The sequence below is a fragment of the Lontra canadensis genome, unplaced genomic scaffold (genome assembly GCF_010015895.1).
Source record: "Lontra canadensis isolate GAN:19392208 unplaced genomic scaffold, GSC_riverotter_1.0 scaffold118, whole genome shotgun sequence".
In the NCBI taxonomy this organism is placed as follows: Eukaryota; Metazoa; Chordata; class Mammalia; order Carnivora; family Mustelidae; genus Lontra; species Lontra canadensis.
In genome coordinates, this window is record NW_022631112.1 from 2,891,481 (window position 1) to 3,179,838 (window position 288,358).

A 288,358-nucleotide genomic window follows, 5' to 3' on the forward strand; every position below is an offset into this window, starting at 1 on the left:
TAATGAGTAATAATTATAATTATTAATTACAATAATCACATATAATCAGTCTTAAAATGGCCACCCAGAAACTTACTGACAAGCATATTTTCTGTAAATAAAATTTTAATAACATTCTGAAGATGGCTGTGATGTGAGATATATTTGATTCCCAGGGAAGAAGGAAAAGTGTGTCTTAAAAAGAAATGTCCATTTTCACGAGCAGTTTAAAGAAATCGCTGACATTCATAAGAATTTTGGTGTATCCCATCTATCTATTTCACTCATTTAAAATATTTGCTTTCTTTCATCCCCCCAAAAAAGAATGAGAGAGAAAAATTCAATTAATCTAATCCATTCTATTCAGTATTCTGATGCCCCATGTGTCAAAAGAACCTGCCATTCTCTTGGTGGGCCTCCATTTATATATATATGTGTGTGTGTGTATACCTATATATATGTATGTATGTATGATGCGCATCATATACCTTTCATTGTGTGAGAATCTCATTATGCTGAGCCTGGTCTTACTTTTGAAGACTATGCATTTTATTTCTACAACATGACTGACAAATGCTTGCTACTCACCTTCACAGCAATGATTTTTCCAGCACTAGAGAAAAAACGTGCATTTGGACCTACTGAAAGATGATATGTTCGTATTTTAGCCTTTATGAATGATTTAAGGACTCTTTGGGCCCGATAGTCAAAAGAGCTATTCACCAACTATTTCCAGTGTTCTTCCTGGTATGGTTGCACTTCCCTGCCCCCTTGAGGTTAGGTAGAGCCCTGTGACTTCCTCTGGTCATTGAACTATGAACACAAGTGAGGTCCATGACATGTGGGAGGAAGCTTTAAGACTCAGGGTAACATCTGACACGTTTGGTATCTTCTGAATTTGGCACCTGCAGAAATATGGATATGAAGTCTCTCTCAGACTCCCTCAGTGAAGATGGTATGCAACAGAGTCCCTGAGGCAACTTGTGATGGGCATTTCACATAACTGAGAAATAAACCTTGGATCAAACCCCAAGATTTAGGAGATAGCCCAAGTGATTCACAGGGGAAGTTTGGGTTGCATCCCATTTTTGTCCTCTTCACTAACTTTAGGTATGATATGACTCCATTAGATACCTAGGTATTCTGGAAAGTATTCATTTGGACACTGTACTTTTCAGTCCACAGTTTTTCCAGAAGAAACACTTCTGGAAAGGCCCCCTCCTCCACTATGGAACCAACACGAGTTTAAAATGGGAACTGAAGGAGAGGCAACAACCAAGAGAAATCAGAATGCACATTTATTGATGAGAGATATATACACAAAAGTTAAAACACTTAGTGAAATATTGGATTCACAGATTGCTTCCAGTATATAAAGAATATCCAGTTATTTTACACATGAAATGTTAACAGTAATCAGTCCACATGGTAAGAAAGCTCAAGGTGAAAATGAAAGATCTCAACTACCCCAGATATGCTTTGCCAACGAGGCATCTCCTAGTACCATATTGAAGAAATATCTCCGAAATTAGTTGAAATTTTTATCTGTTCTCATTCATTAGTCTTTAAACACCTATGTGCTATCAGTGCTCTGGGCTACATGACTTTAGACCAATGGGGATGGTGAAGTCGAGGGAAACAGTTATTCTTATCTTTCATTCTGGACACACAAGAACCTTCTGAGGAAACCCTACCTAAAGGCTGGCTTTCCTTCAGTAGGGTTTCCACCCGGAATCTGACAGGAGTTGAAGAGGCCACATTTTCCAGGAAAAATGTGCCTGTTCTGCCATCCGTACCCCCTCACTCCAATCACTGGAAAAGCCACTGAAAATTAATGTGCTTTGTGCCCTCACGGGATTGTGCAGGCTCCCCACCCCCTTTTTGTGAAAGACAGAGGCACTTGATGTTCCCAACTGTGCACGGCCATTTTCCTCTGTCCTTGGGGAGGAGAAAGGGGTCACGGGAACTGTCGATGCTACAGCATTCCAGGTAGTGATCATGAGACAGAATGTGTGTTTTAGGAGGCAAGTGGATATTTGCATTAGTTATCTCATCTCCAATCACTCAAAACATGCACACAGAGCCTACAAGGTGGAGGTTATACTCCCTTCACGTCTGTGGGATCTGTGCCTCATCAGTTGTCTTTTTGTAACCCCAAAGCTCTATACTGACCATTCTTGGGCCTCTAGTGCTCTTTCTATGGACGTCTGTACAGTTTACTACAAGAACTGTGCTTCTATGGGGTTTTGCCTACATGGCAATTAGTTAACATGATTCGAGAAACCAAGGGGGACAAGGTTCTTCAGAACCTCTAAGTCATGAGCATCCTGATCAGTATCTGGCAACCAGAGAGGCATACCTTTACCTAAGGACAGGATGTGAGCAAGCACATAAGCAGGCTAACTTTTTGTCTTTCTTGAGTCCAATCCACCAAGCAAAGGAGGGCTGTAGATAAGTGTCCTCATTCTACCCCGACTTAGGCCTAGATCATCAGAAGCTCCGCAACTATTTGCCATGCATTAGATAGATGTCTGATGACCTTTCACTAAGAATCATGACACATACCCAACCTTCCCTTGCTCGGAATTGTGTATTTTCAAAGATGCTGGATGCCCAGACTTTCACACAATCATTGGTACAAAGGATTCATAGAGAAGTTCTTCACTGATACGTACCCCTAGATCACATTTAAAAGAGGAGAAGTGCTTCACTAGTTATCTAAGAGGGAAAAGTAGGGTTTTCCAAAACATCCAATCAACATGCCTACCGCATTTAGATGAAAAGCTAAAAATAATATTTAAATTAAATTAAAATACACCTATACACCATTTCACTGAAATTACACATAGATACCTACATTATAGCTACACAAAGTGCACAGGCACTGTTCTTCATGCGCAAACCAAGTGTTACTGTAGACACACAAGAACTTCATGCTTTGAACAGCTCTCTGGACTCGAAAATCACAGATACAATCATTGCCAGTTGAGGGCACTTCTCATCTATTTGCTGAATGAGGAACAGTTTCAAATACATACCAGTACACTTTCTATGGAGTTGACTATCTTCTCTAAACACGGCAAAAATACTAATGCTACGACCATATCAGAAAGTGTGTTTGGCAGAAGGAAGACCCCCTGGTCTTCGCAGTGGCTATCGATTTGCCTTTTGGGGGAATTACATAGATTGTTATTCACCTGAGGACAGAATCTACCTGGGCTCCTTCTAAACTATTTCAGTGTGACTCTAAGCTCCCACCTCCAGCCCCAGTGATTAAGGGTATTGCTTCATAGCTAGTACTAATAACCTTTTTCTTAAAAATATGTGCTCAATTCACATAACAGTATGACATTTACTAGCAATTTGCTTGGCAAGCATGAACTGCAACAAATGTGTCCCGAGTTGCTTCCTAGCACTCACCCTCAAGCTCTCTACTCAAGGTTTTCTGAAGCCAATTTTGACATAAATGGTTGGGGGGAGTCAGGGGAAGTTCTGATACAGAAATGATCCCACGCTCATCACCTTATTTTTCGTCTTCTTACTTTGGTGAAATTTGAACACTTAGCTGGAAAAACAAGGAATTAGCACCATTCCTCAAGTTTAAAAGACTGATTGTTTAAATGTGTATCTTACCAGCTAAAGGATTGAAGCGATTCCTCGTTCTTTATGGTCATTTTGTTCATTGCGGCGTGAAGGACCGGATTCTTAAATTTTTTGAACGCGGTTATATGCTCAGGAAACAACTGATAGGCTCTGAGTTGCCATAGAAATGTCTTGTGCTCTAATTAGTTATAATTCTACCTATGTGGTTATATAGAAAATACCATAAGAAAATATCTGTCTGCAAAATTACAGATACGAAATAGATTAATTCAGTCTACACTGAGCTCTCTGTGATTTATGAAGAATAGATACAAACCTATAACATTATTAAAGGCTAAATCAATATTAAACATATAATATCCAGGACTATAAATACATTTCCTCATGCTCTTTATAAATAATAGCAAAGAAGTCCAGGGATTTGTTTAAAAAAGAATGTAACACAGGGCTGGAGGCTGGTGCGATACTGATCACAGGGCAATGGGTTGTCCCTGGTAACATCGTTCTTACCAGGAAGCCAAAATGTATCTGCTGGCAGCAAGATCAAATTAGATTCACAGTTTGCCAGCTCTCTCCTTAAGCCATAAAAAACAAATAGAAAAACAATATACAAAAATCCTCACAAAAGTAGTCTTTTATATACAAATCTCTAGAGCGACCAGATAATCTGATCTGTGTTGTGCAACATGGGAATGCAATGCTGAGGTTCCCCAGGGGGAGGAGGAAGAAGAGAGGAAGTTAAGGTGATTTATGGAAAGATCTGGATGCCCAAGGTTGAGTTCCTAGTAAGGACAATTACTCTCCTGGAGTAGTAAGTAAGCAACCAGTGGGCCAGCTTTCCGATCACACATCTCAGAGGATTCGCTGGGTGCACGAGAAACCTCAGAGCTGTGCTAGACCAGCTTTCTTGGTGAGTGTGTGCAATTCTCTCCTACCAGAGGCAATGGCCATTTCTAGGCAGGCTGAATGGATGCCATGGAAAGAAGCAGAGCCCCAGGGGGAGCAAGGCCCTGACGGCATCATTCCCGTCTCCACTGGGAATGACAAGGGTCACAGTCAGCTGTTATGTTCCAACACTCACCCAGGGATTGGGGGTGTCTCCGGAGAGACTGGAGACCTGTGATGACCCATGCTCTAAGTCATGTGTTGACTCTGCAAAACAGTGGGGTCTGTTTCTGTAGCAGGGTATAGTCTCAGCACAAAAGGGCCTGTGTGACAATCAGAAGGACTTTAAAAATCTCAAAATAGATACTTGGTCTGGAGGTAGGAAGGTGAAGCCAGGCTGGACATAGGGAAAAACAAAACAAACAAATGAACAAAACCATGAGTAATAATTTAGGATATAATTTGAGTGAATCAAGTAAGAATGTACGGGCTTCTCTTGCTGGTCTACAGGTTCTTCCATGGGTCAGTGGAGAACTAGCCTTTGTCTTGCTGCCTTTGCCTCAGGCCTTCTGCACTCGAAGACCAAACAACAGCAAAAACCCTGACCCAGTCCTTTCTGTCCTACATTTACATCTTTCTTCCCCAAATCTAAAGAATTGGGCTTCTTTGGCAACAAGCAAATACCAAACCTATTCCATATTTAGCAGAAGCATGGGCACAGAGCAAGGACAAAACTGGGGGGCCATTGCAGCCATACCACAAAGTACAAGGGGGTGTTCCAAATCCATGCTGGTGGCCGGCACCTTGCAGACAGACCGTGCCTTGTATCTACCCTAGAAACCAGCCCAACTCCACTCTTGTAAGATAGAGCTTCTCTAGCTGGGACGGGATGCCCACAATGAAAACAAACCAAGAGGACTGTTTGAAAATGAATTCAAATATCCCTGCAGAGAAGGGACTTAGCCCAGGCTTAGCCTGTGCTCAGCTATGCGCATCTGCGTGTGGGCAGGGAGGAAAGGTATTAGTGTGTAAGTCTTGCACCAAATCTCCTAAGAGTATTCAAGTTTATTTGCCAAAAGTTCCCAAAGTCCCATAGTGGGTTGGCAGTTAGGACGGTGTGCAGAAAACTGTGTGCTTTGGGCTCGGAGTGGGTTCTGTTACTACAGCAGGAACATTCTCGGCCCCTGAGAGAGGCTCTATGCTCCCCCTGCCTCCCTGGCAACTGTCTTCTTTGAGCTTAATGGCTACTTCTACTAAGACAGCGAGTGAGGCCAAGGGCCGTTTTGTCAAAAGATGTCTGTTTGTATCCCAGAACACCAAACTACAGATTAACGTGGCCATCTTCCAAGCTTGTTGAAAAACATCAAAGGAAGAGAGAGACTTGAATTTAATATTGTCCCCAAGGGGACCAAAAAAAAAATCCAAGTTGATTATTCTGTATTGTGGGCCACTCTGACTTAAAATATAAGCAAGTCATACTTCACAGTAGTAAGCCTCTTATGAAAAAAGAAATTCAAGCAGAGATCATAATATCATGGATTCTTAGGGCCCCAAGAGGGTTTTAATTGCTTAATCCAACCCCTTCACTTTAGGTATGGGACAGAATGAGGCTTGGGCATCAAGTGACTTGTCTAAGTTACACAGCTCAACATTGGCAGAGTCTAAGTCAAACGTTTGTTGTATCCAACGGCATTATTTTTCATCCTCCCTGTGTCATCATGTGAATTCACTGTGTTCTGCTATGAAATGAGATAGTACTCAAAGAAGATTCCTTGTCATCTTTTCTAGAACCAACCCTTGCCCTAATGCATGCGGTGTTTTACTAAATGATCTCTCAAGCAGCAACAATGAGAGGTGGAATGAGAAAGGAGGAGGAAGAGCAGGAACATGGGTTTTCCTTTTGGGAAAACCACAGGCAGCTATAGCATGAGCAGCTTTGGACTCGCTTCACCTAAAGAGAACAATCTGCCTATGGTGTCTGCCCGGGTTTGCACTCGATGGCCCTTATTCTAGATTTCAGCCAGAAAGTACCAGAGATCCTGAGGCCACTCATTTCTGGCAACTAGATTGACAAAACTCTCATTTCAGAATTCCTTCAGCTTCTTTGCTTAAACTTACTCTTTTTAGGTTCTCAGAGGGGATATAAAGTTAAGTGAAATAAGCCGGTCAGAGACAAATACCATATGACTTCACTCGTATGGGGAATTTAAAAAACAAAACAAAGGAGCAAAGATAAAAAGACAAAATGAAAAAATAGAGCAAACTACCGGTTGCCAGAGGCGAGGTGGGTGGGGGGATGGGTGAAGTAGGTGAAGGGGATGAAGAAGACACTTAGCGTGACCCTAATATTCCAAGTGGGTATTATGACAACTGAAAAAAAATCTGCTTGGTCCTTTTGCTTGCCTTGGGATGAATTTATTTGGAGACTAAGAAAGGCAAAAACAGCAACCTAGACAACTGTATGGCTGTCTAGAATCAAAAAGCAGGGAAGAAGAGCCACCTCCATTGGGTATAACTGCTGAGTACTTTTGGCCATCAAGCCAAGCAAGAGGTACGAAGACCTTCCCAACAAGGGTCTGAACCATAGAAAAATTCTCTCTGAGCATTTGTGTACCTGTTCGGACTTACTGCTGTATTTCATGGGAAACTATAGCACAGATAGATTCCTTGATTCTGACAAAAGTAAAATATTATCATAGTGTTTGCTTTTGGGAACAAAAGGAAGTGTGGTATTTGCAAAAGCATGGCAGGATTGGATTTCCTTTCAGGGAGCAGGTAGATGAGTTACTTAACCCTGAAAGTTTTTCTTGACTAGATACACTTGCAAGTGACATACTTCCCCATGCAAGGTTGGAAATTGCCTGAGGCCCTCTACTCAGTCATTCAGATTCCTGAGATTTCCTACCTGGAATACATATCCCCATAAATTGAATTTCCCCTAAGCCTTTTTCAGTTTCCACAAGTCTAAATCCAAGATTGAGGCATTTGGCACTCTTTCTTTCCGCCAACCAATATTGCAGAGGAGAAGCGAATACTTGTCTTTTACAGGACAAGGTAACTTCTTCAGGCAATAAGACTACAGGCTGTGTTTCCATACCCAGTAGGAAATAAAGAACTGAATCTGATGTCTATGTGGTTCAGATCTTATTACCTGAAGACCTGGACCTCTGTGATCTAGAAGACTGCCTTGATTTCTTTGATGCTCCGCATGGGAGGCATATTCTCAAAGACCTAAGGTAAAGCCTTAGCTTGAGAGAGAAGCCATTCTTCCTGCTGATTGGATTTGGCTCATTGAACTGTAGTTGGTAATCAAATGGTGATTCTACTTGGGTTTCTGTGGGCAAAAATTATAAAGGGGAGGATGAAAGTCTGTTTAATTGATTTTTCTCTCAAAATGATTTGGATTCCTAAAAAGAGTGAATGAGTTTATAACAAAATGGTGTTGCCAAAGCCCTGACTTATAGACCTTATGGGATGCAGCGTGTGGATCTGGCCTCCTGTGTCCGTATATAACTTATGCATCATCAAATATTAACGGACTGTTACAAGCATTTACAACTGTGGTGAACCTATTAATATAAATCTGTGCACATAACGGAAAGATTATGGGTATCTTATTTAGAAAAGGGTTCTTAGAGGTATACTCTGGATCTGTTTGTCCTGTTTATGGCACTCATGCTGGCCAAGGGAAGCCCTAGTGGGCATGGCATAAGAAGAATGAACGAGACCTAAAAAAATAGAGATCACAGTCATACGTCAGCTCTACATACATCCTGGATTTTCGGGTTAGTCCTGACTTTAACAGATTATTCATTTGTAATATGATGTGAATTTCCAGATGAAAGTGAGTTCCTAAGTACGTTCTCATGAAATGTATTACAGGTAGTCTAAAACCAGAAAAACATGTTTTGTTAAGCTGTACACCTTGCTTCTTCTGAACACATTGTCCCCTTATATATTTTATAGGATAACTAGGAAGACAAAGCAAAGCAGGAAGACACTGAAGCAGAGTCTTGGGGAGACAATCCCAAGACCACTCTTTTGAGAAACACGTCAGCATTTACAAGTGCTAAGCTGGCCTTAAACAGCAAAACCCACAAACTCCTTGGTGCCTCGTATAGATCCTTCTCTTCTCCATCACAAAGCTCTTGGGAGCACCAATTAAAGACAATCCATAACAGTTTCACAGCTAAATCCAAGACCTGTCCCCTTGACCCACAGTATCGGCTCTAAAGGGTGTATTTATTGTCCACTACTGCATTTCACACGTCCCTGGTGACCCAGTTAACTGTTCACCTAATGAAAATGAAGAAGACCAATGACACTAAAAAGAAAAAAAGGCAAAAAGCTGCTTAATACTGCTCAATGGTGGTCCTTATCCAAAAATAACAAGGGTCTGAGAGACAAAAGCAATCGGAATCTTATGTCTCTCCTATGTTCCGAAGGTGTCTGGTTTGGAAGAGAAAAGTCACCAGGAATGGGCAATAAAGGGTCCATGATGTCTATGTACAACCTCTTCTCAGGGCATTTGGACAGTACAACTTTTGGTGTGTACCCAGCACCCATCTGCCAGTCTTTGATGACCACCTGACTCCTACTTATAGACCAAGTTTCTACACGCTCCTCGAAGTCAGTCAAATGTACTTTATTTCTCAGTGATTCAGGTTCAAGTTCCCAGCAACCTCCCAGAGCCTGCAACCTTAGGAAAATACTGTGAGTTATTCAACAGAAAAGGATAGTAGAGAAACTGACAAGTTTAGTCTACACAATCCACCACTGGGATTCGTTGGGTTCCTACGGCCTACAAGGCACGGTGCTAATCCCCTTACAGTACTGACTCCTCAAACTGTAACAGCCTTGAAGATGCCATCTTGAAGTTGTGAGGAGCCATCGTCTGCTCCCATTTCATGGCTCAAGGCCATCTTGACTTTGCCATAGGAATATCACCTTTATGGGATTTTGCACATTTGTTTCCTATTCCTTGCTACACAGAAGACTGGGAAGCAGATTGACTCTGCTTTCAACTGTGCCCTGTAACTAGATTCAAGTGCTTTGAGAGAATACAAGAGAAAGCTCTCTATGTGCTAGATCATAGACAGTGTTTTGTTTTTATCGAGAGATGGTCTTAAAGGCGGCACAGCCAGCGTAACTGTCCTCTCTACCGGTGAGGAGAGTGGAATGGTTAGGCCTTCTAGGTTAATGAGATTGTGACTGAAATAATTTGCGATTAAAAATGTCTTTTTTTTTTTTTTTTTTTGGTTAGATATACAAAAAAGAATTTTACGGCTGGAACAAAGAAAGTAAAGCATCAATCAAATCATCTCACTCGATTTTACTCTGCCAGGTGAATGCCAACCGAATTGGAACATTTGACTCTGGTTAAAGTTGACGTTGGCTGTGCTCTCTCACGTTTGTCCACATGCACAGCAGCGCTACGCAGATTACATCCTAATTCATTATCATCATTGAAAGCAAATTATGAGACCTCCTTTGAAATTTCAGTAATGATTTCCCAGGACTGGATATGGCAGAGCAGAAACTCAGTGGGTTCCGTAATCGACCACCTTGAAGAGCACGGTTCCCACTACCATTCTCTTTGAAATATTTAATTGAAAGAGTATACAGAAGGTAGATTCTCAGAGTTCCCGAAGACAGGGGTTTGCTTTTAATTAACACATGGGCCACCCCTAAGACATTTCAAGAGAATTACGTCTAGAGGCTTCTAACAGAATGTCTTGCGTGTACTAAAGCAGAAGCAGGGACGACACCTGAAGGAATCACACACTGAGTGTCTGCTCTTTATCCCAAGTCCCCGGGATTCACCACATGCTTTAGTCGGGAAAAGAGGATCTGCAGCTCTACATTTAGAGAATAAAGGGAAGCTGGCCAGAACTCGTCTTCAATTCAAAGGGATTCCTCCAGCAGCCTCCGTTCAGACAATAAGACAGGTGAGAAAATGAGGCATTTACAAAGCATCACTTGGCAAAGACACCGCACTGCGCCTATCACTGACTCACGACAGATCCTTGAAGCCTCGGCTAGCAGATTAAGTAAACACAGAAATAGATGCTTTTTTTTTTTTTCCTTTTTAAGACAGCTTGTTTATATTCTCTTTTTACCATAAGATACGCTGGGGAGTTTGTTCAAAACTTTGCTGAGAGTCATGTCCTTATTTTTCACGTTTCCACGGCTCTTCCTCGACTCCGCCGTCAGCGGACTTTCCGTTGGCTGCCAGAGTCACCTGAAAATAATTATCATCAGCATCCAGCTAACAGGCCGTGAACCAGAAAACCTCCCCCACAGGTTATACGGAGGAGCACCAGATCCAAGCTTCACTCTACGACCTCCCTACTACTTTTAAATGTCATTCCCAGCAGGTTGGGAGCCCATCTTGCTTTTCAACATTAATTTGTAAATACTGAAAAGTCCACATTGGCCTTGGGGAGTATGGAGGAGCTAGAGACAGTCTGCAGTTTGGAGAATAACTTCCACTCTGATTTTAGTGTTGGGGGCACGTCAAGCTGCACACAGACCCATCATCTAAGAATGCAGCCCTTAACAAAACAGTGTCCTTGTGCTACTCCATACAACCAGAGAAAACCCCCCGGAACTCGACAGCTAGTTCTACACATGCGTGTGAAAGGTTCAGTCCCAAGGAGGCCAGGTTGGTTTATACATGCCCAATTGCAAAATCAGAGATCGAGAGGGTCTGGATACCAGATACGCTATCCAGGCTTTAAACGTGAAAAAAGAAAAGAAGGGATTAAAAGCCAGAGATCCGTGACAAGCGGACCTAAATGATTTCAACGTGGACATTTCATAATCAGGTATCCCCACCAGCCTGTCTGTATCAGGGCTTTCCTGGCTCTAAGTGAACTGAACCCTTACACCGAACGGGAGGTGTTCCCCTCCGCTTCTAAGTCGTTTCCTAGCTTACCTTCTGTCTGTCTGTCCTCAACGTCATGTGCAAACTTAAACCCACGACTGATATTCCACATAATGGAGAGACTGGATTTATGGAAGCATTAGGATATGGAAATATGACAAATGCAGCAATGTTTGAAAGAAATCCGAGCTTCTTCTTACCCGAGTGGAAGTGAAACGCATGCGTTAGGAACACACACAACATGCCAGGGACAGAAAACAAAACCAAGCGTGTGAAGATAAAAGCTATTTGTTGCGTTCCTCCTCCGAACCCCGGAAGGCCCCCCCTGTTCCTCTAGAAAGACCATGCAACAAGCCATGACCATCCTACATGCAGTGATTCTGATAAAAATGTAAAAGTTCACGCACAACTTCAAACTACAGTGACAAAGGCAAGAGTCTGAAAACAGAAGAGGCCAACAGGGCGTGACGATGCTTGAAGCGGTTAACATTTTGACCAGAGCTGCAGCAAATTTGTTTCCCCTTTGGTGAACTGTCAAGAAAGACTGCCAGGAACAAACTATCTGCCTGGAGAAAGCTGTCTGTTCACTCTGACCTTGAACGTGCCTAGTTGCCTTTGAGTGGTGAACAAGGGCAAGAATCATAGGTCAAGTTCAGGTGCCTCTGGAATACCAGGCAGCACTCGGGGATGGGCCCGGTTGCTGTCATCATGGTTGAATACTGGGGCCTGTGTTTCCAAAGTGGCTGGGAGAGCAGCTTTTTGTTTTTTAACATTTCTTTCTTTTTCTGGCTGGGTTCAAAGAAGCTAAGGCTCCACTCACCAGCCCATCCCATCTCTGTCTCCTCCAACCACCTGGGTAACAGAAAAGCAAGAAGGAGTGGGGGACTGGCAGGAAGCATTGATGTCTCCCATCTTGTTATTTAAAAATAGTAAGATGGAGAAACGATCACAAGGAGTTTTAAGCCCTTACTACAAAATTATATATTTGCTTTGCTGTCCTCCCATGCCCATTTCATGACATGGCAGATAATGGGCCCCCAATAAACATTTGATGAATGATGAAAATAGAGGAGGTCATAGGAACGAGATGGAGGTGCTCAGTGAAACCCCACAATGCACACAATAAATACTTAAATAGAGCATAAAGCCATTCCACGGGAATGTGGACCCTTGTTGGCCCAAACTAACATTTTGATGGGGAATAACCCAGCATGTTCATTTAGATGTGGGAAACACTAATGTTCCAGGAGAATGGAATATGTGCTTTAGGTACATCTGAATTTCTAATAATTTGAATCATTTTCATTGAGTCAATTAATTTTTGCAGTTGTCTCTTAATGGGCGAGTTCTTCCTTAATTTGTACTAGAGCCTCGGCTCATCCACTCATGTACCTGATATAGAGGAGAGGAACAAAAGACTGTTGCTGGTCCATTAGATTTCTGGATCTATGTTACAGTCCAATTAAGAGAATCACTCCTATGCTACCCTTAATTGTCCAGCAGAAGCCATGGTTTATATTTGGAATGACCCAGAAGGAACCCAGGAAGAAATTAAGTATTAAATGAGATCTTGTCAACAGGAGTCAAAAAGGATCAGAAATCTGTATCGGGTACAGATCGCCCTCAGTTGCTTCCCGGAACCATATTAGTAACCCAGCCCCCAGAGTTGACTCTGCTCACCTGCCAGGGTTTCTCCAAGTTTGCTTCACTCTGGTCATGACACTCTGTCTTTGACAATGTCAAGTTAGTTACAATGAAGGCTAGACAGAGCCCATCAAGCTTGAAGACTTAGTACCCAGCAGCTTGTGAAAGAGGCCAGAACATCCATGATTCAGGAAAGATAGGGCTGCCACTGTAGGAAACGTGGTTATCTATGGATAATTGTCCTGAAGTACGGTTGTCCTTTACTTGAAATAGCTCCCCCACTCTTGGAGCAAAATGACTGCCAGTTCAAAACTCACCTTCTCACGAAAATAATTAAAGGAAAGATAGTTGTGCAAAGTTGGGTGGGTGTATTTTTGACCAATACGTAATTAATATACAGCAAGAAGGAATAGTTATGCTATGTAAAGTAAGCAATTCTGGATATTTCTCTTGGTGTTTCATTCAAGGAATAGAATATTTGAAATCCAGCAAAGCTTTAGAAACCACAAATTCTTCGGCAAAATGTTCAAGAAAACCAATCACATTTGTGGAGTCATTGGATTGGGGAATGGGGCACCAGAATGACTGTTTTACATCACATGGACAAACCAAGCAAGTGATCGGCTCTCCCACTGTAAGACCTGATGATTTCCTGGCATGTTAGACACAGAGTTAGATGATCTGGGACTCACAGAAGCTTGGGTTACATGATCCTTCAGAGAAATAAATGTGACAATAATACATGCAGGGATTTTTTGTGCTTGTCTTAGGAAATCGAGCATGCACTATTATATACAGGTCTCAATATCCATGAAGGGGAAAGGTACCTTGCACTCATCTACTATGACAGAGTTGTGTGCGGCATAGACACATTGATTAGAGTTGCTTTCCCTGTGGTTCTTCACGTCATCATAAATGGACTGAGTCTTGGTCATTTCAATATCTTCATGCACTCGATGCTGGGAGTCAATAGTATCCAGCTCAGACTTGGAGAGGTGATAGACAATCCCAGCCCCAAAAGAGTCCCCCACAACATTGACTGAAGTTCTCATCCTGTCCCTGGGAAAAAAGAACAGAAAACATTTAGTGAAGAAGGAGTGACATGGTGGCCAAGAGGCCAAGGTCTAGAACCAGAGAAACCTGGGATTGAATTCTGGCTCTGATTTTCCCTCTCTCTGATCTGGGGCAAGTTACTTAATTTTTATAAGCCTTGATTTCCTTGTTGGTCAATTGGAGATGACAATCATACTTCATGAGCTTGTATGAAAATTAAATGAGTTCATGTACATAAAGGGTTTAGCAAAATCTCTGATGGATGGTAAAAAAAAAAAAAACAATAAACAATAGCAAAGAAAAAGGAGAGAAGGAAAGATTGGAGGAAAATAGTTCTCAAATCTCGGAATTGGCACCCAGGCTCCAACAAGTAGAAGGAAAGTAGAAGGACACTACTAGTGGTGTCCAGCAATTCTTCCTGATGTAAACCATTCTTCAAAGACTCCAGATTACCTCCTCTTATGTTACTTATTAATTCTACCTGTGAATTCTCCTGTAACAGAGAATTCATCTCTTTGTAAAGATTGTAACTAACAGGGCGCCTGGGTGGCTCAGTGGGTTAAAGCCTCTGCCTTCGGCTCAGGTCATGATCTCAGGGCCCTGGGATCGAGGCCCGCATCGGGCTCTCTGCTCGGCGGGGAGCCTGCTTTTTCCTCTCTCTCTCTCTATGCCTGCCTCTCTGCATACTTGTGATCTCTCTCTCTCTGTTTCAAATAAATAAATAAAATCTTTAAAAAAAAAAAAAAAGATTGCAACTAACACTACCTTTCCCAGAGCACCTCACTCTTCCCCAAACACATATGTACACACGGACACAGATAATGGATGAGAAACCCAGCCACAATTTTCTCCCTAACCAATATGCGCAGAGGCTGTGGGTCCAGGAAAAACCAGAATACTTTGCCATGCTCTCTCTATTAACCTAAAAAATTTAAATCTTCCAGAGTGCCTCTTGAATCAGGAAGTGTCAAGAAAACCCCTTTCTCAAATCTTTTTCCCAAGTTCTTATTTGAAAAAACTGGATGGTCCAGAACTCTCCTTTTTAGAAAGTCAACACCAGGAAAACAGAGTTGTTAGGAATAAATTGCATTCTCTGGTCCTTTAGTACAATTGTTATTAAGAGTCCTTTTAACCATGTGTATGAGATACTAGAAGTCTGAAAGAGAAGGATGCTGGAAAATCAAAACCTTTTTTTCTAAAAAAAAGAAAGAATTTAGGCAAAAACGTTGCTAAAGATGTCATAGTCCAGGACACTCTAGCCTTTAACTTAAAAAATTATAAGGATCCTAGAATTAGTTCAAGGCAAAGTGGAAGTTTTTATTAGTTCTTAGAACAAAGGCCTAAAATAAATTCTAGTTGCTACTATTAAATCTATTTCTCATTAGAGAAATGAAGCCATGCCAGGAGGAATCTGACCTGGCTTCCTTGCAAAGAGCTTGTGAGCCTGCCAGCCTCTGGTTTCAAGTGGAAAGATGTTCTGCATGCAAAAATAAAGAACAGAACTGGACTTCAGCTTTCAGGAGCATATCTCCATCTGAGAATGCTCCTCTCCTCCCTTTTGCTCTGGAGAATCTGCCTCAGGGTAATAGAGTCTGAACACAAATGAAGACTGGCACTTGAGGTCCTCCACAAAATTAAGCACTTAAAGCCAAGATTGGTAAGAAGACCCGGAGTGAAGGAATGAGAAGGTATTCATGATGATAGTTAAGAAAATATATATACGTCTGGAGATAGCCTGGATTCAAATGCCAGCTTTTCCTTCTACTTGCTGGACAACACTGATCATACTTAACATTTCACTGTGAGCCCTAGTGGCCTCACCTGTGAGATCAAAATAATAAAAATATCTGCGACACTGGTTTGTTGCAAAGATTAAATAAGATAACAAAGTGCTTAGCACAGAATTCTCTGAGACATTTAGCAAGAGCTCACAAAACATTAGTTATTACACGATGATGTGTACTCTAAATATTACTCTAAATCTTATCTCGTCAATTTAAGTCTGTTTTTGGCAGCAACTGGGTAGAATGCCCAAACACGCCGAGTTAAGCTACCATCTCCACCTGGAAGCATTAACTCTATTTGCAGGACAATCCTTATGGCGGCCTCCCAGCTAACCTGCTGAGTTACTTATCCATCACATAGCATTGGTTGCCTTTGCTGTGTTTCAACTCTACTTTCAGTCCCACCCAGCATGTGTCCTGAGCCATGCACTCAACATCCTTGACCAATTGTTAAATTCCAAAGAGCATTCAGGTGAAGAAGAATTCTCTGAGTACCCATTTATATCATGGCCCAGAAGGATCTACCTTACTGGCAAGCAGATGGACCAAAGTCAGGGGTGGTGGAGATGATGCTGATGATGGTGATGGTGGTAATGAGGACGGTAGTTGATATATCACATTTAATATGTCTAGAAATATGCTCTACAGGTATTACATTGTTTAATCTCTCTACAAATGTTGTAAGAAGTATTTTAATTTAATTTTTTCAGTGTTCCAAGATTCATTGTTTATGCACCACACCCAGTGCTCCATGCAATACATGCCCTCCTTAATACCCACCACCAGGCTCACCTAACCTACCACTCCCTCCCCTCCAAAGCCCTCAGTTTGTTTCTCAGAGTCCACAGTCACTTGTGCTTTGTCTTCCCCTCCAGTTTACTCCAATACACTTTTCCTTTCCTTCTCCTAATGTCCTCCATGTTATTCCTTATGCTCACGAGTAAGTGAAACCATATGATAATTGACTCTCTCTGCTTGACTTATTTCACTCAGCATAATCTCCTCCAGTCCCGTCCATGTTGATACAAAAGTTGGGTATTTATCCTTCCTTATGGAGGCATAATATTCCATTGTGTATATGGACCATATCCTCTTTATCCATTCATCTGTTGAGGGGCACCTTGGCTTTTTCCACAGTTTGGCAATTGTAGCCATTGCTGCTATGAACACTGGAGTACAGATGGCCCCTCTTTTCACTGCATCTGAATCTTAGGGGGAAATATTGGTAGTACAATTACAGGGTCAGAGGGTAGTTCTATTTTCAATTTCTTAAGGAATCTCCAAACTTAGTATTCATATTTATGAAATGAAAACTCAGAGGGGCTTTGCAAAGTTACACATCCTAATAAAGTCACAGAACCAAATTCAACCATAGGCAGTGTGCTTCCAGAATCCACAATGCAAAGTGCCCAGACAGCTTTGATTTTGAAACCAGCTCAGCCACTTCCTAACTGTATAACCTGGATCAGTTCCCCTACCAGAATTTTTCTCAAGCAGGCAAAATACCTATTTTATAGGATTTCAAGAAGATATAACCAGTTCCTGACCCATAGTGAATATTCATTATATGCTGGCTCTTTCCCCTTTTGGGAAGAGCCATCACCCCCATCATATGGGCAAAAACACAAGACACTATGCTCAAGGGTTAATGAATTTTCAGTTTAACAAATCCATTGCCACCCAAATGGGTGATATAAGTTTACAAATTCTCATTTCCTCAACCCTTGACTTTCTTTAACATCAGATCCCAACTCTCCAGAGCAGCCACTGAATCAACTTTTCGGAATAGAATATCTGTTCTCTCCCATACCCTCAGGCCTCCTTGAATTTGAAAATGAACTGACCAGAGGAAATAGCTATCGGGCCAGGAATGAATGAAGATGGGATCGAGTAGAAACAAAGCATGCTGATGTCTGACACTAAAATCAGGATGGGAAGGGCCCTAGACTTAGAGCTAGAACCCTAACCCAGATCTTCTGACTCTCTTACCTAGAGCAAATCACCTCTCAAGAAACATCCGGCATGCCTTAAGAACTCATTAAAGATTGATTGCCGGAGCACAAGAGCATCCAAATGGCTATGTGAAAATAAGAAGAGAACACAGACTCTAATACTTGGTGAGTTCTTTGTTAGTTCATTTTATTTATTCAACAGATGTACAATGAGCATCTTAGTGTGGGCAGGACATTATGTCCAGTGCGCTGGCAACAAAAAACAAGAAAAAGCCTTCCCATGCTCCCTCTTCCCCCTGGAACCCACACTCTCTTTACGTCTCTGTGTCCCCCATAGAGTGAGATAAATGTTCTTGTAGGAATAAGTGGTGGGTGCTATGGGATTTTGTAGGTAGGACATTTTAACTATGCTTGGGCCCCAGGAAAGACGAGTAGAAGTATCTCAACTTAGGTCCTAAGGATAAGTCTGAAATAAAGCGGCAGAAAAGAAATAAATAATGTGAAATTGAGGGGATAAGAACACCTAAGAGCGTTCAGGAGGCAAATGAGTGGGATGAGAGGCAGAAGGTAAGTACTGACCAAATCATGTATGGCCTTGTCAGCCAAGTTCAAGAGTCAGGTCATTATCCCAAGAGTGATGAGGAGCCACTGGAGAGCAAGACCATGCTTGTTCCAGTATGAAGAATGGTCTGAAGGAGAGCAAGTCTGAAAGAACAAAACCCACTTAGTGAAGATGTGATGGAAGCTTACGAGACAGAATTACAGGACTTGAGGACTGACTGGTTATAGAGAATAAATGAGAAAAGAGTCAAGGGTTCCTCTCGGGTTTCTGGTTTTGGGCAACCAGTGAACAGTGCCACCATATGTATGGGATACGAAAGGTTGGGATGAGAAATGTTCTCGATACAGCTTGAACATACCGGGTCTGAAATCTGGGAGCCAGCAAAGCAGAGAAGTCCCACAAGTGGTTGGGAATATGGACTATCAGGAGAGACACAGCAAGTTAGGAGTCGGTACCTAAAGAGGCGATGGGTGGATGCCACAGGTGTGTTTGGTTCATCCTTGGAGGGAATGGAGAGTGAGAAGAGCAGGCAGTCTTGTCTGGACCCTGAGGGTGACCAAGAGTCAAGAAACGTGCACAGGCATAAGAGCCTGCAAGGATGGAAGAAAAATGGAAGAGTTGGGGGGAAGCATGTTTCAAAAATAAGGGTGTAGTGGAGAATGTCAATTACAGCCAAGAGGTCAGGTAAGAAGAGTAAAAGTGCCCCTTGGTTTTAGCGACAAAGAGGCCATTACTGATCCAGCCAGGGCAGGTATAAGCCAGAGGCAGAGAGAGAAGATGGCTCACCATGGATAGAAAAATGAATGAGAAAGAGAAAGTGGCGCCATTATTTGTTATCAGCGTATTCAAGGCAACTGACTGGGAAGGTGAAGGGAGGGAAAGGGAGATGGAGGGAGACAGGAGATAGGATTTTTAGTTTGCTGCAGAGGCCACCGGGGGAATGTCTGACCAACTCTGGGGAAGTCCAAGTCTAGCTAAAAGCAGGATATGGGAGTTTGCGGTTCCCATGTGGAAATTTCTCCACAAGCGAATACTTTCATTTTGTCTCATAGCCGGTCCTGACTGTTCAGGAGACTCTGCTGACCTCAAGTGCTTCAAGGCTACTTGGTAAAAAGAATTTTAGAGTGCTTGATGCTATCCTTGGGTCTGGACACTGTGTGTCAGAACTGTGAAGAGGAGACGGAGGGGAGGTCAGAATCGTTTGCTGAAGGGGATCCACCACCACAGGTGCCCTAGCTTTGGGGCCACCAGGAACCAAAGACGAGAGAGGGGCTTGCCTTCCTTATTCACACTGACAAACCCAGTCTGGTTCCCTGGGAGAAAGGCAATTGCCACGGTCCTTTTTCTCTTTTCTATCTCTTGATCTAAGTCCTCTGGCAGGAGGGTGTTAGAATTGTCTGACAGTCCTTGTTCTCATGAACTAACAGAGCCAAGGGAGCAGGGTCGCCCAAAATCCATCTGGTTCCTTGTATTGGGCTGAGCCATATGAAATTGCCATTTTGACAGTTCCCTAAAGCCAAACATTGGCAATTTCATGTGATTCAACTTAGCATTCAGACACAAACCATCATGTCTGCCTCTTAGAATGCAGAGTGCACAGCGTGGCAGAGGGGTCACCAAGGCCCCAGACCTAAGAAGGCTAGCAAAAACCCGAATCATCCGAGGGCTAAAGCCACATGGGGATGAGAAGGGAAGGAGGGCCCGCCGAAGCGTTGGGGAAGAGCGTAAACTTTGGATGGGAGCCCGGGCTGCGATCCCGGCTCCAGCAGGGCAAGGAACGTAGCTTTTCCTACTCAGCTTTCTCATTTGTCAACTATGGAAATAACCCCTCCTTCCAAGCATGTTGAGAAGATAGTAAGTGCTAATGTGTCCTGAACGCTAATGTGTCATCAAGGGGGCCTCTGCCAAACTCTGCATATAAAAGGCCTCACAGCGCACGGGACACAAACCCAGTCAGGCTCCTCATCCTTCTCCTCCTCCTCCTTCTCCTCCTCAGGAGTCCAAGTGAAGAGGGGAGTAAACCACTTCCTCTTTTGTTTCCTCCACCAAGTCTTGCACACTCCTCTTTTTGCACTTAGCACAACTCGGATGGGATTTTTTGACCATATCTGTCCCCATTACTAGACCATCAGCTCTTTAAGTGCTGATACCACGTGGTCTCAGTTGGTGACATGGGCAAGATGGAGGCAGGCGGGGGACAGGCATGTGAGAGAGGAAGGGCAGGGATGGGTTGTTGAAGAGGACGGAAAAACTCTACAAAGAGAACTGTCTTTTTGTTTGGCAAATGTCTGGCTGGCTGTCCTGGCGGTGAGAAGTTAGGGCCAGGGCAAGATGTAGAAGGAGGAGGAAGGAGACGCAGACAGCCTAAATTACCTTGCCTACAAAAACCAGAGAGGTGTTCTGATTGCTGGGGGCGAACACAGAGGTGGAGGGAAGGGCAAGGCACAAAGAGACAGGGACCGAAGGGCAAAACAGAGCAGGGAGAGGAGACCAGGAGGGGGGGCGGGTGAGCACTAAAGGACTTCTTTTAAAAGAAAAGGGGTGCCTCATATTAAATTGTTGTTTCCAGGCTACCTGAAATTATTAAGAGATTACTTCAGTGAGACTAAACTCAAGATTCAGTTGTAGATAAAGGGACATTTTCCCTTTTTCATCTTATCACTCTCCTGAGCTTTGCGCCTCCCCTTGTTTTTCCATATTTCTTTTGTGATACTTTAAAAAGTGATTTTGCTGTGCAGAACTGTAGCCCCACCCCCACCACACCCCCACCGCACCCCTGATCTGTAATTTCATCACCTTGAGCCAGAGACACTTTGTCAGGAGAGGGAAGGACTTAGGAGAAAGGGTCACAACCCATCCTAAGGTCGACATAGAATGGGTAACATAGAGAGAATTCTATGGGACTGGAAAATCAAAGCAAATATTTAAACATAAGCCCCTAGAATCTTCAGAGCTACGGCAGATGTAGAAACTCGTTTCTTCTTCCACCAGACACGGAGTAGGGCTTCAACCAGTTCTGTGTGTATATGTGCATACGTGTGTCTCAAGAGAACGAGAATCCAGGTGGATGGGCCCAGACCCTCAAGGAACAGCCAGATCATCCAGGTTTGAGTCCCAGATCAGCCATTCAACATGCACTAAATCAAGATAAGCTACTTTTCCGTGAGCCTCCGTTTCCTCAATGGTTAAATTGGGATAATACCATTACCTGCCTCATGATTTGGAGCAACTTTTAAACAGGTCCAAGTAAAGTGCTTAGAATACGGTCTAATATTAAAGGGGTACTTGCTGAGTATGAGTTATCAGTATCCCAAGTCCTTTCCATCATTTTTATTGATTAGATGTGAGAACGGCCAACTGGTGTTCAGGGAAGAACCAAGGGGTGCCTGGGTGGCTCAGTTGGTAAAGTGTCTGACTCTTTTGATTTCAGCTCAGGTCTTGATCACAGGGTCATGAGTTGAAGCCCTGCTTGAAAAAGAATTGAAGTGCTGATATCCCCAAATCAGGGACCCCTACTCTACCTTCCCTATCTCTAATAAATGGTTTCTGGAAGTGAGGTCCCTGGCCTGTATCCTCAGCATCACTGGCAATACTAATTCTTGGTCCCCACTCCAGACCTCCCGAATCTCCATGAGATCTTGGCGCATGCTCAAGCTTGAGCATCACTGCTCTAGTCCCTCCAGGGAGGGATGCTAACAGGGAGCTTCAGAGCTTCCCCTGCAGGAGGGAGGCCGTAAGTCTCCCTAGTAAGTTCAATTTCAACTCTGTCCCCCAGCTAGTAAATCTGTCCCCAGAAATGATCTCACCAGCAATCTTACATGATAAGTGGGTCATGGATCCCCTTGGGTTTCACTGTATTTTGGCTTTCCTTTTGCCACCTGTGGCCAGACCTGGTTATTTATTACCTCTTCCTGGTACTGGTTCCTTCCTGCTTCCCTCCAAGAGACGGGGGTGTCAGCGAGTTCTCTTAGAAATAGGTGCCAAGGATTCCTGACACAAAGGGCTTCTTGGACCCTGGGGAAGGTTCTGGTTTTACCAGCCCCTCCCATCCAGTGTTCGAGGACTCTGGCAGTTTTTGGGGCCCAGAATCTTCGTTTTCACCATGACATTTACAGAGCAGCCAGGCCTGCCCATCGAAAAGCATCCAGGGCCTGGCGGGCAGTAATGAGGCTGGCCAGTCTCCAGCAGCTGGCAAACACTGTGGCACATTAAATGTCACTGCAGGCTTTGTTTGGTTTTAAATTGAAAAATTGCTAGAGTTATGAGAGGTTACAAGCTTTGCCTGGAGAGAAAAAAAAAAAATCCCTTCACCTTTTCTTTTTCTCTACTTCACTGCCCCCCCACCTCCACCACCGACTATTTCGCTAGGGAATGGCCAGCCTCCCCCTGTACATCTGTGTCACCTCTTCCCTCTGACCCCGCTCACACTGTAACAGGCACCCAGTGGCTACAGAGCCCATGACCAAGAGTGTGTTTCCAGAGCTCCACTTGCTGGTGAGCAAGAATGTGCCACCATTACTAATTCAAAGCAGGTCTGACCTAGCTACAGACCCCTACACACATTTTCCCAGGCTCCTCTACCCTCCCTTTTTTTCCTCTTCTTAAAAGGAACGTTCAGGCTTATTTGTATACAAACATCCATCACCCTCAGAATCCTACTCCAGGTCTTAAAACCAGTAGGGCACTCAAGGGCATGGGGTCTAGACTCTGCTTTTAAGCTGACAAGTCATTATTCTCACTGTTCACATGACAGAGCTGAAGTCTGGCGGGTAACTTGCTCAAAGTCGCACAAAGAGTAAGTGCAGAGCTCAGATCCAGGGCTCCTGACTGTTTGCTTTCTTTTCTCTGGGCACAGAGCCCCCACCCCCTCCCTCACCTGAGATCCAACCCCAGAACCAGAAGACAGCTCTTCATTTGTTCCTTCTTTCCCACGCCAGCCTGGGATTGAGTTTTCTCATATAGAGTTTCATCAATATAGTTAATCCAAATGTATCATCAGTTTTGGGTTCAGCCAACTCCCTTCTGCTAGCACGTTCCTGCCCTGGAGTTAGGACGCCCTGCTCTCGGCGCAAGTACGAACATGTGAGTGCTGGTGTGGGGTGATGGGGAGGACCCAGCCCTCCTATTCCATTTGCTAGCATTTAGGTCAGAAGTGGGTAGGGTCTTAGACATTTCATGAAATGGCTCTCATCCAACAGGCTTGGAAGCAAATGACTGACAAGAAGCCCAGCGCCCACAATGGCTGGAGGGCTTGAATTCTCGGAGTAGCAGAGACCTTGACTGGACCCCATTTGTCCCCATTTAGGCTTTTCTGATGTTTTGTTTTAGTCTGGGGAGGAGGAAAAAAAACAGGTCAAACGAAAAATTCCCTGGTTATTCTGTGGAACTGGGGGTGACCCTAATAGGTCTGTCTTCCCTAAACCTTTCTGACTGAGTGCCTCTCTGCTTTCTGCCCACCACTAGATCTGCCTGGTCAAGTAGGAAGTTGTGTCAGGGATGGGGGTAGTGGTAAAGGGTCCTGACCTGACCACCCAAGCTCTCTTGTGCCCACAGGCAAGACACTTAACTCTTCTGATTCCCGGTTTCATCATCTGTGAAACACTCCTTAGGGCTCTTCGGGGATTAATCATTACTACATGTAAAGAACATGGCGGAATCCACCAAGTACCAGCTCCCTTTCTTCATTTCCAGATTTTTTCACTCAGAGAAGGCATTTGCATGATCATGAGGGAAGGTTATCTCTATAATGATCTTTTATAAAAAGATCAGTCTCTAATGGTGGATTTTAGGCCTCAGACATAAGCCCAAGAAGAGACAAGGTAATGAAGACACACAGGCAAGAGTAGTCCACCGTTTCAGGGGGTTCAAGGAGCCAAGGGGCAGAGGACTCAGGAAGCAAAAGTCACAGGGGAAGCACAGTTCATTTCAATAGTTTCCTCGGTCTTTCTTCCTGTGTGGAAAGGCCCCTGGTTATCACACAGCAACTCTGTGGTGAAATTTAGCACATATGTATTGATCTCCTACTGACCCTAAAATATTGCCAATGCCCCCACTTCCCTTTTGTCCTCCTCCCCAGCAAAGCTCACCCCACTCCTTTGTCTCCTTCATCCCATTCCCTCCCAATCCTTCCACCCATAAACCACTGCGGAATCTCGGCCACCATGATGACCACCTGGCCTCATCGGACAGACGCCGTGAGAAAAGCTGCCCTGGGGCCAGCACAGGCTCCCAGAACAACTGAACTAGCATAGAGGACCCACCCCCAGTCCCTGAGAGAGGCTAGCAGGGACAGAGAATGAGGTTATTTTTCTTACTCTTCACCTTCCCTCTAAAGGTACTTTCAGAGCATTTCCCTGGCGATGAGGATCCCATCAGGAAGATCATGACCTTCCTTGCAGCCCTCCTGAGGTGTACAGATTACGTCCGGGGAGCACTTCTCTATTCTAACCTAGATCTTAACAACAGGCAAGCTCTGTGGAGAGGTGAGTCTTCCTTCCAGCTTTCCAGATGTCCTTCCCTTCAGTCACGGGCGTGTTTTTCCCTTTGGAAGGGCGAAGGGAGGGGGAAGGAACTGTTGTTTTAGATGCAGGAAACTCAAAAGCATTAAAGGTGGCTTCTGGCTCTTAAAATCTATGCCAATAGATGTCAGAAAAATTGCCCCTGCCATGTAGAGCAGTTTAAAAAAACTGTGTGGCCACTTTGGCCTTGGACCTCTGTGTCCCTGACATTGAACCCAACAGCATCCCCACCCCTGTTGCTTAGCTCCAAGATTAGACAGGAAGCATCAGTGTATACCTCACAGAACATCAGAGACTGAGTAGGCCCTTAGCAAGGATTGATTCCCATCTCCCTGTTGGGGTCCATCTGGCTAGATTTGCCCTGTGAATGGGTAGTGAGTGTCTTACAGTATGAAAATGCCCTTCACTGGTAAACATACTGGGAAAGGTAGCTGAGCTATGTGGACACAATCAAGTTTGAACTTCTCTGCGTGGCCATGCTGGGTTTCCATTTTGCCCCACCTTTCACCAGACCCTGCCTCCCACTCTGTACTCCAGTATTACTAAACCACTCATAGGTCCTCACACTGTTTGCTGCCTCAGTGCCTTTGCACAGGCGGGCCTTGGCCTTGACTGAAATGCCCTGCTTCCTCCCCTGTCTATATCTACCTACCAGTTACAATTCAGATCAGCTCTCACTGCCTTCAGAAGCTTGAATACGGCCATGATGAAGAACATAGCAGCCTCCCAAACCAAGCCAAACTGGACTCAAATCTTTCCTCACTCTCAAGTCACTTTGCCTCCCTATACCTCAGTTTCCTCATCTATACACCAAGAGTAATAATACCAAACCTTAAGGGTTATTAGAAAGTGGAAGATGTAAAATGCTTGGTACCGTGGCTGGTATCTGGTGCCCAGGCAAATTCAGTTGCCATGTTCATTATTGCCTGATTCCCCCATTCTGCCCTTCCATCCAAGACTGGGGTGGGTGCCTCTTTCTAGCACGATCCTTTTATTGCAGCCTATATATTTTTTTAAGATTTATTTCTTTATTTTAGAGCAAGGGTGAGAGCGAGAGTAAGAGAGAAAGAGAGACCACACCAGTGATAACTGGAGGGGCAGAGGGAGAGAGAAAGAGAATCTCAAGCAGACTCCCCTCTGAGCGCAGAGCCTGACATGGGCCTTGATCCCAGGATGCTGAGAACGTGATGTGAGCCAAAATCAGGAGTCAGATGCTCAACTGACTGTGCCACCCAGGTGCCCCTACATGAGCTATTTTCATCTACTTTATTGAAGTATAATTTACATATGGTAATAGGTACTCAAGCTAAGTGTATAGTTTGATGAGTTTTGACAAACGTAGACACCTGTGTGTATCTGTGCCTATGAAACATTTCTACCACCCAAAATGATTTCCTTGTGCCCCTTCCCAATTAGTCTCTTCACCCCGTCCATGCCCAGGAAACCACTGATCTCTTTTTTTTGCCAAGATTATATTGCCTTTCCTGCAGCTTCGTAAAAATGGGATCCTCTGTGCTTTGTTCATTCAGCCTAATGTCCTGGGACCCCCCGTGCATCCGTGGCGGGGTCCTTATTGCTGGGCTTTTCACTTTGTATTGTAATTTTTCTGATGCCTCCACTGGACTGTGAGGTCCTCAGCATGCTTTTTTCACCTTTGGTTCCCAATGAGGCACTCAGTAAATGTTAGAGGGAAGGAGGGAGGGAAGGGAGGGAAGAAGTTGTCATGGGGTTTTGCAAAGACCTTGGCTACAACCTTGCATCTGGTCGAGCCCCGGGAGGCCAGACTCACATCTGCAGCCCAGCCCCCTCGGAAGGCACTTACAGAAGCCAGTCCACGGCCACCAGCAGGCTGATGTCCTCCGTCGGCAGGCCCACAGCCGTCAGGATGAGAAGCATGGTGACGAGGCCCGCGCTGGGGATACTGGCCGCACCGACGCTGGCCAGTGTGGCCGTGAGGCTGAGCAAACAGAGAAGACTGGGTCAGGGGAAGAGAAAGAGGACTTGGCAAGACCATCCCTGGCTTCAATTTTCCCAGCAGTCATAAAATTTCTTTTGTTTCTCAAAGAACAGAGAAATCTAGAGTGCCAGCACCCAGGAATTAGGGTCTCCTTGGATTCTACACAGCTGTGGTAGAAGTTTATAAATTCAGGGATTGTAGCCTTATGCTCAGCAGGAGAGCCAATTAGCCTAACATATCGCAGGGCTCAACTAAGGTAAGCATGGCTCTTAAGCAGGCAGGGTAATAATAAAGAAGGAAAACAAATCACCCTAATCCTCCCATGGGAATACCACTGCATTCATTTCTGCTTACGCCTTTATGTCTCTGGGAGCCCCAGAGACATCTGGACTCCGTGGCAAGAGTCTGAGGAGGCCACTGCCAATGTTAACATGGGAACTCAGAATAGCAAATATCCAGACCTGATTGAGTGGACATCGGGGGAACAAATCAACAGATTCCAAATGACATTAAGCTTTAGACGCCTGGACATTTCACCATGGACTGGAAAATACATTATTCAGAAAGAAGGCGCCAAGGAGAAATAATGCAATAACAGGAGGTTTTCCTTCTGAAGCCTCTCATCATTTGCAAAGCCAAGAGCACACCCAGCACCGTTTTGAAGTTGTCTCTGCAAGAGGGTTCAATCTAGGGTTCAAGTGCCCTGTCTAGACACCAGGGGGTCTCTGTGGTCCAGCAAAGGGCAGTCTCTTTTTCCTCCTCTTTTCTGATGCCATTTCTGAAAGTTGTCATTTCTAAATGGAAAGATGCTTATGAAAATATAGATTCCCAACTTGCTTTTGTGGGCACAGTGAAGAAAAGGGGGGTGCTTTATTTGTAGTTAGACAAAGCTAGAGTTTCTAGAGTAGGTCCTCCAGCTCCAAACTAAGAGTCAGGCTTCCAAACTGGTTTAACTGAACTCAGACCATTGCTGTGACCAAGCACAGAATCCTGGGTCTTACCATGGGGAAGGACCTGAATTTACCTAATCTTATGTAGGAGGACAGGAAGACCATAGGAGGTTCTGTGGTTTGCACTGGTCTTTCCATACTGCCATCCTCCCAGGTGTAAGCCTGTCACCTTCTGGACACCTCCCCTTGGTGGGATTGACAGAACCCATCTATACTCTTCTCCTGCCCCTGTCAATGTGGCGCTGCTATCAAAGCTTAAAGAACTCCATTTTTTTTTTTTTTTTGATCCTTCTGGATCATGGGAGGTTAGAGTATAGAGTGGGTATTGATGAAGATTATGGAAGGGAACAACCTGAATTTGAATCCCAGCTCTGTCACATATTAACCACAGGACTTTGAGCAACTTACTTTACCTCCTTGTGCCATGATTTCCTTATCTTTAAGAAAGCGTCATCAGGAGCTAATAAATAGAAAGCACATAGAAGAGGCCTGACACATTGCAAGCCCCCAGTAAATGTGAACCGTTCCTGTTATCAGAAAGTCTGGGCAGGGTGAGGCCGCTTTGCAAATAAAAGCTTCCCTAAAGCCCCGAGAGTTAGAAAGTGGGAATTCTCTGCCATTTGCCTGGCACGGGTAGAACACCAGGAAAGGGGGACTTCCCAGGTTCCAACGGTCAAGGCCTCAGCCGTTTTATTTACAACATCAGTTGCTTCTGTTATGAGTCATTCTTACACATCCCTCTGCGCTGTGGCCCCATGGTTGGGCCCCTCTGGGCTGTGAGACAAAAGACTATAAAGGATACTCTTCCTGGAAGCTGGTCCCCCTATTCTCCCTTCAGCCTGCAACAGCTTCCTGGGGACAGTGATCTCTCCTCCATCTCTCTATCCCTTTCCGCATTTCCTGTCCTTCCGCTCTCTGGCTCACTTCTCCAGGGCTGGTTCTTGGACGCGATGCAGAGCATGACACACACATTGTCACAGCAGAGCCTCACAGTAACCCTGCAAGGTACATATGGTTGCCTCTGCTCTCCATGGGGGAAACCACGAACCGGACGGATGGAGAAACATCGAACTGCTTGGCCACCGTCTGCTGGGCTCAGGACACTCATCTGCTTGATTCCGATGCTGTGTGGACCCCCGATGCCCCCATCCCGGATCCCTCCAACACTGAAAACTCTGCATTAATCAATCCCAATCATTGGTCACCAGACCATCCTCCCGTCTCTTAAGTTTTCATCTAACAGTGTGAACTTGGTGGTAAGTGTGGCTGCCATAAGGGCCAAGAATTCAGGGACCAGAAATCATCTCACTTGGCTTCAAAAGGAGGGGTTCTTCCTTTTGTTGGTCTCTGAGTTTTAAAGCAAGAGACGTTGGCAGTCTTATGTGCATTCTGTGACCACGTGACTCAGAAGGCGTGATACCCGGATCTGAAGTATGATTTCCCTGAGTGACATCATGGCACTCACTACACCACCGTCACATTCTTCTTTCATATTCTAGAAGTACTGAATGCTATTGAGCACCACTAATAGTAATAATACTAGTAGCTAACATTTATTGACAGGTGACTATGTCCCAGGGATAATACACTTAACCCCCCTAGGATGAACCCAATATACCCAATGAGGAAACTGAGCCCCCCCTATAGTGCTGCTACGGACTGAGTTGTGTCCCCCACTATCAAATTCATTTGTCTAAGCCCTAATCTCCAAGGTGATGGTGTTTGGAGGCAGGGCCTTTGGGGGGGGGTGGCGGGCGGTGATAAGTTGGTCATGAGGGTGGTGCCCTCATGAAGGGATTAGCTCTTATCAGAGGAGACCTACAAAAGCTTTCTCACTCTTTCTCCACCTGCCAAGGAAAGGCCAGAGCAAACAGCAAGAAGGACAACACTAGCCAGGAAGAGGACAGTCACCAGGAACTGAGTTTGCCAGCACTTTCATCACGGTCCTCCCACTCTCTAGAACCATGAGAAATCAATGTCTGTTGTCTAAGCACCCGCGGGTCTGTGGTATTCTGCTATAGCATCCTGAGCTAAGACAAGTCCATGCCTCACAGCGTGGCTGTAAGCATTTGAGAAATTAGCATATGCAAGTAAGTGTGATCTGTAAGTTTATGGAGAAGCAATGCATTGTTAACGATCTCTTGGGAAAGCATTCTTCCTAAATTTCTTCAAGGATGAATACATAGGGTAAAAATAGATTTAGTAAAACATGGGTATCTAAATTTGCTACTTAGTTATAATAAAATGGTTTCTGTTGTATTGAGAAACCTCTTCCTTCCAGTGTTTCGTTACTTCTGCCATCGCCCTCTGAAATGTTGAAGGGAACAGATTTTAAAGAAAGGAAAAGTAGAGTCAGAGTCAGCTGATGTCGGCCCCTGTTACAGCCCTCCTGGCTCATTAATGGGGTAGTCTTCACCAACCACCCTGCCCCTGGAAGCCTGTGCTTCCCAATCTATTAAATGGGTGTAGAAATCACTGCCTTGCAACATCACAGGATTGTTAAAAATCACGTCATACCAAACTTCCAAACCAATTTCACATGTGCAATACAAACAGAAGGCCTAAGTATGAGCCTGCTTCTTTCCTGTCACAATATTTTCCCTTCGAGACTGCCAGTAACTCCCCTTCTGTGTTATTTCCTTCATCATTCTTTCACCAGGGGACCTGAAATTCAAGCGGCCCCATCAAATGGAGTTAGTGTGGAAGGGGGGAGGATAAAAGGTCATTTCAGTGCCTCCTCCACCCAATCTCCACTCACCTCACAGTCACAATCTGGCCTCCATCCAGGATAACACCATTCATCTGGGCAATAAAGATGGCGGCCACCGCTTCATAAAGGGCTGTGCCATCCATGTTGATGGTTGCTCCGACTGGGAGGACAAATCTGGTCACGCGCTTATCGATTCCCAGATTTTCTTCCAGGCAACGGAAGGTAACAGGTAAAGTTCCAGCACTAAGGAACCAAGAGAGAGAGACACATGAGTTTATATCCGCTTTAGACAAGCAGGACAAAACTCAAACTGAAATGCCACCACAAAGTGTTTGTTCTTTGTTCCAATCAAGCAACATGACATGAAAAAAACAGTGCCCAGAGCCAAATTAGAGACCAGCTGTTTGGCGTTTCAAATTCAGTCTTATTAAGATGCTCATAAGTAGCAAGCTCTTTTTGTTGGTTTTTGAGATCTACTTAGAGCTTTAAATTCTTGTTCCTTTGATCAGTGTGTCCCTCTTATATTAAATATTAAAGACCAATGATCCCAGCACCCTGGGATCGCGTCCCACATCGGGCTCCTTGCTCAGCGGGGAGCCTGCTTCTCCCTCTGCCTCCATCTGCCAGTGCTCGCTCTCTCTCTGACAAATAAATAAATAAAATCTTTAAAAAAAAATTAAAGACCATCTGATTACCCACATTCATTGAGCTGCAAAAAAAACAACGTGTCAGAAAACAATGAGCTGTCAACAGTGAAGCGGAAAGAGGGATTTTTGAATGACCCATAATTTCATGCTGAAAACACTTTCCAATAAGATGACTACATGGGCTGTCTCCAGCCTCTGGGAATTGCTCTGAGCTAATTTTCAGAATGCTGGACAAACATGTTAAACACCATTTAGCCTGAACCTGAGCTTCTAGAAATTCACTAGGGACCCTCACAGATGGTCCAACTCCCTAATACGTGGTCACTGGCCAACTGTACAGTCTTTGCAACAATATAGAGCAAAAAGCATGTGCTCTGTAGCTGATCAAAGACTCAGTGTGGATGGAGTGACTCCCCCGCTCTCATCCCAGGCCTAGGATGGGAATTCGTCACCACAGGACCCAGCCTCAAGGGCCAGAACTCCTGACATGTTCGTGCGTCTTTTAAATTAGGAGACCTGTAAGGATAAGGGTCACTGATGGCCAAAATATTATTTCCATGTGGAGAGAGGCGTGTGGGAGGGTAGGTGGATTTGCTTCAAAATTTAAGTAATATGGAAAGAAACATAGAACACCCGAATTGCCATGCAAGTGCTTTGTGGCCCGTTCTCTTTGGGGTTTGTTTGTCCTGTTTTATATTTTGCTTTTGGGGCCTTTTTTCTGTCCAAACCTTAGCAAACTGAATTGGGTGCAGACATATTTTTTCTATCATGCATTGACAGCCTTTGTCCCGGTTCCCTCCTTCTACTAGTCAGAATTAGGGTTCCCACCAAACTTAACATAGACCCCTGCCAGAGGTCTCCGTTTCTCCGAGAGTGGGAGAAGCTTTCTATGGCTTCAGAGGAGCTATAGAAAATGCAGATTTCAGGGCCTACTCAGAAACAGAAACCGGAAACTCTAAACTTAGGGTCACCTAAGTCGACATCTTCTTAAACCCCTGACCCACAGGCTCCCAATAATAACCTTAGGGAAGCCAGAGTCATCTTATGGGAACATTCTTCGTGATTTCAGGCTAGGGGTCTCATGCCTCCTTCTTGGTCTTAGGTAGAGGAAATGAATGTTTGGAGCCTTCTTGTACCTTCTACCCAGTTGGCTGTCCCAGCTGTTTAACATGACTCCCCCACTCCGCCCTTTCTTCAGACCCTTTTGAAGAGTTGGCAGGACACCATGACTAGTCCGAAACAGCAGCTGTGGTAGGTGGCTGGGATTCTAAATGGTAGAGTCTGAGCACATTTCTGGGAGGACTGGAATATGTCAATTTTTATTATTGTATCCACTTTCCCAAAATGTCATCAAGAGGTCTTCAGATAATTAAATAGATCAGAGAAAATAATTGGTAAATCATGAAAATGTTCTCAAAATTCATATATACCCAACCAATCCAAATGGGAACTTGAGAATTTTAACTCTTTCCTGCCCATCTGACATTCTGACATGGGTTTTTTGTCTCCTGCCTCAATGACCATATGACAGTTTTCAAATATTGCTAATAATAACTAGCAGATACTTGACAGTCTTCTTTTCTTTTCCCAGAGTAGTTTCAACAGCATGGACTGATGTCAGCAGGATGCAGAGAGGAGTGTCCCAGGCTGCCCCCTTCCATCAGTCCTCCCTGACACCAGCCTGTTGAGAAAAGGAAGTCAGCTCCTTCTACTTCTCCTTCCATCAGGGTCCAAGGAGGTAGAAAGAATAGTTAACTGGCCATCCTGAGGCTTTGTGTTTTTTCCCTCTGGTCATAATGGCAGAGTTAGTTCTAAGTATGTGACTCGTGCCATAGATTTTTCTTTAAGTGTGTTTTCTTTTAACAAATGAAATTCCACATCCTGGCAAAAGCCACAGTTTAACCAAAGATTAATTCACTTGAAATACAGGGTAAGGAGGAGAAATGTGTCTAGCATTCATGGCCTTGGCCAGATAACCCAAGCATCTGTCTGATTTAAATATGAACTTGGGCCATCCATATGCCTTTAGGATTTACTTTCTCTAATTAAAAGTACTGGGAAAACTGTCTAGACATTCAAAGGAAAGATAATAATATTTTTTGAAAGATTTAAAGATCAAAACCATAAAGGCATTGGAAGAAAATATAAAGTAATATTTTATCATTTTTCGTGGTGATTTTCCTGAGGAAAAAAATTAAAATTCCAAATACTAAATGAAAATACTGACAACTTCAATGATACGCAAGTTTAAACCTTCTAGGGGCAAAAACATGACAAATTTTCAAGACAAGCGCCAGACAGAGAGGAACATCATTTGCAACACGGGACACAACGAGTTAATATTTTTATACATGAAGAGGGTTAAAGCCAATCAGGAATGGACGCATTCCCCAATAGGAAATGACCATCACAAACAATTCACAAGGTCAAATAGAGGAGGGGAGGATGGTCAATAAGAAGGCGAAGAGATGTTTCCTCTCATTAGTAATCAAAGAAATGCAAACTCAATAAGATCATTTTTCACCAATAAGACTGGAAAATTAATAAAGTGATAATATCTAGTGCTGGTGAATAGATGGGAAAAGGCAGTCTCGCATACCCCATTAGTAGGGACCTACACTAACAGACTTTTTTGAGCATCAAGCTGGTGGTACGTTTTCAAACATACAGTGTGCTTACCACTAGACTCAGAAATTCCACTTCTATAAATTATCCTGAGGGGATCATCAGACAAGCTTACAGAAAAGTGTTTATAAGGATGCTTGTCACAGCCCTGCTTAGTAAACACACTTTACATGTACATCACACAGTGGAGGTGGGGTTGTGTTGTGGCACCCACAGGGTATTATTATGTCATTTAAAAAGAGTGGGTGGGAAGATCATATTGACAGAACTTTTATGATAGGTTGACCGGTGATAGCAATTTACAACACCTATACATGGTACGAACTGGAAAAATATAGAACTATTAAGATTAACTAAAAGGGTTACTATTAATTATTCCTGGGCAATAGAAGAACTGGTAATGTTCATTTTCTTCTTCAAAACTCTATTCACTGTCTGACTTTTTTTCACAATGAGCAAACACCACGCTCATAACCAGAAAACAAATATAAAACTAAACATATTGTTTGGTGGGGGGGAATTTTACTTTTTCTCCAAAGAGAGGGGGATCTTTATGGATAGAGATACTTATCCATATGAAATATATCATACCAAGAAGGACAAAGGAAATTTGGGGTGTTTCCCTTCATCTTGGGAAACTGAATGCAGAATCCAGATCCCTGGGATTATATATATTTTTAGCGTCTTCTGAAATTCCACACTCTACTCCTGCCAAAATCTCATTGATGTGCAAGATGGAAGTATAAATTTGGTTTCTCAGGTGGTCACCACTATTGGCCTGTCGGGAAAAGATGACTGCCTTCTCAGTAGCCTTGGGACAACTGTCACGCTGCGTCACAACAGAGTGGCCGTCTCACCTGCAGAGCATGGTCACAGGCTCGACAACAAGGACCTACCACCTGTGACTCCAGAGACGATGCTGAGCTAGGGGTTGCAGAGTTGGCTTGCATCCCTCCCACCTGCCTCAGTCTTAGTTTCATGACCCTTAGTTTTGTGCAGAAATACCAGTAACTAGTGCAGGCTGAAACAGTGAAACTCTTCTAATCTTTGAAATTCTAAATTGCCAGGTGTTTCTTATGTATCCATTTTTGTTTGTTTTTGCTAAATTCAGTCTAACTTCTTAAAGTTAGACTTCTAAAAAAAATATTTTTTTCCTCCATGTATCTCTGGAGTCCTCACTGGCTTCAGATGCCTGGGAACTTAGTTAACGAAGAAGGACCAGACTCTCAGTCAATGTCAAGTTGAATCAATGCCAACCCGATTTTCTCAAAATCACTGTGGCAGAATGGTCCACTAGAAGTTCATACAGAAGTCACATACCTGACTGACTTCTGGTTTGGTTTTTAAAAAAAAATCTCTGAACACATTTGCCATGAAAAAGCTCACTTTTTTGACTTTTGAAAAATGACTCCAAAGGAGTGATCTTTTGTGATAGCATTTTTCAAATCACAGGTGAGAGAATTTCTTAAATAGCTTAACATCCTGATACATCCTTTTGGAAAACATTAAAAATGAAACCAATGCTAGATATGCCAGATTAGATAGGCAACAGCATGCAATCGTCTGGGAAATTTAATATTAAGTATTTCCAGGATGGTTGCTTATTAGCAAACATATTCATCAGAAGGCTCCTGAGTTCCTAGGAGCCAAAAATACAAAACAGTTACCTTTTTCAGAAGTATTTTAATAATACATGAAACCCATTCCCATTGAACTTTATGATGAAAGGGTTTTGCAAAGGGGAAGTGGCAGAGAGGGGAAAAGAATGAGCAGAGAGAAAGAAAGGTGATTTCTTGTGTTCTCTACCTGGAAGCGGTACCCAGGGCAGTGATCCAAGCTTGGAAAATGCCAGCAAAAAAGGAGAAAGGGTTTTTCCTGGTGACTACAAAGTAAATCAAGGGGAGAAAGATGCCCCCATGGATGATGAGGCCCACGATCACCGTGATCATGTACATCCCCAGTTGCCTAGCAACCACTTCCAAGTCCTTGATGGCAATGATCTTCCCACAAATTAGGCAGGCGATACCCAGGGGAGAGTACCTGGAAAACATAAAAGAAAAACAACCAAAAAAACCATTGAAGACATCCTTCTGGAATTCACAACTTCTATCTGGGCCTTACATGTACCACACCCTGAGGAAAACCCTTCCTATTTCTGGGCCAAGAGTTTCGCTGGAGGAATTCCACGAGATTCGATAGCTGCTCTCCTTCACTTCAGACTAACTGCACCATCTGAAATCTCATCAGTGGGTCCGCTGATTTTCAGGAAGAGCAGACACAAGTTTTACCATCCCCCAGGTAAGCACCAAGCTGGAGAGGCACAGAATCTTCAAGCATCTTGTTTGGTCTCCCCGTTCCCCGCCCCCCACTTTGTCCTTGAAAACTAGGAATCCATTTTGAGCTCCCCAGAAAGCTCATGAGAGTTTCACCCACCTCTAAGCTGGCGTTGGTAAATTTGCTTTGTTTTTACCTTGGATGATAGGAAGCTTATTAAAATATGAGAGAGACAGAGAGGGAGCAAAAAAGAGAAACCTGCCAAGACAAGAAAACCCTCTGAGCCAGAGAGTCCATTTAGAGAGACGTGGTTTTATTACTTCTCAGTCTGAAAGTATTTCTTTCCATACTTGTCTTACCAGGGACGCTGGCTTCCCTGGCCCGCGTCTCAGGCAATACAGTCAGACCTCTGCACACGTCACCTCATTTCATTTTTACCACAACCCTGAAATCAAAGTATCATTCTTATTTGGCAAACGAGGAAATTGAGGTTCAGAAAAGTTAAGACCAGTCCAAGACCACAAAACCAGGAAGTAGGAGAACAGTCTCAGTGCCTGTGACTCTCCGAGGGTTGTTTTCCCCTCCCCCAGCCAAACCACTTTCTTTAATGAGCAATGGGAGCTCTTTCTACATAGGCTGACAGCTTACCATATACCGATTTATTCTACGAAAACTTCTTTCATGCTTCTATTTTATTATTGTTTGATTGGGAGCTTGGAAACAACTTACTGCTGTCCTCACTCGTGAGGGCACTAACTGTGCTCTCTTTCCTCTTGAGTGTATTTTTCCCATGTTGGGCAACAGCCTTTTTTTATTGCCCAATCTGGTAGTGGTTGAAGCAGAAACTGGTGCGGCCTGCAACACCTTCCGACTGGAAAGAAAATGTTTGAGGGGGAAGTTGATACTTTAGTAAGAATTATGAACGTATTTGAGAAAAAGACTGGGGGAAATGAAGTCCCAAGATAAGGTCCCCCCGCTGAGGTAATGGAGACAGACAGCCCAGCCAGATTTGCTGGTTGTTTTTTATTTATCTGTTTGTTTATGTTTTTGTTTTTTGCAATTGTGCCTTTCCTGGGTAAAAAAAAGATGTGGGTAGAAGTTCCTGGGGTGGCTCAGTCGGTTAAGTGTCTGCCTTCGGCTCAGGTCCTGATTCCAGTGTCCTGGGATTGAACCCCGCATCAGGCTCCCTGCTCAGTGGGGAGCCTGTTTTTCCCTCTCCTTCTGTCTGTTGTTTCCCCTGCTTGTGTTCTCTCTCTCTCTGTGTCAAATAAATAAATAAAATCTTTAAAAAAAAAAGAGGTGGGCAGAGGAGAATTATATATACAATTACGTAAGACATGAAGCTTGCCCAGCCACATGACCTTGTAGTGATTTAGTCCCATTTTATAGATGTGCAAGTCAAAGCTTAGGCTAACTCCAACCTCATGGGATTGCTGTGAGGACTGCATATTTGAGCATGCATATGTGTGCCCTGTCAAAGTCCCGCCCCCATCCCTGTGAGCACCAGTCTGACTGCTGACCAAGGAATCCTCTACATTCTGCGGTCACACATGTACACCATGTCCTCTCCCCCACCATTCTTAAAGAGCCAAGTCTGAGTTAATGTGGCTTTCTAAACCCACGCATAGACTACTGCCATCCAATGGCAGATGTTTTTATGAGCAAAATATTTTGTCAAGAGGAAACTTCTGAAAGAGCTGATTGGTAAATAACAAGAATTAGTGAAAACCTTAGAATAACTCTCTTCCCTGATGAGCATCCAGCCTGTAGCCTCCACATCTTTCCCCTGGGTGAAGGCTGGCAATGTTGGAGGGCTGTTTCTGTAGGCATGAAGGAGCTAAGTCCTTAAACCCTTGAATTTCTCACCATTTTACACTCTCCTGATGCACCCATGGTCACAACATCTCTTAGAAGAGTGGGGTTGTCTCAGAGGCCAGACCTTTGTGCCAGGAAGTTGTAAGTAACTGAGCACAATGCACTTTCCCATAAAGCCAACAAGCATTTATCTTCATAAGCCACAAGATCAATTCTTTCCCAAGCACCAACCACCCTTTAAAGATGTCCAGAAAAACACAAACACGAGCTGTTCTGGGTGACATTCGATTTCCCTGCTCTTCCGGGACACACAATTTGCAGAATGGAGAAAAAGGATTTTCAAGGCACTTTGCCAAGCAAGACCAGCTATCTAGTCCCCCTGGAGAACACATTTGAGCCAGAGCCAAACAGATCAGAGAGAGGAAACATATTTCCTCCGGAACACTCAGCTCACTAGGAGAAACGTGAGTTTCCAAGGTCAATGAAGAATGTTATTCAAAGGCCAGAAGGTAGAGTGTCAGGGCAAATAAATATGGTGAGCAGGAATGAAACACCTTGGTCTCCAGAACAGGAATGAGCATTAACTCGAAGAAGGAAAGAGCCTTTGTCCTCAATGGTGTCTTCTAGAGTCATTACTTCCCTGCACCTGTGTTCAAAATGAGTGGCTTAGTCTTCCACTCAGGAGCTGGAGTTTCTGAGCTCCTGGGTTTCTACATAATTATCTCATTGAAAATGACACCCCAGGGGCGCCTGGGTGGCTCAGTGGGTTAAAGCCTCTGACTTCGGCTCGGGCCATGATCTCCGGGTCCTGGGATCAAGCCCCGCATCGGGATCTCTGCTCAGTGGGGAGCCTGCTTCCTCCTATCTCTCTCTCTGCCTCTCTGCCTGCTTGTGATCTCTGTCTGTCAAATAAATAAATAAAATCTTTAAAAAAAATAATTACACTAATTTAAAAAAATTTTTTAAAAAGGAAAGAAAGAAAATGACACCCCATGGAAAAGAAAGGGCAAATGCCCGGGATTCGAGGTCACCACACAAAGCTCCTGAGATGAAACAAGCAATCAAAGCCATAAACCAAAGTGCATGAAGAGACTGAGGGCTCCAGTAAGTTTCTGAAGCCAAATGGTACCCAGGAATAGCTGGACCCACTTCTAAATTAGAAGGATATGACTGCAGAGCAGGAAGAGAAAATATCTACCACACTGCCGTTGGGTTGCTTGTATCTGCAGCTCTGGGCACTGTGGTCAAAGCCACTGATTAATCTAAGACTGGAACATCAAGTCTTTTTCTTCCTGTTGCATCAACCATTCTTTCCTCCATCCACTTGGTACCTCTGCCCTTGTCATCTTCAGGTTCCCTCCCACCAAGTTGCCCTTGCCAAGACTGCCCTCCACTCCACAAACACAAACTCATATATAGAATTTAACATGCCCAGACTTCAGTGTCTCTGTGAGTTCATAGATACCAGCTTCACAATCAAGTTGGCCTGCCTGGTATCAACGTGGATTCCCCAGGCCCACCACATATTGGTTGAGTTAGAATTTCCTGGGGAATCTGACCTAGGGAGCATTTATATTTTAAACAAGTTCCAGGTAATTCCTGATGTGTTTGGAAACCAGTGTTTCAAGGGCTAAAATCTGCTCTACAACGGATGAAATGCAGATATTACTTGGTTAGCCTCTGGAAACCACTTCCATTAGCTCCAACTGATTCAAGACCTTTAGTCTTAACCCATTAAGGTAAATAATTCAGGACTCTGAGTAATAGGACCGATGGTGGATCAGACACTTAGATGGAAATTAGTGGAGGGACTTTCTCAGGCTTGCCATAAAGCCACTCTGGTTCTGTCCCACACTGCTATTGGTTTCCAATAGCAACACTAGCCTTCCAGTTTGGGACAGAACCCAGGAGAGCTAAGAAATGGGAGAGTCTGTCAACAGAGAGCTAAATATACATTCTAAGAATTACCCAAGGGTGTTGTCTGTATTCAGGCTCAAAAAGTAACACAACTCTCCATTTTTCCCAGTCCACTTAGATCTAGACAGATGTCCTGACTATCTAAGGAGTGACTGTGCTCAGAGGTACTTTGTGTGGATTAGAAATTTTTATCAGGATAGGCTGAAAATCAGTATGGAGAGCCTCCAGGCTTGTAGCCTCCTAAGGACTTCATTTTTCAAGTCAATAAACCCCAACTCATCATGGTAGCCTGCAAGGCCCTATGGGATCTGCCTCTTGCTCACCTCCCCAACTTCACAGCTTTCTACCTCCTCACCAACCAACCATATTACAGCTACCCCGATCTTCATTCTGACCCTTGAAAACCCTTTATCTGCTATTTCCTCCCCCTGGAAAATTCTCCTGTTGGTTCTTCACAGAGCAACCTCTTTTCATTCTTCAGGTCTTCATCAAAAGTCACTTCCCCAGACAGCCCTCCTGGGTCCTCTGGATCAAGTCTAAGGCATATTTCCATCCCCCATCACTCTTGGTCCCACTGTCCTGGTTACTGACTTTGTAGCAGAGATTACTGTCTGAATTCTAATTTGTTTCCTTTTATTCCTTTAATTCTTCTCCTTTTCCAAAAGAATGTAGGCTCCATGAGGGCCAGAATTTTTCTCTCTCATTCACCATTATATCACCGGCACCTAAAATTATTATTGGCATAGAAGAGGGGCTCAAAATATATTTGTGGATTGAAAGCAGGGATGGATGGATGGATGGATGATTGGATGGATGGATGGACAGTTGGATGCATGGATGGATGGATGGGTGGTGGTGGTGGTAGGTTAACAGGGAGGGAAAATTGAAAGAATGAAGAGATCTCACTTCTTGCCTTGTGTTTCTATAGTGGCAAGAGTATGCAGAGTTTTACTTTCTGTTTAGATTTTCAGATTTGAAAAAAATGTTTTAAAGAAATTTGCAAAAAAATGAGGATATGAAAATCATACTGAAATTAAGGGTTTTTCTCTCTTTTTTTGGTGAATCAGAGGACCTTTTAGGCTTCTTGAAGAATCCATGAACACAGAGAAACAGAGGATATGGATTGAATGATAACAGTAATGATAATCACAAAATAACTGCAATGATAATACTGGTTCATAGACAATGTTTAGGCAGGTCCCAGAACATGAGAAATGCTTTGTAACTGTTGGTCTCAATTTCATTTAATTCTCACAGCAACCCTAGGAGGTTGATTCTATGATCAATCCATTCTGATGTGGGGTTTAGGAACTGTCTAACCCATATAGAATCACACAGTTAGTAACCAGAGTGTCCTGGATTCACTCTGGTGTGAAGTCAGAGAGAAGCTGAATAAGGTGCCATACAATTAATTAATTAGTTAAAAAGGCACTGTGCAACACTGGGCAAGTTAAACTCTGTGCTTAGTTTTCACATCTGGAAAATGGGACTAATAAAACTACCTATTTCTGCTAGGTATTACTGAGACAATTAAGTCAGTTAATGCACGTAAAGCAAGTGGAAAGGTATTCAGCATATAGCAGGAATTTGGCAAATCTTAGCTACGATTTAATGACAATTATAATAATAATAATTAGCTCCTCAGTAATAAATAGGTGCAGCACAATAAAAGAGGTAATGTTGAGTGCATAGCAAACATTTCATAACTCTAAGTTATAATTTAGTAATAATCCCTATTACAATAATAGCCACCTCTCCAATGTTTTGTTTTGCTATTATACTATTCTGACTACCACACAGAGAAGAATCCCCAAGAACTGATCATTTAGCTTTGAGGGGGTCAGTTAAAGAGTAATTGAGTGTTTCACCCCAAACCTTCCCACACGCATCGTTATCCGGCACTGACAAGGCAGCTAAAGAATGAAAGAAATGTGTAGAAACGGCATCTTGTGTCGTAGAACCCCCTCCTGACTGTTTGTCTAGATGAGGTCACCGAACAGCTGTCAGAAATCGTTCCATAGGCCTTGTCCCTGGCTCACAATTGCTCTGCGTCTCCTGGGATTTGATAGTAAATCTTTAGGAGCTTTGGTTTCAGTGAACAGGAAACCTTGATCCACACCCTTCATCCCTGTGGAGAAGAGAGCATGCCCTTCATCCCATGACTGACCTCACCTCCTAGATTCTTTCTCTTCATGGGCTTAGTGGAAGTGACACGGCCCACATCACTGGCATCATCATACAGAAATATGAACTGAATTTTTAGAGCAAGGATGCTCATCCTAAAAAATTCTAGGAGACCAGGGCAGATCCTAATGTTTACTACCAAGAGGCATATCCTACTTTAGGCATTATCATCTATTAAAGTCTCAGCAACCGCAGATGGATCTTAAAGTTTCTAAGCATATTTTTTTAGAGCATCACATTGTGTGTGACTTTAGATTTTCATAGAAAAGAAATATTCAGAAATCTAGGATTGCCTGGTTAGTTGAAAAATCAGCACGACAGACACACACACAATTTTACCGGCATTTTGTTTGTGTTTTAAAAGTACAAAAAGCAATGATCTGAAACAAGCCAAGTCTAGTAAATATGTTTCATGAAATCACGAGGCACATCTTCTTGATCTGAGGCCCATCAGCTAGCCTACTCACTCCTGAGGATTCAGTAAGAATTTCTACCAGCACATCACAATGTTTGGTTCTGTGGAGGTAAAAAAAATAAGTCAAAAACAGATTTTTGCCCTTGTAAAGTGGGAGTAGGGGCCAAGGAGAGGAAGAAGAGAAAAAGAAGGTAGAATTTTAGTGGAAGGCACCACACAGAAGTAAAAGAAGATCAGAGGAGAATTGGGGAAGGTGGGTAGCAGGGGAGCACACAGAGACAGGGAATCTGTAATCCAGAATTTCTGTGACAGATAGGACATAGATGTCGCTTGATCTAATAATGGTTTTCTTTTTTCCCAGGCAGGCGTACCAGACCATCATAGAGATCTGGAACAAACGCATGTAAAATTCTTTTCATCTGAGGGGCGCCTGGGTGGCTCAGTGGGTTAAAGCCTCTGCCTTCGGTTCAGGTCATGATCCCAGGGTCCTGAGATCGAGCCTCGCATCGGGTTCTCTGCTCAGCAGGGAGCCTGCTTCCTCCCCTCTCTGCCTGCTTCTCTGTCTACTTGTGATCTCTGTCTGTCAAATAAATTAATAAAAAATCTTTAAAAAAATCTTTCCATCTGAGAGATATGGGGCAGTAGAAAGTTCTGAAGGTGGTATAGCTTCCTTCATAAAGGAATGGATGCTCCTGCTCTCCTGGGCTGCCCTAGAGTTCAGAACCACTGACCATAAACCTACATGAAATGGAGTAGAGATGGTATTGCTTAGATAATTCAAACAAAAAAGCCCCCCAACTATACACCAAGGATTGTGAAATCAATAGGTATTCCAGCTTCTCTCCCGCACCCACCCCCCAGATACATAGTCTTAAGCAAAGTATTCAACTTCCATATACCTCAGTTTCCTCTTCTGGAAAATGAGAGTCATGATGCCATCTTTGCAGGGTTATTGGAGTTACAATAGGTAAGTATTAAGCACTTATCATGGCTCTTCACAGATAAAAGGAAATCAAGAATTGGTAAGTTTTATTGTTCTAATGATTGTGATATTGTACAATCAAGATGTAGTCACTCTGGACACAGTCTTCTCTTCTACACAACTAGAGGGTGGAACCACATTTCCAAGAGTACTTATAATTTTAATGTGTCCTCTGTGATATCATTTTGCTTGCATGGCCTGAAAACTGCCTCTTTTTCCTTCTGTCTGAATGAAGAATCTCCGATACGTTGCTTTTGGATGCCAGAATATTAGAGTGGCGGTCCTTCCACAAACCCTGGGTCAGGCCATATCATCCCTAGTACTTGGATTTATCTCAGTGTTTTCCGATACTGCTGGTTTCAGAATTACTAGTTGGTTTTTTCAGCTTGTCCCTCTTTTTAATTGTTGTTGTTGTTTTTGTGTTCCCACTGTAGGGATTGGCAAACTTTTTATGTGAAGGGTCAAAGAGTAAATACTTCAGTCTTTGCAGGCTACACGGTGTTAATCAGAACAACTCGACTCTGCATTCAGCATAAAGCAATGCTAGACAATATGTGAATGAATGGGTGTGGCCATGTGCCAATAAAACTCTATCTATGGGCCCTGGATGTGAATTTCATGTAATTTTCATGTTTGTAAAATATTATTACTCTTTTGATTTTTTTTCCCCCCAGCAACATAAAAACATAAAACCCAGTCCTGTAGGCCACTAAAGGAGTAGCAGAAAGGATCTGGCCTGAGGATGGGCCATAGTTTTCCAAACCATTTTCTAGGGGAAGCTCCCAGAAAGAGATTTTCATCCCTTTCTCAAAGTCTTTCTGGAGAGCACTTTGCTTGGTCCATGGCCACCCACTTGCTCCTGCTAGGAAGGCTCCATGATCTTCCAAGGATCCCAAGACCTCTGGACGCCCCCACCCCCACCACACTGAAGGAAGAACAAGCCCACTTACCACATGATCATGATCACTAACTTCATTACAATCTCATTCAAAATGTTGAAGAATTCCACCATCAGCTTGGCCTGCTCGCCCATCTTCCCCATGGCAATGCCAAAAGCGATGAAAAACCCTATCAGACCTGTTGGGGGAAATCACATTACACAGAAGGGCAGATTAGAAATATGTGTTTCTTCTCCCTCCTTCACCATTCCCGACATAGGGAGCCACCTTCTCCCCTGCCTGTTGCCATGTGATTTAGGCATTCGGTTTCACACTGAAAATACCTTTCTCCTGGATAACTATGGCATCCCCTAACATTTCCCACAACAGCAAGTTGAACTGTCAGTGGTGTTAGTTCCTTGGAGGAAATGAATTCCGTTTCATTCCAAACTCAAAACGCTCTCTTCTCTCTCCTCCTCACTTATGAAATCATGGGTAAGCCGATTCCATGTCCATAGATTAATGAAGGAAGGCTTGTTGGGACTTGGGGATTATCGTGCAAACTTTGGAGCCTACATCAGAACTGCAGAGACCAATTAGCCAAGAAAATCCCTGCCAAGGTTATGTCTATGTTAGTTTGATGTTATCCTAAACTCATGCATGGCTGGTATGTTTCACTGTAGGAAAATCCTGAGCATAAAAGTATTTTTCTACTGCTACATGCCTAACGTGAGAAGGAGGAAGAATGTTGAAAAGTCAAATGGAAATCAATGAGAAATCAAAAACAGTTGGGAAACCCCAATTGACCCAGTTCATTTGGATTTAACTTGTTATTAATTCTTCATCATTCTTTTCATGGTCAAAATTGGTAGAATGCTTCCTTTTTTACTGCATTCTTTTTTGCAATATCATAAAGGCAAAATATAGACTTTGTAACTTTCTAGCCCCTTAGCCTCCTTCTCCCTTCACTTGACATCACTTGACTTCAATCTCAATCCAGCCCCACCACAGCCTGTAAGAGCAATCCTAACCCGGGCTGTAAGGATGTGAGGAACTCTGTCCCCATCAAATTGCACTGGGTCCTGAACCAGCTCCAACACCCAAACTTGGGTCTTATCTCTGTATTGTCTTTGCCTCATTCCCTCCACCTGAGTACCTATCCTGGGAAGCTGCCATATACTTTGGTTCCTCCAAGCTGGGCCTGGCTTCTCTCTCCCCACAAGATTCCCTCCCCTCACCATTCCTTCCCATTCTTGTCCTCAGAGTCTCACCCCCAGCCTGAAGTCTCACCCAGGCCTACCCAACGACTGGGGCACAACATGGCTTACAGACATCCCCATTACTGCTTATCTGAATTTCTGGTTCCCAGTCAGGCTGTGCCCTCACCTCACTCTTGACCCACGATTGCCAGTCCTGGGGCTCCAATTCTGACTACTTGCATGAACTGTCAGTCAATGCTACTGTCCCTTTGGCCACAGGACCTTACTTACCCATCTGACATTTTCTCTGAAATGTAGTATGGCCCATCCCCTATACCCCTCTCCTTCCTTCCTCTTCCCTACACCAGACTTATCCCAGTTTGGCAGACCTAATTGCCAGTCCTCTCTATTACATTCAGTTTCCTATTGTGTTCAGTTCTGCCCAGAGTCTTGAGTTATACTGGGAAAATTATAGCATTATAGTTTGATTCTCTTGGGAAGGAATTCTTTTTCTCTGAACCTTTGACTTTACCTTTTTCCTAGCTCTCCCAAAACCACTCACTTCCCCACACCAAGCACATATCAACTCAGACTGTGCAACTATCCTTCATTGGAGACTCTCTCTTTACCAAAAAGAACCCAGCACGTGCACCCAGGATTGTTAATCCCCAGTAGTGAATATTTCTCCTTTTCAGATCTCAGCCAGAAAGACCGGCAAGGGCCTTACAAGTGAGTTATTGGCCACAGAGACTGGCTTCATGAAATTTAGTGATCAGGGAAGAGTGATCTAGCTCTCCCATTACGTATGGAACCAAATTTGGGCTATTCCCAAGCCCTTCTCTCAAGAAGGAGAAGAGTTTGCTAGGTGTGTAGTGAGAAATAATCTGTGAACATTCTGGCTGAGAAGAGCTAGTATTACCCAGTTAATTTCATTTGGAGATTTTAAGAGAAAAAACTCAAGGTCTCAAAATCTCAAAGAGCTGGCAGAAAAAAGTTCCCCTTGCGGGGTCAGCAGAAACTGGGCCACATCTATCACTAAGAGAGAGAAGCTGGAAGGAGAAAACTCTGCCAGGAATTGATTTAATGGCTGGGGTTAGAGGAGAGAGCTCAGAAGTGGTCTGGAGGTTACTGGGGAGAGAAATGAGTACCTCAAGAAGAGGGAGCCCAGAACCAAGGTTTTGTCTTCACTTACTGCAATGCCTGATCATTGGGACTTTCCAAAACAAAACAAAAGCCACCTTCTCCACCCTTAGAATACCAAGGGATTTGTACATGGGAAGTTTCTCAACAGTCTAACTTCCCTTGGCTTTCCAGAGCTCCGTCTGCCGCTGCCCACCCATGTCCAGCTTCCATGTCACTTCCTCTGTCAACATCACCTCACTAAAGTCACTTACTGGAACTGGGATGTTTTGCTTGAACAAAGCCCCCTTAGACTGGATCGCTGGGGCTGAGAGAGTAGCGAGTTGTGTTGAAACTCCCCAGTACAACCCAGGGTCAACAGGACTTCCCAGAATCCACTGAGAATCTGGAAACGACCATGAAAGTCTTCTGAATGATTCACCCCAAAGTTTTGGCCTCATGACTCATGGCCTTAACCTCCTCCAGAATATGTAATGGACTGTGGGTTCACTTTGCCCATGGGCCTTCAGGGACAGAGTATGGCTGGGAAGGTCCTGAAAGGATCACACATATCTGGCAATGGGCGAGAAGGGGTGGATCCGGGGTGGATCTGAGGGTATTTGCAAGCTCCCCGCAGAGGAACTCACCCTCTCTGTCCTCTCTCTTTCCTCCTGTCACCTCACACTGACTGTCAACAATGTTTATTGATCTTCCATTGCCTCTCCTCCATGCTCTCACTACTCAACCTGCTTCCTGCCAGGCCAAACTAAGAAGATCCCTACTGAAGCTTCTGCTTTTCAGTGCCTAGACAATCCTCCTTCTTCTCTACCTCTTTCTCTCAACCATTCTGGGTAAGGTAGGTGTCAGGTGAGCAAGTTTAGAACAAACAAACAAACAGGATACCCAGTTAAAATGTGGATTTCAGATAAAGAACGGATATATTTTATTTTAGTATAAGTATGTCCCTTGCAATATTTGGGACATACCCTACACTAAAAAAGTCATTTGTTGTTCACCTGGAATTCACACCTAACTGGGCGTCCAGTCTTTTCTCTGACAACCCTACTAAGGAGACAAGGGCATTTGATCTCCTAGATGGTAAAGTGGAAGGATCATTGAGCTGATCCCCTTCTAGCCAGAAATCCCTCAAATCCTTAGAAATCTTGCTTGCATGGATCAATCTATTTCTCTTGCCTAGCTTCCCTGTTTCTCCCAGTTTAGGGCCAAATGTCCCTCTTTCTTGTGTAGGGAACATCAGTTTAACAGTGGGTGTGGGGTAGGTTAGAAGGTGGACCCAGGGGGTAGATAGGGAGTAAACTGAGCAAATGGGAGTCACCCATGTGATGGGAGTCTTCATTCTCTATGAGCTGTTTTCTTATTGAGCTCCTCAGCTCTCTATCCACCTTGGATAGGGACCGTAAAGCCTGCACCAGCAGAGCATGAGGCATAGGCTACTATGCCTCATGGGTGCAATCTCATTTAATACTCATAATGATCTACCAGAGAAATGGCAATCCCAACCCCACTTTACACATGAAGCTTGAGAAGCAGAGCAACTCAGCTACTGTCAGCTCACCCGTGAGTGGTCCATAAGGGATCCGAACCTGGTCTGCTTGCCAAGCCAAAGACCCAAAACCATGGAAGGCTAGGAAGGCTCCAGATTAGGGGAAAAGGGCTCATTGGAATCCCAAAAAATTAAACAAAGTCATTTCCTTTGGATAAGCTCCTTTGGGGCACCAACAACAACACTTTACACTCCTGATAGCATTGTGTTTGTTTCAAGAATGTGAAAGCTGGGGTAAGCTATCCCTGTGCCTAGCACAGCATTAACACCCAAGGACAGCTCAAAAAATAATATAATACGAAAGCTTAAAAAATGAAAAAATTGGATGTGTAACTTCATGAAATAGACAGAGAAAGTTATTTGTCAACACCACACAGAAAGTCAGGGAATGTGTCCAATGAATGTTAGTGCCCTCTTTTTCCACAACCAACCCCTAGCTGCCATGTTCCCTCATGGTCCTGCTTGCCCTCTCTTTCTTCCTTAATGTCTCAAATATCAGTCTCCATGACCCTCAACTTGCTCTCTAGAGAGAGCCTCCTGCTCCACCTACAGAATACCAGCAACAGGTTTTCTGAGAAGGGAGGCAGGGCTGCTGGGTGCTGAGAAGCAGGAAGGGCTGGCCATCGTCTCCCCCTGCGATGAACACCAGGTTGCCTACCTAAGACATTCATGCCGTCCTTGAACTCCAGGCCCTTCTTGATAACCACCTTCGCTTCCTCAGGTGCCTCTGTCACAGTCTCATTCAACAAGGAGATGACAGCATTGGTGGCATTGCCCTCCTCGTCTGATGGAGGTGGCACCAAGACTTTCTTGGTCACCGTTTGAATCTAATGGAGTGGGGGGGGGGGGAATAGAAATGTGAGAGGTTTATCACCCAAAGTCTAGCCACTTACATGTTTATAAAGTTCCCAGTATGAGAAAAAATAATTCAGAACTGCCAAAACAAGGTTACAAAGGTTGGGGAATATTTTATATGTCTGTGTTTAACAAAGTGACATTTTATGACACAAATATAGTGGGAAACGATTATTCTCATCACATGATAATTACAGGATTTATAACTTTCATTTGTAATGTGGTGTAATCCAGTAATGGGACGCACACTTCAAGGTGGGGGACAGACATCTACTTCTTACATTCCCATGATGGTAGCCCTGCATCTTGGAGACAACATCCGACATCCAACATGGATGCTCTTCATAATGGCGAAACTAATTGGATGACCCTTCTTGCCCCTTGGGAGGGGCCTTGGATCTGGTCAAGAGTAGGAGAGTAAGGGTCTATGCAGGGATCAGATGAGTCCTCATGGTCCACCTGCTTTGCTCCTTCCTCTCTGGTTCCTGTCTGGCAGAGTCTTCACAGACCCACTCATTTGGGCTCCTTCCAGAATCATGCTCTGCTGGGCATCTCCATCTGATCACCAGATGTACTAGCAGCCAGCAGCTACAATGACAGGGATGTTGGCTTATATTTCAGATCAAAATGTAAGGAAAGAAGACACCCACTCCTTCTAGACAGTGATGCCAAGCCTTGCTCAATGTTTCCCAAGGATCTCTGTGGAAATGGCCTCCCAAGAACCTCTCATGCTATTCCTCGACATCTGTGACATCCATTCTATTTTTAAAGGTGCCAGGCACCCTGCATTCAGAGTGCTGTGAAAATTCACATCGGAGCCCAGAGAAACAATACCTTCAAGAGTATTAAAATAGAACTCATGCAGAATCCTAGAATGTCAGTGCTGGTACGTAGTAGGCAACAGATGGCTGAACCCTGAATAGATACGGAAGGGGAGGCATGGGGAACTCAAATGACTTGTCAGTCAATAGAGCTCTTGGCAGAGCTGGGACTTGAACTCAGAGTGCCTGAGCACCACTGAATTCTTCTATTCCCTAAGCTCCATGGTCCCAGTTCACTGTGGCGGGGCCAAACAGTGAGCAATGCCAAACTGACCATTGTCCAAAGTGGGAGAAAAGCAGGATATGCTCTGTTCTAGCCTGACCACCTGCACCTGTGCAGGGAGGGAAGAAGCTCAGGCTGAGTGTGCAAGGGGAGAACAGGAAGTTCATGGTCCCCTTGACCTGGGCAACGTCGGCATGAAGAAAGAACACAGGAACCATCCAAAGGGAGGCTTCTGGGAGCAAGAGAGTCACGCTCCCAGGGGAAATGGGAAGACCAGATGCCAACTGGGGACCTGTCCTTGGAATGTTAAAGAAGCCAAGGCTTGAGTTCAAAAGACTAGTGGCCCTGGTGGTAAATAAACGGTGGCTCTCAGGGTCAAGTGTGCACCTGCCATCTATCATCTCTTCTGTCAACAGTAACCCCTCAAGGCTCCAGGGCTAACTACCTGCAGGGCAGACAGCTAGCTAGTTGCTGAAGCGGGATTCAGGGTGAGGCATGTCTGACTCCAAAATCAGCTTCTAAGCAGCACAGACCCGTGGCTTAAGTTTCAGGCAAGTTGCTGGGGATACAGGAACATGGGCCTGGTTTCTGCCTGAGTTCTTGATCTGGGCCTACCTGGGTTGGACAGCGCCATCTAGGTGCCAACTCCAGTCTACCCAAGTCTCAAACCTTAGAACGTGCAAAAGCCTGCTCACTGCTATTCCCACCCACCTTCTAGTCTACCTGCAAACACCAGGTAAGTCCAGCTCCCCAGAGCTCTGTCTACATCTAAAGCTGCCGGGTTGATTTCTTAAAAATAGAAAAACAGTTGTCTCCCTGTGCCTAAAACTCTCTTAGAATAAGTTCCTGAGACTGACTGTGGCCTACCAGATCCTGCCTGAGCTGGGCTTTGCTTCCCCCAGCTCGCTCTACCTCCCACACACTGGCCTTCCTTCTCTCTGAGGGCAACACCTCTGGACAGGCTCCGCCCCCAGTCCCCAGCAGCTCCGCCCCATCCTCAGCCTAGCTCAGTTTGTCCCTCACTCTTTCAGCTCAGGTGTCTCTCACAGTTACTGCAGAGCCCCTCATCCTGTCTCTGGTGCTCAGAGAGCACTTACCTTAATTTTTTGAATAGCTTGTGTATGTACGTGATGTTTGTTCTGGTCTGTGTTCCCCACTCCCTGAATGTAAGCTCCCCTGGGCAGGAACCCAGAGTGTCTCGTTGCCCGTGGCATCCCCTGCATAGTAGGGAGCCTGGCACCCAGGAGCTGCCCACAAGTGCAGAGTGGATGAGTGAACTGGATTCCCAGGAAGAGAAGACCCACATGGTCCCTGTCACTGGGTTGGATTCCTGTGGTCTGGCCGCAACTGACTGCCCGTTGCTGTCCTGGAAACCTCGGCTTGGGTCACCTCCCTGCTCTGTAAGACACGGGGCCTGCCACCTGGGGGAAGGCAGCCTCTGCTCTGGGGATGTGTACCTTCCTCTTTCCACCCCTGTGTCTAACTCTGATCGTGAAGGCCCCCCACACCCAAGACGGGCTTTTCGTCATCACTTCCAGCTGTATCCCAAGGGCACAGAAGGCACCCCTCAGGCACCATTTCTCTCTGGCAATGCAGTGTCACCGTATGATGATTCCCTTTCTCTGGGTCCTCTTCGAGGTCCTCCTGAGTCCATGGTTGGGTCCTTGTTTAAGACCCCTTTCCTCTAGGCTGCCTGAAGTCCATCTTAAGGAATCTGCATGCTCCCTTGCCCTGAGGTAGATAAATGACCTACACAGGGGTGCCCAGGTGGTGCAGTCAGGTGAGCACCCTACTCTGGGTTTCGGTTTGGGCCATGAGCTCAGGGTCGTGAGATGGAGCCCTGTGTGGGTCTTTGCACTCAGCATGGGAGTCTGCTTGAGATTCTCTCTCCCTCTCCTTCTGCCCCTCCTGCTCCTGCTCTCTATCTCTCTAAAATAAATAAATCATTAAAAAAATTCTACTGAATTTTTCCTCTGATTATCCTAACTCCAAAGGGACAGTGACCCTGGGCTTTGCTGGGGGACGAAGGGTTCATTCCTCATGAATGTTCCCAGCGGGGGCAGGGAGGGGGGTGTCCCAGGAGGGGGCGGGGAGGGGAACAACTCAGCCTTCAGTGGTCCTGCCGCGGACAGCTCCAAGCTGAGACCGCCCACTGACCAGACAGGTCACTGAGTGCGAGCACGGCTCACCGCAGCCCAGAGCAACAGCTCCAGGGGCATGCCTGCTTCAATACTCCCCTGTCAAGGGCACCAAAGGGGGTGTCCTTGTATGGAGCATGGACACGACAGGGCCCAAGAAGGAAGCCCCCATCCCTGCCTCGCCAGTTTCACAGCAACACTTCCACAGTGCTCTTTTCAGAATGTTAACAACAGATGGGGCACCCGCTTATGTCTCGCTCTCCAAAGCAGGCGAATGCATCTTTCTAAGTGGGCTGGCAGAGGTCCAAGTCCACTCTACAGAGGGAGTGCCAGAAAGCACCCCTCCCCGGCCGCTGCTCTTCCCTTCCCAGCCAACCTCCTGGGCTGAAATGATTTCTTTTACTTTTGTCGTCGTCATCATCATCATCATCATCATTTATTTATTTATTTATTTATTATTTATAGATTTTATTTATTTATTTGACAGACAGAGATCACAAGTAGGCAGAAAGGCAGGCAGAGAGAGAGGAGGAAGCAGGCTCCCTGCTGAGCAGAGAGGAGCTCTATCCCAGGACCCTGGGACCATGACCTGAGCCGAAGGCAGAGGCTTTAACCAATCAGTATTTTTTTTTTAATGGAACCTTTTGGTTTTGCTTTCTATTGTTTTCTTAAATTTTATTTTATTTTTATTTTTTACTGGAGTAGAGCTGACAACAAGATTACTTTAGTTTCAGGTATACAACATAGTGACCAGACAAGTCGGTCCGTTAGACCATGCTTACCCCAAGGGCAGCTGCCCTCCCTCACCACACAACTCTACTACAGTAGCACTGACTCTATTCCCTCCACTGTGCCTTTTGTCCCTGTGACTTGCTCAGTCCATTAACTGGAAGCCTATGTATCTGTCTCCCCTCGGCCCATGTTGTCCATCCCCTTCCTTCTACCAACCATCAGTTTGTTCTCTGTATTTATAAGTCTGTTTCTGCTCTTTGCTTGTTTGTTTGTTTGTCTTGTTTTTTAGATTGCACCTATAAGTGAAATCATACGGTATTTGTCTTTCTCTGATTAATTTCCCTTAGCATCATACCCTCCGGGTCCATTCATGTTGTTACAAATGGCAACATCTCCTTCTTTTTGAAGGCTGAGTAATATTCCATTGTGTATATATACACATATCTTCTTTTCTTTTTAATTTTATTTATTTATTTATCAGAGAGAGAGGGCAAGTGAGCAAGAAAGCACAAGCAGGGCTGTGGGAGAGCGAGAAGGAGACTCCCCATCGAGCAAGAAGCCCGATGCTGGACTTGATCCCAGAACCCTGGGATCATGACCTGAGCCTAAGGCAGACGCTTAACCAACTGAGCCACCCAGGTGCCCCTATACACATCTTCTTTATCCGGAAAATGCATTTCTTTAACATAGTGCCATGCTATGGTGCCAGCAGACTGGCATCAGAAATCAGAGAACACACCCTAACCCAGAGTCATTTGGGCTCCCCAGTGATTGGCAACAGTATTTTCAGGGCAGCTGGGAAGGCAAACTGTTCCTCCAGGCTGCCTCTTTGTTGAGCTCATTTTTCTGCACTTTCCCGGAAATGACTGAAGGAGGGTCTTTGGTTCTAGTTGACTTGCTCCCTCAGTTACTGGGAACTGGAGTATATTCTAACCTAACCTGACCTTGGGGCTAGACAACAGACTGGTGAGTGGGGCCTTGGCGGCTCTCACAGTGGCTCCGCTCAGCAGAATCATCCATTTTTTAAGAATCATAATGCTTTAAAAAATTGATCTTCCTGAATGCACTTGGTGGGAATAGACATTAGTACAAACTTTTGTAGAGCCATTTTGCAACATCCAGCAAATCTGAAATATGAAACTCTTTGGCAAGACATAAGTGCCCAAGAATTTATTTTTTAGATATACTACATGGTCATGAAAAGAGAGAGAGAGATAATGCTAAACCTCATTAAATAAAAAGCAAGTGTAACGCGGCATGGGTAATGCAGTTCCCTCGGGTGGATTTTTTTTTTTAAGATTATGCATACATGCAGTTGAGTATATGACCCTTGTCTGGGCTCAGGTCATGATCTCGGGGTTGTAAGATCCATTCGCATGTTGGACTTGGAGCTCAGCACAGAGTCTGCTGGTGTCTCTATCCCCCTCTGCCCTCCCCGTGCTCGCACACGCTCTCTCACTCTCTCCTGCTCTCTCTTGCTCTACAATAAATAAATCTTTAAAAAAAAAAAAAAAAGGATGTTGCACACATCATACTATATATTCAGGAGGAAACAAAATTCCCAGCATGATTAGTTCTAAGGACCAGAAGTGAGGACTTGACTTCTTATGTGCATCTAGACTGTTTAAACTTTTTACAACCCTCGTGTATTACTTCCACAATTTGAAAAATACCCACTCCCTGGGCCCACACTAGAAATTCTGACTCTGTAGGTCATGTGTATTTTTTAAATCTACCCCTTGCAGTTTTGTAATACTACCAACACTGAGACCCACTCGGCATTCTAGAGTGTTGTGAGCAAAAGTGATAAAAATGCGTCTTTGAGGGGTGACTGGGTGGCTCAGTGGGTTAAATCCTCTGCCTTTGGCTTAGGTCATGGTCTCAGGGTCCTGGGATCGAGCCCTGCATCGGGCTCTCTGCTCAGCAGGGAGCCTGCTTCCCCCCATCCCTCTGCCTGCTTCTCTGCCTACATGTGCTCTCTGTCTGTCATATAAATAAATATATTTTTTTAAATGTGTCTTTGGACAACATGCAGAGGGGAACTACAAACAAGGAAAGAGGTAACAGGGGAAAAAAAAAAAAAAAGGTAAGAAAGGGGAATCCCAGAGCAAAGAGATGTTAAGTGAGCTGGAAAAAAAAAAAAAAGAAGGTTAATAACAAAACAAAACAAAACAAAACAAAAACTAAATAAATAAATAAACATAACTTTAATCCCCAAATCCTGCTGCAAATCATCTCAAACAAGCTCTAGAGAGAGAGGTAATTAAATATAAGGAAATGACTCCCCAGAGCTGGTTCACTGAAACACTCTCCAAGTTACAATCTTGCTCACTTAGGAGGCTGAAGGGTCATATAGCATTGGAACGTTGGGTTACCTGTTGAAAACAGGCCTGGACCAGGTTTTCAGGAAAGAGATTGCGAATAAGGTCCAGGAAGGCATCCAGGCTGGACACTTCATCATTCTTCTTCCCTGGCCCCAGCTGCTTCTTGAGTTTGGGGTTTCCTGGGTGGATCGCCAAGACCAGGATGACCCCCAGCACCGCAGCAATGATGGTTGTGGACATGTAATACACCATGGCTCTCGTCCCCAGGCGCCCACTGGCTTTAGCATCCAGGCCTGACAACCCTGCATTGAAAAGACATTGGAAAGAGGACTCCTGTGATGTCTCTGTTAACTGCCCATCTCTGCATCCCTGTAACACTGCTCTGTATTACTCAGGTGCATTCGTGGTTGATTACGGCTGCTGCTACTGAAGATTCCAATCCTACAGTTTACAGTTTGATCCGCCAAGGACATTTTTGAGGTTCTAGAGAACTGTGGAGAGTTGATGATCTCTTCTTCCGAGTTTATAAAACTGATCTCTCTCGTTCAGAGTTTATAAACTGACCAGTAACTACTTTTTGTCAGTCTGCAATAATGAGTTAAATTTGAATGTATTCCATTTTTAATTCCGAGATGATGTCCTTCCCATTTATTTGGTATTAAGACATCTTTTCTTTATGAAGTGACGGTGCTAGTACCTGCTGGTTTTTACTTCATTGCTGTTGTTATTAATGTCCTCACTTAAAAAAAAAAAATGAAAAGCTGGTAGGCCTGGTGATTGATATCAAGAGTCTAGCCTAGTGATCTAGCACAGCCCTTATTCCTCCAAGGTGAAGCACAAAATGTAGGTGGAGACCTACATCTTCCAACCTAGTGCAGGGATTAGAGAACACAAAGATGGGACTTTGTCTATACTGTGGGAGGTCCTGTGATTGCTGGAGGAAATTCCAAGCCAAGTCACAAAAACTCCTACCTTCATTGGGTTTTTTCCCAGTTGTTTCTTCTAGTTTTCTACTTCCTGGTTTTAGTTTCTGCTTTTACTAGACAAGAGAGATTGTAGCCCTTGCTGTGGGGGAGGAAGTCATTGGTGTGAACTTTCCTGAATTGAGCTGACCCGCATTTGAGCCACTTCTCCTTACAACCAAAAGTCGGATTCTGGCCAACAGATGCTCATTTTCCTGGCCAGCTTGCCCTATCTATGTTCGGTTAAATGGGCACGGAGAACATTTTCTCTGGTTTGCAAAGAAGCCTTAAGGGGACAGTACAGTGTCACTCAGTCTGGGCTGAATAATGAGACCTTGCATTCACCGGGCTCACTGGTCAACCAGAGACTCTGGAAAAACAGGCTTAGCATCTGAATCTCTCAGTGTTTCCAGGCCTCACTTTCCTCATAAGGTGGAGAGTCCAGAGGGACGGCTTTTTCAAGGTCACCCAGAGAGCACCCAAATACCAATCAAAGCCTAGCTTTTGGGGTGCCTGGGTGGCTCAGTGGGTTAAGCCTCTGCCTCCAGCTCAGGTCATGATCTCAGGGTCTTGAGATTGAGCCCCGCATTGGGCTCTCTGCTCAGCAGGGAGCCTGCTTCCCCCTCTCTCTCTCTGCCTGCCTCTCTGGCTACTCATGATCTCTCTCTCTCTCTGTCAAATAAATAAAATCTTTTAAAAAAACAAAAAAAACTTAGCTTTCATCCTTAACTCCAAGCTCAGTCTCTAAACTCCATGAATTTATACCCTATTCAAGCAATATTTAGTAAGGAAAAAACTGCCAGTATAAGCCCATAGAAGCAAACAAATTCTTTCAAATAAAACAATTCTTTCAGCCCAAAACAAGCAAACATGACCTACACATTAAGGGTGCTTTTCTCAAAAACCTCAAAGGGTTTCATATCTAATCTTTATTTTATTTTTAATACCCACTTCCCTCTATACCCAGTTAAACAGTTAAGAGGAAATTTCCTTTCCTATTTGTTACTTTTATTTATCAATATCTGAGCCAAGTATAATTTGGAAAATTAAAAAAGTATACATTCAAAATTAAAACCTCTATTGTTTGTTTATCATCACTTTTAACGTGGCTGTTTCCCTTTCATCTTTTATTGCTAGACAGAGAAATGGTCAGACTGACCAATAGATGGAAAACTTTTTTTTTTTTTTTTTAGGATCAAAAATCTGCTTTTGAGAGACAGGAAAACCAAGGCTCTGAAATAAAATGACACAGATCATCCCAATTATTCATTCCACCAAACTGAGATTCAATGGTCCATCAACAAGCCAGAGCAGGGGTATGATTCCCTGTGGCCAGGCACCAGAGAGATGGTCTTACCTGTGATTAAGCTGGAGATGATGAGAGGCAGGATAAGCATTTTTAACATCCTCATGAGTATATCCCCTGGAAAGGCTATTAACATGACCACATCAGGGTGGAGAGGAGATGCCAAGCGAAGAAGGCCTCCACACACTGCCCCCAGGATGACACCTAGAAGGGAGAAGGGGGAAATATCTGAGTTCGTGTTTTGCCTGAGTCAAATGAATAGCTCTAGGGATTCAGTCACATTGATCTTTCTCATACCTCTCTGTTATCGGATGATGAATAACACGTTACGAAAATACCATTATATAAGTCAAGTTGATTTTAATGACTAGGGAGAGAATATTGTATACCTCTGTCTATTCTGACAAGCAGCACTGGGAGGGTCTAGGAGGTCCTTCTCTCCTTGACTTGACTAACTTCTTTGAGGATACTGTTCATTTGTATCCTCCGAGATCGGCAGCAGAAATAATCCCTCACATACTGCCAGATACTGCTTCCCCTTCTCCCAGCCTCAGCCTGGCCAGTGGCATGGCGCTTCATGTATTCTAACTGCATACCAGATAAAAGGAACGTTTGATCTACCAAGCTGGTTGTGAGTTTCCTTTCTCCTTCTACTTTTTTTTTTGGCTCCCAAAGATTTCCCCATGGCTCATTCTTAAGAAGTTTTGTCCTTGACTTCTATGTTCTTTTACATAATCTTTAGACTCGCCTTTGTGGGAGACTTTTATGGGAGATTAGGGGGCGTCTCTCAAAGTGTATAATTTGGGAAGAAACAATGTGGGCAGAGTTGCTGGTGGGAGCCTTTCACTTTGCATACTCGGGGATTCCACAAGACAAACCAGATATCTGCAAACAGGCAGCCGATATCAAAGATCTTGTAGAAACCACAAATCAGGTCAGACATAGCACCACTAGCTGAGTGGGAGGGGGTAGTTCCATGAACTGGGTCCATGTACTGGGGTGTTAACTCCAGGAGTGTGCAGGGAGCACTGTGGTCAAAAGCCTGACCTTTTTTTTACTTTTGCAGGAGGAAAACATACTTCTTGATGACCTACGATAAGTGAAATCTCTTTACGTGGAAGGTAAGCTTTGGAAACCCCTACCATACTTCTGTCTTCTTTCATTAAGTGAACTGAACTGTGGCAAGCCTGCAGTTCTGACCCTGGTCCACTGATGTCCAGGATGATAGACTCAGAGGAGGAGAAGCCAGGGAGCTGAGTGGGGAAAGGGTTGGAGGTGAGGAGTTGTTCATTGCTTCTGTGTGTAGCCTAGGAGAGAGCTGAAGAACAAGGTGGGATGAAGAGAGGAAATGGTGTGGTTGTCATTTCAAGACCAGGCAACTTGCCCGCTTTTCAACAAACCCTGGTTGAAAACCCAAGATGAAGATTGTGTCAACAGTCACACCAAAGGACAACCACAGCCCAGGCGAGGTCTGAGGCAGAGGAATCAGACTTTGGAGGAGAATCCTCTTCCAGCCTAACCTCGTTCGCTAACATGCTAGACTAATCTAAGGTAATGGGGTGTTTATAGGCTAGACCTCAGGAGCCCCCTTCATGGGGTTTTCAGCACCAGCTGCCTTTATCTTCAGGCAGGTATTCCTCTAAATGTGCTATGCCGACCATCTGCTTAGGAATAACCTAGAAGGTCTGTTAAGACACAGATTCCAAGACCTCACTGCAGATGGCCCAAAGTCTCCATGTGCAGGGCTGGGAATCTGTGTGTTAACGTACTCATGGGAAGTTGTAAGGACCACTAGAATCCCAAGGAAGAAAAATGCATGGCTGGGGCAGGTGAGGGGAACATTATGCCATCAAGGCAGCTGTGCCTGGGCAAAGGAGGCCTTAGGGAAGGCATGAGGCTTTCATCCTGCAGCAGGGCTGGCTGTGCAACCCAGCTTCCACCCAGAGCCAGGAGAGAGCCGGGGAGGAGGGAAGGCCCCTGTCACCTACCAAACACGGTCAGCGTGAGCAGGAGATTCTTCCCCAGCTTGTCACACAGACGCAGGCCAAGGTGTCGCTGCTTGGGCTCCTCCGAGCTGAGATGGCTGTCGTGCATTCGGACTTCCACCTGCTTGGGCATGTTGTTGGCACTGCAACGGAAGCACAAGGAGCGGTGAGAGCTCACTGGGTGCCGCCCAGATACAGTCAGAGGCGCTCAGGCAATAGCAGGTGAAACAGGCCTTCCCCCCAGACACAGCAGGGTATCTGGAACCAGGGGTAGGAAAATAAAAACCAGAGCAACTCAGGGTACTCTGAATTACAGTTGGCCTGTAAGCAGGACACCAGGACACACTGAACACCCACGTGCCGGGCACATCTATCCCTACCATCTTGGATCATCATGGTAAAGAAAAGGCGTACCAGCAGGGGACTCCTGGGAGGCTCAGTAGGTTAAGCGTCTGCCTTTGGCTCATGTCATGATCTCAGGGTCCTGGCATCAAACCCTGCGGCCCACTCCCTGCTCAGTGGGTAGTCTGCTTCTCCCACTCCTTCTGTCCCTCCTCTTCCCCCCCACCACCGTCTGTCTCAATTACAAAAATAAAATATTTTTTAAAAAGACATACCACAAGCAGTGGTAAGGATTTTGTCTAAGAGTTGCCCACCACGGTAACTCTGAGAGGCAAGAATCTCTGCCCTGTTTTCCAGAAAGTAACTTCCTCAGGGTCACAGTTTATAAGAAATGGAGATATAAACCCAGATATGTCTGCCTCCAAAACCTGAGCTCTTCCATTCTTGGATCAATGGCAAAGAGGTGATGTTGAATGATCTGAATCAGATCTGAGGTCAGAGGAGTCATGACCTAAATCATGCCACATTAAAATGCCTCTGAGCTCAAGTCTTCCCCATCCTGGTCATGCCAAAGTCATCAGTGTGGGTAGGCCAAGCAGGGCTGCACTAAGCTGCCTGCGTCATGCTACACAGCATCCAAGAAGAATGGCTTTAAGAAGCACATGATCACCTTCATCCTTCAAGGCAGCCCAGCCCTTTTCCAGATAAACCCCATGTGAACCCAAACAACGGTGAGGGTCTTCAATGGAACCCTTGATGGGGTAGTAAGCACCCTACCTCTTTTTCCAGCTTTGCCATTTGCCAGGCCAAAATATTTCAAATCTAAGCTTGGAGTTTGACATAGAAAGGCCTTTTTTTTTTTTTTTTTTTTTTTTTACTTTGACAACTTAAGACACTTTTGTGAGCTGCCATTTCCAATCACCATTGTGTGATTACAAATTTTTTAGCCATCTTTAACACCTAGAAAGACGGGTCACAGTCTCCAACTAAATGATAACACCTTCCAAGATGGGAGGGTGTAAGCCTTATCCCGATGTTCTCACCACAGACTGGAAAAGCTTTCTTTGAGGACCATTATCAATCTGCAAACCTGTGGTTTGGAATCACTGGTTGTAATAGAAATAGCGTGGGTTTTGTAAACAGGGAACATGGGATTCAAATTGTGCCTCCATCGCTTGCTAGCTGTGTGGTGTGTAGAAAGAAGGCCTTGATGCCTCGCTTGTGGAAATGAACATGACAATGTATGTTAGGGGCCTGCCATAGCACCAGCGTCTGTGGTCCCTTCATGCAGGGAGCATGGACACACACAGTCTTCATCAAGTTCATGACAAGGGTGACACGTAACTCAAAGGACCTACCTATTCGCACCTCCATCCCAGCAAGACGCTGAGCTTAGCTCCCAGAGTCTCAGATTGAAGACCAAGGACACAAGCACATCTACTTACTTTTTTATAACAGGCTGCTTAATATACTTGCTACCAAAATACTTTGAAATTAGGAATGATGTTTCCTGGTCTGGTTAGAATACCCAACTGAAACTCTTAGTCCAAAATATAAGCATCTTGGTCTCCCCATAGTGGCTCATCTGGTTCGTTTGGGGCCAACCTCAACTAGCTGACATATGTGCACTAACGATCTCTCAGAAAGTAGGACAGAATGGTTCGCAGCAAGCAGATGAGGGCCAATCTGGTCAGCAAGCAACAAATAGCACTTCCTCTAATCACTAAGCGAAACAGACAGGAAGGCTCTTTGGACGACACAGCAGAGTAAAATGATCAAAACGATCTTTTTTAACACGGATAGACCACATTTCAATGTTTCCATTGGGATATTTTGATATTTTTAAACACGTCTCCAGCCAGTCATCTGAAGCTCTAAATCAAGAAATAGCCAAAAAAGAAGGGGGGCCATGTCTGTTTCGGAATTAGAGAAGGGATCCATCAGCCAGCCTTTGGCAATGTGCGGCATCCCCTGGAGACTCTATTCCCCTGCCTTCTGCTTCAACTGAGGCCATTTTGCCACTGATGTTAGACTCGGGCACACGGTTGGTATTTAAGTGAGACTAATAAGTATTTACACCAAACCTTCTGGCAAATTCCATAGGATATAACAAAAGTGTCAGGCATCAACACAGCCATGTTGAAGTGGAAACAGACAGATACTGGTTTAACGCGTGCATTCAGTCCAGCAGTCGGCTTGGGGGCCTGTGGCGCATGATCCTTGGTCTGATTCTCAGGCTGTGACAAAATGTCCCTGCAACCCTGAATCAAAAACCAGCCACATCAAAGGAGCAGCGCCAAAATGCCATGAACCCACATGTATTTACTGAGAGGATTCCCATGACGTCCTCAGCCCCGCCTCCGCCCCCCACACTTGAAATGAAACAAATGCTCCAGGCTCATAGTAGTCCGTGACATCTGCACGTAGAGAATGATTTGTAAATTACTTCAGGATCCCAGCCTGCATCTAGGAACCCGAAGTCCCCTAGAACTCCTGGTAAAGATTCCACACCAGCCTAAATGATCACTGCATCCGCAGAACACGAGGAGAGCACAAAACAGCAAATATTATAGAAAACAGCATTATATCATACTATAGAACAGTACAGAGCTATTTCCAAGCCTTATACAGCTTCAGAATATCTTAAATGAGGTTATCCACGTACACGGCTATCTGAATGCTGGTTCCTGAAAGCACATAGTCACAGCGGCAATCGCAAAGATACCTCCCACTTACTGAGTATTCTGTATGTTAGCCGCTCTGCTCAGGAAAGAGTAAGGGGCAATCCTTGCTCTTAAGGAGCTCGTGAGGGGAAACAGAAAGCCCTTTGTACAGTACTTGTCTGCTTCACTTGTGGGTCACAGTCAAGCTCTGCAGGGCTTACTGTACTATGGGAAAAATGGCACCCAACCTCGCATTGTGGGACAAGAGTGTTCAAGAAAGGCTCCCCGGAGGGCTGATGCCAGAGCTGTATCTTAAAGAAAGGATTTAATGCCAACGTCTTCATCTGCCACCAGTCTGAGAGCCCCGGGAGAGCAGGGCTGTGATCTTTCACACCTGGCTCCAAGTGCGTGATGAACATTTGCTTGGAGAAATGAGGAATTAGAAAGCAACGACAAAGGGCACCTTGCTTTCTCCTGGGAACGAGGCCCTTTCATGGACAGACTGGTAGCAGCCGGCTTTAGCAAGCCTCCTTCCAGGCTTGCATTTATGCCTGGAATTCCACTGGACACATATGACAGACCCCATGCTGTTCAAGGGGCTAAAGATACCACAATAAACAGAGAGGGCAAATCCCTCACTCTTGCAGAGTGCGCATTTTAGTGGAAGACCAGCTAAATGAACACACATATTTCAAGTGGAGATACAATCAGGGCGATTCTGCATCGGGGGCCCAGGGAAGGCTTCTGTGACAAGGAGACATTAGAACAAAAGAAAAGTAGATTATAGATGCTTTGGAAACCTGTCTATCCAAACTTGAGCCTGAAGCTCCCACCAGATACAACTCTGGACATCTACATGCTGGATAAGCACAGGAAGTTATCTCAAGTGTGTATTCTTAGCCCCCTATCAATCCTCCCTTCCTACAGCTTTGGGGGTACACCCCAAACCAAGCAAGAAGGAATTGAAAAGCCCAGATGTGCCTTGGTTGGCCCAAATCCATCCAGCCTGATGCTGGCCAGCACCGCTGACCACTTCAAGTTCTCCTTGGGGGCCTTTGGGATGGAAGATTTAGCAAGACAATTCCTTAACATTGGACATTTCTGTAAACCAACATCTGCTGGATCGCCCCCACAGCCCCACAAAGCATGGCCACGTGATGGGACAGCCATTTGGATGACTGAAAACAGGAAGAAAGAGCCTGTAATTTCCTTCAGCCTAAACTTCTCCACCGAATGAGGTCGACAGCTGTTCACGCTGCCGTCGCTGCCCTGTCTAGATCCCCAAAAGCTGGTTTGCCAGCGCGCTCAGCTCATCGCTCAAGACTCCCTCCGTGCCCGAAAGGGAACATGTAATTGGGCTGGTGCTGTTTCAAGCTCTTCTCGGAACCCGCTTTTCATTAGCGTTTGATATCCCGTGCTCTGTCAAGAGCCTCTAAGAATAGGCTCATTAGATGTGGGGTCAGATTCAGAGTTCCTGCCTGCACCCTTCTGTGTTGCCATATCTGACACCAAACTCTTTCTTCCTCCTCCAATGGCCTGGTGAGATGGCAGCAGAACATTCCCAGGGAATCCAAAAGCAATGGACGTGTTTTGGCCTAGAGGCTGTGAGAGCCTCCAAGGGACATCACCACACAGCCCTCTGCTGCCCAGGGCCGACAGCCTGAAGGGACAACACCCAGGAACTGCCCTATTGGAGTAATCCTAGTTCAGAGCCTCAAGAACAGAAATAGAGCCTACTGAGGGGCTTTTCCTCAAGCTGTTGGCATGCTGGGGTCAGCAGCTCAAAGCATGGAACACCACAATGTGGTGATTACAGCTGTGATCGCCCCACGTCCGGGATTTCCCCAGCTCCCTAAAGAATACCATCTTTGCTGTAAAAGGGACTGGAACTCTAAGACAATGGGGGCGTTGCCAGCCCACCAGTCCCGCCGCCCTCACTAGGTCCTGTAAGACCTGCTGGAACGGGTCAAGGATGCTCACTGACCAAGAAGTCAGACTCTCTCCCTCTCTCTTTCTCTGACAGCCACTGTGTCCTTAAAGACCCCATGAATGAAACTCAAGGTTTACAACCCCCAAATCTCCCTCAGTCCCTTCTTCTGTACATCTTTGGACTTCTATGTGCATTTCTCAGATCCCAAAAACACTTTCTAGAAAGGACCTGTTGGTGAACCACTTCACAAACGATATCCCTTTTCTACGGCCTTCTCCTGGACATCCAGAGGTCTAGCTAAAGAACATGGCTTATAGTTTTCCCACACTGTGACAGGATTAGACCTGTGGACAAAATAAAACAGGTAGTCAGCTGATCTGGGTTCTAACTCCAGGCCTGCCTCTACCTGGTTGTGTTAGAAATAGCACGGGGGATAAAATGGGTATAAAGCTGCTTGCAACAATCAAGAGACAGGAGATACAGTAGTACAAAACAATGAAAACAAACTCAGTGTCAGAAACCAATAGGGTTTAGGTATCATTTTTGGCCGATTTGGAGGGGGGCTCTCTCAGGCTCTTAACTTATAAAATAAAAGGGTTGATTTAGAAATTCTTTAATGTTCTAAGGTTCTGTGATTCTCTGTGGGGAGGGAGAGGATCTTCCCCACCCCCAGGAGCCTCCATTTCTGGTCACTTGGGACTGAATAAGCTTAGAGTTTACCAAGGGATGAATCATGACCGACCATGAGGGGACCTCCCAGTTGCTTCGCGTCGGTCCCCACAGGGAGAGGCAGACATGTGACTTAGAGACAAGAGACACACCAATGATAGAACAGCCACCATTTCTTTCTGTCCTTACCTGTGTTTCTCTTTCCAAAAGCATGATTTAGTAACACTACTAATGGTGGGTTAGGGCTCAACTTCGCTACCACAATTCAGACACAGGCATCTTCTTTTTTTTAAATAATTTTTTTTAGATCTTATTTATTTATTTATTTATTTGACAGAGAGAGAGAGAGAGAGAGGTCTCAAGTAGGCAGAGAGGCAGGCAGAGAGAGAGGAGGGGAAACAGCCTTCCCACTTAACAGAGAGCCCAATGTGGGGCTAGATCCCAGGACGCTGGGATCATGACCTGAGCTGAAGGCAGAGACTCAACCCTCTGAGCCACCCAGGACCCCCAGACAAAGGCATCTTCTTAATCCCCCATCTCTACCCTTGACCAGGTCTCAGCCTAGATTTCTGAGATGGGAGGTCAATGTCACAGGAACAGAGTCAAACAGGTGGACTGGCATTGGGACCAGCCAATCGCCAAACTGATCCCTAACTCCCTGAGAGACCACCCATATCATTCACAGTCAGCTTGCACGGAATTGGAGATTCGTTCACACATAGGAACATTCTGGATGACAAACTGCAGGAAAAAAAGTCTTTTCTTCATACTGTTTCCCAAACCAGTGGGCCCCCACTGGCTAACCTCACCAAAGGCAAATAGAGAGCCAACTGGGGCTTTTGGGTATCCTCACACAAGGAGCAAGGAAGAAGTTAGAGGTGACAGAGTTCTGACGAGGTAAATAAAAACAACATCCATTTCTCCCAGAAAGAGACTATTAAAACACCAGCCACCAACTGATTAGCAGGTGCCAAAAGGTGACTTTCGATGACTGTGTGGAACACAATTACATCATTCCATGGCCATGGGGTTCTTCATTAAAATCTCCTTTCCCTGCCACGCCTGGGACAACACGTTAATTTCTTGGACAACACCACCCAATTCACTGGGTCGGCGTAGAGCTTCCATGAGAGAATACTAAGAAAGCACCGCGGAATATGTAACATGTAATTGATATTCAAGTTCCCTAATTGATATTAGTTCCCCTCCTTTGTCTTAAATGCCTAAAATGGTGCAAAACCACCATTAAGACAGTTGCTTTACAGTGGAGTTTGAGTGAGTTGAGTTTTGGCGATAAATAGTACTTGCGCTTTTTATGAAAAGGAAGTCCCAGAAGAGCCAGAGTGGGTGGGGGCCTGGAAGGTTCCCACTTTGTAAGCATCTACACTGTGGAATGACTGGGCAACCTCTCAAAGGACATCAGGAATACATCTTAAGTATGAAACCTCTGGACCTTTGTGATACCCTCCTAAAGCTAGGGACCTACGCTGGCTTCAACACAACAGTTTTGCCTGTTTCCAGAAAGACACACTGCCAAAAAAAGACATAAGATGCCAAGGAACAGTGACCCTCCCAGCCTGGGTAGCGGGATTGGGGTGGAGTGTTTAATCATCTCAAATTGGGAACCTCTTCTAAAAATAAAGATCATGCCATGACCCAGGAGGACACTGGCCAGCCTGGTCTCCAGGGACACATCACTCCTGAAGTAATTGCTACCCACCTCCGTTTCATCGGACAACATGAAAATACATTTGAAAAACATCGCACAACTCCAATAAGCAGGGAAATTCATGTGGCATGCCTTCTGGGTTTTGAGCCACAGGGAACTTGGCCCTCATCCCAGTTTGCCTTGAAGCAAATTCTTTCCTCTGATGAAAATGTCCTCCCCATCCTCCCCTCCAACCCAATAGATTAACTTCTACTTCTTCTTCAAAGCTCAATTCAAGGACTTCCCTGAGGAAGTCTTGGTTGACTTTTCACTGCTCCCACTGCAGCTTACCTGTGCTGACCTGCACTGACCTCTCCTGAGGTATTATCACAGTGATTTGTCTATTTCCCCACTAGAATATAAACTCTGAGGACTCAGCCTTGTTCTACTCTCCCTCACACTCAGCACGGTTCCTGGTATATGGTAGAAACTCCGTTTTTGCATGTTGAATGAATGGGCAATAAAAAGCACGTTCTAGTCCCAGGGAAGGCCTCCATTAGGCAGGAAGGGTCAGGTCAACACCAGGTAGGGTTGGCCCTTCCCCACTTGCAGTTCTGAGGCAGCTGCCCCGCCCAAGACATGGTGGCCCCAGTGCTCCCAGTGTCCTCGTGGGAAGACGAAGCTATGAACAAATCTGGGCTCAGCTAATGAGGCCTTCAGGGGAAACTGAAGGAAGACGCCTTAGGATCCTGCTGCCAAAATCAACAGCTCTAAATCTGGGCCTTCCAAAATGTCCTTCTACCAAAGAGCATGACCGCTCTTTCCTTTGCCAGAAGGATTCTTCTGGAAGCATTCTTAGTGAGCAGAGCTCTGGATCTGGCCCTCAAGCATGGGAAGTTCTTCTACTAGTCCCTGAAGCTTCCCAGCAGAGCCCTCCCAACCTGCCAGGCAGGGGAGCAGCTGGGATGCTGACTAAATTACTTCATTAGCCACAGGGCCTTCAGGCACCAGGCAGAGACCAGGCACAGCAAGTGGCTGAGTCTTTCTGGGCAGTTTGGTCACACTTCACAATTGCTTTTCATCAGTGTGGTCCTTCCCCATCTTGAGCAGAGCAGTCTGTGTGCCTTTTCTCTCCTTCTAGACCAGGCAGCCAATCTTGAAATGCAGTATCAGTTCCGAACAAGAAGACCAGTGATCATTACAACCCTGCAAATAGTGAGATTTCCCCAGGCTGGCCCTGGAAATGCCACACTATGCTTTTGTGGGGAGATGTTTTTGGACTTCCTTTATGCTTCTCTGGGGGGCTTCAAAGGTGCCCACTTCTGACTTCCAGAGCCTGAAATTCCTCCTTGAGAGTCCCACCCTTTGTACCTCAGATGAAGCCAGAGGCCATGGAAAAAGCAACCTCTTCCCTGACAACCCAGTGTGAAGGAGCTTCTCAGATCTCTCCCTAAAAACAGGATGTGCTGAGGGGGACCCTTTGACAGGGGTCTGGTCTTGGCCACAACCACACCCAGGAGTCAAGTAAAACGAGAGGAGTTCAGGACATTGGATATAACCTTGACCAGGAGCACACCAGTGCCTAGGGTCAGGTCTGAAGTCAACCGTGTTTAAAACTCTGTGACCTCAACAGGGTTTCTAGAATACTCTCATTCTGCTTTTTCTTTTTTTCTTTTTGTTTTTAATCTGAATACTAGTTTCACATGTGTGTTCAAGTTGAGAAACTTAATCAAGCTGTTCACTTAAGATTTGTGTGCTTTTCTGTCTATCCGTTAGACTTGAATCAAAAGCTTAAAATAAACAGGCAAACTAAATTATGTTCTTGGCCCCCAAGTGGCTGATTTCCATAGCAGTAGCTTTGCCAGCAAAGAAAAGGTGCTAATATTGCCCAAGAACACCTTATGCATGGGAGACATGCAATCGTTTCCTTCAGATAAGACAGAAATGGCGGGATTTGGGGTGGCCCAGGTTATAAGAGAGGGCTCTCCCCGACCAAAAAGAGATGTTTGTGGTCCTTACCTTCCTTCTGATTTTCCATGCCCATAGCTGCCAAGATCCCTCAACACATCAACTTCCCTTCCATATGGAGACTCTTCTTGTGCTCATCTTTTAACTTATAAACAATCACCAACAGCCCATCAGATGAATTGATTAAGAAGTTAGTTAACAGTAATTTCATGATACGTTAACAAGTGCAGACTTGGTAAAACACTGTCTTATCCCTTGCCTTGTTTTGTCTTCACGGCATCCCTAAGAGGGGAGGAATGATCCCACCTCAGAAACGGAGATCCTGAAACTTGCCGGAGCTCAAGACTTAGAAGCAATGGAGCCAGGGCATGAGCCAGGGGGTTATGCGGCCAGGATTAAATCTGGGTTGCCATCTGCCTTGGAGGCCAGGACTCTTGGGGTCCATCCTTTCTCGGGGTATCTGCGAGTGACGGACACCTTCAAACTCCTGAGTCCCTCAAGGCACATGAACTTTGGAGACATGCCGTTGAGCACCCAGACAAGGAAAGCAGAGAGAGGAGCGTGCTGCCAGGTGAGGAAAAGAGTGAGAGGAGCTCTGGGAACCCATCACCTTGTGACATATGTTAGACGAGGTTTGCTTCTGGTGCCTGGCCTCAGAGGTACCATGTGGGCAAGGGGCACCCTTGTAACTGACTTCTCCCCTTGGACAACCACTGCACAGGTGTCATCCTGTTCCTGGGGTCTCAGGGAGTACGTGTTGATGTGGAATAACCCTGGGCTCCTCACCAGGAAGGATTTTCCCCCAGCACAGCCCCCTCAGAAGGACTGAACTGTCTTGTAATGGGTAATAAGAAGGATACAAATTCTGATGGCTACAATGATAGCAAGTCATGTTGATGCAAAGCTTACTTTTCTAAGCCTTTTACATATAGGAACTCAATTCTCACAATAACTTCATGAGGTGCATACTATTACCGGCGACCTTTACTGGAGGGGAAATGGAAGCACCAGATGTTTCCATTACTGGCTCAATGTCACTGTTTGTGGTTTGTAGAGTCTGGATTTGAACGCAGGCAGTCCTGAACTTGGAAAACCGGGTCAGCTCTCTCCAGTCCTGGAAAAACCACTCTTTACATTCGGGAATTTTGTGCTAGCAATGAACAGGGACACTGAACATGCAGGCAAAAGAGTTTTGCTTAGGGGGAGCAAAGTCCCCAGGGAAGAAGGAAAATGTCTAATCCAAACCAGAGCCTCCACACCGTCTTCACAGAATCCTCACAGAATTCCAGGACTGGAGAGGCTTCTAGACCTCCATCCACCTCAGGACAAATGATTATCTGGTCAAGGGACCCTAAATCAGTCTCTGAATCACTTGTGAAAACCACAGACCTCCAAAATGTGTGCCCACACATGGGTGTTTATAGCAACTTTGTAATTATGAAATTATGAAACTGCCAAAACTTGAAAGCAAATGAGATGTCTTCCAGTAGGTGAATGGATCAATAAATTGTGGTACATGTAGACAATGGGCTATTACTCAGAGCTTTAAAAAAAGGCTATCAATCCATGAAAAGACATGGAAGAGACTTGGATACACATTGCCAAATGAAAGATGCTAACCCAAAAAGGCTACATGTTCTATATAGGACATTCTGAAATAGGTAAAACTAGACAGCCAGTAAGAGGATCAGAGGGGGCTGGGGGAGGGAGGGGTCACTAGGTGAAGTACAAAGGATTTTTAGAGCAGCGATACTCTATGCAATACTAGAGTAGTGGATACATGTTAAACATTTGTCTAAACCCATAGAATGGTCAACACCAAGAATGAACCCTGGTGTCAATCTTGGACCTCAGGTGGTTCCTCAGTTGTAACAGATGTAGCTCTCTGGTGGGGGCTGTGGATAGCCCTGAGATCCTGCTGTGTTTAAGGGCACGGCAGGGAATGTGTAGGAAATCTCTGTCCTTGCCACTCCATTTTGCTGTCAATCTAAAGCTGCTTTCAGAAAATAAAAGCTACTGGAAAAAAAACAAAAACAAAAGCAAAACAGATCTCCAAGCCCCATCTCTGAATATCCCAAATGAGCCCATCTGGGTGGGGCCTAGAGCTCTGGGCTTTTGACAAAGCACCAGGTGACTTTGTTGCAGTCCACGCATGTGTGGATGTCTCCGAACAGTTGCAGGGAAGGGAACCGGGTACATGACACGCCTCACCATCTTGTCACTGCACAGCTTTGGCGATTACCAAGTTCTTCCTTTGTGATAAACCTAGAACTCTTTCCCTGGGGCTTCTACCCACTGGTTATTCTTTTGTCCTGCACAGGCGTCCAGGAACAGTAGCGACAGTGACCGCCGGGCAATGTACTAGCTGTTTCCCGTGCAAAATTTTGTGCACTCCCCCCAACATTCTCACAAGGCAGGTGCTATTATTATCACTTCTTAATGGATGAAAAAACTGGAGGTCAGTGATGAAGTCATGTGCCCAAGGGCTGGTGAGGGGCTGAGCTGGGATCGGAAGCCAGCTCTCCCCAAGCGAAAGGATCATGCTTTTCATCACAACATGACACTTAGCAATACATGGAGCCTGCCTCCCTCTCCATCCACTAGCCTCCCAGGCACCCCTCCAGGTGGGGACTGGTCACATCCTTGCTCCCCGGAGTGAGGCAAGGCAGGCTTTCTAGCCCTCCACATGCAGAACCCCAGAATCAGCTAGAGTTGAGGCTTTGACCCCACATTTGAGGGAGCTCTGGTAATAAACAGGGACCACTGGTTGATTTTTTAGTATGTGCCCATAGTAGGCATAGAAACACCCCCCACCACCTGCAGAATGCCCAGGCCCTAATCCCCTGAACCTGTGACTTTGTGAGTGACTTGAGGCAAAAAGGAACTAAGTTTGCTAACCCTGAGTTGGAGAGTTTTTCCTGGATTACCCAGGCAGGCTCCATGTAACCAAAAACAAAGGTCCTTATGAGTGGAAGGGAGGCAGGACAAGAGAGAATTAGAGAGACAGCAGCACGAGAGAGACTCAGCCCCACACTGCTGGCTTTGCAGATAGAAGAAGGGGCCATGAACCAAGGAATATGTGGGTGGCTTCTAGAACAGCTTCTAGAAGGGCAAAGAAATGTGTTCTTCTCCAGAGCCTCCAGGAAATAACACAGCCTTGTAGACACTTTGCTCTTAGCCCTGTGAGATCCATTTTGGACTTTTGACCTCCAGAAGTATAAGACAATAAATCTGTATTATTTCAAATCACTCAACTCGGGGTAGTTTGTTACAGCAACAATAGAAAACGAATGTGGTCCCAGGCCCTAGGCTCAGTGTTGCCTATACTATCTCACTTGATGTTTATAATAAGCCCAAGACACAAGGCGGCAAACACAGAGATCCTCTCTGGGCCCACCCCCCACCTTCTAGAGCTCTGTCCAGAGATGCAGCGAGCCCAGATTCGTACTTCTCAGCCTCCCCAGCTGAGAAGCAGGCTGAACCCCTCAGCACACCCTTCCTCCCTTCGCCCAGCTCTGTGGGAAGAGTTAGAGGCTGAAGCAACAGCTTTCTCTCCTTTGCCAGGCACCAGCTGGTAAACACCAAAGGCTGGCCAATGTCACATCTCTGATGGCTCCCATCACCCAGGGAAGCACCTCAGGACCTCCTCCGGCGGGGACCTGTGCCTTTCCTTACTTCGGTTCCTTCTCAGAAGCCATAAATTTGTGGCTACCGATCAGTCAGCAAAATATTCAGCCCCCGCTGACTCCACCAGTCAACTCAGCATACCGATGGCCCAAAAACCTCTCAACTACCTTGAGACGCTGATTCTACAAGGGAAAAACTGAGCCGTCCCATCACCAGCAGCAGAGAAATCCTCCCCTCGGGAAAGCTGCTTCCTAAGAGGAGAACGTGAATTTCTTACACGGGCCACTCGCCAAGAGAGCTTCGCAGCACCTGGCGTGGACATGGCACGGTCCACCAGCAGTCCACTCCTCTGTGGTTACCCACTTCCCATGGTTTTTTTGTTTGTTTGTTTTTGGGGGTTTTTTTTAAAGATTTTATTTGTTTGTCAGAGAGAGAGCAAGCACAAGCAGAGAGAGAGAGACAGGCAGAGGGAGGAACGGGCTTCCCGCAGAGCAGGGAGCCGGATATGGGACTCGATCCCAGGACCCCAGGATCAAGACCCGAGCCAAAGGTAGACGCTTAACTGACTGAGCCACCCAGATGCCCCACCCACTTCCCCAGCTTTGAATAGAGGATGTCCTGCTTGGTGCTTGGGGATTGGAGTACTTCTCACATTCAAACCTGAACGCTTAGTGGACTCTTTGATATTGCTCATTTGTTTTTCGTTTTTATTTCAGAGAGAGAGGGAGAGAGAGTGCAAGAAGGGGAACGGGCAGAGAAGAGGAGAGACACTCCAAGCAGACTCCCTGCTGAGCACGGAGCCTGAAGCAAGGCTTGATTCATGACCCTGAGATCACGACCTGAGCCGAGATCAAGAGTCGGGCACTTAATCAACTGAGCCACGCAGGCACCCCAGCTGCTGCTCCTTCAAATATTCCTTTCCTAAGCCCCAGCTTACTTTTCACGCCTCGATGATACTGCATTTCACATTTCATCACATTCATGCTGTTTCCTTAATATCTGAATGTCTTCCCCAGAAGACTTCAGATTCTCAGTGAAAGGGCCTTCTCTACCCCAGGACCCAATATGTATTATTAGATGCTCAACACTATCTGGGGGGAGGTATTCTGAGACCTCTTTTAATTTGCAATAACTCCCTGATGATTGTTCAGTTTAAGTTTTAACTGAATACCCATGCTCTTCATTTTAACCTTGTATTGAAAGTACTAACAGTGCTCACCCACCTTTCGACATGATAAAATTCGGATGACAAAGTCAAGCTTTTCCAGTTGGAGAATGTTACAATAACTCCATACGCAATTTTTGAGATGTTGGTCCACACAACCCTTTCTACCCCTACAACTTCATTTTTTGCCCACCAGGTTTCCCTGTGGGTCTGACAACAACAGGAGATTGTTGTTGTCATTGTAGTGGTTGGTTGTTGGTTTTTTTTCATTTGAATCATTTCACAACATTTAAAAGCTAGTAGATTTCAGATCAAAGTCCTGGAATATCTAGATAGCCCAAAACCTGGATTCTTGATGGCAACCATTAGCTAGAACTGAAAAGTGATTCTTCTATAGATAAACACTGATTTTCCAGTTGGCCACAGACCCCATCAGTCCCTATTACTTCCCTGACACCAAGGCCAAGCACCAAATACCATTTGTCATTGTGCTTGCACCGCTGTATTTCTGAAAGAAGTGTTAGGAGGAAAGTGAACTGCTCCCTAATTTCAGTCATATAACTTCCTGGCTCCTATTGCATTCGTTAGCAGCCCGTCCCATTTATAGAAAGGAGTTTTCCCTGCGCACTTCCATAAAATCCCCAAACAAGGAGTGAATACTTTTCTCCCACATTACAAAGTAGGTACAGGGTGATTCAACAGAGTGAGTCATATCATTACCAAGGATGTCACATAATTTACAACTTGGAGCCAAGTCTCCCAGGGGACAAGCGTGAATGCGTGAAGCCGGTGGCCTGCGACCTCACCTTCCAGAGAGCAGACAGAGACAGTGCCTGAGAAACAATCCAGGTCTGGCTCATGGATGGCAGAGGGGAGAACTGGCTTTCATTGTCTTCTCAGCAGACCTCCTTGTTGTGGATGGCTCCAGGATCATAACTCTCTGGAGTGATGACTTAGCATGTGTTAAAATGCAGAGAGTGACTTCAGTCTGCTTTTACAAGTCTACCATGGGGGGGAGGGCAGGGTGTGCCGTTTTGGCCATTTGGACACCAGCCCGTACAGTCAGGAAGAGAGCAGTTATCTGCAATATCTCTTAAGATGGACATTTTATACCACGTTAGAAGGGCTTGTTAGTCATTTCATAGATGAGGAAGCAAGATTAAGTAAGTGGCCTGTTGTCTAACAGCTGGGAGAGGGCAGAGAGAGGAATCACATCCCCATCTATCTGTACTGAAAACCTAATCCTTTCTCACGGCAACATGGTGGCTGTGAGAGTCTGGACCCTCATGAGAGTGACATTCCTAGATGTTCCTTAGCTCCTACATCATGGACCTGTCATTGAACTGTCTCAGAGAGAGTATGCATATATGTGTGGGTGTGTGTTGAAGGAAGGGGTTGCTGTTTCTCATTGTTTTGTTATTCTTTTTTATGATTGATTTATTTATTTTAGAGAAAGAGAGAGAGAGAGTGCAAGCAGTCAGAGGGGCAGAGGGAGAGGGAGAGATAGAACCTCAAGCAGACTCCCCACCAAGCACGGAGCCTGATGCAGGACTCAATCCCAGGACCCCGAGATCATGACGAGAGCCAAAATAAAGGACAGGGTGCTCAACTGACTGAGCCACCCAGGAGCCCCTATTTTGCCATTCTTGAGTAAACCTCTCATTCACCAGTCTCATCAACACGCCCAATCCCAACTACATAGTTCATAATTCTCCAAAAAATCTACATTTGCAAATGTATCCCTATAAAACTTAGTTATTGAAAACTCTATTCCCTAAGGATGTTGAACACATATATGGCTTCAGTCCATACTATTTCTAACATCAGCCTTAGCAACAGGAGTTTCAAAATGACAGGAGGCAACATGATGAAGTCACTGGAAACTAATGAACCGAGGTCCCAGAGCTCCCACAGCCTGAAGTCAATCCTCACCCCTTGTTCTCAGATGGCAATGATGATCCTGACCCAGGGCAGACCACATGGCCTAATTCTATGGCTGAAGAGGATGTTCAGCAAAGGATTTCTAATTTGAGATTTTCCTCTGACTGATGTGAGACCTCATTTTTCAGAGAAGGAAAAATGGTCTGTCATGAGTTAACATAAGGATCCTTGCAAAGATGAAAAGCCAATCTGTACAGTCCCAGACTTAACCCACAGAAGATGACAGAAAAGGTTTCTTGGCACATCCTACCTTTGAAGGTGACCAGAGATATCAGTTCCTTAATTGTATGCTATTAATTACCTCTTTTCACCCACTGGGCTTGGTTATCCATACCAGTAATGATTCTACTACTCTCTTTAGGTAGCATACCAGCTCTGTGGTAAGTGACTTCCTTTGCTGGTTCCATGCAGCTCTACAAAGGGGATTATTACTGTCTCTATTTTATAGACAAGGAACCCAAGGGAACTAACCTGCCTTAAATCGCCCACAGCAGAGAAGGCACAGAACCACAGGTCTAAACTTACATCTCTCCAACTCCAAAGCCCAAGTTTTTAAAGACTACGTTCAAGTAACTGGGCAGTCAGTTCAAAGATTCCATCTTTTGGTCTGTTCTTTATCACTGACTAGAGTTTAGAGCAGAAGTTGGCAAATCACAGCCCACCACATGGCCCAAGAAGCCTAAAATATTTACTATCTGATCCTGCGCAGAAAAGTTCGCTAACCTTTGGCTTTAAAAAGTGGTAAATCAACCCCACATGTTCCATTCTGTTTACTTAGGTCTCTGTAGTACGTGAGACCAGAGGATTCCAAGACACAGCTTTGATTCATGAAAATATTTCTTTTCATTGATTTATGTAAGTGACCCTGAGTAATAAGAGTTGGAAATAGATCTGAGGGCAGGGGGAGAAGTTGAAGAGCTGTGGTTCTAAAATAGCCACCTTCTAGATCACGCATGACTGCTGGTTAACCAAAATCCACGAAAGTTTTATCTACCATGAAGAATTTGGCTAATGACTCCGCCCCAAAGAGTGCAGACAAAAGTGTCCACAGGTCTGTCTCTCCCTGTCCAGGCTGATGGGGGATTTTAAAGGAAGGCTTTTATCAATATGCAGACAAATTGAAGACAGGCTGTTTTTAGATGGCTGCCAGCATGCTAAGACAAAGGAAACAGTGATAACGTGGTAGTAAGTAAGGCAATGAGTAACTATTCATTTTCTTCCTTGTTTTCAAACGGAGCAAGAGGTATTTAGTAATCTTTGTGTAAAACAGATATCTGAGTCGTCCCAGCAGCAGAGAGTTCTCATGAGTCATAAAACTCACGGGGGTCCAGAACCAGGTCTTTCTGCTGGCTCAAGAACATGCCTAGAATGGTACCAATACTAAGTCACCACACTACGCACTTCAGATGCAATGAAAGAGAAGGCAGTTGGGGGAAATTGGAAGGGGAGGTGAACAATGAGAGACTATGGACTCTGAAAAACAATCTGAAGAGTTTGAAGAGGTGGGGGGGGTGGGAGGTTGGGGGAACCAGGTGGTGGATATTAGAGAGGGCATGGACTGCATGGAGCACTGGGTGTGGTACAAAAAACAATGAATACTGTTATGCTGAAAATACATTTTTAAAAAATGATTTTAAAAAAATCAATGAATCTTTACACTCTGATTCTACCTGTGTGCTCAAATGTACTAGGCACACCATGTGTCCTTCAGGTAGAGTAGTTCAAGGCTCTGGGGGAAGGGCTGGAGGAAACAGCTGTCAATTCCAAAACAATCACTAGTTTGCTCTGTGAACTTGTACCTATGTCATCTCTTATGTGAGTCTCAAATTCATCTGTAAAATGAGGTACTCGAATTGGAGGCCTCTGTGGTGCCTTCCAGCTCGATAAGTATATAGAGTGGAAGATCCACTTGTTCTATACAACAAGGGTTGTATAGAAACAACCCTTGAAGATTTTGATGACATATTACTCATAATTCATCATATCTCATTATGCAATTGGTATTGTTATAATTATCCTTAATGTTATCACTGCTATTGGCCTTACTTACCACATAAGTAATAATAATAACCAGCACTTGTTCAGTATTTTATATGTGTCACATGTCATTTGTTGGAGTCTCTGGAATAAGTGGGAAAATATGACTTTATGCTTTGCATGTACAATCTTTTAGACCACAGGTCAACAAACTAGAGCCATAGATCAAATCCAGCCCACTGCCTACTTTTGTAAATAAAGTTTTATTAGAACACTTGATGAGCCAAGCTCATCATTTAACTATTGCTTATGGTTGCTTTTGCACTACAAGTACAAAGGTAAGTAAGTGCAGCAGAAACCCTAAAATATTTGTTATCTGGCCCTTTACAGAAAAAAATTTGCTAACCCACCTCATTTAGCCCCTATATGGCAAGGCTCTTGCCTACCCAGTATCCATTTAGTACTCTTTTGGTTCTAGTCTCCTGACTTCCCTCAGGGTACCTCCCTCCCTCCCCTCCTCTACTACTCCTAATCCTGTAGTTTGGGTGGAGTTGATCTACTGCCCCTCTCAGGCCTGGAGAATCAAGATATTTCATCCTCATGACCGTGAAGATTTAGGGGTGGGAATGTGGGATTCAATCCTAAGACTTTTGCTGGAAATAGTGGCCAAAAAGCTCTCTTTTGCTGACATTTCTGAGTTACTAGGATGCAAGTTCAGAACTGCCAAGGAAGCTTCATGGAAACGACTTGCCTGTGTTTGAAAACAAGGAGAGATGGAGGGGGAAAAAAAGTGCATCTTGATGGTAAGGATTTAGCCTCTGGATCCAACTATGCCTGAAGCTACTGGTAGGCTTTTTAGCTAATAAGCCAAAACGTTCTCTTATTGGTTTAAGTCAGATTAAGCTAGGTTTGTATGCCCTGCAACTAAAACAAAACAATCCTTTGAAATTGACATAATCATTTTCTCCACTAAGATTTCTCCGCCCAAAATCACATAGCCATGAGTGGCAGAGACTAGGATCTAGGTCTACACTGTGCTCTGCAAGATAAAGGAACCAGTATCTAGAGCTCTCCAGAAGATCTGGTTAGGACAGGGATAGAACCAACAGGTTATCTTCCTGTCTTTGAGGAAGGCACATTTCAAACCACATCTCTGTTCTCCAGGGAGCAGTTCCTTGGAGATCATCCTGTTTTCTACTTCTGACTATCCCAAGGCCTAGCAGAGTACTGGCTTCTCATGTGGTAATTTGGAGGAAGCTATAATGAAAAGTGGTATCATAGCCATTTCTCAGCCCTTCATTCTTGCCATATTTAACAGGGAAGAATGGTGCTGTGGAGAAAACTGACCTCCTCCTGTTGAAGCACTCGGTTGCCCAGCAATCAACATATGTAAATAAGCAGTTTTAATGCAGGGAGCAGAGGGATTGTGGGTCAGGACCCTTCTCAGGCAGGGAATGAATGACAACAACCTTTGAAGAAGCACAGATTCTGTGAAATTGCTCCTGACTCAAACTATCCATTCCACAGGACATTGTAAAGGAGCAGATGATGCCACCCCAAATTATGCTTCTTAGGCATGAGGACTATTTTCAGCTGAAGGCAGTCAAGACCTAACAGACCCAGGAAAATCTTTTTACCTCCTCCTAAACTGCCTAAAAGAATTTAGAAAGGGGGTTTGTACCAGAAAGAGAACTACTATCAGAGATAACATTTTTATCTGAAAGACTTATCTGACCAGGAGGGAAAATATATTTTTTTTTTGCCAAACATTTGCTCTTCTTCTTTTCCTGGTTATTGCATTTCTCCCTTTTGGAAGCCCCAGACCCCATATCTTTCTCTAGCCAGGATGGTGGTATTTAAGTCTCAATTGCCTAGCTGCCTTTGGGTCTCATAGCTTTGTGGGATTCCTGAACATACAAACATAGTTACATTTGTTTTTCTCTTATTAATCTTTTTGTTTTGGGGAGTGAGGGGTGAGGGGGTCCCAGTCAAGAACCTATAAGGGTAGAGGTAAAAAATAGTTTTCCTCCTCTACTGCATCTTCTTATATTCTGCTTTAAAGAGAAAGACAGACTCCAGGAGAAGTAGTATAGTGCAGGGTATGGAAACCCAATCTCTCAGCAAGGTCTTTGGTTGGTGTGTGACACAATGGTACACCTTCGCCAGCTGGAGGACTTTATAATCGGGACTGGACCTCAGGTAGACACCCTAGGGGACATGTAAGACCCTCTGTCAAGAGTGTAACTGGTCCCAACACACTAAACCAAGAGAGAGTAAACTTGAGAATTTTGAGTGATTTGCAACCATAAGAGTTAAGCTCAAGTTGAAATGGAAGGATGGATGGACAGATGGATGGACAGAGATAGATAGATAGATACAGAGGAAATATACACACCCATAATTGTCTATACAAAGATAACAGATAATATTTCTGGAAGGATCACAGTACATTGTTAATTGCAGTGACCTCTGAGGGGAAGAATGAGTACACAGGCATCTCTGGTAAGACAGGGACTCATCGATCCCTGTGTACGCTTCAGCACAGTCTGAGTGTTTTCCCATGTGTGTTTATTACTTTTTCAATGGGAGGGTTAAAAAGAAGAGGGAATTCCCCCAAATATATTTAACAACAAATCCTTCTTCGCTCTACCTTCTAATGTCTCTTTAAGTTAAATGACCAGAACCCCATTGCCCTGGGCTGCCTGGACCAGCTTTTTCCTTTAGGGCTTTGTTCCACTGACCAAGCAGTGAGCTCTGCTCACATGTCACTTCCCTAAGAGACAGAAGCAGCTACTCGACCCAGCTTGTGCCAGGCAAACACGTTACCTGAGACCTGTTGCTTTTGGGTCTGCCTGGTTCAGAGGGAAAGGTGAAAGAGTGACATTGTGGAGTCCAAAGTTCCGGCCTCAAAGCCTCTGGTCCATCTGCACACAGCCAGGGCCAGGACAGGGTTTCCCTGGCCCAGAGATCAAAGAGCTAGCCTCAGTCTGCCCGGACTCTAAGGTACTCGAAGTTCTTGGAATGGTCTGAGCTCCCCATCAACCTTACTGCTGCCAGAGGGCAAAGTATAAGACTTCAAGGGAATGGGACAAAAAGCAGACTGTCCAAGATGATTGAGTCACTCCATGTCCCCCACCCCAGATACACACACGCACAGGTGCATTCCACAGGCAGAAGCTGGTGGGCTTTATAGGCCAGTGCTCCTGCTCTCTAGCTGAATGAACTTCAGCAACGTGCCTTGATCCCTCCAGCCTGTTTCCTTATCCATACACAGAAAGAGGATTGTAGAGTTTAAATTAGATGCATTCCTGCAACATGCCGGCTCTGTTAACAGCAATACTGCCCTTCTTTCTTTCCCCTTTCCCTTTGGCTATTTCAGAAATAAAAGACTGCTTTTTAAAGAACTCAGCCAACAGAAAGACAACATAAACTTCTACCAGAATGAACTTTCAGACTTCTTGGAAAACTCTGCAGACACTCCAGTGAGAGTCCGGTCCCCCCGCTCTTACGTCGTAAATTACGTAAGGGTCATCTTACTCCCCCAGCGTGCCCTCTCGGATTACAGTGTGCAGGCTAAGGTCAAAAGGAAATTATGTAAGCATAATCCTAGGAAATTGGCATACAGAACAGGGCCCCCAGTTCAAGAAGCAAACCAGCAGGATGTGACTGTGAATCTCGGAGACCACGAACTGCTAAATGGATAAAACACAGGTTGAGTATATTGGGTTGAGAGTCTGGGAGGGACTCATGGAAATATTTTGTATATGGTGTATCAGAGGGCCAAACAGTCGGGACAGAGGCTGATTTTGCAATAGAGCAGGGTCCTGAAGGTCACCTGTGAGGCTGCATATTAACCTCTTAATTGCTACCTCACTGGGAGGTCCGGGCAAGGCACCAGAGGGGCAGGGGGAGGTGCCAGGGAACTGAGTTCGGGGCAGGGGCACTTTACCTACAAGTATGAAAGTCTTTCAACACTTTAACTACCAGCTGTGTATCTGCCCTGGAGGAGAGGCATTTCTGAAACAGTTCTATTAGTGAAAATATTTGAAACCATGTCCAAAACCACCAATATACAGCAACATACAAAAAGATTCTCAACCACCTTAGAAATCAGAGCAAAGTAAATTAAAAGCACATTTGCACATCAAATCAGCAAAACTTTCTCAAAAATCATCGCATCTGTGATTGGCAGGGGCACAGGAAATTCAGTGCAGGAGTCTATTTCGGTAAGGCTGGAAGGAGGGTTGATCTGATAGTTTCCAACAAAATTAACAATCTGCAATACTCTTCTACCCAGCAAATGTAGTTTTCTTAAAATCTGTCCTAGAGAAATGTGTGTGTGCATACACAGAGCTGCCTGTTCTTTACAGAATTGTCTGTAACAGTAAAAACTGAGAAGTAACCTGACTTCCAACAAGTAAGGGGTTGGCTGGCTCCATGTGAGTATGTTTTGATGCAATGGAAGACTATGTTCCTGTTGAAAAGAATGATGTACTTCTATATGAACTGACTTGGAAAAATGTCCAAAATAGAGATAAGTAAGAATTCTTCATGCATATACACGTTTATAATGCATGGAGAGAAATTCTGGAAGAAGCAAAAAACTGCAGAGGTTTACCTCTGGGAATGGGATCAGGTTTTAGAGTTAAGTATATAAGGGATCTTTTTATGTTTGTGTAGGGTTTTTTGGTAGGTTTTGACTTTCAAAACAATGTTATATTCATGTATTATTTTACTGTATAATTAAAATTTCTTTTGATAAATGATGAATAAGCCATCTAAAGTGTTTGGAAGAGGGGCACCTGGGTGGCTCAGTGGGTTAAAGCCTCTGCCTTCGGCTCGGGTCATGATCCCAGCGTCCTGGGATCGAGCCCCGCATCGGGGGGTGGGGAGTCTCTGCTCAGCGGGGAGCCTGCGTCCCTCCACCTCTGCCTGCCTCTCTGCCTACTTGTGATCTCTGTGTGTCAAATAAATAAATAAAATCTTTTAAAATAATTAAAAAAATAAAATAACAATGTTTGGAAGAGGACAGTGTTTTGTTTTGTTTTTTTAATGCAAGGAAACACTAACTTTTTAAAAGATGAGACTCTGAAGCTTCTGTTTGTAAAAGAGGTTACCAGGAGGCAATAGCTCTATGTGCTGAATTTACTTCCAAGCTTACCTGATGCAGATAGTAACAAAAGATAAATCCTGCAAAATGATTATGAAGTTTATGCTCAGAAAGAAGCAAAGCACATAATCTGTCCAGAAGAGACCAGGGTTTATCCCTCTCAGAAGGAATGTACTTCCAAAAGACAGTGGTTCCTTTTGTTCTTTCCTTTAAAATGAGAGGAAAATGCAGAATCTCTTTTCCTAGTCTTAATTCCACTTTGTCTGGATCAGGAAAAAAAGCAATTGCCTCCCATTCACATAGGAGTTCATGCATCAGACAATACTAGCCCCAAGCTGGTCCTGGTCATGGAAGTCCACCCGCTGGGACATCTTCTCCAGCATATCATGATTATAGGGTGGGACCACAGCTTGCTAGTGGGACTTGCAGCACTGCCCACACTGACATATTTTGAGGCCTCACACAAGTCACTGAATGCTCACCGATGTGTCAGAAATGGCAGCAGCCCATCTGCACGTGGGGATAATCCATTACCTGTGCACGGAGGTAATAACTCATAATAATGAAGATGGTGAGATCTGTGCACCAGGACCTCTCCCTTCATACACATGTATGCACACGTGCATGCACGTGCACACACACACACACCCATACACACACACACCTGGTGTATTCAAAGGTTTGATGAAATTAACAGCCAGATGTGTCAACATGGAGAAATCGCTAGAAGACTCCTGCCAAAACACCTATGGCAGTGCTCCGGGGATCGTTTCACCGCACTTCAAACGTTTGGGACCCAAGGTACGTGGCCGAGAAGTGATCCCACTGAGAACTCAGACCCTTGTCTTCTATTTATATCTAAGAACCAAATATGATCAATGTTATTAATTTGCTCATTCACTCATCTGCTCAGTAAATATCTACCAAGCATCTACTTTGAACTTGGCACTGTTCAAAATGATGCAATAAAAAGAGCAATGAACACAACAGAAGCTTAAGTCAGGAGCTAATAAACAAAGAATTAATGTCCTATGGCAATAAGTTCTATAAAAAACAATGATGTGACATGGTGTTGAACAAGATGGTGATGGGATACTGCTTTACATGAGGTGAACTTTAATCAGTGACTTGAAGAAAGTGAGGGTGACCATGTAGGAGCTTAGAGAAAAGTATTTTGAGAGAGGGAACACAAGTGCAAAGGCCCTGAGGCAGAAGCAAGCTGGTTAATTCTAAGAACAGCAAGAAGGATCTCCTCACCTTTTGCACACAAGTGTGTTCTTGATGGAATTAAAGAATGATCCCCCTGAAAATGCACCTGCAGAAAAAATTTCCTTTCAGCTCAAGACCCATGAAGCCCTTTATCTGTGGTCCCTGGTTAAGAATCTCTACTCTGCTCCAACTATAGAAGACTGTTACTTCAGAAGGCTGAATCCTGACTGCCACCCCTCAGTGGGTGAAAGAGACAAAAAGGAGACCACATCCCTTCTTTAGACAATCTGTGGGTTCTGAATTTCCAGAAGAATGGGAGGCCCTTCCCTCAGTTTGGGGGCCTGAGAAATTAACATGGGGTCCCATGGAGCACTTTCGGCTCACTGTCCCTCCCTCAGTACTGATAAGGGCTTCTTCAGTCCCAAGTACCCTGCTTGGATCAGATTCCTGCGCCCCGAATTGGAAGTGACCTAGAGGCACTTTTAGTACCCAAAGGTAATTAAGATAATCGAACCATTCAATTGTACATAGCAGCTCTGTTTCATACAGAGAGCAAGTAACTGACAAATAGTTTTGGTGCGTCTTTAAGCTGAGTTTTATGCCTCAAGAACAACAACAACAACAAAAAGTAATAGGAGTAATTCTAAAAAAACAATAAACAGGCTGATAGAAGCAGCCTGCTGAGTCCAAGCAACCCACTCCATGCTACTTACCTCACCGGCGTCTCCTGCTCCGCCCCCAGATCTCATGTTAAGACCATCACACCTAATAATTCTTGCTAAGCACCAGGCTTCCAAGTGCAGCTTGGCCATAAAACACTTCATAAAACGTGTAGACTTTGCTCCTGCTTTTGCAAGCACAACCTTGCCCTCTCTCCTTTCTCCCCTTGGCAAGGCACAGCACCATCCTGCTCTCGGAGCTCGCTGCCCAGGCCCAAGAACCCCAGCCCGCGCATCTGCTACTGCATGGTCTGCTGATCGCATCTTCTCTGGTGAGGAACCGCAGACTGGTTTCATTCCCTAATGCTCCTGCAGGACTCGCTGGGTGCCAACCATGACAGCACGCAGGAAGGTTAGAGCCTCGGCTATGAGGCTCCTGGGACCAAGGAAGATCAACAGGGACATACAGGGGAGAGGGACATGGAAGCTTATCACCCCCACACCAAGGCACGAAGAAGTACATGCATGGGAGGGATGCCGGGGTGGCTTAGTCGGTTAAGCGTCTGCCTTTGGCTCAGATCTTGGTCCCAGGGTCCTGGGATCAAGTCCTGCATTGGGGTCCCTGCTCAGGGTTCGGGAACCTGCTTCTCCCTCTGCCTGCTGCTCCCCCTGCTTGTGCTTTCCTTCTCTCTCTCTATCTGACAAATAAATAAATAAAATATTTTTTAAAAGAAGAAGTACGTGCATGGGGCTAGGGCAAGCGGCTGGGAGGGCCAACTATGACCCCCTTACCTACTAGACTCTTTCCTTATCTCTTAAAAAAAAGAGAATTCTGTTGTATTTTTTCAGATTCCATAAGTAATATACACTTTATTTACAGAAAGATGTAAAAACCAAAGTGAGAATCACCAGTTAAAGCCTGGGATGTCTAATAAAAGCCAATGCTTGCAGCCAGCACTGTTTTAAAGTGCTTTGTACTCATTTAAACCTCATAACTGTATAATAAGGGTGACATTATTTTAAAACCCATTTTGCAGATTAAACAATAAACTGTATAATAAGGGTGACATTATTTTAAAACCCATTTTCCAGATGAGCAAACTAAGGCACAGAGAAATGAACTTCCCCAGGTCTCACAGTTATTAAGCTGAGGAGCTAGAATTCAAACCCAGACCCAGGTTCTTAATGCATTTTAACCATGACCACTTTCCATCTGAGGAGTCTCTTTCTAGCCCAGCTCCTGCTGCCCCCGGGTTCTCCGCACAGAGCAAGGAAAGTTCCCTCTCTTATCCTCTCTGTGGGGTGCTCCTCCTCCTGCTGGCCCTCCACGCCTTTGTGAGCCTCCCGGCTGAGGACTCCATATTCACCAGACAGGACCTGCCAAGGCAGACAGAAGAGGCTATAGGTGAGCCGGGCATGCGGGCGGACTCCACGTGACCGACCCCCAGGCTGGAGGAAGGCCACGTGCCCACAGCAGACGCCACTTCCGCAGGCAAGGAACAGAGACCACGGGGATGCAGAAGGACAAACAGGCTCCGATCCATGCTCCGAGGCCAAAGGAAGGCATCTGGACATGGCAGAGAGATGTGTCTGAAGACAGAGACTTGAGACTTGACACTCCACTAAGCTCTCCACCCGAGGCAAGGGACACAAAAAAAGATCTTAAAGGAAATGAGAGTTGAATCTTGCTTCATAGCTAATTCTGTGGGGAAGGAGGAGGAAGAAGAACCCTCAGAAACTCAGGAGAACATCATGAGGGGGAAGAAGGACCATGAAGGGGTCCTCAGGAGCAATGCTAGGGGACGTCCCCACAGCACTGATCCTGTCAAGCACCCCCACGAAAGGGGTCTCACAGTCTGCTCTGGCCACTCAATGCACTGGCCCTCCTGAGCCCCCTTCCTTCTATTTCAGTGGCCTGTCGACGACCATCAGGACAAGAGTGCTTCCAATCTGTTTTCGTCCCATGGGTGCAGTCCAATCCATGAAGGCTCCCTGCCCCAAACAATGGGTTAAGATGGATTCTGAAGCTGAATCCACACTCAAAGTGAACGAGCGCTATGATCAATTAGCAGTATCTGCCATGGACACAAAGCTGAGGGGTGGCCACATAGGCGCCCATATTTGCCATCCCTGCTTCCGGTAATTTGTGTTGATTTTCTCTTGATGTGGATTCACGTAGACCAGAGACAGTCCCATTTATTTCTGTGCTAGGCACTGTGCCAGGTGGTCACTGAGTAAACAGAGATTACGATACTCAGCAAATTGTTTGTTAAGCGAATGATCAAACTCATCTGTTCCTGAAAAATTGACGACAAAGGAGCCAGATGCCCTGAGCATTTGGAAGCGGCAGGAAAGGCCTTTTTCTTTGAAGCCAGCCCTCCATCCTGACTGTGCCCTGTGCCAAAGTCCCTGTGACGGGTCTGGGCCCTGACTGTGTTCCAGCACAGCTCCCCAGGAGGCGTTGTTACTAACACAGCCAATGGATTCCGGAATGCACAGGCTGAGTCTCACTGGGAGAGGGCCTATGGACCCAGGCAGATGCCAAAGCATTCCTCAGACATCTGCTTTTACAAAAAGACGACACGGGATACAAAAAGGCAGACGTATGCCTGCCTTGGTCTTTCCTGGGATTGTTGAAAGAACCATCTAGAGTTGGGCTAAGCCAATAGACTCTCACTCTGAGGGTCTCCCCTCGTGATGAACAGACCCAATATTCCTCTTGGCTGTCCCTTGGCCCTCAGCAGGATGCCCTGCACTGAGAAGATACTCAGTGGATAAGACAGAAACACCGCATTTTAAAAACACCAGAACGGATGGGGAGGAGGGCAAACAGGTGAGAAGTTATGGTCTAAGAGGTGAATAATCCATGAAAAAATGTTCAACATCGCTCAGCATCAGGGAAATACAAATCAAAACCACAGTGAGACACCACCTCACACCAGTCAGAATGGCTAAAATTAACAAGCCAGGAGACGACAGATGTTGGTGAGGATGCGGAGAAAGGGGAACCCTCCTACACTGTTGGTGGGAATGCAAGCTGGTGCAGCCACTCTGGACAACAGCATGGGGGTTCCTCAAAAAGTTGAAAATAGAGCTACCCTGCGACCTAGCAATTGCACTACTGGGTATTTACCCTAAAGATACAAACGTAGTGATCTGAAGGGGCACGTGCACCCGAATGTTTATAGCAGCAATGTCCACAAGAGCCAAACTATGGAAAGAACCTAGATGTCCATCAACAGATGAATGGAGAAAGAAGTGGTGTGTATATATATACATATATATATACACACAATGGATACTATGCAGCCATCAAAAGAAACGAAATCTTGCCACTTGCAATGACATGGATGGAACTAGAGGGTATTAAGCTGAACGAAATAAGTCAGAGAAAGACAATAATCATATGATCTCTCTGATATGAGGAATTTAAGAGGCAGGTGGGGGGTCGTGGGGGGAAGGGGGGGAAATGAAACAAGATGGGACCCGGGAGGGAGAGAAACCATAAGAGACTCTTAATCTCAGGAAACAAACTGAGGGTTGCTGGGGGGTGGGGGGAAGGGATAAGGTGGCCGGGTTGTGGACATTGGGGACAGTATATGTTATAGTGAACGGTGTGAATTGTGCAAGACTGATGATTCACAGACCTGTACCCTTGAAGCAAATAATACATTTTAGTTAATAAAAAAAAAAAAGGTGAATAACAAAAGCTCTAAGAGGGGATAAGAGGAGATACAAAATTGCCAAAGGAACCAACACAGACACACATCACTGCTACTGGGACTATGAAGACAAAGAAATTGAAGGAAAAGTGTGGGACAGAGTCCCAGAGGAGAAGCACACGCGGGGAGTCTGGAAACCAGAGGCCGACTTTGAATGGGGAGAGAGAAGGGGAGCAGAGGCATCGGGCAGAAGAATGGAGAACGCAGCCCACAGGCAGGATGGGAAAGACAAAGCTGAGCAACAGGAGAAACATCCTTGGAAGCGAGCCTGGGAACTGCAGGGAGTGAGGTTAGAGTCAGACACATGAACTGGGGGGTACGGCAGGAGCCCGGGGGGTCTACTATGAGGCCTCAACCAAGGGATGGGTCAGACAGATGAAAATAAAGATTAAAAGTCAAGGCCAAGGACACCTGGGTGGCTCAGTCGGTTTAGCATCTGACTCTGGATTTCGGCTCAGGTTATGATCTAGGGGGCCCTGAGATCAGATCGAGACCCGCGTTGGGCTCCATGTTAAGGATGGAGCCTACTTAGGAGTCTGTCTCCCTCTGCCCCTAGCCCCCACATATATACGCTCTCCCTATAAATAAAATTAAAGCCGAGGTCACATGAAAAGAAGAATTGGAAGGAATCAAAAGTGCCAAGGGAATCAAAGGCCCACAGGCCACCAGGAACAAGAAATTAAAGAGATGGATAAAGCAGCCATTGTCCATGAGTCCTTAGAAACACGAGTTCTCTATGTGGTCTACACACCATCAGACCTTGTCTGGCAAATGCCCAGGACCTGGAAATCAAGTATTTAGGTGGCTCTTTCTCGTGCAGCCTGGAGGAGCTCATCTCAGGTGGGCTCCTCTTTCTCTCTCTGCTTCATGGGAAAATAAAGAGGGGCAAGGCCCAGTCCTCCTAGATTTCCAGTGCCCTTCACTCCAGACAGCCCCCCAGGGACCAGGGAAGCCCTCGTGTCTCCATAGCAGGGAAAGTCTCTAATGCACATACTCCTCCTAGCACATCTGCATTTTAAAGGAGGCCTGACCCAGATGCCTAGATTTCCAGTACATTCATCCCCAATGTCCTATCTGCTGCCCCCCTGGGAGTGGACAGAGTGGGTAACACACAGTCCTTGGACACAGGGGCTCACAGTTTAGCAGCTGAAAAGGCCATTCTGGTCTGTTTGCACACTATCTTTTCCAGCAGGGGGCCAAAATCCTATATAGTTAGAAATCCACATACCTGGGATGGACATGAACATGGGTTCTAGAGGCAGCGAGACCTTGGTTCAAATCCCACCTCCACCACTTACCAGCTAAGAAATCTGGGGTGAGTTTCCTGATGTCTGAGCCTCCATTTCTGTCCTCTGGGAGATGAAACCCTCAACAGGGTCAGTACGGTGACGGGCTCTGCACAGTGTCTGGCACAAGGTATAAGCTCAATAACTATTTGCCAAGATGTTAGGAAATACTAGAGGCTCACTCCTGGCTTTTAGGAAATGCACATGGATTCAGATCACAAGAGGATATCTCCCAGAGACTGAGCAGGGCTTTGAGTCTCCTGAACATTCCTTGTTCTGGTTCCTTATTTGTAGATGAAACCACGAAGACAGCCTCTCTTCTTCTACCTTGCCCTTATCTTGCAGGATGGGGGTGGGGGCTGGAAGGTAGCACTGACATTTCCTGAGCATACACTGCGTCCAGCATGGTACAAGGCCCATCAGACACTCCAACTTTTCTAATCCTCACAACCCTGAAAGCACAAATGTTCATCCCAGATGGAGAGAGAAAGCAAAGAATGAAAGTGACCTAGGGTCCTGCCGGGAATGCAGGGCTGGCTCTCCAACAGAACACCTCCGTGGCTTCCCAGCTCCTGACCTGAGCCAGATCTCAATCCCAGGCACCTGGACAGCCTTCCAAAAATGCAAACCGGGGTAAGATTTGATCCCAACTTTTTGATTTAGTGCTCTAAAAATCTCGGCTGAAGCAGCAAAACTTTTGATGATTTATTCCAATACTCTTAGCTGCCCTGTCGAGCCTGATTGAGATAATGCCTGGCTGGGGCTGGAGTCTCTGGTTTGGGGGTGAGTGAACTCCTACCAGGTGTTGGAGGCCCCCTCAAACTCATGGCCTGGAAAATGTAATGGAGAGGGCATCAAGATTCCATTCTTTTGACCATCCTAGATCTTGAACCCACCAGCTCTCTGAGAAACCATACTAAAGGCTGACAACATTTCTGTTTCCTTTTAGAGATCCATTCTTACTGAGGGAACCTATCTGCCAACGGTCATCCAATGGAATCAGCAGATCCGGTCCTCATTTGAGAAATTAATCATCATAATACACAAATAATCACTAACAATTACTGAGTATTTGACTCGGAGTCAGGCACTGTCTTTCAGTAACCCGGTGACATAGATATGAGCATTAGTTCCACTTTATAGGTGGGAAAACTGAGGTTTCGAGGGGAGGGAAGGTTAATCAAAGTCAGGCAACCAGTTAGTGGCAGAGACAGAAGGCAAACCAGAAAAACTTTGGTCTACTCACTGTGTAATGCTTTCCCATGGAAGCCCGGGCAACTCTGCGCTCCCTTTCCACCTCCCGGAGCGCCCACCACATCGCCAGCCTCACAGATGGCACAACGGCTCCTGCTGGGACTGGGATATCCATATGAAGAACACTCCAGACCAGCGCATTTTCCTTCCAACGTGGACACGTGGCCCAGCCATTCCACCCCACTCGGCCCTGGCCACGAGGTGAGGAAGGTAAAAATGGACTGGTCTGCACATAACGCTTAGTGACCTCATGAACTACAAGATCACTGTGAGTACCTTGTGTGTACATTTAAAAACCAAGACAGAAATTTCATGAACATTGTCCAATTTTAGAAAAATTGTGCTCTGCCTCAAGATGCAAAAAAAAAAAAAAAGGGGGGGGGGACACAAAAGGTCCCCAGTGGCTGTTTTGCCAAGGGGTAGAATGATGGATGGTTTTTATTTCCTTATGGATTCTTCCCTTTATGTTCAAACTTTCAATAACAAACACGAATTAACCTTGATAATAAGAAACCAAAGCAGTTACAAAAACAAGCTGATGGACCGTCCCCCCCACCAAAAAGTCCACATGATTCAGAGTAAAGACAAAAAACGACTTCCTCTGTAAGTCTCATCATTGGCACAGATCCCCTCACCTTGCAGCTCCCACATCGTGCCCTGGTTATGAATTTCCATCTCCATCTAACACGACTCAGATTTCAAGCCTGCCTCTGATGCTGAGAAGAATAGCAGCGTGGGGAGTGAATTACCTTAACCCGTCCATGGCGCCTTTCCAGTCCGCGCGTGGCCTTCTACAGAGGGAAGGTTTAATTACCGAAAGCTCTGTGACGCAGTCAGCCTATTTTTGGCCTGCAGGCGGGAAAGGTTAGCTCTTTATCCACTCCTGCCTTGGCCAGGCCGAGCCTCAGAGGTCACAGAGAGGAGGCATTTTCATGCTGTCCCGCTGCCAAGCCTGTCTTTCTAGAAGCCACTCCAGTCCTGCCTCCTGAGGGACCAGCCAGCCTCCAGGTCATTTCTCCACAAGGACTGGCACAGGCTCTCCTTCTAGTATTGTGTGTGTGTGTGTGTGTGTGTGTGTCCGTGTCCCCCGCCCCCAGCTAGGGCTATGAAATGTCCCAGCATGTGTGGACCGAGCAGAAGGAATGAGGAGCCCCTGTTGTGTAATGCACCTTAATGGACAAGGTTCACTACAGGGATTAGGGGGTGAGCTCCTGCGGGGAGATGAATTGCACCACAGGAAAATAAATGGGAATTGGGGGGAGGAGGAGGGAGACAGAGGAGGGGTTTGAGCAGGGAGCAAGAGGTCCTGTCCGTACAGAGGGGAGTCTGTGGAGTGAAATGATGGCCAGTGAAGACTATCCCAGCTGGGAGGCGGCGGTTCCACAGTGTAATGGTGAGCATTCTGGATTCTGAATCCAGCTGGGAGGAGTGGCCAGGGGAGCTTCCACAATACTGACAGCAATAATAATAATGTTGATAGTAACGACAGCTCACTTGCTCCAGACATCCTTCGAACCACCGTCCTCCAGACCCTCAGGAATCCTGTCAGGAAGGTACTACTCTTATCTTATCCCCATCCGACAGAGGAAGCAACTGAGGCACCGAAAGAGAAGTGGTCTGTCCAAAGTGACACAGTAAGTGGCAGAGTTGGGCTTTGAAAATCTCCGCCCAACTGCACCAACTCTGTCCTCAACCACTTAACACTGTGGTCCTGCCCTCAGAACAGCAACGCCCGACGTTCCAATGTTCCGTTGTCGTACTCCGCAGGCTGCTTTGCTCTGCCTGGTGAGCCACCCCTGTCCCTTAGCTGCTGGAATCTTCCGCAACCTGGGTCACCTCAGCAGCATCTGCAGTCTTGGGGGCGGGGAGCTTGGGGAAGGTGGGGGCGGGCATCAAGATGCTCCCCTGGAGCACAGGGCAGGAGGGGTGGTGGGTGCCGTGTGGAAAGCAGCCTGAACAGCAGGTGAGGCTGGGGAGAAGAAGTCGTCAGCAGAGACGGTGGCCGCATGGGGAGTGCCTTGGAGAAACGCAGGCTGCCCCAGGGTCCCTGGGAAGGGGAAGAGACTCTCTCAGCTCTCTGAATGGGAGATGCTGCTTCAAGCCGGTTTCACTTAAATCACAAAAGGACCATAGGAGCCTAGCAGCTGGGTTGGAGGATTTGTGAAATTTCCAGACTGACCCTTGAATTTAGGTACTTTATCTCCTTGGTTCTAAGATACCCTTTTTTAAAAATTTTTAAAATTTTTACATTTCTGTAATTGGGTTGCATGGTGTTTCTCTTTTCACTTTAAAAACTATTATTACATTGTTTGGGCAGCTTACCACCGAGGCTGATTTAGGGTAGAGGAAAAACAGCTAAGAACTTTCTGCTGGAAGCAGTTGAAGCCGCACAGACGGCGTGTTCACTCATCTCTTTACTGCGGAGGCCTGCACTCCTCCAGCCATGTGTACAAATGCAGAGAAGCCATGCCACCACCACCCCCCTGCGCCCCCACCAGCTCACCAATAGCTCCTGCTTGTCCAGATCTGAGCTCTAACGCTGCTTCCTCCCGGAAGCCTCCCTGAACTACCAGGACCAAGTCTAACTGCCCAATTCCACCTGTGCAATGAATTAATGTCCACTGTCCCCCACTAGATGGTATCCCCCCAAGGGGGCAGGATTGGGCCTTTCCCCCACACACACCATTAAAAATCACCAGTCAGGGGCACAATGAGAATTTCAACAGCTTTGTGCTTCATGAGTAAATGTGAGTCTTGAACATAAAGCTAGAAGAAAAATGACTGATTCCCATCTCAGAGGATCCAAAGTTCCCTTCAATAATCCTTCGTAAATATCACGACTGACACGAGTGGGCATGAGCAGCTCTACTGATTTGGATTTATTTGTTCCGGAAATCAGTAACAAATATTTTAAACCTTTCTGTTCACAGAACTGGTCAGCCCAACTTGGGAATATGGTGCCTGGAACTTCAAGCTCCAAGAAAAAGAAGTCTAAGTCAGACAGAGATGGTCATTTGCAGTGCTGCTATAAAACACACACTGGAAACAACCCAGTTCAGTCATCGCAAAAGATTAAGCAAATGATGCCACCGCAGTGGTAAAGTACAACAGAGACATTAAAAGATGTTAATTTCTTATCCGTATTCGCATACAGCAACCGAGTGCATGTCCATAAAGCTGGGCATAAAGCAGGTCCCACATGATGTAAGAGTGGCCATAAGAAGGAAGTTTAGAACACGAATTCATAGGAAAGTAACTTAAGTTCCTTTTTCTTTTTTTTTTTTTTAAAGATTTTATTTATTTGTTTGACAGAGATCACAAGTAGGCAGAAAGGCAGGCAGAGAGAGAGGAGGAAGCAGACTCCCCGCTGAGCAGAGAGTCCAGTGTGGGGCTCAATCCCAGAACCCTGAGATCATGACCTGAGCTGAAGACAGAGGCTTAACCCACTGAGCCACCCAGGGGCTCCTAAGTTCCTTTTTCTTTAACAAAGGAGGGGCTGGTATCCTCAAAAGCAGATATAAGGGATAAAGGTACACACCAAGATCTCAATGGTCATGTATTATGACCATAACACAACATATTTTAATAGTGATGACCTCTGATTCATGGAATGACAGGTGACTGTTTTCCCTTATTTGTGCTTTTAAATAGTTTAGCAATTCCCTGCAATGAGCATAGAGAATTTTTAAATCACAGTATCAATAGCCTTAAAAAAAAAAAAACTATAAACAAAGGAACTTTGAGGAATTAAATAGTGAAGAGACATGGGCCAAAATGTGGACAGAGTAAGAATTATTGTAAAAAAGGAAAACAATGGGGCGCCTGGGTGGCTCAGTGGATTAAAGCCTCTGCCTTCTGCTCAGGTCATGATCCCAGTGTCCTGGGATTGAGCCCCGCATCAGGCTCTCTGCTCAGCGGGGAGCCTGCTTCCCTTCCTCTCTCTACCTGCCTCTCTGCCTACTTGTGATCTCTGTCTGTCAAATAAAAAAAAAAAATCTTAAAAAAAAAAAAAAAAAAAGGAAAACCGTGGTGTTTTGCCCAGCTTGGTAACAGCCATAGACCCGAGCCCATGCAGGAAGCCCGCCCCTCAAAATTCAAGTCTCCCACACTTGATCTATTCTTTCTGATTTCCTGAATTCTTGCTATCAGCAGCTTCTACTTCATTTGACTTATTACTCTTTTTCAATCATCTTTTGGGGCTCCTGAAAACAGAAATTGACATTTAAAAGTATAGAGTATCTGAATATTATCTCAATTCGGATAAACCCTCCACCTGTTCCCAAAACCCAGGGAGCATTCGATGGATAAAAATTATATTCAGCCATTTTCTCTCCAATTCTGGAGGCATAAAAAGGAATAGTCCAAAGGGAAGAAACAGCAAGAAGTTGGTAGTTTTTGTAACACCTACACTCTGTGCTGCAAGAAGGAGAAACATTTACGAGGCTCGCATGGCAGAATGTTGCACGAAATACCTTCTGTATTTAGCAATATCAGAAAATACCTTCCTGCCACACAAACCAAGCCTGCTGGCTTTCCCACCACACTGAGTACCAGTAACGGTGCACGTTTGCTTTTGAATATTTGGACCCAAGAGATTTTTCAGCAGGGCTAACCGGTCAACAGTACCATCTTAATGAAGTCATTCGCATTATTCTGTACTTGCAAATGGAAATACAGCTTCGCACAGGGGAGAAATGGTGGAGCTGGGGTTCATGGATTATTTTTTTTTTTTCATGGATTTTTATCTGGACCAGTTTCTTCAGCAGCAATTGCTGAACACAGGGACCATTAGAACCTCTAGGCAGAGTCTGGGGTTGAATGCAGAAGATGTACTCATTAAGGATGAGATCCCCTACTTCCGGGTGCTGAAGTTCTTCAAGATGAAATTCCATCTGGATTTTGATGATTTAATGATTTTGAAAATTTTGATAATTTTAATGATTTGTAAAAGAGACAACTTTTTCAATGCATGACTACCCACCTCATGGATGTGTTACTTAAACAAGATTTCAAGGGGGGAAATTGCATATGGGAAGATACAAATATCAGGTTTTGATTCATTGACTCACTCAATACACATTCATCAAGAAGCATCCCAGTGCCTGTTCATTACTGGGCATTGGGGTACAAGGTCCCGTGCATTTTACTCACCATCCTAAGTCCTTTCAGAGCCAATCCCTTTTCTGATAAATCAATTACGCTTCCCAATGGTTACTCTTCCTTTCTCCAAAACTACGTGTTTAGAGAGAAGCTGATTTGAGAGAGGAAGCTCCCATTACTTCAGTCCCTAGGAAAAGCAGGCGTCCTTGCTAACTGTCATACCGAAGGAGGCTCTAATGAGTGTTTTATACTAATCTGTTTTGCCACCTTCCCATTTCTCCTTTTTCTCCAGGAGTATGCTGAGTTCCTTCTTCCCATTGCCCCTCCCTGCCCACCCCCACCCTACCCAAGATTTCTGACCTGACCGTAATCTCCTCTCCAGGAACGCACTGGCCCCCTAGCGCCGCAGCCAGCTCTGTCTTCCATCCCAGTCCTGCTGTACCTCAGAGGAAAATCTGTCAGGTGCTTTAAAGTTTACCTAGCCCATGTTCTGATGTCAAAGGAGTAACACATTGTCCTACTGACTGTTGTCAGTTGGCTGGAAAGCTCAAGGTCACTAAGTGTTTATTTGAATGTTGCATAATTATGAGAGTCAAAGACCACATCAGGATCATCTTGGCTCTCGGATGTCCCTTTCCTCTCCTTAAGCAAGAACTACAGCAGCTTCCATGTAGTTCTCCCAACAGATTGCCCACAGAGCCCTGAGTCAGTTGCTGAGTTACCCGACGATCCTTTCTCGGCCACCTCCTCGCCGCTATCTTCCAGCCTTGTGGGCACCCATGACCACTAACAACTTCATCCCTGGCAGCCTTGCTCCCGGACATTTAACCCAGACCCATCAAAGTATTAGGTCTTTAATTTCTAGTTGCCAATGTAAATGAAAGAAACCCGCTCCTTTTAAGGTCCAGAGATGTTCTGGCCTTCCAATCCTTTCTCTATGCTTAAATTCTAAACATTCTACAGCTTAATTTATTCATGGGTTTTGTTGAGGAACCTCTATTTTGCCTTCTAATTAAACATAAATTGGAAGATCAACTTGTTTTGAGATAGATTTGAACACCAGTCCCCAAGTCCCCTTCAGTAGCATCCATAGACAAGAGTGACGCTTCTCAATTCCATTCGCACCACTCATGAACTAGGTGTTGCTGGGCAGATTATTTAACAACTCTGAGCCTCAAATATGTCATTCAAAATAGTAATAATAATAGTAATAATACTATCTCATAGGATTGTTGTGAAAATTAAATCAGTCAACATACACATAAATGCATGCAACACATGGTAACTACGATTATTTATCACCATTATTGATTGGTCCCACAAACATTTCTTTTTTCTTTTTTTTAATTTTTCTTAGGTACGCTCCACACCCAGCACAGAGCCCAACATGGGACTTGAACTCATGTCCCTGAGATCAAAACCTGAGCCGAGATCAAGAGACAGTTATTATACCAACTGAGCCACCCAGGCGCCCCATCCCATGAATATTTCTTAGGCAAAGCAGTCATTGTCTTTATGAACCTTTAATATCCTCTGAACAGCCCTGCTATTGAGAGCTGCCAGCAGAGTCCACAGCAAGATCTCAGCTCTCCTCGGAACCTGGACTACTATGTTGACGTCCTTCTAGTTGCCACACCTACGTCCTGTCTTGGTGACATTTATCCCCGTAGGATGGTAACACTGACTAACCTTCATGGAGGACTCCCTATGTGCCTGGCCCATGTGAAGGGCCTTCCAGGTGTCTGGCCTGTTAAAATCCTTCCACAACTCCAGAGAGCAGGCACGACTATGACTCCCCTCTCTTCTTTTCAGGAGAAGGCACAGAGAGGCTTGGTAACTTGCCCAAGTTCACACAGTGGCTCAATGGCAGAGCTGGGACTCCAACCCTGCGCCCGTGCCCATGACCGCCCTACCGCCCTGCCTCTCCCTGGAGTTACTACCTCAGTAGAAACGGCACAGCACTAGTCACGAATATGTGGCAAGGGATGAGAAGCAGGGGAGGTGGGGGTGGGCGTGGCGGAGGCACAGCGGGTACAAGTCTGTCTCTGGAGAGTCCTGAGGAGCAACCAACCAACCACTCAATTAGTCAGGCGTAGCCAGCGCAGTGCTCCCATTCTGCCTCGGAATGTTCTGAGGCTGCTGCAGCCCCGTGGATGTCTGAGGGGGAGGCAGGCCACGGGCTGTTCCCTGGCAGCGAGGAAGGGGGCCCAGCTGGAGCATGGGACACGCTAACAAGAACAAGGCTGCGACAGAGGCCGCTTCTCCTGGGTTGCCAAGAGTTTGGGTCATTTGTAAAACAGGGGCTCATCAGAGTTTCAGACAGATTCAGGATCCAGAACCAGAGGGTGCCTGAGGATCCCTTTCAGGTGGTAGGGCCGCGGGATGCCAGTCCCCACGGGGGCATCTCCCACAGATCTCACTGCACTTCCACGGGACCAGCAGAAGAACCAGCCCTCCAGGCACGCCCCCGGCCAGCACTCTGGACTGAGAGCTCCCAGCCCCGCTCTGCACAGGGCTCTCTTCTCCACCTTATAGATGAGGCTACGAGAGGGAGAGTGCGATGCCACAGGACGCAGGGCTGCCTAGGCCTGGAACCAGGGCCCAAGCCAAAGAGCTCAGAGAAACCCCAGCCATTGTCTCGGCCCCTAGTAGGCCCCCTTTGAACAAGAGGAGCACCGACACCTTTCCTTCCTTCTGCTCCCTCTGACACCAAGAGCACCATGGGTGTCCCTGACCCAAAGGGAGAGGAGACAAATGCCTTGCTGTTCTGGAGCCGGTGTGCAGGAGGCTGGCCTCCGGGGACGGCCGTGGGTGGCCATGGGTGGGAGCCGTGGGGGAAGATAAGCAGCTGAAAGTTCCCCTTTGTGTTGCTCTCACAGACGTTTCTGGAAGGGGTCAGTTGGGGGTGAGTCCTCATTTATCCAAGTCGATGTGCACTGAGAAGCCAGCTCAGATACTGTGGTTAAAAATAAATCTCCACTCACCATCTTATTAATATTCTGTATGTGTGTTAAGGACCTTCCGCCAACAGGGAGAAAAGTTCATTTACCCGGAATGGCTACCTTGGCTCTGATAATCTGGTAAAAGGAGCTCAATAACAAAACCCTTGATTTCTTTTTAAAAATTACAGGGAAACGCCAGGGACTGGACAATCCAGCAAGGCAATTTCTTACTCGGATGGTCTGCTGGCATTTGAGTACCACTCACAAACTGTACATATTTCTCTGTGCCTCCGTTTCTCCTTATGCAAAATGGAGATAATCACAGTACCTGTTGTACTCTTAGGTTAATGTACACAGACCCCTAAGTCCGACGGTGCCTGGAGCATAAAATGCATTCGATACAAGTGAGCTATACTGCAAATTTAATCTATTTTGTAGTATTTGCGGTCATGACTGTCATTTATGCTTACTGTGTGCCAGGGGCAGGGTTGAGAGCTTGCAGGCATCACACAGTTGAGTCCTGCAGACAATCCCATGATTATATATATATAATGGTATTATAATACAATATAATATAATATATATAATATAATATATAATGGTATTATATATAATGTAATATAATACATATATACATATATATGTGTGTGTGTGTATATATATATATATGTATATATATATATACATATATATATATATATAATGGTATTATACCCATTTTACAGGTGGGAAAATGAGAAAATGGAGTCAGAAACATCTCCACCCAGTGGATGACACAGCAGGACTGAGACCAGATCCAGCGGAGCTCACAAGCAACACTGTGTAGTTTCATTGTCTGGTTGGTGCCAGACCATGAGGCTGGCAAGAGAGAAAACCTGCTGGTCCCCATGTAACTTATGTAGAAACTGAGGCAGAGAGGCTAATAACGAAAGCGTGTCCAGTTTCTTTGTGTGACACTGCGTTGAGAACAGCACAGTGGATGGGACAAGAAATGAAGCCAATGGAGACTAGGAATACCCAGTCTTCTCTCTTGACCAAGATAATAGAGCAACGGCCTTTCTGGTCTCTCTCAGGGGGAGCTGTATCCATGCCACTGAGCACCTCCTCTAAGACCGCAAAGCCCTTGGCATTGTTCCTCGCACACAATCGAGCACACGTGGTAAGCTCGTTTAACTACCATCCTGCAGTCCCACTTTGAGCATGAGAGAACCCTGTGGTCAGCACTTCCCAGCAGTTGTTCCAGCATTCCCAAGTTACTCTGCTCATCAGACTGTATTCACCTTCCATATGGGGATCACTTGCCTGGAAAACGCTTCATCCTTCAAAACCTTGCTCAGGCAGCCCCCGGGTGGCTCAGTCGGTTGAACATCCGGCTCTTGATTTTGACTCGTGAAATCGAGCCCCGCGTCAGGCTCTGAGTTCAGCACAAAGTCTGCTTGTCCTTCTCCCTCTGATCTTCATCCCCCCACACTTCTCCCTCAAATAAAAAAAAATCTTTTTTTTTTTAAAGATTTTATTTATTTATTTGACAGATAGAGATCACAAGTAGGCAGAGAGGCAGGCAGAGAGAGAGGAAGGAAAGCAGGCTCCCCGCTGAGCAGAGAGCCCTATGCGGGGCTCGATCCCAGGACCTGGGATCATGACCTGAGCCGAAGGCAGAGGCTTTAACCCACTGAGCCACCCAGGTGCTCTGCAAATAAATAAAATCTTAAAAACAAAAAAACCCTTGCTTAGCTATCTCTGACTCCATACAGCCTTCCCTGACCATCCGTTCCCCTCAGCAGAACAGACGGCTCCCACTCCTGCTCTATTTCTGGATTCTTTACATAGTTCGAACCACTGCAACACAAGGTCCTCCATTAGGCTGTGAGCAACTCTGTCCAGGAACCCACAATTTATATCAGTTCTTTAGGATTTGGCAACGCATGTATGATCTATGTCAGGGGTTCTCCATGGGGGCAATTTTGCACCCTAGGGGACATTTGGCAATGTCTAGAGGCACTTCTCGTTGTCACAACTAGAGGTGGGAGATGCTACCAGAACCTCGTGGGCACAGACCACAAATGCTGTTAAATACCCCACAATGCACAAGGAAGCCCCTCCAGGCAAAGAATTATCCAGCCCAAGATGTCAGTGATGCTGAGGCCAGGCTCCTGGTCTACCCGGAGGCTCTCGGGCCTCACCCACACTGCTGACTGAAGAGTTTGCCGCACTCCTACCCAGGGCTCACGACCTGCGGCAACTTGTGCTTTGGTCCCCAGATATTTGCGACACCTCTGAAGGAAGAGTATACCTCCCTCATCCCTAAACACGTGCTTTGCCTTGGAGTTACCTTTGGCCAATGGCATGACAGCATGTGGCAGATGCTCAGGGTGGCCCCGCCCACCTTTCTCACTCCAGCACCTTCCACCTGCCAGCCACTGCGTCTCTTTGCCTGTGGCCTTTCTCAGAAGCTAGCAGGCTTCGCTGCCCCCACACAGGCCAGAAGTGCTGGGGAATTAAAACCCTCAGCCAATGATGGGCAGGTTTGGATGTGTAAATATACCAGCTCCCTTATTCAAATGAGCTTGTGATTTGTCCCATCTCTGTGAATTTCCCCCATGGGATTAAACAGGAGCTGTCCACACTGGTAGCAGACTTGACACCCCGCCTTCTCCTGGCTGCCTTCCACTTCCCCACTTCTAGGATCTAGAATCTTCTCCTAGGATTGGTCTGGGTTGGAACCCAGACCAACACAGAATAGAAGGAACACATGATCCCTCCCAGAATCAGCATCGAGAACCTTCTCATAGTTCTGCCATGGCTCTTCTCCTCTCTCTGCTACAAGAGAGGGACAACCCAGGTAGGGGCTGCTTCTTCTGCCAGGATCCCACATGGGGGATACAGGGAGGACACCTGCAACGGGTGTCCTGCAACCAGATGTAACAGAAACAAGGAGACTTTGTAGTTGTAAGCCACAGAGATTTGGGGCTTGTTGTTACAGAAACATAACCTGGTGAGAGCTGACTGACACAGGGCCTGTCACTCCTGGGGGGCCTTTCTGACTGACTCTGTCATAGGAAACCCAGGCTATCTACCTTCCAAATGGTACTTGTCTGAGGGCAAAATAGTACAGCATAGCCTGGGTCTCCTTGAACTGGGAGATGATTATTTACTTTTTTCTCTTTCTCTGTAGCTCACAGGCCTTGTGCAGAGCCAAGAGACAGATGAAAGCACTAGTCACACAGTGGCCAGACGACCTTGGGGAAAATCCCTTCCCCTCATCTGGAGCTGCCCCCTTCATTGCAAGATCTGACCCTGAGAACCATGCTCCATTCCTGGCACTCGCCCTCTGATTCACCGAGGACCACAGCCAACTTCATTTTCTCCATCCCCTACTTGATCCATCAGCCTTGAGAACAAGCTAAGTCCAGGCCCAAACTCTCAAGGGAGAGACTGTCTCATCCACTTTGCAAATGGCTCAATTCTTTTCTCCTACTCACATGTCAGAAGCGAGAGTTGCCCTCCCCCTTCCCTCTGTCCATTACATTTATTGTGTATGCACCACGTGCTATCATGCATCAGGCTGGACAGTCCTCACGGTCTGTCACAGCATTTCCCACGCCCGGGTCACTCACAGAGGCCACACAGCTATTTTTGCCATATCTGAATGCCATCTCGGCTATCCGTTACTCACTAGTGCTTAACACTAACCAATCCTTTGTCCTTAAACGTGGGCATCCCTAGAGGAACTTCTGCATTACTTCAATCCATGGAAAACCAGTAGCACCGACAACTAGAAGGGGGGCCACGAAAATGCGCATGACCAAGAACACTTTCATTGACTTTCAACTAGGTCTGCTTGCTGAGTCTTCTGCTGCCTGCCCCCTCTCTGTTTAAAAGGGAGGTTGAGGGGCGCCTAGGTGGCTCAGTCGGTTAAGCATCCAACTCTCAATCTCAGCTGAGGTCTTGATCTCAGGGTCATGGGTTCAAGCCCCACACTGGGCTCCACACTAAGCATGCTGTGTACACACACGCACACGCACACACACACAAATTTAAAGGGAAGTTGAAAGGTTTGGGGGCAGCAGCAAAACAGCAGCGCCTGTTTTAACCTTGTCTTAATCAAAAAGGTTTAAAGAATTCAAAAAGGAAATGACCGTCTCACCATATGATGTGACATCCCTGAATTTGCCAACAGTGCTCCTCCAGTCGTCTTCTGTGCCCCCTGAAATCATCTCTCATTTCAGGGAACATCCAGCTTGCACCTGCGGTGAGGCTCTATCATCCGCCTGGATCCTGACCACATGGGGGCTCAGTTACCGAGAGCACAGATCTTCTAGCCGGCCAGGCATGGGTTTGAGTCCTGTTGCCCCACGGCCTCGCTGGGCCTCTCTGGCAAAGTCAGCAAACCTCAGCCCTCAGTTTCCCGAGGATCGCTCTCATTCCCTCACCCGCCCTATAGTATGACTTCGGTGGCCGATGGCTACTGAGTCACAGTCTACATCTTCGGAGCAAACACAGCTGCCTGGTCTCGTGAGAAGCTGGATTTGAACCTGCGACCTTGTTTCTCTTAGTCCCAGCAAATCAGAGAATATGGCAACAATGCCTAGAAATCTTTGCAAAGGAAGACTCTATGACCTCGCTCAAGAGCTTTTGGAGAGGCAACATTTCAATGACGCCAGAGGCATCACTTCTGTAGTTTTTATTCTTTACCAAATTGTCAGAAGTACAGCGAGCTCCCTTAATGTGCCCAACTTCTTGCTAATGAAAGGACGGTTAAGCAAGCATCCCCTGGGAGACGCCAATGCAGAGTCTCAGGCCCCACTTTGTGAGGTAGGTGCCCTTAGTGGCTCCATTTTACAGATGAAGAAACTGAGGCCTAGAGGATTTCAGGAACTTGCCTGAGTTCATTAGCACCTGGGAGCTGGGGATGAAAGCCCAGGCAGTCTGGCTGGGGCGACTGGACTCTGCCTAGGACGTCTCCCCGCCTTACAGCGTGCTCAGGCCTGTGCTTCAGGCCTGTGGGGTCTAGAAGCATTGGGACCCATCGAAGCAGCACCTAGGCTATGTCCAGGGCTTGGCGAAGGCCTCCTCGCACGCACAGTGGCTGGCACAGAGCACAAGGGAACACGAAGGGCCTCCAGTCACAGAATGAGGGAAAGGGCGTCCCAGGACCAGAAAACAAAATGCTGGCCACCTCCCGCCTTGTCCCTCCTGCAGCTGTCCTTCTGCACTCTTTTCTCTTTGAATCCCTTCTTTCAGCCCTCGAGGCCCACGGCCAAGGGCTGCCATTTCCATAACAGCCCCTTCTCAGCTGGGCAGACCCAGCAGGGGTGCCAGTCACAAGGACCTGGACCAGACTGTGCCACACGACAAATCCCAGGGACCCAACATGGGGACAGGAAGCAGCTGGTCTGGGGCAGGCATGAGGCCAGCCTGTGGGTGAGGGCAAGAAGCCCGAAAAACCAAGGACAGAAAAGCAAAAGCAAAGGTTGGAGGGACAAGGGGAAACTAAGCAGAAGAAAAGTAAAAACGCCAGAAACTGAGTAGATTGGAAATAGATAAGAGGACAGGAGGCTCAGCTGTATCAAGGTGGGGGGGCTGTGGGTGATCCCATCGGCTATGCGGGGGGCTATAGGGTCAACACAGCATGGGCAGAGGGTACAACTGGTCTGGGGACTGGGCCAGTTGCCCACTGCTCAAAGGTGTAGAGCACCAGGTCCGTGAACAAATACTGAGAAGCTGCGTCCCAGAATCATGTGAACCAGGAGCCACAGGCACAGAAATCAGATCATGGGATTAATAATAGCTAAAGTTTACTGAGCATTAACTCTAAGCCAGGCACTTTGCTAAGTGCTTTACACAGACGATCTTATTTAACCCCCGCAGAAACCCTCTGAGACCCCTTGTGGCCAAGAGCCTACTAAGCAAGAATCTGGGCTCCAAAGCCAGGCTGGGTTTGAATCCCGACTGCTCTATATCTTAGCTCTGTGATCTCGGGCAAGCTACTTAAACTTTCTGCTTCTCAGTTTCCTCATCTGTAAAATGGGATCATGCAAATAGTTATGTCACACAGATGTGATGAGGATTAAATAGAACAATAGGGGTAACATTTACAGTGGTGACTCAGAGAATGTTAAAGCCTCTGTCAACTTAACAGTAATAATTACTAACATTAGCCCTTTTAGAGATAACAATAATAATGATAAAGCACAGAGAGCTAAGTAAATTTTTAAGTGTGGGGATGGGAATCAAGCCCAGCCAGTCCTTCTAGAGAAGCTGGGTGTACAACCCACCTGCCTCACTGCCTTGTGTGAATTCAGAGGAACAAGGTGAAGACAGGATGCCACCAGGGGAATGTAGAACAAAAGGGGCAGAAAAGCAGAGGACAGAAAGGGCATCTGGATGCAACAAGCACACAGCCAGGAGGCCCTGGACAATGAACTTGCATGTGGTCCTGGCAGCCCAGATTCAACACCCCTACCATGGAAACAAGTTTTCTAGATGGGAAATGAAGACTGTGTTCCCAACCCCCAGGGCACTGCTGCAAACTCATCACTGTGGTCAGAGCCACGCCTGAACATGCAGACCTGAGGAGTGACATCAGGAGGTCACTGGACCTGGACTTGGTGGGGTGGGGTTCCCGAGGATGCAGCAGTGGTAACAGCTAAGAGATGCTCAGTGATCACTCTGTGAAAGGCATTGCTCTAGGTACTTTGTAACTTAACTCACTTAATCTTCACCTGCACCCTAAGAAGTCAATTCTAGATCATTCCCATTTTGTAGGTGAGCACATCAAGGCACAGAGAGGTCAAGTAACATTCACAAGGTCACACAGCAAACAGGTAAGTCTCAGAGCCAAGAATGGAACTCGGGTCCTCTGGCTCTGGAGACTATATTCTTAACCTCCAGGATCTATAATACCCAGCCAGGCTAGTCTCAGAAATGAGTCGATAATTTCTTAGGACTTGAAGTTTCCATTTTTGTCACTGGATCCCCAGCCTGGACACCAAAGTATATGCAGAACAGTCAACTAAAAGGCTAGGAATGGAGAAACTATCAGATGATCCCCAATTGAGAGGCGTGTTACAAAATAACCAATCAGTCCTCTTCAAATGTGTCAAGGTCATGAGAGACAAGGAAAGACCTAAGCAACTGTCACTGGGGAGGAGACAGAGAACTGAGTACATTGTGGGACCTTGAATTGGATCCCAGAACAGAGAGAGGACCTTAGTGGGAAAACTAGGGAAATCCAAAAGAGTTCTAAGTTAACTGTATTGGAGCAGAGTTAATTTCTTGATTTTAACCAATGTTCTATGGTTGTGTGAAATGTGACCATTACAGGAAGCCAAGAGAGGGGCGCCTGGGAACTTTCTGTCTTACTTCTGCAATTCTTCTTTTAAGTCTAAAATTATCTTAAAAAAATTTTTTTTAATTCAGTGTTGAAAAAACAAAATAACATTTGAATGACGGGAGGATCAAAACCACTGACACTGTCAGTTTAGAAACTAACGCATTGATCTTTGTAATTATATCGTTTCCACCTATTTATGCAAATACGTATTCATCTTGATTCGGCATCAGCTCTGTTTTAAATTGTGAATAACAACAACCACCCAAAAAGCTGGCAGCATCTTGATTTCGAAGCCTGGGTCTGCTTCAGAAGAACAGATTACTTCCATGTGCTTGAAGATGTGACTCTGTTGTCTTTCTCTAGGACTCAAATCCTCAGCGATGCTGTTCTACAAATTTATTCAACCCCTACACGTCGAGGGCCGCTGGCCAGGAAAGGCTTGGATCACTTGGAAGTTGAAGGAACTACTTTGCAGGCAGGGGTGAGCTTCCAGAAACGTGGCAGGTTTGGCACACATGGACCCATTGGCAGGCCAGAGAGACGTAAGGGTCTTCATGAGGGTCAGAAGGGCTGGCAGCCAACGGGGTAAAGGAGAAACAAAGGCATGGTTCCCGCCAGCTATGTGCAGCAAGGCGGTAAACATTCTGCCTGCATTAGCTCATTTAATTCTCTCCACACTACCAACCAGATGCTCTACATCCCTGGCTCCATTTGATCAATATCGAAGGGGTGTGGTTACCAGCTCTGTATGCAAATGAGGCAGCTGTGGCCCAGAAAGGTTGCCTAATCAGAAGGCTAAGTGGCCACCCCAGAATGTAAGCCCAGATCTTCTGGATGGGCGAAGCCCAGGCTCCCTCCATTCTTCCTGCATCCAAGGAATGCAGGCTTAAAAAAAAAAAAAAAAATGCACGGTTTAAAAAAAAAAATCATCAAGCAGCTAAGAAGACATGAACCTCCTCTCAGTGACCCCTGAAAAGTAACACTCAAAGACAGGTTAGAGCGGCCATATTCATGCAGGTTTTGCCCATCCCGCTGATTGTGCCTGTCACATTTATCAAATCCGGATCATCTAGACCTTGGACAAGCAGAGTAGTTTCTGCTTGTTGGTCTGTTTTGTTTTCTTTGTTTTTTGACCTCAGTCATCTATTTTCGAGATCTACATGATCTAAATTATCTAGGAAACTGCAAACATCCCTTCCCTTTATTCCAAGGTGGACTTTTCTTTAAGAAACCCGGGCTCCCTCCTGCACTGTTGGTGGGAATGCAAGCTGGTGCAGCCACTCTGGAAAACAGCATGGAGGTTCCTCAAAAAGTTGAAAACAGAGCTACCCTACAACCCAGCAATCCCACTACTGGGTATTTACCCCGAAGATACAAATGTAGTGATCCAAAGGGGCACGGGCACCCGAATGTTTATAGCAACAATGTCCACAATAGCCAAACTATGGAAAGAGCCTAGATGTCCATCAACAGATGAATGGACAAAGAAGATGTGGTATATATATATACAATAGAATACTATGCAGCCATCAAAAGAAATGAAACTTGCCATTTGCAATGACGTGGATGGAACTAGAGGGTATTATGCTAAGCAAAATAAGTCAATCAGAGAGAAAATTATCATATGAGCTCACTGATGTGAGGAATGTGAGAAACAAGACAGAGGATCATAGGGGAAGGGAGGGAAAATGAAACAAGACGAAACCAGAGAGGGAGACAAACTATAAGAGACTTAATCTCAGGAAACAAATTGAGGGTTGCTGGGGGGTGTGGGGTCAGATAGGGTGTCTGGGCGATAGATATTGGAGAAGTATGTGCTATGGTGAGGGTTGTGAATTGTGTAAGACAGATGAGTCACAGATCTGTACCCCTGAAACAAATTATACATTATATGTTAATTAAAAAAAAAAAAGAAGAAGAAGAACAAAAGAAACCCAGGTTCCCAGGCTGTTTCATGACATGGGTATTTCTAAATGAAAACACCTGTGCAGGGGCGCACAAAACCAGCATTGCACTTGGAAGTTCCCTTAGTCGTTTTAGCCAGAAGAATAAAGCCACACAGAACCAGGCAAACTCCCCTCCATCCAACCCGAGTCCACTGGTTTCACACTTGGAAATATAATCAGTAATACCCCTGCCTCCCACCCCCAAAACACATTCCAGTCCTGGTTTAGGATTCCACAGTCTGGAAGGGAAAAGCAATACGTGAATTTAGGAAAGGACAGATTCCCCAGATCCTAAGATGCGGGCTCGAGCAGAAGGGACCTGATGCCTTTGCACAGTATTACTTCAGGGACTGATTATCCTGAAACACTGTTCGGATGATGTCACGCAGGACACTCGGGGGGTACTGCCTCCGGGAAAGACCGCAATCTTAAAGCAGCTCGCTGCTGCCTATCACGCATCTTCGCCCAAAAACAGAGGAAAGGCCAAAACAGAAGGACATTAATGCTGATGGAGAAAAAGAGATTTAAGGTTGTCAGACACCCAGCAGGGTTTGGGAAAAATCTTTCTCTCCAAAACAGCTCCCCCTTCCCACTCACGTGGGCCACATGTGTCTTTATGAACAACTCTTAACAGTCCACTTCTTTTCCATGAAGTTTAATCACTTAGCATAAAACAAGAAGCTCTCAAATGTGTTTGAGAAGAGCGGGGTTTGGGGGTGGAGGACAAAAGGGGTCTTTCCCCATAACGGAATCTCTTGATGGGACTGAGAAATGGCATGTTTTGGATTTACGGCTCCCCAAACCCACAAGAGTGTGAAAGGCAAGCGTGTGTCCAACAACGCACACAACCTGTGGTTCTCTTCAATACAATCCTGTGCAAAGTCAGGTCTGAGGGGAGCATTTACAAGTTGGTCTTGGGAAGGGTGCATAGCCAGCCTGGTTTATTGCAGCTGTGGAAGGAGCAGGGGAGGATAGAGGGAGAAATCCATAGCCCCATTCTTTGTGGATTAAGTGCATTAGAATCTGTGGCACAGAGCACAGCCCAGTGCACAGAAAGCGCCATAGAAATGTCAGCTCTTGGGATGCCTGGGTGGCTCAGTGGGTTAAAGCCTCTGCCTTCGGCTCAGGTCATGATCTCAGGGTCCTGGGATCTAGCCCGCATCCGACTCTCTGCTCAGCGGGGAACCTGCTTCCCCCCTCTTTCTGCCTGCCTCTTTGCCTACTTGTGATCTCTCTCTCTGTCAAATAAATAAAATCTTAAAAAAAGAATTGTCAGCTCTTGTTACAGCTGCTGCTATTATTACTAACACTGTGATTACAGCTGCCCAGATTCACAAAACTAGTCAAAGCTTCTGCCACATTTAGGCAATTCCTCTGAAATAAACAATGCAGGGTTTTTTTTGTTTTGTTGTTTTGTTTTGTTTTGTTTTTTAAAGAAGGCAGACATGGAATCCGGGATGAGCAAACTCCCACCCACAAAGAGCAAGGCACCCCCGCCTGTGACATGTTCCTTGGTAGAGACCACCTAGCAATTTGGGAGCTTAGAAGCCTTCACTTAAGGCTTGAGAAGGTGCCAAAGACTTTCCTGGAGAGCCAGTCCAGAGAGAGACATTTGATCCCATTTTCCAATGAGAAGCATATGTCCGGGGTACATACGCTTCCTCCACTCGTGTATGGATGGAAAAAATGCTGAGTACATTCTGTCCCAAGAACTTACTCATGCTTACCCTTCAAGGCTTAACTTTTTAATTTAAATCCCAGAATCCTGCCACAAAACAGGCCAACTGAAAGGTTGCTCTGAGAGCAACTTCTGGGCAATCTATTTATCGCGTGGCAGTCCCCAATAGCTAAAACAAATGTTCTCTGTAGTGCACACATCCATAGAGTTGGTAAAAGCTGTGTGTTTTCTTTCTCCTTTCCATGATCATCACGAGGGACATCTAATAGATTCCACTGAAGCACAATAGCAAAAGACTTCACTTGCATGCTTACTTTGGGTTCAGGTTCATTACCTTGTTAAGGAAACATCGGATTTCTGCAGGCAATCTTTAAAAAGGTCACATCTGCAATGACTCACATATTTTCATAACCCATCTATGTTATCATTTAATCCCTTGGCTAGGTTTCAAAAAACTCAAGTGCTCATGGGTTTCATAAGACAACCAGCACCAGGTTCCCAAACTCTTAGACACAGGACAGGTGACGCCAACTTGGCTCCATAAAATGGGACACCCTCCTTGACACAAGACAGACCTCGGTTCCCTGAAGAGCCCAATTGCACCTAAGACTTCCACGGAAAGGAGACCGATTTTTGTTTTGCCTTTGAAAAACCACCCCGGGTTGTGGCCCTGGGGCTCATCTGTAAGCACTAACCTTCTCCGGATATGGTCCGCAGGCCTCTTCACGGATACATACGTGAGCGTTATTCTAGGTGACCTCCTGTTAAAGAGTTTTATTTTAAATCCCAGCTAATCTTTGCGGCTCCCTGGACTGGTCTGATCTCTTGACACATCCTAGTTCAGGTCTATACCAAGCTGCGAACACCGTGGGAACAAGCCTGGTGTCTGTCTCCCTCTTTCCCTTTCCTCCAGTCAATTCTGTTGCATCAGTAACCTTTTCTTTCTCCTCTGCATCAACAGCAGCATAGGTGAGCCAAAACGAAAAGTAAAAAATAAAGGATAGAGCCGTGTGAGCGGATGGCTCTCCCAACACCATCGGTGTTAAGGCAATTTAGAGACCTGGCCAGCGGGATGAGCCCGCGCCTGCGCACACAGCGCCTCGCTGTTTGTTTGAGTGCCCCTGGGTATTTTTAGAGTCTGCAGGGAGAAGTTAAGCGGCACGGGGTGGCTGGTATGCTACTAATGACACCCTGAGCTTCCAGAAGCGGGCTTCACAGCAACCGCAGAGGCCGAGGTGATGAAAAGCAACACTTGTCTTTAAAATCACACAGATGTCGCGGTGTAGGTGGAAATGACAAGAAAAAAAGTCGTTGATAAAAGCTGGGATTCAGCACTGCAGAGCGCAGGGGTAAGGCACCTAATTATGAGAGACTTCGGAGTTTGTAGAAGTCCCGTATTTCCCTTCCTTTTCCCTTCTTCTCCCCCTCCCTCCCTTCCTTCCTTTCCCCTCTTTTCTTGGCTTTTTTGTCTTCCAAGCATCCCATTGGGGACCCCCCCCCCACCTTTTGTTGGCTCTGCAGAGGTGAACGCAGGAATCCAGACCTGGCCAATCAGACAACCTGTGGCCAGCCCAGGAATGGGGGTGCGACTCCAGTGAAATCCAGCTCAAGAGATGGTTCCCTGGGCCTTTTCCTGGAAGCAGCAGAAATGAGGCACTTGTTATCACTGGGATCATTACCTGGGAGGATGCTGTAAGCCTCAGGCGGCAGGACACATTGATGCCTGAAACAAAGATGCCCAAGAAGGCCCAGCCAAGAGATGGGAAGGGGAAACAGCATTTCAATGGCAGGATGTGAGCCCCGGATCCTGCTGTCTGTGGCCACTGACTCCCTAGAAATCCCAGGGACCTGAGCCAATAAAGTTTCCCCCTTCTTTCCCTTTAAGGAAAGCCCCCAAAAGAATCTTAATACAGAGCTAGCTCTAAATGTAATTTTTTAAAAAAAACACCAGAGGAATGTTGAAGTAGAAGCCAAAAGTCTCTCCAGTCATGCCCACCCTATTGTTGAAGCAGACACCAGCCCCTCAGCAGAGGCCCCCGAACTCTCCTCATTTGCCTCAGAAAGCAGATGGGAAATTCCAAGATGAGCCTCCCTTGTGCTTCAGGAAGATAAAGTGTAACATTCATTCCTCATAAATGTCACACGGCACCCTTTAAATTCTTATCTTTCCCAAAAAAGCAGAACGGTTTGCATGGTCGTCAACAGTGTGCAAGCACTGACCCCACATAATCCCCTCCCCCCACCGAGTGATGTTGATCTGATAAAACTACGAACATGGTATAGTCCACTGCCTTGCACAAAGCAGCCAACACACAGTTGTTAAACTTTTGCTCTCACAATCCGATTAAAGACTCACAACTACTTTGTGAAGCAAGAACTAAAACGTGCCCATTTTACAGATGAAGATACTGAGGCTCAGAAAGACTGAATAAGTCACGTGAGATCACACAGCAACTCAAAAGGAAAGTCAGGCTTCAGACTCAGCTCTCTATAGCTGCGAAGTCAGTGTTCAACCACTGTGAATGGGTCCCTTTCCATGGAGTTGTCTGCTGCTTGACAGACCTTTACCTCCATTTACCTCACACTGTGTTTTCCCTCCTGGCCTGTCAGCCTCTCCGTATTTCCATGTCTGCAAAGTTCCTGTTCAACCTGTTCTGTGTCTTCCTGATCCTCATGTGTTCGATTTTCCGTCATCCCACTGGGTGATTCTTCAAGAGGGGTGAGAAGAGGCAACCGGACCAGCTACGTCTTGGTTTCATTAACCTTTGCTGGAATCATGAATCCATTTGTCAGGAAGATGTCCTATAATTCCAAAAGCCCCAAATCATAAGTTTTCCTGTTTCTCTTAAAAAGCAGAAGAGGAATGACTGGCTTATAGCATGCTTCAGACACTTACGGTGAGCATTTCCAGCTCTCTGCAAGTGAAAAGAACTTAGATGGTCCGTTTAAACCGGATTCTGAAATCTGATTCTACTTTTTGCACCCAAACATGACAAAAGTTAAAATCCTCCAACCACCTAAGGAAATTATCAAATGTATATGAAAAAAAGAAAAGTATATACAAAGATGTGCAAGACGGTGTGGCTTATGACAATAAAACGTCAGAAGTAACCGAAATGCCCAGCAAGAAGGGATTGGTGTCAATGTCTGGTGTAACTATGATTTCAAGACACGCAAGCCAATGAAGTCATGAGAGTTATATCAAAAAAGAATATAGTGGGAAAAAGAAAAAGAAAACCTGACATAATCCTCAATGGAAAGCGCAGACTTGAAACTGTAGATTTCTACCAAAATAACAAATCACACAGATTGAAAGGACATAAACTAAAACGAGAACCAGAATGGGATGATGAGTGATTTTACTTTTGTTTAGATTTTTGCCTTGTGCCTTCTGGACGGAAAGGTGTTTGTTGTTTGTTTTGCTTTGAGCAACGTTATTTTTCTAACCTGTGTTATGAAAGAGAGCAGGCTGAAGAAAAAGGTGACAAGGATTAAGGAGATGATGTCACTGGGGTCATCAGAGAAAAGGAACCTGTGAACTGGGGGAGGGAGCCCAGACTCGAGTCAACTGCTTGGGTCTGGATTCAGGCCCTGCGGCTCGCAGGCTACATACATAAGCTAGTTACTTAACTTCCTGTGCCTCACTTTCCCATCTAGAACAGGAATGATAATAATCCTACCTCTCTCTTGGGGTCATTCTAAATGTCACATGAACATACATGAAGCATTTAAAACAATGCCTGGCATAGGGTATGTTCTGTACACATTGTTGCTCTCTTAATGGTACAAACCACTTAAAAGTAAACACCCTATCTTACTTCTTTCTAACACCTATCAAAGGGCCTGATGCAGAGACCATGCTTAATCAATATCTGTCGAATGTGCCCAGTTGGATTCCAGAGGGCAGTGCTAGTGTTTTGAGGCACGGCCACCATGATACCATCTCACTGGTGACATCTCCCTCTAGACAGGACCCATGGAGCTTCTTAGGGCTGAAGGGAAGGCAGCTGTCCAGTGGCATGTTTGGAGCACTGACAGTCAATGGGATAAAAGGGACCACTGACAGGCGCCTGGGTGGCTCAGTTGGTTGGGCATCTGTCTTGGACTCAGGTCATGATCCCAGGGTCCTAGGATCGAGTCCCACATTGGGCTCCCTGCTCAGCAGGGAGTCTGATTCTCCCTCTAGCCCTCTACCCTGCTTGTACTCTCTCTCTCTCTCATGCTCTCTCTCTCTCAAATGAATAAATAAGATATTTTTTAAAAAGCGGGGGAAGACCTTTGAGAAACTGTATTGCCACAACCCAATAAAGTTTAGTAATAACCCATCATCTTTCTCCACTGTCCCACTCAGGACTTATCTGGTTGCTTTAAAGAAAAAATGCACTCACACGAGACAAAAAAGGAGAATGTGGTATTGTCAGGTACGCAAATCTCATGGGATCCAAGAACAAGACATAAAAAACTAATAGAAGCTCTCTTGTTAAATGCAGTTTGGACCAGTGGTTGGATGACTGTTGAGCTGGGAATGATTCTTTGAAACAATAGTGTCATCATACCAGAAATATTTTAACAGAAATGTATTAAAACCTTTATTTGCCAAACTCTGGATGACCTCAGATCCCACGTGGAATATGATTTTTCTCATCCATGTGGCTTTGTTCCTGGTTTGTCCGAATTCTGATCTCATCCTTAGGATCCTGTGAGTTTTAGAAAAGTCATGTATAGATAAGTGAGTAGGCCCTTCCTCCTTCTCAAATAAGGAGGACCATCCCAGAGGCCATCTGCACAGCATCGGGGCATAACTCAACATGACAACATGTGTTGCATCCAAGAATCCTGAGTCTCCGACAGTTTCAGCTTTGGGCGCAGTGGACTAGAGAACCCGGATTCTTCACTGAGGCTAGCTTGCCTGCTGAGTTAGATTCATACTGGCCACTGCGACCCATTCCTCACTGTCCCAACTTCTGGATGTTCAGAGTTACCAACTTTAGGGGAGAAAAATACCATCCCAGAAGTCAGACCATTTATCTACTGGTGCTATTGGAAAATTATACAAAGAACTGAGGACTTGAGCCACAGAATTGGGGGGAATGTAAAAGGATTTTTAAAACCTAATCATCAACCTCATATTTTACATATGAAACAAGGAAAAAAGGCCTAGAGAGGTCAAGGTGATATGCCACGGCCAGGAAGCCCCCAGCTACAGAGTCTCAGAGCAACATGACTTTCCCTATGGTACTGAGAGCCGAACAGATAACCATCTGCTTACAGAGAGGCACTTGGTTAAATTTCCTGGAAATACGTGGTTTATACAAGGATAAACTAAAGAAGTGTGATAATAAAAATTTAGCCACATACTGAAGGATTGACAAAGTCATACCATATATGGGCATGAGAAACTAATGAGAGTGAAATAGAAATATGCAGAAATGAAAACTCTTCCCTTCACCCCTTTCTATCGTGTAACTTAGGCCAGTAAATCTCCCAGCTCAGGCCATCCCTGCCCTCCCCCGTATAAATTAGGAAGAAGAAGACAGCTTGTTCAACAGACAGAAGTGGACTCACACTCGAGGGCCTACAGTATGACAGATGTGTCACAGAGGGTTCTCATTTCATCCTCATGACAACCTTGCTGGGAAAATACGATTCTCTCTCTTTCCTCAGATGAGCCCATTGAGGCTCAGTTAGGCATCTCCCCCAAGGCCACACAGCTAGTCTGTTGGGTTCTAAAGCCCACAGTTTTCGAAGTGGTGTGCCTCCCATTCTTCCCAGGCAGAGGACCCTGCAGAGGAGGATAACTGGCAGTGAAATGGTCTTTTCCCAACACCTTAAAGATCCACCGGCTAACAGATACAGGAAAAAATGTTCATCATCATTAGCTATCAAGGAAATCCAAATTGAAACCACATTGAGTTACCACCTTATACCAGTTAGAATGGCAAAGATTAACAAGGTAAGAAACAAAAGATGTTAGAGAGGATGTGGAGAAAGGGGAACCCTCTCACACTGGTGGTGGGAATGCAAGTTGGAGTAGCCACTTTGGAAAACACTGTGAAGATTCCTCAATAAATTAAAAATAGAGCTTCCCTATGACCGTGCAATTGCACCACTGGGTATTTACCTCAAAGATACTGATGTCGGGAAAAGAAGGGCCTTCTGCACCCCAATGTTCATAGCAGCAATGGCCACAATAGCCAAACAGTGGAAAGAGCTGAGATGCCCTTCAATGGATGAATGGATAAAGAAGATATGGCCCATATATACAATGGAGTATTATGCCTCCATCAGAAAGAACGAATACCCAACTTTTGTACCAACATGGATGGGACTGGAGGAGATTATGCTGAGTGAAATAAGTCAAGCAGAGAGAGTCAATTATCATATGGTTTCACTTACTTGTGGAGCATAAGGAATAACACGGAGGACATTAGGAGAAGGAAAGTCAAAGTAAAGGAGGGGGGGAATCAGAAGTGGAGACAAACCATAAGAGACTGTAGACTCTGAGAAACAAACTGAGGGTTTAGAGGAGAGGGGGGTGAGGGGTGGGTGAGCCTGGTGATGGGTATTAAAGAGGGCACGGATTGCATGGAGCACTGGGTGTTATACATAAACAATGAATCTTGGAACACTACATCAAAAACTAATGATGTATTGTATGGTGACTAACATAACAAAATTTTCAAAAAGATGCTTAAAAAAAGGCAAAAAAAAAGATCCATTGTGGGGGACCTGTAAGTTATCTTGGAAGGCCCGTTCCACAGGAAGCAGGCCAGCCCACCTGCTTTCCTGACTGGCTCTTTCCCCAGGTGTGTTCCTTCAAAGACACAGAGCTTGGTTTCATTCCTGTCTGGTTCCCTGGATTCTTCTTAGCATCTTCTAACCAGACTTCTATAATCTTTCATTTTTTTTTTAATCTTTACCCTAGAGGAATTTATCTCATCAGAATTTGAAGAATTTAGGCAGAGAAGACAGAAAGGAAGCCGTAGAAGCACCTGTGAAAACTTTCTCTCGGCCTTCATTACGCTCCTGGCCACATTTCTCTCACACCACCAGGCTTTTCTCTCCATGGAATATACCAGCCATCTTGCTTCCTCTCACGCCTCACTCGTTCTCTGTCTCAGAAGAGCAACTGTCTCTTTTTTAAAAGTATCCATTTTCTAGATATTTTCAGACGTGGATGCCCTCAGCCACCACTGCCACGAAATTCAGGGATGTTCGTGTCAACCAAATCTCAACACAAAAGCGAAGACGGGCAGATGGTGTTACTTGGATGGCAGCTTCAAGCATTTTCTTGTAGAAGAAAGCAAAAGACAATCACTGCTTACCCGTGAAAATGAAAATAAAACCAGCTTTAAATGGTTGTGTTTTGAATATCCTAATAGATTTCAGGAGATTTGGCTACATCAGAGAAATATTGATACATGACTTCGAGATCAATCATTTTATCACAACGGCTAACCGAGCAAGGGGCTTGCTGTGCCAGGAGCAGCTCCACACACTTTCTGTGAATTTATCCTCACAACCACCCCTCAGAGATTTGGTTCTATTATTTTTTTAAAGATTTAATGATTTGTCAGAGAGCTCACAAGCAGGGGGGAGCAGCAGGCAGAAGGAGAGGCAGACTCCCACTAAGCAAGGAGCCCGACTCGGGACTCGATCCCAGGATCCTGGAATCATGACCTGAGTAGAAGGCAGATGCTTAACCGACAGAGCCACCCAGGTGTTCCGATTTAATTCTATTCCTAAACCCATTTTATATATGTGGAAACTGAGGTTCAGAAAGGTTCAGTAAGTTGTCTTAAAATTACTTTCTGAGAAGCTTATTCACGGCTAACATGCTGTGCTTTTTTTTTTTCTTTAAAGATTTTATTTTTTAATTTAACAGAGAGAGATCACAAGTAGGCAGAGAGGCAGACAGAGAGAGAGGAGGAAGCAGGCTCTCTGCTGAGCAAAGAGCCCAATGCAGGGCTCGATCTCAGGACCCTGATATCATGACCTGAGCCGAAGGCAGAAGCTTAACCCACTGAGCCACCCAGGCGCCCTGTGCTTATTTTAAAATAAAAATGAGGTTAGCCATGTATATGTCTATAAATTCCAAACATACACTTTCTGACTTTCCCCTCTTTCAGTGGCCTCCCCCATTCTCTCACAGAAGCGCTATATGAACTTGTTCCTGGTCAACCAGTCGCCATAGATGGCTGTCTTCATCCGTGGGCAGGATTATCTGAGCAGGAATGGGTCAAACCTTTCTGGGAATGAAAGAAAGCGCCAGTTTAAGCCTCCTGCTTCTGGGAAAATGACTCGGACACCCAGCCTTTTACATAACCTGAAAAAAATGCCAGAAGAATAGGCTCTTTGGCCGCGGAGGAGGATCCCACGCAAATGACTGGCTCATCCCGGTCTTTCCCCGTGGGCAGGATGAGGGGGCAAGCAGCCCCCACATTCCCAGCGCTGTGACCGCTCTTGCTGTGAGAGCCCTGATACCTTCCCCTGGAGGACGGGTGTGTTTACTGATGATGTCCTGAACAAAGATCCTTAATAATTCATCCCGATAGCTGACAGCAGAGTGTTTGGCTGTCATGGCAACAACCAATAGACCTTATTTGTTTAAAAAAAAAAAAAAAAGTGTCAAAAATGTGGCTATTTTTTCACGAATGTTGAATTCCTGACAGCAACGGTCTATATGTGAGTGAGAGGTGAGTGGGCGGAGAAAAAATATCTTTAAAATGCCGTCTCGATGTCATTAACTATCAGGACAAGAAAATAGGGGATGCCAAGAACATTTCTTGGCTTCACACCGCACCCTTCTGGAAGGAGGAGGAAGTGAACTCTGACATCACCTCTATTCTCAGTTTGCTATATTCTGAAAACTGATTCCTATCAAAAATCCATCCAGAAAAGCATTTTCCCACACTTGAACTTTTTTTCTCTTAACATATGCACCCCCCCCAATCTTCATCACAACCTTATGAGGCCAAAATTACCCCAAAATTACCCAAAATAATTTACAGATGAGGAAGCTGGGTCTTTAGAGACCATGGCAAAGTCAAAGCCTAGGAAAGGTGCAGGTAGAATCTGGTATACCCAAGTCAACTTGATTCCAAAATCTGTATTGTCCCTCATACCGATCCTGCAGGAAAGGGAAAAAACAGAATCCAGTTGGGGGGTGGGGTTTACTCAGAATTTATTTCAGGGAAATGCACCTTAAAATTTTTTCACTTGGGGCACCTGGGAGTCTCAGGTGGGTTGAGCCTCTGCCTTCGGCTCAGGTCATGATCTCAGGGTCCTGGGATAGAAACCCACATCGGGCTCTCTGCTCGGTGGGGAGCCTGCTTCCCCCTCTCTCTCTGCCTGCCTCTCTGCCTACTGTGGTGTCTCTGTGTGTGTGTGTGTGTGTGTGTGTGTGTGTGTGTATCAAATAAACAAACAAAATATAAAAAAAAATTTTTTCACTATAAAAAATATTTAAGATCTCTTTCATCGCGTAGCTAAAGAACAGGAGGGAGAAAGGTGAGTTTTATCAGTTTCCTGCTTTCATCTCATATGGAGATAAGAGCCAGACACAACAACAAACTCCTCCGCTTCACTCTGAATCATCCTGGATATGTTTCTACAGAAAGGCAACATTCCCCCACCGGCCCCCGCGCTGTGAGCTCTTTGAACACAGAGCCCAAACCTTCTTCACCTTTGTTTTGGGAGGCTCAGAAAAAACTGTGGAGGAATCAAAGAAAAAAAAAAATCAAGAAGAGAACGAAACACTTGAAAGCAGTATCTCTTTAACTTTGTTTTGCATATTCAAAAATTCCAAGCAAACATGACTCGTGACACTGAAACCACTGGGTGAATTACCCACTTTTCCCCTCGCTCCCAGCAGTGTGGCACAGGGGCAGGAGGAGCTGTCCTCAAGCCAGGCTCCCGAGTCTCCAAATTCTCATCCCAAAGCACCGCTGAGGGTGTGGGTCTGAATTGAGCCTGTCACCTGCTGGGCTTCACTTTGCTCTCTGTAAAATGAGTATTTTTTGAAATGAAATGTGGCAGTAGTAGGGTTTAAAGTTGGGGATGGTGATTTGTACATTTTTTTAAATTCTTGGGAGGAGTTATTCTTTTTTTTTTTATTGTGTTATGTTATCACCGTACAGTACACCATTAGTGTTTGATGTAACGCTCCATGATTCATGATTTGTGCATTTAAAATGGTCAGCGTGACTTTTAGTAACTGGCTTGGCCGGTGTCAGACATGCATTCATTCCATCACCAGATAGCTTGGGCAGACCTCCAAGCACGGCCCAAGCAAGAAAGAACCAAAACACCACAGTGAGCCCGATTTAAAGCAAAAGCAAAACAAAACACAAAACACTCAAGTAGGCAAAGCTGTGGATTTCAAACATGTTTGACAACAAGCCGCTGAAGGAAAGACGTCTTTATGTTTCTCCTCGTGGTATGGCACACACACAGGCACACACACACGAACTTGCAGGAAATGAGCCATCTCCTTCCTATAGGCTCCAGACTCTGATGGTTTCCGTTCTCCTCTTGTTCGTATGTGGAAATTGACTTTTGTCTAATAAGTCAATTTCTCGGCCCACAAAGTGGTATGACCTGCCCGTGGAGAAGTTGGGCTGACCAACCTTGAACCAGGCGCTGGAGTTAGCGAACACGTGAAACGTGACCGCCATGAAATGAGGTTGTGCCGTAAGGTTAAGATCCCCCGAGATGTGTTTAAATAACACCAAGATTTAAAGTAAAATACCTCCTCAGTGATCATTCGTAGGGATTACATCCCAGTGCAATCATAGTTGAGATCACTTAAAGTAAATAAATTCTATCGTTTAAATGAATTTCACTTTTTTTCCTGGGGCTACAAGCAAAATTATTACCGACGAGGCTCACATTCTATTTCCAGGGGACAGTATAGACCCAGTGCAGGGTGAGCAAACCCCTGCCCTTGGGTCCACCCCACCCTGCCATCTGTTTTTGTTAATAAACTATTGTAGGAATACGTCCTCACACCCTCAGCTACCTCAGCTACCTATTGTTGAACAGTTGCAACAGAGTCTTTGCAGCCTGCAAAGCCTAAAATATTCGTCTCTGGGCCTTTGCAGGAGAAGTTTGCTGACCGCTAAGAGAGCACGGGGCGGTTATTACTGACTAGTCTTTGTACCAGGCCATGTGTGTATATTAACATGGCACTGACTTGGTGCTCACAGCCATCCTGCCAGAGGACTTTTCTCACCATATTTTACAAATAAGACTCTGAGGGCTTCAGTAACTGGCCCAAGATCACCCAGCTGGGCAGGAAGAAACAGCTGGGATTTGCACCTGTACCCTTCTGACAAAAAGCCTGAGCTATCATTTCTACCTTCTGCGCATCTCCCCCTACCCCAAACCACGCCTTCCAAGCTAGACACAGTGCTAGATTGTACCTCTGTTCCTGGCAGAACCGGTTGGCCCATGTGACTGTCAGCCAGTCCAGAAAGAGAGGGGAAGGTGGGGTGGGGGTAGGAGGGAACCTCCCTCAGGGAATTTTTTTTTCCCAGCCCTAAGGGAATTTAAAGGTTGTAACTCCTCTTTTTGTTTTAGGAAATGCACCCGCCTTCTACCCCTCATGCAAACAAAGACTGTTCAGATGCTGCTGAACTGACCAAAGCATAATCATTTCAAGCCTCTCTTCACTTGGGTTCGAAACTTTCATTTCAGGGGCCCTGTTTTTCATTTTTCGATCATAATGACTTAGGGCTTCAACCCTCAGATTTGATGGTCCCAGATATATAAACAAAGTCACTCTGAAAAAAATAAATAAGTGTGGGAAAGACTCGGAAATTTCCTGGGGTTGTTGTTAAGTGACAAAGCAAATAAGCGAATAGTTTGCAGAGTGATGCCTCATTTTGGTAAATAAATAAAAATCATTTATAACTGCACTGTTTGGCACGCGCGTGTGTGTGTGTGTCTGTGTGTGTCTGTGTGTGTGTTGAAGACTTCTCAAGGGGTGTATGGAATTCTTTTTGGCTGATACATACTTATAAATTTTTGTTTCAAGGAAAACATATTTCCTGAAAAATTTTTTAAGTTCCCTGGCTTGAAGAAACCACACACATTTTCTAGGTGTTTCATGTGTTTTCTTAGGACCCCGGGGATTTCCACCTAGGAAGGCACAGAGAATGTGAAATCATGCAAGCACAAAGGAAACCTGAGATTCAAGGCTCAGTGGGGAAACCCAGGGACGGCCTCTGGAGGAAAAGTGGGGCCGCAGCGCCCCCCTGCGTCCTGGGTGGTGGAAGTCACCAGCCGTGGGCAGAGGAAGCCTGCCTCTGCGGCTGCTCAGGGTCATCCCACACCAACTATTAGAAATTTCCAGGACCAGAGTATTTCCGCTTGCTGAGGTCGTTGTTCTACTTGTACTTGCAAGCCTGGCACGTCAGAGAGTTTGAGCTCCCAAGTGCCACCTTTTAGCTGCTCAATAAAGCCCCCCAGTTTCCCTGAGTCTTCTCCCAGTGGCCATGGGGGGTGCTTGGAAAGCCATCTACAAAGGAAGCCCCGAGTCCTTTACAGGGTCTATCCTTGGCATCCTCTGGATCTCTTTTTCTGGAGTATTTGGCAGTAGCGGGATACACGTCTGTACTTGGGGTGGGTGGACATGCCTAGCATGGACATATTTTGTAGGTTTTTTCTATCTCGAGTCTCAGTTTGAGGTATCCCAAGTAAATAAAAGCACCACTGTGCTTGAGTGATAATACGTCTTTAAAAAGCAACCTTTTTCTGAGCACCTACTTGTTCCAGCACCAATCCTGTGATACATGACCTTGATTACAGCCTGCAGGTAATGCTATTCATCTCTACTTTCTAGTAGGGACGGATCCCGAGGCTCTGAGGCTAAGTCACTCATCCAGGAAGTAGCTGGTCCTAGATTCAACCGTCCTTAGCTCCTTCTTGGCGCCAGGTGCCTTGTACTTCTTTTAGGGCAAGAAGAAAACAGGGAGCAGAAGACAGAGGCTCATTATCTCTGGGGCACCAGGCCCCCAGGCTCCACGTGGCTGCCAGACGGGGGCTGTATCTGACCAACTCACAGAAGGCCACCTTTCACACTTAGCGAGGACCAGACACTCCAGGAGCATCTGTTAAATCAGTGAATGGCACCACATTTTACTGTGACTTGAGCTAGGGGTCAATGTGCTGTTCTAGGAGAGTTGTGATTTCTAAAGTTGCTTTGGTGGAAGACAGAGGTGAGTCCAGCCCCTGATCTTACTGCCACAAGGGTCCCTTCTCTGGTCCTGCAAAGCCAACTGGCTGCAGGTGACCCACAGCCTGCACAGCCCACCCTTCCCTTCTTTCTGCTCCTTACTGTCTGGGACAGAGACAGCATAAATAATCTCCAAACTGGTATTCATTGCTAAGCTTTTAACCAAATCGGGATTTGGTAACCAAAAAGAAGCATTCAGATAAAATGGAAAAGATATTTTACAAATTTGAAAAAAAAAAAAAAGTCACCAGCCACTTTTCCTCTGACTTCTGAACATTCCCTTTAGTAATCTGTGAACCCTCCCAAACCAAAAATATGAAAATCATTATAAATATGAATAAAACATGCATCTTAAAATGGCATGTGGATATTTAAAAGACATTGTAAAGACTTATTATCTAAAACATTCTGGTCTTGGGGCATCTGGGGGGCTCAGTTGGTTAAGCCTCTGCCCTTGGCTCAGGTCAGGACCTCAGGGTCCTGGGTTCGAGCCCCGCATTGGGCTTCCTGCTCAGCAGGGACTGTGCTTCTCCTCTCCCCCTGCTCCTGCCACTGCCTGTGCTCTCTCTGTCTCTCTTTCAGATGAACAAATAAATTCTTTCAAAAATAAAGTAAGATAAAATAAAATAAAATGTTCTCATCTCAAAAGCTAGGAGAGAACAGAGACTCTCTTTCATTACTATGTGTTTCTACACATTTCCTCTTGCTCCCCACTACCCCTGCCCCACCCCGGCTTTATCCTCCTGAGAACACATGGAAGGGGACCCATGACCCTTGAGAGTCCCCTGTAACCATGACCCAGGGCTCTTCAGCCCACCCCATGGAGCCCTTCCTCCCTCAGCCATTTGCAAACTCACCCCCTTTCAATCACCAGCTCCTGCCCCAACCTCTGAAAAAATCCCAAGCAAACCCCAGGAGTCTTATTTGGAGAGGTAAACTCCTCTGTCCTAGATAAGGCTCCCCAGCAAAAATCCTTCTAGCCACCACCCAGCTATGCAGTGGTGGACCCCCATCACAACACTGCAATGAAGGCCTGAGGTGCACGTTCATACCCTGAACGGGCCCTCGGCCAAGTGTGGGGCATCAGAGACACATGAGCCGGGTCGGGCACTGCTGAGCACTGCCTCACTCCGGCCCCCCACGACATGCGTGCCCTTGGACGCTGGACGTGCCGATCCGGCAGTTTGAGCCCGTTTGGGCAAAAGGCTATACGTAAGAGTGCAAATAGCTAATTCAACTCTGCCGATTAAAAATAAAAATTCCTGAACTTCAGTCAAAGGAGCATGAACTTTTTTTTTTTTTTTTTTTTTTTTTTTTTTTTGACCTGTAGAAAATGACTGGGTGACTTGGCTGAAAAAGCCAGAACAAGCAAGGTAGGCTGACTCCCTCCCTCTTCCCGGAGAGTTCATGTCACTATCATACCTGGACTCCTCTTCCTCTGCTTGAAGGCCTCCATCCCACCAGCCAAGAACAGGACAGAATTCCAGGAAAACTCAGGCCTGGAGATTCTGATCTAGTTCATGGAAGCGACCAGGCCCAGTTGGCCCCCGGTTCAGTCAGGCACGGTGCGGAGTCCCAGCTCAATTGCACAACCATGCCGCTAGGCGTGACCAAGAAGGTGGGGAGAAGGTGATGCACCGTGGAGGACAGAGGACAGAGGACAGAGCTGCAGAGTATGTTGCATCTTGAGCAGAACATTTCTTCCTGGTCGGTACGGTGCACTGCCCACGGGGACCTGCCATCCTCAGGAGCCCACGGGCCTCGGTGGTGAACACAGGCTGTGGTTAATAGGGACCAAAAGGACCCCAGGGATCCTGGAGACTCAGGAGGAGGCACCCCCAGGGGCCAGAGAGAATGCCCCCCTGCTGATGGCTGTGCCCTCCACGGTGATTCACAGTGACTTCAGGAACATTCCACCATGAACAATCATGAGCTGTCCTGAGCAGGGAGGGCAGCTGAGGTCCCAGGACAACACCCAGCACACTGTGGGCAGGAGGGGGGCTTGTCCCGAGGGGGACAGGAAGAGGAGCTCTTCCTCTGAGTTCAGACCTCAAGCTGGCACTGGGCGTGAGCTCATCTCTTACAAGACCTCCTGTTAAATGTTTTGGATTCTTTTTCTCTTAAGCGCTGAGAATAGTGATTTTTATGGTTATCTTTTTTTTAAATCATCATTGCTTCTCACTGTTCTCGAATCTTTGATAAAGTCTGTCCATTCGCAACCCCCACATATGTGAGAGGCTCTGGGGCATTAAGGGCAGAGAAACTAAGAGAAATTTGGCTTTCCCCCATCTCGCCCCGCCACCAAGACTACGGAGGGAGCAGCACGGTGTCGAGGGGACAACCGTCCCAGGGGTCCCAGACCAGCAAGCCTGGGGGACCAGAGGTCCAAGGTGCAGGGAAGAACACAGGTAAAGTGGGCAACGTGCCTTTTAAAGCTCACATCGTGGGCAGGGGAAAAAATGAGATAGAATAAATAGATTTCTGGTCCAGAAGCTGGTGGCAGAGCGAGGGCTAAAACCCAGGTCTCCTTAACCTACTTTGACTGTGGGGCTCCGCCTAATGAGGGGGCTGGGCCAAATGTTCTGGGACATTCTGAGTCCGCAGTAACAGCAAGTAGAAACACTTTATTATTCTTAACACGCCATTGAAGCCCATCGGGCATTCATTTCCAGTACAATTTCACCTGCACTGACCACTCTCACTTTTGAAAGGGATGGAACAAAAACGTGGTCTGCATCTGGCCAACGAAACAGAGCCCAGACTTGAAGGGCGACCCATGGTGAGCTGTCCAAAGGAGACTAGCCTACAGCAACCACGAATAGCATGAAGTGAAGCCTGATCAAAGAGATACCTGGGGTCTGTGGTTTGTCAGGTAATAAATAGGAATGCCACCGCCTGACTCTAAGAGGTGATGTCAGTTATCTCATCTTCAGAGAGAGAAAAAATTTTTTAAAAAGCGTAGCCTCCTACTTAGCTCCACGGAGCTGTGAAACCCACAAGAACAGAGTATGTTGCATTTTAGAGAGAGCCCATTCAGAGCCTTGCCGACAGGAAGGAAGAACACCACACCAGCCCAGTAGAGCCTGCCCGTGCCTGGGTCACTACCCAGTTCGAGGAGAGACTTTGTGAGCATTTATTTGCAGCCGGCAAGTAACTTCCAAAATAAAAATTGTTCAGCCGCAGTCTGTGCCTCCCAGCCCGAAAGAGCAACCCCATTACGCTGACCCCTTAGTATGTCTTTATCGCTTCCCCTCTCTTCTTCCCCTACTCCCTGAATCGCCCTCCTTTCCATCAGCAGAAAGGAAGTCAAGAGCTGGCCTTTAACAGACATTTAGCCCTCTACAGGCGTCTTCCAAGATGGGAAACCAAAGCAAACACTTTTCATTACTCTGACCCAACACCTTGAGCTTGACTTTCCCGGATAATGAAGCCAAATCAGAAGATTCTCCCTGCCTGATTGTTAGGTAGGTGTCACCTGCATAAAACTGGGGAGCAAAATCCAGAGGACCATAACCGAAGGTGGGGAGGGGGCTGGGGTAAGGGGCAGGGCTGGATCTTGAGACAGGAAGGTTGAGGACTTGAGAGGCAACATGGCAATGTCTACACTGGAGAGGATGCCTTTCTCCAGCTGTACGTGGCTTGTCAGACCAGAAGGGGTATTCACCTCCTTCCAGGGGAAGCGAAAGGACAGGGCACAAAGGAACAAGCCTACCCCAGTAAGAAGAGCCCCCCACCTTGTTACTTACAGAAAGCACTTGTTAGAGGAACGTTAACCCCTTAAAAACGCAGTATGAACTCCACACAGTTAACGGAAAAGGAAATCATGAGAATATTCTACACTGTGTGTAAAAGCCCTTAAAACAAAAAGAACGGGATCATTTCCATCTAGACTGACGTGGCATGTGAACCCCTCCAAGACAGGGGGGAAAAATTTTTAACCAAGTGCCAATAAGAGACATTTCTTTGTCTACACCAGTCTCGGGTGTTTTGCCGGGAATTAAAGCGAACCCCAGAGCCATTCTGTATTACAACTACAATTAATAGACACTGCAGTGAAATAGACTCAAAAAAGACAAGTGCATTCGGTCATTCGAATCTCCAATCCCCGCTCAGACGCTGCAGCTGGGAGCCATGTGTGGAAAGGACGTGTGTGTACCATCTGACCCAGCGATTCCACCGCAAGCTATCTACCGGGAGGAAATCAGGAGACAGACAGGTTTGCATAGGGTATACACAGGGACGTTTGTAACAGTGTAACTTCTAAAGCACACTAATGGCTAATGACCGGGCTTGGCTTCCAAAGTGATGATGATACATCCACAAAACGGAAACTATAGCAGTTAATTAAGTGTATCAATTTACTTATGAATGGATATTCGTAACACACTGTCAAGTCAAAATTATTTTATAGGACAGTCTGTACACTGCATTTCCATGTTTATTACAAATATATTCATGTGCAAATAGCATTTAGTCTAAAATGAAATATACCTACGTGAAAGATACTTATCACTGGTTAGTGACAGAACAGGTGTTTTTTTTTTTTTTTTAATCTTGTTTGTGTCTAACCAGTATGGCTTTCCTGCGTAATGAATACATTCGTTATGGATAAACACTCCACCCTTATAGAATGGTGCCTTCATATGGCTTACTTCTGCCACAAATCATATAGGTTCATCCCTGAAAAATCAGAGTCCCATGAAAATTTAACAGAGATAACATTTTTAAAAAAGAAAAACACAGAAGCCTTCCTAACTACTTGATTTCCCTTTAAAACCATATAGAAATTGGGTGCCTAGGTGGCTCAGTGGGTTAAGCCTCTGCCTTCGGCTCAGGTCATGATCTCAGGGTCCTGGGATCGGGTCCCACATCGGGCTCTCTGCTCGGTGGGGAGCCTGCTTTCCTTCCTCTCTCTCTCTCTCTCTCTCTCTCTCTCTCCGCCTGCCTCTCTGCCTACTTGTGATCTCTGTCAAATAAATAAATAAAATCTTAAAAAAAAAAGACTTTAAAACCATATAGAAATCTTTTAGTGCTCAGCTGCTACGTACGATTTTTTATGTTTTATTTATTTATGTTTCAGCCCCAACCCCCCAACCTCTGGGGATAGAGAGGAGCTGGACACAGAGTTAACCACCCACAGGTGGTGATTCAATCAGCCTGTGTAGCAAAACCTCTACAGAAAACCCTTAAGGATGCTTTAAGAACTTCTGGGTCGCTAAACGCATCAAGGTGCCGGAATGGTGGTGAGCCAAGAGAGGGCATCACGTCCCGTCCCCAATTCCTTGTCCCATGCCTCTCTTCCATTTGGACGGTTCTGAGTGGTATCCTTTATAATAAACAGGGAGACATAAGCAAAGTGTTTCCCGGAGTTGTGTACGAGTCATCCTAGCGCATTATCAGACCTGCGAAGGGGGCCGTGGGAAGACCCTGGGTGTTCATCCAGTCGGTGAGAAGCACAATGTGGGCTTCCCACTGGCATCCAAGTGCGGGCAGTCCAATGGGACTGAGCCCTTTGATTATGGGATGTGAGGCTAATTCCAGGGAGGTAGCGTCGGAACTGAGTTGAACTGTGGGGACCTGCTGGTGTCAGACAGAGGCACGCTGGAAAAGCCACCCTGCATTTTGGAGTTGGAGGTGTTTCGAGTTCAAGGGTTAAAAGCATGTAGGAGAAAAGCCTTCAAACAAACCTACACTAATACAAACACACCTCTCGTGAGATCAAAGAAGTCCAGGACCTACTTTCTCCGCTTATCACCTGTGGCTCCAGGAGAAAGAATTAGCAAACATGCCTGTGGGTATGCACTGAGTGTTCACAATCTAATTTGAAAAATCAGGAGACTGAGCTAGCTTCCGCTGACTTCAACGGGGTTCAAGGAGGACAGCCTGCACTACGGAGTGTCCTCCATGTCCTGGACACTATCCCAAGTGCCGCACACACATGCCTTACTCCTTCCCGAGCCCTATCAATTGACTGATACCATCTCTATGTAATAGACAAATACTCTGGGTCTCAGAGAGGTTAATTAACTTTCCTGAAGTTATATTGCGCGTAAGCTGTGCAACAGGAGATTTCGCTGGGGTCTTTCCGAGGATAAAATACACCCTTGCAAGCGCTGTGCAACGCTGTTTATAAGGTTTTCTATTAGCTGTTTTTTGCAAAGGATGTCATTATTGGAATGTCTTCGTGCACTGCAAGAGATGAGATGTCATCAAGGTCATCCTCTCCATCACGTTCAGTGCCACCACATGTAGTATTTCATTTGGCCCAAGCATAGGTGCCTTCCCTGCGGGACTGGCCCCATCATTTGCAAGGTCCAGTGCAAATTGAAAACACGAGGCCCTTTGTTAAGAATTTCAAGATGGTGATGGTGGAGGGTTAAACCAAATCTCCGTCCCTTGTGAGCTCAGGCCCTGTCCTACCGCCCATCGCAGGCCCCTAACGCCAGCCCGGCATCCCTGAACTTCTTGGTTTGTACTCAATCCCAGATTCTCTTGAAGGAGGAACAAGAAATTAATATCATAAAGAACTCATCCGGGGAGTTTTTTGACCGCTTTCGTTTGTTTATTCAACAAACACCCTGTGGTTCCATGAGAGGAGAACCTCAAAGGTTAATTTAAAATGCCCTCTGATTCATCACTGCAGTCACAGCTGGACGGAACGGTGATTTGCCTGCTGCTGAAAACATGCGACCGGCTTCATCTCACTGGCCGGCCGCAGCATCTTAGCTCCAAGTTGGAGAGGGAAGACCTCTTCAGACAAGCGTATGGACCTAAGTCCCCGACCCCTCTCCGGCCTCCTCCCAAGGGAGTGCTCCCTGTAACAAACACGCCGCAATTTCACGCCAGTCTTGATTTTGTTGCCTGCTTCCAATGGGGTTGGAATACAAGCTCGCCTCCTGGGGTGGCTGGTTAGACCTTCTGAAAAGAGGGGTTACTGTTGCCATACTCCCATTCTTGTGCTGCTTATTATGTCCTTTTCAGCCCTTTCAAAATGTACTTTTCAATCCCTCAGGTGTCTTTTCCTCCCTCGTTAAAGGCCTCTCCTTTTCCCCATGGTTGCCCCTTTGCCTTAAAAGTCTGTCAACAACCCAGACAAAACCAGTTTGGACATACCGGAACTCTGGAACCAGTGAGTCTTTCTCCATCGGCACCGATGACTCTCAGGAAGAAGGCAGGTGGCTGATGACAGGGAGGAGGACCCCGGACCAGGATGGTAAATGAGACGCTGTCAACTCTCTCTCAACCTCTCCTCCCAGGGGTAACCCTGGGGGCTGGGGAGTTCTGGTTCCCTCGGTGACTTAGCAACTCCAGGTCACTTGAAATGTAATAATCCAAGCAGTAGGGTTTCCTTTCTTTTAAAAAAAAAAAAAAAAAAAAAAAAAAAAAAAAAAAAAAACAACAACAACAACAAAAAAAACCCCCAAGACAACAGCTGGTGTTGGCCTGGGAAAGAGAGTTTGCCCTCTGGCTCTGGCTTCAGCACTACAGGAAAATTAACCACTCTCTGGCTGGCGGGCGACGTGGGGCTCCACAGTGCCCCCTTCTGGACAAACTGGTTTGGTCCTTCTGATCGCCGAAGAACAATTATGGGCAGATTGCGTGGGATCTGGGATTTGCTTTTCCTGGAAACCCACTGAGAGTCTTCAGAGGGAAAAAGAAAGCAAATAAAGTAAAAACATGATCCATGTCCGCTCGGTTCTCTCCATTAATAATAACTTCCGTGCCTGAGGAAACTGGAAAACACAACGTCCTGTTTTGATTCTACTTTTACCTCCAACACCGCGGTGTGAGCGCCCTGGCCCGAATCCAGGAGGAATCCAGCATTTGCCATTAGGATGATGAAGGTGGTTTCAGCTGAAGACTTTCCCATAAGGCTCGGGAAGAGGGTTTCACAAACTGGCCCTTCCCCCAATCTCAGAATTCTCACTGAGTCAAGAAAGATGACGCCAGAGTTCTCATTCTCTTATCCCACCAGGGCACAACAAATACCCCTCAATGTGTCCCGCCACCAGAAAACTTCAGAGGAGAACTTCACTCCAGGAAACAGAAACACCAAATGCTTTTGTGTAGGCTCCCAGAAAACACATACATCAACTACAAAACGTATTATTTTTGGACTCCTCGCTCTTGTTTCCAACCCCAATAGGAAGCCAGAGAGGAGAACTCTGTTGGGATGATTAAATACATACAGAATCTCTTTAAAAGTTAAAAAGCATCAATTTAACAATAACTTTGTCAGCTTTCGGGAACTTTTTTTTTTTTTTCTGAATCAGTTCTATAAGCAGTTGAACTAATGAGCCTTGGATTTTATTCACTGATGCAATTTAAACATCACCTATGACTTAAGAAATCTTTTTTTGTATGTGAATATCATATCGTGCTAGCTTCTCCTTGTTTTCCTGCACAAGGCATGAGGAAAAGGTGGGGGGGGAGACATTATTCTGAGAGGAGGCAGGTGGTCTTTGGGAAAGATGGGGAGCTAGGGCTCATAGGTCTCACCTGATTCAACTTTCCTGCATTTTTAAGACAGCAGCTGTGACAGGAGTGTGTAATCTTTCCCAGACAAGAACACAGGAACATGACCGGTTATAACAAATACATTTGTGGCTTCACGAGATGAGCTGTTGCCCAACTAGTTATTCTTGTAACCTACCTGAACCCTAGCAACACTTAGCAGTCAAAAGTCTGGTTACTGATTTCTGGGCAGAACCTTAAAAAGAGGACATGTCCCAAGAAGCAAAAGGACATGTTCTCTCTACATTGGCCCAGATGCTCCCTTAAAACCATCCCTTTCTGGGGGTGCCTGGGTGGCTCAGTGGCTTAAGTGTCTGCCTTCTGCTCAGGTCATGATCCCAGGGTCCTGGGATCGAGCCCTGCATCAGGCTCCCAGCTCAGCGGAGAGCCTTCTTCTCCATCTCCCTCTGCGGTTCCCCCTTCTTGTGCTTAATCTCTCTGCCAAATAAATAAATAAAATCTTTTAAAAAAAAATTTAAATAACCATCCCCTCTGGCCTTTGAATGCCCTAGCAAGTATCCTTCCCAAGCTAGACAAGTTGATTACATGCACATGCATTGTGATAATGGTAATAAATCAAGCCACAAAGAAATGAGCAGGCCCGATCCTCGGACACCAGGATGGTGAGCAGATAGACTAGGCAACAGCTCACCCTGTTAGCATGAAGAGCTGTTAAGAGAGGGCTGAACAAAGTGTAATGGGAACACACTCCCCGGAAGAGACAAAGCTTAAATGTCACCTCTTCTGAGAAGCCCTCCCTGCATCCCCGGGCTGGGTGAGGCTGATGCACATTCAATCAATAAATGTTTATTGAGTGCATGGTGTCAGGATCTAGGGGAGGCAATGATGGACCAGCCGCCAGTGTTGACATGCCAGGACGGAAGTAGAGGCAAGCCAAAAGGTAAGTAAATACAATATTTAAACACTATACCTGAGGCCGTGAAGGAAGCAAATGAAGGGGATGACATGGGGCTAAGGAAGGGGGACCTGGGTTTTGGAGGGATGGGAGAAGACCTCTCTGGGAAATGGTGTTTGCACGGAGAACTGAGGGATGCTGTAGGATTAAAGGATGCCAGCCAGCTCAAGAACGGCGGTGGGTGGAGGGTAGGAAATGGTCCAGACAAAGGTAATAAGCCCTAAAGGGGTGGACAGGACCCGGGGGTAGTTGAGGCACTGAAAGTTCACAAGTTGTGGTTTCCAGTAGAGCCATGAGTGGACGTGAGCGTTGTGGCAAAGATCCATTTAGGAGATGGGACTGAGACAGCTTGTAGGTTGGGGCTGATGGAAGAGATAAAAGGAACAAGGGGAATACCTACACCGCTCACTTTGAATGGCCAGACGTATGCTAGTGCCCTTTGCTGAGAAAGGAGAAACTTGGGAAGGCATAGGGTTACATTCGCAGGAAAAAATATCAAGAGTTCTGTTGTCCGCGCAGTAATTTGGAGATGTCTATGCATCGCACAAAGGGAGATGTCAATTAGGTGATAGGAGAGAGGAATCCAGAGTGTGAAGAAGAGGTCTGAGCTAGAAATATACATTTTAGAGTGTTCAATATGGCTGTAGTGTGAAAAGGCCCAAGAAGTGATCCAAAGAGCATGCAGAGTAGAGAAAATGGGGATCAAAAATGAGTCCAAAGAAATTTCACCAGCTCCCCAAGAGTACAAACGAACTCTTAAGGGGAAAGAGAAGAATCCCAGCTAGGGAGACTTAGAATGGCTTCCAGAAGTTAAATCTTAAAAAATAAAGACAATCATTACTAAAATCTTTCCCACTCTAGCTGTCTGCCCCATCTGTCACTCCATGGATCTCCAGGGTGGGAGGCCCAGATCGGACAGGCCAGGCAGGTGACATTTTCCTCCCCTTCTGTGCTGAGTTGTCCTACCCCATGCCATGGGCTGTAGGATTGGCAAACAGGAAGTCTATAAGAACCATAGCCAAGCGTCACAGCCACCTGCCCTCCCCTTCAGGAACCCCCAGGGCAAGCAGTGATTACCCCCTAGTTGCAATACTTTCTTTCATCAGCTTCCACAAGAGGAACCCAAGAAGACACTGCCATCACCAATCAAACCTTTCCCTCAGCATAATCCATCCTAAAACTGAAAAAAAAAAAAAAAGCTAAAATGTAATCTCTCCTCTGGCAGGTCTGGAGTGCAGAAGAAGGGCTTCTGTCATTTGTCTCTGGGGGCTACATGGGTCACAGTTAAACCTGGGTAAGGTGATGTCTACTCGTTCTCCCCTTCTCTGCCCACCAGAACCCATCTTCTCCTCACCCCTTTCCCCCAACCACATACTCTTTGAAGGTATAGCACTTTATTCCAGATAATAGCTTTGTGGAGACCTGGATATTCCGATCGAAGGTGACTGTATCTATTATTTTATTATGTCTCAAATGTTTGTATTGGGAGTCACTAATGGATACTGTGGTGTGCCACCGAAATTCCCACGCTCCTCATCTTCAGGACTGTAAGATTTATTCCCCCTCCCCTCCCTCCACCACCCCTCCACCTTCACCCCCAGGGCCGGCAGTGCTGATGCAGGGGTAGAAAGGCCAGACCTCTTTTCTCAATGCAGGATCTTTCTGAAGAAACATGCCGAGCCAGAGCTTCCTGTGGGATGGGCTGAGCCCTTTGATGGGACTGTTTCCATTTCTCCTCCTGCCCACCCTTGCTCCCTTCCCTCTTCCGCAGGGATTTATGCTGCCAGCTCCCCTCAATGAACTTCATGCACGCAAGTCTTCACCTCAGGGTGCCTCCCAGCCAACCAGCAGCAGTGCCTCAAACCCAGTGTATCAGTGTCTTGAAGAGAAGCCAAATTTGAATATTCTCAGACTAACAGATAAACAAATGATTAGCTCTTCATCTGAAATGTTAGCAATTAATCATGATAAAAAAATCGATGATCCCTTCGGAGCTTCTATCCTAGAATGATTTTACTAATGTCTGCTGATTGATGACTTTGAATCCCAGAGAAACACCACGGAAATAGATTCGGTCTATATTTCCATTACTCTCTATTCGATTCTGAGAAATTAGTTCCAGACTTATTTTTGACACTTTTTCCAGACCATGTGTTCCATATAAAAAAATTAGAGCAGAACCTATTCCCTGGGGACTCATGAGTCCCCCTCCAAGTGTCTGAGGTAAGTGTTGTCAGCTGATATCCATCCATTTCACCTCTAGACAAGTTTATCTAATTAAGCTTTGTTCATGTTGATTTCCATCCACTTTCCCAACAAAGCTGGTTATCAGATCACAACTGCCCTTTTAATTACAGACTGAGACAAAAACAAAAATCCATTTGGTGTGCAGCAATTGGCTTTGCCTAATACCTAACAGAAAAAGAACGCTTTCCTTGTTTTATCTGTCTTCTTTCACCTTATCTCCCTCCGTGCAAGGCAACTGCTTCTTCTCCTTGAAATTCTCTGGTTTCATGTCTACAGGCTGGGGTCTCGCCATTGTTTCAGTTGCCTAAATTTATTCCCTCTTCTTTTTAGCGGCAGCATCTTCTTGAATGTCACATCTCCATTCAACATTAAGTTAACGTCTCCGTAATCATTGCCATCTTCCTTGTGCACTGTCTCTTAAATTCTTTATCATCTCTTTTTGCAAGGACACTCGGCTATCTTGTTTCTTGTTTAACCAAAATGTTGCAATCCACCTGCTGCCGCTAAAACAAACATAGGGAATGACCGTGAAATTTTAATGAAATGTGAATTAACTGCAAAATGTGGATAGTTTGAAACACATTAGAATTACATGAAAAAAAAGCACCCAATAACAACATAAAATCAAAATTCCTCAAAGCGTCAGATTCTCCATCTGTAAAACGAGCAAAAAATTCCATAGGAATTTTCCAAGGATTTAATGAAATCATATACGTATAGCCACACAGACTTGGAATAAATTCAAATGAATGGCCCTATTTATTTGTTTATGGTGATCTCTATGAACACTGGTGACGTAGGACAATTGGCTCACAAATACTAAATGATAGATTTGGCGGAGACAATTTTTTCTTTCCAATGAAAAGTGGGTTTGGGAGTCCCTAAGAACCCAAGGGCTTCCAAAGGGAGTCAAACCACCAGTCTGGATGAAGCGCTCCCATCTACTGCCACCTACTGAGTGATAACAAACTGTGCTTATAACATGGCAATATGACCTCTGAAAAGTGTTTTCCTTGATTTAAAAGACATCTCTAGTCATCACTGTCTGCATATGTTGTAAAAACAAAACAAAACAAAAACAACAATATCAGCCCTACTCCTAAAACAGCAGGATAACAGCTGTTTCAGGGAGGTGGGTAAGTGAAGCCACAACCCTGAACCAATACACTTGAAATCATGCAGGAAAGGATAAATTCCAGAGCCGTCACATTCTCAGCTATGTTTGCCACTAAGTGCACGTTCAGGGCTCAGTGTTCTGAAGGGTGGGACCCATGTGGTCATGCCCTGCCTGGTCTGTTTCAGAGCACTGTGTCCAGGTAAGACTGTGTTTCTGGCATCTTGACAACCAATAATTGCAAAAGAACTGATCATCAAGAACAACCCAGAGCAAAGTTAAAGGAAATAACAAGAAGGTAGTGGTTAAAGGCTTAACAAGAAAAAGTAGCTGGAATTACCTTTCATGTCCTAGAGATAGGTTTCAAAGAATTCTCCCAATCCACAACCGCTGGGCAGTGGCATCCTAGAGGAGGAGAGAACCCAAGCTCTCATTCTCTCAAAGGCTGCCTTAGAGAGGTAAGAGGTCGAGCATGCAACATGCACCAGGAGTCTCAGAAAAGACTGCCCAACCTGGAAAGCATGTGCCGTATCTCAAGGGACAGCCACTTAGCCCCAGTGGACCTCAGTCCTGTATGTCTAAGCAGTGCCCTCTAATGGTTAGGGCCAGGGTGCCAGAGCCTGGCTGCCTAGATTTACAGCTTGTCTCTGCCACTCCCTAACTGTGAAAACTTGGGCAAGTTCCCTTAATCTTTCTATGCCTCAATTTCCATACCTGTAAAATGGGAATGATAATAGTCCTTATGCATCACACTGTTGTGGGGAGTAAATAAATTAATGCATATAAAATATTGAGAACAACACAGGGCTGTAATTCCTCAATAAATTATATGAAGACAAAAGACAGACCCCTTGCCATCAACTTTCCCAATGTTTGCCAGAAGCCAGAATCAGGATTCCTTTTTCAGGTGAAAGAGGTTTATATGGAAATAATTCTAAAGTTTTCAAAATCCTGTGTAACCCAAAACATTTTTGTCTGGGGGCCACATACAGTCTGCAGGGATCCAGTACCTAATGGCTAGTGTTGTGGGAAGAGCATTGCTTGGGACGCAGATGAGCCTCAGACCCGCCTCCATTCAACCTTGCCACCAGCCCTGTGACCCTGAGAGCATAGTGCCTGGGAACCCGGGATGGCAGGAGTGCACAAGAGTCAGTCCCGTGCCAGATGACGAAGGGCGAGTGACAGATGGCACCTCTGACCAAATGTAACAGAAGAAAGTACTCTCGGTATTTAAATGAAGGCTCTTACACATAGGGGTGTGTGGGAGGGAAACATCTCCCTCCTTGTATCCAGGGACTTCACTCAAGGTCTTTAACATGAGCCATCACGTATCTTAGAGGGAGCCAGGATTCACACAGACCAAGTCCAGCCACCAAAATAGAGTTGAGTCCATCTTTAAAGGACAATGCTTGCTCAATGAGTCTACAATCCCAAGTAGCTACCAAGATTGCCAAAAACACCAGGTGGCGGTTCAGCAGACAGAAGTCATACCTGCTCATCTACACGGAAAATGAAATAGATACATCGGTGAGAGGTAAGTAAATAAACAGCAACATCTGAAAACAACCATTTTGGGAGAAGAAAAAAAAAAGCAAAACACAAAGAAAATGAGTTACTCTTTTTTTTAAAAGTTTGAGGATCTTCCCTTATCTCCATTTGTCTTTGATACCGCTGGCCCATTGTTCTTTCTGCCATCACTTGAAGCCAACCAGACAGATTTATAACGAGATGCTAGTCCTTTTCTACTCTACTGACAAATATGCGGCCCATCTGCCTCCAGTCAATGATGGAACACGTGGAGATGGGAGCAATGAGGTATTTTTAAACACTCCTTTAATGAATTCATTCCAAGGACTTGGCACTTGGTGCATTGAGGGGTGAGGGGAGGGCAGAGGGAGAAGAGAGCACGCACAGGATCTGGTAAATAAAGAGATTTGCCATAATCTGGATTCTAAAACCCTTGCTATGAAACATCCTGCTTGCCCCCAACAAGCTGTTAAGAGCAAGGAGAGAAGTCTGCAAGCAAGGCGGTATATGGCATTTGTTCGATTTTTTTTTTCAGACTTTAAGGACAAGTTCTTAAAATGAGAGCAAAACTAAAATTTTATCTAGAGAGGTATTCTCCTATCTGCTATTGCTAGAAGGTTTTAAATTATTGGTGTCTTATTTGATTAAAATAATCATCGTAGGTCATTGAAACGAAGAGTAGATTCAGTTCCGAGTCGTTAGCCAGTCCCTTGGGGGGAAAATCAGCATGGAAAACTGTTTAGTTTGCCTTTAAATGGGGGAAAACCAGACATCTGGGTATTGGTCAGACAGTCATAGAGGAGGGTTGGGAGGGGAAATTTACATTGAAATCAACCTGTGTTGAGCCTCAAACAGGGAAAAGCTTTGCAATCTGGGATCTCCAGGATTTATGGCACAATGACCCAGAAATTTCACTCAGAGCTGTTAAATATTGCTGGTTTCTGCAACCGAAGCACTACCTCTTAGGCACTTTACCTCATCTGACAATCTCCTTAAATTTGAAGCGAAAGGAGACAGCACCTAATCGTGTTATATAAAAGAGCACAAGAAGGGGCCGTTGATACTGATGGGCAGACCTGTCTTTTGGTTGTTTAACACCCTGGCTCTTCCGCTTCATTTGGTGGAAATCCAGTTTCGTTTGGACTTGGAAATTGTTTCTTGTTAGAATTGATCTTCCACAAGAGGCTGTCTCAATAAACATGAAATGGCTTTTTCATAATTCCATTATTATCTCTTTTACCCAAGGAGGCTGATTTTTATGTTCTTCAAAATGAGAAATGAAAACGGCAGCAAGCCCGAGGCATGCAATACGCAAACCCCTTTGGACCCAAAACCCATGCCCTCCTCCACTGGTTTTCCAATAAGTCCAGTCCGAAAGCTCTTCCTCCCACTGACCTCAACCTCGTTCCCCAGGGGAGGAGGGAGACGGCAATAGTTGTTTTGCTTTTGTTTGCTTGAAATAATAAATCCAGAGGGTTCCCTTGCCAGGGTTTTTCTGCTGTCAGCAGTTTTCTGTTTCATTTGCTTCCTTAGTCAAACTGAAACCCGAGCCCTCGTGGTTGACTTTCGCCCTGACCCCTTGGCTCCTGGGAACTGATCAGAAGACAGATCGCTGCGGGTTCCTAACAAACGTGGAGATTCAGCACTCTTTCATCCCCCCCAGAACGTATTTCTAAAATGTCCACCTCCACATCTAGGCGCTCCAGTATAGCTCAGTCCATAACTGACCCGAGCCTGTCTGCCACCAACCAGGTATAATCACTTTCCAATTTGGGTCAGGGACCTAAAACCGTAACTCTAGCTATGTCTGGGGAACCGGGGGGGTGGGGTGGTGATGGAGGAGTACTCAACTATCAAATTAGATGTTGCTTTACAAGAAATTACCTGTTGGGGCCTGGGAACTACCAAAGAGTCCACTGTTAACTTTTATGGAAACTGGATACTAATAATCCCAGTTCCAAATAATCAGAAACCTCAAATAACCAAAGCAGCTTTTGAGTATACTTTGCAAAGGCAAAGACTGAATGCAGAGGCTGATACCAAGAATATTCCAAAAGGCAATTTGTAGGGTATATATGCCAAAGGTTTGAGAGAAAACCAGTAGTCTTCTCTGCTAGACATGTCTATAGTACACTCATCGATGATAACTGACATTTCCAGGTGATAACCTCAAAGTTCTGCCAAGTCCTGGAATCTTCCTGGAAAGACAACATTACATTCTATACCCCTGTATTCTTAAAGTCCGTTTTCCCTGGACCAGCTACTTCACAGACATTGGAAGAATCAAAAGTGATGATATATACAAATGAGCTTTGCAAGTGGGTGCTGAACAAACATGAGATGTCACTATTGCTTCTAATTGGTAATTGGCATATGTAATTGACAAGTAACCATATCACCAAAGGAACAGTAACCAGAATGGCCAGTTTATCATACTCTCATGTCTCATTCTCGATCAGAGTTTTACTGAAAATACAGGTACCGAAAGCATATAACTGTATTGCTATTTTTGCTTCCTTCTCAGCAATGTGTTTCAAAGCGACAGCTTCAGCCCTGGTAGAAAGCAAAAGCCAACAAAGGCAACTGGCCTGAGGATTCTCCGTGAACTCCTGTTTTTAGGCACATTAGTCAAAGATGTCAGAAGAGGCAAGAGAATCTCACCAAACCACAGGAACAATTTACTAATCAAAGTCGTCGATTGGAGCCAACCCTCTAAAAGCCAGCTCTCAGACCATTTATGTGTTTGTATCCCTGTAGAGTGTCTTCCACGTGAGATCGACCCAAGTACTCGGTACATGTTCCTTGAAGAAAAGATGGAAGAGCGGAAGAGACTGAGAAAGACCAGGGCTTCTGAAAATGTCACCTGCTCCTCAGTTACTGTGATAGTGGGTCACAGATCGTGCTATATGTTTCTCAGCCTTTCAATTTTTTTCAGTTCTTTCATCTCCTAAATATAAGGGGCTTTTTGGGGGGGGGCATCTTTTCTTAACTATGCATCAGTGCACAGATACGGCATTAATTGAGTGTGAATCTTAAAAATATTGAAAATCACTTCTGCTCTTTATTTAATGTCACATCATTTCACAGCTCTCATTTAGGGCAGAGGTGAGATACACATTTCTGGGGGTCTTTGTTATTGCCTTAACCTTTCCTTTCCCCATCTGGCTATCAAAAAAAGGAGTGAGTTGGGTACAGGATTTGAAAGATGACCATTCTCCACCTCTTTCACAGATGTTTTTGAACCTAGCCTTTACACGCAGGGATAAGTCTAGAAGGGCCACGAAGGCAGCCAGAAATGCCTTTATGTCTTCTCTAATATGAAAGACTGAATCAGCAGGGAAAGGCTCTGAGGTTGAGCCATATGGGTTCTTAATATTTAATTCTAGATCCTTGTTTTAACACAATGTACCACCTTCTCTGTACACACGTTTCTTTCTGGAGTATCTTTTTTTGAAGAAATAACCATCCAAAAACAAAAAAAATTCCACACCGCTGAAATGTTAGAATAAAAAGAAGAAATCTCACGCTACCACAAGGTGCCAGACTCCATCGGAGGGACTCCCGGGGAAAGAAGAGGGATGCCTTCTCCTGAACACAGGGAGACCGTTTTGCAAATACCTTCCTTTGCTTGGAGGTTGGAATCTAAAGATCTGACTTTGGAACCAGGACTTTACTCCTATTTAGAGAGCCTTTCCCCAAAATCAAACCTGGGGCATTAGTAAAATTTATTAGAGAGAAATTATGGAAAGGACCAGGACCAAGGATTCTTCACCGGTGCCCAGAGGAGCTGCTCCCCCCGCCCCCAAGCCCGGCTTGGATCCAGGGATCTCTTGCAAGCAGCCAGTGCCATTTCCTTAACTAACCACAGCTGACCTCCCCAACCGGTCCTTTTTCCCTATTTCGGGTTCTACCAAGCCAGAAAACATTCCTGGGAGATACTGACCCAGGAACGTTGTTCTGGACCCTTCCTTTGAGGGATGAGTACTCAAAGGATCTTTTTGCCCCTTGCAGCCCCTCTCCCTCTTGATAAAGGCAGCTGTCACTCGCTCTGGGAACATTCTTACTCCGACTGCTGCCTCACGAGGCAGGAGAGGACTCCGCTGCCCCAGGCAGAATGGGGAAGCCAGCGCTTCACCCGCTAGCATCTGGGGACTCCTGTCCGTGCCCCAAATCACTTCTTTTCCCGCCTCTTCCCGGGAAGTACCCAGATCTCTTCCACTCTTTCTTAGAGCGGCCCAGGGAGATTCCGCCATCCAAGAAAAATGTGCGATCTGTGCAGGCCGGGCATCTACTCCGCGACTCTGCAAAGCTGACATTCGAGGCCGCGCGCGCGGGTCCTCGCCCCGCCCCAGTCCCGGCTCATTCATTCCCGGCCGGTCCCCACCTTCCACCCCGCGCATCGCTCCAAGCGCTGCTCCCCCGAGCAATGTACCCTCAAGAGGGTTTTCTCGTTGGACTCTTCTTCACACCTCCACCGTACCCTTTTAAATCAAATAAAACCGTCGTCTGTCCCCCGCAGCTCCAAGGGTTAATAAGCAGCTAGCTTTGCCGAGGAAAACCCATCCCCTCCCCACCGTCCCGCACCCCCAGCCGAGCCACCAAGGCCGGGTGCCGACGTCCCCGGGTCCCCGTCCCGGATGAGGGGCCACCCCCCGCGCGCGCCCGCTCCCCCGCGGGTCCGCAGAAGAGCCCCCTCACCCTTCGGTGGATGCCATGGTCTGGGAACGCCCCCTCCTCTTCGGCGCGGTCCGGCGGCGGCGGCGGCGGCGGCGGGCGCGCGGCGAGCCGGTGCGGCGTGAGCGCCGGCGAGTGGCGGAGCGCGCTATTTAAGGGGGAGCGTCTCCCCGCCTCCCACCCCCCCTCGCGGGTAAGCCCTTTAGCGCCGCAGCCCGTGCGGGAGGCTCCGGCGGGCGCTAAGCAGCGGCTCGACTCTTCTCCGCCCGCGTCCCGCCTCGGCGGCGCTCGGCGGGGCGCTCGTGGGGCGGGGGGGTGGCTTCCCCGAGCCAGCGCCGCCCCCGGGCCGCCGGGCCGCCGCCACCTGCCTGTGCCGCGGGGCTCCAGGCGCGGCGAGGGGCAGAGCGCGGGCTGGAGGCGGGCGGCGGGGGAGGCCGGGGAGGGGGGTGTGCCGCGGGTGTGCAGGGGAGTGTGTGCGTGCGTGCGCGCGTGTGCCGGTGTGTGCGCGCCGGGGGAGGCGGTGGCGGCCGCTGAGCCCTGGCTCGGCGCCGCCGGGGAGGGATTGCGAGGTTTAGCCCCGCCGCAGCTGGGGATTTGCAGGCGATCCCTCTCTATTTTCGTCGAGAGCTGACATCACCCGCGCCGCCGCCTCGGGAGACTCCTATAACTGCCGCCCCTCGCCCCCCCGTCCCCAGACGCGGCCGCCCCTCGGCTGTGCCTCCCCCACCACCCCACCCCGCCCCCCAGGCCTCTCGCCATAAATTAGCCAAATAAGAAAGGAGGCCTCGCTGGTCGCCGGGAAGGCCTGGGCAGCCGGTGGCAGGAGCCCAGGATCTAAGGAGTCGCTATTGTTCCCCCCTCAAGCCATCGTGGCCCCGGGTCACCCCGCGCCGGGCGAAGCGCAGGCCGGAGCCCGGAGACCTGGGATGCCCCTCCGTCCTCGCCTCGCTGGAGCAGCCCCCGGCGCTCCCCGGCGCTCCCCCTCGCTCCTTGGCACGCTCGCTGCGGCGCCGCGCTCACCCGCACGCACCCTCACGGGCGACACACCCACCCCATCCTCAGGCGTCCCGGGTGCCGGGCCCAGCCGAACCCAGATGCGTGCCCTCCCCCCGCCGCGGCCCGAATAAATCTCTGGCCTTCAATTATTCATCGGGATTAATATTAATGCAGCTCCCGGGGGGCGGCGGGCGGGTGGGCGAGCGGAGTGCTGGGGAGGCCGTGGTCTTTTTTAAGCCTTAGGAGGTTGGCCTCGGGGGCGCTGGCTGGCAAGGCGTGGGGAGACGGCCCAGGCTAGCGGCTGGGGGATGCGTCTCCACCCACTCCTGTTCGCCTTCGCCTTCTGAGCCCCGGGGGCGGCGCACGGAGACAGATGGGCTCCGGCGAGGGAGGGGAGGGTCAGAGAGCCTCCCCGTCGGCTTTGCATAATAATGACGAAATCCGTGCCGATTTTATTATCTTTGGGGCACAGCTCCACCACCTGCCGCACGCTGTGACTGTCGGGGAGGCGAAACCTCGCTTTTCTCCGTCTGGAAAATGGGACCAAAAATAACCCCTTTTGCAGGGCCGCGATGAGAATTAAACAGGCTCTCTCGATAGAGAGATTTGCTCGGTGTAAACGCGCCCTGGAGACGGCAGCGGGGCTTAGCTTGTCGCTAGGAACCTGCTAGGCTCCTCAGGGCGGAGTCACGGAACCCCAGCACCTCGCTGCCTCCGCAGTTTCCTGCCCTGGGGGCGGTGCTCTTCAGTCCCTTGGCTCTGCGGACCCTTGTCAGACGCCAGGTGCGGCTGGCCACTTGGAATCTGTAGGAGTTCTTCCCGGGGACCGGGCCAGGGGAGCGGAGTCCCGCAGGGACCGCTGCGTGGTTGCATGCCAGGCACTCGTATGCCAGAGCTTGGGTCCGTCACCATCTGCCAGTGGAGTGATCCGGGGCAAGTTCCTTAACTTCTCCTCATCCCATAAGCAGCCTGGGAGTAACATTCCCCACCTCCCAGGGCTAAAAGAAGGAAATGAAATGTAAAAGATTGGCAAAGCGCTTTAAAGTCTGGGCTCCTAAAAACTCTCAAAGATTGTTCCGTTAAATCTAAGGGTCCCCAGAGGATGGTTTCTTGAGCACAGTATCCAAGGAGGAATAGGCAGATGAGAGAAATACCACGAAGAGGAGAAATGAACTAAACAGAAGTTAAATAAATAAGTATATCTCTGCTCAGCTCCTCCCTTCACCCCTCTTCCCAGTATGAGTCCAAACATCTTCTTCCATCCATACCTTGCTCCACATGTCCCTTTCTAAACTCTGCTCTCCTCTCTTCCTGCCTGCCCATCAGACCAACCAGATCTAGATCTTTATCAGCCTAGGACCCTTAACAACCCTTCTAATTTTGCATTTTCTTTTTAAAATTGCAATTATTAAATTAATGCATTGATCTGCATTCAATTAAGGCAATCTGGTACATGTATTTAGAAATAATTTGCAGGTGAGGGGCTCCTGGGTGGCTCAGTCATTGGGTGGCTGCCTTCAGCTCAGGTCATGATCCCAGGGTCCTGGGATCCAGCCCCATATCATGCTCCCTGCTCAGCCCAGAATCTACTTCCCCCTTGGCCTGCTGTCCGCCACTCCCCCTTCCACTTGTGTTCACTCTCTCTCTCTCTGACAAATAAAGTCCTTAATTTTTTTTTAATTAAAAAAAGCAAAACTCATAAAAACAGAGTAGAATAATGGTTACCAGGGGATAATGGTTGAGGGAATCCGGAAGATGTTATTTAAGGTACAAACTTGCAACCAGTAGGTAAATAACCAAGAGATCTAAAGCACAGCAAAGTGATGATAGACAACAGGACTGTATTATAAATTCAAAGTTGCCAAGAGACTAAGTATAAATTATTTCCACCACGAAAAAAGAAATGATAATCATGTGACACGATAGAGATGTGAGCTAACCCTAGGTGGTAATCATTTTGCAATATACAAATGTATCAAATTAACAAGTTGCGCACCTTAAACTTAAACAGTGTTATGGGTCAATTATACCTCAATAAAAAGAAACTTGAAAACCCACTCTCGTGGGTTTTGGTGTTAAGGACCTAAGAGAATGCACCTGAATAAGCAAGCATGGCCAAATTCCATGGGAAAAGTGGTTCCAAGTTCTCTATACGTGACCATGTTTGGGAACCCTGCCATCCCATCCTACACTGGAGACACAATTTGCCTTCAGATGCTCTTGGAGACAAGGCCTATTAAATCATGTGGAACATGGCACAGATAATTCTGGATAATAACCATTAGCTAGGAGGAACAAACACTCTTTCCTCGCACTGGAGAGCCCTTACCAACATTCCCATCAGGTCTTCATTTTTTTTTTTTTTTAAGATTTTATTTATTTATTTGCCAGAGAGAGAGAGAGTGTGAGCGAGCACAGGCAGGCCGAATGGCAGCAGAAGCAGAGAGAGAAGCAGGCTCCCCGCCAAGCAAGGAGCCCGATGTGGGACTTGATCCCAGGATGCTGGGATCATAACCTGAGCCGAAGGCAGCTGCTTAACCAACTGAGCCACCCAGGTGTCCCCGATCTTCATTTTTTTAAAGCAAACTAGAGCCATGGTTTCCAACACTGGCCGTCCATTAGAATGCACTGAGAGAGCCCTTTAGAACATAACCACACTCAGGCCACCTGAGATTTGGGTCCCATCAGCCTGCGGTAGGGCCTTAACTGGTATTAAAAAAAAAAAAATTCCTCAGGTGATCGACTACCGTAGCCACTGGACTAGAGATGGTTCAACAATATGGCGCCCAGAAGCAGTTGGAGGTAATTGGTGTTTTAGCCTTTGGAAAGACAAAACCAAGGAAGACATGATACAAGGGGACCCTCCTCTCTTCACATACAGGGAATTGAAAAATCTATCCAGGCAAACACAGAGCTCTCTTCTTAGGTTCTGCACGCAGGGAACACCGAGAGCGAGCCACATGACCTCGGTGCTAGATGAGAACTCAACTCTGGGTCTGGTGGACCCACATTAAATACTGCCCTGAACACATGTTAGACCCAAGTACCTTAGGCTGAACACTTTGGGTACTTAGCTTCTCCACCTAAAAGCTGGAGAATGTAATAATACCCCCTCAGGATTGCCGTGGGAGTAAATGGGATAATATGTGGGAAATGCTTAGCACTAAGCTTGGTGCATCTTGGGTGCTCAGGAAAGGGTCAGCCTTCACACATGGGAGCAGCGGTGTGCGCAGCATACCACAGAGCTCCCTTGAAACCTAGCCTCTGCTAAGCCACCTGAAGTCTGATCCCATAGATTCCTCTGTCCTCACAACAAGTCTGTTGAGAACCCATCATGGTTCTCTTTCAAGTCTCCTAGCCAGCAGCATGAAGTTGATAGAGACTTAATAGAACAGAAAAAGCTCAACCCTACAAGCTAGCAGGAACTTTTTGAATTTTCTAGTTTCTCTGCCTCCTCTAGGGACTCCACGGTTATGGCTAAAGCAGAAGGCATAGGATGCTCTGAGGTTTGCACATAGATTTTTCTTTCTCAGATCTAGCTCAAGGGTTCTCAAATATGACTTGAATAAGAACTACTCTGCAGGGCTGAACACACACACACACACACACACACACACACACACACACACACACAATACACCGTACCCTACTCTGATAGGTGAATGAAAGACTTGTAAAGTTAATTTTTACCATAAGGGATTTTGCTTCTTTTGCCTTATCGATTGGTTACCTAAGGTCTAACCCAAGCTATGAGAAGTGACTTACCGCAGTTGAATCAAGGTAGTGTCTAGGAACTGCACAGTATTCGTGGTATTACCCTACCACTTACTGAGTCCTTGCTGTATCTTCAAAGTACCATACTATGTATAACCTCATTTCACCCTTTAAATGACCTCCTACAGAAGATATTGTTATTAACCCCCTTTTACAGAGGAAAAGACTGAGAGCAACAGAGTTTGAGGAGTATGCCCAATGTTACATAGATAGTGAGTGGTCATATCAGTCAAGGTATTAGCCAGAATAAGTTGGCATATTCGAATTAAGTAAACTGTGCAGAGTGTAATAAAGGGACTACGTAGAAGGATACGAGAAGGGTGTCGGGAAACTCCAAGGGATAGCGCGGATCCCCTGGACTGGTAACAGTAGCACTATTATCTGCCTTCATCCTGAAGGTGACTGGAACTTAAAGGGGAGTGCCGAATGCAGAACAGCACCTTTGCTGCCACAGCCACCTGCTGGAAGGGGACCTGGGAATAACTGACTTGATCTCCCTTCCCTCCTGTTCTTCTCTCCCCTCTGGGCCCCCCTATCCTATCGGCCAAAGGTGGAAGCTGGAAAGCACACTGAAGCATCTCTGGGCGCAGTCCTTGAAGCCTAGCCTCTGGGGGGAGCACAGCAGGACGGAGGAGGTTGGAAGATGGATCCCCAGGACCAATGGCTGAAGCTGGGGGGAGCAGGGAGGTGAGTTTAGGGAATCTTCCTACAGAACCTCACTTTTAACCTCTCTGCAGGGCTATTTGTGGTAATAACAGTGCCATCATTATTGGGACAGGCTGCCCCCTTGACATGCAGGGACCTCCCAACTCAGGGGACATTCCAGCGAAGAAGACTCAGCTACCTTTGGCTAGAAAAGTGCCCCCATGGCCTCAAAGCTTCCAGTCCTAACTTCCACAATTTTCAACATTCTTCTGCAATCGTTACATCGTTATTAGAGCTTAGTTGCACCAAAGGAGGGATAAAGGCTCTCCCTTCTTCTATTAGGTTCTCCCAAGGGATGAATTTCCCGTCTTGGTTCTCTTTCAGATTGCTTGAGATTGGTTACTGCATCTCAGTGTAGGGTGAGGGGGTAGGGGAGGCTCTTAATAGAGAAAAGAAAGAAAAAAAAAAGTCCTACACCATTTTCCCATAAAAGGCTGTAAATAAGCCCATTCCCTCCCATGATGACAACAGAGGAGAAATGTTCCAATGTTCAAAGTTTATCAGAAGAAAGTGACCTAGAGAGAGAAATAGCAGCCAAGTGACCCGGGGGGGGGGGGTTGCCCCCTCCAAAAGGGACGGCGATTTAGTAATGCCTGAGAAATCTAAATTCGACTTTTGTTCCCTGAATGCAATGACCATTTCATCAGACATGCCCTTAAAGATTATTGATGTTCCCCAGAACTCAGGAATGAGAAAACCACCCACCATCATCTCCTTAGCTGAGCCATCCACTGCTAGGGCTCTTTGCAAAGTCACAACCACCCAGCGAACCAATTTGCCTTCTTGGGTGCCACGCAGTTGTTCTGGTAAAGCACGTGTGGGTGCTGCATCAGGCAGGCCCATGTTCAAAGCCCAGCTCCTCCCCATGTGACACCAAGTGGGCCACCTCAGCCTTTGGAGACTGAACTCCCTCATCTGTAGAACAGAAGCCATTTTTGCAGCGGCAAGGATTGTATCTATAAAGCAGATGTCACACGCTGAATGAACACACTGTCTGCCCCATGCTTTCCTCAATTTCCTAAGCTGCACGTCTGGATCTGTCTTTTAAAACTCTGGCCTAATAATTGGGGCAGCTGAATGGCTCAGTCAGTTAAGCATCTGACGTCAGCTCAGGTCATGATCTCAGGGTGCTGGGGTGGAGCCCCGTGTCATGTAGGACTCTGGGCTCCAGGCTCAGTGGGAAGTTTGCTTGTCCCAATCCCTCTCCCTCTGCCCCTCCCCTGCCCCCTACTCTCTCTCAAATAAATCTTTTTTAAAAAATTTAAAAAAAAATAAAGCTTTGGCCTGATAATTAAGACTACAAGACTAGACACCTTTAGGTTAAGGATTTTTTTTTAAGATTTTATTTATTTATTTTAAAGAGAGAGAGGATGTAGCAGAGAAGGGGCAGAGGAGAAGGGAGAGGGAAAGGGTGAGAATCCTAAGCAGGCTTTATGCTCAGGACAGAGCCCAACACCAGGCTCAGTCTCATGACCCCGAGACCACAGCTTGAGCCGAAACCAAAACTCAGGGAAATCAAGAGTCAGACTGAGCCACCCAGGTGCCCCAAAGGTTAGGTTAAGTTAAAAAAAAAAAAAATATATATATATATATATTTATATATGCATATATATATATTATATACATAACACAGAGGGTATACCAAGGGGCCCTTTCATCCAGATAATTAATGTGGGTATGCTAACTTTTCAAATTTGTGAGCTATTTTTAGGATGAATGAAAATTATTGTATAATGTTCCTATTTTAGAGGAATGATAGTATTTTCAACAGCATTAGAGAAACTAGAGAAGCCTGACATGAAATTGAAAATGAGAAGATGTTAGAAAGAGAAGGGGGCTTAGAGAGGTAACCAATAGGTAGGAGGAGAACTTTCCCATGGCAGAGAATGCCCTAGATCAGTGTATTAAGAATGCTGAGGGGGCGCCTGGGTGGCTCAGTGGGTTAATAAGCCTCTGCCTTTGGCTCAGGTCATGGTCTCAGGGTCCTGGGATCGAGTCCCGCATCGGGCTCTCTGCTTGGCGGGGGGCCTGCTTTCTCCTCTCTCTGCCTCTCTGCCTACTTGTGATCTCTGTCAAATAAATAAATAAAATATTAAAAAAAAAAAAAAAGAATGCTGAGGTGGCGGCACCTGAGTGGCTCAGTCCATTAAGTGTCTCAGTCTTGATGGGTTGGTGTAGGCCACCCTCTCAGGGTCATGAGATTGAGCCCCGTGTCAGGCTTTGTGCTGAATTTGGAACCTGTTTAAGATACTTACTCTCCTCCTTCTGCCCCTCCCCCTACTTGCTGTCTCTCTTTCTCTCTAAAAGAAAATGCTGAGGGGGTCACAGCAGAAGTTAGAGCATAGCCTTCAGAATTAGACTGACCTGGGATCCACTTGTCTGTGTTCAGAGCAGTGAGCTTCAAGTTGAGTTCATCATTTCTCTTGCCATCTTGAATGACATTGAGTAAAACACTTAAGCCTCCGGAATGGGGTGGAGATGAACCCTCCCCCCCACCACCGGGCTTGGAGGAGAACCCGGGAGGTAACTTTCCAGAAAGTACCCCGCACTGTTCCTGGCACACGGCAATAGCTACTGTCCACTGCTCTCCTCTCAAAGGTGGTTGATAGAGGCGACCCTTTGCATCCAGGGACACAGCACAGAGAGAGATGAGCCTGCCTGTGGTTCTGTTTGTCCCACTGTGGTCACTGAGGAGAGAAGAAAGGAAATCACTCATCTCCCCGGTGTTGGAGCAGTACGAACACATGTTGAGTTCATTAACAACGCATTAGCCCAAGAGGAGGGAGTTCTATTTTTACTCGCTCTTTACGCTGATAAGAAAGAGATGTTACTTCATAGAAATCTCAAGTCAGACTGAGAATTTGGTCTAAATATAATCCATTCTTGAGGCAGAAACCATCTCATTAAGTAGAGAGCTCGGGAAGACGAAAACGTTTGTTAGCTACACTTATTTCCTGATGGCTTCTAATGGGAGGAGTGTGACTTCATTCTGTGTTCACGGTATGGATGAAAGAGGAAAGGAGACCATGGGGAGAAATGAACTGTGAGTTCTTGGTATATCATTGTGATACTTCAGCATCTCCTAGTACAACATGGCTGGAGGTTAAATGTCAGGGTTGGCGCAAATTCTTTACGGCCACCGTGAAAACCATAAAAATCTGAATTAGAGTGCCTGTCTCATTTTTAGTAGCTTGCTCCTGTATAAAGTGGAAGTACTTTCTGAGAGTGATTCCTGGTGTTTTCATTTCCACCCCCCATTTTCTTCTAATCATGTCTAAGAATGCCAGTTAACGCATCTTTCCTTTTGTTCCGCTGGGATATTTTACAGTATTCCGTAGTGACATCTTTCTGCTGCGCAAAGGGTGGAGAGAAAACTGTTTATTTTCGGGTGATTTCTCCGCTTGACACCAGCTCACCGTGGTTAAATGCAAAATGATTTGGCTAAAGGGCTCCATCAAGGACCCAAGTCAGGCTCTGGTGACCTCAGAAAATCCAGTGATGGGATTAGTTCTATTTTCTCTATTCATGTCTATATGAAACTGCGTGAGTATTCTGAGAGAAGCTTTGTACCAAATCCCAAAAGTATCTTTCTTATAAAGCTATTTTCCTTACTAAAAGAACGAGAGACAGCAACTAGGAAATTACTTCTAAATTGGGATTATAGATTCAGAGATCTTTTTTTTTAAATCGAAGTCAGAATTATGCCTTTGCATAAGATGGGTACATTAGAAGCCGCCCAATTCACTCGGAGGTATCGTTTCTTAGCAAGAGGATGTTGTTTTATGTGTAACACACTCTGTTCTTTGCAAACGTGGAGTAATGATATCCTTTCTTTCTTTTTGGTCTGGAATTACCTTTTCCTAGAAACCATAAATTCAGGAACAGAACACTGTGGGTTTTTTTCCTCTGAGATTTCAATTTCTAATATTATTCTTCACCTAAGAAAGCTATTCCCTAATTTTATCTACTACTTTTATTTTTCTTTGTTGACAACACTCTCCCTCAGACCCAGTCCACAAGCATCTGCATAAATACTCAGCGAATCGGAATACAAATGGGAAGTGAGCCCTAAAAAACTCAGCCATTGAGACCGACTTCTTAAAATGTGGGGCCTCCTCGCCACATCCGGGCAGAGCCTGCCAGGGAGAGCAAGCTCTCCTGCCAAGAAAAGCAAAGAGAAACCACAAATTGCTACCAAACCACTCCAAAATGTTCTCGTCTTTCCAACAGCCCTGAAAAGATAAACTTCCCCAAGCCCTAGGGATCCAAACTATTTCACTCAAAATTTTCACAGGATGCTAAAGAAGGAGAAAAATACAAGGCAGGCGGGAGAGAAATCCCAAATCGAAGTGTCTCCCTTCTTTGCGTCTTGCATCGGCGTCAGCTGTCTTTTATCTCCCCTTCATTTACGATCATTCTCTATTAGAACAATATGTGATTGTGTCAGAGCAATGACACTCAAGGTCTTCCTGTCCAGGTTAGAAGTGCAGTGGAAAAACCCCAAGTCAAAGCCAAAGGCTACACTTGATGGGTTGATGACCTCACTAATAATGTGCTAGTGCACATGTAGGAATTCACAGGGTTTGACACACATGGGGCATCCTGGCCGTGCCCACTTGCCTTGTCCCCCAAGTCCTCCAGGTGGCCAGGGACCATGGGACTCCACCTCCAGCTTCACACTGTACCATCCTCCTCCTCAGGCTTTCTGATCTGTAGCCTTCCTGGTTTCTAGAATTGCCTCAAACCTGCCAGGAAGCCTGCTTCACAACACCTCTGCACATCCGCTTCTCCCTATCTGAAATGCTCTTCTCTATTGCCCCCCCCTCCAACTGGTAGTTAACCCAGGGAGGCAAGTTTTGACCCCACCCTCCAGATTAGATCAGCACCCCATTGCCATTTGGTCTTATGGCACCCCCTATTCTCCTTCCTAGTCCTTACCATGATTTCTCATTTCTGGGGTCACACGACTGAGGGCAAACACTGGGCCTGTTTTGTCTGCCTTTAGCATCTCCATCCTTCACACATAGTAAGCACTCTACTAACTTTTGTGTTTGAACGAATAACAGGCAGGTGGAAAATCAATGAACTCACAATTTTTTATTGAATTCAGGTTGGAAGAGATTTTATCGACTAAAATTCTGATATAGGATGTAAATGTGGAAGGCCCGTTGAGTTGAGTAGATGATGAATTTGACAACGTGAAAATTCTGAAATCCCAAAGAACTATAAAGATTCCTACCCATCCAGTGGAGCCCGGTCCCTTTTAATAAATCCAGCCCCTCTGTCGCACTCTGTCCCAACACACACACACACACACACACACACACACACACACACGCAGATGGGAAAAGTTAAAAAAAAAAAAACACCATAAACTCCAGCATTTTGTCTCAGAAATGTATCCAGATACCTCCCACTTACACAATCCCATCCACCCTTGTTCTCAACCTTTTCGGTTCTTCTAACCCACGGCCCCGTTTATTTTTGCCCACCCTTTCCTGCGATCAACCCCACTCCGAAGATTATCAAACTTATTTCCACATGCTGGGATTCTAAGACTTCTCTTCTCCTCTCGGACCCTTGTACGTTTTTTCCAGACGGGTTCCTAGATCTCCAATCTCCTGCTCATGAAGAACAACAAAACGATGACCATAACATCGGCCAATGTTGACAGAGTGCAATGGGTCGGACACTATCTTACATGCTGAATTCACAGACGCATCATCTTCATATCTTGTCACTCCCCTTTACAGATGAGGCAACTGCAGGAGACAGATGGAGCGTCACGCTCAAGGTCATAGCGTGCAACTTGTCAGAACTGGAATTAGACCTCAGGCTGCGTCTTCTAACCACTGCCTCTGTCCGTACATCCAGCCGGATGGGACTTTCTAGGATTCTACTTCTACCCTTTCCCTCCGGGAGATATGACCGTGAGCTTGATATTTGCCAATGGGCAATAAGAAGCCCAATTATTAAACACTAGTATTTGAGATCCACCACCAATGGACTTCACCTTGACTGCCCTTGCCTTGGCTGGCCAACCTCACCCTTCTTTGTAATAAAGGGCTCATGTTGGGAAATAATTGGCCCTTCTCCAGGCCATCCCTCTCCATGCTTAAACTTATGTACTTGCCAAGTTCTTTCTGTACTTAGAACATCCTACTTCCTTCCCATCCACCACTCCAAAGACTCAGCTGAGGGGCTGAGAACCCTGTGAATGACAGGGTAACTGGAAATGCTGGCCAGCATGGATTGCCCCTTGGTCTCAGACCCCGTGGGAGTTTATGTGAGAGGATACAGTGTGAGCCGACCAGTCAGTTCACTTGATGTGTAAGCCTGGCCGCTCCTAAGGAAGGTAAGAGTCTTGCCCAAGTCATACAGACTTTACTTACATTTTATGTATCATATAAATGTCATCATATGATATACAAAATTTAAGATCTATAGGATTTAGGCAAGACTCCTTCTTTTATACGTAGAAGTATATATGTGAGTATATACCTTTTTTTTTTTTCAACGATCTCCAGCCAAAGACTGCCAGAAGCACACCAATAGTTAAGCAAGTCAGACTTAACTACTCTTTGACATACAAGAGAATGTATATATCACGGGGAACTCTGGGGTGTATCACCAGAATAGTGTCAGAAGGAAAGTGTAGGATTTGAGCTTCTCTTAGGTGATTTGGGGAATGTTTCAAGGAAGTAGGGTTTTGTTCTCAATTGGGTCCTATCAGTAAGCGAACACAATCCTGGAACAGCTACCTCAATAAACCTTATCCAAAAGGAAGGAAGACCAGCTCAAGGCTAAAACTGTAATTGGCAGAAGCAGCGGTCATACGTATTAACTGGAGGGAATACTTGGTATTTCGGGGGTTTGTATGGTGACCTTCCTTTTGTCTGTCCGTAGACAAGATGATGTGGTCTTGCTGGTGTCTTGATCATCACAATCACAGATGATCTTGATGGCTATTGGTGTTTTGTGAAATTAGTGACCTTCAACAGAAGAGCACCACAGCCTAGCTGCAAGTACCAGGCCACCTCCTCAAGGCCTCGCCAATAGAACATCCCATGTTGGAGGCTGCGTGTGCGTAAAAGACAATAGAACAACTGTAAAAGGAATTAGAACCAAACTATTCTGGATGAAGCAGGAGTCCTTTCAGGCTCCCCGCAGATGCATTCTGAGTTGACAAACATTTGCCTAGCGGGCATATTCCACGACTTGCGATGGCTTTTGTACGCGGTCAACTTAGGGGAAGCTGGAACTCTGCAGAATTCCCTTCCTTGTGTGATTGCAGGGAGGGCTGGAACCAGAGAAACTTAAGTGATATTTGAAGAGGGGAGTGGAGCAGCTACCTCCACGCTCTGAAAGGTGGTAGCATACGAGTAACTGGGACAGTTCGTATACATTGTCACTGATCCCCCAGCTTGCCTTGCCGGGGAGGGACAGCACCCAGGCCCGCAGCTCCTCTAGCACGTGCTGGAAATCTGCTTCCATCTTCTCCGAGTGTCCTGAAGGAGGTGTGTGTACAGCTACATGCAAGGGGTGCCAGCTTCTCCTGAAGGTCATTGAGATGGGGGACAGCAAGGGAACACATGGTCTCAGCTTGTCCTGGCTTTGTCAACTTCCCATCCAGCTTTCTGGCCCTATTGACTTAGCTTCAACACCACATGCAAAGGCAACAGCCTCCCACAGACTTGCTCACCACTGCCCACAGCTGTATATGGTTGGGAATTGATGGTCCAGGTGGGGGATCAGGAATCATAGACACCAGCTCTAAGCCACATGCCCTGCTCAGCGCTTTACGTGACACGTCACTGGATCATCTCAGTTATCACAAAAAACAGGTTTTATTATGTCGGCCTAACAGTTGGTGAAAATGAGGTAGTGATGTTGGGTCACTCGCCCAAGGTCATTCAGAAAAGGAATTGAAAAGCAGAAATTTAGGAGTGCCTGGGTGGCTCAGTGGGTTAAGCATCTGCCTTTGGCTCAGGTCATCATCTGAGGTTCCCGGGATCGAGTCCTGCATAGGACTCCCAGCTCAGCAGGGAGTCTGCTTCTCCCTCTGCCTCTGCCCATCCCCCTGCTTGTGCTCTCTCTCTCAAAATAAATAAATAAAATCTTTAAAAAGAAAAGAAAAAAATCTTAATTCAGTTCTTTTTGCTCCAACTTCTGCTATGCCTCTCAAGATCCAAGTTTCTAGGCTTAGAGAAAAGAAGGAAAAAAACCTTTGAGCAATCTAGTCAAACACAGTATTTGTTGAACCCAATACTCCAGCCCCAGTTAAGGCCTCAGATGACTAAAACCCCATGCCAACCTCAGCTCCCTAATTCCTGGTCCACTGAATCTGGGAGAAAATAAATACTGCCTGTTCTAACCCACGAGCATTAGGTGTTTGTTACTCAGAAGTCAGTAACTAGTACATTGCTCTAAGATTAAGCCATGAGACAGGAGGTGGGTACAGACTATGGAAAGCCCCAAGAAAGCCTGAGAGAAACATAAAGTACCAGAAACTGTCTCCTGCCTCTGGGGACTAAGTAAAGACACAGAGATGGCAAAGCAGGTTGGAAGACAAATGTGTCCTAACCTCCTGTGTTGGGGTTAAAGACCAGAGGTCAAAATGTTCTCTAATATGTTGAGAAGGAGTAGTGTTCCTGCTTGGGCGTATAGGAGGTCAATGTCTTCCAAGGTTCCCTGTCCCAGCCCTGGGCTCTCAGCCCTCATGAAGGTCAGATAAGACTGGGTTGTTCCCGCGAAGCCCCAGAGGGAGGAGAGGGAGGTCACCAAGAGTCTGGCTGGGTGGCTGCCAGAAAAGGCTCTCACTGGGGCAGTGAGACACAAACCAGGGTCAAAGGGTGTCACCCCCACTTCTCAGGAGTGCCAGTGTCAGCCAGGGGTAAGGAGGAGCCACACCAGAGGGAGGACTGCTGGGCTCCAGGGAAGCGGAGAGAACACAGTGCAAGTGTCAGTGGTTGCAGCCACAGTGCCCGAGGTCAGTGTTAGCAGAATGGCCAGGAATCGGAAAGACCCACCACACGCGCCCAAGAAGCCAGCAGGCCCTCAGGAATCCTATTGTGTTCCTGTACTTGAAGTCCCCCAGCCTCTCCAGCACCATCTGGGGGGCAGGAGACTGGCCAAGAGAGCAGAGAAGGATAAAAGACTGAGTCTACCCCCTGTCCCCTGACCCCCAAAGTGAGTGTTCCTGAACAGATCGCTTCGGGGTCTGGATTGAATTCATTTTTTTTCCCTCCACTATCCAGGGGGAGCCAGATGGGGCTTGAAAGGAAAATCCCATCAGTTAGAGAAACCAGGGAAGCTTCCATTTCTTGGCATATCTCAATCTAGTGTGAGTAAGGAGGTGATGACGATTCAGATGCCGTGAAAACATGTCATCAAGCTTGACAGAGGTTCAAAGCTGAGTTTTGTGTTAGATTGAGAACATGAGAACCAGAGAGGACACTGGCAATCATCTAATCCTTGGTATTTCCCTCTGTTTGTGCCTTATCGGATGGCCTCCCTTGTCGTTCCTCCTCCAGCCCATAACCCAGCACAATCAGGGGCTGGTATTGAAAAGACAGCATCAGTTTTGCCATATGCACTGTTTGGAAATGACAACTTGATCTATTCTAAAGGGCTGTCACCAAGCCACTGCCCTGAGAAGCAGCATGTATGAATCAGAACAGCTCATTTGTTCTGTAGGTCAGAAGCCAACCCTCATTTTATTAAAATATATACAAGGGATTGAGAAAGAGAAGGACCACGCTTTACTGCAGCAATGTACACAGAAGCCAAGGCCGCATCCGAGCTCTGCTGTCCTGGGCGGTCCCACAGACGGCTCCTTGGAATGTGGTCAGGCTAGAGTCTTGGAAGAGACCTCATGAATCTCAGACTTCTTGGCCACGCCTCTTGACCAGAGCTGGCCATGACATTGACACCACGGGAGGGAAGGCTGGCAAGGCCATGCAGCTGGTGGAAGGGGGACCACTGCTTTGCTATTTGCATGGTCTCTTTGGAGGGAACTCAGTTCTTGCTATCAGCCCTGCTATTTTCAGAATGGTCTCAGCAGCCAGGGTCACAGTGGCTCCCAGGTGAGCTCTGCTCCCTCTCCACTGAGTTTCAATCTTGAAGTCAGAAGCCCTGGCCCAGCCAAGTTCACGGGCAGAGTCAAGCTTCAGGCCCACACTGCCTCGTGCCACACACGTCTGGATGGGACGGACGCCCGAACAGCGTCTCCACCGGCCTGAGGCTCACTTCATGTTTCTCTCGATCCAGTCTTTAAAAGGCAGGACCTTGCTGAAGGCCGTGTACAGGCTGTGGCCGCAGTCCCTGTCATAGCTCCAGCTGACCAGCCCCACCAGATGCCAGCGTGGCTCGGGGGATGCCCGTCCGGGGAAGGCCACAGCAGCGATGCCTCCCGTCTCTGCTGTGCAGATATCAGAGGGGGCGGCGGGATCCCGGGTGGCACAGAACATGTTGTCCGTGACGCTCACGGGGATGCCGTGTTCTTCGTGCTGCTCCTCACACAACAGCGGGTCCACAACCCTGACCCCCCCTGAGCGCAGCGTGTCGTTCTTGAAGCTGGGGCTTCTTGCATCTGCCAGCACGTTCCAGCCGGCCACGGTGATGCGGGTCTCCTGGAAGGAGGCACTCAGGTCCCGCGGGGCCGCCAGGCAGATGGGCTGGACGTGGGTGCTGACGCGAGCCTTGTCCAGGAGCTTCAGGATGGCGATGTCCGTGTCCAGCAGGATGGGGTCGTAGTTGGGATGCAGGATGACTGCGGAAATCTACAAATGCAAGAGATGGACGGCAGAGGTGAGCCCTCCACCACACAAGGAATAAGAGGCAAGTCCTGGGGCTAAATTACCGAGACAAAGTGTCTTGGGGACAGCTACAAAGATTTGGAGAGTCTTTGCTTCAGGGATCATAGAAAACAACGGCTTTACTTGGGGGGTTGTGGAGTGAAATGCCCACCGCCGCCTGGCAGGTGGTGTTAACTAAGTGGGGTGGCAGATGGGGCTGCCGAGAACAGGGGTGCCTACCCCATCCGAAGTGGGTAGTGGCCACTGGGCTCCGCTGGCCACTGCCAGGCCAAGAGGGGGCTGACTTTCTGACTTTCTCAAAAAAGAGATTCCAGATCTTCATCTGAACCTCCTGATTTTTAAATGTTGGCAAATAACTGGTTAAAAAAAAAATGTGTGCTAGCATTATGCAAACACAAACCCCTAAAAGACTACCAGATTGCAACCTCTGGCTCCGGGTAAACAAAGCCACACCCAGAATGTTCCACAAGACTATTCCACAGTCTTTGCTGATTGTCCCAACCCTTGCTGATCATTGTCTTTGATGGGGGCCTCTAGGAGCTCACACGTGTGATACAGTCTAACATTTTTATGCGCAGGTTCTATTACTTCAAGTATATTTGGGTACATTTCCTCGGGGCTTCTCTTGTGTCAAACTAATCACAATATGCTGGTCTCTTCACTGGCCTGTGGACTCTTCAGGGCAAAGACCGTGCCTTTTTCCATACCTTACTCAGTTTTGTATCCATTCCTGTGAATGGCATTCTGTGAGAGCTCAACAATGAGCAGAGAGATGGACAGATGGGTGGACAGAGAGAGAGGAGGGTGGGTAAGTGGACAGAAGAGAGAGGGGGAGGGAGATAGGCAGAGAAGACAGAGGAATATTAAAGATCGATTAGGAGTATCTTGGATAAAACCTAAGTCCTCGAAGCCTACCTTGTACAATGCCCTAAACATAACAGGAGATTAACTTCTGATGACCACAGTGATAGATGATATTGTTATAATCTTATTTTGAAAACAAAAGGATAAAAAGGTTCCGTAGTCTTTCTAGATGTGCCTTTCTAGTATGTATGTGAAATACTGGGCACCTGCTCCCTGCCAGGCTCTGGGCTGGATGCTAATGTGCCAAGGCGTCAGGATGGACACAGCCACTGCCCACCCCCACCACGGACACCCCGCCCCCCGGAGTTTGCTGAGCCAACACCTGGTTTCCAGGTTACAGCCCTCTCTTACCCGTAAGTTCTGGATGGTCTTCTCATCTCGGTCATCATCCCGGTAGAATTTCCCCAGGACAACTTTGAGGTCTGCTGTCTTGATCATGGTGACCTTCCCCAGGTCGGTTACGCAGTGGGCAGCCACCACCACAGTGCGCTCATTCACCAGCGCGCCGCTGCAGACCAGGAACCACGTGTCCTTGTGCAGGCTGCCACCGTGTACCCCGCTGGCCCTCCTGTAGATGGCCACCTGCCATGGCCAGCGCAGTCCCGGGCTCTTGGAAACAGTGACGTTCTCTGTTTTCCCACAGACTGTGGAGAAACACCAGCTCAGTAAGATAAACTCAGACCTTTCCATGCAAAGGGGAATGTGTTGTCCAACCAAGAGAACACAGATCTGGAAAGGTGGGTCCATGGGTGTCATGACCACTATGTAGTAATCAGCCACCTTGACATGGTTGGCTATAAAGTCTGGGGTTAAGATGGAAGGCTTGGGATCCTAGGCTCTTCCTATCAACAGGACTTTGGGCAAATTGCCAGAGCTCTTAAAGCCTCAGTCTTCTTGCCTGAAAAATGGGTCTAATAATCACATCTGTCTCATAGGGTTTTTGAGGAGACTAGATGAGGATCTATACAAACAGACTCAAAATATTATGGCTATCATGATAAACTTGACCACAAAGAATTAAACCATACTGCTGTCCTTTGACAAAGCGGGTGGGGAAGGTAGAACTTGGTATGTGCAAGACCCTTTTCCAGAGTCCTCCACATACTATTTTAGTCATTATCACCATAATCATATGGGTACTTAACACCTCATCGCCTAATCAATAACTGCCTATTGAATACCATGGGATGATAAGCATGAAAACGGGCTTGGACAGGGTATCCAAGACCGCCTAAGTAGAAGTCTTCTGATATCGTTAACCCTTCCCCCACTTGGGGCTTCATTATGGTTCTCTCTCTCTGCCACTCCCCTGCATGGGGGCTCTCGCTCTCTCGCTCTCAAATAAATACATAAAATCTTTTAAAAAATAAATAAAAAATAACAATCTACAAGGAGGTATGGCCCCTCCAAAAAAATTCATCGAAGACCTAAAGAGTCCGTTTCTCCTGAGTTAGAAGTTTGTGTCAAGGGAAGGAAGCTCCAGCTGCGGACTATCAGACATAACCAAGCTACGGAATTAGCTGGAGGCCCACTGGCCGAAGCAGCTTAGGACAGATGCCACCCCAGCCCCTGTCCCGGGAGGAGCCCTGACTCACTGGGGACACAGGATGGGGCTTGCCCGCTCCACTTCCCGGTCCTCAGGCACGTCCTGCGGCTGCTGCCCAGGCGGCGGTAGAAAGGCGAGATGCACTCGTACTGGAGCTGGGTGTGCAGATGCTGGAACCCGGGCGGCAGGTCTCCAAAGGGAAGGGCGGGCTTCTTGGTGGGGGCATCCTGCAGTTTCTGCTTGCTGAAGGATGCCGAGTAGAGCTGGTGTAAAGGCGTCTGCCTACATGGGGACCCAGGGCCCAGAGAGAGCAGCGCAAGAGACGGTCACCGTGGCCCTGTAGTGTACGTGCCAAGCCCCAGGCTGACATCTGATCATGGCAGAAAAAAATATGGCTATCTCTCCTCTGCGGATCTCTATACCTCCTGCCTCCACCCCCAACTCCCCGTCCTGGCCACCTCTCTCTCTCTCTCTCTCTCTCTCTCTCAGGTGCATGCGCACACACAATTCCCCTCTACCACCGAGTAAATTCTCTCGCACCCCTCCACCTTCATTCCGTGCCTCTATTTCCATTTCTGGCATGCTTCCAGCTGTCTAGGATTTTAACCAGGGAATACTATCCGGCATAAGGGCTGCTGTCCCAGGGTAGGCGATACAGGCACACAGAGAAAAATTAACTGTGATTTAAACAGGAAAGGAAATTCATCAGAAGCCGGGAGTCTTTTTTTCTCCAGACATTATCATAATGGAGCAATATCACGAATTGACTTGAGCTAAACTGTGTGGATACAGTAGCTTGATTTAGCAATCAGCGTCTGTAATTAGTACACCTCAGAGATTAGGGCTTTCTCAGAGCGCGCCGATTGGCAGAAATTCAGAGCATTGTGTGTAAATGTGAAAAGGCCTTTCAAATGAGCACTGGAAGCTGAAGCCCCCAGAGACCCCTCCGGGATTCTTGGGGGAGACGTACACCCCTTGGACAGCCTGCGTTCATTTTATATCAGCGCCTAACGACCACTAACTGAGAAGTTAGAATTCCTCTAGGAAACAATGTGTTCATCTCTGTTTAATGAATGGGGAAAGGAAGCCCAGAGGGGGAAGCGGGACTAGAGATGGGCACACAGGAAGCTAAGATGGTCCTCAAGGCAGCACTCAGCAAATAGGATTCACAACCTGGTGTCTCTACTGTGCCATCTGATATCATCGTAAGAAATCTATTTGATGAGTCTGTTCAGTGCTTCCCTCAGAGCAAACGTTCCATCCACATTGATTTCATTCAATGAATCTTTAGCTTGTGTTTATAACAAGGTCTGCGGTTCAAGGAGCTTCCGAACTGGCAAACCAGCTAGCTCATCTTTTGGTCCATCTGTTGAAAGACTACACTGCCTTTTGTGGTCCTTGGGTGACCAGGCTGCTGAAGATAGGTATATCCACATTCCAGCAGCCTGTCTTCCAGAAAGATCCTTAAAACCAAGTTATAGGCTTGCTTTTTCATCCATGTGAGCCACCTGGCTCCTTGTCACCTAGCCTCCCATTACAATTGCTTTAAAAATTCCACGTTGGAGAACAGTGTGGAGATTCCTCAAGAAATTAAAAATAGAGCTTCCCTATGACCCTGCAATTGCACTACTGGGTATTTACCCCAAAGATACAGATGTAGTGAAAAGAAGGGCCATCTGTACCCCAATGTTTATAGCAGCAATGGCAACGGTCGCCAAACTGTGGAACCAAGATGCCCTTCAACGGATGAATGGATAAGGAAGATGTGGTCCATATACACTATGGAGTATTACGCCTCCATCAGAAAGGATGAATACCCAACTTTTGTAGCAACATGGACGGGACTGGAAGAGATTATGCTGAGTGAAATAAGTCAAGCAGAGAGAGTCAATTATCATATGGTTTCACTTACTTGTGGAGCATAACAAATAGCATGGAGGACATGGGGAGATGGAGAGGAGAAGGGAGTTGAGGGAAATTGGAAGGGGAGGTGAACCATGAGAGACTATGGACTCTGAAAAACAATCTGAGGGGTTTGAAGGGGCGGGGGGTGGGAGGTTGGGGGAACCAGGTGGTGGGTACTAGAGAGGGCACGGATTGCATGGAGCACTGGGTGTGGTGCAAAAACAATGAATACTGTTACGCTGAAAATAAATTTAAAAAATTTTTTTAAAAAAATGCAAAGTGCCGTGGTCTTTTAGTAGTCCAGGGGCTCCTCTACAAGATGTGTTGTTGGAAAGAACAGGTTCATCCCACTTAGTGAGGAGTCCAGCTCCAAGCAAATTATAAAGATCAGAAAAAGATGGAATTTGTATTCCACTGTCACTGTTCCCAAGGAAATGTCCTGCCTGAAATGGGAAAGACAGAGATAGAAGGAAATATCCAAGGGAAAGGTAAGAGATTGATGGATATCCTGCTTTAGGAGTATTTCAGGTCACTTGGCTGGGGTCGGTTCTAATCACTGGGATTCATTGTGACCATTCCTGAAAGCAAAAGCTGCTACTCACAGCTGTTCACTTGTGCGAGTGTTCTGCTGAAGCCTTTCCATCGGGCTGGGCAGCAGCTTAGTGCCTAAGACCCTGAACACTATGAAGATCCCGGATTCGCATCCTGGATCTACAGTCCGCAATGTGATCTGGGCGAGTTAATGAGTTTCTCCAAGCCTCACTTTACCCATCTGTACTAAAATTGGTAAGAAACCCTACCAGGAAATGGCAATAATAGTAAAACCTACCTCAGAGGTTGCAGGAAAGATTAAATGAACAAACAGTTGCAAGGCACTCAGAGGAGGAACGGGCATGTAGCGAACACACAGTAAGTGCTTCCTCGCTCCGCCTGCCGCATCTAATCCCTACAGCAATCCCCAGAGATGGGTGTTATCGGGATTGCCCTTAGTTTTCAAAAGAGGAGACTAAAGGCTTAGCAAGATCAGGAACTTGCCAAAGAATACTAGATACAGAGCTTAAGAGAGCCCAAATCTGGTCTCGAGCCATTATTTGTCAAACCCATTCATTCATTCATTCATTCACTGTTTGGGGTGGTTGTGTTTTTTTTGGGGGGTGACTCCTCTGCAGCAAGCATTGCTCTTGGCCCCAGAACTTGAACATGAACAAAACAGAAAACGTTCCTGCACTTATAACTTTTACACACTTATTTTGGTGGGGTTAGGTGGAGATAGAAATTGAACAACAAAAAAAACCCGTAGGTAAGACGACAGGTAGGGCTGAGAGTGAATCTGAGACCTAAGGCTCACCAAATACGAGAGCCCAGAAGACAGCTCTGCAGTCAGCATCCGGGTGGGATTACTGTCCTTCTTTTTATTGGTCGATTCTCTGAGGTTGATGATGGCTTTTTTATACGAAGTGTAAAAGGAGAAAACATTAACCGGTACTACAACATTTGGGGGTGGTTCTTGTTTTCCAAAGGACGGTCAGAAAAGGTCTCTCTGCCAGGTAGACACCGAGCAGGGAGCAGACAGAGCGAGGCTTTAAACCTCCCGGACATGCAGCGGAAGTGGGGTCTGGACAGAAGGGCCAAGGCTCTGAAGCAGCGCTGTGGGGGGAACGGGAGGGGACAAGTTGGGCCGCCTGTGGGGCCAGAGTAGAGGGTGAGGAAGAGAATAGTAGGAGATGAGGTGAGAATAGTTTCTTCCACAAAATGAGGAGAGAAGACATAGAACTGGGCCGATTCTCTGCCCCCGCAGTGGTCCCCACCTCTGTCTTCCCAGGAGGAAGTCTGGGCAGGCATATCTGAGGGCTCTCCTCCCTCATCAGGGGTGGTCATTTGTCTCTAGTTCCTGGGGGCCAGCGACCTGCCTGATTACCACCAACATCTTCCTGAGCCAGAGCTGGTTGCACAGGGCAGGAAGGCCATCTCCCTAGAAGCTGCCCTAGTAAACACAGAGCAATTTCAGGAAGACTCAAGTGTTAAAACCCCGTTCCTCAAGGATCATCTTCAGGTCTCGAGTCCCACCAGCCACCTACTTTCCCACGATCCCGTGAACCGTGTCCAGGTTCCAGCAGTTGCTACCTCTTGGCCAAAGGCAGCTGGCTCATCAGCCTCCCTCTAACAAGCCCTATTCTTTCATGGGCAGTCAGCGCTGAGTGTCCCTAAGAAACCTCGGACTGTCTTTGGCCAAACACAAGTGGGGGAAAAGGGGCGGGAGGGGACACACTCAAGGCGTTTGCCCTGGAGCCAGAGCTCAGGTGTTTTGACCTCACCTTGACTGAACCTGCATGGGAAGAACTCTGCGTCTCACCAGGTCTGAGATCTTTGGTTCTCGGCAGGCTAGAATGAAGGAGACAAGAGGGCATCAGCTTTTGCCATATTAAAGGCTCACGTTCATTCAGTTCAGATTCATCCCTGACCGCCCTTTCTGGACACCCCCAGAGGTCTCAGAGGGGAGGTATGCCAGCGGGTGTGGAAAGCTCCCTAGCAAAAGAGCTCACTGCCTTTTGTCAAAATTGACAACCCCCTCTGAACAACACCCATGGGGGACGCACTTCTGAAAAGCCACTCCACCTGGGTGACGTGAAACCTTGGCTGTGGGACTATCTGTTCCCACAAATGGCATCGGTGAACTTGATGGAAGGGATGGAAGGTGGAGTCACAGTCAAAAGTGAAGGTTCTAAAATAGAGCCCAACACAGGGAACTACAAGACTCCCATTTAAGACCAGATGGCAGCGTCATCTTGGGTAGTCTTGGGTAGCTGATTCCTCTAGTTCCTTCCTCTGAAATAGAGGCTCCTAATGATCATTTGAGGGCACCTCAAAGCCCAGGCTTAATTTTGCTGAAGTGTCTCTTTCTTCACTTTCCCAATCAAGCGGCCAACATTCGTCTAATTAGCAAACTAGAGAACTTTGGTTGTTATTAATTTGTAAGAGAAGAGTTGACAAAAATCTCCAAGGACATATGAAACACCGTTTCCATACTTAATGAAATCAAGAATCGGAGTCTGTGTTGGTGAGGAGGAAGGTCGCTTCTGGCTAAAGTCTAAAGTGATTTATTCCTTTCACAAACCTTCCTCTTTCATTTCTTTTCCCATGACTTGGGTTGTTGACAAACACCCAGAAGGGAAAGTGGAGGATTAAGGCAATTATCTGGATAATCTAGGCCAAGGACATGCTTTTCTTCCTAGGAAACAGCCAGATAATTGTGACCTGCCCCCAAAATACAGGGGCTGTTGACCTGGTTCAGTAAGAAACTATGCATCCCCACCGCCAAGGGGTAAGTTTGAAGGTTCTATATACAACGTTCCATGTTTTCTGGTCCCAAACCAACCTTTTCAATCTACTTCCCGGAATCCCTGTTGGCCCTACTTTGAGTTTACCATGATCCTTTCACTTCTGCCTATACCTTTTATTTTCCTTTGTCTTCTGTGACAGGAACATAGTCCCAGCTGCTCTGCACCTCTTGTGAACGCTTCCCCACCTCCCAGATTGGCTTGGCCCCCACTGGGCCACATACAACTGTCCCTATTTCAAGCAATAGTGATCATCTCTTTCTCTCAACACACACTGCTCATTCATTTCCTCTAACTCTGCCTTGAATGCTGGAGGTCTTGCCATCTTAGTAAGATGTTTTTCTTTATGTTAACATCTTAAACCTCCCACCACGCAGGCTGGCAGGGATAGTGTGCCTGTTTTGTTCTTTTATTTCCTGCGCCAACTTCCTATTTCATAGAGAGTAGATAAATGTAGCTATTTTGGACCCCACTGATGGCCTCGATTTTGACCTTGGGTTTACGTAGATAAAACCCAGCCCTGTCATCTTTTCTAAACTGCTCTGGTAATTTTCTAACTCTTCTTGATCACAGTGAGAAGCTGTGATTAGGAGAAGCAGGTCTTCTGGAGGTCCAAAAGAGAAGCATATGTTTTCAGGGATGGCTTCCCACCTAGGAGTCATAGATGGTTCCAGTGAGAACCTAAGAGGGAATGGCATTTTTTTCAGGGGCTCACACACATGTAGGGAGCTTCCAAGAGGTCCAACAACTCCATCTATGTCACAAATACTCGTTCGTTACCTTTTATGCAGATGGGCTGTTTCCCTGACCACTCTCCATTCTGCTGGCAAGTTCTCTTCTCATTGCCACTAAGAACGTACGAGTTATTACAAAAGAAGGACACGACTGTGCCAACTTTGGCATAGTGCCCATTGATAAGTCCAGGGCCTCCTGTTACCTTCTTGTACCCATTAACTGGACCCCCGGGGTCTGAGCAGTTACTTTCTTCAAGGACTAAAAGAGAAAATAAAAGGGAGAGAAATAACTATTAAAAGTGTGAAGCATTCCATTTTAGAACCGGATCTTTTCATGTTTCACTGAATTAAAAATGCAGTGATGTGGAGCCTGGCAGCCATGGTGCCCAGAGGAATCAGCAAGACAAAACTCGTAACAGAAAATGTATGTGTTAGACATGTCCTCCCCTTGTTTTAACGATCTATTCTTAAATCAAGAAGTATTTCATTCCCCATATAAATAAATTTGACACAACTAACTCTCCTGTGGTCTTGTTCATTTCTTTCTGGAGCTGTGGGAGCTGGGCAGGCCTGGACAGCAGAAACATCGCGCCTAGATTTTACAATCAGTACACAGGGATGATCGTTTTCCAGTGTCATTGTATTATCTCCTTCATTCCCTAAAGCTGGGGCAATTAAACTAGAGTCCTCAGTTTCCTATTTGTGTTGTACCCAGAAAGCAGAATTTACTAGAGACAAGGCTGCATAGACGAAATGAATTTAGATTTTATGTTTCATCTTCAGGGACACAAGTGTGCTGAAATGTATAGTTCAAAAATACCAGATGATAGAGGGGCGTCCGTGTGGCTCAGTCGTTAGGCATCTGCCTTCGGCTCAGGTCATGATCCCAGGTCCTGGGATCGGGCCCTGCATCAGGCTCCCTGCTCTGCAGGAAGCCTGATTCTCCCCCTCCCTCTGCCACTCCCCCTGCTTGTGTTCCCTCTCTCACTGTGTCTCTCTGTCAAATAAATAAGTAAAATCTTTAAAAAAAAAAAACCCAGATGATAGAAATTCAGAGATACGAAGTTCCCCTGATCTCCAAGTACACACACTTTCCCTCTAAACGTTTAACAATATTCATTACAAAGACATTTATTTTTTAAAAGAAAAAAAGATTTGAGAGAGAGACATGAGAGTGCAGGGATGGGCAGGAGAGGGGAAGTTCAAGCAGACGCCATGCTGAGCATGGAGCCTGATCCAGGGCTCGATCCCATGACCCTGAGATCATGACCTGAGCTGAAATCAAGATTCGGGCGCTTAACCAACTGAGCCACCCAGGTGCCCCCCAAAGGCATTTCTATTCTCTAACTCAGGTTGGACAGTCACACAAAGTAGAAGAGGCAACACCTGCTATTCTGAGCACTGAACAGGATACTAGACAAATCCTGGAAAGATTCCCTCACATAGGGCACCTGGGTGGCTCAGTGGGTTAAGCCTCTGCCTTCAGCTCAGGTCAAGATCCCAGGGTCCTGGGATCGAGCCCCACATCCAGCTTTCTGCTCAGTAGGGAGCCTGCTTCCCCCCCGCCCCTCTGCTTGCCTCTCTACCTACTTGTGATCTCTCTCTGTCAAATAAATAAATAAAATCTTTATAAAAAAGATTCCATCGGATAACATATTTTTCTCAAATGGATTATGGCACAATGGTGACTATTATGCCCTAAGGACACAGAGTAGGACCCCTGAGGAATTCAGTCATTAATTACTAGGTTTGGGTACCAATTGCTATCAGGCTCCCTGGTCTCTTTTTAATCATTTCTTCTAAGATAAAGTCTCATCCCTGTGAAACAGTCCCCAAGCAATGTGATCGTGCTTCTGACATGCTTTTCTTCCCATAACTGCCCCGTTACCTTTTAAGCAATGTGTGTGCTTGCCTCCAGGCAAGAAAAGAATCTCCGTCCATATAACATTTCTAAAATATTTGAGAACTAAAAATTAGTAAATTTCCCCATGGGCAACTTAGCAAGGTTGCTGATATTAACCAAATTACTGGTTTGTCTACTCTATGATTATCCACAGACCATGTGGCAGAGGATTTCAATGATATCCTGTGTGCTTTGGGGCTACTTAGTATGAGCAGTTTCCATGGTGGGAGAAAACTCCAGAACCCCATTTTAATTGTAAAAAATGGACTTCACTAAGGGAGTCTTCCAAAATACCAACATGGCCTAGGGAGGGCAATGTACTTTTTGAAATTTCAAGTGCACAGAGAAAGCCCAGTACTCCAAAAAAGTCTCTATGATGTGGTGGAGGGGAAGAGGCAGAGAAAGGAGAAAGCATTCCATATTGCTTCAGTGATGGGACTACCTTCTTTTTTGAAAACAGGTTTTATTTATTTATTTTAGAGAGAGAGAGAGAGAACAAGCACATGAGTGGGAAGAGCAGAGGGAGAGGGAGAGAGAGAATCTCAAGCAGACTCCATGCTAAGCATGGAGCCCTACACATGAGGCTCAATCTCATGACCCTGAGATCACAGCCTGTGGCAAAACCAAGAATCAGTTGCTTAACCGACAGAGCCACCCAGGTGCCCCTGGACTACCTTCTTAGGCAGAGGCTCACTGAATACTAAACACGTAGCCCAAAAAACAAGCAGCAGGAGCCCACAGCTGCAACCATCTCAGAAACATGGTGTGTCATACCTGCAAGTTTTAGAAAATGGAATTCACTGCCAACATCAAAACCAGGAGATTGCACATAAAAATCTGTATTACTGGCTTCTGAAAAAATTCAGATATGGCAACCCTGGGTCTGTATGGCCACATGGCAATAATCAGCTGCCACTGAGAAGTGGCCGTCTGCTGGCCCTGGGGCTGCAGGCTTCCCTTGGCCACAGCCCCTGCCTGCTGCCTGGCCCAGGCAGGGCTAGACTCTGTGGTCAGTTAACCTCACAAAGAGCTATGCTCTGTGCAATGCAAGCTGAGTTCCTCCTCCATTTTGAGTTTTATTTGCCAGAGCTCATGGCTAAGAAAAATTCAGGTGATACTCAAGGCCAGTCCTGAAATACTGAAAGAGAATAAACTACACTCCAGCCACGCTGGCCTCAGCAGAAGGTAAGCAATCCCTTCTACTGTGAGCCTGAGAGATGGGCTTTCCTTCTTTTGGAAGTAAGGACTCTATGGTCCTCCAGGCTCCTGCCCTATGTTTCCTAAGTGCAGAATTCTTGAGGATCCTATTGCTAACTGCGTTTAATATGGGTTTAACCATCAGGAACGCTGGAGAGTTTACAAGCCTTTGGAGGTAACAAAGCCTTAGGACAATTCAGGTTATCTGTCTTTCTCCCTGATGAGGCCTTAAAAAGAAAGTTAAAGAGAAACTGAGTCAGGATGTATAAACAAGTCTGCCCAAGGCTGGGGAATTTTGCCCTGTTTCTAGAATTCTTAGATGCCTACTCTTTTATAATGAGACATGTCTGAAATCAGGTCACGTGTGTACATTTCATGCAGCACGTCTTTACTTCCAACTCTCAGAGAAGCTATGATTAAACCAACAGTGCACCTTAAACTTAATGAGATCTTAGAATGGAGAACTGTTATTTGATTTTGAGTTATTGCTTCCTAGTGCCGAATGATGCTTCCGAGTTGGGGTCCAATGGAAGGTAAGGCTATGCGGCTGGGGCACGTGGCCGGCTCAGTCACAAGGGCATGGGATTCTGAGCTCAGGATTCTAAATTCTAGGCCCACATTAAGTGTAGAGATTACTTAGAAACAAAATCTTAAAAAAAAAAAAAAACAACGTGGCTAAAATTTAAGAGAAACACAGGCAAGAGAAAGAGATTTAGGAAGGATTCAGATGCTATCGTTGTCAGACACTACTTGAAAATAAATATGCTGAGCATGCTCAAGGAAATAAAACAGAAAACTGAGAACTTCAGTATAACACTGGAAACCTTAGAAACTAACCAAAGGAGCAATCTAGAATTGCAACGTGACAATGGCAGAAATGTAAAGCTCAGTGGGTAAGTAGAACGGCAACTCACATACAGCTCATGCATATTAATAGGCGGATACATAACTTACAAGAAAGAATTCAGAATGAAGCCCAAGAGTTTAAAAAGTGGAAAATGTACAGGAAAATGTAAAGAAACAGTGAGAAGGTTAATAAAAGCATGTACCTGACATTCCAGGAAAAAGGAATGGAGTAAAACCAGCAGAAAAAGTCCCTCCAACTGATAAAAGACATCCACCTACAGATCCCAAGACAGGGAAATGTGAAGAAAACCGCACAGAAACCTATTACCCAAAACTGCTAAAAGCCAAAATCAGAGAAAAAAATGTTAAGCTGCCAAAGCTGGGAGAAAAATGGACGGAGAGAAACATACTTTGAGATAATTATAGTCATTATCTCCAGCTTGTAACGTCAAAATGATTTTTGCCTCTTTATACTTTTTTCCCTCTGTTTGATAATCAGAACATGTAACCATAAAATTTTGTTGTTTGTTATTTTTGTGGTTGTTCGTTATTTTCAATTTTTAAAGTAGCAGTCAAAATGGTTTGGGTCCTCCCTGCTCAGCCCATAAACCTAGCCTTCAGTCTGCTATGCACGGTTTTTGACGTTCCCGTACCCTCCACACTGTGGGCATCTCATTACCATCATCATAGAGTAATCCAACTTCTCTCCAGCTCTGATGGGAATGAGCTCTTTCACTAGACTCTGGGGGACAAAGAACGGCTGCCAGGATCAGAAGACACAGGTTCAAATAATTATTTGGTTCCCAGTGTCCAGAGTAAGTACACAGTAGGTCTTCAATAAATACTTGTTAGTAGATGGAAGGGGTAAAGGGTAAAATGCATTCATTCTGGTTCTGGTTCTCCCATGAAACAGAGCATGGGAAAATTACATAATTCTCCAAACCTTGCTTTTCTGGTCGGTAAAACAGGATAATAACACTCAGCAGGCTGAGCTGGTTTTGAGGAATAATTTACATAACACGTAGTCTCCTTTACCCCTGTTTGCCTTTATTTACAAAGCACCCAACTTCTTTGAAAAATCAATTCCTCAGGGCACCTGGGTGGCTCAGAGGGCTGAGCCTCTCCCTTTGGCTCGGGTCGTGATCTCAGGGTCCTGGGATGGAGCCCCAAGTCAGGCTCTCTGCTCAGCGGGGAGCCTGCTTCCCTCTCTTTCTCTGCCTGCCTGCCTACTTGTGCTCTCTCTCTCTCTCTGTCAAATAAATCAAATCTTAAAAAAAAATCAATTCCTTGGAGTGCCTGGGTGGCTCAGTGTTAGGTGTCTGACTCTTCATTTCGGCTCAGGTCATGATCTCCGGGTCCTGGATTGAGCCCTGTGCCGGGTTCCTCACTAAGTCAGCTTGAGGATCCTCTTTCCTTCTCCCTCTGCCCGCCTCCCTACCCCAGCTCATACTCTCTCTCTCTCTAAAATAAAAATAAATAAGCCTTAAAAAAAATCAATTCCCCAAATTCATACACCTTAAAGAAAAACCCACAAGGAAATCTAAAGTGCTATTATTGGGTCTATTTGGATATAAAACAAATAATGAATTCTGGAACACTGAAAAGAAATTTAAAAAAAAAAAGAAGAAGAAGAGGAGAGTTCTCACCAGAAACTAACCATGCTGGCACCCTGATCTCAGACTTTCAGCCTCCAGAACTGTGAGAAAATAAATTTCTATAGTTTAAAAATCAATCAACCAATCAATCAATTAAATAAATCAAATAAATCAAATATTCCACTCTCTTTTCTGGCCTCTTGGTAATGTCTATGCATGATGGGCTTCCAGACCTGGACTCAGGGTGCTGACTTAGACTGCCGAGTATCAGCCACAGTCTCTGAACACTCATCTCTCTTAATCCTGCAAAATGAAGCCTTAAAATTGTATTCTTGTATCAAACCTCACCAGGCATCATTCCTCTTCCCTCTCATTTATTTCCCGTACTTGCCAAAGCTGTGCACTCTCCAAGGATGCTTTTAAACAGTATTCTAAGACATCCTCTGCACATCTCTTTCTCTCCTGTTTTTTTTGTTTGTTTGTTTGTTTGTTTTTTGTTTTTTGGGTTTTTTTTTATTTTATTTATTTATTTGACAGAGATCACAGGCAGGCGGGGGGTTGGGGGGAAGCAGGCTCCCCACCAAGCAGAGAGCCCAATGTGGGGCTCGATCCCAGGACCCTGAGATCATGACCTGAGCCGAAGACAGAGGCTTAACCCATTGAGTCACCCAGGCACCCCAACTCTCCCAGTTTAGATGCTGACCTGCTGGGTCCTCAGACCACCTGCATCTCATCAAAGCCTGCCCCCCAGGGTTAGATTTCAAAAACTCTCTATTCCCCCTGTGGGTTCTCTTTTTAGAATACTTTGTGTCCCCCCATTAAACAGATCCTTGATTCCTTTCTATCTGATTTTTCAAGGGCTTCATGCTTCCTTTCTCCCCAGCAGGATGGACGTTTTCACACAAAGCCAAGTGGGTATGTTAAGGAGCTGCACCCCTGGCCTGAAGGAGAACCCAGCTGCTGCTTTGCTAAGTAAAATATTCCAGGGTTAATAATAATAGCACATTGCTCTGGTCCTTTCAGGACCCAGCCTTGGGACATCAACACATTAAGCTTCGCAAGCCTTTACACGCCCTCTCATGAACAGAAATAGTACTTGGGGGGTGCATTCTTGTTTCCAATAAACATTTAAAAAACGACTCTCTAGCTGTCTTCTTTTTTTCTCAAGGTGACAAGATGAGGTGGTTCACTGTGATGCCACTTTACTGAAAGATACCTGGGGGCTTCGAGACGGCCCTTATAGTGAAAGCTATTGGTGCCCCATCCATATCCTTTCCCCAGGTCAGCTTCTACACATGAACCTGGCACCTGCCACCTTCGAAGACTGCCCTTGGGCATGGGAACCACCTTGCCTATATGAAGAGCTGAAAGATGCGAAGATGTTCATCCCCTCATACCCACCCCAGGGTTGCCCATAGATGACGACAGAAAGGTGTATAAATAGCTCAACTCCTGTTCCTCAAGGCATCATTTACACTCCCCAGCACCCTACCCCGGATTGGACTGAGTCTGGGAGTTGAGTCGAAATCACTCTTGCTTGGTTTCCTCCTCTTTCCCATCTTGCTTCCCCAACTCCCTCACTGGTTGATCTTGAACCTCCTTTCAGAAACCATTTGGGCCCAAATGCTTGGTTCAGTGACTGGCCTGAGGAACAAACTAAGCAAGGACAGTGCTATTTTCTTAGCCCTGGGCTTCAGAGCCCCTTGGGCCTCCCCATGGTGGCACTCCTGGTGGTGGGTGGGGGGGGCAGGGTGATAAGACACCAGAGGAGCGGTCTTCTCAGTCCCGGGCATGAAGCTCTGCATGCCTTTCAGCTCCTGGCAGATCCTGACAAGGATGATTGCTGGGGCATCTAAAGAGATCAGATCTCATCAGAAGAGCCTGCAGCCTCCACAGTGCTCTGGCTGCCGGCCAGCCCCACCCCACCCCAGCAGGGATCAGGCGCTCTGTGATACCAGGCTTCTCCAGGCTAACCAGCGCGGACCCAGAATCCACCAGGTGAAGATTCGGTGCTGTCTGGGTAAAACCAGCAATGGTTTTACAACCCGAAGGTACAGAGGAGGCCCCAACAACAACAGACTGAACTTCTCACAAGTCTGAATTATGGATCTTAGACTTGGATCGAAAATGACATAAAGCAAGAAAAGTTACATCTTTCTCTCCCCTGGCGGGTACACTAAGATTAATACTGGATAGAAGGTAGGCGAGCTGAGCAGGTCCAGAAGGTCTACAGGGAATGGACATGATGATGATGGAGACATCTGAGAGTATGTCAAGATAATGTGGAGACATTTCTAGGAAACGCGGTTCTTCGGTACACACAAATAACTCCACTTTTTTGTGCTCTCTGATCAGTCAATTATACCGACTATGACAAAAGGAAGTCCACGCTCTTTATCCCTAATTTAGGAAGTGGACCCACCTCCCCATCCCCTTCATTATCGCAGCTGATCAAGGGCATGACTATGAAAGATGAAACCATTAGTGAAGGGCCAGGAATATTTCCTCAGGTTGGGACCACACACTTTCTAACCCGTGTCTGAAAAATGCTAGGCGGCAGAGTTTGCTCAACTCCTTCAGAAGATTACAAGTCCTTCAGGAAATATTATGGGCTTGTCTTCACAAACACCACTGGAGTCTCCACTCACTTCCGCCACTCCACCCAATAAAGAGCTGGGCCGGTTCTTAGGCACACACACTTGTGTGTGTGTGTGTATGTGTGTGTGTGACACAGAGAGAGAGAGAAAGAGAGAGAGAGACTGAGAGAGAGAGAGTGCTCATGAAAGAAAGAGCAAGATTTCGATTCTCGGGTCTAACACTGGATCTTCTAAAATCAACAATACAATCCTATTTTGAGCGTCCTTCAGACAACGCAATCCAAATATATGTTATTCAGCCCTGCTCCAAGGCTTACCTAATACTGTAAAGAAACAACCAAATGCTGATCTAGCTGACCTGAGTACCAGCCCTCTATGAAGTCAGCCCCTCAAAGAGATATTTCTGGGAGGTACTTTAAGCTGAGTTCCCCCAGAAGCAGGCTGTGAGACAGAAATTTGAATGCAAGTAGTTTGTTTAGGTGGGAATCCCAGGAAGGACAAACAGTAGTGAGACAGGGAAATTCACATTATCAAGAAAGTTACCACGGAGGGCCACGGAGGGTCAATGCCATTGGGAAACTAGTAAAGACACAGTGGAATCTGCCTCCGACTTATCCTACCCAAGGATCAAGGGGTAGGAGCTATTACCTACCAAATGCAATCAATCATTTGTGGAAGGATGATGGGATTGACATTAATTCCTCAGCACCTCCTGTCTGCCCACATACATGAGCCAGTGGGCTTTGGGAGCCCAAGAAAATCCTGAAGCAGAGTACAGGCGTATGGGGTTGGAAGCCAGCGGGGCAGCATACATGTTAATGGTACAAGTGTAATAAAGCCCAGCTACCTTTATTTTTTCAGGAGCAGCAGAAGGTGGAAGGATCTAGCCTTTAGAAATATTTGGTATAAAAAGAGATTACATTTGTTATTTACAAGACAGAAGTGGAAAACATTTCCCCAGCACCCATGCGTCTTCAGATAAGGAGAAAGGAAGGAATAGGGGTTGTAATAAAATGGGTCATATTTGCATCTCCTGCTGAACTTGTGTTCACTTTCACTTAATATACAATGAGAGCCACACCATCTAAGGCATTTCTCTGTTTGCCTTTGCTGCCAGAAAATTCAGAATCAGAGACAGCCAAGGCCGATCATTTCACTGGATGAAAACATGGAAACACCATTTCACACCCTCGTGTGAATATTCTCTTTCGCTCGTTCTTGCCCTGCTTCTAAATCATTTTGATTCCTTGTAATTACTATTACTCATACTCTTCTTGTCTTCAGAAATGGTTTGATGTCATTTACAAAACTGCACATCAAAAAACGTACATTTCTTTTCTGGATATGCATAGGAAGGAAATACTTGTGGAAGCCAGACAGCCCCCCGATTAAAAAAAAAAAAAAAAAACTAAACCAGGGTGCTACTTTGTCTTTTTAATAAGAGCTGAAAGATTATCTGAGAATTTTGGCAAAGGAAACAGATCCAAAGTCAACACAATTTGTGACCCCTTACCTAGCTGGTCTTGGGGGCTGGGCGATGGGGACATGTTGGTCTCAATTCCTAACACACTCTGGTAAACACCCATTCTCACAGGTCACCAAAATCAAGGAACCAGTTTGTGACAGAATTTCCATTCTGTTTGGAAAAGGCATTAACTTTCTGACTGGGGCTTTGTTCATTCTAGAAACCTGAATGAACATGAGAGCAACACCCAGAGACAAGCCCTGGGTGGACCCCCTCTCTTCCTCACTTCTCCTGTTCAGCTTATATTTGAGTGTAGTGCCTTTGGGCCAAACCCATTATCTTTCACCTCCACAAAGGTCTCCCCCACCAGGCATAATGACACCAATAGGAGTCCCCACCACAAACCCTTTTTATCTCTTTCCAGCGCATGGAACGCTGTCCCCTGATGCTACCCAGCCCCCTGTGGGTGCGAATGAGACCGTATCCATGCGAAATTAGCTTGCGTGGCACACACTGCTCTTTCTTCACCTGGTGGCAATTTGAAGGCCGAGGCTCATATTTAGCTATTTGATCTTAATCAGTATTGTCCTTGGCCCCTGGTACACTATGTCTTTCGGACACCACTTTTCCGGTGTTTGGATGGCCTATTTACTAAGACAGCAGACACTGCCTGTGTCTAAGAGACAGGTCAACTTTGAAAAATGTTTAGAAAGTACTGGCCGTTTTACTTGTGTTCAAAATCAACCTGACATCCTCATCTGGTGGAGTTAGTGAGTAACCTACGTATTTGGGTAGAAACTTAGCTGCCCTCCCCTAGTGGGCCGGGCCGGTGACAGTCTTCCCCTAATCTCAGGTTTCTGAGTCAGCTACTGGGGATGAGGTGGGAGGTGGATAATAATGCTAAACTACTAGAGGAAATGTCCCCCTGCACTGTTTATAGTCAGCTTTTCAAAATAAAAGAACTTCGCAGCATGGAAATCATGGAAATCAGCTTGAACGAGGCAATCGTGTTCTGTTTAGCCTTGGGGATGGAGACAATGGGCTGCTGAGCCCATCTGAGTGCCGAGAGACTTTGCCCTCTTAGTCATGCTCATCACCACCATCATCACCACCAAGGCTTTCCTAGAGGAAGGTGTGGCCAAGAACCATGTGGTACGTGACCTCTCCTCTGCCCTTGAGAAAGGCTGAGACTGGAGTTGTTTTATGTTTCTGCCAAATAGAAGGAAAAAAATATGCTGTATAGCCCTGCCTTATTTCCCCACGGCCTCGTGCCTACCAGACACTCAACACTGTTTGGCTAGATGGATCTGTCAAGTGGCGGGGGTCACAGTACCTACCCTGTAGGGATGCTGAAACGATGAAATGAGACAATGTCACAGAAAGCACACAGCCTGGCCTCCACTGGGAACAGAGACGGTAGAAACTACTGTTGTTGTTTTCAGTACCTGGATGCCAGCAGACATGTCTTCTGTTTTGTAGAGAGGAAGGTTTCCTCTTCCGAAGCAGGGTGACAGAAGGTGGTGAACTCCCCAGGAGGCAGGAGCTTTTAGAGAAAAGCGGGGGGCCCTCTAGCTTCTGTCAAGGGGCTGGTGTCCATCTCACGATCCGGGAAGGCAGGGATGTTTGTCCCCAGCAGAAGTTCGTTCTGCTTTGCTGTCACGTTCTCCCACTCTCTGCACCCTCCAGCTTCTCCCCTCCGTGGCAGCCAGCCCACCCCTGCTCTAATGGATTACCTCTTCACCCAGAACCAAAATAAAATCTGCCTCCGGCGTTAGGTCCCGCCTCGTTGACCTCAGCTGCCAAAGCAAAAGCCAAGAGGGCCCTGTCAGGGGCAGGCAAGTGGAAGGAAATTCTTAATAAAACGATGTGGGTCTGGGCCTTGCCAGTCTGAGGGGTGCTCCATCCCGAGCCCGTGGAGAAGTCAGGCTGGAAATTTCACAGTGCAGCATCCCAGGTCCTCTTATTATCTGCTGGGATGGTGTCCATAATGAAAAGGATTGCTGACTCGCCAAACGCACCCGTCCTATACCAAGCACCAAGCATCCCAGAATGGGGTATAGCAATGCTTTGTTAAGAGGCTCAAGGCCCGTGGAGCCCATCAGGGTTAATGCTAAAATGTGACTTCATCGAGGCAGACTCAGGCTCACCCAGCAAGGAATGACCCAAACCAAAAGGCAACGCGTCCCCTGAATTATCAAGCAAACAAATGCCTTGATACCTGTATAAAGGCAGCCTCTGCTGTATTCAGTAATAGCTCTTGCTTTTCAAATCTTAACCTAAATGAGATTGCCTCCCTCTAAATACACCACGAAGAATGTCAGAGATTCATTTCCGTGATAGGGAGGGAAGTAGAGGGGAGGCTTGGGTGTAAGGAGGCATATGAAAACGTAGCTGTCCATTAGCTCATAGTCTTCTTGGGGCTCCTCCAATTTCTGAAGCCTCTGGACTATCAAGTACTTGGTAACAGCTACGGATTCCCCAGGACTCTTCTATGGGATTATCTCTCTACCTCTCATGCCATCTCAAGCCAGTCTGCTCATTCTCTTTGTTGCCATGTCCCTCTAATCAAACATCTCAGGGATAGTCTGGAGCACCAGTTTCCTACATGACCATCAGGAGACAGACATATAATCCACCCCATGTTAAATGAGGGACTTCTGAAAAACCCCATGAGAAAAAGGGAGGCCAACCAGATAACATGATGCTTGGGCAACCCACCATGGAGTGTCCAAATCCAGTCCCTCACAGGCATTACTCCTTCATCATTTCTTATAGCCCCATCTCTGGGCTGCCCTGGTTACAAAGGCTCCCCTAACATCATGCCCAGTGGGGGTGTCTTCTCCTGGGATCTACGATTCCTCATGACAATGACATTGGCAGTGTCTACTTGCCTGTTAAAATCAGATCCTTCCTGCCTGTACCCAAGTGCCATGGTAAGCAAGACTTAGTATCCAGCAATGACCTGCAAAATGCAGTTTACAGAGGAAACTGAGAAAGTTGAGAGGAGAATTTTCCTAAACCCAGGAACCCCAAGAAAAGTGTGTCATAATCATCTAGTCTGTAGGAACTGGTGTTGTTCCCCCAACCCCTTATCTGGAGAATCCCCTACTTTCTGCCAAACTTTCAATGGCCATAGCAAGGGAGGCGAAAGAGGATAGTATGCAAAGTGAAATAAGACCAAGAAAGACCAATACCACGAGGTTTCATTCAGATGTGCAATCTGAAAAGCAAAACAAATGACTAACAAAACAGGTCATGATCCCAGAGTCCTGGAATTGAGCCCCACATCGGGCTCTCTGCTCAGCAGGGAGCCTGCTTCCTCCTCTCTCTCTGCCTGCCTCTCTGCCTACTTGTGATCTCTGTCTGTCAAATAAATAAATAAAAGCTTAAAAAGGGGGGGGCAGAAACGGACCTATAAACATAGAGAACAAAGGGGTGGTGGCCAGAGGGAAGGAGGCGGGGGATGGGCTAAATGGCGAAGGGGCGTGGGAGACCCAGGCTCCCAGGTAGGAAACGGGTAAATCACAGGGATGAAAGGCACAGAATACAGCCAGTGATACGGTCACAGAGGGCAGCTACAGTAGCAGGGAGCCTAGCATAACCTAGAGAGAAACTGAGTCACTACGTCCTACACCTGACACTAATGAAGCATTGTGTGTCAACTGTACTCCAAAAAGAAAAGTAATGGCTCCTGGGACTCAACTCAGCGCCTTACATGTAAGGATTATTTCATTCCGTTCCCCACACACGCTCTGAGAAATATGTGGTATTATCTTTCTGAACTTTATAAATGGGGAAACTGAGGCCCGCTGGAGGGAAACGGGCTGCTCAGGTCATCTGGCTGGTAAACATCAGGCTGAGAGTCAAACCCAGGTCTCTCTGCCCAGAGAGCCCTAGCTCTTCACCCCAGGACGTACCATCCCACTACGGACAAAGAGGCTCCTGTCCTCTGTAAATTAAGGCTGAGACTGGCCCTTGGAACGGTGTGAAAGCCAGGACACAGTTCGTGTTTACAACGCCGCTCCTGAGAGCTCTTAGGACAATCCGCACGCATCCCACCACAGCCCGTCATCTCCCGTCTGCAACAGGAGAGGTGATCTTGACCCACTGGCGGCCTCGGCGCATTCCCACTGGGCCAGGGTTACGGTTCCCATGAAAACCCCGAAGTTCCTAATCACTTATTCTGATGAGAAATGCGGTTGCCCCTTTGAAGCTAAAGTATAAAGTGAACCCCTCCTCTGGGGCTCTTTCTTCCCAGTCCTTGGGACAGGCTAGTGGGAAACCTGACGCTCCAAACCCCAAAGGAATCCGGATTCCCCAGTGTTCTTTAATTGGTGGAAGCCGATTTGTTTTGTTCAAGGCGCGTCAGAGCCTGCAGTGTGAGCTTTGTGCCCCAAGATTTAGCCCGTTTCATCGTCCTTCATTAGGATGCAAGGGAAAGCCCAGGCATTGATAACTGGGCCAGGGGAACAAAGGCAACATGGAAACTGGAGCGGGGCAATGAATCCCTCGCTTTCCACTGGTACAAAACAAGATTCCCACCATTTACTCAAGAACTTATTTTGTCCTTGTGTCCATACAAAGAAACAGGAAACTTCAGAGAGGAGGAAAAAAAAAAAAAAACAACTTGTGGGGGAACCCGTGGTTCCTTACACGGTGGCCCAGGGAGGTTGGGGTCACCGAGGGTGCTGGCAGGAGGCTAGCTTGGCCCCAGAGCTGAGGAGGGGCCAACTCCCTGTTTTTTGCTCTCAGAGGAGGTCACCTGGGAGCAGAGGAAGGTTGCTCCCCCTTGGGAAACACCAGGAGGAGAGATCTGGGGTAGCAGCGATACAGACCGCACTGGGGATCGTCAGCCTCTTGATGACCAAATGAGCCAGACCTGTGCAGGTCGCTTCTTCCTCCTCCTTTACTACTCCAGGGAGTCCGGGCACCAGACCTTCCCTCAGACCCATTCACCTTCCTTTGAAAATAAGTCCATTCTCAACTTGACAAGAAGAGACCCTCATCTCTCAAATGTGAGTTCTGATTCTTATTTTGAGGGCCGGTGATTGTAACGGCTCATCTTGTAAACTGGTGAAGCCTTTTGGGGACCATTTCGGCTGTTCCTCTTCAGAGTTTAAATTTATGGACCCTTTGAACTAACAGTTCAACATCCAGAAATTTCTCTTACAAAAATACCTCTAACACATGAATCAAGAAATCGGTGTTAGGATACTCATCGCTCCTTTCTTTAGAGTAAGAAATTAAGTATGGGATCAAGTCCATCTTAAGGGATTAGATGAGCGTATGTGATGGTATACACATCCCTACAGGGGAATACTCAGAAAATCACTTGTTTTTAATGAAGTAAGCCAACATGGACTGGCGTGGGGAAAATGTCCTTGAGGCAGGGACCGAAAACAACAAGTTGAAAAATTGCCTGTATACTTTAATCCACTTTTGTCTGAAACCTGGTTTCTCAAATTGGGCATGGCTGACTCTTGGGCCAGATAACTCTCTGGTCTGGGTCTGCATGGCTGGCCTCCACCCTCTAGATGCCAGAGGTAGCCTCCCCACCTTGCAATGAGGACAATCAACAATGTTTCTAGATGTTGCCAAAGGCCCCTGAGGGCCAGAATAGGAGCTAAAATCCCAACAAAGAATCGGTGATTTAAGATACTGATTTATCAACAACTTGGGTTTGCACATCATAGAAAAAAGTCCAGCAGGACCACAATAACAGTGATTCCACTGGGAACCAGGATGGGTCAAGGGAAATAATGTGTTTTTTCACTTGATATATTGCTGGACTGTTTGATTATTTTTAAACATATATCTTTCTTCTGTAAGTAAGCAGAAAATCTATTTCTATTCTAGTCCCACTCACATTCTTAAATATATACTGAGAAAAGAGTGAGAAAAGCTTAAACCAAGAGACAGAGAATCGCGATTCTCTTTGGAAAAGAGCGACAGGCAGAGCTTACCTGGGGAGGAAAAGTCCTTTGAGAGGACTAGATAATGGGACACACTGACATGCCCAGAGCTTGTCAATTGTTCAGCTGGAGAGAACCGTGTCTGGGAAACAGTGAACAGTATGGGAACTGTGAAATTCTAGCCTTGAGTTTTGAAGCTGATGGGGACTGGTGACTTGTGTTCTCTGTTTTATCTGCTAAATCCTTTATCTGCTAAAAGGAACATCCATCCACCTTCCTACAAGACTTCGGGAGGGCAGACCGTTAAGGCAGCATCTATGAAGCAGTTCCCCCCATCAGATCTGGTACCGCTTCAATAAAAGATGGAATTCTCATTCATATTTGATTTGGTGCTTTTAAAGTGATTTTGTAAAACAAATGCCTGGTTCAATTTGGGCTTTTTAAAGTTTAGAGAATCCCAGAATACTCGAGTTTCTTGTTCATTTTGAAGCAATTTCCTCCAGGGATCTTTTTCCAGTTCAGTGGTATCCTCATGAAGAAAACAACAAAGTAAATATCACCCCCCCAACACTTCTGTTTTTCTAGCTAATAGGTTACTCTAGAAAACCACTAAGGTTTTGGTTTACAGTTTACAAGGTAAACTGCCACAGCCAATTTTCGTGATGCTTCCCTTATTGAGTTAGCTGGAACTCCTTCTGAATTTCCTAGAAGGAAAAACAAATCTAAATCTTATAAAAAATAATAAAACATTTGGTCCCCCACATGAATGTCAGCAAATGATCAGATATCCACCACCAATACCCTCACCTAGTTACAACTACAAGACACTAAGGGAATTTTGGTTTTTGAGTGACGGTTTAAAAAGTGGCTAGAGGGAGTTCTCTTGTCCATCTAGGCTGGTGTTCTGAGACCAGAAGTGATTTGAGACAGTTCATGACTCAGGTTATGAATCAGCTCATAATGACACATTTTACATTCTTTTTCATTACCCATGTTTGCTTTGTTTTCCTTTGTTCTCTGGATGGAATGACAATGCTAAGAAGTCAATGTTTGACTTGTAAGCAACTCCTTAATATTTTAGTCACAACTTTTGATCAATTTCTCTCCCTGCCGCCACCCCCCATTCTTTACCGCTGCCCTGATTTGACCCAGCTTCTTAAAGCATTTTGGCTTATTTGGTGATATTTCACTTGTCTCCAATTTCACCTTGTTTTTCAAAGCTCTAGTTATTGTGCAATCAGTTAGTTCATCAAGAAATTAAGCCTCTCCCTCCCCTCCTTTTATTCTCCCTCTAAATTTAAAGGGTAAAGCCCAGGATTTGCCATTGTCAAGATTCCAGATTCGCTCTATACACACATTTTTAAAACAAAGAGAAAGCAGCATTTCTCTTCTCTGCCTTGCACACAACATAGCAGATTCAAACAAGGCAGGAACCATGAAGCAGAACATCTTTTTCTAAGCACCGGGCATAACCACACCAGGTCGGCTGCACCAAGCCGAAGCAAGGGATGCTTTCGGAAGAATGCAGTGACACACCCGGGGACACACTGGTGACACCCTGGCTTCCGTCTGCCTTGTTTACAAGGAAAAGTCATGAAATTGACTGAAAAATAAGCGAGAAGTATAGAATGCTACCAGACCAGGATGTCTTACAGAATGACCCCGAAGTACCTATGTATGATAGTTATGATAGTAGCAGACTTGCTGGTGATCTGCCCTCAGATGCTCCTTGCCTTCCCCATCCTCCACTCTACACTGTTTTGCTTCCAATTGCCTTCACCTGAGATCTCTTTGATTATTCAAGGATTTACTGGAACCACACTGCCCACAGGTGTAGTAAGTCAGGCATGCTCTCCTACTCACCCAGGGCAGCTCTTGGCCAATGGCTGGTCTCAGGGAGGCTATGAAAGCACAGCTGCCTTGCTACAAAGCCAGGACACACTCAGAGATGTAATTTACATGCCAGATTCCACTGAGGCTGGATTTTGCCTGAAATCACACCTTTGCTTGGCTTCCCTCCCTTCCCAGCCCAGCTTCCCCACTCTCTTGCCAGCATCTCTGGGACCGTGTCCTAATATACCACCTGCACCCACACTCATCACTCAGGATCTGCTGGGGGAAAACCCTACCTAGGTTCTTATCTGTCCTTCTTTGCCTTGCCCCCAAATTTTCAACCTTCTCATTCTTCTGCCCATCTCCCTCTGCACTGAGAGCTATAGTTCATGACATCTGTGTGAGGTCTTAAATCTCTGTTAGAACATGTGTCACATCCAAGGCTTGGTTACCAGAGACCCCTGAGAAATGACTTCCGGTTAGTGCTGAGTTCCTCTATGCCAATGGCTTCAGACCACGCAACAACATCCCAGAGTCTATGAATGCTACCCTGGGGCAGACCTCCAAATTTCAGATCTTACCATGGACAGGGAGTTCAGATGAGAGCCCCAGGAGCCTCTATGATGATGGCTTTCTCCTGTTGGCCCTTCTTCCATGTTTTTGAGCTCTGAATATGATCTGAGGCCATCAAAGTCATATTTTTTGAGGGGTATAAGCAGCAGGGGAGGTCTGGAAATGTCAATGGGAAGACCTGGGTGGTTCCAGACACCCTGAGTCAGAAAGGCTGCCCAGCCCCGAGAAACCCTCGATGGGATTGTCCACATTATGTGCCACCCTGGACAGACCAACCTAATCACCAACAATAGGCTTCTCAAGTTCCCAGAGCCCTCTCCATGCCAGCCCCATGGACACCCTAACTCTCACTCCAGAGGCATACTCACGATTTTCACAGCGCTGCCCGGTGTAGCCTGCCAGGCAGGCACACTTATAAGATCCGGTTTTGTCAAGGAGGCAAGTACCATCATGGAAACAGGGAGAAGAGGAACATGCTGTAAGAGAAAAGGCAATTTCCCTCAGGGTCATTGAGCGGTGAGGTAAATTTCTTCAAGCCCGGAGCCTTGACCAGAGTCTTTCGCTTGCCTATTCAAGTCTTCATCTTACAATACTTTCTTTTACTGGATTCCTGTTAGCATTGTTTGAGAATGCCTAAAACAGGTAGGTATCTCGTTATTTGATATTTTTGAGGGCCCCAGAAGTATGGTCCTATAGTCGGAAAAGTCTAACGCCAACACAAATAGGTACACCACGTGATTAGGGCAGAGGCACGCCTTTACCCCTCCCATAAGGACTCCAAGAGAAAAGGGTTAGCAGAGGAAAACGCATGGGATATACACCCTGAGGGCTGGGATTGGGTAGGCAGGTGTGGAGGAGTTCACCTTAGCATGAGGTAAAAGCCCAAGTATAAGCACATGAACGGGGTGTCTGAGGAACCGGAAGTGCTACCTTCTACTTGACAACACAGACCAGCATTTCCCAAAGTTCTCTGGCAGGGGCTGAGAAGCCCCCTTCCAAGGAGGAAGAGACCCTCCTGACCCTCCCAGTCCCAGGGTCACAGGCTGGTGAGCCACTACTGCTTCTCCTGGCTTCCCTGACATCCAGCCTTGCTGACTGCCACCAGGATCCCCATACGTGCCTCAAGTGTGCCCTTACCCATCTGTGGCTGGCCATGTATTCCCAAGGGTAAGGACCAGCCACAGGCTGACCCAGCTCCCCATACCACAGCATCACAGCCACCAGAACCCTCAAGCCTGCACAGCTCCACAGGGGACATCCTCTGAAGACAGCGGGCCCATAGATGAGCAGCAACGGCTGAGTGCTCACGGGAGACAGTCTAAGGGAAAGGCAGGTGGGGTGGGTGGGGAGGGGCATCTGCTGAAAGGACAAGGCTGAAGAAGGTTGACCCCAACCACACCTCCCCATCCCATTGCTGCCACTGCCTTTCCTGAGGCTTTGGTATCCCACCTTCCGTAGGAAGCCACAGCAATCAAAATACCACTACAATGCCTAACTGGGTATTTAAAAAAAAAAAAACAAAAAAAAAAACAGAAGTTGAAGCCTGAGCTTGGTCTGGAAAGCCAGATCCAGTCCAATCTCAGAACAGCGAGAGCTGAGTGTCCTTCCCTAGGATTGCATGTTTTGCTAATTTTGGTCCGATCCTACTTCCTGATGTGAACAGGGCAGGCATTCAAGTCAGGCCTAGAGCTACTCACAAAGTGAGTGCCATTTACCACCAAGAAAAACACTGTTAATGCCTGTTTTGCAAATAATGGGGGAGGCCCAGGGCACCCCAGTGGTTGGGCAGCTACGGAGCATGTCCTATGTACCAGACACTGTGCCAAGCTCTTCATCTCCTTCGTCTCCCAGAACCTCCTTACTGGATCAGGATCTATGCTTTCTTCCTTACTCGCCAATTGGGAAACCAAGGCCTGGGGAAGTTGAAGAATTTACTCCAGGTCACACAGCTTCATCTGCCAGAGCTCCAAAGCTAATGCCCTTAAACAGGAGAGGCCTCCTAGGCTGAGCCAACTGCTTTGTGACCTTGGACACACGGCCTGGCCTCCCTCTGCTCCAGCGTGTGTACAAAGGCATCCATAGTAACTAGCTAAGCCTCTGGATGAACATTTCTGAAATACACCTGCCTCTCCTTCTTCCTTTGCAACATGTCGGTTGCTTCCAAGAACCCAGCACAGAGGGCTTTAATCAGGCTAAGCAGGGAGAAGGAGTGGAGCACAGAAAGGAAACGTCTGCCAGGAGCACAGCCGTAAAATGCTACATCTGCCTCCATGGCCCTTACCTGTGATCTCCTCAAAGATGGCATGGAAGCCATCGAAATTCTTGGAACCATCTGAATGGAAGAGGATGTGGAGTGAAGAGTCTGTGCTGTGGATGGGCGCTGGCCGCTCGTTGCCACAGAAGCGCTTGATGATCTGGCTGCTGCTGCTGTCGCCATCGCGGACCTCCACGTAGTCATACTGGCACATGTAGTCAAACTCTAGGCTCAGCATGACGAACCTGTGGGCAGAGAGGGAACAACAGGAAACAGGTGTGCTCCAGCCCCTCCTGCGATCCGAGAGCAAGTTCAAGGTCAGATGATGAACAGGTCTTAGAGGAGCGGTGCCACTGGCCTCACTGGACAGAAGAAGGGGCCTGGACAGTGTGAGGTCAATGTCCCTTTTAGCAGAGGGACACCGGTGTGTGTGTGTGCTTGCCTGGGCCAAGGGAGTCCCTATTCCACCCAGAACATCTCTGCACATGCCGGCCTCTCTTCCAGGGTCACTTTCCTCCCAGGGTTCAAGGCTGGTTCCTTCCTATCCTCAGGCCTCCCCGTAAATAGTCTCTCCTCAAAGAGGTTTCCTTGACAACGCTTTCTAAAGGAGATCCCCTGTTTTCTTCATAATCGGTATATAAATTTTAATTTATGTGCTTGATTTTGTCTGCGTGTGTGTGTGTGTGTGTCTGCAAGCACTATCACTTCCACTAGGCTGTAAATTTCTTGAGTGTAGGGGAAAACAGCTGGCTTCTTCCACCATTGTTTGCACACTGCCCAACACAGTGTCTGGCATATAGGGATGCCAAGCAAATATTGGTGAATAGTTGGTTGAATGGATACGATGGTCTAATTTTACAACTGGAGGATGGAAAAAGGACATACTGTCTTGCAAAACTCAAAATAAGAACAGGGGTGCCTGGGTAGCTCAGTGGGTTAAAGCCTCTGCCTTTGGCTCGGGTCATGATCCCAGGATCCTGGGATTGAGCCCCGCATTGGACTCTCTTCTCAGCAGGGAGCCTGCTTCCCCCTCTCTCTGCCTGGCTCTCTGCCTACTTGTGATCTCTCTCTGTCAAATAAATAAATAAAATCTTTAAAAAAAAAAAAAGAAGAAGAACAAAATCTCTACACATTCCTCTGTTTGATGGAAGGATGAGAAGGCAGTGATCTTCTGGGTAACAATAATTCTTGCCCAAAGAGTAAAAAAGGTGGCACTATATCAGAATTTCAGAACTGGGGGAGATCTGGTAAATCTATAATTGCCTTAAATGGTCTTGGGTTTGGAAATACTTAAATACATCAGATCCAAAGAACAGAGGATGACCCAAGCATACAATTCCAAGAGACAGGATAGGAGGCAGCCACATCCCAGACAATGAGAGGAAAAGCCACTTTTCAGATTATTCCAAAGGGAATGCTTTGGTGTCAAGGTCACAGAATGTATATCTGTATATTCTCCCTCATGTTTTGAAGAAGAATTAAGAACAGACAGAAGAGCTCAGAATTGCCACCTGAGATGCTGGGACAAGGACCTATTTCTACAACTTGGGGTAAAAAGTTCAAGTGCCAGGATTAAAGAACACTGGACCACAGTGACAATCAATATATTTTGAATACATTTAAAGGTCTTCCTAAAAAGACACCTTTTAACTAGTATTTATTTTACAAAACTTTTATCACAAAACCTTTTGTAAGGGACAATATGGCCCATTAATCATGCCTCGTGCAAAGTAGTCTAACATCTACGGACCTGACTTCTCACCCAGATGCCACCGCTAGCTTGCGGTGGGCCTTGGCAGATCCATTCTTTCTCTGGACGTTGGTGTCTGTCTGAAAAGGGAAGGCAAAGGGAGAAGGCCACCACACAACAGAGATCACAGCTTACGTCTGAAACCAAAACATGGGATATTGCAAGTTGTAGCTGTACATTCATTTGTCCAAGTACTTAATATCCATCTGTGGTGGGCGCTGTTCTAGGTGCTGAAAGCACAGCAGGGATCCAACTAGACCCACCCAACTAGTGCCAGCCCCAACAGAGAGTAGTTCTGATCTGCGGGACGAACAATAAGCAAGGAAACCAGAAAACAAGGTAATTTCATAGAGTAGTAAGTGCTGTGAAGAAAATAAGCCAGGTAAGAGCATAAAATGTGACTAGGGAGGGTAAGCTTTTCATACAATGTGGTCAAGGGAAGAACTCTCTGTGAACTTGATATCTGGGCAGATGCTTACATGATGAAATAGACCCAGCCATATGAAAGTCATGAGGAAGAGAGGTCCAGGCAGGGGGCTCTATAAGTGCAAAGGCCCTGAGGCAGTAATGAGTTTGGCATATTTGAGGACCTGAAAGAAGGTCAGGGATGCTGCAAAATGGAGTGTAAAGGGGAGAGTGGTATGAACTGAGGTCGGCAAGGCAAGCAGGAGCCAGATCCTGCATGGGGAGGGGTCTAGATTTTATTCCAAGACTGATAGGAATGAGCAGGGGGTTTTCGACAACAGAATCATGATTGGATTTAGGATTTTATAGGATCATTCTTGTCAAGGAGAAGACAGCAGAGCTGGCAAGTATGGAAACATGGAAGCCAGTCAGGAAGCTATGAGAGAATCAAGGTGAGAGAGGATGGTGGTAAAAGGAGAATCGTGGCATCAGAGTCCGTAGTAGATGGATGTGAGATGATTTTACATGTAAGAAGAGAGATTTTGTGATAGATAGAAAGATAGAAGTGGGGGGCACCAGGAATGACCACTCAGCTTTTGCTCTGACCATTGTAAATGTGCATGTGTTTCTGTTATTATTACCGTTGGCCAACAGGTCCAGGTTTGATGAAGGAGAAGAAATCTGTATATTTACAAGCCTCCCTAGGGGCCTCTCCTAGGCATGTGACATGCCTAGGAGCACCACCACCAGTTTCGATTTTTGTTTCGGAGAGATTTCCTTTGCATCTTGGATCTTGGAGAGGCTCCTCAGAGGCCCCTAAGGGGACCACTGGCCTGGTCCTTAAGGTGCTGAACTAATATGTGGCATTTAACACCTGCCCTTATCATCCTTGGCAGACCCCCACATGAAGCCCCTTAACAGAACGGTGTGACCCCTCAGGTGTTCCTTATGCCAACCTCGTTCTAGAAAAGTTCAATTAATGATACTCATTCCCAACTCCAGATCCTCAAGAAATGGGAAGATCAGCCACTGAGGGCCAGCTCTGGTGAGGAGAATTGAGAAGGGGACCTGTTCCAAGGCAGAGTGCCATATGCTGCCCCTCCTGGAGGACAGAGAGCCATCTGAGGAGCCAGCTGGAATGTGGAAAACTCCATTGATCCATCCAGAAAATACTTATTGAAAACATGTGCCCTTGGATTTTAGGGATTTCCATCACTGCCAACTTCATTATTGGGTAGAAAGGAAAGAAGTAAGTGGACAATGTCCCTAGAAATCCCAGAGGGGAATGGGCCACTCCATTTCCCTGGAGAGGAAAAGGAGAGGTATTTGTCAGGAGAGAGGAGATCCACTGGCGGCAGGGAGAAGTTCTTTCGACATTTATTCACACAGCAAGTATCTCTCAGGCTCCTGGGCCATGTACGGCCCCATTAAACACATCAGCCTGATGATACTCTGGCTGTTCCCGGCCCTAGGAGGCAACAGTGAACAGTTCTCATAGAACAGGCCTCTCTTGTGTTGTTTATCTTGTGTTACCATAAAACTGGGTCTGTACTTTGTACTATGGCATAAATTAAATATTTGTGAGGACGCCAAAGCTCCATAAGAAGAAATGGCTTATCTCTTACACAAGCGTGAAAATGGGGTTCATTCGTTATGGGGTGGTGGTTGTTTCCTGAGACTACCAGTGAAAGGAGCTGATGAGCATAAACCTCAATCTGGAGTATAAATTCCTTGAAGATTAGATCTGTGCCTTTTATTTCTTCCCTTTCCTCCTGCAGAACCCAGTCCAGTACTGGGTGAGTAGAAAGACTTGGTCGAGATTTGTGGGTTGGGTAGATGGCTATTAGTATTTTGCTTTGTTGATATTATGCTTGGGTCAAAATTCCCTAAACCCACAACCCCCCCCCCCCACCATTATAGGGCAGTGAATGACAAACATATAACATATAACTGGCTATGGTTTTGACCAGGCCTCATCCCATGGAATTGCCAAGAGGTTTAAAAAAAAAAAAAAAAGGCTCTAGTGTACATATCCAGCTTCTTTTTTATTTTTTAAAGATATATCCATTTATTTGAGAGAAACAGAGCAAGTGAGTGCAAGTAGGGGAGGTACACAGAGAAAGGGAGAGAGAGAAACTCACGAGACTCTGTGCCAAGTGGGGAGCCCAACTTGGGGCTCAATCTCATGACCCCGATTTCAGACCTGAGCCAAAACCAAGAGTCAGACACTTTAACCAACTATGCCACCCAGGTACCCAACATTACCTGCTTTTAAGAATAAAATACAGATGGTTAGCCTGTGGTCACTGGGATCTAGGGTGTTCAGTCCTCTTACCGTGTTTCCTTATAACCCCAAACTCCCTAATTCTGACTGTAGCCCCTTACCTTAGCTGGATGATGAACCCAGGCTTGGCATGAATGGTCCATTCACAATGAGCATTTAGGGGGTAGCTCTCCAACAAAATCTGACCCTTTGAGGCTCGCAGAACCTGGCCACATCCTGGGAAGAGAAGATTGGGGCATGGAAATTGGATTCAACAGGAAAGAGAGGGTAGAAAATCTCAAAAATCCTTTGAGCTCCCCCCACACCCCTGAGAACAGAGTGGAGAAGGAAATTACTTTCTCAAGCACCTGGCAATGCATTAGGCAATTTGCGTAGATTAATTCATTTAATTCACCCAAGAGCTTGAAAAAGGAAGTAATATTATTCCAGTTTTCCAGCTGGGAAAATGCATAACAAGAGGGTTAAAGAAATAGCTTGTCTCGCCAATAAAGACAGTAGAACAGAGATTCAAACCTGTGTCTGACTGTAAAGTCCAAGCCACTCTACCATCCTGCCTTTCCAAAAGTGCCGGAGGCCAACCTGCGGGCGCCGCCCTAAGACGCTTTGAAAGTAGATACTGTGGTATTTGTCTGAAGCCTCAAACTACATAAGAACCTTGGCCTGTGTCCCCTCAACATCCTCTACCCCACAGATATGACCCCAAAGCAACTCTTTCCTCACCCCTTTCCATCCAGTTAGAAAAGGTATGTGTCAGTCTGTTCTATAGGCAGTTATGTAATTAATGTGTCCCTAATCCAGGAGACCAGAAGAGAAACATGATCTTCAACCATTTGAATTGGATTACTGGTTTTGTTTGTTTGCTTTCTAGCTCAAATTCTTTTGAAAGCTGCCAATTAAAAAAAAGAATGCATCCAAGAAGTTCTCCTGCTTGAGCTGTGGGGGTCCAAAGCCCTCTTCCTTCACTATCACCTTGGTTTCCCTGAGTTACCTCCAAAGAATCATCAAGAAACCACTGGGCTGAGTCATCATTAACTTACATCACATTCTCTAGTGTTAAGCACAGGTGCGTGATATGCACCCTAGTTTTACAGAAGGATTTGGGGGAAATGTCTCAAATTGGTTTTATAGAAAAAAGAAATTATCTGGGCCATATAAATAGGTGATATCTCCTACCAGAAACATCAAACTATAATCCATGGGCTGAATGTGGCTCACTGCCTGTTTTTGTACATAAAGTTTTATTGGCACAGAACCACACCCATTTTTAATGCCTTGTCTATGGTTGGTCTACAGCTGTGGAGAGTGGCACAGTTGAATGGTTCTGGCCATGCACGGAAAAAGTTTGCCTAACCCTGCTCTGTACCAAAATCCAGTTTGACCTCATAAAGTTAAGCTATGCAGTGAGAGTCAATAACCCCTCCAAAGTATAAGTTCTCATTGTTTAAAAGAAAAATACTAACATCAGGGGCCACTGCTCTATAGCAGGATGACAGTGGTGATCTTCATACAATGTTAGGAAAAGAGCTCAAACTCCTCTTTTGGCAATCTGTGAGGTCTGATGCTTGTTACTTTTGTGGAAATTACTGCTGGGTTGGTTGTACAAGTCCTGTCTTCATTCGGATTTTTATTGGGGGCGGTCCTGGTCCGCCAATGGGAAGCACCGTCTACCACTATCCACTGGGACTGCTTGTCCCGCCTGGCCTCCCTCATCTCTCTCTGCAATCCGTTTCCCCAGTATTTGATTCTCCACACAGAAGCCAAAGACACCTCTTAAATAAACAAACGAGAAAGCATTACTCTCTCGATTCAATCCTCCAAAGGCTTCCCACTATGCAAACACCTTCCTATGATGCTCATGGCCTGGCCTCTGCCCAGCTAAACTGGCCTCCTTTCTGTTCCCAACTCTGGGCCTTGTCCTTGCTGTTCCCTTGGCCTGGAAGGTTTGTCTTCTTCCACATTTCCTTTCTTTGGGAATTAAGTTCAACTACACCTTCTTCAAAGAGGCCTCCCTTGACCACCCAGCTACAGTGGACCTTCATGTCTCCACAGTAAATGTCCTTACTCTATTTTTCTTTTTCTCCATAACACATATGACTAACTGAAATTATCTAGCTCATTTGCTTACTCTCATTAGTGGGGCGCTGGGACCTCTTCTAGATTGTGCACCTAGAATGGACCCTAGCTTGTAGCATGTGCTCAATAAATAGCTATTAAATGAATGACAGTATTATCACAGGCCAGGTACTGGCCGAAAGATTTACCAACATCCTCTCATTTAATGCTCATGAGAAACCTAGGAGAACAATGTTCATCTCCCCCATTTCCCAGACGTGCAACACTAAGGATGTAAGAAGTTAGTGACTTCCTCAAGGCCAGATGGCTGGAAGGTCAAGAGACTCTAAGTGACTGTTTCAACTGTAAAGCGCTGGGTAAGAACAGAGACTGCAGAGCCCCACAGCCCTTGGTTTGAGACTCAGCTTTGTCTTCACTGGCTGCGTCGCTTTAGGCAAGTTACTTCCTCTCTGGGAACACAGGAAACCCGAGTCAAATGGGAATAAAGCTGGCACCTACTTCATATGATTTTGTGAGGCTTGAATCAGATCACGGGTGGAAAGCTCTCAGAAGACACATTAGTAAATGTTAACTCTTGGTGGTTGGTGGCAGAGCAGGGATTTGAACTTGGATCTTTCTAGTACCAATGCTGGGTCATGGCTGGTACACTCAGCTGTCTTGGGGGCTTCCTGACCCAGCTCCGTCCCATAGCACTTTGAAACAGCAGGATTCTTCCACCCCACCGGAAAAATACATTGTCCCTCCCCCTGTGCCCCACTCCCGGTCCCAGTTTCTGAAGTGCACGTTCCTTCTTCCTGCATACCTCACACACCATCGCCCCCATCCGCCCATCTGCTGGCTACGGAAGTGATCTTTGGGTGTGAGAGACGAAAAAAGAAATCTTCCTGCTCAGCCTCCACCCTTTGGGGACTGGCAGCTTCCCAGCCTGCAAGGTGTTAAATCCCAGCTCCCACTGCCAACCTCCTGCAGAGACCCCCAAGTTAGAACCAGCAGGAAATGCTGTCAGTCCGCTTCCAAGCAAATGGAAACTGGTTTCAGACAACAGGGAAACTGGGCCTCTCCTCGTGTCCGGGGGAGCTTCTGCCCACCCCTGTCAGGTCTTCCTGGCAGGAGCATCAGGCTTTAGCCAGACCCAGGATCTCATGCAGCCTCTGGAGAAGTGATGGCCACCATTCCTATCCAGGCGCTGGCCCCTGGCCACGTGAGATGCTAGACCACTGTTCCTGCAGGCCCGGGACTGTCCTTCAGAAGTAGTCAGGGTTCCAAAGCACATGCCTCAGCTCCGTTCTTCATGATGTTTTCCTTCTCACTCTGGGGGGAAGGGAGGAACTGGCCCCAAGATGGTGGACAAGTTCCAACCAACCGGACACAAAGAGGCCACTTCTCAGAAATGTGCTTGGGGGAAGGGTGTGAGGCACCGGGAAGAAGAGGAAGGAGCCCTACTCCCTTCCCACATCAAGGGGCTCCTTCAGCTCCCTGTCCACTCTCGCCTCTTCTCGGGGAGTTGGCGGGTCTGGGTGCAGGGCAGACTAAGTGCACCTCTCTATCTAGGGCAGAACAGTGAACACAGCTGAGTGTCCCCGCCAAGGAAGTACTGGTGGCCAACCAAGCAGGTGGTCCCAAGTCTGAAAGACCAGAGCAGGCAATGGGCCCAGAAACGTGCTCAGATTCCCTGACAATGTCTTGCCGCGGGGGAAGTGGGGTGTGTATGTATGTGTGTTGGGGGGGATGTTGCCAGCAAGGCCAGACTCTCCCCTGGACTCTCAGATCCTGGACTCCTCTCCAGCCCCACCACCCGCCGACCCTTCTCTGGTGTTATAAGCCAACACAGGAGAGACAGCTAGACAGACCCTGAGTCTGCAGAGCTGAAGGGAAATCTCCATTAATTTCTAAACTGGCTAGAGAGCTGGAAGGTTCCCAACAAAAATGAACACCCAGGCATTCAGACAGAAGTCTTGTTATCTCCAGCGTGGGGGTGGGGAGGGAGAAGCAAGAAACACAATGCACTTTGGAGACATGGTTGGGGTTTGGTTTGGTTTTAATCTTTCCTCTTGGGGGTGTCAGGGGGAGAAGGAGAAAGAAAGCAAGCATTCAGACACAGAGAGATATTTGCATTTCCCTTCCTCCTTCAGAGATGACTCAGAGGCAGGATTCACAATGATTAAGGGGCATTTCCTGAAGCCAGGCTGGGTCGGCAGGTCAGTCTTTTACTAGCTGTGTGACCCCAGGCAAGTTCTCCAGATTCTCTAGACCCAGGCTTCCTGGTTGGAATTGAGAATAGAGAATAATACTAGTAACTTCTACCATGTTGTTTTCTTATTTGTTTTAAGAATTAAATGAGATAGATATTTATGTAATGCCATTAGCACAGTACCGGATACATAAAATGCTCAATAAATGGCACTATATGTAAACTAATGGTGTTATTTCTCTTGAGTCTTGTCTGGATCTGAGGCACTATTTTGGCACAAGACTCACGGAGTACATCCCAGGTCCTGACCAGGGCTCCAGGGTTCCTAGGAGTCTCTTTACAGCCCTGGCTATATCCCTAAACAGGAGCCTGCACATGGATGGCAAAACAAAGGCCTGGATGAGGACAAGGGGTGACCCACGTCCCAGGCCGGGAGCTGGAAGGGAGTTCACACCTTCCACGTGACTTGGTTCATCCCACCATGCAGGGACTCCGAGTGAGGACCTCAAGTGCCTCCCACATGGAGAGACAATTTAAGACAGAGGATGAGAGACAGGGCTCTGGGGCCCAGCTTCTGAAGTGCCATCTGACTTCCTCTGCTACGTACAAGCTATATGGCAACATGGAAGTTACTTAACCCTTCTGTGCCTCAGTGTCCTCACCTATAAAACGATTCTGATGAGGATCAATGATGTAATACACGAGGGCACTTAGAATGTCTGTTTCATAGTAAGTGCTAAGAGATGGCTTTTATCGGGGGCTCAGGTCTTAACCCATGACAGTCCGATGTCCGTGTCCATGGCTCACCCTATGATATGGCTTATAATCCCAATTAACTGGGTACTTCACAGTGATGGTTTCATTGTTTGCCTCCCCCATGATGTGAGAGCAGGGACCCTATGTGTCTTGTTCACACCTTTATGGGACAGAGCAGGTATTTAGATAATTGTTAATGTAATGACTACGCCACATAAAATCACATATCTCCCTGCCCAATCAAACCATTCTTAAAGCCCCATCCTCTTTGCCTCAAGTGGTCTGTCCACTCAGCTGCCATCAGACTCTTCACAAAAAATAGCAGAGAGATAATGGAGCTAATCCAACTCAAAAGAGAGGATCTGGGTTGGGGTAGCACAGAAAATTCTGATTTCTGCATGGAAATAAAAAGAAAGGATTTCAGTCCTTTTTTTCTGAGCTTCGGTTTGGTTGATTTCTATTAAATCTGTGTTTAAGGCCCCTGATCCTTTCTTCCATTGTAACCAGTAGGCTATGAATCTCCTCCAATGATTATTTTATGATTTCAGATTGTAGAGTTTTCAGTTCTGGAATTTCCATTTGGTTCTTTTTAACACTTCCCATATCTACCCTGAAATGTCTCATCTATCTTCTTCTCTACCTTTTCCTATAGAACATTTAGTATATTTATTTCAAAGTCATTTTATTTTTTATTTTATTTTTTTAGGTAAGCTCTGTGCCCAATGTGGGGCTCAAACTCATGATCCTAAGAACAAGGGACATATGCTCTACCAACTGAGTCAGCCAGGTGCCCCTATTTTGTTTTTTTAATTCCTTGTGGTAAAATTCCAGTATTTGATCATGCATGGTCTATCTCTTTTGACTGATTCTATTTCTCTTGACTGAAGGTTATATTCTATACTTCTTCATAACAGAAAACATATTTTTTTCTTTTGATTGGTAATATCCTTTCCCGTATTTGGCAGGAATGATGAAGACTGATCATTTTAGATCCAATCAAAAATTAAGCTAGTATGAAGTAAGACCAAAGCTGATTCTTCTAGAGGGGTCTCGAAATTCAAGCACCAGAAACCCAACAAAATCCATCTTTGATTTTCAACATTCTCCACAATCTGCACCCCACTTCCTACACCTCCATAATGGTAAGACTGGGAAACTGTGAGTGTTGGAGGCTTTGAAATCACCAAGTTTTTGAAGCTGCAAAATGACATCATCCCAAGATCTGCTTTGCCCTCGTCTCTGCTTGCTCAGCACGACTTCAATGAAGAGAATACTTGGCAGAGAGGACTGTCTTTACTCTGGGGTCTCCTTTAGATGGAAGTTCAGGGGCACCTGGGTGGCTCAGTGGGTTAAAGCCTCTGCCTTCAGCTCAGGTCATGATCTCAGGTCCTGGGATCGAGTCCCACATCGGGTTCTCTGCTCAGCGGGGAGCCTGCTTCCCCCTCTCTCTCTGCCTGCCTCTCTGCCTACCTGTGATCTCTCTCTCTCTCTCTGCCAAATAAATAAATAAAATCTTCAAAAAAAAATAGATGGAAGTTCAGCCAACCACCCATAGGTTCATCGCAAGTCTGACTGACCCCTCCTCTTTCTCTGGCTGGCCCCGCCTCCTTCCTGGCTGATCCCGCCCTTCACCTGCCCTGCCCTCAGCTTCACAGCTGCCCAGCCCCCCCCCCCCCCCCCTGTGAAGCATCCGGGGTCACCTGCTTACACAAGGAGACCCTGTGTACTCCTTTGGAGTTTAGATTTTTCTAGACCTCGTGTTCACAGATACTTGATGGTTTAAAGAAGACGGAATTTTCTTTGGTTTACCAAGTAATTTCTTGCTGTTTGAGCAGCAAGATAGGTCTTTTTCCTGTTCTCCTATGCCTTAGCCAGAAACTGAGCAATGATTGAGATCTTTGACAACATAAAATCCTCTACAAAGGCTAAGACATAAATTCCCTGCAGTCAGAACGTCAGCTATATATTTTCTATATATATATAACACATATTACATATATAGTATGTAGATATACATAATATATATAATTTTCATTTAATTTTATATTAAATGTAAAGTGTTATTTACCATACAATCCTTGTTCTGGGACGATTACCTCCCCATGTCCAACATACATTGTCTTGTCCCTAGGGAATTCTACTTTGTTATTTTTCCTCTCTGGCCCTGCACTGGTTTTCTTTTCCGACAAGAAAAGGAAAAAGAAGAGCTCACTTCTTGGCTCTGGGTTAGTAGTAATAAGTAGTAATAAGAACAGCAGCCACCATTTAGTGAGCATTTACTATGAACCAGGGATTTACAGACAGTACTTCATTGAAACCTCACAAATGTGCACAGAGGACCACCATTATTTTCCCATTTTGTAAATGAGGAAACCGAGATTTACAAAGATTGAGTAACTTTGCTCAACGTGACAGAGGGAGTAAGGGAGTCAAATCCAGATCCTCCTGGTTCCAAACCCCATGGTTAACCGTCACATAACACAGTTCCCTATTTGGATCCAAATGGGCCTTGTTCCCTTCCTGGAAGTGTCAGGATACATAAGTCCAGGACAAGATAAGCCAGTTTTCAGTGACTCCTCCCAGATGATTCTATGGTTCCCTAGGAAGACAGCTCCATATATCAGTAATACACAGCTTTGTGGGCTTTTCACTCGCTCGCTCTCTTTAAAATTTGCTCTTGATCATTCCCCATTATGGCTCAAGGACCAGCCTACACAAATCATCTCCCTCTCTGATATTCTAGCCCCACATCTTTAGGCATGGCTCATGGCCAGCCCCTCTGCTCTATCCAAAATATGGCTAAGAACATAAAATGTATTAAGGGTCTATAATCTCTCCCCATAAATACTCTGTCGTCTGGGTTGACTGGCTAACCTTCCATCCCTTAAATTCTCCATATCCTGAAAGTCTGGGTCACTGCAGTGTGAGCTAGAAGTGTGTTATCCTGGGTAGCGCTTAGGCCCTCTCGTTGCTTGTCTCATTCGGTGGCTGAAACACTCGGCCGAGGCCCACGTTGAAAAAGCTCCACTCTAAAGCTCAATGGACTGGTTCCCCTTAAGACGTTAATTTTCCATTTATGAAGCTTTGAGAGGAAGCCTTGATTTTGACTTTAAATATCAGTGCCTCTCATAACCAGCGTCCAGATCCCACTTCCTAAATACCATTCCGCACAAAAGGAACCAGGATTCGTAGAGAAATGGCGGGTTCTATGACCCAGACATAAACCATCAACGTGAACTTGAAACATCTTGCGGGGAGAGGAGAGCAGAGGGAAAGCAAGCAATTGCCTCAAGAACGACCACGCTGTGGAGCTGGCTTGAAGGATCTTCACTGGCCAATTCTGGGACCATTCGAGCATCAAAAAGAAAAATGATGATCACATTACAAAATGCGGGAAAAAATGTAAATTCATGAGTTCATAATGCCATAAAAGAGAGAGAAAGTCAGATGTGAGAAAGTGATTAATGGTGGATGCAGGTGAAGGGTATGAACGCGCTACTTTTTCAGCTCTTTGTAAGTATAAAATTTGTCAAAATAAAAAGTTGGGGGAAGGAAGAAAGAATTAGCTCCTTTCCGTAGCCAGAATACTCTGAGTTTACCAAACCAGTCTTTCCTGGGCAAGAGGACGTGAGTAAAGTCCTCTCCTGGGCTCAGGGACCTTGGGCCCTTCTCCTCTTCTCTTTGTTAATATGACCTGTCATCAGTTATAAGTGACCCCGTCACATACGGGGTTCTAAGACTGTCATAAGTTAGGCTAATGCTAATTATCACAAAAATTGTCAAGGACAGCAAGCAGATAAAGGTGCTCTAACACTGGCTCTCTTCCGCATGTCCTATAATTAAATATACAATAGTCTGATCCTTTCTGGCGTTTGCCTGTCACTTCTCATTCCCAGGGTCTATATGGCACTCCAGAAAAAATGCCAGAACTCTACAGAGGCTGCTCCGCAGGAAGCCGTCCTTCAGGATTGAAGAGCCTGAAAGGATCACTTGGGTGCCATCTACTGGGTAAATGCTTGCACTGCGCCAGCCCAGGAACAGGCCTCCCCGGGTTCAGCTCCCTCCTAGTAGAAGCAGGCAGTGCATGCCCAGCCCCAGGCAGGCGTTCAGCAAATGGTTGAAATGAATTACTTCCTCCTTTGAATTCCCATCACATTTATTTAATGCCAATATGAGGTGCTGGTGATAAGAACCTAATACCATCATATTGATGTCTTCGAACGGTCAAGCCCTGTTTCCATAATGGACTGTGAACTCGGTGAGGGCTCACGGTTCTCTCTGGTGGCCAGCCCATAAGAAATGCATCATAAATGCTTATGGCAGGGATCAAATAACACCCAGTGTGTGCAAAGAGTCTTTCAGAACAAACATAATGAAATTTAACAAGCGTATGGGAACCGTCGCGGAATGAGACAGGAATCTGACCATTACCCTGTTTGTCTCATAGCAGTGACCACATTCCAGTTCTTTTTTATTTTTATTTATTTATTTATTTATTTATTTATTGGTCTCTCCTCTCTAAATCACAAGCTCCAGAATGGCAGGAACCATGTCCGCCTTGCCCTTCACTGTACGCCCAGCACTAGGAGCATCCGTTCAGGCAATGTGTTTTGAATGGATGGATAGAAAAAGGAATCATGCTCTCTCTCCTCTTTCCTAGTTGCCTGAGCCAGTTTTGCAGCCTCAAGAAAGCCCTGAATTTACATATGGACACCACCACTATCCAACCAGTCAGACTCCATATGCAGCCAGCTTTTACACGGAGGCCAAACCCAAGACTCAACCAATGGGTGTTATTGGGAAAGGCTCCTGCTATCCTCCGTCTTGTTACTGCTTGCTTTAGCAGTCTTCTATAGGCAAATATCCTTCCCCTTCCTTGCCCTGTCCCCTAAACAGACTCATTTATTTATACAGAGCAACCGGAGTACTGTTTAGGAAATATTTGTACCCCTCTTCCTTGGGATGGTGTCTACTTCCCTACCTGACTGATCTGGGGCTTGGCCATGTGACTTCTTTCTGGAAAGTTCATGGGTATGATGCAAGTAGAGGCCCTGAATGTACCTGTGTGTTTGGCTCGGCCCCTAATGTTTTTGCAACCCACCCTGAGAAGAACATGTCCCAAGTAGCTGCTCTCCTTTGGGCTGAGCCCGGAAGCTGGTGTGTAACCCAGGCCCACCCAGCTGAAATCGGCTGGACCCCAGCCAAGCCACGGACCCATGAAAAAGGAAAACAAACATTTATCCTTTTGAGATGGGTTTGTTACACGGAAGAAAAGCGACGAATATAAATGAACACATTATCACCACTACTCCCAAAAGCATCCACTTGGAAATTCTGTTCTATGACGACAACACCCCTCCTGCCTCCGTGCTCGACTCCTTTATTACCACTGTGCCTGCTTTTCCAACCCACTGACACTGCTCATCCTATCCCTTCTCCAGGCTCTTTCTGGTTTCATGTCTGTCCCAATCGGGACAACCACGTCTCAGCCAACTCCCGGAGCCACTGCATGACTGGTTTTGTTCACCTCCGCTCCCATGCTGCTAGACAGCCTGTCGGGATGGCATCACCTCTGTGGAAATCCAGCCTCCACGGGGGTCCTCAGTCTTGCTTGGACAAGCTTTAATTTATCATGAGCCAGTGCCTCTCCTGGGTCCTCCTGTGGCTGTCCCAAACCTATGATACTCTCAAGCTGCAACCATAAATCCGCTTCACCCTCAGCAAAGATTTTGCTTCCCACTTTTCAATGAAAACAGAGCTGTGGGAGGGCCCCCACCAGTGGAGGCAGGATGCTACTGTGGTTAAGAACAAGGGGTCTCGAATCACACAGACTTCAGCACCTTCCTGTCTTACCCACTGACGAGCAAAGGCATAGCTCCACCATCACCCCCTTCTGAATCCTCTCCTGTCCCTGACTCCCTGGGATTAGCTGTTTTCTTACCTATGTTCTCAGAGCCCTCGGCCATTCCCTAGTCCAGAGTTTTCCTTGGCTTCCCAGTGGTACTTAGAACAACATCTCAGCTCTTTACTGACTCGTCCTTCCTCTAAGGTCATGGGTGAGCTGAAGTCGGCAGATGGCTCCTCCCATCACATACCACCCCCCGCCACACCATTTACTCACACAAGAAAAGAGCGACTTCTCACATCCAAAGGGGAGAAAACCCCAAAGTTCTCTGATACCGCAAAGGTCAGTGTGAAATCTAAAGCCGTGCATTGTATCTCTAATTATGTCTTTCTTAAACTTTCATTGAAAGTAGTTTTATTTCTGGACCACCCACCAGCTTGGCAATTAAGGAGTATACAGAACAAAATGACATATTTACTGCATTTGTTAAGGCTTTACTATGTGCCAGACAAAGCATTAAGCACTTCCCATGAATTATCTCACCAAATTCTTGAAACAACCCTAGGAGGTAGTGTTACACCCACTGTAAAGAAAAGGAAATGAAGCTGAACAAGGTTAAATGACTTGGCCAAGGCCACAACGCTAGTGACTGGCAAAATCATTAAACCAGGTCTGCATCATTCCGGACTCTAGATTGTTATGTTAGGCCACCTTCCGAGAACAGCTGCCAAAGGAAGACCAGGGTTAAATCCGGAAGCTAACCTATGTATAAGATCACCTACCGACTATTAAATTAAGTTTCCCAGAACCCACTGAAAATGGTATTGAAGTTTTAGGCCTGCAACCCAGACCAGCACTTCTGAAAATTATCTGTACTCTGGATAATTTGGCTCCCCGGTTCATTTGAAAATAAAGGGGTATAGTCTCTACCCCTTCTCCTCCAGGTAGAGCTCAGGTCCTTGGTTGCAGACCACATAGCTCAACCTTCGCCTGAGACACTCGATGCTCATGGCATTTTGCTGCAGGTTGGATCAGGCAAAGAATAGCAATAGCATTCCATCCTCCATCTCCACCAACTGGGAATATCATTCATAAGAGGAAAATTGCTCAGGCTGTCAGCTCACCCCAGCTGCTTTGATTCAAATAGGGAGCATGTAACATAGGCTTTAACAAAACAACAGTTTGTACATTGTTGCTCCAGCCCCAGACTCTCAAAGGGATAGTCACCCGCCCGGCACTGCGGAGGGGAGTTTGAAACTGAGAGGTTAGATTTCCACTCCATTTTCAAAGGATTATTGAAATTCAGCGGGGAACCCTAATAAAGATTAAGTAATTCTTAGAGACGAAGTAGAACCCAGAAAGAATCCCTTTCCTGGGATAAGTGGCATGCTGACAATTTGATGTGGGTTCCGGGAATTGAACTCAGGAGTCCAGAAATTCACCAAGAGAAATGCATATTGAAAACACACCACAGGACTTAGCATATTTGAATCCTTATTCACTGCTTGCTGACCACTGCTTACACAGAGCTGCTTCTGGAATGGACACGAGGCCTGCTGTGTGCCGAATGTCTTGGCTGCATTTAGGAGAAAGGAGAAGATTTAAGAGCAGACGTAAACCTCCTGCCGCCAGTTCCGAACAGATGTCCGCAATCCACACCCAGCAGATGGAAACACATCTTTGTTTTTTATAGTCTTACCTAGAAAGCCCTCTGGCCACAGCTTTCCAGAACTCTGATTGCAACCAGCTAAACCTCAGTCTGTTGCAAGCTGAGCCTTGAAAGCAGCCTGCACCAGGGCGGGGTGGCGGTGGGGGTGTGAGGGGGCTGCCTTGGGGTCTACTCACGCATGCAGTCTCCTCCGTACCAGCCCGCACGGCACTCGGCACAGTAGATCCCCTTCACGTAGAAGTCGTCCAACGTGCCTCCCCATGAGCCGTTCCGGCAGGTCTTGCAGTTTTCAAAGATGGTGCAACCTGGAACATGTGCGAGCACAAGGGGGTGGGATTACACACTGGCAGGTTCTGATGGGCGGCGTGCGAGAGCAGCTGGACTTTCTCAGGGCCTCGCCTGGAAAGGAGCCAGAGCCCTTGTGGGGGAAAAATGCTCATACCTAGGAAAATGCCAGAGTCACCAGAATTCACAGCGAGAAGTCTAGGAGGGTGGTCCGAACCGTGTTCCAAGTCAGTGGCGGACACTCCACATGCTTCTCGTGGAATATTGAGAAAATTCAGGCAAGCAAATAGAATGAAATTAAGAACACCTAAAGGGCCATCGCCTGGGAACAACTTCTAGTAACACACTCTCTCTGTGTATGTAAAAAAACAATTTAAAAAAAAAACTACGCTTACACTATATATCATATATTCTGCTTTCATTGCTCATTTTTTTAGGTCATAATAGAGAGTATCTTCCTGTTCCATTAAATATTCTTCTATGTCCTATACCTCTATAACCAAAGTATGCCACTGGAAACAACCCTGATGCCTAATAATGGGCTCACCCTGGAAGGTGCCGAGCTGCCCCCACCAGCAGGTCACACCAGACAGGGTTGAGAGGTTCCCGGTAAGGGTCATTTTTATAACACAGTCTCTTGGAGGAGGGGAGGGGCGACTGTGATGAAAGAGATAATCCAATCCCACTTATCAAAATGGAGAGCTACGTTCAGGCTCTGCCGTGGTTCAGCTGTGTTTCCTTGAGCAAACTGCTTGAGGTCTCTGTGCCCCAATGTCATCATCTGTAAAACAAGGGCTAAAAATTTTACCTGCCTCTTAAGGTTGTTTTAAAAATTAAATTAACACATATAAAGGGCCTGGCACATAGTACGTACACCCCAGAAGTGAACTGTGCTCCTTGTTCCGCACTCCCATACCTCCACTTGTCTTATCCCCACAATTGCATACATCATGCGCAATCTAAACTGCCTGTTATCTGTTTTCCTATGACAGTCCGAAGTCAGGAACTGCATCTTGTTCAACAGCATATCCCCAGCACTTAATATAATATCTGCAACATAGCCAGTGTTCAGTAAATACAGTTTGGGTGAATGAATAAGACGGACATGTGGCTGGATGGATGAGCTGCGAATCCGGGCTTCTCAGCTGTTTGAGATAACTGGCGTTTCCCTGAGCTGAGAGCACATGTCTTTGATTTTGGCTGAAATGAGGTTTTCCTCGACCCGTAGTGCAGACATGCAGCATATGTCTGTGCAGTTTCTGGAGGACAGAGGCTCGTGGTCCTCGCCTTGCACACCACCCGACATGGCTTCCACATCCCAGTGTTTCCTCCCACCAAAGAGCTGCTAATATGATTCACCCAGTTCCAGTAGCTCTTGTGGCCCACAGCAGGTCCCAGTGGCATCACTGCTCTTCCCAAGGCCATCTTCCCCCACGTGCCCCTTGCCCCTCTTTGGTTCCCTATCCACTGCGCCACTGAGGAGGCAAACAGACTCAGAGTCTGCCCCCAGTGGCCCTGTCAACCTCCACTCTCAGCACGGTAACTTCAAGGCTTTTAGGTCCCAAGTCAGAAAAAACAGCCAGGTGATGAAGGTGAGCAAGGCTATCACAAAAAGACACTCGGGAGCTCACAGCTTTGCCACAAAAGCCAGAGGCTCAAGTTCAGAGCTACACAGCCTGGAACCACATGAACATATACAGCAGACTTGGTCCAGAAATGGCCCCAGTTCTGCTGGAGACCATTGGACATCACTACTGACACCTCTGTGACTGTGAGCATGGATGCTGACCTGCCTGCAACCACCGCCACCAGAAAAGAGACAGTTGGCTACCATGATGAGAGAAACAATAGAAATTCTAAAACCATGCCACAATCCCATTTCTCACCCTTGAGGTTGGCAAAAATTCACAATTTGTGTTGCGAGGCTTTGGGAAAACAGCACCCTCACATGCGGCTGCTGTGAATGCCAAGAGCAAGTCGGATAAGACAAAGGTTGGCAATACAACATATGCCCCTCTCTCTGACTCAGCGGTCTCTCTCCCAGGGACCTACCCCAAAGAACACTGCAAAAATACTAAATGATGTATGCATGAGACTACTCACTGTAGTGTTATTTATAATAGCAAAAGCTTGGAAACAACCCAAATACTCATAAACTACACCAACCTACACAATGCAGTTATAGGCAACTGTAAAAATAAAAGAAAAAAAATGGCTTTATACTGTCAGTGAGTGATATCCAGCAGATACTGTCAAGAGAAAAAAGCAAGGTAGTTAGCAGCGTTTCTCGTAGGCAATCTTTTGTGCAAGAAGGGGAAAGAGATATATATATGTATACACAAACATATATTTGCTTATGTTGTCAAATATAGAAAACAGATGGAAATAATAAACCTTTCTATGTATCAAGTAGGTGGTGTAACACCACAGACAAAAGGACGACATCAGTTGGCTTCAAAACATAGAATTTTGACTATGCATATTGAGTGGGATATAGTCTAAGGTCAATAAAAGCCAACACCATCAGTGGTCTTATTAGTATTAATGGTGCTACTGCAAACAAAATCAGTGCTATTGCTATTTTGTGCAGTTATATTATGCTATAAAACCAAGCAACAAGTGATCAGGTTAATATTATTAGGAAACAGGCTCTCCACATGACAGAAAAGATATACAAAGTCAACAAAGTTAATTAAAGAACCTTGGAATATTACATTTGAACTCAAGTATCAGCATTGACTCATTTTTTTCTTTTTTTAAAAATGCCATTTCTTAGCCCCACCCACTTGAAATAAATAAATAGTAGTCCTAGTAAAACAGTGACAGTCCAGTAACAAGGAACACGTTAGGAGTCCAGAGTGCAGCCTCAGACCAGAATTCCTTGGAGAAATGGCCAATTCCAGATCTGGGGCAGAAAAGACACGAGAAGATTCTGAAACATCTTGTCACGTAGGAAATCAGGGAAGTTTTCAAACTCTAGTGTGGTCTTATCTGAAGAACTCAGGACGCAAGAGGCTCCCCGGAGTCCTGACGTGGGGGGATGCACGCATGAAAATGAATCATGATTGCAGTGGATTAAACCACATCAGTAAAAGTACCTGAGTTCATAATCACACACACACACACACTCTGATCACCAATAGGGACTGCTAGGATATCAACTCACTGTTTTGAAAATCAGAAAAAGAAAAGAAGCTTCTAGGTAGCCTTCCCTTTCAGGATAACTAGCTCTTCTCTACTTAGATCCAAAGATGGTTCCCAGCACTGCTCAAGGGCGTGACGTTGGGCGTCTCCAGAATGATGTAACAGGAAGCTGTCGTGTGCAGTTGAGGCAGGTGGGGACTGCTGTCTGTACAATACAGTAAGAAGGACAAACACCACCTCTGAAGCTCTCTCCAGCGAGAGAGTGAGTCCACTCTCACCTCAAAGGTGACTTCTAGACTCCTGAAAATATTGAAAATTATTCAAAGACTTCCACACAACTGCCAAGGACCCCTAGTCGGGAGATCCTGGTTGAGCTCTCAAAATGACCTTAGAAAATTTGCAGGGATTCCTCCACTATGTCCCTACAAAACACACTCACTGTCAGGGAACTCGGGCAGTGGATTTCTTTTCTAAATCAAAATGTACAAGGGCTATACTGAGGTCACTCCAATTTTCAAATTCAGCATTGCTCTCGTCTAAGAAGGAAGATGGTTTAAAAGTATTATTTGTTTACTTGAGTCCCATTTGCTTTCTACTTCTATAGCTTCCCACAAAAGAAAGTTCCTGGCGTCATCCTATGTGTTTGCAAAAGAAGGGGAAAGGCAGAAATGAGAGAAATTCCCCCAAATACACTTTTGACCTCCTTTCGGTCTTCAGCCTAGGGAAAGTATGTTGGAAACTCTCTATGTCCTCCTTTTGATCTGCCTAAAAGGTAAATGTAAGACTCCCCTGGGAAAAGTCAGATATGCCAAGCAGCAAATAGAAAAGCACCTAGAAATTGTTCCATGACTTGCTAATCATGTTGGAAACACCTTCAGTCCGAGGCTCAGTGTCCACACGGGCCTCCAGGCAGACAGGCAGAAAAGACAGTCGCTGTCCCCTGTTTGGTGGAGATATGGTGGTTTGGAAGAAGGCAAAGGAACGCAGGCTGTGACCTGGGAAGGTCCGGTCTCACCTTCAGATGCTCTCCTATTACTGGGACCACCTCCTAAATGTCCAGCTCAGAGCCAGAGCCTCGTGTTTGACTTCTGCTCTTCCCTTCCCCAAGTGGCCAGTCTCAAATTGTTGTCAATTCCACTCTTCTGCGTATCTCTGAAATCCTTCCACACCTCTCCATGCATAGGGCTTCTACATTCCTGAAGGTCCTGTTATTCCTCCCCTGCTCCTGCCCTGGCCTTCCTCCAATCCTTTCTCCATACTGCAGCCACAGAGAAAATCAGCTTTCATGTCTTCACTCAAAGATCTCTGATGTAGCTAAAATAGCTTCAGGATATAACCTAAAGTCATAGTGCAACATGCAAACCTTTCAGGGTCTGGCCCTGTTCTCTTCCTAAGATTGTTCTCTTATAATGTTTTCTCTTTGTCTATCACTCTCCATATTTTTCATCACACACACACACACACAAACACACATACACACACTCATACACATACCTTCAGCCAGACCAAGGAACTTGCAATTCCCAAAACCCCAAGCTTTCTCTCACCACAGGGCCTTAGCACATGCTCTCCTCTACGGCTTGATCTCTCTATCAGATCCCCTCCACCCTGTTCAGTTTGCTGTTTCCATCCTCAGCACACATATCACCTCCTCCAGGAAGACTCCGACACTCCCAACATTTCCATGGTACCTTGTGCTTCTCTCTCACAGTGCTCACCACACTGTACCACAGCTGCCTGCTTACTTCTCCATCTCTCCCACCAGGCTGCAAGCTCCGGGAATGCAGGGAATGTGTCTTTTTTTTTTTTTTTTTTAAATCATTGTATTTCCAGTATCTGATATGGTCCACAGGAGCTGCTGAGTCTTTTGTCAAATGAATGAATGAGTGGATGAATTCACAGATTTATAATGTTAACGGTGAAAAGGGTCCTAATTCTTCTACTCCCTTTGCCTGAAGTTAGAACAGTCAGGATTATGCCACTTTTAGTATCATGGCATCACAGCCTCTGATATCTGCCTGCCCAAAGTTAAGTGATCAGCCTCTTCCCATTCACGACCCTCAGAAAACACAAAGGCAGCCTGAGGCCTCCATTCCACACTCACCTGGGTGAATGAGGCAGGAGTCACATTCATTCTCCTCATTCCGGCAGCAAGGGATGGTGTAACCCACTACTTCCTTCTTTCCTGGGCAGACACACTCGATCTGATCGTATTCACAGCACTCCCGACACATGATATTCCACTCAGCTCCAGGGCAGGCTTCATTAATGACCGTGTACTCTGAAATGGGAAGCAGCAGCTGAGGACAGGGGTTCTGGTAGGAAGGGGTTAGACCAGTAAGTACTCTGTAGCCACAAAGCAAACTTGGCGTACAAATGCATCGCCCTGCCCGAATGACAGAGAAGGCCATGTGAATTCTTCCTAGGCTGGTGTCTCCAAACTAGGGTGGCCTACCCTGAAGGGTGTCCAAAACCATCCCCTGGGGCACAGGTGAAATTCTGTTTAAAATAGTATTCATTTTTATTTTTTAAATTAAAAAAAAAAAACAAGGAAAAGAGCTCATGTTTTATCCATCTATAATCTAAGTGGATATGCACAAAAATAATTTATAAACAAGCATACATTTCTTGAGTGTCTATGTTCATTTCTATTTTTGCTGGGGTATATCAGGCTACTGCTTACAGCTGCATAGGTTGTGCACTGCACAACTCCAGGAGGAACCATTCAGCTGAATGATTGCCCAGCACAGTCCAGGTGCTGGGGCCATCCAACAAGTTTGGAGAACCTTCGCTAGACTAGGTCATTCAAGTTCAAGGCTAACTGCCAAATAGAGACCATGTCATTTCCTCCAAACTTGGCTCCTCAATTTCGCAGCATGCCATTTTTATCGTATCTTCAAAGCTAAAACCAACAGAAAAGACAAAAAGTATCTTAATTAGTATGTTTGGGAGAATTTCAGTGCTTTACCAGGGTGAAGTCATTAGCAGAACTTCATTCAGTCCCCAAATACAACTGAGTGTTCTTTCCCATGAGAAAAAAAAAAAAAAAAAAAAAAAAAATTCCTTTCTGGGTAGGGCTTCTGTCTTTCTTTCTTTTTTAAAACATACCTTAAGTAAATGAAAAAGAAAAACCATCTGGTAAAATCTATAAGGGGAATCAGTCGGCGGCTGCCCAGGGGAACCCAGTCCAAGAAACAGACTGAGCTTTGATTTGCTATTCTTTCTTCCCTACTCTCCATGTCTCAAAGTTTTGCACAAAGACGACGATTGAAGAAGAAATAGGTCAGATATTTGAGGGAGAAAGTGAATCTGGCTCCTCTGTGAAGGCTTCCCTTAAAACCCTGGGCAGGGATCCCCCAACATGATTTGCAGGCCCACATAAACCCACGCTAGCATCTGCGGTGACTTCTAACCTCTCGAATTTCTCAGTTTAGTCTTCTATTTTCCTCCTCTAAATTTGGAAGTCTGACACTGAGTTGATCAACCTTAATCTGCCAGGTAGAAGCATCTAGAGAAATCATCGCCATCTCCTGTCCGCCTCAGGTCATAAGAACTTTCTAGCTTCATAGAAAGGAACCACTTGTGGGGCGCCTGAGTGGCTCGGTGGGTTAAAAGCCTCTGCCTTTAGCTCGGTTAGTGATCCCGGGGTCCTGGGGTTGAGCCCCGCATCAGGCTCTCTGCTTGGCAGGGAGCCTGCTTCCCCCACCTTCTCTCTAACTGCCTCTCTGCCAACTTGTGATCTGTCTGTCAAATAAATAAATAAAACCTGAAAGAAAGAAAGAAAGAAAGAAAGAAAGAAAGAAAGAAAGAAAGAAAGAAAGAAAGAAAGAAACCACTTGCATAATAAGGGACAGTACCTTAAATGGAAAAAATTTAGCTATATTAAAAATGCTCTCATTTCTTTTCCCACAAACTTCGGCAGACCGGCAAAGATCCTCACACTGGCATTTGGGAATGACTGGGAGTGATTACTGTGATTGTGTCACTAGCAAAGTTTTCTTTCCCCCACTACTCTGTGGGCCCATCTAGGACAGACACCAGGAGAGACTTAGCTAAGCTTCCCAGGTTTCTGATGCTGGCCTGATGACGCGAATGGCTTCTCAAATACACATGAGAACTTACTGGTTAAAAGTGAAAAAGAGCAGGAGAAAACACAAGAGTACATCTCCATCGTATTTGGCCATCAATCCTTAGAAATGACACTTAAACTTGAACAACAAAAGAAAAACAGATAAGCTGGACTGTATCACATTTTTAAAATGTTGTGCAGCAAAGGACATTGTCAAGGAAGTAGAAAGACAGTCTACAAAATGGGAGCAAAGTTTTGCAAATTAAATATTTGATATGGGTTTAATATAAAAAATACATAGAGAACTCCTACAACTCAACCACAAAAAGACAACCCAAGTGTTTTAAGGAGGCAAGTAGCACGAACAGATATTTCTCCAAAGAAGCTAAACAAATGGCCAATAACTCATAAGAAGATGGGTGACGTCACAAGTCACTGGGGAAATGCAGATCAAAACCATGAAAAGGTACCACCTCACAGAACTTAGATGTCTATAAGAAAGGAAAGTAACAAGAGTTGGCCAAGATGTGGAGCAATCGGAACCCTCATGTATTGCTGGTGAATCAGAGCTGGGCCCTCTCTATCCTTAGAGAAGGACCTGGAACAGCTGGTCCAGGTTGCCTGCCTTCGGTCCAAACCCCTCCTCTCCAGCCCCCCAGGTTGTCCAGTCCTGTGTGTTCTCCCCTCCCAAAACAGGTGTCCCTCATGTCTTACCCCCTCCCTCTGTCTACCTTAGGGCAAGCACTACATCCTTCTAGGTTTTCTAAGAATTTAGAAACGCTAATAACTCCCAGGAGGACAATGGCAGGATAAAAATAATTTGCAACTTTTATAAGACTTCATACTTAAACGTGGAAGGCCAAGTAAGGTCTGCTCCACTCCAACAGAGAGTGAAGCCCATTTCCCCCTAAGCAGCAGGCTTGTTCACCTCTGGCCTAGCCATGGAATATTCTGGGCCTCCTTTTGACCCAGGAATTAATTCCCTAAAATGCCTTCATTGGCATTTCTTTTAACTTCAATGAGCAAACTCCCCTCTGCCCTCCCAAGCCCATTATGTTAACTTCATAGGTAAGGTCTGGGGCATTGTGTCATCTTATGCAAAGAGAATGATCACCAGAAGCCCGTTCTGTCTAGCAGTTAAGTCAACTGACTTCTTTCCAAGGATTCTGTGTGTGGCATACAGAATAATAGTCCTCCCAGAGATGCCCACATCTTAGCACCCCAAACTATGAAAATGTTGCTTAACATGGCAAAAGGGATTTGCAGACACAACCAGTTTAAGGATCTTGAGATGGGAAGAGGAGGCTGGATCGTCCAGGTGGGCCCGATGTCATCACAAGGACCCCTTGCAAGAGGGAGTCAGGATGGCCAGAATCAGAAAGGGAGATGTGACAGCAGAAGCAGAGACTGGACTGATGTGCTCTGAAGATGGAGTGAGGGACCATGAGCCAAGGAAAGACAGCAGCTTCTAGAAGCCAGACAAGGGAAGGAAACAGATTCCCCCCCTGGAGCCTCAGGAAGGAATGCAGGCCCGCTGGCCCCTTTGTTTTGGCCTCAAAAGCCTTAAAAGCCTCACTATAAGAAATAAAGGTGTGCTGTTTTAAGTTACTAATAGGTCTGTGATAATTTGTTACAGCATCCACTGGGAACTTGTGTCTTCTCAAACAAGAAACAAAAAATTTGACCCACAGCAAGTCATTTAACCCCTGTGTTTCCCCACTGAGCACAGTCCCAAGAGTACAGGTGAACTGATGAATCCATTCTTTCAACATACAAGTATTTCCCAAGAGTCCACATGGGCCAGTAGAGGCTGGGTGCTGGGACACGATGGAGAGAAAATCAGACACCATCCCCAGCCTCATGGAAGTCACGGTTTCACAGAGGAGGCAGCTTTGGGCAAACAGAGGCAGCAAACACACCATCGCCAACCGTGATTAGGAAAATGTAGGATGGACGTTAGCACCAAATCTAGAGGACTCACAGGGTCGGGGGGTTAAATCAGATCACGGGTAGACATCCGTGGAAGAGCCAGAAGAGTCAATGGTTTGTTGTTGTTGTTGTTGTTGTTGTTGTTGTTGTTTTTAAGATTTTATTTATTTATTTGACAGACAGAGATCACAAGTAGGCAGAGAGACCCACAGAGAGAGAGAAAAGGAAGCAGGCTCCCTGCTGAGCAGAGACCCTGATGCAGGGCTCCATCCCAGGACCCTGAGATCATGACCTGAGCCGAAGGCAGAGGCTGAGACAATGGTTTTAATGTTTTGGTGACTCAAGCCTGTCCCCTCTGGTCCGGCAAGCCCATCACACCCTTCTTTCTCCCTAGCTTTAACAGAGACAAGAAAATGCTCCCAAAATATATGTGTAAGAAATAAATAGATGAGTGAAATGTTCTATAAGAAATACCTAAAGTTGGCCAGCTGAAGAGATTTCAAAAGGCAATACGCAGACAAAAGCAGCTTCCTGGACTGCTTTTTCTCCATTTATTAGAATTACCTTTGCAGAAAGAGCATGCTGGTCACTTGGCCTTAGCTGTCCAGATTTCAGGGAATTTCATTATGGTGCAAAAGGCCAGCTCCAGAAACAGCCCTGAGAGAAGCCCCAAGGACAGAAGTTACTGGATGTTGTCATGTGTGTATACTAAAGCCGTCCGGCCTCTGTGTAAGTAAATGCTTTTACGCCGTTCATGCAACTCAACCTTCAACAGGACCCAGTGAGACCAGTAATATATTTTCTTTAAAGTTTAAAGGATGTAGCCCTACTACCTCACTTTAGCAGCGAAGAAAACAAGGAAAAGCACTAAGGAGGAGGAGAAGTAAAGAGAAATGTCAAAACCTTTCTAGAGAATTAATTCTGGGAAGAAGGGAGGCCAGTAGGATCGCCTAGGGAGGTGAACAAGGCTGTAGCTCAGGGGGAAACAGGCTGGGATGAGCCCCGGCTTGACCAGCTAGAGGTGTGCACGTCTCCCTTTGCCTTCCATAGTTAGGAACAAAGCCCTGTACAAGCGACCGAGGTGTTCTGTCCCATCAGTGATTCCCAGGAAAGAAGCACATAGAAAGTGACCATGACAAAATCGAGCTCCGAGAGCTCTGGCGCCGAGCACATTTATTCACCCCAAGCTCTTCTGTTAGATAAAATATTATTTTTTCTTTAATCAAACATGACACGTTTTAACATAAATAATTTCTTATGAAAGCTTCCAAAATAAAATCATAAATAAAGGAATACAAACTATTTGGGAATAACGTTAATATTTTGCTGTCCATCCTTCAAATTGTCTTATTTCAATGGACATACACACCCACATGCAGATACTGACACATGTGGACAGTCTTCTTCCCCAAACTGATCACAGATCATGTTCTGTGTTAGAAACTGCTTTTTGGGGGCCCCTGGGTGGTTCAGTGGTTAAGCGTCTGCCTCCGGCTCAGGTCATGATTCCAGGGTCCTGGAACTGAGCCCTGCATTGGGCTCCCTGCTCGGTGGGAGGCCTGCTTCTCCCTCTCCCACTCCCCCGATTGTGTTCCCTCTCTGGCTGCTTCTGTCAAATAAATAAATAAAATCTTAAAAAAAAAAAAAAAAGAAAGAAAGAAAGAAAGAAAGAAACTGCCTTTTTTTCCCTCAGATTAGAGACGTCTTCTCTTGACAGTGAGTAGTCTTCAAGAGTGGTTTTAAGTTGCTGCATAATTACCCTGTGTGCAGGTATCCCCTTTCCCTCTTTCTTAAATCAGGGCAAATGAAAGCAAGAGAGTCGCAAAGGACTTCGGTGTCCTGAGCTTTGCCCTGGGGGCCCTCTCAGTGGCCATGCTGGTGGGGCATGAGGCCACCCCGATGTCTCCTCGCCAGGGGGGAGTCCATTTCCTTGGGTCCACTTGGCTTCTTCCAGAACTTGCTTTGGAAAATGGAAGGCACTTCCCCCTGGTCCTGCTTTGACAATGGGAATCCTGAGGCCATGAAGGCCACGCTGAGGAACTGGGGCAGGCGCAGCTTCACAGAGCGGCCATCAAATAAATGAAGGGCTGGAAGAAAGCCACTGGCATCATCTTTACCTGTAATGTGGGTTCCCTCCGCAGCCTGAGAGTCTGCCAGGACTGTCTCTCCCCAGCTGACAAGGTGGCAGACAGGGGATCCCTCCAACAGGAGGTACTCACCTCCTCAGGATGGCAGGAAGCAATTGCGTCCCCCAGAGCGTGGTCTCCGAGGGCCAGGCGCTCAACACCAGATTTTAAGGAAATATGTTGACCCTGATGGCTATTAAGGTCCATCTGAAAAACCTCAGAGGATTCTTCTGGAAAACAAGGTCAGCCTGTTCCTCGCATGATTGAGACATCGGTTGTCAGATTAAAGGCCCAGACCGAGACCACCCCAGAAGGTGGCAAAGAAAGGTGCTTTCATTCTGTGCCATTCCTCCTTTCTGTCGACCCAAACCTCTGGGTCCCCCCAGCTAACCACAGGTAAGTAACACTTCTACCGAGTCTTTACCATCCTGCATTCTAGAAACCTTCTGAGACCAGAGGGAGGAAGAAAGATGTCTGCCTCAGTGGGAGATCCAACTGGACAGCTTGGGCCCCTCACTCCCAGCCCCCTGCCTCCAGTGGGATTTGTGCTCCCCAGACTGAGGACGGTTCCACAGCCCACAACTTTCCTGATGGCCCCAGGGTCAGGCCACCTGCTCACAGGATCAGGATCGATGACAAGCAAACCCCAGGCAGGCAGGACTGAGAGTCACAGGACAGGGAAAGCTTGCAGACTCCGTGTGTCCTCCTGAACCTTTGAGAACCTTCCTGTCAACCAGCCTGGCTGGATTCCCCACCTCCGTGACCTTGGCTGCCCCCTCCCACAGCTCATCTTGTTAATGAGATAATGACAACTGTGGAGTCAAGGTTTTCATCGCTCCCTCTGGATACCAGGAGTGATAAAACTTTTAATGGAGTCCATAGGAGTCTGGTTTTGGGGCATGTGTACCGTGAGGAGGGACAGGGAGACAAAAATCAGTTTGTCACCTGATTTCCCTGCTCACCTTTATAAAGCAGGCTGCTCTCTACTGTGCCACTGCCTTCATCGTTCTAGGCACCCCAGGTCCCAGCACCCCCAAGCCCTGGGCTTATAACTGCTCATTGGATCCTCCCAGCCAGCCTTCAGAGTAAGTCTGAGTTTCTTCACTTAACAGATGAAGAAACTGAGGAAGAGATAGGTAAGTACACTGCCCCAGGTGGCGCCATTTTCGGGTGAAAGAAAGACCAGAACCCACCTCTTTCTAGGGCCAGAATCTTATTCCTTCCAACACGCTCCCTGGATTCTAGAGGGTTCCCACCTCTGACCTCGCAGTGTCACGAATGCAGCACTGATGAGATGGACATATTTGGGAATCAGACACCCCAGATGTTAATCCTGAGTTTGTCCCTCTTGTATGCTGGTGGACTATCGTGGTAGACAAGGCGCCTTAGCCCGAAGCTGCAAGTGGATAGATGTAAAGTTGATGGGGCTGCTGATGTCCCTGGGACCGAAGAAGGCAATGAGCAGAAAGGGCTTTGAAAGAAAAACTGCAGATTTATCAAGACATTACTATTCTGCTCTGCAGGATACAAAGCCATCCCATCTCGGGCTAAGGCGCAGATGGCTACGAGAGTGAAGGGGGTGAGTAATAATGTCTTCTCCTGAGGCCCACACATACACGGCATTTTTAGGCTCATATTAAAATCATGGCATTCTGAGCTCCTCCCCTTGCTTCTAGATCTCTAACACCCCTCTTCAGACACCTATTTAAATAGGACATGGTTTACCTCCTGCTGCTTCTCTTCTAGAAATAGAAATTCTACATCCATAGTCCAAGGGAACAAAACCTAAACTCTGGCATTTGGCAGAATCCCCAGTTGCCATTATCCTCAGCAACTGTGGTGCTGAAAATTCTTGAAGGACAGCTGCTTCTGGGTTATTTCAATTGTTGGAATATGAGCTGCCTGGATCTTATTTTTTTAGTAGAATTGGCTACTACGAAAAACATTTAATAATGCGTCTAAAAGTACTTGGCAATAGAATTCAGCAAATATGACATCAACTGAAGCATTAGAATGGCTAAGTTGAAAGCAATAAAACTTAAGCTAGCCCCTAAAAATCCAGTGTGGATTTCCCTGGACCCGAGAATTCAACAAACTATCCCCCCATCCCCTGCCCCCACCAGTCCCTCTTCCACACTTCCAAACCCTTCCTTCTGAATCAGAGCATGTCAAGGCCACACAGGAGTCTGGGTCGGCCACATCTACCTCCTTGCCAATAGCTTCCAGAGTTAGTGTTACTGACTTCATATCCACGGTCACTGTGCCAGGCAGAAGGCAGATTTTCCTACTACCAAAGCCAGCTGGCCAGCAGCACAGGTCAAGTGTGGACGGATGCTGAGTGAGGATGATGCATTTTTGATGGTATGTCCGGTTCATTAAGCCCTAAGCTGGCAGGAGTGCAGAGCAGACTAGCCCTCCTCAGAGCTACCTGCCCCAACTCTGCAAGCTAGAACCCGATGAAGTTGCGGCAACTTCCTGCCTGAGGATTCCACTCTGGAATCACGACAGGGGGGTCAGGGGCAACATCTCCTGTTAGGGATGCAAGACCTCATAGCTCCCATCCTACTACAGACAGAACACCCAGTATTTCCTTTCAATTCCCTGTGAAACGTGAGCTGGTAAAAGCAATAGAAGGCAGGGACAGTTCTCACTTCTAGAGCACTCCTTTTTTGCAAGATGCTCCACTAAGCCTTTTAAGTCTTTTCTCATTTAACTCCAACACTACACTCGAAAGACACTATTATCCTCAGTCTATAGGGTGGAAGGTGGGAAGGTCACATGGAAGAAGTTAAGGAACCTGCTCGAGAAAAGCAGCCATAAGCGACAGAGTCAAACCCTGGCCCATACTTTAAACCACAATACTGTACACCCCACATATATACACAGTCACACCCATCCAATCTCTCCTCTTCTGCGTGCCTGTGCATTCAAACAAGGGCACATCCGTACCAAAGGTGCATTTCACAACTATGAAACATGAGAGCTGAGTCTTCAATGAGGTCACGGCGACTCGAGTCCACTTCTGCAGGATAGCCCTTGAAGGAACAACCGGTTTTATGCCTCACTGTGGTTATCCAGTCTGAAACAAGTCAGGGCAAAGAGAGGAGGCAGGCCGTGCTAGGGCTGAGGGAGAAGCTGCATTGCATGACAACGGGAACAATATTTAGCAAAGGCAGGAACAAAGAAGTTCCCAGAAACAGCAAACAGCGGGTCGATGAGCAGCTCAAAACTAACTCCAAGTCACGTGCTGTCGCTGTGGGATACAGACCCAGCGCAAAGAGCCCAGACCGCTTCAGGGTGTGCAAATCAGGGTCCCAGCGACTGGGTTATACCAGAGCTGGCAAACACCAGGGTAGATAATGGGGGAACTGGGGACAAGCCTCTGGGTGTGCAGTGAGGCAGGTGGAGCGAAGAAGAGATGGTGAGGAAGGGTGGTGGGTCTCAGTGCCCCTGGGGGTTAGAAGGATGCTCAGACAGTGCCCTCTTTTGGGAAGGGGAGACCGTGTGACTGGCACCAAGGATCCCATTGAGCCGGGAAGTCAGGCCACAGCCCTGAGACTCCCCGGTTGTATTCGAATTCATCAGATTCCGTTTGTCCAGTGATCCCAGACTGACCGTGTTACTGGGGCATCTCCACGGCTCTTCCACCCTCTCAGAGAGCGGTAAGTGATGAGGGCAACAGACTTCCAGCCAGGCCCACAGCAGAAGTCTGAAGAGAAGCCCGCGTTGCACAGATTCGCATTCCCTCCTTCCCCTTCTCCTCCATCACGGTGAGGTATTCTGCAATGTCGCGTTCATTACAGGCAAGAGAGCAGAGTTTTCCAAACTACATTCCAGGGAGCCCTCATTCCCCCGGATTGTATAAGGTAGGATGTGAAAAGAGGTTCTGGGCTTAACCTTGTAAAATGCTAATCACAGCTTGCTTTATTACAGGGCTTTGCAACGTCTACAAATGCCTTGCCCATTGCCACTCGCCATCTCCCCTAGACTCTGTTCATCCTAACATCCTAGGTTTTGGCTGTTTATTTTTGCTCAAGATCTTCCAACATTACAATTCCATGAAACCCACTTTGGAAAATGCCAGACTGGACCATCAGCTCCTTGAGCAGACTGCAAGTGCCTGCAGGAAACGGGCTTCGCCTTATTCACAGTGGCATCAGCCAGCACCAAGGATCAGGTCTGGGGCACGAGCAAGTCTACTGAGTAAATACATGAATGTGGGCACGGGAAGTGCATGCGATTTCCCGGGAAAGGTGAGTGCTGACAAAGCGTGATGTTAGAAACGTCTCTTGCTGGGACACTGTGGGAGTCTCGATTTTGTGGTATGAGGAATCCATTGGGTCCATTCCTGGTGAATGTTTTGGTTTCTTGCCATTTTAGCTTGTTTCCACGAAGACTTGGGATGCTCACGTGTTCTCTTCCACCAGTGGGCTGGACCAGGGGAGCTGGGCTTGCCCAGAAGGGAGGCTGAGAGCCGTTGAGAAGCAGGCAATCAACCACCCACTAGGAGGCAGAAAGCCAGACCAAGAAGTCCTGAAACAAAGATTCTTTACTGGCAGCCATGGCCCCCCTTCCGCTCATACCCAGGTGAGCCAAGGGCGTGTGGGAAGAGGGGAGCAGATATGACCAGCTAGAGGTTAAGTTCAGGCTCCTTGTCCCAGGATATCTCCGGTGTGCCCCACCATCACTGTTGATTCTGAGTTAAGATCCCAGCATAAGGGGACTCGTTGTCACCTACAAAGGGAACCTATGAAATAAGTGGAGGAGAGACTCTGAAAAACACAGACACTTTAGTTCCCCAGAGTCTTCAAATGATTCATTTGACTTGACACAAACTGGGCCAACATCCCCTCCATTTAGTGGTTTTCCATTGAACCGGCTGGAAATCTTTTTTTAACCAAGCATGAATTCAGCTTATGAAGACAATTGCTGTGTCTCCCCCATGAGCTAACGTTGCCTGAATGTGTTCCTCACTCCTTTCTGGCGGCAGCCCCGGTTTTCCAATCACCAAACCAACTCACCAGACTTCTGCTCACAGGGAAACTTGCTGCCAGACCACCGGCTCCACCCTCTGAAGCAGCCAGGACCTCAGAGAGGATGAGGATGAAGATGCCAGCCCTGAGGGAATTAGGACATTTGCCTAACTGCAGAGGCGGAAGAAGAGTGACTGAAATCCTCATGTGCTGCCCAGCTGACAGGGACACTTCTCTTACCTGCTTGACATTAGTGTCAGGAAGACACTAGGTCCTCATTCAAGGTTGAAATGAATTGGTTAAAACCCATCTTTAATTTTACTGGAAGGGGATCATGTCTCTGTCCCCTGCTAGATCCATCAACTGCTTATGCCAAAAAAGAAGGGGAAAAAAATAATGCTTTCCTTTATTCCTTCCAGGCCTGCTTCTCCTATTCCACAGCCTGAGTTTACACATTGTTGATCTTGACAGAATAAACCCATAAAGGAGCTAAGCTACAAAGTGTCAGGGCTGGACGTGAAACATGGCTCACCCTTAATTCCGTTGTTCTGCAAACAGACACATGAGTCTAATTATCAAAGCTGACCATGAGACAGAGAAATTCTCACTTCCTACGCTAAATCAGAGTGACACATAATCCTGGGGATAGCTATCCCAGAAACTGGTTAGAGTTTTGGTCTGCCCAGTGCCTCAGTTTCCCTCAGGACATCTAGAGTGTCCAAGGGACAGCCAGACTTCCCCACTAACACTATGCTCCTTTATGACTCGGCCAGAATACAGACAGCAGATCAACCCAAGCTGGACCCGTTGCTTTACCGTGGTGGTGTTACAGAGTGTTTCGTGGAGTGGGTTACGGAGTCAGACTCTCTGGGTTCAAGACACGGATGTCCAGCCATGGGACCTGGGCAAGCCTACCCTCTGCCTAAGTTCCTCCACGTGCGATTAAATAAATTAAATGTAAAGCCTATAAGACAGTGCCTGCTACTTACCACAAACACCACAAATTATTTGGGTGGCGAAACTTACGGTTAGGTCCCTTATCTATGATAGGATGGGAGGCCGTTTGACCACCCATCATCAAGGGTGAAGAATTTGAGGTACAAACCCTACCCACTCTGCTTCAACTCACATATAATTGCACCCAAGAAAAAAAATGAGAGGAGAGAAGCTGAGTGGGGAGTTCCGGGAGTCCCTTTGATGAAGAGAATAGGCTATCTCCAGCCAACTCTAATTCTCTGTCTTCCTTGAGTGATTTTGTTTACAGGTATGAGGCTTGCTTTTTTCTTACATTTTCTCTCTACCATAAACCTAACACTTTGGCCCAGATCTTAGGATGGCTGACAAACCGAATTCCTTAAACGCAGACCAGGCTTGGAATCTGAGAGACTTTCTGCCACTGATCTGGTAGCTTTCAAAGCTCCAGCTGGCCTCTGGGTCCTCTACCCCGGACAGGAACTGGAAAATGTAAACACTGCATTTCTCTCCCTTTTAAAATAAAAAGAGAGAGAATGGCGGGGGTGGGGGTGGGGGCTGGGTTCTTGTGACTTTCACATATCCCACAGTGAGGGTGACAGGTCCTCCCCCATGTGGGGAAAGGGGGGTACAGACTTCCCTCATTTATCACTGAAATGACACCTCCCCCAGCCTGCACATGCCCCAAATTGAGCACAGCTTCTAGAGCTGGTCTCAGGAGAGACAGGTAGGGAATTTCTCGTGCTTGGGGATTGGCTGCCCCTAGTGAGGCAGGTGGAAATCATTTCTGACTTAAGGCCAATCATTAGATTACCCAATACCATTCTCTCGGCCATTTCTGTCTAGCCAGGATATCCCAGATGTAGGGGACTTTAATCAAACCTTCAGCCTATGCTAGTGGTATTCCCTAAGACTTTGGGATATTTCTGAGACACTCCCATGCCCAAAGATGTTTTGTCCCTAACTTACTGACCCAGACACAATACCCAACCTCATCCTCTCTTTCCACCAAAAGCTCATGTTCAAGGACACTTATGGGAATAAAACTCTTTACCCAAAGAGTGGGTGGTCACAGAGGTTCCACGTGTTCTACAGAACCCACACGTTAAAATACATTTACGTGGGGCGCCTGGGTGGCTCAGTGGATTAAAGCCTCTGCCTTCAGCTCGGGTCATGATCCCAGAGTCCTGGGATCGAGCCCTGCATCGGGCTCTCTGCTCAGCGGGGAGCCTGCTTCCTCCTCTCTCCTCTCTCTCTGCCTGCCTCTCTGCCTACTTGTGATCTCTGTCTGTCAAATAAATAAATAAAATCTTTAAAAAAAAATACATTTACGTTCCCTCTTTTAAAAATCCTGTCAAGTTACTCATCCTCTCTCCCGTTTCTTCCCATTCAGCACTCAGCCCCCCACCTTCTTGCTTTCACTCGCCCTTTTTACTCCACCCTCTCAAGAACGGCAGTCAAAATCTCAAATGCCAATAGGGAGCGGCTGGTAAGTGTGGGTTGAAAAGGTGGGGCGTCTTGCCACAGAGAGGGCCAGCCCACCTCAAAGCTTTCAGGTTCCAAACATTTTAAGCACGATGTCCCAATAAATACTTTTTCAGGCATTTTGACCCAAAGACCGCCAGACCTTCAGCTCTATAGTTTCCCTCTTTGCCACTGCCACCCAAGAATGAGCCAACGGTACCCCCGAAACTGGGGTTAGCCAGGACTGTCCCCTACCACGCAGTGTTGTGAAGCCGTGCCAAGGGGACCTATGCATTGGTATGATCGATCCCTCCGTGAGATGCGTGAGTTTAAGTCGGCCTGTTTCCAGGTGAGCGTGAGCTCAGGAACCGGATGGTCTGGGCTTCCCCAGGCTCATCAGACTGTGTATTCTTCTTCTTCTTTTTTTTTTTTTAAATCATTATTGCAGCAAAATAGAAGTAATGTAAAATTTACCATTTTACTCACTTTCCATTCGGTAGCCCTTGTAACCAACACCATACTCATCTCCAGAACTTTGTCATCACCTCATAGTGCAACTCTACACCCGCTAAGCACTCAGTCCCCTAGCCCGCTTCCCCCTACCCCTGCTGGCCACGGTCTACTTTCTTGATGAATCTGACTGCTCTCGGTACCTTATATAAGTAAAATCATAAGGTATTTATTTGTCCTTTGTGTCTGGCTTCTTTCACTTAGCATAATGTCTTCAGAGTTCATCCCTGTTGTAGCCTGAACTTTTATTTTTTTTACTTTTTTTTTTTAAGATTTTATTTATCTATTCGACAGACAGAGATCACAAGGAGGAAGAGAGGCAGGCAGAGAGAGAGAGGAAGAAGCAGGCTCCCTGCTGAGCAGAGAGCCCGACGCGGGGCTCGATCCGAGGACCCCGGGATCATGACCTGAGCCAAAGGCAGAGGCTTTAACCCACTGAGCCACCCAGGTGTCCCTGTAGCCTGAACTTTATTCCTTTTTGAGGCAGATTAAGATTTCTGTATACGTATATACCACATTTTATTCATCCACTGATGGACATTTTTGGGTTGTTTCCCCTTTTCGGCTATTGGGAATAATGCTGCAAAGGACACTGGTGTGCGAAATACCTGAGTTCCTGCTTTCAGTTCTTTGGTGTATATACCCAGAAGTAGAATTGCTAGGTCAAATGTTTAATTTTTTGAGAAACCGTGCCTGTGTATCCTTGAATAGGTCACAGAACCACTCTAAGCCCCATTTGTAAAATGAAGATAATAACAGCTCTACCTTATTAGAGTGGTCTGAGAATTCATGAATGTCCGTGTACAGCATTTAGCTCAGATTGGGCCCATCACCCCGTGTTCAGAGATGTTCCAGCTCAGAGTCCTCTGAAATTAAAGTACTCCAACTAAATGATCTCCAAAGTCACTCCCGGCTCCAAAAATCCACGATGCCACCATCAAATTATTTTCCTGGTAGAGAAGCCGGAGCTCTCAGTATATACATCAGGGGAACACGGTCTTCATGGTTCCCACAAAAATCCACCCTAGCCAAGATGGCCCAGTTTTCATAACTCTCTCCTTGGAATTTGCTAACACATGTCATTATCAACCAACCTCGAATTTTTTTCTGGCCGCTCCACTTCCCCCCTCTTTCTTTCCACACCCCCTTTCTCAGCTGGCTGCTCCTGCCCGCTCAATATCTGGGCTTCAAATTATCTTCCCTGGTTGCCTTTAGGTTCTTTCGCCGCAAGCTAATGTCTGTTGGAAGCAACACTTGCAAAATTATCCATATTACGGTTTCGTTCCCCAGAGCCACATATTTTAAATGAGTTTTTCCTCTTCGGCAGGATCCTGCTGGCAGAGCTCCTGCTATTGGTGAAGTCAGTGGAGTCGGGTTTCTCCCCCACATGCTGTTTATGTCGGGTTATCACTTGGCCTCAAGTTTGCATTCTCACCCTCCACCAGGAGTCCCGTGCCTGTGAGCAACAACCTCCCGTGCCATCCCAGCGGATGTTTACGTCTCAGCAAACCCTCTCGAGAAAAGTAAGGAGACGAAATCTGCTTTCGGGCTTTTTCTAGAGCCGGCCAGATTCGGCATTCCAGCCGGGAGTGGACTCACTCACTATTTGAGGAATTATTTTCCTTCTCCACTTCTATTCCTCCGTCTCCCCCTCCAAGGGTGAACTTACAACAACCGACCTCTCCTCACTAGACATGTGAAGTTGGAGCACCTGGGTGGTTCAGTGGGTTAAGACACTGCCTTTGGCTCAGGTCATGATCTCAGGGTCCTGGTATGGAGCCCCACATCGGGCTCTCTGCTCATCAGGGAGCCTGCTTCCCCCTCTCTCTCTGCCTGCCTCTCTGCCTACTTATGATCTCGGTCAAGTAAATAAATAAAATCTTAAAAAAAAAAAAAAAAAGACACGTGAATTTGCTGGAAGTTGCTCCCCAGTTCGGTCAGCAGCCTGACTGCCAAGAAACCAGTCACCCTTCCCGAAGCTTTTCCATAGCAAAAGGTAAAAGGGATTCCGGGGTTAGGAGTAAAGGCTTTTTTCCAGATCCTGGGCAGGTAAGCTTTGTTCTTTAACTTGTATGGGTTTGAGTCATCTCACCTGCCACGTTACAAAAAAACAAAACTAAACTAAAAAAAAAAAAAAAAAAAAAAAAAAAGAAGCAGGGGAGCGTTGTCGTAGCCAGGAGAAAGCTAGTCCTCAGAGCTCTGGTGCTCTGGGAAGGAACCAGCCTCCCCTGGACTTGGGCTAGGGCCACCATGCCCAGGAGGCTTGGTTCCAGAAGGCAGAGATGAAACAGGAAGGACTTTCCTAATGCAAAGTCCTCAACCTACCCCGAGGTGAGCATCTAGGTTTACGGATTATCAAGCCCCTCATGGGCTCCTTCTTCCTTCATTATTTATTGTCTGTGGGCTGCTCCAGACACCGTGCAGGCAAAATCAAACGCAACACTCCAGCTTTCGAGGGAAAAGATTCCACCTGGGACCAGCAGGCTATAGGTACATGGAAAAGTATTGACCAAAATGAGTTTGTTGGGTTTTGCACACCCCCCCATTTATCTTGGCTTAAATTTAGTTCATCATGAAGGGCTGTGCCTATGGTTGAGGCCCCCATCCATACAGCAGGCTACTAATTTTAGGCCCTCACCACCCCTTTGACCTGGTTTCATTCTGGGACGTGCACCAGCTACTTGCAGCCACGCAGCACGTCCCTCTCTAGAATGCAGGTGACGAGTAACCGGCACAGAAGTCTAGTAGCAAATGCTCACAGGCTCCCTGCTCCTACCAAAGCTGCTCTGTTTTGTCACACCTGCACGTATCAGCCTGTCCTTCCCTGATGAGGTCCTACCCACCTCCTGACCTCTTGCCCCGCAGCAACCCTATAAGGACAGATGCTCTTAAGAAGTCCCTGCTTCCTTGCCTGCCAGCAAGCCATGACAAGACCAGCCTCCCATCCCCTCCTTGAGCCAAGAGGCCCCCAAAAGCCCTGGTCGCATTTCAGTCTCACTCGCCCAGGGAGCCCATCCGACATGGGGTTTGCGGCTCAGAAAATGATAGTGAAAAACATACAAGCCAGAGCTCTTTCTAAACAAACTCTGTGTGTCCCCAGAAACTGCTTGCACTTTTAACCTCCGCTTTCTCTTCTTCTTTCTCATTCTTATGGGAAGGAAGTGCCTATGTGCTGAGCCGGTCAATCTCCCTTGCTGGGCTCTGTCCTGAAGGGCGTGACAAGCAGCGTTTCACCAAGCAACCTTTACCGGGAGGGACCCCCTTGCTGCCAGCCTTGCTTTTGATTGGTTTCTTTCCTTCCCGCTTCACCTCTGGGGGGGCTCCTTCCAGGGGGAACTTCTCCCTTTTGTCAGCCAGAGTGGGTGAGTCAGACGGGATAGATTCCCAGAGGTCCGTCTGTGCTTTCCGAAGATAAAACGAAAACCAGCAAAGTAAGCTGGAGCTGGTACCCCTTCCTGAGGCAGTTCAGTCCCCCAAGTTGGGATGATAGAACGGTGTCACATTCTCCAGGAGGTCAGACGCTCCAGCACCCCCAGCCAAGCCCCCAAGATTAGACTAGACTAGAAGAAGAGCTGGCGGTCACCCTCCCACCCCCGCCCAGCGCCATCCCTTGGGGCGCCCCAGGCATGCTCCCCACCGGACCCAGGAGAGAAATGCCCCTGGGAGGGGGGCCCTAAACGCTACTCACGGTACCTCTAGGCAAGGATGAGATGAGAAGGAGCTGCAGAAAAGTGAGCCCCAACTGCGTCCAGCAGCCCAGCTCCATCGTTTCCTAGCCGGTGCCCCGATGAGCGACTGCTGCGGAGGGACCGGAGGGGCCGCGGGAGGCCAGGGGCCGGCGGCTCTTACACGGAACTCCCCAAGCCCCAGCTGAGCGGGAGCTCGGGTTTCAGCTCGCCAGGCTCTCCCATCCTCATCGGAGGGGAACCACCTTCAGCCAGAGCGACGTCAGCCCAAAACCTCTCCTCTCTGCCGCCTTAACCCTTGCGGGGCCCGGGAGGTGTGGCCACGCAGGGAGGCCCCCGGGCTGCGGCTGGAAGGGACGCCCGGGGCAGGAGGCCAGCCGGCTGGGACAGGAGGAGCCGGCAGCACCTTGGCTGGGGGCAGAGGTAGGCGGGGCTGTGGCGCCGCTCAGGTGAGGCCGGAAACCCAGCCCCACCCCCACCCAGAGGAGTCCTGCCTGGGATGGCACTCTGAGGCTGTTAAGGTCACGGCTTGGGTGGGCGGGGCTTCCACCTCAAGCATCTAACCTCAAGCATCTAACCACCTTCCACCTCAAGCATCTAACCCAGGTGAGCACAATTTGGAAACCCTCCTCTTTGCATCTGTAGGCATCTTCCCATGATGCCCATCATGGTGTGGTCAGCAGCATAAATAGATCCTGTGCACATGCCAGGCAGAGTATAAGGGATAAAAGAACACCCAAGACACTGCCTCTGTCGTGACAGTGGCCATCTAGGCATAGGGACAGCAAATGGAATCTTGAATAACAAGAAAGGATGCTTATTCAAAGGATAATAGCCAATTTTTTTAAATCAGTTTCTCCGTGCCAGGCATTTAAGTATCTTACATGCATCAACTCATTTAGTCCTCATAATAAACCGCTATCATCTCCATTTTACAGATAGGGAAACTGAGTCACTGCGCTTTCAATAGTTCATCCACAGTCTCCGTGTAAGTAAGTAGTAGAGCCAGGATTTGAATGCAGATCTAAGGTCTATCGTCCTAGCCACCAGTCTCTACCATGTCTTAGGATGCTGTGACTATGGCATTTAATCACTTGTACACGTTCAATGATGGTATTATCCACACTGAAACAGACTCAGAGATGAAGTGACTTGCTCAAGGTCCCTCAGCCGGAAGTGCCAGAGCAGAGTTCACAGCCAGGTCTAACTCAGGGAAGTGCCGGGGTTTCAGGCCATGCTTGGTCCCAGTTTGTATTGTCCCATGAAGAACAAAAGTTGGGAGAAGTGGATGATATTCAGGCCTGGGGCAGTGGGAAATTTACCTAAACTGGGGAAGCTTCACCTGGAGCCTGAGAGAGAGGGGATCTCAATCCAGGGAAGGGTTTGAGGAGGCCTTTCTAGGAGGAAGGACTGAATTGGGCCAGTGCCACTGGGAAATGATGAGTATTTACCTGTGTATATTACAATTTTATGTGTATTCTTGTTCCCAAAGGATCCATGGCAGCGTGTACCATTAAAACGCATTTTAAACAGTTTTGAGAAGAATGTAAGTATCAGAACAAAAGCCAACACAAGAGGATAGATAATATGTATAGTTTGGATGAGGCAGAGGGCAGGAAAAGAGGAAGCAAGTGGTTACACTGTTTGGGTTTTATTCTGTCTTGGAATGAGGGGCTCTGGTAGTCTAGGAGCAGCGCGTTCTGGGCCCAAAGCAAAGATCTAGGAAGAAAAGTCATGTTGGCATCCAGACCGAGGGATGGAGGAGGCCAAGGCTGGCACTAAGAGCACCCCTGAGACCGCTGTCAGTGGCCTGAACCATAAGCAATGGAGTGGAAGGGGAAAACGGTGGGAGAGACTTAGGGAAGGTAGAACTGCCAGGGCTCAGGACAGACTGGATAGGCAGGGGCCTGGCATAGATGCTCCTCTCAGAGAGAAATTCCTGAATGTCAGCCACGCCTCTGGGGCCCATCTCAGAGAAGTGACTGTGAGCTTGGACTCGGCCGTCAATGACCCATATTCAAAGCCGCGATTCACCACTTTCTGACTCTATGACTGTGAGATCATAGAAAATATATGCTGGTCTCTGCCTCCAGCTCCTGGCACTGAGCTCTTGACACCCTTCTATTCCCGGGTGATACGAGTATCTTTGTCCTAATGAGGTGACTTCAGGTGGGGGCTGGTCATTAGAAAGTACAAGTCATTAGAAGCTTGGAATTTTTAGCGCTACACCCCCCCATTCTCTTGAGAAGGGAGAAAGGCTAAAAATGGAATTAATGGTGAGTAATGTCTCCCATGAGGAAGCCTCCATAAAAATCCCTATAGTGTAAGGTTTGGAGAGCTTCCACATTCCATGTATCAGTGGGATGATGTACCCCAACTCCATGGGGGTAGAAGCATGGGACTCTCAGACCTCCCCTACATATCTCTTCATCTGGCTGTCCATTTATATCCTTCATCACTTCCTTTAATGAACTCGCAAATGTAAGAGATTCCCTGAGCTCTGTGAGCCCTTCAAGCAAGTCACCGAATCCAAGGGGGAGGATGTTATGGGACGCTCTGTATTGTAGCCAAGGGGGTAACTTGAGGACCTAGCACTTGAAGTTGGTGTCTGAAGTGGGACAGTCTTGTGGGACTGAGCACTTGACCTGTGGGATGTGACATCCTCTCCAGAAACTGTCAGAATTGAGTACAACTGTAGGACACCCAGCTGGTGTTAAAGACTCGCTTGGTGGGGGGAAAAAAAATCACACATATCAGAAGTGTCCAAAGTGAGTGGGGTAGAAATATGAGAGTATGGAATACACCAGGAGAAAGAAGGACAGGGGCTTTCGGTTGTTTTTTGGTCTGTTTTTTGTTTTTTGTTTTGTTTTTTCCCAATACAATGACCTAAACCAAGCTAACTAACGCTCTCAATCTCAGTTTTCTCATCTGTAAAATGGAAATAATCGTCAAACTTTGAGACAGGCGAATTTAAGGAGACTATGTACATAATAGGGCCCTTAGCACACTGCCTAACTCATACTAAATGCTCAATAAATATTATATGTATTATGAGCCTGAGTCTGACACTATATGGCACGGGCCTTCTTCCTCACCCACAACTTCCCTATCCAGGTGAAAACTGATTAAAATTAGCACAAAGAATAGCCTCTAAAAGGCAGGAAAATACCAAAGGGCAACATATCTGCGGGTTGGAGGTCAGAGGTGAGAAGAGGGGAGGTTCATTTTATGGCTGGCCAAACAGCTCTAGTCCTTTGGTGATGGGCCTGGGGATGTGGTGACTTAGTTTCCAAATACTGAGGTCTTAGAGCTTCTCAGGAGTCTGTTCCTCCCATCAGCTGACATTACCACTTCCTTCTTCCCTCATCTCCATCCCCCCAACCTCCCACCCCACCCCCTACACACATACACAGCCACTTATCAAAACAGATTAACCAGCAGCCTCATTCCTATAGCAACTATACCTCACCAGGCTGGGACTCTAGGTGATGAAGCTAAAGAAGTCCCCAGTGCCAGGTCTTTGTTCTTCCAGGCTTAGGAACCTGGAAACAGCCCCTCACTCCTCTTTCTGTAATGCCCACAGTAGTATAATTGTTCCCTGCTAATTTGCTGTCTAATTTAGGTTTACGAATTTCCTAGAGCTGCAGAGTCTGGAAAGGAACTCTCAAAAAGAAGCAGAACGTATTTCTCTGGGGAACACAAAGCCCTGATCCAATATTACCTTGTTGAACTTCACAATAAACCCAGGTTCACAGAGGGAGAGGGAAGCCATGACTATAAGAGAGGAAAGTCAGGAGTTTGCCTGAGGCCAAACGGCCCTACACAAACTTCGATTTTCCTACACAAGTTTAGTTTCCTCTCTTCCTATTATAATCAACTCAATTTCTCATATCGACAGAGTTGAGTATTGCTCTACATCAGAGGTTCTTAACCTGGATCACATGGGGTCTCTCATGAGGGAGTTTTTGTAGGGTCTTCAAACCTCCGCAAATTATACACAAAATCCTGCATGCATTGTTTTGGAGTAAGAGGGAGCCGTAGCCTTCTTCAAAGTCTCAAAAGGATCTGCAAACTCCCAACTTATTTTCAATCACTGGTGTTCATAAGCTGACATTGAAAAGTTGACAAAATATTCGTTAGATTTGGGGAAAGTGGCTTTGTATGCACAGCGGTTGTGTTTAGGCTACAAACTACACAGCGGATGTTTGAAGGACTGGCCCTCCCCGTGACTTTCCCCCACCATTTCTGCCTTAAACACGCATGCTTTGGACCACACCGGCTCCTGGTGAATCGAGCTGGAGCACTTACTACCCGTGTACACCTGGGCAGGTAATCTCACCCATGATGGCCTCAGTTTCCTCATCTGTTAAGCGGGAAGAATAATGGAGCCTGCCCCCAGAGGGTTGGAGTCAAGCACTCAGAACAGTGCCTATAACACACCAAGCACTCAGTAAATGTTGGCTATTTTTATTACCCTTCGCTCCCCCTCCTGCCCTTCTCTTGGACCCCTACCTCTGGCAGAAATAAATCACCAGAAAGGTGTGGGTGAAAAGGGCAAAGTGCCGTGCTGAGAAGTAGGGGATGATCCTGGAATGAAGAATTCTCTGCTTACCATCAGCACTCAGAAATCAACAGTTGACTGTAGTAGATGAAGTCATCCATTTCACGACAAGTCGCAATACCCACTCATTTTCACTCGAAAGGATGAGGCACTCCAGCAAAACCTGACCCTTCTTCTGTCCCACCCGGGAGGCTGCTCGCCTGTGAACACACAGGAGGAAACAGCAGGGAAGGCTGTCTTGTGCGAGCCAACAGCGCCCCAGTCTCCAAGCTCCAACTTCAGATCAGTGGCGAGCGGTAGCCATAGAGCCGGGAAGGGCAGAAGAAGGACCACTGGGGCGGACTGGTCAGCAAACCTGATAGAAACATCTCAGCCTAATGGGTAATTAAGTTTAGTTTTCATCAGCTGTGCAAAACACAAAAGTTCAAGTCAACCAGGGCCAGAGACGGAGAGGAGTAAGTCTGCAGGAAAGACAAAGGGCCCTTCCCCCGGAACCTGCTAGAACTTGCCCACCATGGAAGTCTCCAGCGCTAATGAATCCCGGCTATTCACCTACACGAGGAGCAATGATGCTCTGTCTCCAGGTCTGGCCCGGTTCCACTGTTTCCCCGGGAGAGCCAGGCTAGGGGGTCGGTTCATCTGCAGTTCTCTCTCTGGCCACATTCTTCCCACTCTAGGTCATTCTTTATGCTCCTTGCAGAAAGCTGGGGAGCTTCCCTCCTTCAGAATCAAAGTGTTCCTGAATCAGTTGGGGAAACCTCTTCTTGACTTCCATATGTATGTTTATAAAGCAATTTAAAAAAAAAAAAAAAAAACAGTTGTTGCCTATGCAACTGAACGGCAAAGCTTTATAAAGAAAACTGGCACAAATTCTGACCACAGGGGCGCCGGAGTGGCTCAGTCAGTTAAGAGGCAGACTCCTGGTTTTGGCTCAGGTCATGATCTCTGGGGTCCTGGGATCAAGCCCCGGGGATCTGGCTCTGCGCTCAGAGGGGAGTCAGCTTCCAGATTCTCTCCCTCTGCCCCTCCTGCCATGTGCACTCTCTGTCTCTAAAATAAGTAAAGAAATCTTAAAAAAAAAAAAAAAAAAAAAACAACTCTGACCACAGTCCAAGTGGCTGGCTCAAAAATTATGTAAAGTTGAGCCATTTTGAGTGGAGAAGGGAACAAAAGTAGAATAACTCCAAGGGAAGGCCACAGGGCAGGGTACCGCGGCACAAAACAGGCAGTGTAGTCACCACACCCCAGTATGCATCAAGGCTCTACTACTACTTGCTAGGGGAACTTGGGCAAGTTCTCCAGCCCCTCGGAGCCGCAGTTTTCTCTCATCTGTGAAAAAGGATGTAGTAGCTACCTTATCATTTTGGTGAGAAGATTAAAAGAGGCTGGCGTACATAATGGTAGTTCAGTCGCTGTGGACTATTTTAACTATGTATGGACATCAAATCTTAAGAGCCTTCAAAAAATCCTCCCTTCAGATGTTCAACTGAAATTAAACAGCTACTACCATTTTCTTTAGGTCTCGTCAGGTTATGCTCCTAAATTAATTGAAACAAATTCATGTCTAAAAAATAGATTGCCTTGTACATTTATGCTGCTCGTTGGAGATCAAGGGACAGAGTGTGCACTTGTTTGAAGACAAGTTGGGAGGCCTGTCCTGAATGGACCCGGGGCAGGCGTTAAAGGAAAATTTATCCTGATACTTGTTTAAAGACAGTGAGGAAGACTCTTCTCAAAAGACCAGTGCAATGGAGCCTTGAAGTAGGGAGACATCAGGCTCAACAATAAGGAAAAGTCTGGAAATAGAGCTAAGGAACAGGGTAGGGATCGGCTGAGGGAGAATTACCAAAAGGAAACTCAGGGGGAAGGGGAAGATTCTGACAAAACAATTTGACAGGATTCTTGCTGAAAGCAGGCCAGGCTGATCAGATACTGATGATGGGAGATTCTCACTAAATTGGGATTCTTGCTCTTGAGGATAAGACTCAAGATGGGGTCTAGTGGGAAAAAAAAAGGAGGGGGAGCTTAGAGAAGCCTGACTCAAGTTTGGTTAAGGAGACAGTCTTTGTCAAGGGACCCAGAGAAACCTAGGAAGGAGGGTCCCTTGCATTGAGTGTCTGGTTCAGTCTTGCTACACTTTTCACTGGGGTAAGTAGAATTTGCATGTAAAGCAACTTGACTTCTTCCACCAAAGGAAGCCAAGAAGGAAGCACAAATACTTAACCAGATAAAAATCATTTGCTCACTTATTCAGTTCAACGTACTGCATGTCTGCTACATATCCACCCTCACTTCAGGTCCTTGAAATATGGCTCTGAATAAAACCTGTGTGGGGCCTCACCTTGTGGATTTATAGACCAGAAAGCAATGAGAAACTGAGAAAATGTGAAGAGCAACATGTATGAGGAAGGAACATTCTAGAAGCATGTAACTGGCAGGGGTAGAGGGTCAGAAACGTTTCCCTGAGGGCATGACATGGAGCTTCAGACCTAAAGAAAAATAGAGGGTAGGAAGAGGAGAGGACAAGGGCTGAAGAGGACCCCATAATACAGAGGCTAGAGATGTAGGCTGGCCTTGAAAACCATGAACTTTATTCTCAGGGTGATGGGAACCAGTTTGAGGACCAGTGACTGGGTCAGATTTGCACATCAGACTCAGCTCTCTCTGCCTACATCCTGCACCAGTGGCAGACATGAGAGGCGCTGTGGAAGTCGACCAGATAGGATCCATGATTCTGATGTATGTGGGAATAACGGTGAGAAAGCTGTCAGAGGTGACTTCCAGCTCATGACCACATGGATATGGGGGTGTGCATGGGGGTGCTGGAGAAGCACCCCCTGTTCTCGCTCCCCAATCACTTGCTCTAGGAGAAGCCAGCTGCCGTGTTGTGTGAGCAGCCCTCCGGAGAATCTCGCGTGTGAAGGAACCGAAACTCTCTGGCAACAGTGACGTGAATGAGCTTGGAAGTGGACTGTGCAGCCTTCCCGATGGCCGCAGCCCCAGCGGGCAACCCAACGGCAACCTCAGGACAGCCCTCCTTGCGAGAACACCCTCCCCCCAAGCTAGGCAGCTCCCAGACTCATGAGCCTCAGACACCAGATGAGATCATAAATCGTGGAGTGTTACGCTGCTGAATTTGTTACACAGCAGTCAGTTACAAATACAAGAGGTTTCGGAATTGGGCAATCCATCTGTATCCTGGTACACCTGCTAGCCAGCGCGAGTGAGCTCCAGTGAGACATGTCCCCAGAATGAGATGATCACAGAGGTGTTTAGCTGCACAGAACAACAAACCCAATGCACACAGCTTAAACAATAGGGCATTTTATGACCTTGTCTAGCAATAAGTCCCACAGGTGTGGTGGCCTCAGTGTTATTTAATTCTGTGACGCAACAACAATGTTTAATACCCAGGACTGAATCACAGGCGATGCATCTGGCAGGCAAGCTCTTATGTAAAATCTCAGAACACACAAAAATAGCATGTATTGTTTAGGAATGCAAATGCATATCATTAAACTGTTAGAACATACAGAGAAGTGACATACGCTACCTTCAAAAAAGTTGAAAACGAGGGGCATCACAAAATATGGGGTACGCGATTTTAGCTAAAAAATAAAGGAAGCAAAGGACAAATCTGAAGAAATTAAAGCACAATGTTAAAATCAGTTTATCTTTGAGGAGAATCCACAGGTACCTGTTATCTTCTGAAAGTTTTTCATTATGTCTGGATTGTTGATAAGGGTATCTCTATCTTATGGTGCAATGAAGAAGGAGCGATAGGGAGATGTATGAGGGGAACCCAGGATAATATTTTCTGATGGACAGAGAAGACAAACAATTATTCTTCAATCTAGGAAAATCTGTTGAGTGTCTCATACGTGTCGGGCACATTCTAGGAAACAGGAATAACTTGGTGAGCAAGACTGAATGCTTCCTCTTTTCATGGGGTTTCCATACCACTGGGCAAAGACATAACCAACAAAGAGGGAAAATCAGAGGGCCAGAGTGCCACGTTAGAGATGAAATGGAGAAGTGCGGTAGAGTGACTGTGGAAGGAACTGTAGTTTGTGGAGTGAGAGCAAGCCTCCCTGAGAAGGTGACATGTCCACTGAGCCCAACATAAAGCACCATGGGAGCATCTGAGGAAAGGGGGGGAAACAGCTAAGGCAAAGGCTGAGTGGGAATGAGCTTAGCGCGCTTGAGGAGCACAAAGAAAGTCAGGGTGGCTGGTACACAGGGACACAACCCACACTTAGACAAGAGGGCGTAGGAAAGGGGCTAGGAGAGATATTGGTGTGATCAAGTGAAGCTTGATTAACAATAGTCACATCAGCTTCTGGGCATCAAAAATCCTTTGAGAACTTAGGGAAAAGCTACTGGTCCTAGGAAAATATACACATATTGATTCTTGCTTAATTTGGGGATATGAGCGGACCCTCTGAAGCCTACCCCAAAATGACCTGATTCTGGCATTTGAATTGAAGCCATGGTCTTCCCAGCCAGCCTTCGGCCCATGAGGATATGGGATCTAGCCATTTCCATCCAGTGTAGGGTTTCTCTGTAGGCAGTATTTGCGCTAACGCTCCCTACCAGGCTGGCCAAAAGGTCCCGAGCACTGTGCCAGGCTGAGGCTCTCATCCAGGTCCCACCCAGGTAAGCCGTATCCTACTCAATCTTCATTTCCCCTTGCCCTGCAGCGCAGCCTAAGGCTCTCCCTGCCTACTCTGAGCTCCCTCCCCCATTTATTTTTCACAGGCCTTACCACCAACCATTTGTCTCGCACTTCTAACTCTACTTGCTTTCTGCCTTTTAGAGAACCGACCCACACAACTGGTACCGGGACTGACCAACAGGAAGAGGTGGTGAGGCGGGGCGTGGGCTCCGGATGGCTCACCACACGGCCGGCAAGGAACGCTCCACTCCAAACGGTATTTGGGGCACAGATGATTCCTGGCATAAGGCGGCAATCCAATTGCTAAAAAGTCCACAGGGGCTTACTTCAAGGAACATCCTGGTGGGGGAGAATGCCTGGCTGGGGTGATGATTCACAGGCCTTGGAACGCTGTGGGGGAGTAACACATTTAAGAACAACGGAAAGAGCTGGTTACCGAGCTGACCTGAATCCCTACAGAGGGAGAAGGAGAAACAAAGGGCAATTAACAGATATAAACTACATATGAAAGACAGTGGTCCCCTTTGGTAGCTCCTGCGGGAGAGTGGACACACTCGGGTTCTAATATTTATAATCGCTTCAAAGAGCGTCGAATGCTTTGTCCAAGCTGATCTACTGTGCTCTGGCAGGAAAAACATGAACTCTTAAACCGAAGACGGAGTCATCTGGATGGATGCCCCAAAGGTGCCCCTGACTCCTCCAAGCCTATGGACACAGCTCACCTGTCCCTAATAAGAGCCAGAACTCCCTGCTGGGAGAAGATAGAGCATAGGCCTCCCTACTGCAAGAGAACAGGTGTCTTCCTCAACACTTTGCCTCCAGACCTGTCCCGACGGCCAGACTGATAACTAGATTTAATTTTCAGTTTAGGAAATGATGCATCTGATAAAGAAAGAAAGGCAAACCCCAGTGGAGCTGTAAGAATGAGTTAGCTTGTACCCACAGGAGTTAGGGCGGTACCCATGGGATTGGATTTTGGGAGTGCTTGATGGAGGAGTACAGAACATATGAAAAGATACGCAGAAGTTCATTTACTTGGGGGTACTCTTCAGGGTCATGGGATTTAATGCCCTGGTGAGAACCCCTGGCTATGGGCAAACCTGCTGCTAGGTAAGTCTTAGAAAGCTGAAGAAAATATTAGCCTGTGATGACTAATGTGGTAATGCCTGACATGCCACAGGAGGATAGTGGAATTAAACAGTTCAGGGTTTGAGGCGTATTGGGTAGGATATACTGGACGAAGAGAAAAGACACATTAGAGATTTTGGCCAATGGAAGGACTAAGGGAACACACCGTTCACCAAGGCCATTAGAAATGTCCTGATAGGATGGCGACTGGCATCACTAGACATGTAGTGGTGGCTTTCTGCTACAGTCTAGGGTTGACTCTAGGAAACAGGTCACAGAACCAGGCTTACTGAGGGCAATGAGAATGAGGATGCCCCAAAGCAACAGATTCCAGGTGATGGTGTTGAATCACTGGAAAGGAGGCAGACCCCAATTTATCATCACAACTAACTAAACGGAAGGGGCAGCCAAGGGGCTTGACCCACAAGAAGTTGTGGAGTTGCAGAATGTGGTATCCCTAGGGACAAAGCAGACAGGCAGACAAGGGTGCTACTTAATATACACAATCTGAAAAGCAAGAATGGAGGAGTGCCTGGGAGGCTCAGTGGGTTAAGCCTCTGCCTTCAGCTCAGGTCATGATCTCAGGGTCCTGGGACCAAGCCCTGCGTCGGGCTCTCTGCTCAGCAGGGAGCCTGCTTCCCCCTCTCTGCCTGCCTCTCTCCCTACTTGTGATCTCTCTCTCTGTATCAAATAAATAAAGAAAATCTTTAAAAAAAATTGTTTTAGGGACGCCTGGGTGGCTCGGTTGGTTAAGCAGCTGCCTTCGGCTCAGGTCATGATCCCAGCGTCCTGGGATCGAGTCCCACATCGGGCTCCTTGCTTGGCGGGGAGCCTGCTTCTCCCTCTGCCTCTGTCTGCCTGTGCTCTCTCTCTCTCTCTCTCTCTCTCTCTCTGACAAATAAATAAATAAATAAAATCTTTAAAAAAAAAATTGTTTTAAATCTTAAAAAAAAAAAGAAAAGCAAGAATGGAGGGGCACCTGGGTGGCTCAGTTGGTTAAGCATTTGACTCTTGATTTCAGCTCAGGTCATGATCTCAGGGTTGTGGGATCGACCCCTGCATCAGGCTCCATGCTCGGGGTGGGGAGTGGGGAAGGGATTCTCTCTTTCCCTCTACCTCTGCCCCTCCCTCTGTGCATTTTCTCTCCCCCCACCCCTCTAATAAATAAATCTAAAAAAAAAAAAGAAGAAGAAGAAAGAAAGAAAGAAAGAAAGAAAGAAAGAAAGAAAGAAAGAAAGAAAGAAAGAAAGGATGGATGGATGAGCAGGAAGCTGAGGGTAGTTGCTCCAGGAGGAAGTCATGACCCTTGCTCAAATCCTGGATCTGAGCCAGCTTTCATGCCCAGAACCTATTCTGGATGGTTCCCTAAAAGGAAGTACATCAGGGGTGCTAGGTGGCTCCATTGGTTAAGCATCTGCCTTCAGCTCAGGTGGTGATCTCAGGGACCTGGGATGGAGCCTTGAGTCAGGCTCCCTGCTCAATGGGGAGCCAGCTTCTCCCTCTCCCTCTGCTCCTCTCTCTTGTTTCCTCTCACTCTCGCTCTCAAATAAATAAATATATAAATGTTTTTTTAAAAGTGATGTACATCAGCGATACCACGGCAAGTAGATACTATAATGATCCCCTCGATCTTTCCCCAAAAAGTCATACAATCGTTCACTCAGATGACCGTGGGCCGAGGAAAGGGAAAGACAGGTACATTCTGAGGATTACTGGACACAGTCCGAGATGCAGCAATACCGAGAGACCTGAAATGTCATCACTGCCCCCTGTCTGGGGCACAGGGAAGCAAGTCAGTGAAGTGAATCCTGGCCAAAAGCCAGCCCACAGCGGGTCCAGTAGGTCCATGGACCCAGCCAGTGATCCTGTTCCTGGTCTCCAAACACATCCTTGGGATTGCCAATACTCAGCTATTAAACACCTATGTGGGATCGTCGGCCCACCATAATAGAAAAGCCGCATAAAAGCCTCTGAAACTGCGTTCCGCTCCCTAAGATGGTGAATCAAAAACAGTATCACATTCTGGGGGGATGGCAGAGATTAGCGCCAGCCTTAAAGATCTTAATGACTGCAGGAGTGGCAATCTTTCTCGTATCTCCCAATCTCAATTTAATTTGCCAGTCAGGTCCCTGCAGAAGCCAGACGGATGCTGTAGAAGGACTACAGACGATCACAAACTCAGCCAAGAAGTAGTTCCAACAATGGCGGCCTTGTTAGGCCGTCTTTACTAGAACCAGTGAACACAGGCAGCCAACGAGTCCTTTTCTATCTTGATCAGAGAAGAGACATCAGCAACAATTTACATTTGCGTAAAATGGACAATAATATGCATTTACAGTCCTGTCCTGGGCTCCTGCTAATTTCCTGCTGTCACAACAGAGTCCAAAGTCTGGACCATCTGGACATCCCGTAGAACTACCACACTGACCCACTACATTAAGGACAGAGCACAGAGAGGACGAGACAGCTAGCGCAATGGGGGCCTTGCTAAAGTGAGTCACTTCGGAGGGTGAGAGAGAAGACCTATGAAGACACAGGAGTACAGCACGTGGGTCACGTTTTCAGGGGTCCAGAGATCAGGGCTTAGAAATACTGTCCAAAGTATAAGGCAAATTGCTGTAATTTTCATCCCCTGCCACCCAGAATGAGGCACGGGGTCTGCCCGGCTTCTTTGGGTCATGATCTGGGGGCGGCACCTTCCACATCAAACAATAGTCCTCCAGTCCGTCTGCCAGGAAATCTGAAAGGTGGCCAGCTTTGCATGGGGCCTGGAGCAAGAAGGGGATCTGAAGGCCAGGAGGTAGGTAGCTCTGTCACTTGGAGTGTGTGATGGGCCAGGCCATCTGGTGTTGGAGGGTCGCTGGTGGAAAAAAAAAAAAAAAAAACCACAGGAGGGATCTCACATCAAGCCCCAGTGGGAGAAGCACAACATAGGCCCCCAGGGTCCTGGACCAAGGTTATTTCATCTACAGCATTTGTGTTTTGAGGCACAGATCCCAGAGTGTTGCTGAACACTGGTGGAGAGGGGATGTTGGGCCAGGGACACCAGTTCATGACCAGGAATTCCAGACTGCTTGGCCACCCCGACGGTTGCCCTAGGACCGGATGGTGAAGGGCAGGGTTCCCAACTCCCAATGTCCAAGCTGGGTTTACAGATGGGACACCTTGGGATGTGAGTACTAGCTGAAACGAAATGGTGGGTATGTCACAGCCGGCACGGAGTGGACTTGAACAACAGGCCTGAGGGAAAATCTTTCCAACAGGAGGAGCTTTGAGAGGTACACCCACTGTCTGAGGAAGTGGCCAGACGTGAGAACACATACAGACTCGTGGACAGTGGCAAACGGCTTTGCGGGCTAATAGGGAGCCTGCCATCAAAGGACTGAGTGAGTGGACCCCAGCAGGTGTGGGACAGAGGTGTGTGGGTGGGCACACGGGGACAGGCGCCAAGCCTGACCAGAAAATGTGATCACGGTGGACGAGAAAGCAGCCGCTGTGGAGAAGGCACTGAATTAGAATAGCCAAGTAGACACAAACGACTCAGCCAGCTCACATTAACCGGTTCTTGTCACCTCAATGTGCTGGGCCCGTGACCAGAACGACCACAGTAGTGGAGACAGAGGTCACACGGCAGGAAGCCAGCCTGACCACTGCCGCCTCCTGGGGTCCAGCCTCTTAGCTCACAAGCCCAGCGCTGCGCACCTGCTATGGGGCTGTTCTGATCCAGCAGGCGTGGCACGGGGACCTGAGATTTTGCACTTCTGACAAGGACCCAAATCGTGCCGGTGAGCCCAAGGACGCTGGTCTGTGCACCAAGTCTGAGGAGTGCGGACCTATAGAAGTTCCTTCCACTAAGGTCAGAGACTAGGCTAGACCGCCAATAGAGGGCCAAGGTCTGTCAACAAACTGGCAAGGAGAGTCACGCGGTATTCCCCTGGACCGCCGTTCCCCTGCGGCACTGCCCACCCTTGAGAGCTGACACCACCAGCTCCGCCTGACTTGACTGAGCGGGATTTCGAACCACGCTTCCTACGAACGAAGGGGCTGTTCTTTGCTAAGCAGCTTGGAGGTGGGCAGCACAGATGCTGCTGCGTCTCAAGGAATTTAGGACTGGTAACGACGTCTTCTCCTCCCTCTGCGCTGCTGGCTAGACCACGAGCGCCAAACTTTCAATCCTGGGTGTCCAGCGGCTGCAACAGAATTATAATCAGAGGAAGTATGCCACTCTCCAAGTGGCTTAGAAGCAGTGAGGGACCTGGTGGGGGCTCACCATAAACCCAAGTCCACACGTGCCTGCCAGGGGCTCGGCACACCTGCCATACCCATTCTCCTTCACAGTGGGCCTCCCAGAGCCTCAGGATAGTCAGGCTGGGCCGGGGCTGCACGGACGCCGAGCTCCTCAAGAATGTCTCCCTGCTTGGACTGGGCCCAGTTACCTGTGATTTGGCTCCAGGTCCCCCCAACTGCCCCCACCCCCGCTACCCCCTATTTTTTTTTTTCTTATCATATTTCATTGGAAAATCTGATCTCATTTAAGGTTTGTGTTTCCAATTGCGTGTCTGGGCAGGTGACCAGTGGAATGCAGCCAGGGAAATGTAAACAGTTAATGAAATCGAACAGGGCCCACACTTTCCGTGATATTTCATGCTTCCAACAGGTCTGTCTCTCCTGGTTCCTCCACTGGGCTCTTCCTCCTGGGTATGGCCTGGGTCTGGTCTCCATCACCAGGTCCAGTGCCTCAGGGAAACACAGGTGTCTGCAGTCATTAGAGATTCATATCCACCTGCTGGGCCATGTGCAACAAGAAGGGCAACTCGGGGTCAGCCAGGACACGATGGGTGAGGGGCGGCTGTCTGGCTGTGAGCCCAGAGGGACCCATAAATCATGGTGGTTTCCAGAGGCCAGAAGCGGTAATGGGAATCAGGTGAGAGGCCCACCTGCCGTGGGCGGCTGGATGCTGTTGAACGGTGGCCCCCAAAGGTCTAGAAAGTGGGCGTCTGTGGTTCCTTACACCCGGGAAGAAATTTATGGCTCATGTCTGCCCTTTCTGTGTGTCCCTTTGTACATCTCCCCTTGTTTGCTCCCCTCGCCCCCTTGCTCTCCACCTCTCCTCTCCCTTTCTTCCCTTTGGTTGCCCCCTCTCCTCTCCTCCCCTCTCCCTCTGTATGCGTAGCAGAGGAAGGCTCGGGAACGTAAGCGTGAGGCTGGACTGGGAGGTCACTTCTCTAGGCACACGGGGTTTTTCAGCACGTGGCTGATGCCTGTTAGGCCCTCTGAGACTCAAGGAATCCAGCGTCAAGGGGCATGGGAAATGGCCTGCTTTGTCACCGTCCTCCACTTCTACCCCATCGCCGTTTAAGCACCTGCTCGCCTTTCTCCATGGACCTCCATCCCTGGCCTCCCCCAGGCCTGCCATCTCGGCCCCTGCTGAAGACTTTTGCCTCCCTTCTCTGACCCCTCTCCCATGCTACCTCCCAGGGCCCCCTTCCTGTAAGTCAGCACAGGTCTGGAGACCACAGGAATGACCTTGAGGGAGGTCTGCACGGGCAGGGGAGACGTCACGGGCATGCTGCTTTCTTCTGTCCCTCCAGTCACGTGACACGGAACCCCCAGCCCAGAGGCCTCCTGGCCTCCCAGTATCAGCTCAGCCCTCCCAGTGTCAGTGGTCTTGAGGCAGTAACAGCGGTAAACAGAAGCTCCCACACTTCCTCAAGCAGCAAGAGACAGTGAGGCTTGAACCCAGATCTCCATCGCGGCAGTCCGCCCTCGGACAACACGCCTGTCTCCCAGGCTCCGCTTCCTCAGTGGTTAGTGAGGCGTGGGCGGGGATGACCTCTAGGTCTCTTTCAGCCTCTCACTTTAGGGTTTTATTCTACCCAAATCTGAGTTTCTCAAGTCTCCCTGCTCTGGGGCTAGAAACAGGTCACCTATTCTAGCTGTTGCCCCATATCCCCAGCTCTTTGCTCCACAGGACCCAAGAAGAAGACATCAGCCCATGAGATCACAGCCTCGTATCCCCTGGTGCCCCTGGACGCAGCTCCCAGGGGTTCCCACACCAAGCGTAAGCCAAGACACACAAGGCCTCCAGTCACAGCAGCTGGGATTTTCCTTCCTCCCCCCATCACTCCCCTATGCTGCTCACATCCAAAGTCCCCTGAGAGCACACGAGGTAGCCTTTGAGCTGCTGTTGATACTAGTTCAATGCCAAGGTCCACACAAGGGGGCAACATGCCACTATTCCCCCAGCTGCCAGCCCTCCAAGTGCCGACGGGTTCCAGGCCTCCCTGAAGGGAGTTCATGGGCCCCTCCCCCACTCAGAGTTACGCAGGATCCCCCAGACCTCCAAAAGGCCCTGCTGGCACCCCTGAGGGTCACAGAGTCTTGATCAAACAGTTCCTCATTCTTTTCCTTGGAAGTTTCCTTTTTACGGGACCCAGACACATGGCGTCCTCCCATTCATCCCCTTTTCCCCCAGCGAGGGGTGGGAGAGCCTTTCTGCAGATCATCCCCTGATAGTCTCCCCACCACATCCATAGACGTGTTTGAAATCCGTGTTAGGCTCAGCCGAGACATCCCCATTGCCCCCCCCACCTGACAAATGCACACGTACACATTATCTCTGATTCTGTGATTTCCATTTACACCATCCTAGCAAATAAACCAAAGGAGTGTGAATGTGTGTGTGTGTGAGAGTAAGTGTATGTGTGAGTGAGAATTTAAGAATGTGAGTGTGTATATGTGAATAAAAGACCGTGTTTGGGTGTGCAAGTGTGGGTGTGTATGTGAATGTGTGTGGTGAGTGTCTGGGTAGGTGTGGTTGTGTTTGTGTGATGAGTGTGAGAATAAATGAGTATATGGGTAGAAGTGTGAGTGTAAGTGTGTGTGAGCGTGAGTGTGTGAGCATAAATGAGTGAGTATATTTGGGAGCATACATGGGCATGGGTTAGGGTTAGGGTTATGTGAGTGTGTGAGTGGTCAGTCAGAGTGTATATGACTGGTTGAGTGTGTGTGAGTAAAAGTGAGTGTGTGGGTATGTATGTGTGGGTGTGCATGTGGGTATGGGTGAGACCGTGAGTGTGTATGAGCATGTCTGGGTAAGACTGAGTTTGTGAGTTTAAGTGAGTGTGTGTGTGAGTGAGCATGTGTGAGTATAACAGTGTGTGTTGAGTGTGTAAGTGTGCACATTCTAAGTTAGAGAGGAAAGGACTAAAAGCTCTGCTCCGAGTGGCTCGTCCAGTGGGCCAAACCATAAGATTGGCTAAAAATAGAATTTTCCTCTCCAACCCTCCCCTGAATGTGTTCTAGAAGCAGGACTTGATCTCCAAAGAAAACCTGTGATAAAGAGTAGCACGGGAGACTTCTAAAACTCTGTACTTACTGACAAATAAGAATCAAATTGGTGAGGGAATAAAATAGTATCCTGTGAAGAAAGGGCTTTCTTCTGGTTCACATAGGGGGCCGGGAAGGAGAAATACAGGTTAAATGCTCAGTCTGGAAAATCAGCAAGATTCTATTTTTAGAACTAATGAAAAGAGCCTTGTATGAGGACAAGGTACAAAATGACTCTTTTTCTCCTGCTAGGAAGAGGGATTAAAAAGTGGTTCTGAAGACTATGGACGCAGGATTCTGAGTGAAGAAACCTGGAATGTTGGCCTGACTTTGTACCCTGTGGTCCCTGCTGGCCACCCAGGGAGGGCCTGGCAGACCATCCGCTCCAGTAACTATCAATTAATGAATGACTTCAATTTAGGACTTGATTATTACCAGTACAGTGCACGTGACCAGAAGATCAGACCTAGTCTGGGGCATCTGGGAGGGCTTCCTGGAGGCGTGCTGGCTGAGCTGTAAAGGAGGGAGAGAAACCTCGGAAACAGAGTGGCACAGCAGGGTTCTAAGTGGAAAGGACAATGCTGGCCGGGGCAGGCTGGGCAGGGACATGGGATGTGTGAGGAGCGAGGCCAGGGGGAGCCGGAGCCCAGAAAGCAAGAGCCAGTGAGGCCGGGGAGGTACACAGCTCCCTGTGGACCATGAGAAGGACTTTGGTCCTTGTTATAGATAGTAGCCAGTGGGAGGTGGTGGCCAGGTTCCAACATGGTTCCAACGGACCCCACCCCCCAGCAGTTGTGCCTGTGCACACACAGTCCCCTCCTTACCATGCACTCGCCTTGGGCTGTGTGACCAACAGCACACAAGAGGACTGATGTTCTATCAAGTCTGAGGTCAGATTACAAAAGACGCTGCCATCTGCCTTCTCTTTTGGGTCACTCGTTTTGGGGGACGCCAAGAGCCACCTTCTGGGGAACCTCACGGGGCAAGGAACTCTGAGGCCTCTGGCCAACAGCCACTTAAGTGAGGGAGGTAGATTCCGCAGGCCAGCCAAGCCTTCGGTTGACAGTAGGCCTGGTCTACACCACAACTGTGACCTCCTGGGAGGTCCTGAGCCAGAACCATACGCCTCAGCTGCTCCCAGATCCCTAATCCTCAGAAAATGTGTCATGCACAATCGACATGCTTGTTGCTTTAAGAAGCTGTGTTTTGGGGTCATTTGTTACACAGATAACTAATAACGATAAAACAGCAACAGATTAACTAATATGTAAGCGTAGCAGTAGGGTTCGATTTACTAACTGCATGACTTTGAGCAAGTCTCACTCAACCTCTCTGGGCATAAGTTTCTTTCTCCACCTGTAAGGTGGGGGGAATGGCCTTGAGCAATAGAGTATTAGCTCAGGGGGAAGGTGGAGGTGATCAAAGTAGGCCACGGCCCTTGTATGGGGGCAGACCAGTGCGGACACAGAGTGATTCAGCTCAGAAGCAGGTGGGAGGGGGAGACGGTAAAAGCCCGCCATTCCCTGGGCACCCACCCTATGCATGCATTGTTACGTCATGCAATCCTCCTATCTAGCCTGAGCAGGGGGCTTAATTACCCCCACTTTACAGAAAAGAGAGTGAGGCACAGAGACATTAAGTCAATGGCAATCCCATCCTTTCGTGCTTCTGAAAGGCACGCAAAGTTGTCCAGGCCTGGAAATCGCTCCTGTAAAAGGCTGTCAAGTTTCCAATCCCACCTGCCCTAGGAGTCTCAGGGTCGGGGCCTGAAAATGCCCGTGAGATCTGGGGTCAGTGGGACAGGCCAACCAGCAGCCATGCAGCCACTCCCCACATTGTTCACTCCCCTGGAAATACAGCTGCTGAAAGTTTCCCCAGACTCCGCGGAATTCAGGGGTCTTTGTTCCCATGTCTAGAAGCACACTGACCTGCCAATTCTGGTAACAGACACGATGAAGACGCTCTTGGCTTCCACCATGGTTTTTGGCACAAGGACTACTGAAGCCTTCTCTATTTTTTAGTTTTTAAGTATCCTTTTTCAGAGGAGATAAATCAACTATAAAAGTATGTTATGAAAACCAACTTGGCAAGCCAGGGCTGCTGGAGAGGGGCAGGGCTTGCTTTATTTTCCATTATCTCAGTGTAAAACAAATAGATTTATCCTTTTAAGATGTTCTTGTAAGGTCATCGGGATCAGAGTGATTGAAACCATGGCCCTTGGCTGACTTGAGTCCAGAGCATGATCTAATCAGGCCTGGAATTCTCAAAGAAGAAAGGAAACAAAAAGAAAAAATAGAAGAAGAAGGAAAGAAAAGGAGAAAAAAAAACTGGCCTAGAAATGAAGGTTTCAGTTATCTCAGTACAAGGAAGTTTTCCCTTTCCGCAGAAGTCTCCTGGGACTCCTGTAAAGGCAAGCCTGGTTCTCCACATCTTCGAAAGGTTCTTTTGTTCTGCTAAGAGGGAGTGAGGTTAGGTCTGGGCAGACCTGCCCCTTTCCTTCATCCCACTCCCGATGGGCTCCGACCTTTCTCGCTCAGTGGCTTTGCTCTGGAATTCGAGCAGCTGAGTGACCCTGCACAAGGCACGAAACCCACCCGAGCCCCTGCTTCCTTGCCTGTAGAACTGCACTCACAACTCATACAGAGACATCAGGATTATTTCTGTGAAAACTGAAGAAGTGATTGATATCAATAAGGCGATCAGCATGTTGCCGGGCACTTTCGTCTGAGTCTTTCCATAGCAAATCCATGTAGGGATTGAGGGTGTGACTGCCGGAGTTGGAGAGGCCGCACTTGCTGGCATCGCTGGCTAGCTACGGGCAAACTGCTAGGACCTCAAGCCAGCATCCTTGTCTGCAAAATGGGGTGACAATGGTGTCTATCTGCTACTTTCTGCGGTTGTCATGAGGGCATAATGGGATACTACTTAGAATAGTGCCCAGGACACAGTACTTAGTAAGTAAATGGTGGGTATTTCTGCTATGACTACTATGAAAATGATCACGGCGATAATCAGAGCTCCTTTCCCTAATATTACTTCCCACACAGTATGTAGAATTCTTTGATCACTAAGCAAAGCAAATCACCTCTGGGGAGAAAGAACAGAAAACACAATGGGTAGCTCTGAGATAGTAGATAGAATGAAAGGACAAGTAGAACGATCAAGCTTTTAGAAGGAAGCAGGAAGCAGGACTCAGGAGAGCCCCCACGTAAGCGCTAGGAATGTATGACAGCATCCTCAAAGTGCTGCTGTCAGGGTGAGCCCCATCGTCTTAGAGTCACCCTCCAAAGGAGTGATTACATTCTCACATTCCATCCAAGACCAAATCCAGCAGGGAGGGACAACTATCCGAAGGAAAACAATGTTATCAAAAGCGTGAGGTGGGGACCAGGCAAGCAGAAACAAATGATACCCACTACCACTGTGACCACTATTGCTACTAATATTAATATCTATAATAACAGTTGTAGTAGCTGCTAATGTTATTTATTGGTCACTCGGGTCATGGCAAAACCAATCAAAATGATGATACCAGTGCATATTCAGACCCGAACTCATGCATACTGTAAATCTTAGATGAACAGACTAGCAGTTAGATTAGTACCATTTTTATTCCTTTTTTGGGTTTTGTCTGTTTTTAAAGATTTTATTTATTTATTTTGGGGGGGTGGGCCACGCATGGGCAGGAAGGTCAGACAGAGAGAGAGAGAGAGTCTCAAGCAGACTCCACGCTGAGTGCAAAGCCCGATGCAGGGCTTGATCCCGGGACCCCGAGATCATGACCTGAGCCAAAACCAAGAGTCAGACTCTTGACTGACTGAACCACCCAGGCGCTCCTGTTCCTTTTTTGAAAAAACTTTTTCCAAAAATATTTTATCTTTTGGAAAAATAATGATTTTCCCATGATAAATTGAAAACCAACATTTCTTGTCTATGTATTTACTCATTTATTTTTTGAAAGTTGATGATGACTATTATTATTAGTTTAGTAATCTCTACACCCAACATGGGGCTGGAACCCACGACCCCGAGACCAAGAGCCGCACGCCCTTCTGACTAAGCCAGCCAGGCACCCCTCCCGTCCACATATTGAAACATCTGACACTGTGCACTTGACCTCTTTTATTTCACTAACTGTATTGCCAGGTTAGCTCAGCAGAAATAATTAACCATTGTTAAATAAAGTTTAATGGAAACAATAAAAATTCATGTCGAAGGCATAATAATTTTTTTATAATTGCTAATGATTAATACCAAGCCATGAGGGTTTTTAATTTTGCATTAAAGCTTCTTTATGTAGTGAAGTGGTCATTCAGTTCTCCAGGACACACCATTAAATCCACGCCTGCAATCTGGAAGGCCTGCCCCTGTGAGGCATTTGTGGTTAAACAGAAGACATAGACACTCACTGGGACAACTCCTGTTTGCTGAATTCTGTGATTCGATGCATAGGACCTCCAGATGTGGTCACGGCATTTAAAAATTCTTCGGGATAACATACTGCTTCTTGAAATAGTTTCACTTTCAGAAGCTGAGCTGCTGTACAAATCCATTTCAGGCTCGTATTTGAGAGCACTGCTGTTTTCTGTTCATGGAGAGAGCCCAGTATGCTCTGGGTTAGAGTTCTGTCACAACTGCCTCGATGTGTGGGCTTCTCCCGTCAGCAGTCACTTGCCTCTCTGAGCCAGTCTCTGGGGCTCCGTTTCAGCTGCTTCAGAACACCACTGCCTATCCCCGAGGCTCAATACTTGGATAGCAACCTATTGTTCTTCTCATTAAGAAAAGTGTGATGTGAGCTCTTTTTCCTGGAGCGGTGAGTTTTCCTGACCCTTTTCTCCACCACTGACATTTCTGTTGTGCCCACACAGCGTACCTGTGATGCTGGAGGAAGGGGACAGTGTTCTCTGCAGAGCTATCTTGCTCGGGAGGGCTCCCTCCTGCCCCCACCCAAAGGAAGATGGAAGTGGGGGGCGGTGCTGAGTGGCCACCCATAGGAAAAGACCACACAGGCCACCAGAAGGGACATGATCAGTGGCAAGAAAGCTATGGAAACCCTTATTTTATGAGGCATTGAAACCATGTATTAAAGGAAACGTTCCCAGAAGAATTCTCTCTCTGTCTTCCTTGGGGATACATGCTTGGTCCTTTGGTACTGAAGTTCTTCATACTTGGTACTTGCTACTTGGTACTTGGACTTCCACTGGCCTCAAATCCTGTCTAAAACCTGAACGCACAGGGAGAGGAAAGGGGAGTGGGGGCCCCGGAGATAAACTATTCTATTCTGTCATTTTTAAGAATTTTAACCCTGCACTTTCCTCCTTCCTTTAGTACATCTCCACTCACAAATGAGTGTCAGACATCTGATCACCTAATTCACACGGCAGCAGCTGAGGACAGAGAAAGACCTGGGGGGCAAGAACAGTGCATAATGGGAAGGCATAATGACAAGAAAAACCACCAGTCAGTGCTCACCATTGGGCACTAACTCTGGGCCCAGCATCGTAAATGCTTGACTTGGGCGGATTCGTAACCATCTGCAGGGTAGGTTCTAGTAACTTCCCTGTACAGAGGAGGAAACCCAGAAAGCTCAGAGAGGCCAGGATTTGTCCAAGGTAAGCCCAGCGAAACAGCTACCAGAGCTGACATTCTGCCCTAGTAACTCTGAGATGTGAGGCTAAGAGAACTGTCTTCTCTGCTATCCACCTGGGCAATTTTAAAACTCCACATGTCTGAATTCTTCCCATGATAATACAGTCAGGATCTCAGAGGTGGGAAACCAGGACTTCAAAAAAAAAAAAAACCAGACCCCAGAAGGTCATTCTGTCTTTCAGCCACGGTTGAGAACCCCTGAGACAGGACACACCGTTGTTCAGGGAGGAGACCGAATCAGGTCCTCTTCCTTTCTTCAAAGTCTACTGCAAGACCTTCTAGCCACCAGAGCTCCTTCTCTGTCCCTCCGCTGGGTCCCAGGCCAGAGAAGAGGCTGCCTTGGTCCTGCTGAGCTAATGGAAAGTGTCAGGTCAGCGCTGGAAAGGGCCTGGGCTCTCCTGCCAAGAAGCCAACAGATTGATCTCCATGTCAGCCCAGGAGGTCAAGGAAGATCAGAGGAGAGTCAGAAGGGAAAGGAAAGAGCATAGGAAAAAATAATGTGGGACGGGTCTGGAGGCCACAGGGTGTGGGGAGGAGAGATCAGCTGCAAGGGGGAGACCCTGGTTCCTGGAAGGGAAGGAGATGTGGGAGGCTTTGGAATGGAGCATTCTTCCAGGAGCCAGGAGCACCAGGAGAACGGTGATTCTCAGAGATTCAGAGGTAATGCCCTGGGGTGGAAGGCCTCTCTCTTCATGGGCGGTGAGACTCGTGTGTCTAGGTCTCCTTAAGTAATTCCACATCTGGACAGCCTTCTACAGCCCTCCCTGCACAAGGTCTCTGCTCCACCCCCATACCCTTCTCAAGAGGTCTTTCTCAACTTCAGAGCAGGTTAATTCTTATTGAAATTCCTTACAGGCCCCCTGTTGCCCCAGAAGAAATACAAATGCATGAATGTAGCTAAAAACAAAACAAAAACAAGAAACAAAAAACAAAAAACCCTCCCAGGAGTCTGTTTCCCAACCTTCCCTTCTGTCCCTCAAACACTGGCTTTGACTTGATCTGGGCCTTTGCACAGACTCTATCTTCTCCCCGCCGCCCTATCTCCCCATTCCACCTTTTACTCATCCTTCAGGGCTCAGGTTAGATAGTGCTTCCTCCAGGAAGCCCTCTCTGATTCTCCCAGTACTGTGCCTCTATTAGCTCTTATAATGGCTTATAAATGCTTGTTTATTAATTTGCCTCCCTTTAGCTGTAAACTCCATCAAAGCGGGAAATATTACTATGGTATTCCCAGCACCCTGCGCAGGGAAAAATGTCCCCAGCGTTGGGGGGAAGGAACACCCTCAAAGAATAACTTGAGAATGCTGCCACCCATCCCCAAATAGACATCTCCTTCACTGACAGAAAAATCCTTCTGTTCTTTAAAACAATCTTAGTCCGCCCTGCCCAGCTTTACTGAGGAATGACTGGCAAATAAAATCGTGAGGTACCTAAAGTGTACAACACAATGATTGGCTACACGCAGTCCCTGCCAAAGGCCTCCCCTAGAGTTCACTAACACATCTGTCACCTCACATTTTATCTTCATGTCTGTGAGAGAGAGAACACTGAAGTTCTACTCTCTTAGCAAATTTCAGTTACATAACACAGATTTATTAACGACGGTCACCAGATTGTACATCAGACCCTTGGACCTTATTCATCTCGTAACTCAAAGTTTGTCCCCTTCTACCAGCTCCTCCCTATTTCTCCCATCCTCTGGCCCCTTTCTGTGAGTTTGACAATTTTGTTTTTAAGATTCCACATATCAATGATACCATGCATTATTTGTCTTTCCGTCTGGCTTATTTTACTTAGTATAATGCCTTCCAGGTTCACCCACATTGTGGCAAATGACAGAATTTCCTTCCTTTTTAGGGTTGCATAACAAATGTTCCATTATATATCACACTCTTCTTTATCCATTCATCTGTCAGCAGACACTCAGGCTGGTTCCCAACCTTGGCCACGGTGAACGACACTCCTACAAATGTCAGAGCGCAGGCATCTCCTTGAGGTAGTGATTTTGTAGAGCATTCTAAAGTTAGAGGTCCTGATTTGACTTGGGGACAATGATGTATCTTCTTAGATCGTAAACGCAGTCTTCAAAGGACTAGAAAAATCACAGAAGGACAAGGAAGATGAAGAGACCTCTGGTTTCCTTGGGGGCCAGCCCCCTGATCCCAACCTCCAACAGCCTGTCTTGCTCCACTCAGCCCTGGAAGGTTCTCTCCGGCCTTCTGAGCATGTACCTCCCTGCAAATGCAGGAACATCTACTACTCTGCATGCAGAAGAAGCAGTGTTCGCTGAAGCCTGAGGCCCCTTCCAGGAGCTTCTAACGGCCCCCAGGCACTCACAGTCCACAGCCCCCAGCCTGCTGCTGGTCATGCACCAGAGGGCTTCGGCCCACTGGGAACCTTGCTTCCCCCAGGCTTCTGATGGGGGACCGTATCCAGCACTCATCAGAGAGGCAGCCACGGCAAAGCACGAGGGTCCCCTGAGCACCAGGGGTCAAACCTGGCAGGTTCTGCCCAGGGATTCCTGTGCTTCTTTTCCCTTCCTACAGTGGGACCCTCCTGGATCGCTCTGCTTTACATGTAATCCATCTCTGGACTTGACTCTGATTTGGACACGGGATCTGCACCTTGAGACCACACAGCCTTGGAAACGCCCCAATTCCGAAGCTCGCTCTCTCCATCTGTCCAGGGAAACTGCACTTGCCCCACAGGACTGGCGTGAGGAGGCAGGTTCAGTGTCATGGCAAGTGCCCCGGGACACAGCGAACACTTGGGCAGTGTGCATACTGCACACAGGTGAGGGGACAGGCAGGGGCCAGAATCCAGCCCCGCTTCTACTGACCACACCATGGGCCCACAGCTCTACCTGCCCAGAGGGAGCATCTTTCAGCAATTTACACGAATGGACCCAAAAATGGTCTCGGCCGGGCCTGGCACACATTAGGTCTCGGTAAACATTAGCAGAATCTGAAATTAACAGAACCTTAAACTCCCTGTGGCTATGCACACAGGGAGGAAATGAAAGCTGTTGTTACTAAAATAGTAATAATCTAAGCACACACAATACAGCAGAGTGCTAAAAATAAAAGCTTTGGAGCTCCACGAGGGTTTGAGCCCCAGTGCTGGGCTAACAACACTGAGTGACCGCAAGCAAGAGGCATAACCTCTCTGAGCTTCAGTTTTCTCATCTGTAAAAGGGGAATCATTTGGGAAGATTAATGAGGACTACCATAATTTCTACCTCCTGAGTAACTCATGTTTCAAGTGTTCTGGGACCTGGTTTTATGAGGAAGGAGACCCCCGATCACCAGAGGTAATTAAACATGCATTATTGTAATTGGTGTTATTAAAGTCCTAATGTGTTCTAGGCTCGGAGGGCTTGTAACATCTATCGAGAATTTTCTGCCTGCCAGATAATGTGCTAAACACCTCATACACATGGCTTCATCCATACCTACAACCACCCTAAAAGGTGGATACTATAATTATCTGATCAAGGGGAACTTACATACTAGTTTAGCAAGCAATGAATTAATATTTGAGACTATCTGAGTAAACACAAAACAGGACAGATTGCATTTCAGAAGAAAATAAGTATAAGGATATACTTTGAACGAGATGGTGGCTAGGAATTGGGAGTTCGTTGCTGAAGGCAACCGACACCTATCCCTGTTTAGGGAATTTGGTATAAATAAATAATGAAGTATTATATACTGGCCAAAAAATTCATAGTTTACAGATAGGAATAGGGCTAGGTCTTGAAAACCATGGTAAATGAAAAAAGTAAGAAAAAGGGTGGGATTTAGAACACAGCAGCATAAGATAGTAGATGCCAAGCTGTGGGACAGTCACTGTGGGGCTTTACTCCTCAAAGAAGACACCTGACCCCAGGAGCATGCACCACGGACACTGGGGAAAGCCCTGGGTTCCAGATGTGGCCACCCAGCATGGAGTGGAAGCAACAGGGGCTAAGAAATGGGCCCTGGCCTCAAGGAGCCCGCAGCCCAGGCTGGTTTCCAGGAATGAGAAAGTTCTGCTGGAAAATTCTCTCAGCTGCACAGAAGCTTCTCTCCCACAACTCTCTCTGGGTTGGTAGATTGGTTTTCCTCTCTCAGATGTGCCCTCATAAAGCAGAGGCAATACAGGCCTGGTCGAGTGGAGAGTGGTATCAGCTGGTGCTTAGCTAGCCATCCTGAAGAAGCTCATTAGCCAGTAGAACACCTTTCTCAGTAACTCCTCTCCGGTCCTGATTGCTGAATTAGGAGGGGCTGCTGGCACAAGCAAGCAGAGGCTCCGGGTTCTGTTCCATCGTCTTCACTACCCCCACCTGCCATATAAGGCCCTGAACAGTGCAATCTTTTTTTTTTTTTTTTTTTTTTTTGTAATGATAAGAATATCCTAGGGGCACCTGGGTGGCTCAGTGGGTTAAAGCCCCTCCCCCCCCCCCCGGTCACGCCCCCCGGGGCCTGGGACCCAAACCCCCCCCCCCCCCCCCCGGCATCGGGCTCTCTGCTCAGCAGGGAGCCTGCTTCCCGCCCACCCCCCCGCCCCCCCACCTCTCTGCCTACTTGTGATCTCTGTCAAATAAATAAATAATAATAATAAAATCTTAAAATGGCCCAATTTCCAAATAAAGTCATTAAAAAAAAAAAAAAAGAAGAATATCCTAGATTGGCAAACACTGGGAGAACTTGAAGGGAAATAGCCCAAGACTGGACCAGAACACCAGCCAGGACCTCCACCAGCCCTTGTCCAGCTCCAAGACCCTGTTGGCTGCTAACAGTGCATATCCAATTGCCAGACTCCTCACGTCTTAGTGAAACCTGTGGCAGAAGAATTCTCGCAGATGGCCCAGGACCGCTAGTAAACCCCAGCCACTGGGATACCACTCCTCATGAGACTGTCTCAGGGAATTCTCAGCCCCTCAGAGTGAAGTCATTTGACCATCATCTGCCACCCTCCAAAGTTTGGTCGAATAGCAAAACAAAGTACTGTGCTGTGGCAGTAACTGCCCAGTGTCCCTTCCCAGGGGACGCCTGGGACTCTGAGCCTGTGCCAGGTCGGTTAGGACATATACCCGTGAGCTTAGTGTGTGGTTTCCGAAAGAATGGGGGGTTCTGTGACACAGAGCAAAGCCAAATGTTAAGGCTAAGGGATCAGCATGGGTTTATTTGAGAGGATGAAGCAAACAGGGAGCGGCCACCAGAAAGAAATCAGAGATGTGCTAGGATTGGGATATGGATGGGTTCCAGGCAGGGAAACTGCTCCCCCGGACATTCTTATCTTCCCATGGGAGGGACAAGGAAGATGTTTAAGTTCTTGGAGCAACAGATGGCAGCATAAAGATTATCCCTGAACTCAGTGCCACCCCGATTGCACAGCAACAGAACCCCTCTTGTCCTGCAAACTCGGGTTTTCCTGTATTGTATTTGTCACAGAAAGTCAGAGCGGGAAGAGCAAATCACCCTCCACAGACTCCACCCATTTTTCAGATGGGAAAACAGTGCCAGGGAGAAAAAGTAACTTGCCCCAGGTCAAAGACATCATGGAAGCCTGAGGAATTTGGGGAGAAGTTGTTGTCTTCCTTTGCTTGTTCCCAGGATTGCTTACCCTCCCCCAAAAGAACAGATCATGGCTCTCACTGACCTCAACATTCCCATCTAACGGAATATGAACATTGGCTGATGTCCAAGGTCATTCAGATCAGTACCTTGATTTCATGAATGGGAAGACAGAGACTGTTTACCTCACCATCATTCTAGTTATGAGCATCTATCCATCATTTCTCCCACTAGCCAAATCCTTCCTGGGCCCCAGCACCACATGGCAGCCCCAGGACAACTCCTGTAGGTGGGTGACCATCCAGATGATGAAGCACAACTTCCTAATGACAAAGAGGCATGGGCTTCGAGAGCATCGCGATGGCCAACGTGTGAAAGTGCTACCCTAAGATCAAGGCTGCTGAGGATAACACAAAATTCTACTTGTCTGGAAATTCTCATGTCACTTTTGGGGAGCAATTCCATCACCAGCCTTGGCTTTTGGCATCTCCCTCCCATTTTGGACATGGTTCAGAAATCCAAGCTCCCATATGTTATGTCCTTGTCTTTCTCCTCCCTCTGCTTCTAATCTGTTATTAAGGTCACCCTTGACCAGAAGGTCATACCCCCACAACCTCCCACAGTGATTCCCCAACCCTGAAACCTGTTTATTTGAACTCTGCTTCAACTCTACCCAGGCCCGTGGGCTGTCAGCCAACCACCCACCAACCTATGTTGCTCCTAGCTCCAACCCTCACAGGGGCTGCTTGCACCCAACCCCACCCCCACCACCCAATCACCATACTCAAAACCTCTGAGCCTCAGAAGGGCAGGAAAACCTCCTGTTTTAGAATTGAGACATCATCTTTTCCTCTTGTAAGAGAATTCAGAAGAAGCCCTTGTCTCTTTGAAGAAGACTTTAAATCTCGTTCTACAAGGAAAAGATAAATTCAAGACTTCAACCCAAAGGAACCATGATTCTTGGCATTTAAACAGCCGTCTGTGATTTGAACATTCTTTGGCCGGGATCATACTCTGCATTCTATCCAAGAGCCACTAGACTCCCTTCAATAACACAATGTGATCTGAAGACCTATATGTGCAGAGATGTCCATCTGCTCCACCTGCTAGAGCAGAGAGTCCAAAAGGCTCAGAGCTAGACCTCATTTCTGGTGTCCCTTGACATTTGATCATGCTCTGGCCAAGGGACTAGCAGGGCACGTGATGTAGGTCACTCCCAAGCCTGGCATATGAAACACCCTATGAAATGTTCCACTCTCTCCTTCCTCAGCTACCTGCTAAATGACAGACTTTGAGAATCCAGAGGAGAGCAGAGCCACAAGATAGAAGGATCCTGGGTCCATGAGTCACCTTGGAAAAGAATGGACCAGAGACCCCCCATGTTAGACCATGCAAAAGCGAAACATAACTTTTTGCTGAATTAAACTACAGAAACTTGGGGATAATCCATTACAGCAGCTAGACTCCATTGACTAATTCATTACTCTGTTCTCCACAGACACCAACCTAAGTCAATTCGAGACAGAATGATTCTTTATCCTCAAGAATCTATTTATGATAAAAGCATCTTGAGAATAACAGACAGGGAGAAATATTTACAACATATTTTATACTCATCTAAATTTAAAAAAAGAAATCATCAAAGGATATGAACATAAGTCACAGAATTACAAACGACTAGAAAATGTATGAGAAGATGTTGAACCTCATTAGTGATCTGAGAAATGCAAATGAAGGTAACAATGAGATATAATCTTTCCCCGATTAGATGAGTCTGGCAATATTCAGTGCAGGGAAGGGTTTGGGGGAAAAGGCACTCCCACATATTTTCAGTAGGAGTGCATATTGGCCCCACCGATTAAAATACAGAATGGGGGACACCTCGGTGGCTCAGTGGGTTAAAGCCTCTGCCTTTGGCTCAGGTCATGATCCCAGGGTCCTGGGATCGAGCCCCGCATTGGGCTCTCTGCTCAGCAGGGAGCCTGCTTCCTCCCTCTCTCTCTGCCTGCCTCTCTGCCTACTTGTGATCTCTGTCTGTCAAATAAATAAATAAAATCTAAAAAAAAAAAAAAAGTAAAATACAGAATGGGCTTCCTGTTAAAATGTAAGATGTGTGGGCCTTCTGGATCAGCAATCACACTTCCAGGAATACTTACTTAAGGACACAAGGATATATGTCAAAGAATTATTTATTTCAACATCACTTATGATACCAAAACCCACCTAAATAACCATCTAGAGAAGAATGGTTACACAAATTATGGCAAGGTCCCACATAACAAATGAAATGTTATGTAGGTATTCAAGAAACGTGTAAGCTGTCATGCTAAGGAAAAAGCTCAGTTTAGGACAATAAATGAGGAGCTGTGTATTTGTAACAGATTACCAGCTGGGACTTTCCGATTGTCCCTGGATTCCACTAAGGCCTAAATCTGAAAACAACTAAAGGAAAAGTCCCCACAAGTTTGAAAGAGAAGTTCTAGACACATCCACTCAGGTCTTACCATGAGGTAGCCAAAGAGGTCTTCCCCTTTCACTCCCACTCACCCAACTCCAGGTCATACAGGAAGAGGCTGAGATGCCAAAGAGAAAATCTCTTGAAGGGAATTCACAGAAGTAGGGAACAGTCCCGTTTCTCCTCCCTTCCCCCTTCGGACCGAGGGTGGGATACAAAAGGGTGGGGTGCCAGGCTGGTACCCTTTTTACCCAAGTCTGGGGGCAGCACTACACCAAAAGAACTCTCTGGAAGGGAATGGGGCAAGGAGGCACGTAGACAGTATACCCCAGGGGTAGGGCCCAAGGCCAGGCTGGTACCCTTTTTACCCAAGTCTGGGGACAGCACTGCACCAAAAGAACCATCTGGAAGGGAATGGGGCAAGGAGGCAAGTGGACAGTATACCCCAGGGGTAGGGCCCAAGTCTGGGGAGCCATAAACTCATCAAATGGTATGAAGGAGGCTGGATTCCCTAAGGAGTGAGGGTCACGGGGTCTCCGGAGACCTAGTGTTTGGCATTTGCCAAACAGACTACAACAGTGCCTGTCAAATAAGATGGTGCCTCTCTAATTCCCTCCTCCCCACGCTGGGGGTGCCTGAAGCCACAGAGCACAGCAGGATGTAAGAAGTGTGAAAGAATAGATCATATCAGCACCATCCCTCCTTCCCCATCAGGTCAGCACCACGCTGGGGTCAGGTGTCATGGCAGGCATGGTGGGGACAGAAACCAAATGTGATGAGAGTCAAGTTTTCATTTCTACCAGCCTGGACTTTTTAACACCTGCCGGCAGCCCGAGAGCTAGGAGGTCATCTGAGATGCCTTCAAGGGATTGAGAAGGGATCTCATTAGAGTCCACTTGAAGTAAGAAATGGGGGCGGGGGATCCTACCGCCTACTGGCTGCAGCTCACCAAGCCTCACCCGCTCAGCAAGAATCCCACCCCAAAGCCCCACCCGTTAGCAACACAGAGTAGTGGTTACCCCAAGAGAGGAGGGATGATACGGAGGAGGGGAAACTTTGACTTTCCAATTCCAACATTCTGAGTCACTCTTGTTTAACACAGTTTCTAGAAAGGCGTACGAGGTTTTGAATGACATATAATTGCCTCCATTTGCCCAATAAGGCACTCAGCGAATCTCTTGGACCGGGGAGTTAAAATTCGGGCGAAACACGAGCTCTACCTTGGATATTACTTATTTCCCTTCCTGATGTTGCCACAAGGCCCGGCTCCATGATTGTCCTCGTGGGGGAAAGATGTTGTTTATTATTCCAGCTGTTGCCATGGCAGGCAGTGTTTCCATGTCACCGCCTTGTGCTCCCCAGACGTGACACCACTAATACATGTTCCAGACCAGCAATCCCAGGCATTTGGGCCAGAAGGAAACAGGCTTGCGGTGCTACAAAATCCACTGAGGAGGCCAGCCCTGCTCAGAAGTCTGCATCCCCAGGTTTTCAACCACAGCATCCACGAGCAGAGCGGGGAAGAGCAGAGCCTGTCTCTGGACCAGCAGGACGGGATTCTGCAGAATTTCAGCTGATTTCACGATCTCCCATCTTCCCCCACCCACTCCTTTGGCCCCAGCCAGCAGAAGAGACCCCATTTCATAAAAGCCACAGAGAGAAGAAACCAGCAACTACAGACCAGTTCTTTGAGAGCCTGCCCCTAGCGAGACAGACCTGGGCAGCAGGACACAAAGAATCGGGACAATCCTTCAATCCTCACCAAAGACCTCTGCTGTGTGGATATCGCCAAGCCTCCCCGTCTTGGTGGATGGTGGCTCTCTCATTTATCGTTTAAAAAAAATAATAAATAAACAGGCAGCCCACATGCATACAACACCAAGAATTCTTTGGGGCTCTATGTGTCTTCTGGCCCTTACCATGATTTTGTTTTTGTTGATTTATTCCTTTCCAGTCCATGATTCATCTCTTTTGATTCTCTTCTCCGCTCTGTCCCACTTACCACACACTGAAGACCCCATTCCTTCAGCCCCTCCAAGTAGTGCTAACATTGTGTAGGAGACTTTTACTAAAGGTTGTAAGCAACAGAATTACAGCAGAGCAAAATGCAAGAATTGGGTTGTTTTCATCTCATACACTTGTATGTACATAGAACACCCCTGGAAAGGTATGTTGCAGAGTAGCCTAGAGTCAGGGGTGGTAGGGAGACTCCTGCTTATCTAACAATTTCTTATTGAGCACCTAATATGTGCCAAGCATTGTTCTAGGTACTTGGAATATATCAGTGAACCAAAAGACGGAAATCACCGTCCTTGTGGATTTTTTATTTGGTTAAGGAAGACAAAGAAAACACACACACACACACACACACCCCTTAATAATTTAGTATAATAAAAATGATGTGTTGGGGTGCCTGGGTGGCTCAGTCAGTTAAACTGACTGTCCGACTCTTGATTTTGGCTCAGGTCATGATCTCGGGGTAGTGGGATCAGGTGCCACATTGGGCTCTGCACTGGGCATGGAGCCTACTTGGGATTCCCTCTTCCTTTCCCTCTAACCTCCCTCCCACTGGAAAAAAAAAAAAAGTGTGCTGTGAAAAACAGAGCAAATGGAGCAGGTAAGGGAGTTCAGAGTACAGGGCAGGGAGCTAGAGTTTTTATTTATTATTTTTTTAAGATTTTACTTATTTATTTGACAGAGATCACAAGTAAGCAGAGAGGCAGGCAGAGAGAGAGGGAAGCAGGCTCCCTGCCGAGCAGGAACCCAATGTGGGGCTCGATCCCAGGACCCTGGGATCATGACCTGAACCAAAGGCAGAGGCTTTAACCCACTGAGCCACCCAGGCACCCCTGGGAGAGCTAGAGTTTTAAACTGGTGGACAAAAAGACCTCAGTGAGAAGGTGGCATTTAAGCAAAGGCTTGCAGGAGGTAAGAGAGTCATGAGGATCCGTAGAAGAGCATTCCAGGCACAGGGTACATCCACCGCAAAGGCCCTGAGGCAGGAGCACGCCTGGTGTGTTAGAGAAATAACAAGGGGGCCAGTGTGGCTGGAGCAGAGTGAACAAGGGGGAAAAAAGGAAGGACAAGGGTCAGAAAGAAGTGCCTAAAAGGCCATGATCAGGACTTTGGGTTTTCTCTGAAGGGGGGCCTGGGATGGGCACAGACTACAGAGAGACAAGCCATAGTGTGAAGCCCAGTTAGAAGGCAATCGTGGTCACTGAGGACAGAGTAAAATGCTAGGTCCCACTAAGCTGGGAGCAGATTCTGGATTTTTTTTTTTTTTCAGACATACTTTATTTTTTGGAGCAGTTTTAGGTTCACAGCAAAACTGAGTGGAAAGTACAGAGAGTGTCCATCAAACCTCTGCCCCCACACACATACAACCTACTTCTCTGTCAACATCCTGCACCCCACGGGTATGCTTGTTATAACCAATAGGCCTGTGCTTACCTATCGCCATCACTCAAGGCCCAGAGTCTGCATTAGTGGGTCCATTCTTGGTCTTGTACATTCTGTGGTGTACATTTTTCACAAATAAATAACGACACGTATCCACAACTATAGCGTCAGGCATCATAGTTTCACTGCTGTAAAAACCTTCTGTGCTCTGCCTACTCATCCCTCCTTCTCCCCAGACTCCTGGCAATCAGTGATCTTTTTATTGTCTCCATAGTTTCGAATTTGCAGGATGTTGTCGAGTTGGAATCATACAGTAAGTAGCCTTTCGAGGTTGGCTTCTCTCACTCTGTAATACTCGTTATGTTTCCTCCACGTCTTTTCGTGATTTGATAGCTCATTTATTTTTAATGCTGAATAGGGTTCCATTGTCTGATGTACCACAGTTTATTTATCCATTCACTTACTGAAGGACATCTTGGTTGCTTCCACATTTTGGCCATTATGAGTAAAGCAGCTGTAAGCATCCACGTGCTTATTTGTATATGAACACAAGATTTTAAAAATCCATTTGGGTAAATACTGAGGAGCATTCTGGATTTATTTTGTTATCAGAATTTCCTAATGGATTAGGGTGTGTAAGAAAAATAGAGAAGGGGAAAGACCTTGGATAAAGCAGTCTGGGGGAAGAATCCAAAAGTTCAATCTTGAACATGTTAATGGAGGAGGTGCATTAAATACCAAAGTGGAAAAAACAAAGTCAGCAGTTACTATCCTAGCCTGGAGTCTGCAAGAGACTTTTGGTTGGGACACAAAGTGGGGAGTCATCGGGACAGAGATTAACTTAAAGCCAGAATATCAGATGATATCACCAAGGGAGTGAGTACAGAGAAGACTATCAAGGACTGAGCCCTGCAGCCCTCCATCCCCTATCAAGAGAAAGATAAGAAGAGAGGAATCACAAGGAACTGAGAAGGAACGAGCAGGGAAGAGGAGAAAAACCAAGAGAATGGGATGCTTCAGAAGCCCACTAAAGAAAGTATATCAAGGGGGAGGGAGGGATCAGCTGGGCAGATGCCAGGGACCGGTCAATTAAGATGGAAACTGAGGGCTGACCATGGATTCTGCAACATGGAGGTCAGCAATCTGACCTTGAACAAGAATTGTTTTGTAGCGGAGACAAAAGAAGGAATGGGGTAGATTTAAGACAAGCATTGTCAGTGGGGTGATATCATTCCCCAGAGAGGGAAAATCGATTCTTGGGAGATGGAAAAAGCCTTGTTCTTGTTATGTCCAGAGCACAGATAAACACATAGTACATAAACAACCACACAGGATGTCTGTGGTGTAGGTCATGGGTGAGAGGAGGCAGTTTAAAACATGTCCAAAAAGACTCACTGGCGGGGGGGCAGGGGGGAGGAACAATAATGAAAAAAAGCAAGTGTGAGAAACACTGGTTCAGGAGAAAATGTGAGGAAAAGCCTCAGAGGCAGAGAAGATAAATAATACTCCAATAGTTTTGCCAGGAAAGGGGTCACAGAAATGCAAGAGCATGGATGGCCTAAGTGGGGTTAAGGGAAGTGTCTCTAAGATATTTAATTATGATAACGTTCATGTGGTGCTTATAATGAGCCTATTAGAGGCCAAATACTGTTCCTGAGCTGATGAAAATCAGATATTCCCCTCAAGAGCCCTGAGAGTAGGTCATCGTCCTTCCGGGTCTGTAGCTGGGGAAATGGAAACATGGGAATGTTAGGGAACTCACCTGCCCAGGATCTTGCAGCCAGGAAGGCTCAGACCTGAGATTTATACAGAGGCAGTCTGGTTCGTGAATCAATGTTTTAAATTTATCATAGGTTATTTTATCAGCAAAAGATGGGTTTGTTCATGGGGCGCCTGGGTGGCTCAGTGGGTTAAAGCCTCTGCCTTCGGCTCAGGTCATGGTCTCGGGGTCCTGGGATCGAGCCCCGCATTGGGCTCTCTGCTCGGCGGGGAGCCTTCTTCCTCCCTCTCTCTCTGCCTGCTTCTCTGCCTCCTTGTGATCTCTCTGTCAAATAAATAAAATCTTTAAAAAAAAAAAAAAGATGGGTTTGTTCAGGATAACAAAAATTGCAGTCCCAGACAAGTTATGAGAAAAGCATGGGCACTTCTGCAGAACAAAGCTCAGAAAGTTCTTTATTTATAGAGGAAAGAGGGAGGTGGAGGGGCTGTTGTGAACAAAAAAAAAAAAAAAAATCCTTTGGAGTAAACTGGGAGTTGGAAGTATAGTGGCTTCTCATTGGCTGAGTTGTGACTGTCTCTCATTGGCTGGGCTGTTGCCAGGGGAGGAGGAGAGACTTTCTTCCTGGAAAGAAGTGCTGGGTAGTAAAGTAATACCCAGGGCAAAGTCCCTAACTTCCTGCTGGGTCTATATAGTCCATAAGGAATGGTAGGGCATGGGCAAGTACCATGCGGGCCTCCCAACTCCACTGAGTGAGATCTCCCGTTACTAATTTTCACAAAGACTACATTATTTGCACAATTGTCTTAATTCTTCACTTAACAGGTTTATACCAAGTCAGAGGCAAAATGATTTAATTCTGGTAGATGAGTCCTAACCAGCATTAAGGATATATCTGTCCATTACAAATTATTTTAATTACAGCCCACAAAAATATTCCAGAATAGAGAGATACTTCAAATTTCTCCTTATTGCCCAACTCTGAACCACTGAAATCAAACACATCCACTGAGTTTTCCAAAGACAAACATCAACTTGAGAGACAGTATAGTCAACCTATAAGGAAAAGGAGAAATATTTTATTTTTCCCTACAATTCCCTATTTATGAGTCCTTTCTGTTACTATGCAGAATGTCATTTCTTCTTTCCTTTACTCCCAACCCTCACCCTTTCAAATTCTGTCCCTCTGGTAGCAATGTGCCCTTGCGTTCCTTCCCCTCTTGGCTCCAGCCTGAGCTTAGAGTAACCACATGTAAAGAAAATGTTCAATTCCTGGCCCAGGGCCTTTCTCAACCTGAAGGATGGCTAAAGGTGTTATTTTTATCTGGATTAGGGAATGTCGTATGCTCTGACTACACCTTTTCTCCCTTGTCCCTACTCAAGAGTCAGAGATGAATAAGAATGTGTAAGAATGACATTACTTTACAGATGGTCCTGAACCCACTCTCATGTCTCAACTTAAATCATTATTTGCTCATAACCACATTTATGGTCGATGGCAAATTACTCTGGAACCTACGTGGCCACTTAACACAGGTACGCAGCAGTTCTTTGGTTGAGATCTACTGAAACATACTAGAAGGAAAGAAGAGGAGTACAAAGACCAGAGCAAGAGGTTCAGTGAGTCCAAGTGAGGGAAAATAGACACAAGACAGGAAGTAGCATGGCTAAGAGTCTGAGAAACACAGACAAACAGAGGAGGTCTAAAACCTGTCCTTGAGGAACTTTATGGCTTTAAAGAACACAAAAAACCTTTTTTGATGCTGGGTGCCCTTTTTGAGAAAGGGATAATGATCATATGGACCTCACAGCATTGCTCTGAAAAACTGCAATTTATAATACCAGTAAAAGAGTAAACAAAAGGCAAGGCCACATGGTCCTGGCTCTATCCAGTGATGCACAACCCAACGGAGTCACAACCTATGGGAGGGAAAGAGGAGGCTGCATTGAAAGTTTTGCAAAATAGTTTCCGTATTATTGATAAAGAAAACATTTCAGTCCATTTGCACATTGCACAGATGTTTTAATTTTTCAAATATGTAGCTTATTTTGCAACAATGTGAAGCTATTGCTTAGGCTTTATTTGTATGATGGGAAACCAATGTTTTGAGACAATAAAACGGTCCATATATCGTTGCGTGTTATCTAGACCAGCCATTTGAAGTATTCAGCTTTGAAATCTGTCCCAGATCCAAGCTATTTTGACTAAATGTTTTGAAATTAAATAGTATGAAACTTACCCAGAAGTCTTAGTACTGAGACAGATAGGTTTCTAAAGAGTTTTAAGTTGTTTGGATTAAAAACGCTTTAATTTTTAGATAGTATAAAAATGTTACAAAAATATTTTGCCTAAGTGGTCTGGTTTTAAAAAACAAGTATGAAACCAAACAGCCTTGTCCTGTCTTAAAAAACCACTTATATGTTATGAAAACCACATGAAATGGATCCCAAATCAAATAATTCTAGGAAACCATTCCAAAACCAGTATTTTCACAAACTTTCCGAATTTAACTGTTGATGGCGATGACTCTCAAAAATTCCAGAGAAACCAGATGTAACTCTCATGTTTTCAAACTTTACAAAATGTCTTACTCTTTTCCACTCCTAGTTTATTTTAGCTGTTGGCCTAGAATACTCAAAACAGTGAATGTGAGTATGGTTTAGCAATTAAAAACATGCAGAGAAGAAAGGTATCATAGCGGGAAGAAGAAAGGACCTGTTTTTGAGTGAAACCCAGATTTGGATTCCTTTTCTACCATCTATTATCTGTGGTATCTTGGCACCATCCTTACCCAGTTTTGAACTGCAATTTCTGTCTTAGATTGGGTTCTGCCACAAAGGAGAGCATGGGCAAGGGCTTTTATGCAAGCATGCAGGTATTCTGGAAAATAACCAAGGAAAAGGATCGGAAACTGGAAGAAGTACAGCAGGAAAAGAGGGAAACCCATGACTGGGAATATTCTAGAGTTAGCCACCACTCTGGTCAGCTGGGTCCCCTCATATCTTCTCAGAGCCATGTTGAAAGCCTAAAGGACAAAAGAGGGGATGGTTCTCAACAGGCTTCACTGTCCATCCCTCTACCATCCTCTCACAGATCATGCATGTGTGAGTGCCAGATGGGTTCCATCAGACTTCCCAAGCAGCTGTGTCAGAGAAGTCCTGAGGTGGTGAAGAGGATCCCAATATGCCACCTTAAATTAGGCTATTTGACATGAGGATTATTTTAAGCTGAAAGCAACTGAGAATCAAAAGAGGCAGAAAGAAGCCTCATCAGGATTTCCCTTATCTGACTAAAAGCAGCAACTTCTGGGAAATGAGGTTGCCGTGAGTTCCCTCTCAGGGGAGCGTCATGGCCATAAAGAAAACAAAGACCGCTGGAACCTGCATAAACAAACATTATCACAAACTTTCCTATCTCCTGCTCATTCTCCTAAAAACCTATTTGTCTTTTCTAAAGAAATCTATTTGTTCTTCCCATTGAAGAACTCTTCTCCCCACTACCCTTTCCCCTACTAAGTTAGGTGTTAATCCTCTAACTTTAACCATTTAATGAGCTAGCTATTTCTTCTGTTGACTTCCACATGGGAATAACATTTTTTCTTCTGTTAATCTCTTTGTCAGTTTAACTCACAGACCTGCAGAAGTACCTAAGAGGGCAGAGGGAAAGTTCTTCCTCCCCAACAGCAGAAAGCAAGAGAAGTGAGGTACGGTCTGGACAAGGTGAGAAGGGTCCAATGCAGTTGCCTCCTCTAAATAATGGGGGTTAAAAAAACATTACAGGGATTTCACTGGCAGAGCCTATGCTTCAGCATCTGCTACTGCTTGAACTAAAACCCCCTCTTCTCTTACCTGCCTGGTGAGCAATTCCTCATCTTTGAATTTCTTATCTGTACACTTTTTCCACATCTCAGGTAAAGGAGGCTCCCTTCTCCTATCCTTGCCTCCTTCTAGGTTCCTGAAAGCCACTTGTGTCCTTCTTTCCTTCCCTCGCCCCATCACCAGCACCACCGCCAACTCCTACACTCTTCTAGTGTGAAGGTGTAGGTCACCCGAATGTCAAGATTAGGAAAGGCTCTCTCTTTCAGGCTAGCCCGACCCTTCCTCCTTCCCTGAGGTTAGCACGTCTAGGTCAGGGCCCAGGGCCTCCCTTCTTAAGATCAGTCCTGAGACTGGGCAAGATGAGGCCACCTTTGCCTCCCCCGAAAACAGTAGGAGGGAAGGAAGAGCAAGTGACCCCAGCCACAAATCCAAACCACAGTCTCTCATAGCGTGTCACCCGCGCATAGATCCGATACGCTGGTCCCTACATGAGGCCTCAGTGTATTAGGTCCCCCCCCCCTTCCAATACAAGCTCTACCACGGCAGGAATTTTTCTCTTGTTCAATGATGTATCCCAAATGCCTGGATCAGAGCTTGGTACATGAGAGGGGCTCCATGATTGTTGAATGAATTCATGAATCCACAGAGGAAAGGAGTATGATGAGCACTCCATAAACCCTCAGTCATCCCCTCCAGACAGTAATGGGCTCTCTTTTGTGCTCCCTTCACACCTCCCACTATAGCGCTTAACACATTTAATACATTATAATGACGTGATATGAAGTCCAACCCTCATGTTTGACTTGGAGCTTCCCAAGGGCAGAGATTTTATCTTCCATTTATCTCTGTCTGTCAAAAGCCCAACACCACAGGGACTGACCCCTAAAAGGTGCTCAAAAATAACAGCTGGATGAATGACAAAGATAAGGAATGTAAAAACATTACATTTTAATTATCTTCTATTGCTAATGCCAAAGATTCTTTCGCTTGAAAATTAGAACATATGACTAACAAATCACTCCCAAGGCTTGTTTGAGAACTCTGAATAGAAATGGAAAAAAACAAAATAAGTCAAAAGGGAAAGCCCAGTGGGTAAATGTAGACAGTGACTCTTGGCTCCTCAGCATCTGTTTTTGAAATCCAAGGAGTATGAGTGAGTCAAGGGGAAGGGTGTAAAGTTTTCTGAGGATTTGCTAACATTGTTATCAATATGACAATGCCAAGAAGGAAAAAGGGACTCGAGGAAATAAGGACACGGCTGTTAAAACTGTAAAGAAATAGAGGTGCCCAGGTGGCCCAGTCAGTTGAGTGTCCCACTTTTGATTTCGGCTCATCAAGATCTCAGGGTCATGAGATTGAGCCCCGCAGTGGGCTCTGTGCTGCATGTGGAGCCTGTATAAGAGTCTCTTTTTCCGTGATCCCAGGATCCTGGGATCAAGTCTGGCATCGGGCTCCTTGCTCAGCATGGAGACTGCTTCTCCCTCTGCCTGCCTCCCCCACCTCTACTTGTGCTCTCTGTCTCTTTCTCTGAGAAATAAATTAAATCTTTAGAAATATTTAAAATTTTTTTTAATTTTTAAAATTTTAAATTGTTTAAATTTTAATTGGTTTTATTTATTTATTTATTATTTTATTTATCTAATTTATTTTAAATTAAATTTTAAATTAAAAATTTAAAAATTTAAAAATTTAAAAAATTTAAAAACAACAACAACAAAACCTGTAAAGAAATATAGGAATAACAAATACTGGCACTTGTGGTAAATAATTGCCCCCCACTGCTCCCCTTCAGTCTGCCATCCTTGATAAACATCACTGATGAATTAGATAGAGCATGTGCCTCCATCAAGGAAAAGTCCTTCCCAACCAAAATAGCAGAAGAACTCTAATTAATGGTTATTCCTGGCTGAGATCAAGAGTTCTCAAACCTAGATGAACCTCTTCATCACCTCAAGGTGCTGTAACAAAATGCCACAGACTGGAGGGCTTAACCAGTGCACATTTATCTCTCACAATTCTGGATAGTGGGAAGTCTCAGATCGAGGTGCTGTCAAGGCACATTTCTTTTTTTTTTTTTTTTTTAAGATTTTATTTATGTATTTGACAGACAAGAGATTACAAGTAGGAGGAGAGGCAGGCAGAGAGAGAGGAGGAAGCAGGCTCCCTGCTGAGCAGAGAGCCCAATGCGGGGCTCGATCCCAGGACCCTGGTGGGATCATGATCTGAGTCGAAGGCAGAGGCTTTAACCCACTCAGCCACCCAGGCGCCCCAAAGGCACATTTCATTTGGAGATGTCTTCTCTTGGCTTATAGCTGGCAAGCTCTCTGGTATCCCTTCTTAAAAGGGCACAAATCCCATCATGAGGGCTTCACCCTCATAACCTCAACTAAACCTAAACATCTCCCAAAGGCTCCATCTCTAGATCCCATCACACTGGGAGTTACAGCTTCAACATATGAATGTAGGGGGAGCCTAATTCAGTCCATAGCATCTGGGTAGCTCCCTAGACATTCAGAGTCCTGAGCCACCCCTTGGGGATTTAGTGGGCTAGAGGGGAAGTACAAGAAACCAAGGGCTTACAAGGGCTTAAAATACTTCTAGTGAGAAGTATTTTATCACTGGCATGTTCTACAATTGCAGGCACATGGTGATAATACACAGCAGACTAAAACTTCAAATGTTTAAATTTTATGCCTCAAAAGACACTGTCAACAGAGTAAAAAGGCAACCGATGGAAGGGAAGAAAATATTTGCAAATACAGAATATATGGACAACTCCTAAAACTCTATGACAAAAACAAGAGCAACACAAATCAAAAATGGGCAAAGGACTTGAATGGACATTTCTCTGAGAAAGATGTCCAGATGGCCAACAAGTGTATGAAAAGATGCCCTACATCACCCATCATTAGGGAAGAGAAAAACAAACTGCAGTGAGACACTACCATTAGGATTGCTACAATGAAGGGGGAAAAAAACCCAGAAAACAATAAGTGTTGGCGCTCATGAGGAGTAACTGGAACCCTCGGGCATTCCTGGTGGGAACGGGAAATGGTGCAGCCACTGTGGAAAATAATATGGCAGATCCTCCCAAAATTAAAAATATAATTACTATATGATACAGCAATTCCACTGCTGGGTATTTACCTCAACAGAACGGAAACTAGAACCTCAAAGAGTTGTTTGTACACCCCTGTTCATACCAACACCATGCACTGTAGCTATCATATGGAAGCAACCCCAAATGTCCAGATGAATGGAGAGGCCAAATGTGGTAAATATGTACAATGGAGTATTATTCAGCCTTCAAAAGAAGAAAATTCTAACACAGGCTGCAACCAGGATGAACTCTGAGGACATGATAGTAAGTGAAATAAGCCAGACACAAAAAGACTGATACATGATGTCTTTAGGGTAGTCAAATCATAGAGACAGAAAGCAGAATGGTGGTTGCCAGGGCCTGAGGGAGGAGGAAAAGGGGAGTTACTGTTTAGTGGGTACAGAGTTTTACAAGATGGAAAGAATTCTGGAGATGGATGGTGGGGATGCTTGCACAACATTGTGAATGTATTTAATACTACTGAACTGTACCCTTCAAAATGGCTAAGATGGTAAATTTTATGTTATGTGTATTTTACAATACAAAACTGAGTTTGAGAATTCCAGTTTTCTTTAAATCAAAGCATAGGCAAGGATATCACCTTGTGATCTCTAATATGATTTTCTCACTTACATATCAATATCCTTTCTTTTTTCCTTTTTTAAATAAACTTCTGATTTTAGAATAGCTTTAGATTTATGAAGAATTGCTAAGACACTGTAGAGAGTGCCATATACCCCTACCGTATGGTATACTGGTTACAGTTGATGACCTAATTTTGATATATTATTAACTAAAGTCCATACTAAAGTATGGATCCAGATTTCCTTAGTTTTCCCTAATATTTCCCCTAATATCCTTTTTTTAAAAAATTTCAAAATCCTATCCAAGATACCGTATCTCTTTTAGTCAAATCTCCGTAGGCTCCTCTTGACTGTGAAAGTTTCTCAGACTTTCCGTGTTTTTGACGACTATCTTTATTATTCAGTTATAATTTCCAATACGGTAAAGGTAGGTAGATAAAAACCCATACAAACAAAAGCTCTTCAGAAATCTCAGTAAATGTTAATGCCCCAAAGAGGTCTTAAGACCAAAATGTCTGAGAGCCACTGATTTAGCCAAGAGGTAATTTTTGAACATATACTCTATGCCAAACGGTGGAGACCTCATACCCACAGCTGGTGTATAAAGCAGAAAAGTCAGTCTTTGTCCATAAGCACCTCACCTGGAGAGGAAGAAGTGTTGAATTACATTAGATAGTCATTGTAGATTTACTTGCCTGAACACTGAAATGAGGGTGACTCTGGGAACACAGGGCAGGTGCAGCCCTTAACTCAGATGATGGTCACTGTCCCTTCAAGACCTCTCCTGACCCCCCAAGTGGAATATAAAAGGGAAGGCAAAATCACACAGGGCTACAAGGCAGAAAGAGACATCCCAGGCTGAGAGCATTACATAGTCACAGAACCGGAGGCCAGAGAGAGCGGCTATGCTCCAGGGGTGTTTAACGTGGCTCGTGTGCGGACCACACAGAACTAGTGAACAGGGAAGCTGGGTGCCTAAAATAACAGAGAATAAAAACATGTTGCAATATCTCTCCATGTTTTCCTATTAGCAGATGATAGTAGTTAGCTTCTCCTTGTGATGGAGGAAATGGGCACCAACGACTCAGCAGAGGTGACTCATCGAAAGAGAAGGGACGCCACCAAATCTTTGTCAGGCCCTTCAAACGAAATCTACATGAGGCCTCACCTTGCAAAATCAGTTTTGCTCCATGGTGAGTAGTTTTTGTATTTTTATATTCAAACAAACACATATATTATGGCCTAGAACACACAACGCCCACGAACTCCTGTGACACAGCATAAAACGTGAGGACAGTTTCTGTTTGCAACAGACTGCTTTGGGACCCGTGGCACATTTATAAGATTCAGTTATTATTAGGAATTGGGTGGAGAAGTTTATCTAGCACAATATGAATGCCAGCCAGTCACTGGTTCTCTAGCAAATCAAGCCCATCAAGCCCTATAAATGATGATACCCTTGGATGGGTCCCTGTAGCTTCTCACTCTCCCATGTCCTTCTCCCATTAGTCTCTCAAGCCAAGTTTTTTTTTTTTCCAAATTTTTTATAGATTTTATTTTCCAGTAATCTCTATGCCCAGTGTGGGGCTCGAACCCACAGCCCCAAGATCAAGAGTCTCACGCTCCACTGACTGAGCCAGCCAGACATCCCGAGCCAAGTTCATTTTTATTTAGGCATCAGCTGTGTTTGGGTGGTAGGCAGCCTATGAGGTGGCTCCCGGTGATCCCTTCCTCCTTGTATTCACAGCCTGGTGGAACCCCGTCACCTCGAGTGTGGGCTGCACCTCATAACTAGCTTCTAACAAATAGAACATGGCCAAAAAGATGGATGTTACCTTGAACATGCAGTTATGAAGGCTCTGACCTCTCCCCTACTCTTATCCTCTCTAGCCCTTGCACCTGTTCTCTCTGGTGAACCCCGGAGCCACGCCTTGTGAGCTTCCCCAGGGAAGGAACTCAGGGCAGCCTTCAGCCAATAATCACTGGGAAACGGAGGCCCTCAGTGCAGCAGCCCACAAAAAACCCTGAAGATCGGCAACCACCATGCAGAAACACCCTTCCCCAGCTGAGTTTTGAAATGGCAGCACCCAGATGATCCCCTGATGATGGTCACTGACAGACCTTGAGCTAGAGGACCAGTTAAGTTGCACCGGATTCCTGACCCACAGTAACTAGAAGATAAAAACTGTGGTTTTTAAGTCACTATATTTTGGGGTCACTTGTTATGTGGCAGTAGATAGCCAATACATTGTCTTTTGTTATATTATAAATTGATAAAATTTAATAAGAGACGGAAAAATTGTGTGTCTTGCCAGGCTGAGAGTGTTCCAGAGAATGCAGAGATTGGAACTGGGAAACCCATTTGTTGGAAAAAATATCCACATCCATTGTCTTCCTCCCAGGCATGCTATGAAATTTCGTTTTTGACAAGCGCTGTCCAATTACCTCCTAGTTCTGTAATTACACAAAGACAACGAAGCTCTATGTTTAAGTGCCTCCAATCCAAGGGCTGCTACTATCCACTTGAACTCTCCAATCTCCCTTCTTTGCCTTCAAAGATTCAATAAACATGCTACCACTTGGGAAAGCCAACATCTTCCCCCATGTTTTTCCTTCCCCCTTTGTTTTTCCTATTCAACTTCCTATTCAACTTCTTAGTCTTCTTCCGATGTTTACTCTTCCTGTCAGTGCCCCATATCTAGAGTATGAACTAATAAATAGTGTTTACCTTATATCTCTACCTTCCCATTACGGCTTCCAAATTTAGGCTGGATCTGGGTATAACAAGCAAGCGGGAGGGTAGGTCTGTGACAGCAGACATTGGACTCAAAATTCAAGGGTGCTTGGGATTAGCCAGTCAGCCTTCCTGCCAACCAGCACAGGCCCCAGGACGGTCCTTAAGGGCTTGGTTAGCCCAAGTCCTTTGAGAAACAGACTCTAATAGGAGATTAAATATCCGAGGATTCGGTAGGGGAATCATCTGGAAGAGAAAACAGGGCAGGAGGCAGCAGAATGTGATGTGGGGCTGGTCCTGAGTGAAGGAGAGAGGGAGGGAAGGCTGGGCGGAAGTGTCTGAGACCACCCCACAGTCCAAGGAAGATTCTCCAAAGCTGTCAGGGAGTCTTGAGGCCAAGTCATCTATCAGAGGAAATGCTGGGTATCCCAGGATCAGGTCTGACTAGTCTCCCCACCATGCCTGTCACTGGCTGGGAGCAGGAAATGTGGCATCCGCATAGTCATAGCAGATTTCAGGAGGCCGGGCCCTCGGTCACTTTCACCCATATGGTTAGGGGTCTCCAAGGAGAACTCTTGCGGCCCACACAGGCACATGTGACAATGAAAATTCTGGAAGCGGTGGGGAGGGGTGTTGCTCTAGAATGGTAGCACCTCTCTAACAGGGAACCCTCGGAGCCTTTCTTCTTTGTCTTTATTGACAAAATATGGTCTTTATGCTGTCACCAAAGGGGCAGAATCTTGGCAAGTTTCATGACTTGGGTAGCTCATTTTCTGTGTCGGCATGCTTCTGACGCGTTCATTCATTCATTTCTCGTTTTATTCGTTCAGCAGTACTTTTGAGAGTGTGTTCAGGTCACGAGAGAATCAATGCTAAGCAAGTCTTCTGTGGAAATATCTTGTTTGGGGGAAGAGGGATGACAAAAGTGTGAACCAAAAAACGGAGACAAAAATCTCAATTATAATAACACTTCAGGGAAAATAGAACAGGATGATGATGCGAGAAAGAATGACTTTTGGGCAAGGGGGAGAAAAACCTATTATGTTCCATCGTGCCTTCTGCTCCTTTCTTTTCTTATCCCTTGGACTCTATTTTGGAACACTGAGGTGGGGCATCGAAACCGCCTCCAGTTTGTTTTCCTCCCGAGTATAAACACGGGCCTGGACTATTCACTCCAACTTCTGCCTTCCCCTAACATTGTTATTGCTGTCCAGTCATATTCCTAAAATACTGTGAGTTTCCCCAGGCATCCCTCTATCCACAGGGGATAGGGTTGGTCCTGCAGTGATGAGTACACATTTCTTCTGGGTTAGTAACTCCTCTTAATTTGTCTTGGACTATCCCGATTTTTCCCTTCACGAAATAAAATCCCAAACAAACAAGGGTCAGACAAGCCACGTGAGGGAAAAGCCCACCAGACCACACTCGGTCTGGGAACAGCAGGCTCTCCCGTAATTAATCCCATGGCTGAGCATCAGCCACACGACTAGTTGAGCAGGAAGCATGTGGGGGCCAGAGTGCTGGGCTGGATGTCAGAAGACCTGCATTTTGCCCCAGATCTACCACTAATGCAATCTCAGTAAGGCCCTCCCTCTCCAGCTCCGGGCACACAGAGACCCCGAGATATAGCAACATACACGATAGAAGGGTTATGTCTCTTAGATACAACAGAAGAGGGGGAAGAAGGGGAGAACAGCACCTCTTTTCTATGGGGTTATCCTGGGACCCAGATTCCCTCTACTTTCTTCCTCTGGACCCTCTCAGGGTGCTGCAGCAGTAGCACATCTAGATAACCTGCCAGAGGGAAGGAGAGTGGAAAGATGCCATCTCCTCTTTGAGGAGTGACATGGAAGTCACATGCTTCTGTTCCCATGCCAACACTCTGACCACGTGGCCACGACGAACTTCCAGGGAGGCTGGGAATTGTGACCTGCTGACCTGAGAGCACCTGGGGAGTGGGGGCACTGGGTGGGGGTGGGGAGTCTCTTACTAAATGGGGGAAAGAAGAGAACAGACAAGCTTGGAGATTTAGCAGTCTCTATCATGCCCGTGACAAGATCCCATACACGTGTTATGATTCTGCTAAGGAATGAGTGTTATTGGCATGCTAGCTCTTAATCTCAGTTTGGTTTTCTTCCCCAGAATTTTTCACTGGCCTAAACCTAATAACTTCTAACATTCGTGTTATAATATGGAGTTGACTGCTCCCATAGACCCCAGGAGAGTCTTAAAAATTTTTACAAGAATTTTTTGATCATGGTCTTAAAATTGAATGTTACCATCTTGTACATCAGTCTAATGACTCCATATAATCAAATCATGCTGTGGGATCACAACGGCCTTGTTTGTCCCAGTGGCACAGATGTAGACAGATGTAGCACAGCAATGCTGGGTTTGCCCCAACTTAAGACCAAATAAATTAATAGTATACTCCACGAAGGGAATTTCCGGAGCAGTCCCAACAGAAATGATGGAAAAAAGAAACATCACATGACACCCAGTAGGATACGCATGCCGGAAGAACTAATGAGGCAGTGGTCAATATCATGTTCTCACTTGAGAAGTAATTTGGTTTCAGCAAAACAACATCGTTCTTCCCGTTAAATAAATTGATGTTGTTAAATAGAACCACATTGGCTTTTTTGTTTTGTCTGAAATTTAACTTGTATTGAACTGGATTACAGTTGACCCCTGAACAACATGGGTTTGAACTGTGTGGATCCACTTATATGTGGTTTTATATATATATATATATATATATATATATATATATATATATATATATGTATTTATATACATATGTAGTACAGTACTATAAATGTATTTTCTCTTTTTTGTGATTTTCTTAGTAACATATTCTTTTCTCTAGCTTACTTTATTATAAGATTACAGTATATAATGCGTACGACATACAAAATGTGTGTTAATCAGCTGTTATCAGTAAGGCTTCTGATTAATAGCAGACCATTAGTAGTTAAGTTTTGGGGAGTCAAAAGTTATACATGGATTTTCCACAGCGTGGGAGGTCAGTGCGCCTAAGCCCCACATTGTTCAATGTGAACTGAGCCCAATTTAATTTGCTTGAATTTAACCTGGCTTTGGTTTTAGACAGGTACCAGAGCTATAGTGGCAAGGCTGAATGGACCATTATAATCAAACAATTGTAGTGTACACTGGGAGGGAAGGGGAAATTGTTTTCTTCTTTCGAAGGGACCCATGCATTACAAAAGTCTGAAGAACAGAGGGGCATCTGGGTGGCTCAGTCAAATCAACTCTTGATCTCGACTAGGGTCATGATCTCAGGGTGTGATGAGACTGAACCCCCCCCCCGGCGGGCTCCCCGCTCAGCAGGGAGTCTTCTTCTCTCTCTCTCCCTCTCCCTCTGCTCCCCAACTCACACGCGCAGGCACACTTGCACACTCTAATAAATAAATGAATCTTTAAACAAATAAAATAAAGAGCAGAGTTATCATGAATAGTTCTAAAGAATCATGACAAGTGATCCCTCCTTCAAGTGCTTCCCTCCCCTAGACTATGATTCTAGCAGATCCTAAAACATTTCTGCCCTGGTGACACCGACTTTAGACCTTGTCCTAGCTCACCGCTCAGTTTCGACGGCTGCCCTGCTGTCACCCCCTTCGGAAGAACAAACGTGGAATTTTCTAGCATTTGCAGCATTTCCTAAACCGAAGAAATTTGGCCCAAGAGGGCGGGTAGGTTACCCTCTGACTGCTGCTGGGTTCCTGCCGAGGTAGTTGATTTCTGCTCCCTGAAAGGACGAGGAAGTGAAAAGCTCCTCTCTTTGCCTCCTGCCTTCCAGGGTAACTATATGACAAGCGCAATAAACACTCCCCCTCCCCCCAAGGCAATGGAGTGGAAAGTGACATCTATAGGGGCTGGGTAGGGGCGCAGGCATCAGTCTGTCTGGTGCTTGGAGACCCTTTGGGACGAGAGGTGCTATGTAACTGTAAGTTATGGAGACGCTTAATCAACTATTCTCCCACTGACTTGTGTTCTGCCCATGATTTACTGGCACCTCTGTTTACCTACAGGATAATGGTCCTGGTGGAAGAGAGTATGAAGAAATAAATGACTCAGCGGGTGATTAATTGTCCTGGCGCGGTACACAGTCCAGTACCAAGATCATTATTTCTGTTGTATGACAAGAAAGAAAGAAGGAACAGTGAAGAAGTGTGCATAAATAACAGGAGAAAGATTTCCTCATTGCTCGGGAAAGTTCTGCGATCCCATTCTTTTCAGACTGCTGCCCGAAGGGCCTTATTCCACCGTCTGAATTCTCACCTCCTTCCAAAGCCTTCTTGGCTTGAAGCGGCTTTTTGGCTTGGAAGTGACCTTCACTAACGCCATGAGTAGGGAGCTGGGAAGTCTGGGCCGATGGTCTCCATCCCATTCACTGCCAAGCACAAGGGGAGCACGGCCCTGCAACTTTGCCCTTTCTGGAGCCTGACAACGCATACTGTCTCTCAGGAGGCAGCTCTGCGCTTGGACACTAAGAGGCAGCAGGGAGGAGGATGAACTTGGATTGAATGAGCTCCAAGAAGAAAGCCGGTACAGTAGGCAGGAACGCTCAGGACACACCAGGGCATTGGCTTTTGGCATCTTAATTAATGAAACTGAGCATTCAACCCCGCTGTCCAAAAGCCCGCTACCAATTGGAAACATTTCACTTAAAAGCCTTAAAAGAATGCCAGTGCTAGGTCTCACCCTTGACCTATGAAAGCAGAAACCCTGGGAGGGAAGCCTGGCACTGAACCTTTGTAAACCACTGATCTAACGGAAACAGGATTATTAAGCCTTGGAGGTAACTGTTTGGGAGCCTTGGGGCATATCATTAGGGAGTCCCTCATTAGCTTCAAGAGAACATCCGGGAAGAGCCGTGCGCAAGCTGCTGGAGGGCTGGTCCAGCTCCAACATTACTGCTCCCAACTGGGGAAAATAAATCACGGAATGACAGCGCCTCATTCTAACTAGTCTGGGTTTTAATGGCCCAGTATCTCTGGTTTAAATGCTTTTTGATAGCACTGCACAGTTGACCTTAAGCAAAGCACTTGGAGTCAACCTTGACATTTCCCATAATTAAACAAAGAAGATTTTTCTCATTAAATATTATTTTTGTTTCTTGGACCATGCACTGAATTGTGAATGAGATCGTGTTTCAGTCAATGCGATGGCATGACCCTCAGTCCCGCACAGCCCTTAGCAGCCACGAGCCCCCGTGCACCCTCAGCTGAAGGCACAAGGGAGGCTGGCAGTCCCCGTGGGCTCTCTTGGCTTCTGTCAGCTACTGACAAATGTTACAGAGGCCAGCATCCTCCAAAGGGAGGATGATGAGGGTGGCAGGGAGAGGTAGACAGCCCCTGCCCCCACAATCTCATAGATATGATCCTTGACTTTCGGGAATCCTCACTCATGGAAACAGGAAAGTGGGTCATTTCTGGCAATACTGGCCAGTTTCGTGATGAAACCCTCTGCTCCCTCCTCATCCTCGGCAGGGAGAGTCTGATGCTTATTTTGTAAAGTATTATCTTAATTCCCTGCCATGCGTGATTGGACCAGAAGTGGGTAGCACAAGTTGGGCCCATCCCAAGTTGGGTCCACCAAAGTTCCCCCCCAGGAACTGGGAATAGAATCAAGAAAAGGAGAGTATGATTTTGTTCAGATAACTGGGCTTGTGTGATGGACACATCCCAGGTGCTACATGAGTCAAGAAGCAGACAAAGCAAGACTCCAGTGAATAAGAATTGAACAGAGGAGATCAGAAGCAAGAGACCCAAGAAGAGTCGGGCTTGTGCTCTGGTCCCTGATCCTAGACCTTTCCCAAGGCCCCATTTTGTTCCTGTCTTTGGCTTCAAAAGACACTCCTGTGTCTTGGTAATAAAGCCGGTGGGGAAATATCCCTACCCCTTCCTTAACCTCATTTACCTTCCCTCTTTTCTTAATGCGGTGTCAGGGGCCAAGTCAGCCACTTAAAACTGAAATCTGATATAATCCCTAACTCTCTGGAAACTTCATCTACTGAGAAGGGATTTTGGTAACATTTTCCCATCGACTCCCTTGTGATGGTTCGTTCAACTTGGCTTGTGACCAGATATTTGGTTAAACATTATTCTGGATGTTCCTGTGAAGGTGTTTTTTGGGTGAAATTAACATTTAAATCGGTAGACTCTGAGTATAGCAGTTAACCTTCACAATGCAACTGTTTGAAGGTCTTAATAGGTCAAAGACTGACTGCCCCAAGCAAAAAGGAGTTCGGCCAGAAAACTACCTTTGGACTCAAACTGCAACTCTTCCCTGGGCCTCCAGCTTGCTGGGCTACCCATCAGGTTTTGAACTCACCAAGGCTCCATATTCACATGAGCTAATCATTTAAAATCAATCAGTCTTCTCTCTCTCCCTCTCTCCCCTCCATTCATTCATTCATTCATTCATTTATTTAGTCAATCAGTCAGTCAGTCATCCACACACCCTGTTTCCTGTTGTTTCTGTATCTTCAGGAAAACCCTGACAAACACATCCCTCCTCACCCATAGAAGTGGGCCTCTGGCTATTAATATTACTACTTCCTCCCATATTTATTTGCAATGTCTTAGCTTTGATGTTAACTGGTTGATAGGACCTGGTGTGGCAAAGGGGGATGGACACCGGATCTAATTCAACAAATCAGTGTCTCTGGGGCTCCTCCTAGGTCATAGCAGAAAATCCCTGAGGGTCTAACAAGTTTAAAAATCCACAAAAGGTACCATAATATCTCCATAAAGCGTGAGTCACTACCTATTCATGGGACCTATTAGAGTCAGAACCTAGTCTTAGGACACAAAATTTTAGGTGGCAATCTTGCTTTTTGTCTGCGTTTCCCATTGTTGGGAATCTTGCTTCTTTCCCTGTAGTCCTTCTGCCATTTTGGACCTGGAGAGGGAGAGAAAAAGCCAGACAAAAGGGAGAAAGAATGATAGGGAGATGGCTCCAGGCAGATGGGAGGGGAGACTAGAAGGTACTACCAGAGGAGGGAAGAGCTGAGAAGAGAGGTAAAGAGAGAGGGACAGGCAAGTGAGATGTGGAACCCTGACTACCCCGCCAACCCCATCCAGGTCTCAAGCTCCAGGCTGACGTGGGTAGGAGTGCTCACTGGGACATCAAGGGGGGTTTGCAGAAATCGAGAAAGGATGGCTGGTGCTCTACTTCCCCAAGTACCGCTTGGGAGTCACAAGCCTACAAGGGAAAGGGGTGCTGTGCATTTCATGGGGCAGGTACAGGTCAGTGCCTGTGTAGACAGGCCTGGGACAGCCCTACTTCCACCCCCACCCCAAGTCTCCGTTGGCTTCAGCAGCGCACAGAGAAGATCTGGAGAGTTCGCAAGAGCCTGTGATAGGGGTAGTAAAGGTAGCTAAGAGTTAAGATCTGAGAAGCCTGCCTACAAGAACTTATTGAGACACAGAACGGAAAAGCTGCAGCAGAGGCTACTGGGAGGTCTGACCACGACTAGGGGCCCTAAGGAAGACATGACCAAGGCTCAGAGAACCAGCAGAGCCAGCAAACTCCCGGGTACGCTGCAGACAGCAGGGGAAGCTGGCTGAGCTTGCCCTCCCAGGACTGCAAGACTATCCTCCAAGTCCGCCAGCTTTGCTCTCCTGCAGGGACGCTGGGAGGCCTGAAGCCGAGGCCCGGAGCTCAGTGGCCCAGGCGACCACACACAGACCGGGGCCTCCTCCCCTCTCCCCAGCCCTCCACTTCAGACGCCATCTTGGAAAAGAGCAGAGACTCAACTTCCTGGAAAGTGAAAACCAGACCTGATGGGAAACAGAACTTCAGAATATTTGTACCCAATAGGGACGATTTTGGAACTGGAAGAGCCTGAGAGGCCTTTCACGGATGTGTTTGTGTGTTTGTTTTCATTTGTGGTTTTTATCCCCTTGCTTATAATGGCTTCAGAGCAGAAGGAGATCAGTTCCTAAAACAGAGGACGTTTCTTCCTGGTTTTGCACCCCTGAGCTGTTGTGCAGAAAGCCTGACCCCGCTACAACCATGACAGAGGATGGGGAGGAGACCAGTCTCTCTTGTCTCCATGTCTTGGAAGGAGAAGTACCCACCTCCCCACTCTCCTCCCACCACCACCGCCTCCACACCGGGAGAGAGAAAGTAAGGAACAGTCCCAAGGACACCAGTCACTTTAGCATGTGATTCACTGTCCTGAAGGAGCCATTGTTACAATAACACAGCAGCCAGAAGCATGAGGGCTGATATTTAAAAAGATGGTTTGAGTCTCTCCCTCTATCAACTACAGCAGGTTGCAGAAAACTCTGAGAGATGCCCCAGGAACGCAGTTTGTGGGTGAAGGAGCTGAGCTAGGACGTGGTCTTTCCCAGCTGTTGAAAGACCTGCTGAGGGGCTCAACCTGGAGAGCGTGCCCTTCCTCCTGTTTCTGTCAGCTCCCTTACCTGTCACACTAGAACATTCTAGGGCTGCTCGAGCTGAGGTTTTCAGAAGAGAAACCAGCCTTGCCAAGACAAGGAGAAGAAAGACCAGAGAGTTGCCAGTGGGAACTCACGCTATGTCTCTGTGACGGGTGTAGCAGAGCTCAAGAGCAACCTGGAGGGCTCACTGTCCACATGTGGCTCAGCTCTGCTCACTCCATGGTCAGCTTATCCTACACCAACCTCTCATCCCCTCAGTTGGGTTGAGGCTTTTCAGACCAGGCCCATTCATTCTTTGAGAATTCTCTCCAAGTGATATGTTAGTTGTAACACTGCCTCTGGCTATGTACTTGCTAAAAATGCAGCCCTTAAAACCTGGAGGCTTTTCAACCACATCACCACCACCCTAGCTATTTCCGTTCTTCCTAGCTACTGTGCAGATACATGCCACAGCTTAAATCCCAACTCCTGCCATCAGTTCTGCAAATCTGGTTTTCATATGGCGACCCTATTGCACACCTGCAATGTATGAGGCACAGCAGTAGACATTTTAAATGTGTTTCATTTCATCCTTAGAACGGTTATGTGACTTGAGTATTATGAGTCCCATTTTACAGAAGAAACAGAAGTGGAGAAAGGTAAAATTACCTTCCCAAGGTGGCAAAGCGAGCACTTTGCAAGCCCATGATTTTAAAAAACCCAGGTCTATCTTTAATCAGAGCCTGTGCTCCTTCCCCTGTGGTGCACGGCTTCCAGACGTCTGCTCAAGCCACAGAGTTGCCTGTGGCCACTCACCAGCGCCTTTCCTCCCTCCTGCTGTAGCTGCTAGAGGAGGAGAGCCTCCCTATTGTTCAGACTTACTGCCACCATTGTTGTGCGAAGAGAATGACTTCCAGATTCAGGGGTAACTGGATAAACCTCACCCGCCCTTAGAGACTCTTCATTTCTTGCATCCTGTTACCAGTCGCATCAAAACAATAGCGTTTGTGTGTCGGTGGCTATTCGAAATACCCTCCTTTGGGTTGTTGATGAAAGAGGTCAACTAGATACTGAACATGTATACGCTAGCACGGGTTACACTCCACCGCTGTCCCAGGAGACCTGTCCAAATATCAGCTATTATTCAAAGATGACTTAACCAGACCGTGAATGCGAAACCAGCAACAGCTTTACAGAATTCTGTCCGTGTTTTTTAAACATTGGAATTGTCGGACATTTTGTTGTTGATTCACAAGGATGATGAAAGCCTTTTGTCTTGTGCATGCCACCTCCTCGTTTATACTGGTAGTCCCAACCTTCTCTTTTAGAACAGGGGCCTGGGTTTGTCCTTACTGAACGTTCCCCTGCTTGCCAGGGGTTATGACTCTAGCTCCTTCAGGTGGTCACTGCTAAGTTCTTGAGGCACTCATGAATCATGACTTTGCCCTCTCCAGGTCCTGAAGAAATGGAGAAATACACAAGGGCATCAGAAAGAGGTCCTGAGAACACGTGTACAGCTGGCTACCCGGGTTGGTGCATGGGGACCGACCCTGGGGCTGGAGGAGTTTTGCACTCCTTCTCTCTGACTCACACCAAGACATCTCTTCAACAGTCTCAACAGGTGGACAACCCAGGCCTCTCCCTTTCAGGGCAGAGCCGCCCCAGCGGGCTCACCACTTGGAAGAGGCAGGAGCAAGAGGAGGATGTACGCCAGCTTCGGGCTATCGAACCGGAGAAACGCAACCACAGAGAGTGTGGGAGTCTGAAAAATATGGCTGCCAGTTCCTCCCATCCCTGTGTGCACGTGCCCTTGCAATAGGAGGTCAGGCTGCGCCCCTCAAAAAGTAGACCTTATTTCTCAACTCTCTGTTGAATCTGGGCTGCCCTTGTGACTAACTTCGGCCAATGGAAAGTAGTGGAATGACATTATGCATCTTCTGAGCCCAGACCGAAGGAGATGTCTGCATTCTCCCTCTTGGAACCCAGCTGCCAAGTGAGGAAGCCTCAGCTAGCTTTCGTCAAGGATGAAAACCAGCGTGCCCCAACTGTAACCTGTGAGCAACATCATCCAGGAGTAGCCAACACCCAACCAACATGCCAACTGACCACAAGCACGCGAATGAACCCAGTAACACCACAGAGAACAGAGATAACAATTTCGACCGAGTCCTGCTCCCATTGCCAGCCCACCAAATAAACAATGCAGGAACAGAGAGCACCCTCAGTAATTACTAATTCATCCCCACCGATCAGATAAGGCTCTCTGGTATAAGAGTAGTGTGGCTCTTCCAGTCCTGTCCATGTTGATACAAAAGTTGGGTGTTCATGCTTTCTGATGGAGGCATAATACTCCATTGTATATACAGACCACATCTTCCTTATCCATTCATCCATTGAAGGGCATTTTGGTTCTTTCCACAGTTTGGCGACTGTGGCCATTGCTGCTATGAACAATGGGGTCCAGATGGCCCTTCTTTTTACTGGAAGAGATTATACTGAGTTAAATAAGCCAAGCAGAGAAAGTCAATTATCATATGGTTTCACTTGTTTGTGGAGCATAAAGAATAACACAGAGGACATGGGGAGATGGAAAGGAGAAGGGAGTCGGGGGAAATTGGAGGGGGAGATGAACCCTTAGAGACTGTGGACTCTGAGAAACAATCTGAGGGTTTTGGAGGGGAAGGGGGTGGGGAGGTTGGGTGAGCCTGGTGGTGGGTATTAAGGAGGGCACATATTGCATGGAGCACTGGGTGTGGTGCATAAACAATGAGTTCTGGAACAATGAAAAGAAATTTTAAAAATAAATAAAAATTTAAAAAAAAAAAGAGTAGTGTGGCTCTACAACGGTTTTCTATGGAAACATGCTGGGTGGGGTAATTTTCCCACTGCAGTGGTGAACCCTGTTCCTTCCACGTGTGGGGAAGTCCTCCAGAAACACAAGGAGGGGACTTTCTAGGAAATGACCTTTACTCAAGGGGCTAATGAAAAGTAGTGTATTCATTTCCTATTGCTGCTGTAATAGAGGAACACTAATTTGGTGGCTTAGAATGGCATAGAGGTATTAGTCTACATTTCTAGAGGTCAGGAGTCTGAAATAGGTCTCACTTGGCTAAAATCAAGGTACCAGCTTGATTTTAGGGGCTGTGTTCCTTCTGGATACTCAGGGAAGATTCTTCTGCTTGTGTTTTCCAGCTACCAGAGGATGCCCACATCTCTCGGCTTATGATCCCCTTTCCTCTTCCAAGTCAACAGTGGCTGGTTGAATTTTTCCCAATGACTGACTCTTTGGCCTCCCTGTATCACGCTGAAGGACCCTTTTGGGTCCTTCAGGGCCCACCAGGATGGCCCAGGGGACTCTCCCTATTTTAAAATCTCATGAGGAGCAACCTTGAGTCCCCTCTGCCATGTAACAAACCCATTCTCAGCTCCAGGAACTTGGACTTGGACATCCTTACGGTGTGGGGGGAGGGGTAGCATGATTCTGTCTAACACAAATAACAATCACAGAGCAGCATCGCACTCCTCAGTAAGCGTTAACCCTCAGTTCTCCACTTGCACCTCTCCTAACAATCTCAAAGTACCCAAAAATTAGGGAAAGACAGACACCATGTTGTTATGACATCTCAGAGTTGATCATGTAGGACACAAATGGAACCTTGTTGAAAGCAAAATACATTTTCTCTCTTGCTTCAATCCAATAGTCCTGTGAAGGCCAAGTTGACAAATGGCCCAGCTCCCCTCTCAATCATGTTGCCAATAACAACACTGAAATGGTGCTTGGGGCCTTCAGGCTGGACCCCATCAACAAGACGGGTCTCACAGAGTAAGAGGCGATCTGTCTTGGTCTGGCAGATGCTACAAGATTTCTGATGGCAATGATGGGGAAAGCATACTACTCCCCCTGTTTCTGGCAGTCTACGACTGGTGGGAGAGAAGTGACACAGCAGGCTTCCCTGCCAAAAGCCAGGGAAGGAGATGGGTGCCGTGAAAGTACAGAACTCTTCTGCCTGCTGGGCCATTTCCTTCCTTAACAGAATGCTAGAAGGATGATTATAAAGAGGACATCTGTAGATGAGGACTCATCTCATCCCCTGAATGGTGCAAGATACTAAAGGTCATCTCTACCACGGTGATGGGCATGTATCCACCCAGGCGCCATAAAAAAAAGCAAGAGGGGAAGTACCACGTTGCGCCTTTAGAGGACACGTGCAAAGGGAGACTATGGGCCAATCATGCTAGCACCGCTCTTGAGTGTGTGTGTTTGGGAGGATGGCTGAGCGCAGACACACAGGAGACCAGCAGCAGACCTGAGAATAAGTGTCTCAACATGTCAATCAGGATAACTGAACAATGGACTTTGGAAAAGAAGTCAATGCCAAGGCCGGGTGCCAGAGGGAGTCAGAGAAAAGAGTGTGAGACCCAGCTACCCCCGACCCTTGCCAGACATGAGGGAAGACCTTGGGCAAGCTATTTAACTTGGTTTTCTCATCTACAAGGGATGATGACAATAAATATTCGCTTCCTAGCATCCTGTGGGAGACTGTTACACTGCAGCCCCCAGTGAATCCCCTCTCCCCGTATCCATGCCCTGGCCTATCTCCCTCCCAACAGATGCTAGACTTCGCCATGTGATTTGCTTTTGACCAATGGGGCACCATTGAACTGGACACCTACAGGGACTGACAACGTATTTCCGCACTGGGGTGTGCCCTCTTGGAAGACTGCCACTACCATCTAAGAAACCTAGGCTATCTGGCTGGGAAAGCCCCATGGAGGAGAACCCAGACTCCCCCCCGCTGCAGCCGCAGCTAATCACCAGATAGGTTGTGACCATCAGAGAGTCACCATCTGGGACCATTTTACCCTAGTGAACCTCGTGGGCAGATGACTGCAAAGCCACGAGTGACCCCAAGCAAAACCAAAGCATAACCACCCCCCACCAAATTGTCGGACGCCCATCACATTTGTAGAGATGATCCCTTGTCTGTTGCACCATCCAGCTGATAAGATGAGCCTGTGTCTCTGCCTGGTACACATGCCCTCTTTCTAATCACCCCTTTAGGGTTTGATTACAAGGAGAAAATCGCTGAGCAGGTGGAAAAGTTATGTGGATGGTCTTTAAGCCATCTGTCTCCTTCTCTGGCTTCTGGCAAGACAGCCTGCTTCATTACTGCATTCACTGCAGAATAAACTTGTTGCGTTAAACCACTAAGTTCTGGGATGGTTTGCTGTGTAGCAACAGCTCACTGATACCAGCTCTTGTTGGGATTAAATCAGATATTGCAAAACACACAACACAGCTCCCGACACAGAAAGTCCTCCATGCACAGTGATGATCCCTGGGCCTCAAGTTCAAGTCTATCTAATCCCACCTTTTACCTGTTACCCACCCCACTGCACTCACCTTACTCCTTTCTCTAGTCCCACTCCAACAAATAAAATAATCTCAGGTCATGAAAAATCATAGGTTTGAATCTTGGTTTCTTTTTTTTTTTTTTTTTTTTAGTGTCTTATAAAATTATTTTCATGTACTAAAGCAAAATAATTAAAAACTAGATAGTGGTAAGAATCTTCAAATGAAAATCAGTAGTCCCTTGTCCTATGCTCCCACCCCCCAACCGACCTCCCATTTTAGGAGGCCTGCATTCCACGCATACCAAAATCAAGTGAATACTGTACATGACCAAAGTGAAAACTGTGGACACAAATGCAAAAATCCTTAACAAAACACTAGTACACTGAATCTGCACTATACAAAAAAATATATAATACATCATAGCCAAGAGGGTTTTATACCAGGAAGGAAAGGTTAGTTTGACCCTTGGAGATCAGTTCATGGAGTTCACCGTGGCAGAAGCAAGCACACCCTCAACAGCCTGCACACCGTTCTCCATCTCCAAGTCCACTTCTGAGAAATTCAACCTGAGAAAATATGCTAAGTACTGATGGCTTCAGCAAGGATGTGGCACAATCTGATCGAGGTTTAGAAGGGGTTTTGGCCTATCAACACAGGGAAGACCGTCAGGACACAAAGACCAGTGAGGAGGCTGGGGCAGATAAGGGGTCTGAGAAATGGCTGCAGAGTAGGGCCAGGGAGGACACGGAGCAGGAGGAGGAGGGCAAGAGGCCGAGTGGGAGGTAGAACTGACAAGGACAAGAGGGAGGACGGGAGGGAGGAACCCAGGGCATGCCGAGGTGCTGAGCCTAGAGAACTCTGCAAATGGTGATGTTTGTCCTAGGATAGAAAATCCAATGGAGAAACTGGGTTTGTGGGAGGGGGAAGATAGCCCTATGAAGTTTGTTTGCGCTCCTTGACCTCTCTGAACCTTTGACTCTTCTTCTGAGAGTGATTTCCCCCAGGGCACACACCTGGTGCAAAGCCTCATATCCTCCATCATCGGGCCT

General features: G+C 46.4%; 2 protein-coding genes across 4 annotated transcripts; both read right to left on the reverse strand.

Annotated features, from left to right (window-relative positions):
- Positions 1 to 10,537: 10,537 nt before the first annotated feature.
- Positions 10,538 to 142,234, reverse strand: SLC1A2 (solute carrier family 1 member 2). 2 transcript variants are annotated; one of them, XM_032841039.1, is made up of 11 exons: positions 141,874 to 142,234; positions 59,452 to 59,591; positions 57,515 to 57,667; positions 55,247 to 55,497; positions 48,761 to 48,929; positions 44,293 to 44,419; positions 35,562 to 35,795; positions 30,532 to 30,726; positions 26,689 to 26,823; positions 13,825 to 14,056; positions 10,538 to 10,708 (listed from the first exon to the last, which is right to left on the reverse strand). In XM_032841039.1, exons 1-11 carry the CDS (start codon positions 141,888 to 141,890, stop codon positions 10,637 to 10,639), a joined length of 1,725 nt encoding a protein of 574 aa, XP_032696930.1. In that variant the 5' UTR covers positions 141,891 to 142,234; the 3' UTR covers positions 10,538 to 10,636. The 2 variants fall into 2 exon arrangements, with proteins under 2 accessions (XP_032696930.1, XP_032696929.1); XM_032841038.1 differs by lacking the exon at positions 141,874 to 142,234 and adding an exon at positions 129,971 to 130,167.
- A 15,170-nt stretch (positions 142,235 to 157,404) lies between these two features.
- On the reverse strand, positions 157,405 to 226,967 carry PAMR1 (peptidase domain containing associated with muscle regeneration 1). 2 transcript variants are annotated; one of them, XM_032841011.1, is made up of 11 exons: positions 226,842 to 226,967; positions 209,210 to 209,386; positions 203,853 to 203,981; positions 191,244 to 191,358; positions 186,731 to 186,948; positions 184,818 to 184,925; positions 166,575 to 166,787; positions 164,772 to 164,838; positions 160,601 to 160,833; positions 159,357 to 159,649; positions 157,405 to 158,105 (listed from the first exon to the last, which is right to left on the reverse strand). In XM_032841011.1, the coding sequence occupies exons 1-11, from the start codon at positions 226,912 to 226,914 to the stop codon at positions 157,569 to 157,571; spliced, it is 2,163 nt and encodes a 720-aa protein (XP_032696902.1). In that variant the 5' UTR covers positions 226,915 to 226,967; the 3' UTR covers positions 157,405 to 157,568. The 2 variants fall into 2 exon arrangements, with proteins under 2 accessions (XP_032696902.1, XP_032696903.1); XM_032841012.1 differs by lacking the exon at positions 203,853 to 203,981.
- Positions 226,968 to 288,358: the final 61,391 nt, after the last annotated feature.

Bases quoted from the DNA above. Each gene is read 5' to 3' on its own strand.
- SLC1A2 (XM_032841038.1), bottom strand. From the start codon at position 130,002: ATGGAGAAAGACTCACTGGTTCCAGAGTTCCG. The intron at 57,668-59,451 runs GTAGGTGACAGG...TCTCCCTTCTAG, and splicing joins GCTCACGCTGACCGTGTTTG to GTGTCATCCTGGGGGCAGTG. The intron at 48,930-55,246 runs GTAACCCAACGT...CCACTCCATTAG, and splicing joins TCCAGGCCTGTTTTCAACAG to ATTCAAACGGTGACCAAGAA.
- PAMR1 (XM_032841011.1), bottom strand. From the start codon at position 226,914: ATGGAGCTGGGCTGCTGGACGCAGTTGGGGCTCACTTTTCTGCAGCTC. The intron at 186,949-191,243 runs GTAAGGGGCTAC...CTCTGCCCACAG, and splicing joins GGGTTCATCATCCAGCTAAG to GTTCGTCATGCTGAGCCTAG. The intron at 164,839-166,574 runs GTAACGAACGAG...CCTTCATTCTAG, and splicing joins ACAGCCCATCTGCATAAAAG to CCTGCCGAGAACCAAAGATC.